This window comes from Erithacus rubecula (assembly GCF_903797595.1).
Source record: "Erithacus rubecula genome assembly, chromosome: 29".
Lineage (NCBI taxonomy): Eukaryota > Metazoa > Chordata > Aves > Passeriformes > Muscicapidae > Erithacus > Erithacus rubecula.
In genome coordinates, this window is record NC_136681.1 from 1699239 (window position 1) to 1987596 (window position 288358).

The following is a 288358-nucleotide window of genomic DNA, read 5'->3' on the forward strand; positions in this document are numbered from 1 at the left end:
GCCCTCTCCTTCAACCCTGAATCCCAGGAGGATTTGGGAGGGAAATGCTTTCTTTCCCCTCCTTCATCAGCCTCTCAAGATGCCCTGGATCCTGCTGCTCTGAGCACAACCTTTTAGCAAGGAGAGCCCTCCAGAGCCCTGGGGAGCCCCAGGCACTGATTGAAAGTCACGAGTTTGTGCCTTATCAACTTGATTTTCCTCTGCCTTTTTAATACACAGAATATCACTGGGGGGCAGCAGGGGAGGGGGGAGGCGCAGAGCCTGGTTTGGCTTTGTCACTGATTTCTGTTGTCACTCAGGGCAGGCTTGCAGAGAGCTGGGTTTAATCTCAGAATCACCAGGTTGAGATCTTTGAGTCCAACCCAGCCCTAAAACCTCAACTAACCCATGGGTGCCACATCCAGGCTTTATTTAAACAATCCAGGGATGGTGACTCCATAATAATTCCAGTATTTTGTCACTCTTTCTGTAAAAAAACTTTTTCCCTGAATTCCCTTGGTGCATTTAAATCTGTGTCTTCTTGTTCTGTCAGTTTTTCCTCACAGGAATGGCACAGGAGCAGGATCTGCATCTCACCTGCATCTCACCTGGGTGACAGGTGACTCCTGACTTACTCAAGGCTGCCTTGGAGTTGGGAATTATTCCCTTCCTTTCCTGCCCAGCTCTGCATAAATGCTGGAGGAAAAGGGGGTTTTTGTAGGGTTTAGGAGGATTGAAATCTAACCAGTAAAATTATAACTTGAAAACTGTCCAATTTAAAATTCTAGGTGAGAAAAGATCAGTCATTTAGTAAAGTGAAAGAACAGAAATCCTGAAGGATAACAGGGGTTTCTGCAGGGGGTGAGCATTTCTCTAACATGAGCCATCCTCAGGAAAGGGTTTCTTGTCTCAGGGATGAGGTGCCAGGGCCCTTTTCAGGGACAGCTGTGCCATCCACAGGTGACCCCACAGTTTCTCTTCTGATCAATCCCAAGGAATTCCCAAAGTGTCCAAAGGCACTGGAGCCCCTCCTGGATGACCTGGAAGTGCTGAGGGAGCACCAGGAGCTCAGTGGGAGGGAACCCAACCTCAAACCTCAATTAAATCTGATTTTTACCAGCCTGGGATGTGTCCCCTGGCTCCAGTCAGGATACAGAATGGGTTGGTTTTAAGCAGAGAATCATGGAATGATTTGGATTGGAAAAATCCATTTCCAAAGCCCTGCAGGGACACCCAGGTTGCTCCAAACCCCATCCAACTTTCAGGACACTTCAGGCACAGCTTCTCCCCCAAAAGGGGCTGGTTTATTCTCATTTTTATTTTATTCTTATCTTTATCATACTGACAATGGCACTTTTAAAAATCAAGATAATCAAATCTCATCTCCCCAGTAATGAGCAGGATCTCTGGGGAATGTTCCTAAAATCTGTTTTCCTCAATTTTCTGGCCATCAAGGGAAGATTTTAATTCCTGCCCTCCAACAAGCTTAAACTCCAAGCCAGTCTGAGCCTTCTTTATTTCTCTCACTCTTATGAGGAAGGCATTAATATCAGACAGGTAATTTATTTTTCTTAATTTAAGGCAAAGTTCCAGCTTGATGGACTCACAACCCCCCCTCCCCCCTTCCTTTCTACAGCTTTAAAAAAGTGACAAGTGACATTTAAAGGAGCCAAAACCACCTAAAAATTAATAACTTTCAATACACATTACATTAGAGCCTTAAATCTTCATGCAGCTCGAAAATATCTATAAAAGCACTAGATTTGCCATGGCCAACGTGCCAAATTCCTTCAGGGACTTTTTTCCAGTGGGGAGTCAGGATGAAATTGTGTTTATCAATCTTCGGAACACTTGCAATTCATTACTGAAAAGGGCAGCTCATTCCAAAAGATTTTTAAAAATCTCACAGCAAAATATTGCCAGCCTTGGAAATGATTTGGAGCAGTGCTGGGACAGGTTTTGGGATAAAAATCCCACCCCAGCATTCCCAGGACAGGGGAATTTTGGCCCCACAGACACTTGCAAGGTGACAATGAGTGAGGGAAAAAAGCAGCATCAGATTTTCCCCAAAATCTTTGAGATTCTGTTATTTACACCAATCAGTTGTAGTTGTTTTTGGGTTTTTTTTTGTTTTTTTTTTTTTTTTTTTTTTGTTTTTTTTTTTGGTTTTTTTTTTGTTTTGTTTTGTTTTGTTTTGTTTTTTTTTTGCAGAGCATGAAGTTCACAGCTTTGGTTTCAACCTCCCAGATGCCACCAAAGCCACCCTTCAGTAACGAGGTCCCTTCATTAATTCTCCTTTTGCTGTTTGCTGGGAACGCCATCAAAGTTTAATTTTTAATTTTTGGGTCTTACCTGCTGAGTTTTTCCATCCTCCCTTGCAGAGTAGCCACCTCCCTCACCAGAACTGTGTGAGGAGGAGGAGGAAGACCTTGCCTAAGGAGATTTTGGGCATGGTCTGAAGCTGAAGGTGCAACAGAATCACGTGAATCCAGAACTGAGACTTTGAAAAGAGCACAATAAATATAAATTTCATAATAAAAGGCTGGGCTTCAACACTTTAATCTTGGCTTTGGGCACTATGGCTGAAGAGTAAATTTCATATAAATTTCTTTGGCTTTGATTGCAGGCAGGAGAGTTGAAATTTTGATTTTTGTAAAATCTGGAGCCCCACATCATCTTGTAGAGTCCTTTTGATGTGACCACTTGAGCTCAGCCCAATGGCTTCTGCTTTGATCCAAAGCAATCCAGGACACAAATTTTTGGCTCTTCCAGACCTTTAGCACTTGAGGAAGGTTTAACTTCATCCTTCAACTCATTCTTGGAGCATTTTCTCCTTAATTTTTAAGGATTTACGGGCTTCTCACCCAACCTGGCATCAGGGTATAAATAGAGGAAACCCAGCAACATTTCAGGCAGAAAACCATGAATTTACCCAGAGATTGTGCCCACAGGAGTTTATTTTGTTCCCACAATTCTCACTAATTGCCACGAAAATCTGTAATCTAATGTCAGTTCCACACATCCTCCAAATCAATGCTAAAATTAGGTTATTTTGAAATAAGGAAATAAAAAAAGGGGAAGTTTGTTTAATTTTACCTTCTCTTTCAGTAGCTTTTCCCAGAGCACAGGGGGAAATTGCAGTCAAGACAATTATAAACAGAATTAAAAAATAAACAATATATTCTTCAACATCCACATGCCCAGCAGGTGGGGGGGTTAAGGAAAAAACACACCAAGACAAGAAATAATTCTGGGTTACATTTCCTTCCCCGATCCTGGCAGAACAATCCTCTCAAAAATCACACCAGGATTATAAAATTGTCTTTAATTATCCTTACAATAAAAATATTTCCATTCTCATCTTTCAGGAGCACAGGAATGCTTTTCCCCTTTGGATATTTGTTGGAATGAATCCTCCTGCTGACCTGGAGCTGCCAGGAATGGGTGGGAGCTCTTCTCTTTTCACTGCATGGCTCAGCATTTTAAACTCCATTTGGAGAGAACTCATGTTTGGAGCAGCTTTTTCCCTCCATCCATGGCACTGCCAAGGCTGACAGATCTCAGGAGATCTCATCTGGAAACTCCTCACCTGGATTTTCACTCGGTTTTCTTTTCATTTCCTGCCCAATGCTTAATTTTAAATGCATTACCTTCCACGCATCACGTTCACTCTGTGTGTCCTGCCTAGCCCAGCACATCCATCCCCATCCTTCCTTGCCTTCCAGGGAAAAATAAATCAGTTTTCCAGGTGAGAAACACAGGAGGCAGTAGAATATTGTGTCTATGAGACAGCACTCAGTACTTGCAGGAATTCATTAAGCCTTGTGGCCAAGATTTTGCTTAGCACACCCAAATAAATAGCTGAAATAATCACCAAATTCATTCTGTCCTAAACCTTGTCAATGTGTTCTTCCCCCTCCAGATAAAACCTCATCCCTTGTGTTCTGATCTGAGTTGGTTTAGCTCCAGCTCAGGTTTGCAGATGAAAAACCTCCCTTCTATTAAAACCCCCAACTTTTGTTTAAATGAAAAAAGTTGTTTTCCCTCTCTTCCCCTCCACCAGCCCCCAAACCACCTCTTATTTTTAGACAAACCAAATAAATTGAGCTTCCCCAGACTCAGGTTTTTAAAATTCAGAACAATTCCCTGCTTTACTTCCAAGAGAGGAGAAACAGGACCCAGCATTGTCCCCTCTCTCCACGGGATCCCCATGTCACACACCCAGAGAAATCAAACAGTAGCTTGGCTGTGGTGTCCCAACCACAAAATAATATGTTTATTTTTTTTTTCCACCACTTTTTTTTTTTGTTTGTTTGTTGTTGTCATTTTATTGATAAAAACTACACAAAAACTAACTGATCATAATAATTAATTAAAAAAAAAAACCAAACAAAACCAAAACCCAAACCAAAAAACAACGTTACACATTCTGCTGTGTTTTAGAAATTGTGTCAGCCAGTGAGTTGCACTAAATGCTCTTTAAAAGATTTTCCTTCTGATCCATTTCAAGCACTTCACTTCCATTTTGCTTCCCAAACGTCCATGAATTTTGCTTAACAAGCACCACTGGCCTGGAAATCTGAGTCGTGACTCCGTTGCAGTATTTCCCCCTTTTTTTTTTAGAGCCCAAAAAGGAATTAGAGTGTCAACAATGAAGCACAATGAAGATAAAAAATCAAAAGCCCCCTCCATAGTGTACAGCCTGTGTCTTAAATGTACATGCACCCGAGTTTCTTTGTTTCTGCTGCATCAATTGCCAAGGTCCTTTTGGTTCAACATAAGCTTTAATGCCCATGTCTGATGGTTGAAATATTAATGCTTGACCACTTAAAAAACGACCAAAAAAAATAAAACCCACTGAAAAAACCAACCCCCGAAAGGAAAAAAGAAAATATAGAGCTATCTTTTGTTGGTTTAAAAAGAACAAAAATAGTAAACGGATCTTTGTAATAAACACTTAATAAGGGAACATGGCTGACCCTCCCCAGAGCCTCGCCCTCCCCACCCCATTTATTTTTACCTGTGGTTCTCCTTCCCTGGAACCGTGCAATGTAGAAAAATCAAATATACAAACAAAACTCTTAATCCATCCCTTTATGTAGCTAGAGTGAAATCTATTTGTCGCTGCCGCCGTCGCTGCCGTTCTCTTTAATAAGAACTCGACAACCTCTCTCTCTCTTTTAATATTTACATCGAGGAGCTCGTCTGAAAGTTTAAAGCAAAGAGAATCCTGAAGTTTTCCGCGCCCCGGCGTTGCGCGCTCGCGTCGCGCCCGCCGCGCTCGGAGCGTTTCCCGCCGGAACGGTGGCGTTTGAGCGCCGTCCTTGCCCGGTCCTCACGCCCAGGCCCCAAGGGTCCGTGTCCCAGCTGTCCCCCGTGGTGGCCGCGGCTAGTTGGGTATTCTCTCGATGTAGATGGCGGGCGCGGCCGAGCGGGCGATGGTGGCGATGAAGCTGTGCTCCCGGCCCAGCTCCAGCGTGGATGGCTCTGCCGGATCCCGCGACACCGTCTCGTAGCCCTTGTTGACGTGGAGAGGCTTGTGGGCCTGGCAGTAGCTGATCACGGGCTGGTCGTAGCTGTAGTAGGGTAAAGTCTTCATGTGGTGAGGGACCTGCAGACAAAAAATGGGAGAGAAGGATAGCAAATGTTAGCAGCGGGGTTGTGGGAATCCGGGATATTCCCCTGGCTCCTCTGGATGCCTCCAGGGGGCTCAGAGGTGTTGCCCAAATGCCCAAGACCCCCTGTGGGTTTGATTTCAGGCCCTGGGAAAAATTACCATCATTAGGGGAAGAATTAAAAGTCACAAAAAAATAAGTAGAGCATAAATAGAGCATTGTAAGTAGAGCATAATAAGTAGAGCATTGTTAGAAGGTAGAAAAATGAATTTGTAAAATTGTTTATAATAAGGGGCCCAGAGTCAAGATGGAGGAATTTGGGCGTGGTGTGTCTTTCCTTCTTCTTCTTTGTGACATCCATCTTTGGGTCAGGATGGCACTTCTGGATTGGTTTGGGAGAAAACTGGACAGTGCAATGTAAGGGTCATGGATTGGAAAATGTAAACATCATGTGGGTAATTTAGAGTGTAAAAGATAAGAGCTGCCCAGAGGGCAGTCAGAGTTCCTCTGACCTGCCAGACAGACCTCTGTAGGCCAGGGAAAAAATTCCTTAGATAAGAAAGAATAAACAACCTTGGAAACCTCAGAAAATGGATTCTGACTCTTCCTTCAGTGCTTGAGCTGGAAAACAAGAACTCTAAAACCACCAAAAACTGTGCAGCGAGTGATTTCAGACTCAAAGAGGCCACTGATCGCACGGGCTGAGCTGGTGTTTGTGCAGCAGCACCAGAAATCCCAACACAGCCTCAATCCCCCGGGATCAGCCCACGGGAGAAACCCCTGGGGGTTCCCAGCTCCCTGTTCAGATCCCTCTGGAGCAGCACTGCCAGGCTGGGAGGGCAGTGAGTGTTCAGCCTGGAGGAGGAAATGCTCCAGAGGGATCTCAGAGCCTCCTCAAAGGGCTGATGGAAGGAGGGAGAGGAACTCTTTATGTGGACAGGGGTTTTACACTGCCAGTGGGCACAGTTAGGTGGGATATTGGGGAGGAATTCCTCCCTGTGAGGGTGTGAGGGGCTGGGATGGAATTCCCAGATGAGCTGGGACCCTGGAGGTGCCCAAGGCCAGGTTGGAGGCGCCTGGGATAGTGGGAGGTGTCCCTGCCCATGGCAGGGGGTGGAATGGGATTATTTTCAGGTCCCTCCCAACCCAAACCATTCCAGGATTCCATGACCTGTGGGGATGGATCCCCCACCTGGCAGTGCTGGAGCCAGAGCAGAGGGAGCTGCTCTCCCTCCCTCCCTCCCTCTCCCCAATTTGTGGGCAGATATTCAAACTCCTCAATTCTGCCTCTTTTAGATGACCCAGCACAGAAAAGCAAACCAAAGGGTTGGCAAATCCATCAGCTTCCAAAATCCATCTCCTTTTCCAGTGCCTGGAAAGGTGCTGAGCGTTTCCAGCGTGCCCAGACCAGGCTGGGAATGTCAAAGGCAGAGCCAGCTGGCAGCAGGGGTTTGCTCTGTGGTGCCAGCACAGCTGGAACATCTGTTTATTGCTTCCAGGACAAAGCTGCTCACCCAAGGTCACGATTCCCTGCGTTCTTTATCATCCAACCTCCCCAGGACAAAGTGTCAAAGCAGCTCCACTGCTGCTCACCAGAGCTGAGCACATCCACACCTTGTATTTCCAAACCCTGCCAGATCCATCCTGAATCCCAGCTCTTCGTTATGTAAATCCTCAGAAACTGCCAGCCCCCCATCTGCTTTTCCCTTTCTTTTTTTTTTTTTTTTCCTTTCCCCCTTCCATAAATATTCTACGCTTGCAAATGTTAATCCTACGACTAAATATGATTTATGGCACAACATCAGATACAAATCTTTGCAGATAATTTTATCATCTGCAAGAGATGAGCTGATCAAGTCGAAAGAAATATGCTCTGAGGGAGAAAAACACATGCAGCAGGAGAGAGAGAGGCGAGAGTTGATTCTAACGCTGCCAGCAAACCTGAGCTCATTATAGCTGGAGATATCCTACACATAATCCAATATTGGAACAAATGCCTTCTGATTTTCCAGGCCAAACTTTAAGTGAAGACCACAGAGCTAATTTCTCCTGAATTTTCATTGCTCGGTGCACTTCATCCCAAAAAAAAAACCAAACACCCAGCATGGAAAAAGCAAAGGCATCAAGGCTAATTGGGAAGTTGTGCAGGGTCAAAGTTCCTCTTGATGTGGATACCCTGCAGGAGGTTGGAGAGATCCCAAAATCCTTCCAAGAGCTGGAATTCAGCTGAAAATACGATGTGACACGCCAGCTGAGTGGCAGGGATGAGGAGGAACAAGCTGCTGGGGGAAATTTGACAGGACAGCTGTGCTCACTTGTGGATTCACCAGAACCCAGATCTCCCCTGGCTAGAGCAATATCTGTGCCAGCTCCTGTCAGGGCTGAGTTTGGCCTCAGCTTTAAGGCAGCTCTTTATGGTTCCATAAAAGCCAAGGACTGTTTGTGTTCTGGAGAGCTGAGGGATGGAGGTCCTGGCTGGGCAGCAATAACACACAGCCCATTAAGCACCTGAGGCCTGGCTGCAGCTCCAAACGGGAGTCAGAGGCACCAGGATGTCCTCAGCATCTCTGAAAAGTGATAAACACAGGGTTTTCCAGCACTTTTCCAGTGACTTTACGGAATCTCTCACTAATTTTCACTTCTGAGGTCTGTGCACATATAAATCACAGCAGTAAGGGTCGCTGGGTGGAGGGAGGGTGGATATCCTTTATCAGTGTAAAAAATAAAATAAAAGAGATGTATCAGGTTAATTTGCAGGTTAAATAAAACCAGGATGTTGCAGGTTAATTTTTTAGAGCTTTTTTAAGATAATGGGGGGTTCTCAGGCCCTTGTGCTGCTCTTCCTCTCCCTCTTTTGGATTTCACTAAGGGAAATTAAAGAAATCATTGTGTCAAATGAATGTGAGAAGCTTTGTCCTCCAGTAAAGGCTGAAGACAGAGATGCCACCACCCCTGACAGCCCTTGGGATGCCTCTGGAACCCAGAAAACAACCACAAGAGCAATTCAAACTTTCCTGGTCAAAGGAGGGACACCAGGACTATCCCACAGAGTCCTGCCCTTCCCTGGAAAATAACTTTGCATTTGCAGGAAGACACAAGGGCTCAGTTTTTATTTGCACTGAGGTGACTGTAGGTGACACCTGAGCCCCCCAAAAGCTTTTCCAGGACACAGCCTTGGCTGTGGAAAATGTGGGGACAATTGTGCCAGCACTCATCCAGTAAAATGATGGAAAACACTGATGATGCTGTTCACTCCACACAAAGCTGTCACTATTCTATTTTTACAGATTGAGAGATCAACAAAACACATTTCAAATCACCTAAGTTGCAGAGAATTAATTTTAGAAGTGTTTTTCTTCTAGGTTCTGAGGTAATTTCTTTTTTTTTTTTTTCACTCCTGCTATGGAACTAATACCTGAGACACTCAGATGTGACCTTGCACAAGTCATTTTATGAGCTGGAAAATGAGAAGCTTCAGTCCTGCCCCTGCTCGTCCTTGGAGCTCTTTGAGGTGAGGGCTGTTTGTTCAGGGACTGCAACAACCCAGCTGTGACCTAAGCTGGGCCTTTTCAGCTGCTTTGGCCTCCAAGAGACAAAAAAAAAATAAAAAAGCAAGTCCAATTCCAGTCAAATAAATTTAAAAATAAATCCAGACAAATAAATACAGCCCTGGGGTTGTGTCCTCAAGCAATGGAATGGGTTGGTGGTGGAGTCCCCATCCCTGGAGGGATTTAACATGGAATCAGGGAATGGTTTGTGTTGAAAGGGACCTTAAATCCCACCCAGTGTCACCCCTGCCATGGCAGGGACCCCTCCCACTGTCCCAGGGAGCTCCAGCCTGGCCATGGGGACATTCCAGGGATCCAGGGGCAGCCACAGCTTCTCTGAGCTCCTGTGTCTCTTTGTAGCATTTTCTAAAAATTTCTATTTAATTTTTCTCTTTCCATTTCCATTTTAATTTCTATAACCAGCACTGCCCAATTCTTACCTGAAGCACTGGAAATTTTTGCAGCAGGGCAACACAAACCAGCAGGAGAAGGAGCTCCAAAGTCCCCAACATGCAGCGAACATTTTGGGTTTAGCCCATTTGTGGCAGAACTCTCTGTTCATCCTTCCCTGGGAGGGTGTGAGGGACTGGGATGGGATTCCCAGAGGAGTTGTGGCTGCCCCTGGATCCCTGGAAATGCCCAAGACAGGGTTTGGAGCACCTGGGACAGTGGGAGGTATCTCTGCCATGGTGGCACTGGATGGGATTTAAGGTTCTTTTCAACCCAAACCATTCTAGGATTCCATATTTGATGGGATTTTGGGAAGAAATATTGGGAAAGGGGCTGGGATGGGATTCCCAGAGAAACTGTGGCTGCCCCTGGATCCCTGGCAGTGCCCAAGGCCAGGCTGGGATAATCTGGGACAATGGGAAATGTCCCTGCCATGGCAGGGGTGGCACTGGATGGGATTTGAACCCCTTCCCACCCAAACCATTCCATTATGATTTTATTATTCCATCCAAATTAGCAAACAGCTAATTAAGCCGAGCCTGGAGTTGTTCCCCTGTGAGAGCTGGAGGGTTCAGCAGGTTTTGGGCTCTAGGCCTGGATTAGTTTCCCACTATTGACTTCTCAAGCCCACACCCCACAGATCTCCACTCTAAACTTATTAAATGTTGCATCCCAGCAGCCACACACTTCAAACACAGCTCCTGATAGCAGCACAATTTCCATAAATCCCCAGCCAGGGGAGGAAGACAAAAGATTTAGCGGTGGGAATTTAAGGAATGCAAATCCTCCCTGTGGAAGTCCAAGTGACACTGGAGAGGTTCCCAGCTCAGCAGCTTTGCTGGAGCACAAGTGCTGCCCTGAAAAACAGCTGGAGTAGCTGGAGCTACCCAAAATTCAGGGAGATTCTGCATGAGAACAGATGGCCTGCATGAGAATGGTGCTACCTGAAATTCAGGTTAATTCTGCTTGAGAAGGGATGGCCTGTATGAAAAGGTGTTACTCAAAATTCAGGTTAATTCTGGCCTGAATGAGAACAGTGTTACCCAAAATTCAGGTTGATTCTGGCCTGCATGAAAAGGTGTTACCCAAAATTCAGGTTAATTCTGACTTGCATGAAAATGTGTTACCTGAAATTCAGGTTGATTCTGGCTTGCATGAAAAGGTGTTACGTAAAATTCAAGGAGATTCTGGCCTGCATGAAAAGGTGTTACTCAAAATTCAGGTTAATTCAGGTGTACATGAAAAAGGTGTTGCCCAAAATTCAGAGAGATTTTGGTCTGCATGAAAAAAAAGTGTTACCCGAAATTCAGGTTAATTCTGGCTTGCATGAAAATGTGTTACCTGAAATTCAGGTTGATTCTGAGCCTTCATGAAAAGGTGTTTTCCAGCATGTCCTGCCCACTTTTCCTCTGGCAGCCACCACTGATGTTCAGCTCAACCCTCAGACATCCAAACATGCAAATGCAGGTACCCACATTGCAATCTGGATTATTTGTCTTTTACATTTCTTTGACACTGCACTGAATTCTATCAGTTTTACTTAGGCTGAGAATATCACACAATAAATTTCTATTAAAAATAAAGTTTAGAGTTCAGCCTGGACTTCTGGTTTTTGTAGGTGCAGCCATCAAAACCCGGATTTTCAGCCAAACATCAATAAAAATTCTTATCCTGAAACTTGGAAAGCACAGCAGCAGGGATGTAACTGGAATTCCCACTGGGATCAGGGAGCTTTCAAGGATTTGGACTGGGGTCTGAGTGACCTCATTTCCAGAGTGCTTTTCTCTCTCTCTCACCTCTTCTGTGTTCAACACTCTCACACATTCTGAATTCTTGCTCTGCCTCCCAACAGGACTCCTCAGACAAGCTGGAATCCAGCCCAACATGATCTCTAGGATGTGACACCTCCCTACCAAGTAATTCCAGGAGGGAATACCAAGTTCTGTGCCCAATTCCAGCTCTGGAATTTCCCTCTGTGCTCACAGCAGACTCGCTGCAGTGCAAACTCCTCTGGAATCAGGCAGAGATGAACTCTCTGCCTCACCCAGAACCACTTCAGCCAGATGAAATCAGCCTGAAACAATTCCCTGGTGTTTGCTAAATCAAAGTTTGGCCGCCCAGGTTTTGGGAACAGGTCTATTGTGTGTTGGAAATACGATGAGTTTGTTCTCTGTGCTCATTTTGGAGGATGGATCCCTCACCATCAGTCGTCCTGCAGAGCAGGAAAGTCTTTGTGGAGCCTCAGGAATGGCTGTGGATGTCTGGGTGACTCACTGCCAGAATTCCCAGCAGGAGACAGGGATGTAATCTATGGAAGGGTTGGCAAGCCCAGCAGTCCCTGGGGAGAAGTTTGGATGGAGTGGAGTTTGTTTTATCCCTGAAAGGAGATGGTGCAAAGGCTCACAATGTCACAGGAGTCTCAGACAAATGACTGCTCCAGAAAGAGCCCAAAACCCAGATCCTGGAAGGGAAAATTCTGCATTTTTGAGCCCCAGAATCTCTCAGTTGCCTCAGTCTGGACACCTTGGCTTCATCCAGGTTTAGACATTGCAGTTCAAAATCTTCAATTCTGGTATCTCTGTTTTCAAAGAGGAGGAACATCCTAGTTTGAAAACTCAATGTCTGCTTTGTCCCTCCTGCTGGAGGCTGACAGGAGACAACCAGCCCTCCCCTACAGAAGACACATTTCTATTTTTAAACAATAAAAACGTAGCATGAATATTCTCTGGTAGTTGAACATGGTCTGGTTTCACATTTGCTGGTAATCTCTAATCCAGGTAAGCTGATTCCCATGAAAGTGCTTGTCCAGTTAATGATTACATGAATTAATTACACACAACTTTAGGAGCTGTCCACACGCCGTGGAGACTCGGAGTTACAAAACGTGGAAGCAATGTTTTCTCATTAGCACTAATATTTAGTCTCAGAGCACCATGACTTCATTGGTGAATTAGCATCAGAGCTGTTGATAAATCAAATTCAGAGTTCATTTCCAAGCCGATCATAATTTAGAGTAAAAATAAGCAAGATGTTCTGTGGTGGCGCGGCGATTAGCGGAGCATGCGGCTTCACCTCAGAGACAGATTGATTGGGCACATTAGGCAGACAGAGCTGGGATAAACAATTCCAGCGCATTTCACGCCGCTGAAAAATCACAGGCAACAGCCCTGGAACATCCCTTTGGAGGCAGCACAGAAAAATATCCCTATTCAGGAAAATGCCCCATCAAACATTCCCATCAAACCCGTTCCGAGGGACGAACGCGGGCGTTGAGCTGAGTGCTGAAATATGAGCAGGTCTGTGTGTTCTGCTTCCATTTGGAACAAGCACAAAAAGCCTGGCTGCTTTTTGGAGCAGGCCTTTTGTTCTGCAACCCGTGTTTCCTCAGGTAATTCTCATATTGATTACATACAAAAAATCAAAACCTCGTTTATTAAAACATTTAGGCGCCTGGGCGTGGGCATGCTCGGCTCTGAGAAGGGTTTTTGAGCTCTGCTGTCACTGAGCTGGTCCCTGTGACATCTGAGCAGCTCAGGAAATCTGCCAGCTGCAGTTTTGCAGTTTTAGGTGAAGGTCTTGAAGCTCCTTAATGGACCCAGGATATCTGAGAGCTGCAGATCCAGCTGGGACCTCCACTGGGGTCGGTGCCTCTGTTAGGCAGTTCCTGATCTGTTCCATGGGGAATGGGACAGTTCCTGATCTGTTCTATGGGAATGGGGCAATTCCTGATGTGTTCCATGGAAATGGGGCAATTCCTGATCTGTTCTAAGGAAATGGGGCAATTCCTGATCTCTTCTATAGAAATGTGGCAATTCCTAATCTGTTTTAAGGAAATGGGGCAGTTCCTGATCTGTCCTAGAGGGATGGGGCAGTTCCTGATGTGTTCCACAGGGATGGGGCAGTTCCTGATCTCTTGAGATCTTGTGCACACACAAACAAACTGGAATATAAATCCAAATGTTGCACAGAGTTAAGCTTGTCTTAAAGCTCATTTTTTCCTTGGATTCCTTTCTCTGCTGTCTGTTTCCCCTTGCCTCACTCTTATTTCCACTGTAATAATTCTACAAACAGATCCTATGAGCATCTTGTCTCCATTGGCGCCCAGAGGAGCTGTGGCTGCTCCTGGAGCTCTGGCAGTGTCCAAGACCAGGCTGGACAGGGTTTGGAGCAGCCTGGGATAGGGAAAGGTGTCCCTGCCCACGGATGGGGGTTGGAATGTGATGATTTCAAGGTCCCTTCCCACCCAAACCATTCCCTGATTCTGTGATTCCATATCCCACCCTGAGCTCCACTCACTAAGACTTGGATCCAGTCCAAGTATTAAATCAAGGTGTTTGGAATCGAGCCTGAAATATTTTGTAGGATGATGGGGCTGGGGATAGGATGGCATCTTCAATCCATGGAATGGAAACCTTTTCCTTATAAACATTTAAGCTGGAGAAAAAAGTGTTTTTTGTTTTTTGGCATGTCTCAGACCGAGTGAAAAAAATTGGTGTTGGTGGAAATCCTAAATTCTACAAAATTATCATTAATCTTATTCAATTCTTGTATTTCTGTGGGAATGGGATCCCAAAATTTGCATGGACTGACAGAAGAGAGGTCTTGATATGGAAAATGCAGAGAAACAACAGACAGGAGACATGGGACAAAGATGCTGCAGCCCCCATTCTCCAGGCCCTATTAAAGGTCTATTTGTAGTTCCTAAAAAGCCAACTGATAATTAATAATTACAGGAATTAAACAAACATCATAGTGTTAGATGTGATTAGAGGCATATTAGCCGAAGAAATTGCATATCTTGATAATAAGCAATTTAGGAATCTATGGGATTATATAATGCTTTGTAAAATTGGTCAATTTGAGACAAGCTGAATTAAAACACAGATATTAATTTCTCATTTGAGATGAAAGCATCCACCAACTTTTAAACCACCTGCAGGCCAGACTGGTTGCACCAAAGAGAGAACTTTATGATTTATTGGGTCACCCTTGCCTAGTGTATTCCAGGTTTTAAAGCCCTGTAACATCACCCTGACAGTTCCACTGACACTGTGAACTGGATTTGAAGCTTTCCTTGCCTTCCCTACAGATAAATTCCTAATCCTCCTCTCCAATCACACAAATGCCTTCTGCTTTAAGGCAGAACCTCTCCATGGACTCTTTAACTGAGTGTGTTTTTCTAGAGATCAGGAGAAAAAAATCATCCACACCCCACTGCTCCCTCCATGGGCAGATTTGATCTTTCAATCAGGAAATGAAAAGGTTTCCCTAAAGGAAACTCCCAGAAAGAAGAAAAAGCCTTCTAAGCCTTGTTATTGTTCCTTGGGCAAAATATTTCTTTTAAATGGCTTGATCTGTTTTTTATGGCGTGTCTGGCTCCTGAAGAAAAGCCCCACTGATGAAAACCTCAACATGAGATGCACAGGAACCTTTGATTTTCTGCCATGGAGGGCCAATCAAATAAACAAACTAAATGTTCTAATTAGAAAGCCATTAATAATTGCTTTGAGTGCTCTTAGGATCGTTTCCTATGGAACTGAATAAGGATGGAAGCCTGGGGGTCAAACAAAGTTTGGGAACAGCAATGAGCCCCTCAAACACAGTGCTGTCCTTGGAATTCCTTGTCCATAGGTAAAATAAACCCATTGGGAGCCTCTCTGTATCTTTGGGTTCCCAGATGCACAGACCTTCCTAAAATGAAGCCAACTCAGCTTTTATTTAGACACTTAAAGCTCTTTTTTTTCCCCCAGAAATTTGTGCTCCCCACTCCTGGCAGAGCTGCAGACCCAAGTGAGTTTGAACTCAACCTCTCAGGCCAAGCCAAAGCTGCCTCCAGCCCAAGAGGAAGAGCAGAGAAGGTGTCAGGAATCCCATAATTATTCCCCCAGGGTGTCCTCTTCACCTCCAACATTCCCATCTTGCTGAATTCCTGACATTTCACCCCAAAATTCCATGGAGCTGGACCTTCCATGAGCCTGGAGCTTCTGGGGCCAGAGCATCATGTAGGGAATGGGGCACATCCTTCAAAAAAATAATTCTGGCAATAAAGGAAAAAGGTGCAGCTGCTCTTCCATGTGGTGATCCAAAAGATGGCAACCTGCTCCCTCCATTAGTCCCAACAAATAAATCCAGGGTTTAATAGGAACATCTGATAATGTTGCTGCCACAGTGAGGGATGAAGGTGCTGCAGAATGAGTGGAATAAGTCTCTGTCTCATATTCAAACACTGCTTTTCATTAGATCTGCCCAGAATTGATGGGCTGCAAAAGAGCTCTCCAGGAATTGATGGCTTCTCCAAAGGTTTTTTAAATACTGTTTCAAGTTGTGCATTGATCCCGTACATCAAGAGAATAAAAGTGTGTTTCCTAAAGCAGGGGGAACATGACTCAAATTGTGCAATATTTGGGCCTGAAGACATGAGGAGGTACAAACAAGGCACGTCATGGTTGGTGATTAAACCCACACCAGTGTGAGAAAAAAGGGATAAAAGAAATAGGAAATTTTCCTTCACTGTTATCCATTTATCCCAGACCCTAAAGGTTTTGGCTGTAGTCAGGTGAGTCTTAACCCATTTTGATTAAAAAAATGCTGAGAACCACATTTATAATTGGCACATTTGTAATTGGCACATTTGTAATTGGCACCAATTCCATTTAATATGGCAATATTAAAAATACAAATAATATCCAGCCCCTGCACCCCCTCCAAACTCTGAGGACAAAATCCTTCTCTGCCATAATTTGAAATTCAATGTCAACGCTGGCCTAAGAGCATTGGGGTTTTTTCAAAAGATAATTTGGGTTTTTTCAGTTATCTCAAGGGGTTGTTCTTTATAGAAAATGGGTGTCAAAGGAAGGAATGAGGAAGAAAAATGAGAAAGATGCTCCTGCAGATGCTCCTGCTCAGGGCAGACACAGAGGGAAATTATTATTATTTATTATGATATATGTTAAGGGAGGGAAATAATGGAGGGGTGGGGGTGAAGATTGGCAGGAAGGTGCCTGGTGGGAAAGGAAAGGGGAGGAGAGGACTGAAATACCACAAATGAGGTTTTAATGATCAACAATTCTGCTACCACAGAAGCTGTGGGTGCCCCTGGATCCCTGGAAGAATCTGAGGCCAGGCTGGGGCAGTCTGGGATAGGGGAAGGTGTCCCTGCCCAGGCATAGGGTGGGACTGGGTGGGATTCAAGGCCCCATCCCACCCAAACCTGATTCTGTGAAATTTCAGCAAATTGGCACAGAAAATACACAGCCAAGAAGGTGAGGATATAAAGACTGAGTTGTGTGTTCATCATGGAGAGGGAGAGCAGAAAATCTGAATTTTGTCTCATTTCTCAGTCCCTCCAGAGAGCCACTCCAGACACTGATCAGGACAGAACATGCCCAGGTGTCAGAACCCCTGTGGAACATTTGTCAGTAGCCAAAGCTGCCCTTACCACAGCAGGATGGTGAATCTGAGCTGAAACCTGGAATATCTCTGTAAAACAGAGCTCAGGCACATCCAGACACGAAGTGCTCTCCCTGCTCACTCTTGGATGCAGCCAGGAGAGGGCTGCAGAGCACCTGGGCTGTGCAGCAGCTCTCTGCTCATGCTGTGCAGGCTCTGGGGTCTCAGAAAAGCCAAACAAAATCTGTCTCATCCCCAGCCCCACACGAGGAACATTAATGAGCAAAAGCAGCTGCTGCCCTCTTGGACCAGTCCTTGTATGAGGATGTAGTGATGGGTGGAAAGGAAAAGGTTCAAAAAATCCTTCAGGAAAGTAAAATCTGCCTTGGGAGGCAGGTTTGGGAATATCTGCTGCTGATGTCAGTGAGAGACAGCGCTTCTGAACAGCCTCTGGCCCAGCCAGGCACAATCCAGAGGAATTCCAGCCACTCTGGAGTTTTGTAAACTGGTTCTGTCCGGGCAAGGCAATGGCAGTGTGTCCAAAGGGATCAGCCAGCAGGGAACTCCACCTTTTCAGACTGCAGCTTTTCCCTGGTGGAACATGGGGATGCAGCTATTAACTGTTATCTCTGTGTGGGATAATCCCAGAATCCTGGAGGGTTTGGGCTGGAAGGGACCTTAAAGCTCATCTCTGACATGGGCAGGGACAGCTTTCCTAGAGGAGGCTGCTCCAAGTGTTGTCCAGCCTGGACAATTCCAGGGATGCAGGGGCTGGGATGGAATTCCCAGGGAGGAATTTCTTTCCCTTTCGTGGCTGCAGCCACCTGGAGCAAACACCCAGTGCTTCACTGCTAAAATCCAGGTGCTCTGCTGACCTGCACCCTGCCTGCACGAGGGAGAAGAAATCTAGAGATAAACGAACCTCACACCATCTAAAATCTGCCCTTTGCTGTGCCTGGGGGCCTCCACAAGAGCTGGAGCTGCTCTTGGTACCCAGCACTCCGCACTCAGCGAGCCCTTGCCCTGCAGAGCTTGTACTCCAGACAGCAGTGACAGATGAAGGGTGGGAGAAAGGAAAATAGCAAACAAGAAAAAAGATCTCGCACAGATTGAGGGACAGATTTTTCCACGAGCTAAATGCACGAGTGCAGGGCTGGTATCCCCAGATGACTCCCCTCGCCGTGCGGCCACGGCGGCTCCAGGCCTGTGCTGGGGAGGGGAGGCAGCCCAGGAGCAGCTCTGAGGAGCTGCTGGTGAGTGCACGGTGTCCACACATCCCCCCTGCCCGGGCTGGCACCAAACAGGCTCCCAAAAACTCCCAGCAGCATCCACAACATTCACCCTTCAAGAATTGACACCAAACAGGCTCCCAAAAACTCCCAGCAGCATCAGAATGGGCTTTGGTGCTCCTCCAGCACCCACAACATCCATCCTGTGAGGGTTGACACCACACAGGCTCCCAAAAACTTCCAGCAGTATCCACAACATCCACTCTGCCAGGGCTGGCACCAAACGGGCTCCCAAAAACTCCCAGCAGCATCAGAACGGGTCTTGATGCTCCTCCAGTATCCACAATATCCGTTCTGCAAGGGCTGACACCAAACAGGCTCCCAAAAACTCCCAGCAGCATCCACAATATCCACTCTGCAAGGACTGACACCACACAGGCTCCCAAAATCTCCCAGCAGCAGCAGAACCTTGCTGCTCCTCCACCATCCACAACATCCAATCTGTGAGGGCTGAGACCAAACAGGTTCCCAAAAACTCCCAGCAGCATCCACAACATCCATCCTTCAAGGACTGACATCACACAGGCTCCCAAAAGCTCCCAGCAGTAGCAGACCAAGCTTTGCTGCTCCCTCAGTGTAAGAAATGTGTTACAATTGGAATAAATCTTTCCTGTATTTAATATTTGCGTGTTTCCCTAGCCCATGAGTTTCCTGCTGGATTTTTTGGCTGATGTTAGTGGAATCCTTGGATGCTGGGCTCTGTTGTGTGGGGTGGCCCCAGTGCAGTCACTCAAGGACCACAGTGACAAAAAATCCACTTGGGGGTTGGATGGGGTCAGGGCTGGACCATTTAATAAAATTGTACTGTATTGGGAAAATTTTGTAAACATGTAATACATAGCACAAACTATATATGATAAGCCCTGCCTTCACCAGGCAGATTCCACCATGGATGCCAGGCTGAGCAGACCACTGCTGGCCAAGCAAAAAGTCCCTAAAATAAGAAACAATAAACAATCCTTGGAACAAGAGAAAACCATCTCCAGCAATCTCTCTTCGGCTGCTTCAGGTTTGAACCACGTCATGTCCCTCTGGGGTGATCTCAGGGCAAAGGAGAAATCTCAGACTGGGACATCTGGTGTCCCTGGGTGGGCAGTGACATGTGGCATCCCTGGGTGGGCAGTGACAGGGGTCCCAGGAGGGGCTTTAGAACTCTCAGATTCTCAAATTCTTGCCCCAGTGTTGCAAATCAAGGGGCATCAAATCCATTAGAGAAACTCCTCCAGTTCAGGAAAGTGAAATCATTAAATTGTTTCTGCAGCCCAACACAGATGATTTTATCTCCATCAAATTCAACTGGTTTTATCCTTAATCAAATCAACAGGACTTCGAAGTATCCAAGGCCAGGTTGGCCCCCCTGGGACAGTGGGGGTATCCCTGCCCTGGCAGGGGTGGGACTGGATAATCTTTAAGGTCTCTTCTACCCAAGCCATCCCATGAGGGCTCCACCTTTCATATAAACAAAAACTGGGAAGGGAATGGAGCTGGGGAAGGGTTTGGGGCACCAGGAGGGGCTGGGGGAGCTGGGAAGGGGCTGAGCCTGGAGAAAAGGAGGCTCAGGAGGAACCTTGTGGCTCTGCACAGGAGGGGACAGCTGGGGGGATTTGGGATTTCTGCCAGGAACAGGGACAGGAGGAGAGGGAACGGCCTCAGGGGAGGTCTGGGTTGGATATTGGGAAAATTTCTCCATGGAAAGGGTTGTAAAGCATTGGAATAGGTTGTCCAGGGTGTGGTGAACTCCCCATCCCTCAGTGCTCAGTCACTGTGTGGCTGTGGCACCTGGGGCTGGGCTCAGTGGGGACCATGGTGGTGGTGCCATGTTGGTAATTTTGGATTTGATCTTAAAGGCCGTTTCCAACCTTAACAATTCCATTATTCTATTTAAGTATTCATTGATTTCTCTGTAATTATGGGTTCTCCTCCTTATTCTTCATCCTGGAATAGAACACATGGGCTTGCACCAAAACACAGAAGCCACCCAAGACCTGCAGGGACTGTGACCAGCCTGAGGAAGAGCCTTGTAACCTTCACCCCTGTGCCACCACGAGGGACAGGGAGTGACAAAATCCTGCAAGGTGCTGGTGCCCAGCTGGACAGCACTTGCCACAATACCCCTTTCCCTCTTTGTGCTGCAGGTCTGGAGTGAGTTCAGCTTCAAACCCTTCCTGCAGCCCAGCACAACGGGATGTATTCCATTCCCATCCCATGGAGAATAAAAAAGGGATGGTGCCATTGCCCTTTGAAAGCAGAACAAAGCTCCCAGCACTCCCTGACAGCCCTGATCCACCGGGGGCTTTGTGGGCAGCCACGAGAACAGCTTTATGGACTTGTAAAGGGGAAAAAAATGATCTGCTGGAAATGAGTCTGTTGCAGTAAGTGCTGGGAATAATGAGCAGCTGCAGTGCTGCCCGTGGAAGGTGAGGCTGAGGAAATTCAGCTTTAATGTGCACGGAAAGCAGGAGTGGGGCAGGCTCCAAGGGTTTTATTGGGCATGGTGCAAACTTTCAGTTGTCAAAGGGAACATTAAAAAAAAAACAAGACAGGCTTAGGTAGGACACGTTGTTTAAGCACATATTTATCTATCAGAAAGGAAACAGCTGCAGGTTGGAGGGGAGAGTGATCAACCATGGCTCCAGCAGAGCCTCCACCAGATGGTTTGGGGCTGACAAATGAGGGCCTGAGCTTTGAGGGATGCTCTTCCCCTTTTGCTTGGGTATCAGTACAAAAGGAGAATAATGGAGTGCATGTCTATGTGTGTTTATCCTCCCAGATGTTCTTCTCGAGAGCTCTGTGTGACTCTGTGTAGCTCTGCTGTGGCTCTGTGGCACAACCAACAGCTGGAATCTGTGTGTGCAGACATCTTCTGCTGGAAGATTGACCCTCAGAAAATTATGGAATTACCTGAGCTGGGAGGAACCCACTGGGGTCACTGATCCAAACCCTGGCCCTGCATGGACACCCCAAAATCCCAGCCTGGGCATCCCTGGAGTGCTGTTCAAAGGAGCTCTGGCAGATTTGGGAATGTGCCCATTCCTTGGGCAGTGCCCAGCTCCCTCTGGGGTGAGTGACAGGATCCAGGACCCTGGACCTGTGTCAGGGGAGGTTTAGGTGGAGATCAGATAAAGGTTCTTCCCCCAGAGGGGTTTCAGGCACTGGACAAGGCAATGGGCACAGCCTGAGGCTGCCAGAGCTCCAGGAGGGTTTGGGCACTGCTCCCAGGGGTGTCCAGGCTGGGATTTTGGGGTGTCTGTGCAGGGGAAGAAGTTGGTCTGGATGCTCCTTGTGGGTCCCTCCCACCTCAGGGCATACCATGGTCCTGATTTCCACCTGACCCTGCCCTGCCCCAGGTCCTGTCCCTGTCACAGAGGGCAGAGTTTGGAGCTGCCCCTCCTGAGTTTCCCCCAGTCTCTGCTCCAGCAGAACAAGCCCAGTGCCCTCAGCTGCACCTCCAGGCCCTTCTCAACCCTCCTGTGGCTGCTCCCTCACAGCCAGACACTCCTTGAGTCCTGTCATCTTGTGTTGGGTTGATGTGGCCAGAAATGTGTATTCTGTCCTCATCTGTGGCACACATATTCTCTGCTAATGGGCCATCTTTAAACCAGCTGGGCAATCATCTTTATCTTCCCACAGCCCATCCTCCCTCCAGGAGATATCTCCTGTTCATGGCCACTGAGTCCCAGTGCATGACTGATAAAATTCCATCATCCCACTGGGAGATGCTCCACCCAGGGGGAGGAGACAAACATTTCCTACCCAGATAAAAACTGAGATTTGGAACAGCAGAGCAGCCTTTCCCACTGGATTCCAGAGGAAAACCAGACCCTTCCACATCATCCCTGGAGCTTCAGAGGAAACTGCACCTTCTCCAGGAGCACTGCTCCAGCTGAGCCACATCTGCCCCTGCAGGAGGATGCAGCACCATGGAATGGGACTGTGCCACCACCCTGACTGACTGACGGGTGTCAGCTTGGATTCTGACTCTGGCAGGGTTTGGGATTGTTCTGTGTAATATTGTATTTCTATTTTAATTTTCCTAGTAAAGAACTGTTATTCCTATTGCCATATCTTTGCCTGAGAGCCCCTTAATTTCAAAATTATAATGATAATTTGGAGGGAGGGGGGTTACAATCTCCATTTCAAAGAGAAGCTTCTGCCTTTCTTGGCAGACACCTGTCCTTCAAACCAGGACTCATCTCCAATCTTCTCCTCCAGGGAGTGACCCAAACCTCCCCCAGCACTGCCAGGTGTCCCCAGGTGCCACATCCACTGCTAAAACCCCCAGACATGAGATGGGGACTCCACCACTTCCACATTTCTTCCCCCTTGACCTTAGGTAATTTCTTTAGATTCAAATAAAGGATGCAGCATCGCTGAAGGAAATTGAGAGTCGCTTCTTGAGGCACCCCCACCACCTCCCCAGGTAAATCAGAGGTGTTTCCTAATTTCCATAACGAGATTTGTGGCACTGAGAGCCCAAGCACATCATCCAGCCCAGGGAACAGCAGGAATTTCTTGGCTTGCTGCAATGGAGGGCTCTTGCATCCTGAACAGGGAAATAAGGGAATTTTTACAGAGGCTTTTTGTATTAATGGGAATTCTCTTCACTCTTGCCACCAGAAAACCCTGGCTATTGGTAAACCCCTCTCAGAGCTGTTGGAAAAAGCTGAGAGAATTGCCTGTTCCCTAAAAACCTTGGTGTCATTTAGTCCCAAACTGCTTGTTGTTTTGTCTCCTCAAGGAAAATCCATTTCCTTAAATTTGTCCCTAAAAGCAATCCTGCCTTTCCTGTTTCATTTTGGGTAAAGGTGAATTTCTTCTTATTTCCCCTGTCCCATGTCCATATTTTCAAATCCTGAAGAAGCCTTGGGAAGCTTAAACCTAATTTTGGAATTATTACCTTTGTTCCTTTAAAAGGCAACTTTTCAAGAAGCTTTTAAGCAGCAATAAACTTCAGGAAGTTTTCTTCTTGGCGAGTTATCTGTTGATTTGTTAATTTTAAACTCCCTTATCAGAATAAAAACAGAGTGCTTTTATCACAGAACTTTCAAGATATGTTGGTTTCAGGAAAATTTGGCTCCATTGTATAAAATCCTAAAAGTTCCAGCTTTTATTGGCTGATTTTTTGGGGGGATAAAACACCTGGAAAGTGCTTTCCAGACCTGCTGATGATGGATGGTATTGGCCAAAAACCTGCCTAGAAACAACTCTGGGGCTGCCTCTATTTCAGGCTCCTGCCAGAGGTTGGATGTTTTTCCTCTTTCCTCAACTTTTAAAAAGTCACGAGGAAAACGTGGGGGACTGGGATATTCAGCTGGCTAAAGATGGAAACTGAATCATCTGCTGACTTTCAAAACTGTGAAACAGAGGTGAAAATTGGGGAAAATTAAGGGAGTTGGATCTCAGCCTCCTGGAACACTTCTGCAAATCCCAGAAATTTCTATTATAATATTTTTAAGTTACCTGAAAGTTTTTGGGAGTCTGTGGTTAGAGGAGACTGTTCAGATTGGGGTTTTTTTTCACTTATTAAAGTGAAATTCATCTCTGCTGTTGTCCAGATCTGTGTCCACTCCAGATGGAAGGACTGGATCCCTCCAGGATTAACATCTTTAATGATTCCATGGAAACAGCTCATGTTTCATGGGGGACACTTGGCACTATAAACTTGGGTCAGAGCTCCAGAAAAAAAAAAACTTCTCTGTGTTTTTAAATTCTCATTGAGGTTGTTTGGTTTAGCTTGGATCTCATCCAAATTGTGACAGAACCAGCAACAACTGCCTGAAATCCTTAACTGTGAAACTGGAAACAAATAACTGAACCTGTTTCCATGCAAATATGGGAAATAAATGGATATTATTCTCTAGATGCACAAGCAGGAGTGAAGATTTGGGGCTTACACTGCTTTTAGCTCTGTTAATTCAGATGATGGCAGTAAATTTCCTTCTGATTTACACAGGAATTCTCCCCTGGGAGGGTGAGAGGGGCTGGGATGGGATTCCCAGAGGAGCTGTGGCTGCTCCTGGATCTCTGGAAGTGCCCCAGGTCTTGTTGGAGCACCTGGGACAGTGGGAGGTGTCCCTGCCCACAGGGATGGAACTGGATGAACTTTAAGGTCCTTCCATCCTAAATCATTCCAGGATTCTCTGATGATGGGGAATTTTTTGATGCACTGAATTTCCCTCCTGCAGATGTGATGCCTCCAAATCCCAGGGCTGGTGATCAGCAATGGTGTGAGCAGTAAAACTCAGCCCCAGCACCCTCTCCTCTCCTCTCCTCTCCTCTCCTCTCCTCTCCTCTCCTCTCCTCTCCTCTCCTCTCCTCTCCTCTCCTCTCCTCTCCTCTCCTCTCCTCTCCTCTCCTCTCCTCTCCTCTCCTCTCCTCTCCTCTCCTCTCCTCTCCTCTCCTCTCCTCTCCTCCTCCTCTCCTCTCCTCTCCTCTCCTCTCCTCTCCTCTCCTCTCCTCTCCTCTCCTCTCCTCTCCTCCTCTCCTCTCCTCTCCTCTCCTCTCCTCTCCTCTCCTCTCCTCTCCTCTCCTCTCCTCTCCTCTCCTCTCCTCTCCTCTCCTCTCCTCTCCTCTCCTCTCCTCCTCTCCTCTCCTCTCCTCTCCTCTCCTCTCCTCTCCTCTCCATCCCTTTTTCCCAATTCCAAGCAGCCTCACTGCATTCCTCCCTTCTTTGCCATGGAAACTGATCTTGTCCTCCCAGAGCCGATTTTTTGATATTGTTTATTAAATGCCAACCCCAACACCTGGGTGTTTCTTTGGGATTGCCATGGGCATTTCCCTGTGACCCAGGTGTTAAAACAGGCTGGGTGAGGAGAGGGTTGGTGTGTCCTGCCACCATTGTCCCCAAACCCGAGCTGCTGTGAACAGGGTGATGCAATGGAGTGCAGAATTGGTGATTTTGCACCTAGAACTCCTTTAGGTGTGCTGTCCATCCCAGAATCCAGGAGCAGGGAGGGTTTGGGAGGATTTGGAGCACAGCTGCAGTAGCTGAGCTCTCATCTTCAAAGGCAGAGCTGACCCCTCTGAGCTCAGCTTATTCCCACCAGCTGTTTACTCTGACCCCTCTGAGCTCAGCTTATTCCAGCCAGCTGTTTGCTCCCACCAAAAACTGCTTCCCATTAATTTGGGTTCTTTTGATGTTGTCAGATCCCATGCTGACCCCAAACCTCCCAGCCCCTTCACCTGGTGTCCCTCTGTCCTTCTCAGACCCCTTCCCACATCTGGATCCCAGATTAACACTCTCCCATCTTTTATCCCACCAGCATCTTTTACAAATAAATCCAGAACTTGGGAACGAGGTTTCTACTCTTTTTTTCTGAATTCTTCCAGCCAGGGCTTGATCCAAACTCAGGGAAGAAAAAAAAATGAGTAAAGAAACTGCAGCCTAAGCCCCCTAAACAAACCTGGAACGAGCTTTTAGGTTGGAGACATTAATGGAGATTGGCAGTTTAATGCAAGTGGAACAGAATTAATGTGAAGCTTTTCCAAAGGCTGAGATCCATGGATGCTTTCCCAGCACCAGCCCCAGCAGAGCACAGGGAGCAGCAAATGTGTGTCTGGCAGTGGCTGGGAGTGAGAACAACATTTCTGAGCAACCTTTTCCCTGCTGGATCCATCCAGGGGTGGATCCATCAATCCTTCGCCCAGGGATGGGTCTCAGCTCATGGAATCCAAAATTTCACTGAGGTTTTTGGTGCCTCCTCCAAGTGGCAACAGCCTGAAGCACTCCAGGGAAAATCCAGTCCTCAATTCCCTCCCCAGCCAGGGGAAAGGGGAGGAATTGCAGAGGTTGGATCTTCCTGCAGCCCCCTTGGATGGAGATTGAACCTGAATTCCTGAGCCAGGCAAGGAAAGCTCCCCAAGGAAAACTTTGGCTGGAAAATACTTTGTGTCAATGAGGCAAAACACAACTAATTTGGAGCTCCTGAAGCTTTATTGTGCAATTCCAAGGAATTTCTCCTCCTCTGTAGCTAAAGCTGGTGAGTAAACAGTTCCTTATAGCTGCCTTCAATTCTTTTTCCTGTATAGATGGGAATTGTTTTTTAGGAAATAAACCCAAACCAGTCACCTATTTCAACCTATGGAAAATTAGGAGCTCACAGGCTCTTCCAGAGAAATATGACCAGGAGAGAAAAATGTGCAGTGCATTTTTGGAATATGAGAATTACTCTATTTTCAGAACTCCTGTGAAATTAAAACGAACAGGGTGAAATTTGTGGGGGGATTACTTGAAAGTTCAAGGCCATTCTGAATTTGTGCTCCAAACCATTAAAGGCTTTAGCAATTCCTGCTTAAATCTGGAGCTGTTCTGAGGATCAGGCACAGCAGAAATGACCAGAACATGTTCCAGATGTCAGCCCAAAATCCAAGATAAGGAGCCACAACATCCTTTTATCAATGAGAAGTTCTCTGGGGAATAACAACACTGATGGATTTCCTGTCCCCTCAAACCCCTCTAAAAACCTCCAGGCGGGATTTGCTGATTTGTGATTTCATTCCAAAACCAGAGCAATGTGAAGCATTTCCTTTAAACTTTACCAGGGAGATTCTGGAGTGGATACACACCTGGATAAAAACAGAAAGTCTCTTCAACTGTTCTGTACCTTTATTTTTTTCAACAGTTCTGTATTCTTTTCTATTTTCAGGAGCTGCATCAAATCCCACATCCCTTCCATGGGGTCACCAGATTTTGGTGCCTGTTTGACACCTGTCAGGGCAGGGATGCTCCAGAGGCTCCAAACACAAAAACTGCAGCTCCTGCCTGGCCCAGCTCCTGGGGGAAGTTGCTTTTCATTGGATTTAGGAGCCAATAACACACTTACACTGTCTAGGCTGTTGTTATCCTAGAAATTCTTTATTTTCCCAGTGTACAAAGATTGGTAAGGAACAATGAGTGTGTTTTGAACCTGTATCTTAGTTTTCCTGAATCCTATATTTGTTTTTTGTTTTGTTTTGGGTTTTTTTTTTGTTTGTTTGCTTTTGGTTTTGTTTTGTTTTTTTTTTTCCCAGTAGTTCTGTATCTTCTTTTTTATTTTTTTTCAGGAGCTGCATCAAATCTCATGGAGTCACCAGATTCTGGTGCCTGTTTAACAACTCAGAGCAGAACAGAACCACAGAATCCTGGAACATCCTGGACTGGGAGGGTCCCACAGGGATCAGAATCCAAGCCCAGACCCCCAGCACTCCCTCCCTGCCCTGAGAGCTCGTGAACCTCTGGAATTTATGAAATATGAGCCTGGAACATCTTGTCTGCCCTGCCAGCAGCAGAGGCTTCCTGCAGCCTGACATTCATTCCACGGGCACATCCTCCCACCCAACAATGGCTTTTCACTGAACAATCTCCCAACAACAACCACTTTGAGTATAATTAAGTAATTAATTATATTTTCTAATCTATTAAGCCTTGATTGCTTATCAAAGCATTCAGCTGGATCATTTTCCTCTTGTCATTTCCAATTTATTTTTTTTTTTTTTTTAAAGCAAAGCAAAAAGTCTCTCAAACTTCCCAGGGAATCAGGAGCTTCACTGGAGCAGAAAGAGAAATTGCTGATTTTTTTTCCCACTTTTAGCTGACTAATAAAAATAAAAAATACCAAGATTCTCTCAAATGCCCAAAACTCACAGAGCTCTGACAAAATCCCTGGGATTACCCTGATTTGGGAGCAGGGGGAATCCAGGCCCCATTGCAGTCTGGGGTGCTAAAAATCACAGAAAATCAGATTTGGGATGGGAGGGACATTAAAGATCCAACCCCACCTTGCCATGGCAAGGACACCTCCCACTGTCCCAGATTATCCCAAACTGGTTTTGGGCATTGCCAGGGATCCAGGGCAGCCACAGCTGCTCTGGGAATTCCATCCCAGCCCATCCTCACCCTCCCAGCCAAGAATTCCTTCCTAATGAACAAAAAGTATATACTCCACAATTTAATAACAAAATAACTTTTTTTTTTTTTTTCCCCCAATAATTTTTCCTGTGAGTTTAGGCAAGCACAGAAAACAAGTGAATATCCAAAAAAGGGGGAGAAAAACTCCCTGCAGATCCTTATTGCCTTTGGGGAGGAATTGCTTGGGAGAAAACCCACACAAATGTGGGGAATCATTTTTCCAATCAATTTTTTTTCTTATTTTACTGTCATGAGGCTCTTAATGAGATAGAGTTTATTTGGTCAAACAACACAGTCTTTGTCCCCATAGAGAAAAAAAAAAAAAGAATATATGAAGGTAATACCAGATAAATGAACCAGTTTTCCTTCTCCTTTTCCAGTTGGATCAGGATTATTTTTTCTCACACAATGCAGGGAAGGAGATGGGTTATTACTCAGCTCCTTGTGAGAATCTAATCCAGCACAGCCACAACTGGAGCACTCTGGGTCACACAAAGGAGGAACCACAGTGTGCCACACATAAATACACTGTGCAGAACTGTAATCTCAAATAATTCCATGGATAAGTGCAGCAGAAAAACACCACTTTGTGATTACAGGACAAGGAACTGCAAAATACACAAAGTAAGATGTAAAACATCATTATGAGAGGGGAAATTATGCCTGATGGAAGAGAATAATCTCAGTTGTGTTGGTGTGGAGCCAAAATTTCCCTGCTGGATGTATTGGGAGGACTCAAAATGTGCTTGGGGTGTTTCTTTTTTTTTATTTTTAGTGAGGACAGGGTTTGTGGGGAGCACAGGAGAGGGGATGGAGCTGTTTCCTCCCAGTTCACCTCTCTCTGCCCTGCAGTGCACTCCTCCCACGCTGGTTTTGGAATCACACCTTCTCATCTCAGCTCTGGGATGTTTTTCCTAAGGACACTGCAATTTTTCCCTCCTTTAAAAGTCCCTGCAAACCCAGCACGTTCACTGGGCAAGGAGCTAAAGGTGCCCAAAGATATCTGGGGGTGAAGAGCCCTGGAAAATTCCCAGCTGGGAGCTGCTGCCTCCCACACGAGGCACAGTCAGGTGGAATAAAGCAGGCACAATCTCCTCCAGTGATGGGGAAAGGTGCTTTGTGAAATCAAATGGAATGAACTGAGCTTTTATGGGACACGACTCGGGGATTTACAGGGTGCAGGGAGTGGGTAGGCTGATGTTCATAGCAAGTAGATGTTCACACTCAGGTTCTGCTCACACTCAGGCTCTGTTCACACCCAGACTGTGCTCACACCCAGGCTGATGTTCACACCCAAACTGATGCTCATAACTGACTGATGTTCACATCCAGGCTCTGCTCACACCCAGGCTTGGTTCACACTTAGGTTGATGTTCACACCCAGGCTCTGCTCACACCCAGACTGATGATCATAACAGGCAGATATTCACACCCAGACTTTGTTCACACCCAGGTTCTGCTCACACTCACACTGATGCTCACACTCAGGCTCTGCTCACTCCCAGGCTGTGTTCACACCCAGGCTCTGCTCACACTCACACTGATGCTCACACCAGGCTCTGCTCACACCAGGCTGTGTTCACACTCACACTGATGCTCACACCAGGCTCTGCTCACTCCCAGGCTGTGGTCTCACAAAAAGCTTTGCAGGCTGATTCCACCTCTCTGCTCCCAGCCCCCCTGCACCCCAGTGAACCCTGAGCACTGCAGCATTTGGATTATTTCCCACCTGTGTGATCCCAGGAATCATTCACAAGGACTCAGTGCTTGCAAGTTTTCCCCTCAGACTGACCATTTCTTGAGCCCCCAGGACATCTGGCAATTTAGCACCCAGACAAAGCTCTCAGTGACACCCATTTTCTGCTCCAAATGCCCAATTACATGTCCTTAATTAACCTATTTATTTTTATGTGTTAAAGTAGAATTATTTTATGTATTCATGAATATATTAATAAATAATTTATTATTTATATCCCAAAGATATCTAAATCTCTTTAATTAAGACTTGGGCCATGTTGAACCTTCTCCACTTCACTGTGGGCTTCAACCTGAGCCTGGAATGGGCAGGACAAGGGAAGATCATGGGTGGACAAATTTTCTCTTTTCAGGTCTCTGGCCAGCCCAACATGGAATTCCATACCCTGAAGTGGGATGGAAGCCAAAATTTTCCAACATGGAATAGCCAGAGCTGTGCTGGGAGACAGCAGAGCCCTTTGCTCCCCTTGCCTGGAGAAAGCAAATATCCAAATGGGATCATCCAAATGGGATCATCCAAATGGGATCATCCAAATGTCCATCCTCTCCTCCCCTTTCTCCCCAGACAGTTTTCCCTCAGCTCTTCCACATGGGAACAACCTTTCCCCTCAGCTCCATTTTGGCTGTTAACGACCCCAGGATCTCATGTTAAAAAAAAATATCGAATTCTTTAAAATTCAATTTTCCAGGCAAACCAGTGGAAACAACAATCAAAGAGAAAACTTTCTCAAGACAAATCATCAAATCCATGGGATTCAGCTTGGGGGAGAAATTCATCTCCCTGTCAATGCAGCACAAACAGGTTTGCTCATCCTTCTCCCGGGGCATCAAAAGTCATTCACTGCAAACCAGATCCATGTGTTGCCATTTCCAGCTGCTGAAACAATGCTCCAGACAGGCACTAAACTGACTCTGGACAGTAAATAAATTTCCTGCCTTATTGACTGAGGTGAATACAAAGAGATGAAGCACTAAATCCTGCCCACGGCGTGCCAACTCTAATCTTAACTTGTCATGCCAGCAAAAGTTATATCCAGCTCAGGCCAAGTCAATTCTGCCTCCAAAACATCCTTAATAAACTTGTTGGGGAAGATTTGGTTATTTGTGAAATCTGGGTGAAGCTGCAGTGCCTGAGAGGAGGTTGGTGTTGGATCAAAAAAAAAAAAATGGAATTTTGGAGCTTTTTTGACCCACTGGAGAACACTGCTGGTGACCTGAGGCCTTGGAGAAAACTTCCAAATTTGAGTGATGGAGTTAAAATCACGGGTGTGTAGTTAAATAAAGGTGTGTGATTTCACATGGTGAAGGGTTTTAAATGTGAAATTTTTGTAATAAAGTAACAGGTATGGGACAGGATGGAGGATTTTAGGGGGTGTCCCTTTTCTGTGCTTTTTTTTCTTCTTCTTCATAATTTCAGGTAGTAATTTGTGGTTGGACAGTTAGTGCTGCACTAAGGGTGACAGAAATTTAGTTATTGAGTCAAAAATATAAATAATATAGGTGTTAATTTTCTATTAGACTACTGAGCTTTAAGAGACCTTGTACACCTGAAGTCAGCTCCATTTTGCTCACTTTTAGCTGATGGCTGGAAGTATTGCAGAACTTTCTGTACTTTAAATAAAATTTAATAAACAACCAAGCCCAAACAGGAGAAAAATCTGTTTCCTCCATGTATTTTTTAATCTTGGCTCTGAGTGAAGACAGAAAAAAACAAATTAAGTGGTGCAAAACATCACCACGTTACAGCTGGGGTCAGTCCCGAGGGTCAGGATGGGAGGAAAGGTGTGCCAGGTGTGCTCAGGATTCCAAAATCTTTGGATTTGGGGAATGGATTTTCCACTGGAATGGATTTTTCCACTCCCAAGGTCAGGCCTTGGGAGGATTTGGAGTTGGTGGAGTGCTCAGGAGGCATCTGGATGTGGCACTTGGGGACAATGTTTGGGGGCTGCTGGAAGATCCTGAGGGTCTCCTCCAATCTTGGTGGTTCTGTGAACCTGCAGATCTTACACCACAAATCTGTACCCAGAATTTCTCCTGCTGAGACAGGGTGAAAAGTTTGGGGATTCAGTCACTGGAACCAAGAAGAATTCAAAGTGTAAGACAATTTTTTTTTCAGGCTGGCCCTGGAGTGTGGTTTGCTGTCAGGAACAGGAGACTCACAGCTGGACCACACAGATAAAATAAAAAACTGACAAATAAAATAAGAAAGTGACAAATAAACAGAAAAATTTGGGTGTTTTAGCACACTGCAAAATAAAACAGCTCCAGAGCTAAACACATCCAAATGCTTTTCTCTCCTCCCCACTTCCCACACTGTTGTTCCAGCATAGCATCAGGAGGTGCAATTTAAGTTTTTTCTTTCATTTAATTAAAAAGAAATAATTAAAAAAAATAAATCAAGAAAAAAAAAATTAGATTTAAAGAGAGAGCATCACTTTAAAGCAACTGGACCTGCTCATGGCTGGCCTTTGGGGTTTTATTGGGATTTATATCACGGAATGGCAGAGTTTTTCAATCACATCAGCTAAGAGCTGGAGATAAGATAGAGCCAGAAAAGGAATTACATGGGATATACCCTGTATGATTTGGCTTTATGGCTGGGGAGAAAAAAAAAACCTGAGACAGTCACTGAAAGCTTGAGTGATTTTCAGATTTCAGCTTTTAAACAATTTATTTACTGGGGGACAAAATTGGGATGAGGAATCAAAAAGTGCCTCTGTGGCTTCAAAACTTGGATCTGGCTGTCAGATCTGCCTTAAGCTCTCCAAACCCAGTTTAAATTTGGAATTTTTTTGAGTGCCCATGAGCACGACAGCAGCTGGTTTTGTCTGGGGGTTTGGAGTTTTTGGGGTTGGTTTTTACGAGGGAGGTGACCCCACAGCTGGGAGGGAACCTTCAAATTCTCAAACACTTGGAAAACTTAGGATAGGACAGAATTTCTAAATGCTCAAGGTTTTTTTTTTTTTTTTTTTTGGCAAAAGCCTGATTGTTCTCAGCTGAGCAGGAGAACAATCCAAGGAAGGATGGAGGATGCTCAAAAAGCTGCAGCTGAGGCTCCCTGAGGTTCTCCAGGTGGGTCAGTAGCACCTGGCCAAAGAGCCCTGCTGGGGTGAATGTCTTGGGCTGCAATGCAGGATGTGACCTAAAGTCTGGATTCTGTCACCAGTTATTAAACCAGTTGGGCAGTGTTCTTTATCTCTGTGGAGATATCTCCTGCTAATGGGCCATCTTTAAACCAGCTGGGCAATCATCTTTATCTTCCCACAGCCCATCCTCCCTCCAGGAGATATCTCCTGCTCATGGCCACTGAGTCCCAGTGCATGACTGATAAAATTCCATCATCCCACTGGGAGATGCTCCACCCAGGGGGAGGAGCCAAACATTTCCTACCCAGATAAAAACTGAGATTTGGAACAGCAGAGCAGCCTTTCCCACTGGATTCCAGAGGAAAACCAGACTCTTCCACATCATCCCTGGAGCTTCAGAGGAAACTGCACCTTCTCCAGGAGCACTGCTCCAGCTGAACCACATCTGCCCCCTGCAGGAGGATGCAGCACCATGGAATGGGACTGTGCCACCACCCTGACTGACTGACTGTGTCAGCTTGGATTCTGACTCTGGCAGGGTTTGGGATTGTTCTGTGTAATATTGTATTTCTATTTTAATTTTCCTAGTAAAGAACTGTTATTCCTATTGCCATATCTTTGCCTGAGAGCCCCTTAACTTCAAAATTATAATAATTTGGAGGGAGGGGGTTTACATTCTCCATTTCAAGAGAGGCTCCTGCCTTTCTCAGCAGACACCTGTCCTCCAAACCAAGGCAGTGAATTATCCTGCCCTGGATTACCCTGGCCTGCCAGCAGCCCTGCTGTTGGCCTTGGTGCAGGGTTTGTGTTTGGGTTTTGGGCTGTTTTTTCAGCAGAGCAGGAGCCAGGGGAGGCTCTGAGCAGCTGCTGTCACACACAGGCATGGCCAGGTCACCTGTCCAACACGTCCTGGGCTCCAGGAAATGTTCCCAGGCAGGAACAGTGGGAAGGGAAATGGGGAGCTCAGGCTGGTTACTATGGAGAGGAAATAATTTGATTTAATCGACACCAGCTGTGCCTGTTTTGTTTTGATGTCTCTGAAGAGAAATTCTCCTTCTCTTGAACTCCCACCCAACATCACCTCCACAAACCGTAGTTTATCCAAAGATTTAAAGCCTTTATTCCACCTCCAGGAATTCCACTGGGGAGAGGGGATGACCTCATGCACAGCTGGTGTGGGTCTGACATTTGGGGACAGTGCTGGACATGGGGCTAAGGTGGGACTTGGTGACCTCAGAGCCCTTTTCCTTAACAATTCCATGAATCCATGGCTGCCTCTTTACCTGACCTGACCACTAAAAGGAAATAATCCCTGAATACAAAATCCTGGAATGGTTTAGGTTGGGAGAGACCTGAAATTCATCCCATTCCACCCCTGCCATGGCAGGGACACTTCCCACTGTCCCAGGGGCTCCAGCCCGGCCTTGGGCACTGCCAGGGATCCAGGGACAGCCACAGCTCCTCTGGGAATCCCATCCCAGCCCCTCACACCCTCATTCCATCCCAAATCCCATTTAAATCTCCTTTTTCCCAGTTTGAAACCATTCCCTGTGGCCTGTCCCTCCATCCTTTGTCCCCAGTCCCTCTCCAGGAACTCCCTGGAGCCCCTTTAGGCCCTGGAATGAGCCCTAAGGTCACCCTGGAGCCTTCCCTTTCCTTAAAAATGAGAACATGGCCATCTACAATTAAAAAAATAAAAACAATTTATAAAAATTCCAACTCAATCAGCTGCTGGCAAACAGCTGGATACAAGATTTGGAGTCGTGTACATGTATACTTAATTGAAATAAAGTTATTAAGCACTGCAATAAATTCAGCTTGGGTGGATGAAAGGCAACACCCTTAAGGAAGGAAGGGAGAAAATGGGTTTAAATAATTAAGGATCTATTTATGAATGTTTTCCTGAAGTATTCATGAGGGTCTCTTCACTGGGATAATAAAGGATAAAATAGAGAATAAATAGATTCCATGTGAACAGCAAAGGTTTTCTCTGAGCTGCAAACCCCTGGAAGGAATATTTGGAAAGGGGGTGGAACAGGTTAGAAATTCCAGCTGGGGGTTTGGGATTGGAAATTCGTGTGAATCTTTGGGAAAGAGTCAGGTGAGCACTGCTCAACCAGCAAACATCAGAATTGGGCAATCCCAGAATCCTTGAAATTGGAGAAGAACTTCCAAGCCATTGAGTCCAACAGAACCCAGCACTCCTGTCACCACAAAATCCTGTCCCCGAGGACATCCACAGTTTTTCTGAATGCTCCACCACTCCCATGGGCAGCCTATTCCCAAATATTCACTAAGATAATAAACACAGTTCCAGTGTTTCACAACCCTTTCCATGATTTCTTTTTGAATTTTTTTCAACCCAAACCTTCCCTGGTGCAACTTGAGCCCGTTTCTCCCAGTCCTGTCACTCCAAACCAAAATCTTTGACCCTCCCCACGTTCCTTTGCTTTGTCTGAAGTCACAGAAAATGCATTTCTGGACATCAGAGTAATCACTCTGTAAAGGTTAATTAGCTATAACCAGGGAATGATCTCCAGCCTCCTAGCAGAGCTCTGATTTGGGTAATTGGAGCTTTGTTCCATGTTTTAATTTCCAATACTTGCCCCCAGGACCCCAGTGACACTTGGAATGACAAACTGCCCTGGACAGGCCAAGCAAAGTTCCCCAAACTCCCTCTGATTCCAAGAAGAAGCTGTTAGATCCTGGATTTGGGGGCTGCAGGGGGCTGCCCTGGGGCTCTGGAATATTTGCAAATCCCAATATCTGCAATGGAGCCTGGCACTGGGCACCAGGGCAGGGAAAAGCTCCAGGTCCTGACACTGCAACAGATCACCATAAAACAAGGAGACAGGAGGATTTATGGGATGTTCTCTCCCTCTGGGGCAGCATCAGCTGGTGTCTTTTTGGGAACAGGGAGAATGAGGATTCCTGAGGCACCTGGACACAGCCCCAGTGCAATTCCTGAGATCAGGAAATCCCACCTGAGCAGGGGCTGATTGTCCAGAGTGGCTGTGGCTGCCCCTGGATCCCTGGAAATGTCCAAGGTCAGGCTGGATGGGGCTTGGAGCAGCCTGGGACAGTGACAGGGATGGGATGGGATGGGGTGGGATAATGGGATGGGATGGGATGGGATGGGATGGATGGGATGGGATGGGATGGGATAATGGGATGGGATGGGATAATGGGATGGGATAATGGGATGGGATGGGATGGGATGGGATGGGATGGGATGGGATAATGGGATGGGATGGGATAATGGGATGGGATGGGATGGGATGGGATGGGATGGGATGGGATGGGATGGGATGGGATGGGATGGGATGGGATGGGATGGGATGGAATGGGATGGGAATGGGATGGGATGGGATGGGATGGGAATGGGATGGGATGGGATAATGGGATGGGATGGGATAATGGGATGGGATGGATGGGATGGGATAATGGGATGGGATGGGATAATGGAATGGGATGGGATGGGATAATGGGATGGGATGGGATGGGATGGGATGGGATGGGATGGGATGGGATGGGATGGGATGGGATGGGATGGGATGGGATGGGATGGGATGGGATGGAATGGGATTTAAGGTCCCAGTTCCCACCCAACCCATTCCATGAAAGGATCCCATTTAGATAAGTCCCAGTTCCCATTGCTTCCCAGCTCTCGGGATGCAGCAGCAGCAGCAGCTGGAATTGGGGCAGGTTTGGCAGCACATTCCCCTTCCCTGGGCAAACAGCAGCTGCCACTCCCTGGGGCACACCCAGCCCTGCTGCACCTGCCTGTGCTGGCAAAGAGGCTCCCAGAGCCCGGGGGGAGCAGCCAGACCTTCCCCATCACCCCTGGGCGATGCTGGGCTGGCTTGTCACACACCAAATTTTAGGTTTTGAGTGACTGTGAGTTCCAGGAGGGAGTGAGTTCAGCTCACTTTGTGTTTGTCCAACCCCAGGCTCTGCAGGGAGCAGTGCTGGGGCTGCAGGGCATCACCCTGACCCTTCCCTGTGTCCCCATGTCACCAAACAAACTCCATGCAGAGCCCATCACGACCTGGCTTCTTTCCCCCTCTCAGCTCCTCTAATTAAAAAAATGGCCCAGCCCCATGCAGGCTGCAGAGCGTGCCTGCCATCCCCAAACCCAATTTCACACAATGACAGCCTAATTAATCTTCTTCTTTTGTTTCTGCTCGGCTCTGGAATATGGGGGAATCTTGCTGAGAGCACATCTGTCAGGGTTGCAGAGTGGAGGAAAGGATCCAGCAGGCTGTGGGGTGATTATATCTGTATTTATAGAGCTCTGTGCCTCTCCAGCTCCAGACACACGTAGGATGGGGCAATCTATACTGTAATGTCCCCAGTTTCTAGAAACACCTGTGATCCCAGACACCAGAGCATCAGAATGCAGCAGGAAAGGGCTGGGGAGACATCATTACTCCCACACACAGCTCTCAGGTAAAGAAAGATTGTGTGACACAGCCAAGGTCACCCAGAACACGGTGACAGAGCTGGGAGCTCAGCCAGAGCCTCACGCCCTCACTTCAACTCCTACAACACTTTGTTTCCAAATCTGCATTCCCTCTGCTCCTCCAGGGCTGGAATTGCACTGGCTGGACCATGGGGTGGGACTGGAAATCCTAATTCTGGCAAGATGCTGGTGGGAATGACCAGCACTGGACACAGCAAAGTTCCACTCTCCTGAATGGAACCAAGCTCCAGTTTTCTCTGGGATTTTTACCCTCCTCAGGTGCCTGTGCCAGATGTGGTTCTCTGCCCCATGAAAAATGGATGAAAACTCCCCAAATCCACCTGCAGTCCTTCATTCCTGTGGGAAGCAACATCCCAACCTGAGGCACATGCCAGGCTGCTCCCAGAGCTGAACACAGCTGCAGTTTCCATCTCAGAATATTCAGTTCTGCTCTTAATATTTCAGTGCCTGACACTGTGAAATGGCAAAGCTGCCCCGATTTTCACTGAGTTAAAGGTTTTGAGACCTTTCACCTGAGATATGAGCATGAAGCAGAGCCTCAGGAGCTGCACAGAAATTCTGGGCTCACAAAAAAATGTTCCCTGGTGTTTTGATGGGGTTGGACCATCAGGGCTGAGCTGAAATTACTTCCCCATGAAATAATGAAAGGTCACAGGATTTCAATCAGGATCCTGGCCAGTGTAAATCTTGTCTCTCCATGGAAGCTCCTGGTGCTGGGTAGGCTCAGGCCTGCTAAAGTCAGGCTCAATTTATAGCTTCAATATCAATCAATAAAATCTGGTGTCCAGGTTTTAAATGAGAGCTAAATTTGTCTCTTCTTCAAGGGAATGCAGCTACATAAGTGCAGATTCTTACACTTACACCAACAGAGCTGGAGGTGCACCTGAGAATTTTCCAAAGGCAAAACTCTGCTGTGTTTTTTCCCAAATTGGCTCCCTAAATTTCTGGTAGTTGCTAAAAAAAGTGTTTGGCTAATGAGCAGCTATACCAACCACTTCCATTGGGAGCCACAGTGATAATTAGGAAGACAAAAAAAGAGGGGGGAGGGGAGGAGGAAGAACCTCCAGTTTCCTTGGGATAATTATAATTTGTGTCAGATAAGACAAATATTTCATTTTGGGGCAACAGGTAGCTGAAGAATCAACGTGGGCTGTTCCAGTCACAACATGTCAGGGGAAGTGGTGTGATCCCATTGCTGCAGTCGTGCAATTAAAGCTGGCATGTGGTAATTAGCAAGGCAGGTGCACTCCACACATCCTCCAGGGCTCTGCAGTGCTGCTGGCTCCCATCATCCCACCCCAGGTAAGTGATCCTGGAGACAGGAGGGAACTGATACCCCCAAAACACAGCCTGGGAAGGTTTATTTATAGTGGGTGTGATGGAGAACAAGAACAGGCTGGGAGGAGTTGGGATGGTTGGGAATGTCTCTAACACGCTCCCAGTGGAGAGCAGGATTATGGAAGTCATTAATGGAAGTCTTAAATGGAGTCATTAATGGAAGTCATTAATGGAAGTCATTAATGGAAGTCATCGATGGAAGTCTTAAATGGAAGTCAAGCAAGCTTGAGGAGGATCTGTCCAAAAAAATACAGAATTATCCTATCCAAGGTATTTTTCAAACTCAGTTATCAGCCTGGAAGTGGGGAATGAGCCACAGGAAACTGTCAGGACACAGGAACAGGCTCCCCAGGGATGGCTGGAGCCACCATCCCTGCAAGTGTTAAAAAAGGAGTAAAACAGGCACCTCACAGTGTGGAACTTCCCCTGTGGTGGGATTCAGCCAAAGGCTGGATTTGATGGTCTTGGAGGCCTTTTCCAGCTCTAATGATTTCCTGACTCTGAGTATATCCCATCCTAGCACAATTCCAAAACTCCATCCTGCCCCAGATGTTATTTGTGCAGAGGGAGAAGCCAAATTTCTAAAAACCTAAACCTGAGCACCAGGAGCACGTCTCCCACCAGTGAGATCTGAAATCCTGCTGCCTGAGAACCCCTAAAAAACATCAGTGTGAACAGGAATAAACACCCCAGAGGAAATTCCTGCTCCTTGAGCTGCCTGGCAGAGCTAATGAGAGCCAGGGCAGAGCACAGGGAAACAATTAAGAGTTGTTCCCTTATTCCTAAATACCAATATTGATAAAGTGGTGGAACTTAAATGACCGTGAGACGTTTTTATAGTTCCTGAGAAGTTCCTGAGATATATGAAGTGGGCTAAGGAGTTAAAAAGGAGCATAAACTCCCCAGCTGCAGGCCAACAACAAAGTGCTCTGAGGCAGGAAGGAGATGTCACCTCTGGAGTAACTCAGGAGATAATTAATTGTCTGGAGGAGCATTTTTTATCATCTCCAACACTAACGAACTGCTCACACAACTCAAGCAATTCCAAACACTCACTTTTATGCCTCCCACTGAAAGAGAAGATTTTTCAAAACTACCCAGGGGCATTTGGGTGCTAAATTTTCATAAAAATTAACGGGAGCTGAGCCTCCCAATTCCCCCAGTGCCTCTGAGAGGCTCAGGCCAGGCACACACAAACCTCCACTAGTCACTCCTGGAGCATTTGGAGCATTCCTGGTTCTATCCAGACCATGTTTCCCTGGGATACAGCTGCCCCTGGGATGAAACATCAGGATGATCCCACTTGGGATGTGACCCTGGGCTGGGATCCTTAGAAGGTACTTGGAAAACCTCAGATAAATTAGCACGTGGCCATTGTTAATTAGGGGATGTCTGGCAATTGGTAATGATGGGATGTTGAGTTCTGAACAGGGTTTATTATCTGGGAAGGAATTCTTCCCTGGGAGGGTGTGAGGGGCTGGGATGGAATTCCCAGAGGAGCTGTGGGTGCCCCTGGATCCCTGGAATGTCCAAGGAGCAGCCTGGGACAGTGGGAGGTGTCCCTGCCCATGGCAGGGGTGGCCCTGGATGGGATTTAAGGTTGTTTCCAACTCAAAAAAATTCCAGGATTCCATGTGCTGGTTTAAATGGGACTTCGGGAAGAAATATGGGCTGCCCCTGGATCCCTGTTCCAGGCCCAGGTGGGATGGTGGGAGGTGTCCCTGCCCATGGTGGGGTTGGATGAACTTTGAGATCCTTCCAACCCAAATGCATCCAAGATTCCATGTGCAGGTTTAGATGGAATATTGGGAAGGAATTCCTGACTGTGAGGGTGTGAGAGGCTGGGATGGGATTCCCAGAGGAGCTGGGGCTGCCCCTGGATCCCTGGCAATGCCCAAGGCCAGGCTGGAGCAGCTGGGACAGTGGGAGGGGGTGGGAATTACACAAACTTGAAGGTCCCTCCCCACCCAAACCATTCCATGATTCTGCAAGGGACAGTCCTGTGCAAAGCCACAAGGTGCTCCAGGACAGCAAATGAGGATTTCTTTGAAGAAGAGGAGAAACAGCTGCCCTCTCCTCACCTCCTCCTTTTCCCCATGTTACCTTCTCTCTCCATCAGCATCACCTTCTTTTTTTCCACTTGTGTCACCTTTTTCCACCTATGTCACCTCCTCCTTCCCCCTGTGTCTCTTCCTCCTTCCCTGTGCCACCTTCTCTCTCCACCTGTGTCACCTCCTTCTTCCCCCTGTCACCTCCTTTTTCCACCTGTGTCACCTCCTCCTCTCCATCAGTGTCACCTCCCCTCTCTCCCTGTGCCACCTCCTGTCCCCCTGTCACCTCCTCCTTTCCCTGTGTCACCCCCTGACCTTCCTGCAAAGCTCTCTGTGTCCTCACCAACACAATCCCATTTTTCCTGCTGATACTGACACAAACCCAAAGGAAACACAGCCCAGGATATCCCATGTGCAATTCTGGATGAGCACTTGGAGCATCCTGAACAGGATGAGCTTTTCATGACACCAAAAATCACAATAATCCCACCCACAATTGGTTTCACTTGCTTATTTTCAGACCATTATGGCTCCTCTCTGGAAAAGTGAAATTGGTGTTTGCAGCCCTGACAGCAAAGGACAAATGCCTTGGCAGGACATAATGCTTCCCTAAGAATAATTAAATCCAAGTGTGGTGTAAATCCCAAGGGTGCCTCTCCTTTGGTAGTATTTCTATCAAGAATCTTCAAAACCCTAACTCCAATATTTGGAATTTATGGGTTTTCCCCTGTGATTTCAAGGTGAGCAATGCTTTGGTGCTTCTGCCTGTCTCACCTCTTATTTAGGCCAGGAAAGAAAGAGAACAAAATGCTGCCCTGCATGCCATGGCATAGATAATTTCTGTCTGAACAAACACAGGTAAAGGGTTTCCAATAAAAAAAAAAATCCCCCTAAGCCACAGGGGTAAACAGAAATACAATAGGAACAGAATTGTTTACATGAACATTACAGAAATGTGGGCCCCAGGCAAGGTCAGGAACAGGGATTAGGAGACATCACAGACAGCTAGAACAAAACTCTCATTATCTTTCCTTAAAAATAGGTACCTGATACATGAAAACCTTCAGTAAATTGCCCCAAATTATGCAGGTTTCTGCCAGAGAGCTACCAAGGGCTGCAACTAAACACTCCCTGCTCAAACTCCAATCAAATATAATCGAGGACAAGCAGAGACATGAGAAAAGAGGCAAACTTATTGATCCTCCCAGCTGCATCAACAGGCAAGAAAAGAGCATTCCTGCCTCAAAAGAGAAGGAAAGAGCATTTCTAGCTCAGCAAAGGAAGGGGAAAAGGGGATTTTCATGGGGAATGTCACAAGGTTCCTGCAATCATTCTCTTTCCCAGCCTGGGAATCATTAATGGCCTGCAGTGCTGTCAGTGGTTGATCTGGGCCAGTCCAAAATCCACCACAAAATCCCAATGTTTGGGTCAGTCCAATCTCCACCACAAAAATCCCAATGTTTGGGTCAGTCCAGTGTCCATCACAGAGTTTTGGGTCAGTCCAAAATCCACCACAAAATCCCAATGTTTGGGTCAGTCCAGTGTCCATCACAGAGTTTTGGGTCAGTCCAAAATCCACCACAAAATCTCAATGTTTTGGGTCAGACCTCAAAGATCCCACTGCCTTTGCACAGGGCCATAAATAATTTTGTAATTATTTGTATAATTTAACTCAGGAAAACTCTCTGGGATGGCTTGGGGTTGGAAAATGACTCTGGAAAAGGAATCTCAGTGTCCATGGGGCTTATTCTGCTGCAGCAGAAGTGATTTCATCCCTCCCTCTGTGGATTTGCACTGCAGTGCAATGAGGAGGAGGCTGTAAATGAGAGGCTGATGATTCCTTGCACTGATTTTTTTTTTTTTAATAGAAATTGTGGTCTAAGGAAAAAGTTCTGGGAGCTGCAGGCACCATCCCAGATATTCTGAGGGCTGCAGGCTCAGCTCTGAAATCATCTTGAAAGGTCACATGGAGGGAGAGACAACCTGCTAGACAATGCAATAAATAACATTTGGAATGTCAAATTTCCAAAAGACTTTTCATGGGGATGGTGAATGAGGAAGGTGAAGGGATGAGCTGACATGGAATGGAACAGCAAATCGTGGTGGGGAAAGGATCTGCTCTAAGGATTTCTAAAATGCCTCAAAATTTGCATCAGAAGAAGGAATCCATAAAAAATCCAAACATCCTTGGAAGGTGCTTACTGAAACCTCGGGGATGTGAGGTGCAAGTGTGTTAAAAAGGGATCTTTACTATGAATTGATTGCACGGCTGGGTGAACAGATAAAACATTAGCCCAGAAACATCTTTAATTACCGACCCCTTGAACACACACCCACCTCAAACAAACGCCTTGTAATTTATTCAAAGCACCTAATGATCACCAGCTCAGCTCTCAGAGCCTATTAATAGCTGACCTCTCAGAGCATGTGATCCCAAAACCCAGATAACTAATTCCTCGGGGGCCCTGGTGCAGCTCTGGCTCAGAGCTATCTGTTAAAATTCAGCTCATTTTCCCCTCCTCAAATCAGAAATGTTGTAAAAAGCAGAGGTTTGGTCCAGAGGAAATCAAGAGGCATTTTTAAACTCTCTTTAGTAGCAGGAGGGTTGGAGCAAAGAGTGATGGAGAACATTATGGTGCTGTGGGATGAAAAAGGCATTGCAGTGCTCAGATGTGTCTTTTCAAAGGCAGAACTGCTGGGGAACTGCTCATGGGCTCAATTGCTGCAGCTCTGGAGAGTCAGGAGGCCAGGGCAGCAGGAGGGGGTGTCTCAGGTCAGGCTGACCCTTGATGCCTTTTTGGGACTGCCTAAAAACAGAGCCAGACAGAATTAAGGGAATAAAAGCAGTTCTGTTTATTGAAGGGCTTTCAGGTACATTTAGGGACTTCACCCCCAAAAATGGACAATGGGTCACAGGGTTTTCACATTTTTGTAAGTTTGGTCCATTTGTATATTTGGGTTAATCTCTCAATTTCATTTCCAGGTAATGAAGTCATTCACCCCAAGTTTGCTGCCCCAACTCACTTTTGTTTCCATCTCTGGCCCTGGGGCAGTGAGGTGTCCTTGATTGCAGCCTGGAGAGGAATTGTTGTGTCTGCCCAAACTGGGAGAGCAGCAGCTCCCACTGGGTGTGAAGTTTGGGGTCACACACTGAAGAATTGCAGGGTTACAAATACAATATAAAATAGAAAAGCTGAAATCCTAATGCTCCAAACAAGCTCCCCCAGCAGCTCTGTCCTGTCCCCACCATCCCTTTTCCCAGTCCTCATCCTGCCTTCCTTCATAATTAGTGTTTCCCTTCCAGCTTTAGCATTTCGAGTTAATTTGTTGTACATCATTAATTCCCCCCCGTAAACTTTTCCAACACCTCCCTTCCCTGGATGTTTGGAAGTCCAGCAATTAACTCCTCTCATCTCCCTTCTCCTGCTACCACCTCTCTGTGCTCCCAGCTCTGTTATTTTGCTTTTTTTAACTGGCATTTGTTAGTTCTTGTCAGCCAGTGGCACCATGTGAGTGATTGTCCCTCATTAATTAATAGTTTTACATTAGGAAAAAAAGAGAGGATGAGCATCTGGAGGGAAAAGCAGAGCACAAGGACTAAAAATACAGCTTTGACTGTCTCCCTGTCAATGGATGGGGTGATGAAATATTGCTTGTAGTAGACAGCTAATTAAAAATGTGAGTTTGGAATGAAATAAATTATCAGCTGCTCTTATTTTCATGGAGATCAAACCCAAGCTGTGCTCAGGGCTCCATAAGTTCATGGGGGATGTTCTTCATGGAGGAAAGGAAGGAATTGTGGAATATCCTGAACTGGAAGGGACCCACAGGGATTATCAAAGTCCAGCTTGTGTCCCTGCACAGGACATCCCAAGAATCCCAGCAGGGGCCAATGGAGAGAAAGTTGGGGGAAGGAAAATGATGAAAAAACACCTGTTTCTAAAAAAAAAAAATAAAAATCAGAGAATGGTTTGAGTTGGAGGGATCTTAAACTCACCCCGGCCATGGGCAGGGACACCTCCCTCTATCCCAGGGCTCTCCAAGCTCTGTCCAGCCTGGCCTTGGATAATTCCAGGGATCCAGGGGCAGCCAGAGATGCTCTGGAAATTCTACCCCAGCCCCTCATCACCCTCAGAGGGAGGAATTTCTTCCTAAGTAACAACGAGTATGTACTCCACAGTTTAATCACAATTAATTTTTACTGTAAGATTAGGCAGGTATAGAAAACATCCAAACCCACTCCCCAGGCTGCCTCAGAGTTGTGCCCTGCAGGTGACACTCCTGGGGACACCAGGTGCTCCCTCTGGTTCCACATCCCTGTGACATCAAGACAGGACCTTTGTCCTGAGGAAAACTGTGATGAAACCTCACTCCAGCCTCCTTTCAGGACAATCAGCCATCCTGGGAGGGAGGAGTGAGCAGGGCAAGTGATCCCAGCTCTCACCAGCCCCCATTTTGTGTGCTAGGTGCTGGAGCAAAACTGGGAAATTGAGTAAATTTTATTTTATATTTTATTTGAGGACACGGATGCACAGCCAGGAATCCATGGGTTGAGCCCCTCACATCCCATTTTGGTAGCACAGACTGTACCTGAATGCCTGACTGTCCAAGCCAGGTAGAAAACAAGCCTGGAGTTACATTAGAGAAGAATTAATTAACACAAAGATAAAAATGAGCTGCTGGATTCAACCATGGTTTACAAGGACATAAAATGATAAATTAACCGAGTTCGAAACGGAAATTGCACATGGTAATTACATGATTTATATTACACAAATAATGAATTAATATTAATTAATTCCAGAGATCTGGATTCTGTTCTCCTGGCAGCAGAGTTGCTGTGCCATAAAGACCTTCATCATTCCATCTTGGTTTGTTCAAACAACTTTTCTTTAATCTTCTTATCAGGACCATTCAGATTGGCAAACTCTTCAGCAGAATTCAGTTTTTCTTGTATCCTAATTCCAAATATTTAGAAAGCACCTTGAGACAATCTCAGGAGGACAGATGCTTTAAATTCAGAACCTGGGAGGGTTTGAGGTGCTTCTGCTTCGTTTTTTCTTCATGGAAAAAGGAATTAAAGAGGGAAGCAAAACTCCCAAATCCACAAGTCCAATGGATTTCACTGGCTCCATTTTCCCATGGATTTCACTGGAAATGCTTCCTGGTTGCAGAACAGGAAATGTTTCCTGCTTGCAGAAGAGGAAATGTTTCTTTCTTGCAGAGGAAGAGGAAATGTTTCCTTCTTGCAGAGGAAGAGGAAATGCTTCCTGCTTGCAGAAGAGGAAATATTTCCTGCTTGCAGAAGAAAAAGAAATGTTTCCTACTTGCAGAAGAAAAGGAAATGTTTCCTGCTTGCAGAAGAAGAGGAAATGTTTCTTTCTTGCAGAGGAAGAGGAAATGCTTCCTTCTTGCAGAATATGAGGAAATGCTCCTCCACAGGGACATTTTTTTGCTAGTCAGGGCCCCTGGATGATCCAGGCCCTGTAAAATTCCCATCCCTGGAGGTGCCCAAGGAACAACTGGATGTGGCAGGGCTCTGGATTGACTAGGTGGGGATGGGGCACAGGTTGGATTCATTGATCTTGGAGAGCTTTCCTTGGAGAACACAAGGAAAGTGTGAAAGCCATGGCATTTTCCAAATTCCTGCTCTTCTTTTGCTCAAAAATGAATTATTAGTGGCCAACCCCTGCCTGGAGCATCGGGCAATCAGCACAGCCCCACATCCCGAGCTGGGTGGGCACAACCCTGAACAAGGAGGGCAGGAAAGGAGGAGAGAGAGCAGAACAGCAGAGAAATCTGTTCCCTCTGACTCCCCGTGCCTTGGGAGCGGGTGACAGTGATTTATCAGTCACTATTAACGTGTCACAGTGTCCTGTCACTGCTGCTGCTCCTGGAGCTGTAGCAGACCCGAGCTCAGAACTGCTGCAAGGGGAGAGCAAAGGGATCTGACACTCTTTGTTCCTCTCAGAATTGGCACAAGTCAGAAATGAAACTGCTGCTCCCATTTGGGAGGCAATTTTGTCATGAGCGTGTTTGGAGTGGGGTTTGTGTAGGGAGTGAGCACAGAGGGGAGGGAGGGATGAGGAACAGGGAGCTGTTTCCCAGGAAAAAAACAGCCAGCCCAGTGTGTTCTGGTAGTCAGAGAGGCAAAAAACAAATTACAGAGCTTCCCAATGGCTTCTTCCCAGAAAAAAAAACACTAATCCTGACATCTCTGCACCCCTGGGTGGGGAAAGGGCAGTGACCAGGCTCTGCTGAAGCACCAGGACACAGGGAACAGAAAAGGGAAAACTTGGATTGCTTCCCTCAAAACCACTGTGCAAGAACTGGACTTCTGAAATCCAGTCTAGTAAGGAATAGGGGAAAACATCAGTGTGGAATTTCAGTGAGGAATCAGAGCCTGGATCCCATCCCATTATCTCATCCCATCCCATTATCCCATCCATCCCATCCCATTATCCCATCCCATCCCATTATCCCATCCCATCCCATTATCCCATTATCCCATCCCATCCCATGTTGGCTCCAAGGCCAAGGACAGGGTTTGGAGCACCCAGGGACAGTGGGAATTGTCCCTGCCCATGGCAGGGGAAGGGTCTGGATGAATTTTAGGGTCCTTTCCCACCCAAAGCCATTCTGGGATTCTGGTTCTCTGAAATAACCATCCCATCCATCAGGTTTGTACAGTTTTCCCAAAGGAGCACAAAGTCACTCACCTGAGGTCCCACACCCCATCACAGATTCCCCACCAGGTCTGGAAAGTCCTGGGAACTCATTTTCTGGGGAGTTCACAGAGGAATTTTGTTATAAATCACAGAATTCCAGAGTGGTTTGGGTTGGAAGGGACCTCAAATTCCATCCCTTCCCACTATCCCAGGTGCTCCAAGCCTTGTCCAGCCTGACCCTGGACACTCCCAGGGATTCAGGGGCAGCCACAGCTTCTCTAAACTACAGCAGGACACAGAATCTCCTTATTACAAGTTTAATTCTCCCTTTTTTCCTGAGGATTACAGTATTTTAGCAAGACTACAAAAGAAAATTTGCATGTACTCCACTCCTCAATTTTGTGGGACTTTAATCTGGGAAGATTAGCCCTGCTCTACTTTGGATGCTTAATGAAACAGATGGAAAAAAAAAAAAAACCACCAAAAAACCCCAACCCATAAGTAACCAGTGTAGTGTTAATTTTCTCATTAAAAAACTCTAATTTCCACTGCTATTTTTCCCCATTTGGAGGATTTGCAGTGATACAGCCATGCACTCATGTATATCCAAGGGATAGCTTTGGAGATAAAAAAAAAAAAAAAAAAAATCCTGTAACCCGTGGGAGATTTATTTTGCTAAGGAAGAATGTAAATTTGGCAGAGAAAAGCAGAATCAGGAGGATGTTGACAGCTGCCTGAAAAGAATTATTGGAGGAAATCTAATTTTACCACTGGAAGCAGATCCCAGCAATGAGATGAATAACGGGGAAAACAATTTTCCATTAAAAACACTTCCATGGGGTAGTTTTCAAGCAGCTGAAGGATGGCTCCACACATGTGTGGATAAATTCATAAATCAAAGACCTGCAGACAAATAACAAGGAGGAAATTCAATCCAACCCTGTATTATGTCCACATCAGCACTTATTGATGAATAGGCACCAATTCTGGAAATATTTTGCTTCTGGTGAGGACTTGTGAGGGAAATATTTTCTGCTTGCATCTAAATCAGGATTGATGTGTATTTTATGAAGAAAAATGCTACTTTCTAGTGAATACTGGGCTTTAAAAGAGTTGTTTGTCCTCAAAAATCAAACACAGGTTGACTTTTCAGATGTTCAAATGTGGGTAGATCTGAGAGTGGTGGTGTCGGGGTGTTTTAGCTTTGATTTCTCCAGTCACAAATACACATCTGGTAATTTCTTGCTGTTTAAACTACTTAATATGCCACGTAAAGTCTGTGTAACAAGAAATGGTATCAGCTGGAACTTTGCAAAAGAGAAACTCTGTGGATTTACAGAGCAGGTTCCAACCTTGAGCAGGAGCAAAGTCTAGCCCTTCATCCCAAGGAATTTTTATCAAAGACACCATTTCTCCAAAATTCATTTATTGACATTACGGCATTCATGAGGTTTTGGGACTAAATGACATAAGGGTGTAACTAAAAAAAGAGAGGAAATAATTTATATTTTCTGAGCTCTTCATTTATTTATCAGAGTTTCCTCCTCCTTACAGGAAGCTTCTTTGGATAAGGGTCTGGACAAGATGGAATGGCTTCCCACTGCCAGAAGGAAGGGTTGGATGGGATTTTGGGAAGGAATTCCTCCCTGGGAGGGTGGGGAAGGGTTGGGATGGAATTCCTGGATCTTTGGAAGGGTCCAAGGCCAGGTTGGAGCCACCTGGGACAGTGGGAGTTGTCCCTGCCTATGGCACAGGGTGGAATTAGGTGATTCCTTTCCTTTCCTTTCCTTTCCTTTCCTTTCCTTTCCTTTCCTTTCTTTCCTGTACCTTTTCCTTTCCTTTCCTTTTCCTTTTCCTTTCTTTCCTTTCCTTTCCTTTCCTTTCCTTTCCTTTCCTTTCCTTTCCTTTCCTTTCCTTTCCTTTCCTTTTCCTTTCCTTTTCCTTTCCTTTTCCTTTCCTTTCCTTTCCTTTCCTTTCCTTTCCTTTCCTTTCCTTTCCTTTCCTTTCCTTTCCTTTCCTTTTCCTTTCCTTTCCTTTCCTTTCCTTTCCTTTCCTTTCCTTTCCTTTCCTTTCCTTTCCTTTCCTTTCCTTTCCTTTCCTTTCCTTTCCTTCCCAACCCAACCCAACCCAACCCAACCCACCCAACCCAACCCAACCCAACCCAACCCATTATAATATTTAATCCTCTTCTGAACTTATCCCCCTCTAACCAACTCCCACAAAAAGCACTTTTCTCCTCTCCTGGCCTTCCCACCCCTCTGGGAATGGGAAATAAAAAGATGTCAGCATTTGATGTCATGATGTGATAGAACAGATTTCTTTCATGTCTTGCTATTTCACCTTCCTGAGTAAAGAGACAAAAATCCAGATTTCCATATTTTTTCCCCTCCTTTGCTTCCCAGTTTGAATGCCTTTGTCTGATAGAAATGAGAAGGAAGCTGGGGAAGTAAATCTATCATGGAGAAGAATAGTGAGAAGTAAGTTATAATACAGGTGTCACACATGATTTAGGGGATTCTGGTCCCAGAACTAAACAGCAAAGCTCCTCATGCAGATTCATCGATAACGCCCTAATTTATGTGACAGCATTTAAGGGGAAAAAAAAAAAATTATGAAGGAGGAATACACAAAAATAAATTTCCTTCAACACAGCCTAAATTTAATAAAGCAATCTAGCAACTGCCAGCGAGCACCACAACTCCAGAGTGATTAAACAAGGAGGAGCATAAATTATGCAGGGTCGTTAATCAACGTGGAGCTGCTGTGCTCACCCAGGAGAGCCCCCACTGCACCCCTGCCATCCCCAGACCCCCCTTCCCATGGCTCAGCATTCCCACCTCCCATTCCATGGGGATTTCCCCCTGTCATACCTGGGATGGGGTTTTGGGGTGGTGCTGGAGGGAGGATTAGGGCTAATCTGAGCATTGTCCCGGTGGAAATTCAGGATTTATTTTGCATACTGAATTCATAGCTTGAATTCACATTTATCCCTCTGTTTAGCATTGCTGGCTGGATCTATTAATAGCTTTCTTTGCCAGTTCCTAATGTTAACAGAAGTTTCTCCTCATCCACGCTCGCACAGTTTTCCTTTGCCATTTCAAAGGCATGAATTTATGCTGGCAAACCCAACAGATTTAAAGGGTGTTAAAGTGGCATTTCCATGAGAGGAGCAGCTCAGTCTCTCCATCACCCACCTGAGCTGAGGGACCAAAGTTGGGTTTTTGTGCTCAGAGCTTTGATTTGGATCCCTTACCCAGGCCCTTATGTTCACAGGTATTTCCAAGTTATTCCCTTGGGAAGTGTTGGGATTTATGTAATTACAACCCTCCAAAAACCTGGAAACTTGGAAGTTTCTCTCCCTCTGCACCTCACTTTGGTTATCTTTAAAACTCCTGTGAGTGAGCCCTCAATTCATGGAGATAATGAGGGATGTGCAGGGTGGAAATCATGAGGTGTCAGGATAATTTTAATTTAGCTGAGACTGACAACTGTCAGGCTCCTTTGAAATTCAGAGTTTAAAAATAAACTCTGTATTATGAACAATTCTGGATGGGAAGAAATTGGAGCATTATAAACAAAGGCCTCATGTTCTATTAATTGATCCTGTGCCTCTGCCATTAACAGACAGGATGGAAATATCTTTGATTCAATGCAGTATCAATTTTTAAGCCCTTAATTCATGGATTCTTACTTCTTAAATCTCTTCCCCCTTCTTTAATTCAGGCCTAAAAATCTCAGCTAAATTGAGGAATTAATCTCCAAAGCAGAGCAGGAATTCAGCCTCATGATCTGCTTGTTCAAGAAATGCTCCCACTCCACGAGTCTCATGTGGTGCCAAGACCTTCCACCTGAACAGGCAAAACCCTTTTTCCTTATTTTGGCAGGATCAGAAAATGGATTTCCTGATAAAAATAATATATTTAAGCCATGAAGAGCTGATCCAGGGTTCATTGTATGAGGAAAGAGTCCCTGAAGTGAAAAGAGGCAGTGAGTCCATCTCCTGCTCAGAGCACAGCTCAAGATGCTGATCCAGGGGGAACAAATCCTTAAAAAAAAATCCACAAAAAAACCCCAAAACCCCACCCCATTTAATCTATGAACAATTTCAGGGAGAAAATTTTGTAAATTTATTTTACATGGAAGGCCAAAGATGTGATGGAGCCCAAGGAAACATCCCACGGGTCAGTATTCCCAGGAGAAGGTCAAGCCAGGCAAAAATTTCCGACAAAATCCTGTAAAACTGCTGGGGCAGATCCCTCTCAACTTCCCTTTGCTCAGCCCCACACAATAATACCCCAAAGAAAGACATTTCACCAACCTCAACACCTCCCACTCAGCTCCCTCCCCTTTTCCTTGTGGATGAAGATGGAAAGGAAAAGCCAGGCATTGATTTCCTTGGAGTTTCACCCAATTTATCACCCCCAAATTCCCAGATAGATGCAGCTGGGCATCTTCATGCTGGGCACCTCGTGAAGAATTAAAAGTCAACCATCATTTTCAGAAATTTTAACCGAAAGGATGTGGAAAATAATAAGAAAACTGAAGATAATTCCTTTTTCTCTGAAGGTTGTTTGGATATGCAACATGTGAGAGAGTGAATTTTAACCTTCTCTCCAGTTTGACACAGCCAGAAACAAGTCAAGACTTTTCTAATTTCAAGGTGACTTTGGAAATATTACTTTGAAATTTCTCCACGTGTTTTTAATTTTTGGAAGTTAATATAATTCAGTCCAGACAGGAATGAGACCCTTGCAGCCTTCTATTGAGGCAGGAACCTCTGCACAGTGTCTAAAATGAATTTTTTGTCCATTTTCCTTGTTTGTCAGGCCCAAGTTCTCCACAGTGATCCCCATGGAATGTCATAGTTTGAAGAAAATCCAGCCCTCAGGTTTGCCCTGGCCACCTAAAACCTCTCACATTATTCTCATAAATATATTTTATATATATATATATAACACATAACATATATAACATATAACATATAACATATGTATATCTCAGAAATAATATTTTACCCATCCCAATGTTTGTGTTCTCTGTAAAATCCACTCTCAGAGCAGTTTATTCTTTAATTCTGCTGCATAATTCAAACACTGGTCCTACATCAACCTTGGAAACAGTTTGGGGAAGTCAACAGGCCTGAAGTAAGCAACAAATCTGGTCCATAATGAAATTTCTCTGCATTTCTGCTATAGAAATAATTGTGGCATGTCAGGGTTCTGTTGACCAAAAATTTAGAAAACGTGGCTAAAACTTAGCTCAGTTTCTGGGATAAAACTTTCAGCCCAATCCATTTAAATGGCTGAGTTGAACACTTTATTTAAGAAGCTTTTGAAGGGACTAATTCATTACAAGGTTTTTAAAAACTAAACAGTTTAATAAACAACTAACACATATATTATTTATACTTTTGACTCAATAACTCAACTCCTGTGACCCACACTTCAGCACTATTAAACTAGAAATTATTATTTGAAATTATGAAGAAGGAGGAAGAAGACAGAAAGAGACAACACTCAAAGCCTTCTATCTTGTTTTATACTTATTACTGTATTCTAAAATTTTAAATTCAAAACTTTTTACCATGTGAAATCATACACTTTTATTCCAATTACACACTTGTGACTTTAACTTTATTACTGAAATTTGGAAGTTTTCTCCAAGGCCTCAAGTCAAATGTAGTGTTTTTTGGGGGGTCAGTGTCAGAAAACACAAAAAGCTGAAAAGTTTTGGGTTTCTGGGTTCCAAAAAAAACCCCTTCCTTCTCCCCAGCCAGGTGTTTCTCTGGTGGACCAGAGACTTTAAATCATGGATTGTTTTCACACAGCCCCTCAGCTCAACCCCCACACCCTGCTGTGCTCCTCTAATTAAATTGATTACTAATTTATCTTGAATTAAAACTCAATCAGCACCCACCAAACAGCACAACCATTAGCTCAATAAGGCTTTGCTGCAGGTTTAATCCTGTTCATCTTCTCTCCCAACAGAGGAGAAATGGGGGTGTAAAACCAGAACTCCTCAGGACTCAGAGTAATTAAAGCTGTGATAAAGAGGTGTGAAAAATAAACTTTAGCACTGGGATGTAAGAAATGATCTCACCTTGCTCCAGGTTTTGGGAAGGAGTCCCCTGCAATTTTGGCTGGGGCTGCAGTTTATGAATCTCCAGCCTTCCTTCTGGGGGTTCATTAATTATTCAAGATGCACAAACAAACAGAGAAGAGTTTAAGCACGGGGTGGGTTTTAAACATCCCCAAATTCCTCCCAAGCCCATCAGAGCCAGGCTGGGATTTATCAGAGCGACCTTGAGCTGTAACTGCTCAGCTCTGCCTGCATCAGGACTGTGATTCACTGGGGGTGACCTTCCAGGATGTGCTGTCTGGGAAGTTTTATGGGGATGTGATTAATGACAAGCCCAGAGTGTGAGGGATCCAACATGAGCCTCTGGCTCTGCCCCAGCTCCTCCTCAGGCCAGGGACACAAGGCATTGGCTGAAACAGGGAACATTTCATTGAGCACCTCAGAAAGATGTGCCCAGTGATGGGTCAGGGAATCAGGACAGAACACCAGAATGATTTGGGTGGGAAAGGACCTTAAAGCCCATCCAGACCCTGCCACGAGCACATCCCACTGCCCCAGGTTGCTCCAAGCCTGAATAATCTGAGCTTTAATAATTTGGAGTCCTGCCTTGCTTGCTATGGATCATCCCCACCCCAAAATGTGTGGATGGGCAATGTGCTCCCAGTTCCATCAGAGAGCAGGAATAATCTGACTTTTAACAGGAATTTGGATCCAGCAAAGGAGATTTGAGATCTGATTTTGCCTCAGTGGTTCAGTCACAGTGTGGGGACCACAGAATTAAAGGAATCAGATCTGAGGGAGAAACAGCAGGAATGTAACAGGGTGGGATTGGGATTTGTCCCAATTGACCCCCCATTCCTAATTCAGGCCTTTGCCACTTCCAAGGATGGGGCAGTCACAGATTCTTTGGGCAATGAGAGAAAAGAATGAAAATTATTCCATGTTTGTGCCTTTCCCCTAGCAAATCTCACTGTTCTGCACAAAATGGCAACTCCAGGGCACATCCTGGGGCATCATTTGCTGCTTCCACAGATTTCTTCCTGGAAACCTGTCTGTGCTGGAATTTGGGAAGAGCTGAAGTCCCTTTCCTTTCCCCTTCACCACTCATCCATGGGATGATCCCAGCTGTGTTTTGCTCTCTCTTGCTCAGTATCACAGAATTCCCTGCAGCTCTCAACATCTAACAATTTTCCCAATCACGACCCAGAGCAGAATCCCATTCCAGGCCCACTCTCCTGCCCATCACACTGCCATTAGCAAAGGAAAAGCTTTTGCTTGGAGCACTGCTCTCCCTCTCTGCCATCCCAAAACCTCCCACTCAGCTCTGGAAATAACAACTCACACTGCTCTGGAGGGATCCAGCAGCAGGAATATTTTCCTGTTTAATGAAGGGATCAGGGGCTTCTGGAACCAGGGGTGTGCATCAATCACACTCATTAAACCCCAAATTTGGCTCCTCTCCCCATCACTGCCTCCTTTAGGCACCTGAATTCCAGAGCTCCCACAGAAGATTTTTGGGGTTTGGTGCTTGGGGTTTTGATTAAAAACAACCTGCCCACAACCAGAGCAGTGGGAACTCTGGTCCAGCATTAAATCAGACCCAGAAATCTCATTTCCCTGAATGTTGCTGCCCTTGCTGCTGGGAGAGGGGCTGCCATGGATCAAGGGAACCATAGAATCAAGGAATTTGTGTTGAGACCCTCCAGTTCCAACCCTTGCACTGGAGGAACCCCAAGTGCTGGGCAGGGAGACAAGGTGACAGCAGAGGGAAGGAGATCCATTCACAGAATCCCAGAGTCCCTGAGGCTGGAAAAGCCCTTCCAGACCATGGAGTGATTGATTCCCACCTTGTCACTGAGCCCAGAGCACTGAGTGCCATGTCCAGGCCTTCCTTGGACACCTCTGGGATGGGGACAGGAGCCAAAGGACACAAACAGGTCCCTGGCAGGGAGGGAACCCCTGAGGTGTCCTGAGGGCAAGATTCTCCTCTGCTTGGGATAACCAGGAGTTAACTCTGCCCTGCCAGCCCAGTCCAGGACACAGGGACAGTACTGAGGATACAGGGACAGGGACAGAACACAGGGACAGGCTCCAGGATGTAGGGACATGCTCCAGGACACAGGGACAGGACATAGGGACAGGACACGGGGACAGGGCCAGGACTCAGGGACAGAACACAGGGACAGACACAGGGACAGGCTCCAGGACACAGGGACAGGCTCCAGGACACAGGGACAGGACATAGGGACAGGACACAGGGACAGGGCCAGAACCAGAACACAGGGACAGGGCCAGGACTCAGGGATAGGACACAGGGACAGGACATAGGGACAGGACACGGGGACAGGGCCAGGACTCAGGGACAGAACACAGGGACAGGCTCCAGGATGTAGAGACAGGCTCCAGGACACAGGGACATGCTCCAGGACACAGGCCCAGGACACAGGGACAGAGCCAGGACACAGGGACAGGCTCCAGGACACAGGGACAGGCTCCAGCAGCCAAGGAAAGGCTCCATGATACAGTAAAATGCTCCAGGACACAGGAAAAGGCTCCAGGACACAGGGACAGGCCCCAGGACACAGAAAAATGCTCCAGGACACAGGAAAATGCTCCAGGACACAGGGACAGCCCCCAGGACACAGGAAAATGCTCCAGGATACAGGAAAATGCTCCAGGACACAGGAAAATGCTCCAGGACACAGGGACAGGCCCTGGGACACAGAGACAGGCACCAGTAGCCAGGACAGGCCCCAGTAGCCAGGGACAGGGCCAGGACACAGGAAAAGGCTCCAGGACACAGGGACAGCCCCCAGGACACAGGGACAGGCCCCAGGACACAGAAAAATGCTCCAGGACACAGGAAAATGCTCCAGGACACAGGGACAGCCCCCAGGACACAGGAAAATGCTCCAGGATACAGGAAAATGCTCCAGGACACAAGGACAGGCCCCAGGACACAGAGACAGGCACCAGTAGCCAGGGACAGGCCCCAGTAGCCAGGGACAGGGCCAGGACCACAGGAAAAGGCTCCAGCATTGCCAAAGCCATGCCCACACTCGAATTAAAATGCTTAAGCCAGGCTTTATCCCCCTGTTTCTTGTGGGATCACATCACTTCCCTGGCTGATACCATTGCTTATCTCTGCTCTGCTCAGAGCAGGGCCTGTACATCACTGCACACAGCAGGGCCCCGGTCCAGGACACCTCAGCTCCCATAAATAACAATTTGTGAGTGCAAAGATTAGATAAACACCTTTTCCACAACCCTGGCAGTGCTGTCTGCTGCTCTGAGAGAGCTGAGATTCCTTGGAGCTGCTCAGAGGTGAATTTGATCCTTTGTACACGGACTCCCTTCGGAGTCTCCTGATCCTTTCCCGTTGACTCACGCTCCTAACACTTCTTTCTGAATTATATCCCAGCACAAGTTGGCTCAGGTAATTTTCCACCTATTTAATTGCAATTTTTCCACAGGAAACCCCTTCATTTCACCGAGGGGCTTTTTCGTTTTTCACCCTTGTAAATAAAGATAACATTCACTATATCCAAGTGTGTAAGAGATCCAATCTCCTGAGACCTCAACCACACTTGTTGAGACGATCCTGGGTTAAGGATCTGAGCTAAATTTGCTTGATGAAAGTGTCTGGAGTGATATTTATCCTCAACAGACTTGTAAGAAGCCCACAGAGAGGTCTGAGGAGTGAAGGAGCCCTTAGCATTCCTTATAATCATCCCCAGGTCACATTCCCTGCGCAAATGAGCTTCCTGCTGAAGCGAAAAAAGAAAAAGAAATGAAAGAAAAAGCAAGTGGGAAAATAAAAAGGATTCACAAGGAAAGCCAGAGGCCCAATTAACAGCAGCTTTTCATGCGCTTAATCAAGCTTTAAGTTCCTGTGTTTATCTTTGATGTTTCTCCAGCAGCTCCAAACCGCCAGGGGGTGCGAGTGCACAGCAATCCCCAGCAGTTTCTGAATCTGGGAGCTGCCCACAGATATTCCAGGTGAGAATGGGCTCCTGTGGGGCTGGATCTTCACCTAGCTCAGCTCAGGGAGAGGTGATGCTGTTCCCACAGCTCAGAGGGAACAGAGTCTTGATCCTTGAGTTTTGGAGTTGTCCCAGTTTGAAGGACAGGTGTCTGCCAATAAAGGAAGAAGCTTCTCTTTGAAATGGAGAATGGAAACCCCCCTCCCTCCAAATTATTATTATAATTCTGAAAATAAGGGGCTCTCAGGGAAAGATATGGCAATAGGAATAACAGTTCTTTACTAGGAAAATTAAAATAGAAATTCAGTGTTACAAAGAACAATCCCAAACCCTGCCAGAGTCAGAATCCAAGCTGACACCCGTCAGTCAGTCAGGGTGGTGGCACAGTCCCATTCAATGGTGGCTGCATCCTCCTGCAGTGGCAGATGTGGCTCAGCTGGAGCAGTGCTCCTGGAGAAGGTGCAGGGAGCTCTGAAGCTCCAGGGATGATGTGGAAGGGTCTGGTTTTCCTCTGGAATCCAGTGGGAAAGGCTGCTCTGCTGTTCCAAATCTCAGTTTTTATCTGGGTAGGAAATGTTTGGCTCCTCCCCTGGGTGGAGCATCTCCCAGTGGGATGATGTAATTTTATCAGTCATGCACTGGGACTCAATGGCCATGAACAGGAGATATCTCCTGGAGGGAGGATGGGCTGTGGGAAGATAAAGATGATTGCCCAGCTGGTTTAAAGATGGCCCATTAGCAGAGACTAGTGCCAGGAGATCAGGGTCACTGCCACACCCAGTTTTAAACAATGGCCCATTAACAGGAGATATCTCCCCAGGGATAAGAATCGCTACCACACCCAGTTTTTAAACAATGGCCATTAACAGGTGATACCTCCTGGATGAAGGGTGGGTAATAGGAAAGATAAAGATGATTGTTCCAGCTGGTTTAAAGATGGCCCATTAGCAGAGAATACGTGCCAGGTGATCAGGGTCACTGCCCCACCCGGCTCCAGCAGATGTGGACAGAATTCACATTTCTGACCACATCAATCCAACACAGGAGTCTCTGTGGTGCTCTGCAGAGCTGCACTGGATTATTCTGAGTGGGGAATGCCTGGACAACTTCCACAGAATCCCAGGATAGTTTGGGTTGGAACGGATTTCAAAGACTTTGTGCATCCCTGACAGTGTGTTCAAACACTCCTGGAGCTCTGGCAGCCTCAGGGCTGTGCCCATTCCCTGGGGAGCCTGGGCAGTGCCAGCACCCTCTGGGGGAAAACCTTTCCCAAAATCCAACCTTCTCCCAAGAAAAGGAATCCTACAGCTCCAGGCACTGAGGAACTGCAGAGATGTTTGGTCTCCTGCATGATCAGAACATTTTCTGATGGGCTTGATCATCGATCTGCTGGGTTTGTGACACCTTTAAACCACTAACAAAGTGGTGATGGATCAAAAACTGGACTTGATGGTCTTGGAGGTCTTTTCCAATTTTGGAAGTCCAGATTCCCATCCTGGAGCAGCTCGGCCAAGCAGCTCGTTGTTACTGAGACTGGATGGAGAGAGGAGAAGAATTAATCTCTATCCAAGGCTCACAAAAGAGAAATTAATCCCCATCCAAGGCTCTCAGCCCTGTCCCAGGGAACCATCAGAGCTGGACTTGGCTCCCCACTGGATATGGAATTATGGAGTCATTAATGTTGGAAAAGAGCTCCAAGATCATTGATTGAACCCCACCATGCCTACAAAAACTGACAGTGCTCTGTCTGCTCCTGGTTTGAACATTTCCAGTGGCTCCGTGATTTCCCTGGAGATCCTATCCCAACATTTAGCCACTCTTCCAGTGAAGAAATTGTTCCTCATATCCAATGTACATGGCAAGGAAAGGTTGAGGAAAGGGAAAAGGATCTCAGATTTGTTCAGGGCGAGGAGGAAGAAGTCACAGGAGTCCAACCTTTTTCTGTTCTCTGCAAAAATCTGGGAATATTCCAGACTCACCTCAGGAATGCACAGTAAGACATAGAGGCAACAGGCACAAGTTGCAAGGAGAGAAATTCTGATTTCTCTTATTTAAAAAAAATATAAAAATTAACCTAATGAGTTGTTAAAGATCAAAACACAGCCCAGAAAGTTTGAGGGAATCTTCATTCTTCAGACTTGGACTGGACAAGGCCCTGTGGAATTTTTGTGCTCCAAAAATTCCCTCCAGAGATTGCTTCCAAAAGAAATCTCTCTTCATTCCTATGACTCCAAGGTCTTTCATCCTGTTAAATCCTAATGTTGCCATGAAAAAATGCCCAGAAAATGTCATGTCCTGTGGCAACACAAATGAGTTAACACAGCACCAAGCTAAAAATTAACAGGATTTTATACAATGGGTGCCTGCAGCCTGTGAGTGCTTTGGGAAAAACAAGCTGTCAATCCATGCAGGAATCCAGGCCCTCTGATCCAGCACCATCCATTGTTATTTTGCTGCAGATTCACGTGTGATGTTTATAATTCCCTGATATTAAACCCAGCTAATGATAACTCTTCGTGCTCTTCTTCCATCAAAATATTTTGGGGATTATTTACAGACAGAAAGAGCTTTGCTTTGGCTGCTGCCTGTTTGAACTGTTGGGTGAGCAGGCAAAAATCAACACAATTATTTCCATGCCTGTGCAGATTCCCTTGGAAAAGATGAAGGAATAACTGCATGGGATTCATGCTTTACTTTGGGTTTTTTTGGAATAATTTCTTGGGTCCTTAAAGAGAAATGCCAGGACCTGGAATTTGGAGTCCTGCCTTGCTTGCTATGGATCATCTCCACCCCAAAATGTGTGGATGGGCAATGTGCTCTCAATTCCCTCAGAGAGCAGGAATAATCTGAATTTTAATAGGAATTTGCATCCAGCAAAGGAGATTTGAGATCTGATTTTGCCTCAGTGGTTCAGTCACAGTGTGGGGACCACAGAATTAAAGGAATCAGATCTGAGGGAGAAACAGCAGGAATGTAACAGGGTGGCATTGGGATTTGTCCCACTGACCCCCATTCCTAATTCAGGACTTAATTTCCTAAAGCAAATCTGATCCATTCACTGATAATTTCCCAGGATTAAATTGACAATATTCCTAATTTCAAGCCTTTCATTAAATAAGAATCCAGAGTTTCATTAACCATGTCAAGTTCACGGCATTAAAAACAACTGAAAAAGCAAACAAATACACAGAATTATGATTTTTTTCCCTTTTAATTCACTATTTTTCAGTCAATCCAATAGCAGCTGGTAATTCTGACAAGTTTGGGATTGGCACTGCTAGGAAAGGATGTTTTTCTGTGCTTTCCAAAATCCTTCAGCAGCAAATGTGAGTTAACCCAGGGACTTCTCCAGCATCAGGCTGCTGCCAACCAGCTGATTCCCAGGCAGCTGCCTGATCTCCCTCAAAATTATTCACAGCTTGGGGATGGAAAAGATAATAAACATATGGAATAAGATGGTGAGAGGCTGGAGAAGAGAGGGGATAAATAAAGGTTCAAAATCTGCCAGCTGGGGAAATATGAGCCAGTAGGTACAAAGTAGGAGAAAAATGAAGTCTTGTCAAAAAGACAAGAGTGATTTTGGTCAATTTTGGGAATGAAAATCCCTCTGTAATGAAGAAAATGAATGGAACAACCACCAATCCCAGGCAGCAGTGACATTTTCAAGGATACTGGTGTAGTAGAGAGCTGAAAATATCATTTTTAAGGAGCTGCCAGCTGCCAATCCAAAAGACAAATCTCAATAGAAGAATGTGTTGTGTGCCAGTTACTTTTAAAAATCAGTTTTCACAGAATCCTGGAATGGTTTGGGTTGGGAGGGACCTGAAATCCCATCCAGTGCCACCCAGGGACACTTCCTACTGTCCCAGCGTGCTCCAAACCCTGTCTTGGGCACTGCCAGGGATCCAGGGGAAGCCACAGCTTCTCTGGGAATTCCATCCCAGCCCCTTTCCCTGTATTTCTTCCCAAAATCCCATCTAAATATGGAATCATGGAAAAGTTTGGGTTGAGAGGGACTTGAAATCCCATCCAGTGACTCCCCTGCCATGGGCAGGGATGCCCCTCACTGGATCACCCCTATTTTCACCTCCCCATCCATATACAGAATTCTTTTAATGCATTTAATGGCCAGAATTCCATGGAAAAAATTGAAGCCCAGACAGTGAGGGAGGGTTCTGTGGCCTGGTCATTAAAATGATCATTTTCTCACACAGAGTTTTGGTTCTCATGCCCCACCAAGCCCTGCCTGAGTTACCCAGTGCTGAGAGCCAGCAGAGGACAATATTGCAGGATGGACAAATGATCAGGAAAATGGATAATGGAGGGAATTCCCAAAGCAGCCCAGTCCTGTCTCCTCCAGCTCTCCAGTCATGCTATTTTGGCTGCATTTAGAGCAAAGTCAGGCTGGAAAAGAATCCCCCAACAGCATTCCCAAACTTTTGGCTCAGGGAAGGAGATGATTACCCAGCTGGATTATTTTGTTCTGGAATGCGGGATGGAGGAAGCTGGAGGTGGGAGATCTCCAGCTCCATTCCAGCCTGTCAAGCTGGGCTGCTGCCCCTGCTCCAACCCCTCCCTGCCTGAACTCAGCTCCCAGAAACCCCAGAGTGATTCCCTGGCACAAGGAGGCACCGAGCTGAGTGATGAATGGACACCCTGGAGGTTTAGTCTAGTGGGGAGCTGTGTTGGGTGATGAGGCCAGAAATGTGAATTCTGTCCCCATCTGCTGCAGCCAGGTGTGTCAGTGACCCTGATCTCCTGGCACATATTCTCTGCCAATGGGCCATCTTTAAACCAGTTGGGACAATCATCTTTATCTTTCCCATGACCCACACTTCATCCAGGAGGTATCACCTGTTAATGGGCCATTGTTAAAAACTGGGTGTGGCAGCGATTCTTATCCCTGTGGGAGATATCTCCTGTTAATGGGCCATTGTTAAAAACTGGGTGTGGCAGTGACCCTGATCTCCTGGCACATATTCTCTGCTAATGGGCCATCTTTAAACCAGCTGGGCAATCATCTTTATCTTTCCACAGCCCATCCTCCCTCCAGGAGATATCTCCTGTTCATGGCCAGTGAGTCCCAGTGCATGACTGATAAAATTCCATCATCCCACTGGGAGATGCTCCACCCAGGGGGAGGAGCCAAACATTTCTTACCCTGATAAAAACTGAGATTTGGAAGAGCAGAGCAGCCTTTCCCACTGGATTCCAGAGGAAAACCAGACCCTTCCACATCATCCCTGGAGCTTCAGAGCTCCCTGCACCTTCTCCAGGAGCACTGCTCCAGCTGAACCACATCTGCCACTGCAGGAGGATGCAGCACCATGGAATGGGACTGTGCCACCACCCTGACTGACTGACTGTGTCAGCTTGGATTCTGACTCCGGCAGGGTTTGGGATTGTTCTGTGTAATACTGTATTTCTATTTTAATTTTCCTAGTAAAGAACTGTTATTCCTAATTCCCATATCTTTGCCTGAGAGCCCCTTAATTTCAAAATTATTATAATTTGGAGGGAGGGGATTTCATTCTCCATTTCAAAGAGAAGCTTCTGTCTTTCTTAGCAGACAGCTGTCCTTCAAACCAGGACAGGAGCAGAATTGCTTTCTGTGAGGATTTAGTGCAGCCCTGCACAGGTCAGAGAGAGAAAGAGGAGCTGCCCTGGTTTCCTTTGGCATCAGAACCATTCAGCTTGAAGTGCTAGAAACCCCCATGGCCAGACCTGTGCATCAACATCCACCTGAAAAACTCTGGAGTGAGGAGTTTCAATCAAATTACTGTTGCTACAGGCCTTGAAAGACCTGTTGAAGCTTGGCTTTGATGTTAAAATTCCAGTTCTTGGGAGTTTCAGCTGTCCTAAATAGATCTGGGCAGTGCAGAAATTCAGTTTTTCTCTCTGTCTTGCAGCACATCCTTGAGCCAGCTGTTCGTCCCAGAATTCCATTTACAGCACAGGATTTTCACCTTTCCCTCTCAAGCCACAGCTCCTCACACCTCTCCTGAGCACAGTGACTGGGCTGAACTGGGCAAGGAGCTGTGCTTTAAATGGGATTTTTGGGGATAAATACCTGGTAATACTCTAAAGCCACTGTGGGAATTCTTGCTGACTAAATCCAGGCTTTGTACATCCCATCTGCTCCCCAAATATTCCTCAATCCTGCTCTAAACCAACCCAATGCAGTGAGTGTGGGGCTGAGCATTGCATTCCCATCCTCCCCAGGCAGCAGAGAGCCAGAGAAAAATCAAATATCCCTCTCCAAATATCTCAGAGCAAATCTTATAGACATGAGGATTTAAGTAGTTCAGGAAAAAAAAAATCAAAGTATGTTAATGGTTAATATCTTGCAAAACATAATTTCTTGTCTCTGTGCTGTCAGGAAAAGCTCTGAGAAGTGGTTTGGGGAAAAAGGATGAAAGTCTTGCAGACATGGAGTAAAACAAACTGTGGGAATCCACCAGAGTTTAATTCCAGAGGTTTTCCTGCTCAGTTGAAACTCCAAACCAAGGACTCCATGTTCCTGCCCACCCTGGGCAAGAATAATTTCAATGTATTTACAGGAAGGTGCAGAATTCCAGTTGGTCAGAATTCCTGTAATCAGGAACTTCTGATTTACTCCAGTTATTTCAGGGATGGATTTACTCCAATTATTTCAATATTTAGGAGGAGTTCTACAAACCACATGGATTTGGGAAAGCCATTCAGATTTTTGATCTGCCACAAATCACTGTCCACTGGATTGGCACCCCCCTGTATTTGGGCACTTTGGGCCCAGGGTTTGGATTTTTTTTCCTAAACAATTTCTCAGCTAAAAGTGAAATGCCAGGAGCTGGAATTTGGAGTCCTGCCTGCCTTGCTATGGATCATCTCCACCCCAAAATATGTGTCTGGGCAAGGTGCTCCCAGTTCCTGCAGAGAGCAGGAATAATCTGACTTTTAATAAGAATTTGGATCCAGCAAAGGAGATTTGAGATCTGATTTTACCTTGTAAGTGATCTGTAAAGAATGAGGAATCATCAAAATGCTCATGAGAATCATTCCCAGATGTCACCTTGCAGCTTCTGCAGGACTCAGGGAATCCCCCTGGGGAAATAATCCCTTTAGGCTCAGGAAATCCCCTTTCCCTGCCTCTCCCAGTTCCTCCTGACTGGCAGGGCAGGGCCTCAGAGTGACATTTTAATTACTAGGGAGATGGAATTTTTTGTTGTGATACCAATGGAGACCAGAAAAAAGTTCTGGGTTGAAGTGCTCCTTGTTTGCTCTTTGCTTGTTTTAAAGCACAAAATGACAAAAGCAATTTATAAACTGCAGCTGTGTCACTGCTGTTGGTGCTGAGTAAACTCAGATTTACTCCAGGTGAGTAAATTGGTTCCTCATTCCCAATTCTGGCAGAAGCCACATGCAGGGAAGAAACAGGGAACCACAGGAATTCCAGCCCAGCTCCAACTCGAGGATTCCCTCCTTGCACCAGCACTTGCCAGAAGAAAACCCTCCCAGTTTCAGCTGGAAGGGAGAAGTTCTGGGCATGGAAGATCCCTTTTTGTGCCCTCTGCTGAACAGAATAAACCACAGGTTGCCCAGAGAGGTTTTTGATTCCCCATCCCTGGAATTGCCCTGGGATAGTAGAGGTGTTCCATGACTCAGAGTGGGACTGGATGATCCTAAGGTCTCTTCCAACCCAACCATTCCAAGGTTTTATTCTATTTGACAGTATAATTTTCTTCATTCTGTCTGATAAATCTATTTTTCCTCCCTTTGTCTAATTCATTGAGCCATAAAGCAAACAGAGAATTTCCTCCCCAATTTCAGAGGGTTTAGGAAGATCCTCAGTGGGGCCAGGCAGGCCATAATTCATGTGTTAAATCCCACTTTTGATCTCCTAGACACGAACATTCCCTTCACCTGTTCACTCCAGCTGGATCAGGTCAGATCTGATTATTCAGGGAGGTGAAGTGAAAGTGTCAGTGGGAGAGATAAAGGATTCACTGAACACTTGGACTGGGAAATAGCCCAGATTTTAACTTCTTTTTGTTCAAATACCTGACAATTCTTAGAGGCACCCCAAGTTTTACTCTGTTTTACCTTGATCTGAACCAGGTGGAGGAAAATGTGTTTGAGAATCTTCTCACCACGAGAACACTGAGGAGCAGATGGTCCCTGCAAGATCCCCAGGTGCAGAGGCTGCTGAAATGTTCCATTGACCAAATTCCCCTCTCCCAATTCCCTTCCTGGGCTTTTCCTACCTGGTCAGTGCAGCAGGGAGGGTTTGGCACAGCTCCTGGAGCCTCTCAGCTGCACCCCCAGTCCTGGAGCTTCTCCCCCTCACTGCAGGGTAATGGGATGGTGTTTGGCATCACTTCATTAGTGATTTGTTAGAGATTTCTTCTGTCTTCACTCAGAGCCAGGATTAAAAAACACATGAAGGAAAAATGGATTTTCTCATGTTGGGGCTTGGTTGTTTGTTAAATCTTAACTAAAGTACAGAAAGTTCAGCAGCATTTCCAGCCACCAGCTAAAAGTGAGCAAAATGGAGCTGAACTCAGCTGCTACAAGGTCTCTTAAACAGCTCAGTAGAGAATTAACACTTATATTATTTATATTTTTAATCTAATAACCAAATTCTTGTGACCTTCAGTGCAGCACTAATTGTTCAACTAGAAGCTACAACCTGAAACCATGAAGAAGAAGGAAGATGAACACTGAGACACCACCCAAAATCCTCCATCCTGTCCCATACCCGTTACTATATTATAAAACCTTCATGTGAAATCACACACTTTTATTAACTACACACCCGTGCTTTTAACTCCATCACTCAAATTTTGGAAGCTTTCTCCAAGTCCTCAGGTTAAAAGCAGTGTTCTTCTGGGGGTCAGTGCCATAAAGCACAGAAAGCTCAAAAAAAAAATCCACTTTTCTGGGATCCAGCACTGCAGAACTCTTAAGCTGCTGTTTGTTTATTATGTCCAGAACAGCCCCAAAAAGCCACAATTAAACCCAGTAATTCATTACTGCCCTGGGCCAGCCAGCACTACAATGACACATCCATTAGCAACCCCAAAACCAGAATTAAGTGAGAGGAGGAAAGTTGCAGCACCGACTTTGAAGCTTCTTTAAAACACAAATTAATATGTTTGGGATGTTCTGAGCAGGGGCTCTGAAAGCACTTTTGAATTTGGGAATTTGGCTGCATCATGCAGAGGTTTGGAGTGGGGCTGCAGGCAGATGTGCAAAATGCAGCCTGGAAAATGCTCTGGGCAGGACTGGGGCACAGAAATGTGTCTGTGCTTGTGTCAGGTGGAACAGGCAGGACTTGGGGTGATTTTCCTAATTTTTATAAGAAATGTGGGGTTGGAGAGCCAGGCTCTGGTTCACAAAGGAGTTTTGGGGCAAGTGGGGATTTTCCCCCTTAACAGGAAAGGAAAGATCCAGCACAGCTTCCCCTGTTGGACCTTCCTGCTTCAGCTACAGTCAGCTCCTGGGAGGATTTGGGTCTCTCTCCCTGAAAATTCCATTTTCCTGCCATCAGTGGGTCAGCACATTCTCATTTTCCCCTCAGTCACCAGGACCCATCCCTCCATGTCCATTGCAATGAATAATCAACATTAATATTGTGCCCATCCCCATTTTCTGTCAGTGTCACCGGGACTCCATCCCTCCATGTCCATTGACACAAATAATCCTCATTAATTTGTGCCCATCCCCATTTTCCCCTCAGTGACACCAGGAACCCACCCCTCCATGTCCATCAATGCAATTAATCCTCATTAATTTGTGCCCATTCTCATTTTCCCCTCAATGTCACAAAGATCCCATCCCTCCCTGTCCATTAGTACAAATAATTCTCATTAATGTTGTGTCCATCCCCATTTTCCCCTCAATGACACCAGGACTCCATCCCTCCATGTCCATCAATGCAATTAATCCTCATTAATTTGTGCCCATCCCCATTTTCCCCTTGGTGACACCAGGACTCCATCTCTCCATGCCCATTGACACAAATAATCTTCATTGATGTTGTGCCCATTCTCATTTCCCCCTCAGTGTCACCAAGACCCCATCCCTCCATGTCCATTAGTACAAATAATTCTCATTAATGTTGTGCCCATCCCCATTTTCCCCTTTTCACCAAAATCCCATCCCTCCATGTCCATTAGTACAAATAATCCTCATTAATTTGTACCCATCCCCATTTTCCCCTCCCTGTCACCAAGACCCCACCCCTCCATGTCCATCAGCACAAATAATCCTCATTAATGTTGAATTAATCCTCATTCTCCAGGCCTCCCCTCCCAGCTCCCAACCATTCACTCTGAGCCAACAAAACCACAGGATCCTTCTCCAGCAGCTCTGCCTCAATTGCTGCTCCCAAAATGAGGGATTTTCTCTTTCAGAGAAATCAGAATTTTTTTTCTCTTTCAGAAAAATTCAGAGATTTTTCCCAGTGCTCTGAATGCAAGGCTTGGATGCAAATAGACCCAGCCCTTCCCTCCTGGAGAGAAATATGGACAACTCCAGTTATTAATTCCCCATTGTTGTTCTGACTTTAAACTGCTCTTTAAAGCCACTGTGATCTCTTTCAAGCAGTGGAGGAAAAGAACACTTTAATCACTAAAAGTGCATTAAAAATTCAGCACTCGAATCCTGCCTAATAGATTGATATTTCCCATGAGCTGGCAGGGGAAGATTAGCTATTAAAAATTCCCTTGTCCACCAGCATGTTAAATCCACCTGAATCTGGGCCTTGCTTGTTTGCTTGTTTGTTTTTCTGGTTAAAGAGACACTTAAATTCTGACCTCTTCACACTTTAAATAAATCAGGGAAATTTATTTCTGTGTTTTTCACAGGGTTTTAAGGCCAGCTTCCATTTTCAGAGCTGCCTGTGCTTCCCAAATTCCCAAAGCTGCCTGGATGTTTGCAGGACACTCTGGTTGAGTGCATTTCAATCCAGGTGTCTCCAACTCTGCAAATTCTGCTTTGTCACCCCAAATTTCTTCATCCAGCCAGGATGAGGATTCAGATAAAAAGGCACAAACACTGCAGAGAATCAGGAAATCCAGTGGAAGGTTAAATCAGCCTCTGGAAGTGCAAATTCCTCCCCACTGCTGGATTTAGGGAGGAATTTCAAACCAGGAAAAATCATCAGCTCCTTCCTCAGTTCTTTATTCCTTTCAATCACCACTTCAGGTGCAAGAATTAATATTGAAATTATTATTGAGAGTCAGATTTGATCTTGGAGCTGTTTTCCAGCCTCAATCCTGGAATGGTTTGGGTTGGAAGGACCCTCCAAATTTGGGTGGAAACTGCAAGAATTTGGGGTTTGGAGTTCCTCAGGAGACAACACTCACCCCAGCAAGTCTCCCCTGCCTTTTGTGTTTTAAAAACAACAGAGCTGGATGTGTTCTGTGTTTAGGGACAGAGGGATGAAAAAAAGAGGGATGGATGGGTCTGAAAAACAGATTATTATGGTAAGACATTGCCTGGTTCCTCTCATATTTCTTACCATGTTTTATTTTTAATTTAAAAAAAATTACTTCTTTTTTTTTTTTTGCCATTTTTTAGCATTTTTTCTTTTTTTTTTTCATTTTTCCCCCCAATTTGTTTGCAATTTTTTCTGTCTTTTTTTCTGTCGGTTTTTTTTTTTTTTTTTGCAATTTTCCCCCGCAATTTGTTTGCAATTCTTTTGTAATCTTTTTACAACTTTTTTTCATTTTTTCCCAAATTGTTTGCTTTTTTTTTTTGCTTTTTTCTTTGCCATTTTTTTCGCAATTTCCCCCCAATTTGTTTGCAATTCCTTTGTAATATTTTTACAATTTTTTCCCATTTTTCCCAATTTGTTTGCCATTCTTTTGTAATCTTTTTGCAATTTTTTAATTTTTTCCATTTTTTTTCCAATTTGTTTGCAATTCTTTTGTAATCTTTTTTCCATTTTTTCCATTTTCCCCATTTTTTCCCAATTTGTTTGCCATTCATTTGTAATCTTTTTGCCATGTTTTTTTTCATTTTTTCCATTTTTCCCCACTTTGTTTGCAATTCTTTTGCAATTCTTTGCAATTTTCAGGAACTTGCTACCAAACCCCAGGACCTGCACGTGCCTGGACTGTCCCTAAGGGCGACCAAAAGAAGAGAAAGGAGAAAAAAAAAATTCTTCTGTTTCTTTTTTTCAGGATCAGGCTCAGGGATGAACTCACAGCATTTGAACAACAAACCCAAACCCACCAAACAAAATCCCACAATTTCCCCTTTGCCCTAAGCCTGGCTGTTGGTGGCAAATCCCAAAATTTTGCAGAATCCATGGATGATTTTTTTTTTTTTTCTGGGATGTTTTCCACCAGCTGGAGGAATCTCCTTGTTGAACTCGTGTGCAACAACCAGAGACCTCAAAAAGGGCATTAAAAGGAATAAAAATAATCCAAATCAGCATGGAAAACACTCAGAATTTCATCTCAACCCTCTGATTATGGTCAAGATTTTTTTTTTTTTTTTTTTTCTCATCAAAACAACTCAAATGCCTTCAATTTGACCAGTGCTGGACACCTCAGAGATTTATGGTCACACAAAATAAGAAAAAAAACCCCAAAAAACTAATTTATAGGCAAATCCACCCTGTCTGTGCCAGCTGAGTGAATTCTGCTCTGACAAGATTCTGTAGATAAATTTCTGTTTCATTTCATGGTATTTCTTCCAGTGTGATATTCCAACCAGAAATCACACTGGGAACAATTTGGGATGGAATAGAAAATGATAATGTCTAGACAAAAATGCTGCCTGAAGTATTTTCAGGGAATATAAAAAAAAAAAAACCAAAAAAACCCAACCATTAGCAGCAGCTCTAATAGCTACAAGTTAATAATGACAATGTTAATTTTAATTTTAATGATTCGAGGTGGGCACTTAAAAAAAAAAATAAATAAACCAACACCACAAAACGAAATCAACGAGCTGGAAGAGGAATTCTAATTTGGAAAGCTGGACAATTATTAATCATTTGTATTATTCAATTAATAGTGACTTTTCTAATTAATAGGATGCTTTATGTCCCCATCTGGTATTCACAGGCATCATTCATTTTTATTCTTGGGGAATAAACAGCTGTAAAGGGGTTGATGCACTAATAGGAGAGGGAAATTAAACACTGGATTTGCTTTTCCATTTCCAATTCCCTTGGAAAATAATATTTTTTTTAAATTCTGCAATGATTTAATGTCCTCTATCCCCATTTACACCCCCTCCCATTCTTTTTTTTTTTTTAATCATTCAAAGAACATTTTTTTTGGTGGAGATGGAAACACTTAAAATTTGGAGGTTGCAGATATTCAGAAAGAGTTTTCATGCAAATATTTACAGAGGGAGTGACCCAGAGTGGAACTCAGCACTAAAAATATTTTCAAATGCCCTAAAAATGCCCTAAAATGCCTTTAAAATACCCTAAAAATACCTTTTAAATGCCCTAAAAATGCCTTTAAAATGTCTTAAAAACGCCCTAAAAATGCCTTTAAAATACCCTAAAAATGCCTTTAAAATGTCTTTTAAATGCCCTAAAAATGCCTTTAAAATAGAAACAGAGAGGGAATGAAAAAAGGGAAAGAAGTGAGGAAAGAAGAAAAATGGGTGGGAAAGAGAGAAGTTAAAAAATAGTGAGAAAACAGAGGGAAGAGGAAAAATTGGTGGAAAAAGAGAGGGAAGAAAAAATGGGGGAAAAGAGAGGGAAGAAGAAAAAGGAGGAAGAGGGTGAAGGAGAAAAAGGGGTGAAAAAGAGAGGGAAGAAGAAAAGGGGAACAAGAGAGGAAAAGAAGAAAAGAAGGGGAAAAGGGGAAGAAGAAAAATGGGGGAAAGAGGGAAGAAGAAACAATGGTGGAAATAGAGAGGAAAGAAAAAAAGAGGTGGAAAAAGAAAAGAAGAAAAGGAGGAAAAAAAGGGAAGAAGGAAAAAGGGGGGAAGAGAGGGAAGAAGAAGAAAAAAAGGTGGAAATAGGGAAGAAAAAAGGGGTGGAAAGAAGAGGGAAGAAGAAAAATGGGAAAGAGAGAGAAGGAGAAAAAAGAGGGGGAAGATGGAAAGAGAAAAAAGGGGAAGAGAAGGAAGAAAAAATGGGGGAAAATTGAAGTAAAAATAGGAGGGGAAAGAGAGGGAAGAAGAGAAGGGGGAGAATAGAGGGAAGGAGAAAAAAGGGCAGAAAAAAAGAGGGAAGAAGAAGGGGAGAAGGAAGGAAGGAAGGAAGGAAGGAAGGAAGGAAGGAAGGAAGGAAGGAAGGAAGGAAGGAAGGAAGGAAGGAAGGAAGGAAGGAAGGAAGGAAGGAAGGAAGGAAGGAAGGAAGGAAGGAAGGAAGGAAGGAAGGAAGGAAGGAAGGAAGGAAGGAAGGAAGGAAGGAAGGAAGGAAGGAAGGAAGGAAGGAAGGAAGGAAGGAAGGAAGGAAGGAAGGAAGGAAGGAAGGAAGGAAGGAAGGAAGGAAGGAAGGAAGGAAGGAAGGAAGGAAGGAAGGAAGGAAGGAAGGAAGGAAGGAAGGAAGGAAGGAAGGAAGGAAGGAAGGAAGGAAGGAAGGAAGGAAGGAAGGAAGGAAGGAAGGAAGGAAGGAAGGAAGGAAGGAAGGAAGGAAGGAAGGAAGGAAGGAAGGAAGGAAATGAGAAAAGGAAAAGAAGGGGGAAGGAAAGAATGTGGGGGGAAAGGAAAGAAGAGAGGAAGGAAAACACCCTCAAATTAAAAATTGGAAATAAAACTTCACCCTCCATTCATCATCAGGCTGGAAATGCTGTGTGGAGGAAACTCACATTCCCAGCCAGCTGAAGATCCTGATTCCCTGGATAAGATCTCAGATAAATTTTATTTTTTCTCCCACTACAATTTCTCATTCTTCAGTTTCCAGCCCAGGGCTCTCCAGAGGGGGCTGGATGAGCTCTACAGGTATGGAATGTTCTCCCTCTAGGCCCAGTGTCTGTCCATGAAATATATTCCATTTACCATTGGCAAAATGAGTCATCTCCTCACAGCCTGATTTTTCCATTAAAAAAAAAAAGAAATTAAAAAAAAAAAAGAATTAAAAAGCTAATTATTTCTGTAACCAGGCAATGAGACAGGAGAAAATTGCAGCCAGAGCTTCAGCTCCTCAGAATTTGCTGGTTTTGTTTCTATCTCCAGTGGTTGAGGTTTAACATTAATCCTGTTCTGGTTCAAACATTCCCTGGAATGAGGATGGGTCAGATTTTCCCTATTTTCTGTCACATCCTGACTGTTCATCTCCAAAGAGAAAACACAGATTGAGACTGGGCCTAAATAAATTGATTATTTTAAGTATTTTCAGTATTAAATCAGGGCAGCACTTTGCAGCCCAGGCATGGTTTAGAGGGTGAGGATGTTCTTTAATGTTTCTGCCTTCATAAAAAGGGCCATTAAACTGTATGGAACTAAAGCAGTGAGAAAAACAGGGCAATAAACACAACTCATCCCCTCCAGCCTCCCAGGCAGAGCCTACCTGAGTCCCCTAAAACCACTCTGAGAGGCACTTTTGAGTGAAGCAAATGGAATTCAGGCCACAAATTGAAGGTTTAAACTGATTTTTCATCGAGGGTTGAGCAGGGGTGTGAATTCATCCTCTGGGACTGAGCTGTTCCTGGGGCAGGGGAGTCCCACAGGACAAAAAAACTTCAATATGATCCTAATAAATATGATCCTAATAAATATGATCCTAATAAATATGATCCTATTGAATATGATCCTAATAAATATGATCCTATTAAATATGATCCTATTAAATATGATCCTATGGGACATGGGAAATAAATAAAATATGATCCTAAGGACCTTCCCCTATCCCAGGCTGCTCCAGTTTTGGGATCCAAGGGCAGCCCCAGATTTTCAGGACAGTTTGTCCACCCTGACCTGGACACAAACCCCTGGCAAATCCCTGCAATCAACACTCCCACAACTTTTATATTTAATTTTTATTTTTTTTTTGTGCTTTGGGATTTGTTGCATTGCAAATGAATGGACTCATCAATGGATAATGAGAACAATGATCTGGGATCTCCTGGAGATCCTGGGATATTTCCCTTCCCAAGGAAGGTGCAGATATTTCAAATTTAACCATTCCAAGTGTCAGCTCTGGGCACAGGCACCACTGAAAGGGAGGAAATAAAAAATAAGGAACTCCAGGATAGATTTATTCCCAACAAATAGAGCACTTGGCATTCCCACAGGCACCTCGAGCTTAATGTAATATTTAATTTAAAGCTTGGGCTGCTACATGAGCACTCCCAAAGTTATTTTATCCCACAGAATCTGACTTTTATTTGAATTTCCTTCCATTAATACTCCAGGTCAGTTCTGAACAGGCCAAGTGGAAACTTGAACACAAACACCACGGAACCCATGGAAATTTTCACTTTTTTAATCTCCTGTCTCCTTTCCAGGAGAAAATGAACCAAATTTGGTGGTTTTGCCTGCACCCAGCTAAAGATTTCCAGAGGGTTGTCCCCTTTGGGTGCCAGGAATTTTCCTGGAGTTAGAGGATTCTTCCACCACCAGCCTTTGGGATCAAGACAAACCCATCACTGCTTCACCCACAAGGGAGCTGCTGGAGCCAAAGGAAATGGAAGCAGCCTGTGGATCATTAGCCATGTGTGGAGTCTAATTAATTAATTAAGCATCAATTCTGCTCCCAGAATTAATGGATGCTGTGCCACGCCCCTTCCAGTCAGCTGGAAAAGGACACAGGCAAAATTCTGTTCTGGTTTTTTCCCCCTTTCTCTCTTTTTTTTGATTTCTTCCTGCCTCCTTTGAAAATCCACACTGCTGGGAGCTGCTCCACTGGGTAATTGTTGATGTGGCTCTGAGTAAGGGCTGCTGCTCATTAACCCAAAGGTGAATTAGGAAAACAATAGAACAAGACTAATGAGGAACTCCCACACCATTCCAGGCACGGGACATTCCTGAATGGAATGTCTGCCCAACCTTGGGAACAGGGTTTGGGCACCTGAAGAGGGAAAACACAAAAAAATTCTGAATTTGTTGCTCAAATGTCAAATTTTGGTGCTTCTGGTTTGAGGCTGGCTGTGAAAAGATGGGATGTTGCTTCCTCCTGATCCTGCAGCAATAAAAAGTCCTGGAATTGTTTGGGTGGGAAGGGACTCAAATCCCATCAGTGTCACCCCTGCCATGGAAGGGTCACCTCCCACTGTCCCAGGTGCTCCAGCCTGGCCTTGGGGACATTCCAGGGATCCAGGGGCAGCCACAGCTCCTCTGGGAATCCCATCCCAGCCCCTCACACCCTCCCAGACAGGAATTCCATCCCAAAATCCCACCCAAACCTGCCCATGGAATCTTGGATGCATTTGGGTTGGAGGGGATCTCAAACTCCATCCAACCCCACCATCCCACCTGAACCTGGAACAGGGATCCAGGGGCATCCCATAATTCTTTCCAAAATCCCATTTAAACCAGTACATGGAATTCTGGATTGATTTGGGTTGGAAAAGATCTTAAATCCCATCCAGAGTCACCCCTGCCATGGGGAGGGACTGTTCCCACTGTCCCAGGCTGCTCCTTGGACATTCCAGGGATCCAGGGGCAGCCACAGCTCCTCTGGGAATTCCATCCCAGCCCCTCTCACCCTCTGGAATTCCTTTGCAGATAATAAACCCTGTACAGAGCTCGACATCCCCTAATTAACAATGGCCAGACATCCCCTAATTAACAATGGCCACGTGCTGCTTTTGTCTGAGGGTTTCCAAGCACTTTCTAAACCTTGGGATGCATCCCAGGGACTCAGTGACAAACAGCTCCTTTGGGATTGACAGCACTGCCAGAACCTGGAGAAATGGGGAAAAATCCAACCCATGAAACCTTCAATTCTGTAAAACAACAATCCAGGAGTAATTCCAAGTTCCAGGCACTCAGGGGAGACCCCACATGCTCCAGCCACTCAAATACAGGCTCTGTGCCATCTTTAGAGCTGTGAAATACAAATATAGATCATATCCCAAGGAATCTCTGGGATTCCTCACTTATTAAACGGTTTCCTAATTATTTTATAGAGTCCCTTCCTGCACAGTGGCTTCCTAGGAACTCCAGGCCAGGAGAGTTTTCTATCCCAGCCCATCCCAGTCCAATTGTTTCTCCAAAACATCCAACAGACATTAAGCTGGATATTTTAAGAAATAAAATATTTTAATAAATCATTTTTAGCACATAAAAATACTGAGTTGTTGTCCTGGTTTAGGGTAAATTTGGGAGGAAACCTCTGAATGGGGTCCCTCTAGGAAACAGAGTCAAGCAGTCCCTTCCCAGTTGGTTTGGGAAAAAAATAGAGATTTTCCCTTTTAACCAAAGCCCTTCCCTGACCTGGGAGTGAGGTGGAGCAAAGCCCAGATTTTCTCCAGCCTGAAGAGCTCAAGGAACAGCAGCAGCTCTTGGATCCCCACTGGTGACTTAGGCAGATTGACCTCCCCAAATCTGCAAATATTCAGGTACAGGTGTATTTTTATCCCAGGTGCCACAATGTCAGCCCCAAATGAATTGAGTTTTACAGATACTTGAAAGGGACTGTTAAAAAGAAATGAAGAAATAAACAGGGTGAGCTGGATGCAAATTCAATATATCCTGATTTTATTCCAGGCTTTTGCCTTAATGACAACCACAGACAAGCCACTTCATGTTGTTTCTCAATACATTAATTAGGAATAACAACATTCATCTCCCAGGCAGCTCCACAGCTGAAGGTGGCAAAGATTTCCTTTTTGTTGTGTTTAAAAAAAAAAAACACCTCCACTTGGTGATGCAAACAATTTGCCAGAATTTTCCACATCAAAAACAAACAGCAGCTCCAGAACCCCATGAGCAAGAACAACAAAGCTTTGTGCTCACCCAGGGGCACTGCTGAGGATCCAAATCCATTTGCCACAAAAAAATACAGATTTAGGGTCATGCTCCACTAAATAAAAGGCAAAAGGCTCAGGGAATTTTGCATGCCTAACTATCCCATTTGGAAGAATATATTGTATATATTTAGATAAAATAGCCTTTCAAGTTGTCAACGCTCCAAATTCTAGCTGAATTTGCTTTCCAGAATTTTTGGAGATGCCAAAGGAAAGGGAGGAGGAGCTGAAGCATTAGGACATTTCAGTGTCCACCCCTCTGGAGTGGGGAACTCAGCACTGGATCCTCTCACACAGCTGGGATTCACCACAGGGCCCCACTCACCAGGATATCGACACAAATTATTGAATTAATTAAATTTATTCAATATCCCGACAGCTGTGAGGAGGAAAAGTTCCCTACAGCAGATGGGAGGCACAAAAAAAATGGTTTCACTTTTCACACTGGACACACAACAACTGGGACTGGCTTTGGAATTGAAATCCAGAATTTTTGGGAGTGGAAAGGTTTGGGTTGTCCAAAATGGTTGGTAGTGGAAAGTTTGGGTTGTCCAGAATGTTTGGAGTGGAAATGTTTAAGTTGTCCAGAAGTTTTGGGTTGGAAAGGATCTTAAAACTCATCAGGATCCAACCCCCTGCCATGGGCAGGGAACAATTTTGCATTTGGTTTTCTGTTTTATAGGCAAAGTAAAGATGATTTCTCTGTTGTCTCGTTTTGGGCACAGAACTCGTGAGTTCTGTGTATGTTGGAAATTCAGGGACAGAACAGCCACGGCTGAATTGGCTCAGTGTGGTAACAGCTGCAGGATTTGCATTGAGAAATCCCATTTTTCATGGATATTTTAGAAATCCTGTCTTTCACTGGCTTGCACTGGGTCAAAACAAAGTTCTGAGAGCTCCAAAAAAAAAGAACATTTGGGTAACTCTGATTAAGGAAAATTTCAGTAATTTGGGTAACTTTGAGTAACTCTGAGGAATTTGAATAACTCTGTGTAACCCTCAACACCTGTAAGAGGTCACAGGAAGGTTTGGCCACCCCCAGGCTGCAGAGGTGTAAAATCAGACAAAAAGATAATATCCTTAAAATGTCTCACAGAGATGATGGAAAGAGCCAGAGTTTAATCTTAAAAGTCATCATTGATCATTTTAAGAACTCTTTGACGTCCCTCTCTTGAAACAATATAATTCTGTATAATTATCCCTGCAATCTGGGAGTTTGCCATGGTGCACTGGGATCTGCTGTGTGAATTCTGGGTTTTTAGCAGGATTTTGAACAAATAAAGGGGAGTCACCAGGCAGGAAGGAAATGAAGGGTTCAGCATTTTTTCTGCCTGAATCAGGCAGGTAGCACAGAGCAATTCTCCCCAGCTGGTGCAGTGTGTTTCTGGTTAGTGGCATGTTTTTAGAATTCACAGAATCAGAGAATTCACAGAATTTACAGAATCAGAGAATTCACAGAATTCACAAAATTCACAGAATCACAGGGTTGGAAGAGATCTCCAAGATCATCCAGTCCAACTCATCCCCAACATCTCAACACCCAGTGCCACATCCAGGCTTTATTCAAACACATCCAGGGATGGTGTCACCTCCCTGGGCAGACAATTCCAGTATTTTATCATTCTTTCCATTATTTTTTTTCCTAATATCCAAGCTAATTTTCCCTTGGCACAGCTTGAGGCTGTGTCCTCTGGTTCTGTCAGTGCTGCCTGGACAAGAGACCAACCCCACAGAGCACAGGAACCTTCCAGGAGCTGTGAGAGTGATCAGGTCACCCCTAATTCTCCTTTTCTCCAGGATAAACACCCCCAGCTCCCAGTTCTGTTATTGCCAAGTTAATGGTTTGGTCCACATTAAACCCTCCCACCCACCTTGTCAATCTACCCTGAATTCCCTGTCAATACTGCTTGGAATTTCCTTTTGGAAATCCCCCAAAATTCCATGTCCCATTAGTCCATGTGACCCTATTTCCCTCCCCACCTCCCTCACTGGACAATACTTCTCTTTACCCCTCCCCAGAATTTCTCCAATTTGCTGATGATTTGTACCCTCCCCCCTATTTCAGCTGTTGCACCTTTGCATTTTGTGTCTTTTGCCCCCAAATTCCCCAGAGTAATAAAATAATCTTTTATCCTAGGCCAAAGACATTTCCCTCCTCCTCTCAGAGCACAGACTGACAGCCAAAAAGGGCCACAGAGAAATTGCTCTGGCCAAATCTCAGGTTATTTGCTCCTGGTGTGACCCACCCCTGGCACTGGTGGCAGAGCCAGTGCAACTCCAATGCACCATTGTGAAAAACAAGTTCGTTTTGCTCATAAATTTAAAAAAATTTAATAAAAGACAAAAAGAGAAAATAAAGCAAAAGGTTACAATGGTGGGGTGCTTGGCATTGACCCAATAACCAAACTCCTGTGACCCTCAGTGCAGCACTGACTGTCCAACCAGAAATTACTGCCTGAAACCATGAAGATGAGCAGTGAAAGGAGAAACACCCCAAATCCTCCTTCTTGTCCTATACCTATTACTATATTATAATATAAAATAAAATATAAAATATAAAATATAAAATTATATATAATAGAAAACACCATAAAATTTTCAAATTCCTAACCCTTCACCATATGAAATCACACACATTTATTTAATTACACACCTGTGACTTTAACTCCATCACTCAAATTTGGGAGCCTTTTCCAAGGGCTCAGGTCAAAAGCAGTGTTCTCCTGGGGATCAGTGCCAAAAAGCTCAAAAATCCCAGGTTTTTGGGATCCAACAGAGCTCCCCAGATGCCCTCAAAATTCCTGATCCAAGGTGTTTTTTGTGCTCTTGTTGGATCCATTTTGGTTGGACAGGTTTGTGCTTTAATCCCATCAGATTCTGTGTCAGTTCTCCCAGGGATTTCAATGCAATAACAGAGTATTCAATTGGTTTTAGTGAGGCTAAGACCTGTCCTGGAGATTGAGTAAATAAAAAGAAAAATAAAAACAAAAAAAGAAATTAAAATAAATAAAAATAAAGTAAAATAATAAAAAAAGCAAGTTTGACAAAACTTGGTCACTGAGGTGATCTGGGCTTTGCAGAGCTGCAGTTTCCTTGTAGAAATTCTCTCCTCTGCTGACACCCAGCTGTGTCCCACAGAAATTACCTTATTCCACTGGAATTCATCAAATTCAGCAAGTCCCAGCTACCCCCAGTTTCTGATGCACAAACTGCCACTGAATTGCAAAATAACCAGTGAGAAAGGAGTGAAACTGCCCAGCCAAGGAGCTTTTTCACTGCTTACTCTAATTGGATCTGGAAAAAAAGGATCAAACAGGATCATTCTAGGATGTGTGAAACATGAACCTGATGAAAAGCCAACCCAAATATCCTCTCCTCTGACCCTGAAGTTCGTTTAACAGGTAAAAGGACATAATAGAACCAAAAATAATTGAAGGAGGCATTTGTGAGATGCACAGAGCCAGGCAATGGTGGTGTAAGGGTTTGACATCCAAGGGATGGGGGCTGGGTGGCAGCAGGATGTGGTTAATCATGAAATCACAAAATCCCTTAAATCCATCCCTGGATGGGTGGAAATTCCTGCCATGAGCAGGGACAGATCCCTCTATCCCAGGGTGCTCCAGCCTGGCCTTGGACACTTCCAGGGATGGGGCAGCCAGAGCTCTTCTGGGAGACCCAAATAATGCCTGAATAGATACCTGAATAAATGCCTCAAAAATCACCTCAATAAACACCTAAATAAACACCTCAATAAACACCTCAATAAACACCTGAGCCTCCTTTTCTCCAGGCTCAGCCCCTTTCCCAGCTCCCTCAGCCTCTCCTGGTGCCCCAAACCCTTCCCCAGTACTGTTACAGGATGTGTCCAGAAATGTGAATTCTGTCCCCATCTGCTGGAGTCGGGTGGGGCAGTGACCTTGATTTCCTGACACATATTATCTTCTAATGGGCCATCTTTAAACCAGCTGGGCAATCATCATTATCTTTCCTATGACCCACCCTTCATCCAGGAAGTATCACCTGTTAATGGGCCATTGTTAAAACTGGGTGTGGCAGTGATTCTTATCCCTGGGGAGATATATTCTATTAATGGGCCTTTGTTTTAAACTGGGTGTGGCAGTGCCCCTGATCTCCTGGCACATATTATCTGCTAATGGGCCATCTTTAAACCAGCTGGGCAATCATCTTTATCTTCCCACAGCCCATCCTCCCTCCAGGAGATATCTCCTGTTCATGGCCAGTGAGTCCCAGTGCATGGCTGATAAAATTCCATCATCCCACTGGGAGATGCTACACCCAGGGGGAGGAGCCAAACATTTCCCACCCAGATAAAAACTGAGATTTGGAACAGCAGAGCAGCCTTTCCCACTGGATTCCAGAGGAAAACCAGACCCTTCCACACCATCCCTGGAGCTTCAGAGGAAACTGCACCTTCTCCAGGAGCACTGCTCCAGCTGAACCACATCTGCCCCTGCAGGAGGATGCAGCACCATGGAATGGGACTGTGCCACCACCCTGACTGACTGACTGTGTCAGCTTGGATTCTGACTCTGGCAGGGTTTGGGATTGTTCTGTGTAATACTGCATTTCTATTTTAATTTTCCTACTAAAGAACTGTTATTCCTAATTCCCATATCTTTGCCTGAGGGTCCCTTAATTTTCAAATTATAATAATAAATTGGAGGGAGGGGGTTTACATTCTCCATTTCAAAGAGAAGCTTCTGCCTTTATTGGCAGACACCTGTCCTTCAAACCAGGACTTTCAGGAAAAGGATGGAAATAATTCCTTCCAAAAATCCAGATATAACATCCATGGCCTTGCCCTCACTCAGCAATTACCTGACTGAGATAATTATTCCCCTCTTTCAAGTAATTCAAAGCAGATTTATTAATTGTATAGGAAAGAAAGGCGCCTAAAATGTCTTCCATATTTCCTTTATTAATTTTTAATTATTTTCTCTTAATTATTAGGACCCACTCTGCAATGTCCTGGATGAATGCTCACAATTAAAGTTCAAGTATTTGCTACAAATTAAATCTGATCTCAGCTCTTGGGCAGAGGGAGGTGTGTGGGTTATTTTTTATTTTCCCTTTTGAACAAGGAAAATTGAGGAAACACATTTGCTTCTGCCATCCACGGACGAGCTGCTTCTTTACAAGACAAATATTCCCCCACGTTAATTTGAAGGTGGTTACATAATTCAGGATTTCAATTTTGGGGTGACATGTGGGCAGAATAACAACTCCAACTCAGCTCTGGAGTGCCAGTGACCATTATTGCTCCATAACAGACCTTGCTGGAGCCACACCTTCATTTCATTCCCAAAAAAAACCCCCACAAAATTGTGAAATGTTTTACATTTCCCCCCATAAAAACTTCTCTCAAAGCCACAATCCCCTGTCAAGTCTTGATATGGCTCCAATTTATTAACCCAGCCCCTCTGCAATGAAAAAAAATCCATTGTTGGCACCACAAAATCCTTTTTCCTCTGCCCCTCAACAGCAGGGAAAGGTTCCAGATAAAAACTGGGATGAACACCATGAAATGCAGCTCTAAAAACTCTTCAGTCCCATTCTTCTACAGCCCAGAAATTGTATGTAAACAACTCCTGAAAATTCCTGATCCAAGGCAAACAATTCCTGAAAATTCCCAATCCAAAGTAAGCAAGTCCTGAAAATTCCCATTCCTGAAAATTCCTATTCCAAGGGAATCAAGCTCTCAAAATTCCTGATCCAAGGTATTTTTTGTGCTCTTGTTGGACCAGTTTTGGTTGGACAAGTTTGTGCTTTAATATCATTAGATTCTGTGTCAGTTCTCCCAGGGATTTCAATGGAATAATAGAGAATTCCATTGGTTTAGTGAGGCTAAACCTGTCCTGGAGAATGAATATATAAAAATAAAAAATAAAAAACCTTATACAATCCATAATAAAAAATAATAATTTAAAAAATTAAAAGAAAATTAAAATTAAGAAATTAAATAAATATAAATATAAATATAAATTTATTTGTATCTATGGACTGTAATGCTGTTGATTTTTCCAGGTTTGATCCTGCAGGCTTGCCCAGCCATTCCATGGCTTCAATAACACAGAGAATTTCATTCACATCATGAATTTCAGGGCTGGATTTGTCCAGAACACAAACCCAAAACCCACCACCTTCCACCACTCATTTAATCTGATTATGATGATTTATACTTATATATTTATATTTAATTACGTATTTATACTCATTTATATATTTGCATTTATATGTATATGTATATTTACTTATATACCCATATCTACAAATATATTTATATTTATATTTATATTTATATTTATATTTATATTTTTTTTTATTTTTTATTTTTATTTACTTTATAATTATATTTAAGTTTTGAAGGCCAGCTTGCTGGTTGGGCTGTTCAATAATGAACACACAATTTTCATATCTGGGCTTAGCAGTGGAACTCTGAACTTCAGAAAGGAGAGAAACTCCCCCAAATTCATGGTTTCATGTACAAATTCCACTTTCCAGCCATCCTTCCATGTTCCTATCTCACTGAAATTCTCTTACACGGGCGTGTGACACCCAAATTATTTCTGAGCCCTTCCACAACCTGTGTGCTTGAAAACAATGGGGAAATCTGGAAAAACAACCCCAAACCACAGAGCCTGAACCCAAAACCCCTTTGGGGCAGATCACCCAGATTTAAAGACGGGTGGTACATGCAGAACTTGCTCCCTCCAAACTCCATTCCCAGCGTTTCTGGAAACTATTTTCAGGCATTTGATCTGTGCTGGCGTCAGTTGTTGCTACCCAGAGTAATCTCCTTTCTCAGGGAAATCAAAAGTGAGATTATGTAAAATCAGCCAGGAATAGCAGTGGATATAAATACCAGGGAGGATGGACTGGAGCAGCCAGACTGGAGGGGTTGGGAGGCACCAACCCTTCAGCAGGAATTCCCCCCTTGGGCAGGAGCTAAAACAGCCCAGCTGCTGCTTTAGGCAGGGCTAAAGCTGGGATTTTGGGAGCTGGAGCAGCTTTTGGGCAGTCAGGGCACAGCTTAACCACAAAAAATCTCACATTTTTAGCATTGGAGTGAAGCTGGGATCTGTCTAAAGCTGGGATCTGTCTAAAACTGAGACAGATCTAAAGCTGGGACCTGTCTAAGGCTGTGACCTGTCTAAAACTGAGGCCTGAATAAATCTGAGGCCTGTCTAAAGTGAGTCAGGTCTAAAGCTGAGGCCTGTCTCAAGCTGATGCCTGTTTAAAGCTGAGTCAGGTCTAAAGCTGAGTAATGTCTAAAGCTGATGTCTGTCTAAGGCTGAGTCTGGTCTAAAGCTGAGTCTGGTCTAAAGCTGAGTCAGGTCTAAAGCTGATGCCTGTCTAAAGCTGAATCAGGTCTAAAGCTGAGTCTGGTCTAAAGCTGAGTCCGGTCGAAATCTGAGACCTGTCTGAAACTGACGTCTGTCTAAAGCTGAGTAATGTCTAAAACTGAGTCAGGTCTAAAGCTGAGTAATCTAAAGCTGATGCCTGTCTAAAGCTAAGTCAGGTCTAAAGCTGATGCCTGTCTAAAGCTGAGTCAGATCAGCACCTAAAACCCTTTAGTTTTAGTTTAAAACTCTAACGCAGAGGAGAAGAAAGTTTAAAACAGATCTCAAGTCCCCATAATAAAGAAATCTGCGACATGAAAAGCCAAAGGCACACTCTGCCTTTAATTCATCCCTCTCCTTGTCTGCAGCAAGAAACTGCAGGGGTTGAAATGGTCCAAATTTGGGGTTTCTGAAGATTTGCTTGGTGTGGCTGCTCTGTCTGTGGCACCAGGAGCAGCACAGGTGACAGAGCTGTGACCAGTGAAAAGAGGGGTCACACCCCATTCATAAAAGTGTTTTGTCACATTAAAGGGTTAAAATCTGCCAAGGGCAGCCAAGTTTCCCCAGGCCAGGCTGGACAGGGCTTGGAGACAAGTGGGACCCCATGGCAGGGGTGGCACTGGATGGGATTTAAGGTCCTTTCCAACCCCAGCCCTTCAGGGATTGTAAATAAATAAACAAGCTCAGGATAAACACTGGAACTATAAATATTGCAGCTGTATTAAAGGTGCTGCTGTCAAAAATCTCAGGACTCCACGAGCCAAGCTACAGCAGGAATGAGCATTCACTGCTCACCCTACCCACGGCCAGAGCAGATTCCTGCAGATCCTTGGGAATCACTGTCTGCCCCAGGGAGATTTTTGGCTGAGCTGGTGCCTCCTCTTCCCTCTCTCTGGGTTCTGATCCCCAGCCAGGGCTCAAACCTTGCAGAATTAAAACCCAGCTCCTGCAGCTTCCAATTGCTCTCCCTCTGCTGTCCCAGATCATCCTGGCTAATTGCTGTGAGTGGACAAAACCAGGGAGCGCTTGCCAGGCAAACAACGAGGGAATCCCAACAGTGCCAGGGAGAGAAATCTCAATTTCAACCCAAACAAAGCCCCAAGCAGCCAAACCCCAGCAGCACAGAGAGATGAGGATCTGCTCTGCACGCCTGGAGCTGATTCATGGTGCTTTGGTGATATTCTCAGGGAACTCAAATAAATATATCTGAAATTTGTACGTGTCTATTTCATCCATTTAAACCAGCAGGGCGTCTGAATCTTTTATTAAGAAAGCACAGCTAATGACAGAAGGCAAATGCTAATTTTGTTTGGTGGCTCTTCCTCCATTCAAGTTCACTGATCAGGCAGACAAATTAAGAAAGATTGTGAGATTATCCAGGAGCCATTTGTTCGACATCTCTGCGAATCAATGCCTGACACAACGGAGCATCTTTGTGCAACAGAATTTTATTTGTCATGTTGGGCCAGAAGCAGCAGTTAATAATTCACTGCACAGCTCCGTGAGGCTCCCTCCCTCTCTTTCACACAACCTTGCAGTTTCACAGGCTCTTGTTAGGAGCAGCTGAGAATAGTCTGTTATCAGTGCTGCCGTGGCTGTCAGAGCCCCGGCGCAGGCACTGCTGTGATCCTTCTGACAAGGCAACAAAATAAACAGCCCAGGAACTCCGGGAAGGACATGGACACGTGGAATTCATCCCCACGGGATGGCTGCTCCAGAGCTCAGAGCCAGAGAAGTGGAGAAAAAGGGCAAATCAGCAACGCTCAGCTGCTCTGCCCACCCTGCCACTGGAATCATGGAAAGCTTTGGGTGGGAAGGGACCCAAATTTAAATCCCACCCCCTGCCATGGCACTTTGCACCAGACCAGGTTGCTCCAAGCCCTGTCCAACTTGGCCTTGGAGTAATTTCTGGTTCAGATTTGTGTTTTCTGCTTCCCCAGGTCCTTGGCTGCTGGCACATAATCACCTGCTGGAGGTCAGAACAGTCAGGCTCAGGGCAAGGTGCCTGGAAATAATAGGAGTGGGGAGCACAGGTAAATACTCCAAGCAGCCAGGCTTGGTGATCTCTGATCACCACAGAAACCACAAAAGCACAGAATAAAACTCTCAAAACAGAGAAGCAGCTCAGAAACGACTCCACCTCTGAACCCAACACACTGAGCTTAATCCTGCAGGGTCAGGACACTTCCCGTCCTCAATCTCGAATCTGCCAAATCTGATTTAGCTCAGCTCCCTGATTTCCAGGCTCGTGGATGAGGGTGTCAGCTCCAAGTGTCACCCTGGACCTCACTGCACCACGAAAGCAGCAATTCAAACACCCCAGGTCTTCAGGACAACAAATAATATTGTTCTGTGTGGAAAGAGAAAAAACAGAAAGAGACAAAGCTGCTCCTGTCAGCCGTGAACTGCTCACCCCAAATTCCAAACAGAGCTCACAGCAGAGGCTCTCTTCTGCTGGGGGAGTCCCTGGGATCCCCAAATTCCACACAGAGCCCAGAGCAGGGGCTCTCTGCTGCTGGGGGAGTCCCTGGGATCCCCAAATTCCACACAGAGCCCAGAGCAGGGGCTCTCTGCTGCTGGGGGAGTCCCTGGGATCCCCAAATTCCACACAGAGCCAAGAGCAGGGGCTCTCTGCTGCTGGGGGAGTCCCTGAGATCCCCAAATTCCACACAGAGCCCTTCCAGAGCCTGAAGGGGCTCCAGGAGAGCTGGAGAGAGACTGGGGACAAGGGGTGGAGGGACAGGACGCAGGGAATGGCTTCCAGGTTGTGGAGACTGGATTTGATGGGATTTTGGGAAGGAATTCTCCCCTGGGAGGGTGAGAGGGGCTGGGATGGGATTCCCAGAGGAGCTGTGTCTGCCCCTGGATCCCTGGCAGTGCCCAAGGCCAGGCTGGAGCACCTGGGACAGTGGGAGGTGTGCCTGCCATGGCAGGGGTGGCTCTGATGGGATTTAAGTTCTTTTCCAACCCAAACCATTCCAGGATTCTGTGCTAATTCCCTTCTGGGCATTTGAAGGATCCACAGGTGTGACCCAGACATGTACAGGTGTGAGCCACAAACCCCAGGTGTGATCCACCAAAATCCACAGGTATGATCCACCAAAATCCACAGGTGTGAGCCACCCAAATCTCAGAGGTGTGAGCCACAAACTCACAGGTATAACCCACCCAAACCCACAGGCCTGGGATTTGTGAAAATGAGGGATTTGGGAAAATGAAGGATTTGGAAAAATGAAGATTTGGGAAAAGGAGGATTTGGAAAAAGGAGGATTTGGGAAAAGGAGAGATTTGGTAAAAGAAGGGATATTGGAAAATTAGGATTTGGGAAAATGAAGGACTTGTGAAAAGGAGAGATTTGGGAAAAGGAGGAATTTGGAAAAAGGAGAATTTGGGAAAAGGAGCCAAACTCCAATGTTTGGGTGTGCACTGTCCAGTGAGATGAATGGAGGAGGACAGGTGTGGCATTGTCATTAAATCCCTGTGGTGGGTAAGTTTAATTAATGTCTTTGTTATACATCACAGCAGTAATTAGGCAAATGCCTAATTAAATCCCTGATTTTTAATTCCTGATTAAAAACCGAAGTGAGGGCAATTAAAGGCTGGGAACAAGAAGCACTGGAGCTGACAGCAGTGTGCAGGTGATTCTTCCCCCAGGTGAATATTTGGAATCCCAAAATCCTGGAATGTTTTGGGTGGAAAGGGACCTTAAATCCCACTCAGTCCCACCCCTGCCATGGGCAGGTATTAGTGGCATCACATACTAGTGGTTATTTTATTTTTGAAGCACCAGAGACAGAATTCTCATGTTTGGACTTGGCTGTTTTTTAATTCTTATCTAAATTACAGTGAGTTTTGTAGTACTTTTAGCTAACAAGGTAAAAGCAACAAAATGGAGCTGTATTTCAGTTGTTACAAGGTCTTTTAAGGCTTAAACATCCAATTAAAACTAACATTTATATTACTTATACTTTTGAATCAAAGACCAAACACCTGTGACCTGCACTGCAGGATTTTCTATCCAAGCAAAAACCATTACTTAAAATCGAGAAGAAGAAGGAACAAGAAGGAAGGTGAGTTTCATCTTGTCCCATATCTATCACTGTATTTTAAAACCCCAAATTCCAAACTCTTCATCACGTGATATTACACATTTTTATTCAAACTACACACCAGTGATCTCAACTCCATCACTCAAATTTGGAAGCCATCTCCAAGGCCTCAAGTCTTTTGGGAGTCAGTGTGAGAAAGCACAGCAAGCTCAAAACTGCCAGAATTTAGGGTTCCAACAAGCAGGGACACCTCCCACCACCCCAGGCTCCTTCCAACCCTTCCAGGGATAGAGCATTAAACCAGAAATCTAAATTGTAGCTGGGTAAGTGCTGCAGTTTAAACTTCTGGTTTGAAACTGGATGCCTTGCAAGGGTTAAAATTTCCTTCCCTTTCTGTCTTGGGCTGCAATACAGGATGTGGCCAGAAATGCGAATTCTGTTCCCATCTGCTGGAGCCGGGTGGGGCAGTGACCCTGATCTCCTGGCACATATTATCTGCTAATGGGCCATCTTTAAACCAGCTGGGCAATCATCTTTATCTTTCCCATGACCCACCCTTCATCCAGGAGGTATCTCCTGTTAATGGGCCATTGTTAAAAACTGGGTGTGGCAGCGATTCTTATCCCTGTGGGAGATATCTCCTGTTAATGGGCCATTGTTAAAAACTGGGTGTGGCAGTGACCCTGATCTCCTGGCACACATTCTCTGTTAATGGGCCATCTTTAAACCAGCTGGGCAATCATCTTTATCCTTCCCACAGCCCATCCTCCCTCCAGGAGATATCTCCTGTTCATGGCCAGTGAGTCCCAGTGCATGACTGATAAAATTCCATCATCCCACTGGGAGATGCTCCACCCAGGGGAGGAGCCAAACATTTCCTACCCAGATAAAAACTGAGATTTGGAACAGCAGAGCCGCCTTTCCCACTGGATTCCAGAGGAAAACCAGACCCTTCCACATCATCCCTGCACCTTCAGAGGAAACTGCACCTTCTCCAGGAGCACTGCTCCAGCTGAGCCACATCTGCCCCTGCAGGAGGATGCAGCACCATGGAATGGGACTGTGCCACCACCCTGACTGACTGACTGTGTCAGCTTGGATTCTGACTCTGGCAGGGTTTGGGATTGTTCTGTGTAATACTGTATTTCTATTTTAATTTTCCTAGTAAAGAACTGTTATTCCTATTTCCCATATCTTTGTCTGAGAGTCCCTTAATTTGAAATTTATCATAATTTGGAGGGAGGGAGTTTACATTTTCCATTTCAAAGAGAAGCTTCTGCCTTTATTGGCAGACACCTGTCCTCCAAACCAGGACACTTTCCCATGGGGTCTGTCTCCATCTTGCCCTTTGAGCACCTCAGGTTCAGCCTGAAAACTCGAGTTTAGCAGGTTTTACTTTAGCACAAATATATTTATTTATATGATAAAATTATCAGTAGTAGCAGGGTCAGAAGGAGCAGAAACCATTTAAATGTTCCTCCCTGGAAGCCTTGGGATCTCCTTAAGGGGATTCCAGCCCAAGGCCATATGGGACCTCCACACAGTTTAATCCTTTTTTTTTCTTTCCCCTCTGGGTGTGTCACGTTCCAGAGCTGTTCCCTCACTGAACATTCCCAGGGATTACCCAGAATGGGGGGATTAGAGCAGTGCAGGCAGCTGGAAACCTCATCCCCCTCCTGGCTGGGAGGGACAGAATACAATGGAAATACTCCATAGCCACGTTATTTTTGATGGAGTGTCCCTAATTCAACCTTTATCCTGTGGTTTTATCTCCTTTTTGGAAAAAAACAAGGGATAACTGATTGGATCCTGGGGTGTGAGAAGTCAAAACTGGCTTGGGAAAGAGCTCAGTGCTCCTTCCAGGGTTAACAAGGGAAAGAGTTCAGGGAGAGAGGAGCCTAAAGTGGATTATCTGGAGGTTCCTTCTGGCTTTTAAAACACACAAAAAGGAATCTGAGCCAGCTGATTATCCAGTGTCCTCAGCCTGAACCCGGGGACAATCCCACACCCCCAGCTTGGGCAAGGGAAAAACAGAAATCAAACGTGGTGCAGAAGGGTTCTAATTATTTATTTCTAAATTATTTATTTATTTATTTATTTATTTACTTATTTATTTTTCTATTACTTATTTATTTTATGTTTATCTGCCCCAAGCAGATAAATTCTGTATTTAGGGAGTGCTGCACATTCCTGCTCTCTTCCTATCCATGGATGGCAGCAAAGTGAAGTCCCACAGGTTCAGAGCAGAAATCATCCACCAGATTCTGATCACTGAATTTGAGGCAATTTATTTTTATGAAATCCACTAAACCCCATTAATCCTTCATGCACAACCACCTGGTGTTTGGGTTTTAGGGAGCTGGAGGGTTTGGTTTTGCTCTCTGCTGTTCCTGAATACAAAATTCTGGTAAAAAAGGAGGGATTTCACACCAAAGTAGCACCAAATCCCAGGAAAACATCCAGGAAAAGCCACCCCAGGTCCTGTGGAAAAGAGGGGGCAACACACAGTGTCACCTCTCTGGTGACACCACCCACCATGGCAACACCTCCCTGCACTGATGCAAATATTACAACAATTCACTGCCAAAAGAGCAAGGAAAGGGAGAATAATTCTGCCAGGCACAGACACAATTTGATGTAAATTAAAATATAAAGCCCAAGCAGGCTTAGAGAATGTCCTGATTAGCCTTGGAAAACTGCTGTGCATTAGAGAGACCCCAGAATATATTTCATTTTTTTTTCAGCCCAGCAGAGGAACCCACTGATGCTCTGCCATTTGTTCATTTACAGCAAATATTAACACGGGGCCCAATTTTCTGCCTGGCAAAATCATTTTAATTTTTACCAAGACAAATGTTTGGAAGGGTGAGCAATAATTAAATCATTTTCTACTCCAAAAGAAGCCCCACGGTCCTGTCGTGGGGTTCCAGTGTTTTGTAAATCATTTAATGATTTTCTGCTCGTTTAAATATTGCCTCCCCATCCCAAAGTGATTAGCCAAGGGAAAAAATACAGGGTGCAGGCACTTGCAAAAGGGATAAAGTTCCTAAATCATCCAAAGATTTCCTGCTCCTGGGAACATCCTTGAATAATTAGCAGAGGGAATTTTGGAGCACCAAAAACTTGACCAGGACACCCATACACCAACCTGCCACCTGTCACAGAGAGGAAATTCATGTTTTGGATTCAGAATAAGCTGATTCCTGTCAGAAATGAAAGAGTGGGACCAGAGATTCCTTCAGCACCAATTTAAAGATTTCTTTTTCTTGCCATAATGAATCTGGAATTCACCTCTGCTCAATGACAGAAAATCAAGTTTTAAAAGCTCATGTGCTGAGTTTTTAAAGGATTGGATTTTTTTTTTAGGGGGAAGGAGGGATATGACAAGTTAACAATGGTTGCAAATTATATTAAAACCTTATTGAAAAGAAAGAAAGATTCACTTGCTCTCACAGGCAGCAAAAGTGTAACATTCCAAAAGCATCATTATTCTGCTGTTAAAATGACAGAAAAATAACCCTCTGCCCCCAGAGATAATGCAATTTATTAGTATTTCAGTGCTGAATGCACTTGTCAAATATTTAATCATCTGATTCTTTACATTAAAAACTCTGTGGAGGGAACCTGCCACTGGGGAATAGAAACAATCCACAGAGGTGGGAATAGTTTTGGACGATGGAGAGGAAGTGGAGATTTCAGTGGGGAGGAAAGTTCTGCTGCTGCTGCTCTGGGGAACAGCTCAGGAGGGGAATGGGAACTGTGGGAACAGCAGGGCTTGTCCTGATGCCTTTTGGGGTTACCTACAGAGTCAGAAAAATTAAGGGAATTTGATTTTTCCTTCTATTTATTGAAGGGATTTCATGTACATTTAGGGCAGAAAAAACCCAGGGGTTGCACCCAAAAATGGACAATGGGTCACGAATTTTCACACTTTGGTCCATTTGCATATTGGGGTTAATCTCCCAATTACAGCTCCAGGTAATGAAGTCATTTACCCCAAGTTTGCTGCCCCAACTCACTTTTGTTTCCATCTCTGGCCCTGGGGCAGTGAGGTGTCCTTGATTGCAGCCTGGAGAGGAATTGTTGTGTCTGCCCAAACTGGGAGAGCAGCAGCTCCCACTGGGTGTGGAGTTTGGGGTCACACACTGAAGAATTGCAGGGTTACAAATACAATATAAAATAGAAAAGCTGAAATCCTGAGGGATCTGTGGGACCTGCAGTGTGTCAATAATATCCCACAAATCCTGGTTCTGCTGTTAGCTGAGAAAACAAAGAATTTTCTGCAGCTCCTTGAGGCTGGTGGAGGAGAGGAAAAGGAAAAGGAAAAGGAAAAGGAAAAGGAAAAGGAAAAGGAGAGGAAAGGAAAGGAAAGGAAGAGGAGCTCAGTCTCACTGCTGGATTTTCCTCTTTCTCCCCGAGCTGACAGAGGGAACAGCACTGGTTTAACTGGGAATTTCACACAGCTGACAGAGCTTCCTTAACTCTGCACCATCCTTTCCTGCCCAATTCCCCCAGCACTCAGTTTTCACTGCCCATTCCCCAGCCTCCCATTCCCACTTCTGTGGATTTAAATCAGGGACACACAGCAAATCTCTGTGATGAAACACCTGCTCACTTCACAACAATCCCCAATCCTGACAAGTGACCTTTCCATCAAACTCCATCCTCTGGTGCCAGGGGGAATTTCAAACCTGTCTGGTGTGAGGAACTCAGGTGCTTTAACCTGCAGAGATTTATGGCTCCAGGGAATATTTAACTTATGAATAAGCTGATTGTTGTTGGCCTCACTTTGTAGCAGAGCACTTTGAGTCAGCAGCGTGGCAGGGGAGCCTTGCTGCAGGTGAAATGTGTTTCCATCAGTCATGGACAGGAATCCAGCTCAGCACTTCCAGCACAGCCCCTGCCCTGCTCCTTTCTGCATTTCTCACCCTGCCCTTGCCCCCAGGATGGACATGGACACAGCCCAGAGCTGATTCCTGGACATTCCCAACACAAATGTGAGCCAAGAGGCAAAAACCAGACCAGGGAATGCATGGAAATGCATCCCAGAGTGAGAGCTGCCCCCAGAAAATGGAATTTCTGTCCCAGGAAAACTCTGCTGTTTCAAATTTAATTTGCTTCTAACAGGAGACCAAGACAACACCTGCTCCTCCCAGCAAAATACTTGTTTCAGCCCTTGTAGACAAAATATTTTTAATGTTTCCAGCAACACAGAACACAGAAACTGAGAACACCAGCACAGATTCCAATTTTATGTACATAACACCCTGATATCCACAAATCCCATGTAAATCTAGGCAATTTATACTGATTTATCTGCAGCCTGAACAGCAGCAAAATACAGACAGAACTTTGCTCCTAAATGACATGGAATTCCACACTGGTTGGTTAATTATAAATTATGTTTTTGCCCCCTGAAAAAGTTGCAAAGTGTCCCCGTGACATGAGCTGGGGCCTGAAATTCATATAAATATTTATTCACCCTTTGATTCACGTGGTAAGAATTCATCTGCAGGACAGGAAAAATCACACCCTGCACCTCATCTCATTCTCTGCTACTCCAGGAATCATCCTGGGTGACCTGAGAGAGGAACCACAACAGGATCTGAGTGAAACTGAACCTGCAGCCAACGATGTGAGGTTTCACCTTGGGCTCCAAGACCTCACTGAGAGGGGAAAATTATCAATTAATATCACTGAGATGTAATTTTCTTCATCTAAATCTATTTTTGTTGGAATTCCAGCAGCCCCTCAAGGCACAGCAGTGTGGTGTTTGTCCAGAGGAGCTGTGGCTGCCCCTGGATCCCTGGAATGTTCCCAAGGCCAGGCTGGAGCACCTGGGACAGTGAGAGGTGTCACCCATGGCAGGGGTGGCTCTGATGGGATTTAAGATCTTTTCCAACCCAAATCATTCCAGGATTCCATGTGCTGGTTTAAATGGGATATTGGGAAGAATTATGGGATGCCCCTGGATCCCTGTTCCAGGCTCAGGTGGGATGGTGGGAGGTGTCCCTGCCCATGGTGGGGTTGGATGGACTTTGGGATCCCCCCCAACCCAAATGCATCCAAGATTCCATGTGCAGGCTTGGGTGGGATTTTAGGAATGAATTCCTTTCTGGGAGGGTGTGAGGGGCTGGGATGGGATTCCCAGAGGAGCTGTGGCTGCCCCTGGATCCCTGGAATGTCCCCAAGGCCAGGCTGGAGCACCTGGGACAGTGGGAGGTGTCACCCATGGCAGGGCTGGCTCTGGATCATCTTTAAGATCTTTTCCATCCCAAACCCTTCAGGAATTCCAGCAACCAGCAGGGAATGAGATTTTGGGTGAGCTCCCTGTCCTGGGAGCACGGATGGGATGGAATTTAAGGTTCCAGGATCCCTGGCATCACCAGCATCCACAGCAGTGACATTCCAGAGGGAGGGATTCCACAGCCCAGCACCCCCAGCAGCTCCTGGAGCTCAGAGGGTGTGAAATCCCCTGAATCAGACCCGTGTGATGCACAGCAGCTCCACTCACACATCACTGAGAGGCACAGGAGCCCCCAGATCCCCCTCCCCAGAGCACAGGGACTGACTCATCCTGCCCACCCCCAAAACTCTGCTCCTCTTTCAAAATAATCACATTTCATCAAAGTTAAACTTGTTGGGGCTCTGGTGGAAGCTCCATGGCATGGGGGGAATGAGATGGGTTTTAAGGTTTATCCCAACTCAAACTACTCTGGGATTTTGGGATTATAAATTTCAGAGTCTCTCACTGAAATTGGAACTCCTTCCTTCTGAATTCACCACCCATGGATGGCCACATGAAATTTATTTCCTTAAAAATCAAAGATTAAAGAGCCACAGGTGTAGGATTAAAAGGGACAGAAGAGGAAGAAGGAAAAGAAAGGATTGTTGTCTCCTTATGGAAAGTGTGCCAGGCAGTAAAATGGCAATATTAATATTAAAATTAATATTAAGTGAACCTGAGTCACTTTGCTGTGATGAGTGCAGAGTTACTGAGCAGGGTGTGGGGGAGGCAGCAAAGGGAGTGAAAAATGACAATAAAATCAACAAATCTGAGCTGTCAGAGGCACTGGAGGGGAGAAGTCACACATTTCTTGTCCATATTTACTTCCCCAAACCATGGTTTGCTCTCTGGTATTGACATTTGCTGCACTGAAAGTTAAAACTCACAAATTCCAAAAGCACATCCCCCCTCCCTCAGAGCACAACCCCTGTGCCAGAGCTCTGCAGAAAATGTCCCATCACAGAATCCTGGAGTGGTTTTGGTGGGAAGGGACCTTAAATCCCATCAGTGCCACCATGGGCAAGGACATTTCCCACTGTCCCAGTGGCTCCAGCCTGACCTTGAAATTCCAGGGATCCAGGGGCAGCCACAGCTACTCAGGGAATTCCATCATTCCATCCCAAATCCCATTTAAATCTCCCCTTTCCCAGTTTGAAGCCATTCCCTGTGTCCTGTCCCTCCATCCCTTATCCCAAATTCCTCCCCAGCTCTCCTGGATCCATTCAGTCCCTGGAATGTGCTGGAATCTCTCTCTGGATCCAGGTGAACATTCCCATTTCCCCCAGCCTGGCTCCATTGGGCACACAGAATATCAGGAATTCCTCATGTCACAATTCCTGTTCCTAGCAGTTAAAACAGGACTATAAACAAAACTTTCAGATTTCTCCATCTCAATTTTCACACAAATTTAGTCACCACTGAATTAATCTGGCTCAAGGGGAATGATACATAAAAAAACAGAGAAATCAGAAATATTCAGCCCCTGGACACACCTGAGGACTGTGGGTTTGTTGGGTGGGTGTTTTCCCAGAGGGATAAATCTGCAAAGGACCCACCAACGACTCTGTTTTAGGATTTTTTTTACAGGGAAAAAAGGATAAACATGGAATTCCAAAGGCTTGCAGGGAGCAGAGGTCCCAAAATGCAGCTTCCATCTCTCCCTCTGCTTCCAGCTGCAAACTTTCCCACATTAAACCATCCTGCAACTTCTTTGGCTCAGGATTTGGAATAAATGACCTTTTCCAATAAGATTTGGGAACTTTATGCATAAAGTGGGTATTTATAGATGTGTTTCCTACCTCTGGAAAGCGTTTGAAGGAGTCAAAAAAGATTTTATTCCATATTAAAGCCCAATCTCATTCTGGGGATTTGTTCAAAGTTCAGATTTGTTCAGATTTGTGAAATCCCATCTCTGCCAGGGCTAAAATCTCAATTGAGAACTCACAGGGCTTGTCAGGAGAATTAATTACACTCTTGATTTAAGGAGTTCATTCCTGTCCCCACAGACAAAAATCAGCATTTAACCATTCCAATCTCATATTGGCCAAGAAGTGACAGCAACTCCTCACACAGCCAGAGGCAAAACTGCATATTCCAAATAGCCATCCCCAGTGCTTTATCCTCCTGTGATTTAATTGGGGTTTTAGACAAATTTTCCTCACCCTAAACCCTTCAAGTATTTGCCCAGAACTTATTTGAGTCATCATTTTATTGCCTTAGAGCAGAGATTTGCAACCTGAGCTTTCTGTGACATCAGGACGCCTCAAAAAGCATCAAAAATTAACAAAAATATCCAAAATAACAAAAAGATTATGTGAAAAATGCTTGGCTGGCCCTAAAACACACCCTCTCCATGCCTGGCTCAGAGGAATGCTGGCAGCCCTGGCAGATAAAATATAAAAAAGAAGAAAATCAGGTTTTGCTTCCTCACATTTTATTCCCTTGTGTCCAGTAAGGAAAAGGGAGTTTAATGCAAAACACTGACCAGTCAAAAGCAGAGTGTGCAGACAGGAGATGAGGCAAAACTCCTGAAATAAAACATGTTTTTAATGAGAAAAATGGATTTTAATGGGTCCAAAATCTGGGATTTATTTTGGAACTCAGTATTTTTTTACCCCCTCCCCAGAAGGGAGAGTCAGCCCAAACAAACCCAGAGCCACGTGCTGTGGGAGAGAGAAAACAAACACAAAGCACATAAAACTCACACAAAATCTCCAAGGATGTGTGAGGGAGGATAAAAAAGAATTGTTCAACCATCAGCCCCCACACTGGGATGTGACAGCAATTGGGAAAACTGGGAAAACTGGGAAAACTGGGAGGTGCAGAGAGGAGAAGCTGCGAGAAGGATTTGACAAACACAGGTCAGAAACACACACAAAAACATCCAATCACTCGCCCATCTGAGATCAGAAATGATGGAAAACTCACAAAAATATCTTTTTTTCCTGCCTTCTTGCCCATACAAACCCAGCAGTGCTGTCTCAGGATAACTTTGGAGGGGGGAAGAGTTGTCAGTGCTGGTTTGAGTGGCCAGGAGGATTTTTCAATGTCAGTAGTAAAGTGAGGCCATCACCCTGATCCCTGTATCCCATAAATCACACCAGGAGCAATAAATCCTCCAGCTTTACATCCCTCCAGGCAAAGGGAGAAAAGGAGCCCAGTAATGATCTTGTTCTTTTAAAACAGATATTTTCAAACAGATTTTACAAATCTCTTTTAAACAGATTTTAAATGTAGATCTTTTAAACAACCAGGCAGAAATCACCTCTCCTTCCTCACCTGCACCAGCCTGACTCCCAGGACAGGGAGTTCTCACCCAAAATCTCATTCCCTGCTGGTCCAGGAATTCCTGAAGAGTTTGGAATGGAAAAGATCTTCAAGATGATCCAGAGCCAGCCCTGCCATGGCAGGGACACCTCCCACTGTCCCAGGTGCTCCAGCCTGGCCTTGGGAACATTCCAGGGATCCAGGGGCAGCCACAGCTCCTCTGGGAATCCCATCCCAGCCCTTCACACCATCCCAGACAGGAATTCCATCCCAAAATCCCATTTAAACCAGCAAATGGAATCCTGAATTGATTTGGTTTGGAGGGGATCCCAAAGTCCATCCAACCCCACCATGGGCAGGGACACCTCCCACCATCCCACCTGGGCCTGGAACAGGGATCCAGGGGCATCCCATAATTCTTCCCAATATCCCATTTAAACCAGCACATGGAATCCTGGATTGATTTGGGTTGGAGGGGATCCCAAAGTTCATTTTGTCCCACAGCTCCCACTGTCCCAGGTGCTCCAGGCTGGCCTTGGGGACATTCCAGGGATCCAGGGGCAGCCACAGCTCCTCTGGGAATTCCATCCCAGCCCCTCACACCCTCCCAGACAGGAATTAATTCCCAAAATCCCACCCAACCCTGCCCCCTTGTTCTGCCCCTTCAGTCCCTCCAAGCCCAGCCTGGCCTTGGCCATTTCCAGCCAGATCTTCCCTGGACAACCTCTGCCAACTTTTAAAACCTCTCAGACCCTCAACTCTGTGAAAATCACAAATAAATGACTTTATTTGCATATTCAAGCCCAATGTGTTAAAAAACAATAAATAAACAGTGAAAATCTCCCAGCAGATCAAGGGTTACAGGAGGCACAATGAGCACAAGGGCCCCAAAATGTCACAGGATTATCAGGGTTGGAAAAAACATCTCTGAACATCAAATGCAATCACACCAACGTTGCTGAGGCAGCAGAGATTCAGATTTGGATATTTTTACTGGTGGTGGCTCTGTTTGTACCTAGAAACAGAGGCCAAAGTTAAAAGAATAAAATATGAAATTTATTTATTGAAGGGCCTTCAGGTACTTTAAGGGCAGAAAAAGCCTCTCCAAGGGGCTGCACCCCAAAATGATTGATGGTCATGAGTTTTTCAGACAATTTTAAGTTAAATTTACATATCAGGATTTAATTCTTCAATTACAGATTTTGCTCCCCCATAACTCACTTTTATTTATAATTTTTGGTGTCCTTGAGTTTCAGGGATTGTTTTGTGTGACCAAAATCCCAGTGTAGACTAACTAAAGTAAATTAAATTAACTTACTAACTAAAGACTAGAGTAGCTGACACTTCATATGGAGTTTATTTATACACTAATGCAATACAGGTTTTAAAAAATAAAAAAATCTTAAGGCATCAACTACACCAAGTGCTCTCTGACAAAATTCCTTTTCCTTTCCCAAATCTCCACGTGGTTGATGAACAGGGACCTGGAGAAGGTTTAGGGGATTTATTCTCCCAATCTCTGCCTCTCCCCACACAATTAATACTGGTTTGCACTCCATTAAAAATAAACAGGCCATAAAATTTCCTTCATGGGATGAGTTGGTCTCCAGTTGTGTGAAAGAGTAAGCAAAATTCAGCTGATTTTATTAGCAAGATTGATTTCTTGTCACTGTGTTCATGTTGCTCCTGCAAAGTGCTGCAGAGCTGGGCTTGTCCTGCCAGCCCAGCAGAAGCAAAAATGGGAATAAGCAGAGTCAATCTGCTAAAAAAAGGGGGAAAATGAACTAAAAGAGAGGGGGGAAGGATACAGGAGAGATGGCAGAAAAGGGGAAAGTGACATCTGTGGGTCACCAAATGTGATCTGGTTTAAAATCAACAAGTAAAATGCCCACAACACACACACACACACACACAAAAATCCACCAAAAGAACCAAAAAAACCTAAAAAAAACCAAACCAAACCAAGCCAAACCAAACCAAACCAAACCACAACAAACAAACAAACAAAAACCCCACAACAACCCTCCAAAAAAACCCCCAAACACCCAAAGAAACCTGCAAATGTTATAATTAAGGCATAGAACAATGGAATGGGTTGGGTTGGATGGGATCTGAAAATCATCCAGTTCTCCAACCTGGCCTTGGGCATTTCCAGGGATGGCAAAATCCTCCAGGGAAGCACTGGAGGCTGATTTTAAAAAATCCAGTGCCCAGCCCTGGCTGTGAATCTCCTTTCTGCTCTCACCAAAGCTCTAAATTATAAAAACTCTGACTCTGATTCTTCTGCCACATTTTCATTTCCTGATTTCATCCCCAACCTTCTTTCTGTCCCCCAAACCTCCTTGGACCATCCACACAGGAATTCCCAGAATGAAACTCTGGGATCCCTCGGGTGCAGCAGAGCTCAGAATGAATCATGAGAAACTGACACAGAAATTAAATTAAATCACAGAAATTAAATCACAGAAATTAAACCAAACCCAAGCCAGCCTCAGTTGCTCTGTCCATCATCCCCAGAGTGCACAGCAGCACTGCTGGAATTCTTTTTTCCTCTGGGAATTTTCCCTTGGGATGGGCAGGGATGCTGGAATGTGCAGTCACAGACAGATCAGATCAGATTGTGCGTTATTTACAAATAAATGTGAGTGGTTTTGCATTATTTAGCAAATTCCCACTTTATAAAGTGATCCAGGCACCTTTTGGTCATGCAGAAACACAAATGTTCAGGATAAAGAGATTTTTCCAAGGAACCACATGGATGTGGAGAGCAGCACCATGAACTGTCAGCTCCAAATACCATTTTGGAGTTGGGTTTTTATCTATTTTTATTTTATTGAGTTTTTTTTTTGCAGACAGCATGTGTAAAAGAGTCTTGAAAGAGCAATCAGGGTTATTTTGCAAATTGCCCTGGAAAATCCACAAGCACATGGGGAGAAGGCATAAAAGAGCCTGTAAATTTAACAGGGAGAAACAAACACAATTATCCAAGGCAGAGCAATTCCAGTTGCTCCCCACAGGATGGGATGCTCATCACTCCAAGGCCAGAGCAGCTGGATAATGAAATTCCCCCCCAGGCACAGGAATTGTTCCTCAGCTGCCAGTTCATCACTCTGGGAGAAGGGAATGGTTTCCTCATTGTGGGACCAGAGGGTTTCTGGATGATGGTGGGACAGACTCAGGAGTTTATTATTTTCTGTTCTTCAGGGTTGTATTTTATTATAGGGCGTGGGTATAAGAGAGAGTTTAGAGAAAAATTAGAGATTAGAGGGAATAAGAGTGGAGAGGAGGAGCAGGGAGGGTAGAGAGGAGAAGCAGGAGGAGAGAGAAGAGAGAGAAAAGCAGTAGGATTTTCCATTTGCAGTACAATAAGTATTATTGCATAATGAATATTCTAAATCCCAATAACCAATCTAATACAATATACTAATTTCCTAATATTTGCATGCAACCTATAGGAACAACTAAATTGCCATGTTTTATGGCTTTACCCTTATCTTCAGATCTTTCCTGCCAGGCTTGGGACAGGATGTCTGCAGATTCTTTGGCATGTGCTTTATCTAAACACATGGTTTTATCTATTTATGTTATCTATTTATTTATCTATTTTATCTGGTTTTATCTAAATGAAGGAAGAGGTCTCAAACCTTAACATAACTATTTTCAGCATCTGTGTCAAATACTGCTAACATCTCTATTTCATCTATTGTTTCAGAATTACTTGCTAGGTATTCATAAATCTTTGCTATTCCTTCACCAACACCTCATGGATTTATTCTTAACCTGTCCCCAGGCTCTGTCCCATGATGGAAAAAACTGAAAAAACACCAAAAATGGGAATTGTGTCTCTGTTAGCTGGGGGGAAATACCTGGAAAAGTTTCAGGGCCCCAGGAAGGGGTTGAGACACAGGATGGGAAAAAGGAGGGAAATATTGGAACTAAATATCAGCATCAGCTGATTGATTGCTGGGTAAATTAACTCAATTAACAGCTTTGCAATGGGGAATTATAATTGTTATTAGTAGTAATAATAGCAATAACAATAGTATAGTTTATATTATTAGGTTGTTAGATTATGTTACTATATTGTTATATTGTAATAAACAATATATAATGATAATGATAATAATCGCAAATATAAAAATATAATATAATATAATATAATATAATATAATATAATATAATATAATATAATATAATATAATATAATATAATATAATAATAATAATAGCAGTTTGCAAGGAAATCCAATAGCAATACTATATTTTATATTATTATTAGATTATATTACTATATTATTATATTGTAATGAATAATATATAATAATAATGATAATAATAGTAATAATAATTGCAATATAAAAATAAAATTAATAATAATAGCAATAATAATAATAGCAGTTTGCAAGGAAATATAATAACAATACTATATTTTATATTATTATATTATATTATTATATTATTATATTATTATATTATTATATTGTACTAGATAATATATAATGATAACACAAATAGTAATAATAATAATTGCAAAATAGAAAATGAAATATTTTATTATTATTATTATTTTTTATTTTTATTTTTATTTTTATTTTTATTTTTATTTTTATTTTTATTTTTATTATTATTGCAGTTTGCAAGGAAATAAAGAAAAGGTGATAAAATAATTTCAGAAAAAATCCCAGCTGGGAATTCAACTGGTGGCTGCTGTTTCCCTGGGTCAGACACCAGGAATTATCCAAATCCTTTGGGTTTTGGTGCTTTTCCAGCTCTGATTGTTGGAGTCACCTCATTATTGACTTCTCTAAAGGGGGTTGGAGAACACACAGCAAACCCAAACAACTCACACACAAAGAACAATCCCAAAGAGCTGAACTCCAACCTCAGCTCAGCAAAATGTTCCTCTCCTCTTAAATCTCTTTTCAATTTCTCTTAATAAAAAAGAGAGAAAACCACATAATGTCTCTGACTTTAAAAATCTGCATAAATAACCTGAATAATTGATGAGTTTTGCACTTTATAACCATTCTGCACTGAATATGAATTATTCTTAAAAAAAATAAAAACCTGAATAACGTGGAGAAAAAGAATGGATACATCAAGAACACTTTTGGAGGATGAGAAACAGAATCCCACCAGGCTGATACTGGTTCTAACTGGTCTAAAATAAAAACCCAAATTGGTTCCATTGCACTGATTCCTGTTCTAGAAGGACCCCAAACTTTCACTGCTGCCAAGCTGGAGTGAGATATTTATGCTGACTCTGCTTTGCCCTGCTCTGCAATCCTTTAATTCCTTTAATTCCTTTAATTCTGTGTTTTTCCTGCATCCAGCACAGCCCCAAAATTTCCACCTGCACCCCCAAAAAACTATAAAGAGGCAGCAAAATCTGGAATTCCCAGTGTGTGTGCTCCAAGGAAAAGCTGGAATGTGGGGCTTTGTCATCCCTCTCAACCAAACACGAACCAAATCTGTTTTATGGGGCAAACTTTCAAAAAATAAACCCTCACCTAAGCAGAATGATGTGTTCATCAAATATAAACACTGAATGAATTCCCTGTAAATGGCAAAACAAAAATTATTCCATCTCAACAGCACCAAATATCATGATATTCCCAGAAAGAAGTGGGAACCCTCCAACGAGATGTTTTGAGTTATAAAGTTGCTCTGCCAGCAGAGAAATGTGAAATTCTTGAAGTTTTAATGAAATTGTGACAGAAAACTCCAGAACACGTGTGCTCATTGCCACTGCTGGCTTTGAGGAGCCTTTTGGGGCATTTTTAGGGCATTTTTGGGTCGTGGTGGTCACTTGTGGTCACTCAGGGTCATTTTGGGGTCATGTGGGGGACATTTTGGGGATATTTTGGGGGCATTTTTGAGGCATTTTTGGGTTGTTGTGGTCACTTGTGTTCACTCGTCATTTGTGGTCACACAGTGGTCACTCAGGGTAATTTTGGGGCATTTTTGGGTCATTGTGGTCACTTGTGGTCACTCGGTGTCATTTGGGGGATTTTGAAGCATTTTTGGGTTGTTGAGGCAGGAAAAAAAAAAGTTTTGCAAAACTTTTGCCAAAGTTTGATACTCGAGCAATAAAATGAGATCTTTTTTTGGTTTCTAATGCTGGTGACTCTCTGTCCCTGGATCCCTGGAGTGTCACAGGCCAGGCTGGAGCACCTGGGACAGTGGGAGGGGTCCCTGCCATGGCAGGGGTGGCACTGGATGGGATTTAAGGTCCCTTCCCACCCAAACCATTCCAGAATTCCATGAGTTGAAACCCACGAGAGAATTTCAGGAGCTGCACATCCTGCTCCTCACTGGCTGCTGTGCCTGAAATTTCAAATAAAGTATTTTTAATTTCATTTTCCCCATTCAGCATTTGGGCATCTCAAAATGAGCCCAAAGGACACTGAATGCACACTCTGGACTGACACAGCTTGGAATCTTTATAGTTGATTTTTTCCTGGAAGCTCTGAAATGACAAAAAAGAATCCAAGATGCAGCAGCCTCAGTTTTCACATCCTCTAATGGTTTCTTGTGTCATGATTGACTTTGAGGAGGGTGATGCAGACATGGCAGTAAAACAAGGAAAGGGAGTTCTGGATTCCTACAAAGGGGATTGCCACAGTCCAGACAAAGTACAAATCCCTGCCATGTTTCCAGAAGGTTCTTCCTTCCCCAGCAGGAGCACAGTCAGGAAAAATGAGATTTTATCCCCAGTGTGCTCTTTAAGAGTGAACAGTGAGAAAAACCAGCTCTGAAAGGGAAGCATGGCTCAAGATGGGCTGAAGGAGATCTGATGCCACAGGAAAGGATAAACTTGAAATACTGACAAGGACATTAAAGCCCTTTGTGCTCTTGCTGTCACTGATCCAGTCCCTGTTTGCACCTGAGGCTGGGAAATCCGAGATTTGGGAGAGCAGAAATCTGTGGGGTTTGATTCTTCTTCCCCTCCTGCCAGAGATAAAAAACCCCTAATTGTGAGTAAACCCAATTAATGAACATGGGAAGGAAAGATTTGTGACACTCAGCTCCCTCAAAGGGACAAAATTCCTGAGCTCCAGCCAAGCCATGCAGCTACATCACTCTAGAGGAAATGGTCCCCTTCCCCAGGGATGGTCACAGAATTCCAGAGTGCCAGGCAATTCCAGGACAATTCCAGAGAATTCCAGGATAATGCCAGGCAATCCCAGGATAATACCAGAGAATTCAGAGTGCCAGAGAATCCCAGGACAATGCCAGAGAATTCCAGAGTCCCTGGCAATTCCAGGATAATTCCAGAGAATCCCAGGATAATAACAGAGAATTCCAGAGTGACTGGCATTCCAGGATAATGCCAGAGAATCCCAGGATAATAACAGAGAATTGCAGAGTGCCAGAGAATCCCAGGACAATGCCAGAGAATTCCAGAGTGCTAGGCAATCCCAGGATAATGCCTGAGAAATCCAGAATGCCAGGCAATCCCAGGACAATGCCAGGCAATCCCAGGAGAATGCCAGAGAATTCTGGAATGCCAGAGAATCCCAGGATAATGCCAGAGAATTCCAGAGTGCTAGGCAATCCCAGGATAATGCCTGAGAAATCCAGAATGCCAGGCAATCCCAGGACAATGCCAGGCAATCCCAGAGAATTCTGGAATGCCAGAGAATCCCAGGATAATGCCAGAGAATTCCAGAGTCCCTGGCAATCCCAGGACAATGCCACACATCCCTGCTGCCATGGAACCCGAATATCCAAACACCTCCTGCTAATGGGCATGAAAGAACCCAACTCCAGCCCCAAGGATCCTTCAAACCTGAGGAACATCCTGCAGGAAAAGGGCTGTAAATCCCTGGGTCATGAACATCTGGGAATATTTAATCCAGGGAAGAGGAATGAATTCTAAACAAGGAGCCACAAACGCTGAGGATCCTTCAATTGAAACGCTTACCTGGGTTTTTTTTTTCCCCACAATTTTTCCATTAGACCATTCCCCCCCTCCCCCCAAACCCCTGGCAGAGATTTTATTGTTGGAGGATGTCATGGGGGCTGTTTCAGATCTGTCAGAAATAATCTTCTCATCTGCCAGCTTCTCCCGGGGAGGAGATGAGCTCATGTTCCGAGTGACAAGATGTGCTGAAGAGCCTGGGCTCTCTCAGAGCCTGCGAGGAGCTGAAGTTCCCCCATTGTGTGAATTCTGTCAGAGCTGGCCCTGCAATTTTCCTAATGACAGCTGCTGTCAGCCCAGGAGGGGAAATGATTCTGTTCAGCTGGGAATGCTGACAGGAGCTGCAGAAAGAGCCTGGGCGCTGGAGGGAAGAAAAAAGGGCCAGGTATTGAGGGGAAGGTGGAGAAAATTCACCAAGCACACAAGAGAGACTCAACTCGAGGTATTTTCAGAATCCTTCCAAAATCCTGGGCAGTTATTTACTCTGGCAGGAAAGGAGTGACACAAAATTAAATAAACTACCTTAGGAGTAATGTGTGAGACACCCAGCCAAGGTCACAGAGGTGTTCTGGTGTCTGTAATTTCATATTTTGATGCCATTTCCAAGGGCACGATGCAATTTGGATTGTCCAGCTCCAACATGCTTTTCAGTAGATCTGAAATTACTTGGGATCATTTAAAAAGTCTTTTAAAAGCTTCATTAGGTGCCTGTGGGCATTTTTTGGAACCTGTTTCCACTCTTTCCTATTGTAAGGGGGACTCACCACATCCATTCTGCAATTTCTTCTTTGCCCTAGAGCCAGAGATCTCCTTTTGCAAACACATTTTTGTGAAGATCTGTCATTAGGATGCTACTGGGAACAAAGAGAGCAACTCTTTCTCAGGCTGCTCAAGGACAAGAAATTGTAACAATGATTAAACACCTGGGTGCTGTTTTGCACAAAGCATGATTTCAAAGAGGTGTTGCCTCCTTGGGCCAATGAGCCTTTTCTATTCTGTTTTGCATGAACTACCCTATATAAGTGTGGTGTTTCTTTAATTAAAACTCCTTTTTCTCCTCCATTACACCAAGGACTTTGTTGCATTATCCTTTCTGCCATTAACCAGTTGCTTTAATGACCTTTCAAAGTTTTATCGCTGCAAGCAGGGCTGTGCTCAGGACACCTGAAGAAACCAACTCTGCACGAATTCCTTCGATCCAGGGGCATTTCAGAAACATTCCCAGGGATGGAATCAGTGATTTCCTCTCTAGGTGAAGGTCTCAGGCAGATCCAGGTGTGCAACATGTGGAACTCCAGCAGGTTTTCTACTGGGGCACCCAGGTCAAACAGCTCTGGTGCTGAGAAAAGGGAAAAACCAATCCCAGAAAAAAACCCAAAAACATAATGACAATTCGAAATTCATCATCTCCTAAGGAAGAGATTAAATGTGTTATGAGCAGGAAACTCTTTTCCCAAGTGGGGAAGGAGACTCAAGTGCAGTGCCTGAGGTTCCAGACTTGTATTTGTTATGCAAAACTAACTAAAACTAACTAAAAACACTCCTCAAAAATCCACATGATTACAAAGTCTGGAGTGTTTTTTTATCTCCTAAACAGTTTTCCAGCTGTTGCATTTGTAATTAACACCAGAACAGCTTTTTGCCTTTCTCATTTCTACTTCCAGGGGAATAAATGATAAATCAAGAGATGGAGAATGGGAAGCTTTGCTGGACAATTAAGAACAGCCAAACCAAACAAAACCCCTGGAAATTATTCCCAGTTTAAAATCTTGTCAGTGTCTCAGTGGCTTTAAATCCCATTCAGGTGATTAGTCAGTTCCACTGTCAGAAAGATTAAGAGATTGATCTGTGAGGAGGATTAGAAGAAGATTTTCAGTAATTTTTCTAAGCACAGCGGATGCTTTTAGTGGGAAGTTTTCCCTCCTGGACCTGGCTGTTGTTCCGTTAGGAACAATTTTTTTCCTCCTCTCCTTTCTCAGAGCCACACACAGAAAACATCTGAGATAACCACAGCCCCGTGGGTGTGGTGGTGCTGGGGAAATGAGGAGGAGCTGATCTTGTGGGAGCAGCCACAGGATTCTCCATGAGCCACTCGTGACCACAGTTCAGGGACAAAAAAAGGATGATGTTTGTCTTAGACCAAGATCCTGATAATGTTGCAGATTATCCTGGGGGATGGTCTCATCTTAAATAAATCCAGACTGCCAGGAGCTGCCACAAAGCATCAGTCCCACTAATTATTTTGCATTCCTACCAATTCTGTCCCATCATTTTGCCCAGAGCAGCTGTGGGATTGTCCAAGGCCAGGCTGGACAGGCTTTGGAGCAACCTGGGATAGTGGAAGGTGTGGAATTTGATGACCCTAAAGGTCCTTCCAACCAAACCCATTCAGTATTTTGTGACTATACCTCAAAAAAAAAAAAAGCAATTTAGGTTGGGGGAAAGTCAACAAAACCCCTCAGGGCTTCACTGAAACACTGAAAACCTCCCCAGGAGGAGACCCAGAGAGTTTGGCAAAACCTCCCTGCTCTGCACACAGCTGGATCCAGCTGTGATTACAGATGTTTCACCAGGTCCTCATTTCACTCAGCTCTCCTCTCCTGCTCTGCTGTTATAATTACACGATATTATTATTATAATAATATTATATTATTATTTCACAAATATTAAAATGAATGCTGTGTGTATAATGTTACAAAACTTTGCTGTATGAATAGTTCCTTTAAGTTCTGCTATTAACAAAACTTAGAAATAGTAGTGTGATAAATATATATTTTTTTCTTGGACTATAACATGGTGATGTAAAAAGTTTTTGTTCATGTAAATAACTCAGAGAATGGTAAAAAAAAAAGATAAACAGGAAATTCTTCACATTCTTGGATTATTGGTGACACACCAGCACCAAAGGGAAAGAATTTATTGATTTTCTGTGTTGATTTACAGGTTGGGGGGATGATTTTGAATAATACATGAGGTCTATGAATATTCAACAGGTTGATGCACTTAAATAAGTGTTTTCTGAGTTAGTGTATTCTTTTGGCTAAAGCACCCAACTGTGCAACTTTCTGCTTTACTGTTTGTCTCTTATTGTCTTTTATTAAACCTTTTACAATTTTCCAGGACACTGGACCTGGTTTTTCCCATTTCCCCCTCCCCTGGATGCTGGAATGCAGGAGCACAGGGCAGGACAGGGATGAGCATCACTCCCTCCATCCCAAGGGCTGCTTTGAGCTCCCAGACACAGCTTTGGCTCCTCCACTGCATCCCCGTGGGTTTTTAACTCCCTGAAGGAGCTCAGCTTGTCCCCAGAGCTGCTTTTGTTGTGTTTTCTCTGTTTCTGGTCAAGGGGATCCTGCAGAACATCTGTCCCAGTCCCACAACATCTGCTGCCTCACCTCCTGATTTTAATTCCTCACCCCATTTCCTTCATGGCTTTTAAATACATCACAAAACATTCAAGGTTTCATTCTCCCTAATTTCAATATTTCATTCCCAATAACTTGGTTTCAATGCAAATTGAAGTGTTCTCAGCACCACATTATTTATATTTCCACCCCATCACAAGTACCAAGCAAACTGTTTTTATTTTCCTGTGACACCCACTGCCTGCTACAGGGTAATTCCAAGCACTGGAAGCTCCAAATGAATGAAACAACACTTTCTTAAGCACCTACTGTGATTAAAAATTCTGCTTAGGACAAAAATCTCATTTATTTCCCACTCAGGGACCTTTACAGAGAGATGGGAAAGGCCATGGCCTGAAGGGAACCCTCTTCCCACCCTCCCTGGTGAACAGGAAACATCACAAAGGAATTGTTCCATTTGATTCCTAGAAAAGATCCTTTAACTTTGTTGTAGCATCTGCATGAAGCCTTTGACTTCTGGCTCAGAATTTCCTGGCTCTGCATTTTGTATTTTATTTTTTTCATAATTCTGCACTTTCAGAAGCTGAGAGGAATTCCCTGTTTGTTCTTCCAGAGTCTGTGTTTTCTTTTCTTTCAATTCACTGAATAATGGTTGTATAAAGAGAAGGAAAAAAGTGGGTGAGAAGGATCAGAATTGGGATTTTTGAGCTCCCTCCCTGCCCATTGCCTGAGCAACAATTTAATTTAGAGCAAGACTGACAAACAACATCCAGACCACTGAGAATTGTCAACTGCAGGCAGAGGAGATCAGCCAAGTGGGGTTTTGGAAATCCCACATTCAATATCTGCACCAGGGTGCTTTGGAACCTTCTGGAGGTGTGGAGAACATTTAATTAAAGCTGATTCACCTCAGAGCTCCCAGATGTGGAAGGCAGGAGATGGAGGTGAAAATTGTTAATTATTAAAGGCCCCCTGTCCAGACAGCTTTCATCAATTTGGCCTCAGAAGAGGAAAACAAACAAAAAAGTTGCAATGAAGGATTTTTATAATTAATACTCTGGGCATGCCAGGGGAGCAGCAGGTTCTGGGGTTCACTGCAGCTTTGCTCCCACTGGATCCAAATCTGGATCCAAATCTGGATCTAAATCTGGATCTAAATCTGGATCCAAACCCTCTCTCAGTTTTAGAGAGGAACAAACTCTGCTCTGGAGAGGCAGAACCCATGAAAAGGCAATTCTGGTTCTCCTGGGGGCTGGAAATTCCTGACAGGAATTCTTCCAACTCCCCTTTTAATACACAAAGAAACCAAAGCCTGATGCACTAAAGGACAGTGAAGGTGATGAGGTTTTTGTGGGGTTTTTGTGGGGGTTTTTCTGATTTTTTGGGTTTGGGTTTTTGTTTGTTTTTTTCATTTGCTTGGTGATTTTTTTTTTTTTTTTGAGGGGGAGTTAGTTTGTTTTGGTTTTATTTTTAAAATACTGTGTTCCCCTCAAGAATTTCTTCTTCTCCTTCAGACAGCTTAAAAGCACATCTCCAACATGCATTTAGGACATGTCTGCACCCTGGAAAGCCTTGTTAGCATCCTCCTTTATTTGGGGAGAACAAAGCAAGCATGATTCAAGCAGCAACTTCAGTAAAGGCAGAAAAAGAAATGTTATTAAAGTTAGTGGGATAAAACCCTCTGCAAGGGCTTGACAGCTGAGAGGAAGAATGCAGCCTCAGAGAAATGAGAATAATTAAAGGGGGAGAGTCAGAAGGGAAAATTACTGTGAGTAAATTGAGTGGATGGATCTGTCTGGGTCAAAAATTCAATGTCCACTGCACAGTCTGAGTGAAATCAGTGAACAGAACACAGAGTGAAATCAGTGAACACAGCACAGAGTGAAATCAGTGAACAATGCACAGAGTGAAATCAGTGAATACAGCACAGAATGAAATCAGTGAACAATGCAGAGTGAAATCAGTGAACAGAGCACAGAGTGAAATCAGTGAATACAGCACAGAGTGAAATCAGTGAACAATGCACAGAGTGAAACCAGTGAACAATGCACAGAGTGAAATCAGTGAATACAGCAGAGTGAAACCAGTGAACAGAACACAGAGTGAAACCAGTGAACACAGCACAGAGTGAAATCAGTGAACAATGCACAGAGTGAAACCAGTGAACACAGCACAGAGTGAAACCAGTGAACACAGCACAGAGTGAAATCAGTGCCCACAGCACAGCCTGAGTGAAACCAGGTCTCATTGCAAAATCTGAGTAAAATCAGTGCCCACTGCAGAGTGAAACCAGTGCCCACAACACAGTCTGAGTGAAATCAGTGCACAATCTGAGAGAAATCAGTGCCCACAGGGCAACCTGAGTGAAGTCCATCCCCATTCCATAATCTGAGTGAAATCAGTGCCCATTGCACAGAGTGAAATCAGTGAACACAGCACAGTCTGAGAGAAATCAATGCCCAATGTACAACCTGAGTGAAATCAGTGCCCACAACACAGTCTGAGTGAAATCAGTGCCAACCTGAACACTCTGAGTGAAATCAGTGCCCACTGTACAGAGTGAAATCAGTGAACACAGCACAATCTGAGTGAAATTAGTGCCCACTGCACAGTCTGAGTGAAACCAGTGCCCACAATACAATCTGAGTGAAATCAGTGCCCACTGTACAGAGTGAAATCAGTGAACACAGCACAGAATGAAATCAGTGCCCACTGCACAGTCTGACTGAAATCAATGCCAACCTGCACAATCTGAGTGAAACCCATCCCCATTGCACAGTCTGAGTGAAACCCACCTGCACAATCTGAGTGAAATCAATGCCCACCTGCATTTTTCACCAAAACTGAAGCAGCTCCCCAGCCATTCCCACCCCAGCAGCAGCACATCCAAGGCTCAGACACCCCCAAATCTCTCCTGACCCCTCCTCCAGACCAGCTCCTTGTTCACATCACTGAACCTTGCTCTTGCAGAGCACAGAGCCTTTGGGACATCCCCAGAGCCACAGGAATAATTAAAACTCGGGAAAGAAAAGGGAAAAAATGATGAAGATTAAACTTCCCAACTGCTGCTGAACATTTAACAGAAGTTTCTGACCACCCAACCAACATGAAGTGATTTTTAATGGACAGCTTGGGCTGAACTGGAGTGACAGGAGTGGGAGTGAGCTGTTGTTCAATGGGAAGTGACAGTGAGAACACCCAAGGGTTGCTGCTTTACTGGCTTACTGTGATTAACAATGTTGTCCACAAAGATTGAAACTTAATTAACATTTTTAAATTGTGCTTTGACATTTTTAGCTCTGCCTGTAAAAGCACTTGTGCAGCTGTGTGGTTACAACAGAGCTTTAACTGTTTGAACCACTCACCCACTGGAGGCTGATTGTGTTTGACTTCTGACAGCAAAAATGCCAAAATCCAGATGTAGCCAGCACTCAAAGAGCTGCTCTGAGCTCCTGGAGTGATTCTGGGATCAGAGCCCTCCTCCTCAAACAGGATTTAATCCCTCACAAAGTGTTCCATTAACTTTGGTAAAAGAGTTTTGCTCAAATGGGATCTTGGAGCAGGGGATTACAGTAAGCTTGACCCTGGTGAGTTGATAACACGCATATCTTTGGCTGAAAAAAAAAAAAAAGAAATTCAAGTTTCTGCAAGAACACTTTGTTCACTGCTCCCACTGAATTTCCAGAGTCAGCTTCCCCATTGAAACAGGAGCACCAAAGAAGGTGGAATGGGACAGAATTATTTACTTTCTTTGTGAAAGGGCAGGGCCTGCAGGAGGAAACTCGGAATTTTATTTGACTTTGGGGTGCTGGATTCAGAGTTTCTGGAACATTCCCAAGAGTTTCCCCTCTTTTCCAGGTCACTCCTTGGCTTTTTCACAGGTTTGATCCAAGGGCAATCAGTATTTTTCTTTGAGTATTAAAAAATAGGACAGAAGGACAGTGGAAAAGAAGGAAATGCAATTTTCTGAGGGCAGAATTATGATTCTGTAAAATCAGTAAAATTAAAGATACAACATGTATATAAAACATGTGGAAAGGTGGGGACAGAAGGAACAATTTTTCTGAGTTCTGGTAGGAAATCCACAGCCCCTTGAAGCATGCAGCAGAGAACAGGTCTCATCTCTTGAGTGGGAACACAAAGGATTTAATAAATTCACTCTGCTGGGCAAAGAAATGCAAATATCTGGAGTTACATAAACACTGCAGCAGGGCAGTGTGGACATGCCTGGCCAAGCCAGGCTCCAGTAAACAGCTCTGCCCTGTTCCAGGGAATATTTAACAGCTTCATTTAGAAAGCAGAGCTGTTTCACCTTTTCTCTGTGCACCAGATGTCAAGGCACAATCACATATCAATCTATTCAAATCAACCCCCAAACCAGAGCCTCTTATAGAAAAACACAATGCAATTAGAAGGAAATGGTCAGCTCAATATTGGCCCACTAATGAGAACTGCCTCGATGAAATGACTATATTCATTTAATTAAAAAGCCCATTATGGACCCCATTCAAAGTGCTGCTCACTGAACTCTTTCATATCAATCTCATTTGTGTTTGCAGCATGTTTGGGGCATTATGTTGATTTGCACAAGCAGGTTCTGGAGAACAAAGTCTTGAGGAAAAAAAAAGCACTTGGCCCCTCATGAAAGGGTTTTATGAGAGATAAATGCATATATAGATGGATATGAGCACTAATGGTTATTCTCTAAACTCCCTGCAGCTCAGGTTCAGGAGTAGGAGGGATGAAGCAATTCCCAACCTGGTGTACACCTCAACTCCACGTGCAGCAGTTGCTGAATCACCACAGATTTTCACTCAGGTGGTTTTAGAAGCATCACTGCCACCCTGGAGGGAAAAAAACAACCAGGAGGGGGGAGCTGACTCCACAGGGAAGGTGCATTTCTCACCCTGACACACACAGAAATCAGAATTAGGGACAGGAAAGGACATTTTCCAGCAGTTGCTTGCACAGATTTTGGCCTTCACTGAACAAACAGGAGTTGAAGCTGGAAGATGCTGAAGAATATCAACCACTGCTGTGTGAAAACTTGAGGGGGAGCACTGCAGGTTTGTTTTTTTTTAAGAGCAAGTGAAAAAAAAAAAAATCTTGTAATCAGCCAGATGCACAACTTCTGCTTTGACAAGGCACTGCAGGGATAAGCAGTTGGATTTTTATCCCCTTTACCTCAGAGACTTAAATACCATGGAGCAAAAGCACCTTTAAAATGCAGAACCACTGTTTGGACAGACAAATCCCAAAAGGTAACCCCAGCACTGGCAGAGCTGCAAAATATTTGCATTTTCAGCTCAACCCCATCCCTGAGCTGACCCAGCTGTGAGAAATTTGCTGCAACCTGGGAAATTATTTGGAATCTTGAAGATGATAACATAAATCTTTGCTTATCACAGGCACAGCCTTGTGTGCTGGGTGATAAATATCCAATATCCTTCCCCCACCAGGCCCCTGGTGCCACCAGGAGTGGCAAAGCAGGAAGAAAAATCTGATTTGCACATGGGATTTCTGCAGCTTTTCAAGGTTTTAGGGGTAAATATGGCCTGTGAAATGTGTGTGGAAAAATGGCAGGAGTCTGGATTTGGATGATATCTCAGCAGAACATGGAATTGGGGTGGCCTGTGGGTTAAAGAGGGGCTCAGTTCCAGGGATGAGGGGCTCAGTGCTGGGGTTGAAATAATTCCAGGGTTGAGGGGCTCAATCCCAGGGCTGAAATATTAAATTCCAGAGCTGAGGGACTCAATCCCAGGTCTGAAATCCCCATTTCCAGGGCTGAAACCCTCATTCCAGATCTGAAATATTCAATTCCAGGGCTGGGAGTATCACTTCCAGAGATCAGGGGCTCAATTCCAGTGCTGAAATCCTCAATTATGGAGCTGAAATCCTCAATTCCAGTGCTGAGTGTCCCAATTCCAGTGCTGAGTGTCTCAGTTCCAGGGCTGAGTGTCCCATTTCCAGTGCTGAGTGTCCCAATTCCAGTGCTGAAATCCTCAATTCCAGTGCTGAGTGCCTCAGTTTCAGGGCTGAAATCCCCATTTCCAGTGCTGAGTGTCCCAATTCCAGTGTTGAGCATCTCAATTCCAGGGCTGAGTGTCTCATTTACAGTGCTAAAATCCTCAATTCCAGGGCTGAGTGTCCCAATTCCAGTGCTGAGTGTCTCATTTCCAGTGCTAAAATCCTCAATTCCAGTGCTGAGTGTCTCAGTTCCAGTGCTGAGTGTCTCAATTCCAGTGCTGAGTGTCTCAATTCCAGTGCTGAGTGTCTCAATTCCAGGGCTGAGTGTCTCAGTTCCAGGGCTGAAATCCTCAATTCCAGTGCTGAGTGTCCCATTTCCAGTGCTGAGTGTCCCAATTCCAGTGCTGAGTGTCTCAATTCCAGGGCTGAAATCCTCAATTCCAGTGCTGAGTGTCTCAATTCCAGTGCTGAGTGTTCCATTTCCAGGGCTGAGTGTCCCAATTCCAGTGCTGAGTGTCTCAATTCCAGTGCTGAGTGTCCCAACTCCAGGGCTGAAATCCTCAATTCCAGTGCTGAGTGTCTCAATTCCAGTGCTGAGTGTCTCAATTCCAGTGCTGAGTGTCCCATTTCCAGTGCTGAGTGTCTCAGTTCCAGGGCTGAGTGTCCCAATTCCAGTGCTGAGTGTCTCAGTTCCAGTGCTGAGTGTCCCAATTCCAGTGCTGAGTGTCCCAATTCCAGTGCTGAGTGTCTCAGTTCCAGTGCTGAGTGTCCCAATTCCAGTGCTGAGTGTCCCATTTCCAGTGCTGAGTGTCTCAGTTCCAGTGCTGAGTGTCCCATTTCCAGTGCTGAGTGTCCTATTTCCAGTGCTGAGTGTCTCAGTTCCAGGGCTGAACTCTGCTGGTAACATTTAGCTGAGGTCCAGCCGTGCCAACATTTGAATTTTGGATGTGATTGCCAATGTCAGGACCCAGCATTTCCAGGAGAGGCCTCGTGCCCTGGCCCTTGGCACCAGCAGCTGCTGCTAATGAGGGGGTGATGCCAGGGGATCTGCAGAGGGATGCCAGTGACCCCCAGAGTGAGCCCAGGGACCCCCAGTTGATGCCAGTGACCCCCAGTGCAATGCCAATGACCCCCAGTTGACACCAGTGACCCCCAGAATGATACCAGTGACCCCCAGTTGACACCAGTGACCCCCAGTTGACCCCAGTGACCCCCAGTTGACACCAGTGACCCCCCAGTTGACACCACTGACCCCCAGAGTGATGCCAGTGACTCCCAGTTGACACCAGTGACCCCCAGTTGACCCCAGTGACCCTCAGTTGATACCAGTGACCTCCAGTTGATACCAGGGACCCCCAGTTGATACCAGTGACCCCCAGTTGACCCCAGTGACCCCCAGTTGACACCAGTGACCCCCCAGTTGACACCACTGACCCCCAGAGTGATGCCAGTGACTCCCAGTTGACACCAGTGACCCCCAGTTGACCCCAGTGACCCCCATCCCCACTCCAGCCCCACATGCAGCACTCTGGGGCCTGGGACTCAGGGGCTGCCCGTGTTCCCACCCTGCTGGGATTCCCAGATCTCCATGGCACACACACACACATTTGGAGCTCAGGGCTCAGCTTTCCGTGCAGATTTTGGCCCATTTCACAGAGCTGCTGAGCATCTCTGCTGAAAGCAGCCCAAAAACCAGTGACCAGCCAGTGTTTGTTCTCACAGCCCCTCAGGAAGCAGGATTTTGGAGAAGCTCATTGTTCATAATGTTCAATTCTCATCAATGCAATTAAGTCCCACCAGATGTTGCTGAGTGCCCTGGGTGCTCCTCTCCAACCCACCAGCAGCCCAGCTCAGGGCCTGCCTGGGGATCCCTGAGCTTAATTTGGGTTCTCCTGGACCTTTGGCCATTGCTGCTCAACCTATCTGAAAGTTAGTTTCTATCTGAAGACACAAAAAATATCAAATAGTGATATAAAGAGTCATTTATATCACTGTAAGTACCAGAGAGAAAAGTATTTGACTAGCATTAGAAATGCTGCCAGTTCAGACAGGCTCAGTTTCTTCTGGAAACTCATTTTCTGAATCTTTGGGTAAGAATATTTTGTTCTCTTCTGAAAACCTAGCAACAAAAACACAATTATTTTCTTAAATTTCCTGATGGAATCCGAACAAGCACGAGTGGGAAAAAATTTCACCTTTCAATTCACTGAGCAGCACCAGGTCTGAGTTTTCCTCCAAGGTCCAGCACACAAACAATCAAAAGATGCAAATCATCCCCTCACTTGTGCAAAAACATGATGGAAGAGGGGGAAATATTATATCAGACCCACGTGAACATCACTGCTCTGTCAGGAAAGCAATGAAGAGTCATCAAAGATTTCTGAGATAACAGAAGAGGCAGAGAAGAGAAAAATCCCCTATTTTTAAGCCACTATTTAAGGATTTTATTCTTATCCCAGCAAGGCCTAACAGGGAGGTCCCAGCAGGCCTGGCTCTGTTCACCCCTTGTGACTGGTTAAACTTTCTGAAAAGGCACCAAGCAACACAAAAATCTTTTTTTTTTTTTTTTTTTTTTTTTTGCACTCCAGGTTATCCTTAAAGCTGCACAATCCCTGCTGCCCCAATTTAAGCAGCCTCTACCCCCTGATGAGTCGTGACCACTTAGGAAAGGCCTAGCATTAACCTCGACTTTCAGACGAACTTGGCTTCCTCTCTTTGTGCACCAGGAAAAAAAAAATCCAATAAATTTAAAAATGTAAGAGGGTTGTTCAGAGGCAAAGAGCTGCTGAACTCCCAGCTGCACTTTTGAGGGATCGTAATTTCACTCCAAAATCAGCCTTTGCTCGAGCAGCTGTTGGGATCAGCTCAAACCTCTCATTCCCCTCAGTGCAGCCTGGACTTGGAAGGTTTCTGAAAGCAGCAGACACTGTTTGCCCAGAAACTGCCATCCCTCTGCTCACAGGATGCAAAAACAAACAGAAAACACCACACTGACCCTGGAGATTTCCTTTGAGCTGTTCCAGCAGCAGGCAGTGACCATGAGCAGCACACACCCAAATTTTCTGTGTCTGCACGTCAAAAACCCGCTGGGCATGGCAGGGAAATGCTGCCAAAATCTCAAATTTGGGGCTGAGTGACTTGGTTCTGACTTGCTGTTTTCCAGGAGGTTCAAAGCCTGGTATTCAAAAACCCCATCAGGAGTTTTGACACAATGCTTATCAGTCAGAATGAACATGTGTTAATAGTTTTGACAGAAAAGTGATTATCTGTGTTATATAAACCACAAAATTTCATGACTATTCCTCAGCATATCATTAAAATACATTGACATTTCGATTTAAGTCATCCTGGATATTGCTGTGACTCTCCACTGCTGCTCATCCTAAAAGGGGGTGTAGAGCAAGGAAAGGCTCTGAGCTGCTGGAGAACTGGGTTCAATTCATGGACAGTTCCTTCCATCCACAGCTCCTGGAAAATTCAGGAAAATTTTGCTTCTGCAATAATGGAATGTGCTCTTTTCCCTCTAGAGAGAGGAGATGGCAGGAGAGGAGTGTGGGGGAGCAGGGGATGAGGAACAGGAGCCCTCTGGGTGTGGGATGGTGTCTTGGGTTGCAACACAAGATGTGACCAAAAGTCTGGATTCTGTCCCCATCTGTTAAACCAGCTGGGGCGGTGTTCTTTATCTCTGTGGGAGATATCTCCTGTTAATGGGCCATCTTTAAACCAGCTGGGCAATCATCTTTATCTTCCCACAGCCCATCCTCCCTCCAGGAGATATCTCCTGTTCATGGCCAGTGAGTCCCAGTGCATGACTGATAAAATTCCATCATCCCACTGGGAGATGCTCCACCCAGGGGGAGGAGCCAAACATTTCCTACCCAGATAAAAACTGAGATTTGGGACAGCAGAGCAGCCTTTCCCACTGGATTCCAGAGGAAAACCAGACCCTTCCACATCATCCCTGCACCTTCAGAGGAAACTGCACCTTCTCCAGGAGCACTGCTCCAGCTGAACCACATCTGCCCCTGCAGGAGGATGCAGCACCATGGAATGGGACTGTGCCACCACCCTGACTGACTGACGGGTGTCAGCTTGGATTCTGACTCTGGCAGGGTTTGGGATTGTTTTTTATAATACTGCATTTCTATTTTAATTTTCCCACTAAAGAACTGCTATTTCTATTCCCATATCTTTGCCTGAGAGCCCCTTAATTTCAAAATTATAATAATTTGGAGGGAGGGGGTTTACATTTTCCATTTCAAGAGAGGCTCCTGCCTTTATTGGCAGACACCTGTCCTTCAAACCAGGACAGATGGCTGCAGAGTCACTGTGAAGTCACAGAATCATGGCATGGTTTGCCTGGAAAGGGACCTCAAACCCATCCAATGCCACCTCCCACCACCCCAGGGTGCTCCAGAGGGGTGGGACTGGCTGGTCTTTAAGGTCCCTTCAAACCATTCCCATGATTTTCTGATTCCCAAACTTCCCTCTTGCTGCTGGGAAATTTAGGTTTTTCCTGCTGGGAAGAGCTCCACAGCAGTGGCAATTATCCTGCAGGATCTGTCACCTTAATCAACCCCAGAACAGGACAATTTATTCTCAATGCAACATTAATTTCAGACAGGCTAAAGTGAAACCTTTTAGTGGCTTAATGCAAAAAAAGGGGGAGAAAATGCAGATATCCCACTAAACACCAGTAGTTAAGGATAAAAGGGAAAATAACTGCTCTAACAGGATGGAATTCATCCCACCTGCAGGAGAAGAATTGCAGTCAGAATGCATAGCCAGGAAAAAGTAAGAAAAAAAAAACCAACAGGGCTTGTCTTATCCATGGAATTAAATCCAGATCCTATAGATAACAACATGTACCCCTGAGGGGGGACATTTCTGGGTATATAAACACATTAAATACCTGGCAGGTGGATTTTAAAGCTTTGAGGGTCATTTGAAGCCACCTGTAACTCAAATAAAAGTTTCAGCAGCAAGACTGGATGCAACTTTTTTTTTTTCCAAAAGATAACCTCATTATATTTTGGCAATTTCAACAGGACATTTTCAGTTCAGGAGTTTCAGAATGGTTTTTTGGGGATGGAGTGTTTTGGTTTTGCCTTCTGGGTTTCTTTGGAGGCTGAGCTGTTAGAAGTGATGAACAAATAATCAGAGAATCCATGGGGCAATGCGCTGGAAACTTGGATTTATCCCCTGCCACACTCATAAAAACACTTTGTCTTATTCAACCCATGAATCAAATCTTGGGGTGTTGTTACTTTATTTCTAACTATTTTTTCAAATAACCTTTAAACTTTTTAGATTTTAATGGAATTTAGGTTCACACCATTTGGGGTTTCATTCCCTGCCTTCTTCTCCAACTTGAGGTTGGTACTTCCTAAACCACCTGATTCTTGTCCTGTATGAAGAGACTCAGTGAGATTTTCTTCCCTCAGTGAGCTCTGTTGGCAAACTCATTTCTGCTGCTCCATCAGAGATTTTGGCTTCCCTTTCCAAATGCAAATATCCCAGTGCATGCATTTCATAAAAGCCATAATGGGAATTTATTTACACTCCAAACCATCTGACCAGTGCTTGTCACCAGAATGCAAATACCAGATGGAAAGCACTCGACCACTTCCCAGAGATCCCACTTATTTAATATTTTCTTCCCAGAATGCCTCCACAGTGAGTTTAACACCCTGCAAACATTTCTAGCTAGCAAGAGGCCTGGCTGTGGCTCTCAGCTGTCACTGCACACCCAGAAATCCAAAAATTTCAGTGAGATTGGGGAGGAGGAGGTGACACAGCCAGGGCAAAGCCAGGAGTTGGTGCTGGGCCACCAGGCACCAGTGTCACACACAGGGGATGGCCTTGAGCTGCCAGGGGGCAGGGGAGATGGGATTTGGGGAAGGAATTCCTGATTGTGGGGGTGTGAAGGGCTGGGATGGGATTCCCAGAGGAGCTGTGGCTGCCCCTGGATCCCTGGAATGTCCAAGGACAGGTTGGAGCACCTGGGACAGTGGGAGGTGCCCCTGCTGATGGCTCTGGATGGGATTTAAGGTCCCTTTCAATCCAAACCATTCCAGGATTTTCTGATTCCGTGATCACCTGGAATTATCAATAATTGTTTGGGGAGCCAAGCACACAAACATTTATCTCTTCTTCTAACAGCTCTGATCTCCAGGGGACCCCACAGCAGATCCAGCTGTAGGTGCTGTTTCAGACCAATCCATCCCACATGGAGCTGGAAGAAGAAAAGCTGCTCATTCCAAGGTAAATATGGAAAGCTGTATCAGAGAGTCAAGAGTGTGTGGCCTTGGCATTCCCTCTATCAGGTAAATCCTTTAAAAAAATGACACATTTTTTTCTCTACTCTTTATCTCTTCTCTGTGTTCACCTCCAGCAGTTCCCGTGGATTCCCTGCATCCCCTTTCCTGGGACATCCACAGAGGAGAGCAAGCAGCTTCCAGAATTATTCTGATCATCTGCCTTTGAGTCACCTCCCTCCTCTCCCTGCCACTCCCAGGGTGTGAACGCAGCTGGAGGTAACTTGCAGAGTTTAAACAAATGCAAGTTTTGCACTTTATGGCCCCTCAGTCTGCTGGTGCTGAGTGACCTTTTCAGCTCTGGCTTGGGAAAGGCACCAAGCTGCTCCCAGCATGGACCAGCCCATGCTCTGCTCCCTCTGGAATGGGAGAGCTGAGGTTGGTGCTCCTTCCCTGCTCTGTTTTTAGTCTTTAGTCTCAAATTCCTGTTTGGACAATTATAGAAATGCCTAATTTCAACAGTGTGAGTATGCCATAGTTTCTGTGGAATTTAAATTGAGGTGCTGTTAGATTGATTGATTTTGAATTAAATTGATTAAATTGATTTTGCAGTTGCATTCTGCTGACAGATGCCTGTAACTGTTGCTTTGCACATCCTTTGCAAGTAGCTCAAGCCTGAATCCTGAGTGATGGAGGATGACACTTGTCATTAGATGATTTAGGAAATAAAGAAGCCACAAGGTAGAGTGGACTGCTGTTTATCTAACAAACTGATCTCAGGCTTAAGGCTTGTTTAATCTTTAGTCTCAAATTCTTCCCAAGCAGGGAAGAAGTTTTTATTCAGGGGGGAGATGGGATCAGCAGTGCTGTGTGCTCTGGGAGGTGCCACCTTGTCCCCAGGGGACAGGCAGAGAGTTCAGAGCAGCCCTGAGCTGGCAGGGAGGTTATTCCAGGAGCTGCTCTGCTCTCTGTTCTCTCCCTCCCACACAAAAGGCTGGAAGAACAATGCAATTATGCTCGTGAATCAGCAGCACTTGGTTATGAAAATGTAAGAAGCTAATGAAAGCAGCTTCTTTCTGTGTCACTGCAGCAGTTAGAGCACGTTTGGAGTTTGGGAGATATTAAAGATTCTGCTCTCCTTCCTCCAGAGCCAGGCAAGTACCCAGCAGATAACACCAACAGCTTCCACTCTCAGCAGAAATGACAAGGCTGATGTTAAATTAACACACTGCAAGGCACACTATTATTTAGTTCAAATGCTCTTCTGAAAAATCCTCCTGGAGCTCTGAGGATGAGGCACAAGCCCAGCATTGCTTGGGCTAAAGGAGCAGCTCCCCTGCACATCTGTCCCCAAGTCTCCCAGTCTGAAATGTTCCATCCTTTCAATCACTATTTCACCCTGCTGGAAGGAAATTTCTTTATTCTGTGACTTCCCTGGTTTTTTTTTTCTGTTGTTTGTTCTGCCAGTGAGGGCTGACAGGCAGCAGTGGTGTAAATCTCACCTCAGGGGGGTGACAGGTGAGAAAATTCCAGTGGTCCCCCTGCAAACTGCAGCATCACCACGAGCTGGGCACGGAGGAACTGAGGAAAAATCGGGGAAAACAATCCCCCCCCTCCTGTGCAGATGAAAGTGAGCTCTGTTTCTTTACATAAATAACATTCTGCTGAGTTCTACCTGCAGATTTGCATCACAATTTCAGTAAGAGCTGCCACACAAACGTTAAGAGTTCTCTTTGGTTCTTAATTTCTGAGCTTATTTGAAATTATTTTCCCCCTCACCCTCAAGCACTGGAGTTTAATACCAGCGCTGACTCTTTCATTGACTTAAGTGATGATGTGTTAATTATAAACAGAAATTAATCCCCAGCAAAAGCCAGGAGTTGGTAAAGAGTTAAATCCAAAATCACCAGCTCCTGGGAACAACACACATTGTTTTTTTTCTGAGCTTCCCCAAAAATAAAGCACGAGGCAGGGCTGAAACTGAACCAAGCCTGAGCCTAAATAAATCAACCTGTTGTTAAGAAGATTCAGACAAGGTCCAGGAGCACAGCCTGTTAATAAATCCATCCCTGACCACACAAAAGGTGGTGTTGAAGCCCAACATTTTATGATGCCCCAGAATAGAAATGTTTTTCTCTAACAACACCAACAAATTCCACCCTCAACCCATGATCCTGCCAATAAACAGCTCATTATCAGCCTTGTCCTTATGGCTCATTAATTTATTTTTTAAAAGGGGGGGGTGAAGAATTGGAGAAAAGAAGAGGGATCAGTGGGGTATGATGAGGATTAAAGGGAATGATGGTTCCTTCTGCCTGTGCCTCCTGCTTGTCCTTCCTGCTCCAACCTCAGCTTGGGGAAGGGAAAACACCAGAAATAAACTCTGATCCTGAGCCTGAGCTGGATTCCTGTGAAAAAACAGACTTCTCTGGGAATTCTGTGGTGGAGCAAAGGACCAAGGACATTAAAAATGGTGTGAGGAAAAAAAAATCTGCAGGTGAATTAGTGAGAAAATTCTACCTCCAATTTGTGAACACTTGTGCCTTTAAAATCCCTCTCTCAGTTCTCCTGAGAAAACTCCAGAGCAAAAAGAAAAAAATAAATAAACCACTTTGGAAAGGTTTTCAACAGATTTCATCCATTTAATTCTCTTTCATCAACTAAATTTTACCATTTGGGGTTTTTCTACCATTTTTCTACCATTTACCCATTTGCTTCCATAGGAACAAACCTGCTGGAGCAGCAGAGGGTTTCTGGAAATTTCATCCTGAACTCCAGAATTCCCAAAGCTCCTGCAGTGAGTGGGTGCACTGGAGCTGCTCTGCACTCCTGGAAAATCAGATTTTCCAGGATTTATCCCCCTTGGGAAAGCCTGGAGCTGATGCTGGTGAGTTATTGCTGCTTTTTGTGTTATTGTCCAACCCAACCTTTTGTTCACAGGGAAGGGAGGAGCTCTATTTATACAAAAAAATTGAAATAATGTGCTCCAAAACTGTGTCCTCTGAGCCTGGCAGTGACATTTCTGATCCAACTCACTGTCCTTGACCTCCTCCTGTTTCTGGGATGACTAAAATTGAGGCCAGCACAAGAAATGGAGGGAAAAAAGTTTAAAACTCATTAGAAACCACCAAAAATCCCCACAAAAAATTCAGATTTGTGCGTGCTGGCTGCTCCTCCAGCAAAGCAATGGCATTGCTGAGGTTCCAGGGGATGGAATTGCTCCTCCAGGGACAAGCAGAGGTGGCCAGAACGAGTCCCCAGGGCCATTTGTCACCAGCCTGGGGCCACTGGATTTTTGTGTGGTGCTCCCCAGGGCTCCAGCACTGCAATCTCTGTTGATAAATCTGGGAGAAAAAATACATTTTCCTGAGCTGCAGCTATGGCAACGAGCAGCTTGATATTGAGCTGGGTTGTAGGGGGTGATACCAAATGATTTTGGGTTTTTTTGGTTTTTTTTTTTCTTTTTTTAATTTTTTTTTTTTTTGCTTTGTTTTGTTGTTTTTTTGTTTTTGGTTTTTTTGTTTTTTTGGGGTTTTTTGTGTTTTTATTTTTTTGTGGGTTTTTTTTGCGTTAAATAATGAAATAATTTATTGGAAAATCTGGGACAATTAGAATTGTATTTATTCAGTATGGATGGATTTCATATTCTGCAATGTTGTCTGGTAAAAACTCAATTTTTTTTTTTAGCTTTGTTTCTCAGAGCTTCTTTTTTATTGAAAAAAAAGAGAAAAAAAAAAAAAGAAAATAAGAACCCCAACTCACTCCAAACTTCAAATTCTGAACTTTTGTTCAGAGAGATTTCTGAAAATCTGTGATTTCCCAATTGGCCCTGAAGTTTCCAGAAATGAGACACCTGATTCCATAACATTTGGAATTTGGGGGTGTCTATAACTGTTTATTCTTCTGAGATCCTTTTTGTCACCATTGTTTTTCTACAGCAAAGAGGGGGATAAAGATTTAGACCTTAAACCTGTGATTTAATAACCACAGCTCTGAAAATTATTATTTTGGGGCTAAATATTTGAAATATTCACCCACTGGCACCAATGTTTCAATTAGCCACGTCCTTGGTATCCCTGCTCAGGTATTTTTAGGGTGTTGTCATCTGAATTTATCACTTTGTGGGGAAATCAGCAATTTTTGTGCTACTTTGAGAGACAAATTAAACTCCACAAATTGGGAGTGAGTGTCACATAGCCAAGGAGGGATATTTGATGTTTGTGGCTAAAATCAGATAAATATATGCCTCAATGTATTTTTAAAATTTTTTATATTATATTATATTATATTATATTATATTATATTATATTATATTATATTATATTATATTATATTATATTATATTATATTATATTATATTATATTATATTATATTATATTATATTATATTATATTATATTATACTGTATTATGTTAATTATATTGTATTTTATTGTATTATATTGTATTATATTATATTATATTATATTATATTATATTATATTATATTATATTATATTATATTATATTATATTATATTATATTATATTATATCATATCATATCATATCATATCATATCATATCATATTATATTATATTATATTATATTATATCATATTATTTTAAACAAGGAAAACAGCACACCTTTTTTTTTAAACACTTCAGGGTCTCACCAGGAAAAGGTGAATATTACAACACCCAGCTGCATCCTGAGCCCCTGTTTGTGCCTCCTGCAGCTCCTGGAAACCACAAAATAATTGAGGGACAAATCTGCATAAATCCCTTTTCCCCCTTTTTATTCTCATATTTAGAGACTATTCTTCCTTTTTCCTGCTTGCAAAATCCGTGGTGGAAGCACAACCAACCAAGGAGGTGCTCAGGTTGTTGAATTTTGAGCAGGATTCCTCATTCCTTTCACCAAATTGCCAAAGTCGTTGAATTTCTCTGCAAAAATGAACCCTTTGAAATTAGGAGGTGTCTGAAATTAATTCTGTGTGTTAAATAAAGTGCCAGCTCATCCCTGCTGGATGTCAGGACAAAAGCAGGCTGAGCTGAAATCCAGCCTCCAAAACTCTGCCATCACCTGGGAAGGATTTCATCTCTTTTGGTTTCTGCACAAAAATTCCATTTTTCTGCAGTAAGCAGGGTGTGTTTAACATCACCCCACCTTCCAAAGGTGAAAGCAACACCCTGGCACAGGAGTGTCCCTGATTTCTGTTTCCATGGCAAGACAGGAGAACCCACAAGGACCAGGCAGCAGCAGCTCCTGCGTTTGACTGTCAGGATTGGGAAATTCTGAATTCAGCAACACCAAACCACCCTTTGCTGACTTTTCCCCTGAACCCCTCAGGACAGCAAATCTTCCCAGCTCCACCCAGCCCCCACCTCCTTTTTTTTTTGGCTGGAAAACTGTGGATTAGAGCAGTGAGCAGTGGAAGCAATGCCTTTTTCTGATGAAGCTGCTGAACCCTGACAGGACCTTGGGGGTTTCACCACTTGCCCTGCAAAACGTTTCCTTTCGTCTGGGTGAGCACCAGGAGTCCCAAAAGTCCTGATTGCAGCATCTGCTTGACCTGGCTGCCTCCCTCTGCCAGGTATTTCAGCATCAGCTTCAAACTGAGCCCTGGGGGATGTTTGTGCTTGGTGAGGAGCTGGCTCAGTGACCAGGGCTCTGCCCACACCAGAACTCTCCTTTCCAAACAGATTAAATCTGGGATTTCAGTGGGGTGGTTGGATTTCACCAAGGAGCAGAGGAGAGGAGGGCAGGGCAAGTTTTGGAGGGTTTGTTGGGTCTGCAGGTGTGGAAAAGGTGAGGTTAGAGCCCAAAACTTTTCTTTTTTTTTCTTTTTTTCCCCCCTCAGTGATAATGGAGATTGGATAATGAGAATAAAAACCCAACCAAGGACTTGTGTGGTGCTGACAGAGTTGGAGTTTAGGATGAATATTGTTTAACTTCCCTAAAATCCAGTCCTTGTGCTGCTGCTGGAAGTAAATTCTGGCCACTGGGATCAGAGCAGGTTTAAAGTCATTATCACTCGGGCAGAAAGTCCATTATCCAGTCAGCCATTTGGGCCTAATTTTTTTTTTTTTTCTCCTTTCTTTTCCCCTTCCCTGCACATCAGCTGACAGTATTGACTCATCCTCCTGCAAAAATAAACATTCTTGGTTGTGGAAAGAATATTTGAAATCAATTCTTGACTCACTGCAGATATCCAGGTCCTTCCTGAACTGGAAGGCAGAACTCTCGTTAGGGACAAATTACTCCATAAATAAAACAAATCCCTGAGACCCTGCAAGGTCCTGCAGAGGGATTTCCCTTTGGAATGGTCAAAGCACTGGGCAAGAAAAGCCAATATTGGGTTATTTTGTCAGGATTTCACACGGCAGCTTCCTGAAAAAAGCAGGGAGAAATTGAAGTGGCAGAGGCAGAAACGGGGAGTGGGTTTATCCGAGGAGAAAAGGGTGTGTGAAATACAAACCCTGAGCTCCTCCTCAACCCTCACACCTGTCTGGAGACAGAATTACACAGCTGGGATGTCCAGCTTTGTGCTGCAGTCTGCAGAGGGGGTTTGGGAAATTGGGATGAATGCAGCAAGACAGCCAAAAATGAGTGGTAGCCTTGAAAAAAACCTCCTAGCACGAGATTTTAAATCCTCAGTCTATTTATGCCAAAAGAGTGAGCAGCTTATCCTGTGTACATAACTCCCGAGGAAGCAAACAGTACCAAAGAGAGTTTTAAAAATCCAAATTTAAAAAAGTTTAAAATGTCTGAAGAAACAGCAGCCAGGCATGAAATCCCAGAGTGGCAAAAAGGAGGAGTCGGTGTTAATTCAGTTATTTATACAGAGGTTTCTGTGCTGAGGGAAGCAGAGGCAGCTTTTGTTTTCTGGGTGCTCCAATCAAACCTGAATGGCTTAATTATTAAATTAATTAATTGGACACCATGAGGGAAAGCTGACACCTCCTCCAAGCAGGTTTTCCCAACACCCAGCAGCTGTTTTTAAACTTTTAATGGGTCTCTGTCTGGCGGAGCGCACATCCCAATCAGCCCAGGGAGATGGAAAAATGGGAATTGTATTTTATAAAATATCTCATTTGCAGGAATGCACACCCAGGAGGAGTTTTCTTCTGCCAGAAGCCATCAGCCCCACCTGAACACGCAGCATTTGCTTTCTGCCTGCACATGAGGATGTTTTTCAGTCTGGCCTGGCCTCATTAACTGCCTGGTGCTGGGGGAAAGCAAATCCAACAGGAATTTGTGTGTTCTGTGTGGGCTGGGGAAGGGGGTGCACGAGCAAATGGAAAATAATAACCTGAGTTTAGGGTAAGGAGGAAAGCAGGAGAGTTAAAAGTGAGCTCACCTGGAATTGCATTGGGAATGAGGAAAAGCAAAGTCTGGCTTAGCAAGGAGAGCATAAAATCACATTTTGTCCCACTCCAGAAAGGGTTAAAGTGTGTTTGTGACAGAGGGTGTTGGGTTGGTAGGCAAATCACCTGAGAGGACAGATTTTATTTTATTTTATATTTTTGCTCTATTAATTTCTTTATTATTTTATTTTATTTTATTTTATTTTATCTTATATTTTTTGCTCTATTTATTTATTTATTTTATTGTGTTGTATTTTGTTTTATTTTATTTCATATTTTTTTCTCTATTCATTATTTTATTTTATTTTGTTTAATATTTTTTCTTTATTTGTTTCTTTACTATTTTATTTTATTTTATTTTATTTTATTTTATTTTATTTTATTTTATTTTATTTTATTTTATTTTATTTTATTTTATTTTATTTTATTTTATTTTATTTTATTTTATTTTTCTATTCATTTCTCCCCTTGCTGGCTGGAGTGTGGCCCTTCCTTAGCTCAGGTACCAAGTGCTGCCCACAACATTCCAGCTGCAGCCAGACCCTCCTGAGGGAATCAAACACTCAGAATTCCACAAAAAGGAACTGGAGGAAACTCAAGTGGGGCTGAGCAGAGCCAGGCTCCCCCTTCTCCACCCTGCTGGACACAACTGGAACATTTTTATTCAGTTCCCTGTTCCCAGCTCAGACTCACAGAGGGTTCTGATTTTATTGGGGCTCTTGTGGCTCTCCAGGAGCTCCTGAGGAACAAAGTGGCCCAGGAATCTCAGTCCCTGCAATGCTGGAGCTGCCCAAACTGCTGGAGCTCCCCAAAATCCACATTTGGCTCCAGGACACCCCAAATATGAGCCTGGCCCAGGTGCCTCAGTTCCTGCTCTGAGCTCCCCAAAATCCACATTTGGCTCCAGGACACCCCAAATATGAGCCTGGCCCAGGTGCCTCAGTTCCTGCTCTGAGCTCCCCAAATCTATGTTGTGACTCCATCACACCCCAAATATGAACCTGGCCCATTTATCTCAGTTCCTGCAATGCTGGAGCTCCCCAAAATCCACATTTGGCTCCAGCACATCCCAAATAAGAGCCCAGCCCAGGGCAGAGCCAACTCAGGCTGATCTTCACGTCAGTGCCCACAAACTCCTCAGGCCCGAGGGCACTGAGCTGAGTTCTGCTCCTCCCTGAGCTCTGCTGGGGCTGCTCCTTCATCCTGCCTTCCTCATCCTCCATCCTCCATCCTCCATTCTCCATTCTCCATCCTCCATCCTCCATCCTCCATCCTCCATTCTCCATTCTCCATCCTCCATCCTCCATTCTCCATTCTCCATTCTCCATCCTCCATCCTCCATCCTTTATCCTCCATCCTCCATCCTGCCTTCCTCATTCTCCATCCTCCGTCCTCCATCCTCCATCCTCCATCCTCCATCCTCCATCCTTTATCCTCCATCCTCCATCCTGCCTTCCTCATTCTCCATCCTTCATCCTCCATCTTCCATCCTCCATCCTCCATCCTCCATCCTTTATCCACACTGGGCTCCTCATGGCGGGGTGATCCCTTAGCATTTCAGCTTTTCTATTTTATATTCTATTTGTAACCCTGCAATTCTTCAGTGTGTGACCCCAAACTCCACACCCAGTGGGAGCTGCTGCTCTCCCAGTTTGGGCAGACACAACAATTCCTCTCCAGGCTGCAATCAAGGACACCTCACTGCCCCAGGCCCAGAGATGGAAACAAAAGTGAGTTGGGGCAGCAAATTTGGGGTAAATGACTTCATTACCTGGAGCTGTAATTGGGAGATTAACCCCAATATGCAAAAGGACCAAGCTTATAAAAATGTGGAAAAACTGCTGACCATTGTCCATTTTTGGGTGTAGCCTCTCAGAGCTTTGCCTGCCCAAGGTGTATCTATTGAAGGCCTTTAATAAATACCATTTTGTTCTTTAACAAATCCCCACTTTGTTCTTTAATAAATCCCCACTTTATTCTCTTAATCTTGTCTAGCCTCTGTTCTGGGGAGCCACTGCAAGACATCAGGAGTTTGTGCTTGGTGCCAGAGCCTTGACTGGGGCCACCATGAAAATTTTATCTTTGAATTAACCCCAAACGACCCCACTCTGCGTGGCTGAGGAGCTGCTCCCAGGGATTTATAACAATGTGTTCCCTCAGGGAAGGAAGGATCCCTCGCTGTGCAGCGTCTGCAGGGCTCAATATTTCAGCAAACAGGATTAACATTCCACAATGCACATCCCCAGAAGCACAATCTGCACCTGAATAACAAAAAAATTATAAAGACATCCCCACCTGTACAAGTTTGCAAAGCAAGCATTGTGTCCCAATTATTCCAAAGAAAGAGGAATACTGCAAAAATTATCAGAGCTTTGCCCTCCTTGTTATTAACATTCCTTGCTAAAATGTGGGCAGGATCATGTTAAAACTATTACATTAATATTCCTCAGAGACTTGGGCTGTAATTTTAGCTTCTCTTTCTCACTCTCCCTCGTTTTGCCCTGTGAGTCAACATTGGAGGATGGCTGGCAATCAGCTCCTGCAATTATCCTTCTCCCTGGATTGGAATTGTTAACCGTGCCTTCCACTAATAGAACTGCAAATGAGAAGGATCCTTTGCACTGGTATTTACTGGCTGAATGTTCTTCTCAGGAGCTGCAGGCTGAGCAGAGGGCAAAGAGGACGAGCTGGATTTCCTCTCCCTCCTCTGAGGGCAGTGGTGGGAATGGGAAAGACCAAAGAGCCACCAAAACACAAAGAGTCACCAAAACACACCACAGCCAGGGGGCCAGGGGAACCCATCTCCCAGTGGGATGATGTAATTTTATCAGTCATGCATTGGGACTCAATGGCCATGAACAGGAGATATCTCCTGGAGGGAGGATGGGCTGTGAGAAGATAAAGATGATTGCCAAGCTGGTTTAAAGATGGCCCATTAGCAGAGAATATGTGCCAGGAGATCAGGGTCACTGCCACACCCAGTTTTTAACAATGGCCCATTAACAGGAGATATCTCCCACAGAAATAAGAATCACTGCCACACCCCGTTTTTAACAATGGCCCATTAACAGGTGATACCTGCTGGATGAAGGGTGGGTCATGGGAAAGATAAAGATGATTGCCCAGCTGGTTTAAAGATGGCCCATTAGCAGAAGATATCTCACACAGAGTTAAAGAACACTGCCCCAGCTGGTTTAACAGCTGGAGATGTAATCCAGACTTTTGGTCACAACCCAAGACACCACCCCACACCCAGAGGGCTCCTGTTCCTCATCCCCTGCTCCCCCACACTCCTCTCCTGCCATCTCCTCTCTCCAGAGGGAAAAGAGCACATTCCATTATTGCAGAAGCAGATTTTCCGTGAATTTTCCAGGAGGTGTGGATGAAAGGAACTGCCCATGAATTGAACACCACAGAGGGGACCAGGGGGCTCAGGGACATCTGAACAGGACACAGAGGTTTCCCAGTCTGGGGAATTCTTAGAATCACAGAATGGTTTGGGTTGAAAGGGATGGTAAAAAATCCATCTGTGCCATCCCTGGTTCCAGGAGGATCTCTAGGGTCTCTTCCAACTCAACCCATCCATGATTCCATGAAATTCCTGTGCACAGACAGGGCTCCTGTGCCTTTGGGGTAAGAGCCCCTGATTCCAGTGATGGTCCTGTCCACATTTCTGGAGTCAGGGCAACATCACAGCTCATGGAATCATCATCAGATCCCAGTTTGGGTTGGGAAGGAAGGTCCTGAAATCCCATCAGTGCCACCCCTGGATGGGCAGGGACACTTCCCACTGTCTCAGGGCTCCAGCCTGGCCTTGGGCACTGCCAGGGATCCAGGACAGCCACGGCTCCTCTGGGAATCCCATCCCAGTCCCTCACACCCTCCCAGCCAGGAATTACATCCCAAAATCCCACCCCAATCTCCCCTTTTTCAATGGAAGCCATTCCCTATGTCCTGTCCCTCCATCCCATGTCCCCAGTCCCTCTCCCTGGATCTGGGAATTGTGCATGCCATGGAAGTTCTGTCCCATTGGCCACAGACTGGGAGACACCACAGGAACCCAAGATGCTAAAATATGACAAAACCCAAGTTTTAAAGCCTGGATTTCACTTTTTTATCCTGATTCCTGAAGAAAAACTAAACCACAGATACCACACCATGTGTGAAACTTTATCCCAGACCTAGAAATTCCAACTGTGACCTGTTCCAGGGATTTCCTAACTGAAGAGCCCCATTTGGAAATGTCCTCGTGCTCCAGAGCCAAACAAACTCATCCTGAGCTCCTGGGGAAAAAGTTTTCTCTTGGATCTGATTTTGTTTTTATCTGCTCTTCCAAACCTTTTCATACAGAATTATTTCTCTTCCTAGAAACTCCTTCTCCTTCTCCGTGCTTCCCTGAATTTAAGCAAATCGAAATCTGAACGCAAAATTCTTTTCACACCCATCAAAACTTTCAGCAGAGGAAAAATAATTTCCTTTTTCCCCCCACCTCGTTTCATTTTCTGCTAGGCTCTCATCAGCATTCCACATGCTGATCTCTTTTGAAAATCCGGGGTGGAATTATAAGATTTAAAATAAGCAAGTCCCCTTTGCTTTCAGTGGTTGTTATCCAGTAGATACTTTTCTCTTTGGAAAATCCGGTGCATAATGACTCAAAATTATCTCCCCTTGCTGCTGTTTGGCTCTTTAATGTTCAGCTCTTTCAATCTCTCTGCCTGCTCCCTGAAAAATTCCATCTATTTTGGATTATTCTCCCCTGAATCTTTCGGTTCCTACATCAGAACATAGATGGAAATTTTGTGTCCATAAAAAGGAGATGGTGTTTCCCAGGTTTTCTCATTATTCCTGAAAAGAACAGCTCATTTTTTTATCCCTTAGATGAATCTCCACAGCCCAGATCCAACCATGGGGAGCTGAGCATGAACCTCCTGAACTGGGGCCAAAAGAAACAGAAACAAGACAAATTCCCACTGGGAATTTCTGATATGGCTTGAACTGAAAAATTTGGATTATAGCCTGAAAATGGTGTAAAAAAACCAACCAAACAAAAAAAAGGTATCTCATTAATGTCCACGTGTAATGAATAATTAAATGAGCTCCCTTGAGAGGGACACCCAGGAAAGGGGTGAAATCCTTCAAGCAGCCACAGGGGGCAAATCCCATATCAAAAAACTCAGAGGGAATTTCATCCAGGAAATGACTTTGGATCACACAATTCCTCTCTGTAAAGCATTGAACCCAGCAGAATTCACTGGCCAGTCAATCAAAAAGTGATTAAATAAGGAGGGAAATGGGGGAGCACCTTGGTGGCTCCCAGAGGATGAAAAAAGAATGAAACCATGGGAAAAGGAGGGAAGGATTTGGGTTTGGATCTCCTGGAGCTTGGAACTGCTTTGGTTTGATTTAAACAGAAATTCTGCAGGATCCACAACTCTCACCACTGCCCAGAAGCCAGAAAATACCTGGATTCGTTGGATTATGTTGGAGAAAATATTAAATGGAATTAAGAAGCAAAGAGAAGAGGATCTGCCTAATCTTCAAAGTCCTTCCCATGGAGTTTGGGCTGGAGTCTGTGGGAATTCCTCAGGGAGAAGGGGAAGGACAATCAGGGCAGTGTCAGGAAGCAACATTTGGAGTGTTAAAATCATAAAATCAAAGCAAAGTTGGAGTGTTAAAATCATGAAATCACAGCAAAAATTTGGAGTGTTAAAATCATAAAATCAAAGCAAAGGTGGAGTGTTAAAATCATAAAATCAAAGCAAAGGTGGAGTGCTAAAATCATAAAATCACAGCAAAAATTTGGAATGTTAAAATCATAAAATCAAAGCAAAGGTGGAGTGTTAAAATCATAAAATCACAGCAAAAATTTGGAGTGTTAAAATCATAAAATCAAAGCAAAGTTGGAGTGTTAAAATGATAAAATCAAAGCAAAGCAGAGCACTGGTCACTGCTGGAAATGATGGAAAGGAGATAAAGCTGGAATAATCCAAACTTCCATGTCTTTGTGTAAAATTGTATTTATTCTCTATTGTATTTATTCCATGGGAATAACAGCTTGGGTTTATCAGCCTGATGATATCAGCAAAATTTGTAATATTATAATTAATAATATTTATACTTATTCTATTATTTATTTCTATCTAAACTGTGCAGGATTCAGTTAAACCAACAAATATTCTGCTCAGACAAATAATATCCTCTTAATTTATGATATTGTAATTAATAATATTTATACTTATTCTATTTTTTCTACCTAAACTGTGCTGGATTCAGTTAAACCAATAAATATGCTGCTCAGACAAATAATATCTTCTTAATTTATGATATTGTAATTAATAATATTTATACTTATTCTATTTTTTCTGCCTAAATGTGCTTCAGGAAATCTCAGAGTCTCCTCCCAGCTCTGTTATTCCAAGCTCCACCTGCTGGTTTTCCTCCAGTACCAGCTCAAAAATGAAATCTCAACCTGAATTAATTCCTCTTCCTCACTCCCCATTTCCTCAGAGTGTCTCCAGGATTCTCCCAGTGGCAAAATCCTGGATGGAATTTCCAAATCCTCAAAGAAAAGCTTCAGTGAGCTGGAAATTTCCTTTTTCCTATTTTTTCCCTATTTCCCATTTTTTTCCCCATTTTCCCCTATTTCCCATTTTATCCCCCATTTCCCCCCCTATATTTTCCCTATTTCCCATTTTTCCCCATATTTTTTCCCTATTTCCCATTTTCCCCCATTTTCCTTCTATTTTTTCCCCCATATTTTTTCTCTATTTCCCATTTTTCCTCCATTTTCCCACCTATTTTTTCCATGTTTCCCATTTTTTTCCTATTTCCACCCTATTTTTTCCCCTATTTCCCATTTACCCCCATGCCTTCCAATAAAAAGAGGAACTTCAGAAGAGAAAGAAAATCAAAAGAAAATTAAAAAGAGGGAATTATAAAAGCTCCAGACCTGCCCTAATTCCAAACTCCAGCACCACTGGAATATTCCATTAGTTCCACATCCCAAACCAATCTTAATTTCAATTTAAATCCCAAACCTCAGTTTCAAATAATTCAGAATTTTGGATCAAACTGCTCAAATTCAGTCTTGAATATTTTGTTTTTCACCACTCAGGGTTTGCACAGCCTCCAAATCACATCCTAAACCAAACTTACACTTCAAATAATTCAGAATTTTGGATCAAACTACTCATAATCAGCCTTGAATTCTTTGTCTTTGACCACTCAGGGTTTGCACGGCCTCCAAATAATGGGAATTTTTGGCTTGCTTTGCATTTTCCATCTTTTCCTGAGCCACTCAATTCTTGTGCATCTTCCTGGGATGAGAATCAGGAGGGAAAAGGGAACAGCTCCAGAAAAGAAAATGTTTTATGTGATGTGAGACCACTTAAATATGGAATTTCTTCACTGAAATAATTAAATTTATTAAATTACTGCTACTCAAAGCAACATGTCTGAGAATTAAAACCACATTAAATCCTTGTTTTATGCTTTGCTCAAAATATTTGGGTTTTGGCAGTGACTTTATGGGGGTTTGGGATAAAAAATTGAGTTGTGGAGGATTCTCAGGATTCCTGAAATCCACACATTTCCCATTATTCCCACAATTTCCTGCACCACACTCAGGATTCCATTTCCCTGCTTCCCACTGAGTTTCACGAGACTGCCAGAGATCCCCCAAATGATCCACACCATGAAAACTTCCATGGAAAAAAAATCAGCAAAGGAATCTGATCCTAAAAGTGAATTTTGGAAATCAGTCCCATTTTTAAGAAATAATAAATACAGCCAGGCATTATCCATTGGAATGTTGGGAGATTCAGGCTCTCCACACACCTGAGGATGTGTCAGTGCACAAATAAATCAGAGATTCCCATTTACTGTTCCTGTAAAAGGAAAAGGAAAATTCACAAAGGAATCCGTAGGAAATGTAATTTCCATGTATTTTTTATAAATAACACTGATCTCTAAAAAGCAAAAGTGAGAACTGCTGGGCACATTTTTAATAAAGGAGATTTTTTATTTTTTCCCCTCAGAGAGTTTTAATCAAAAAAAGAATCAGAGGAGCCCATTTGGGAGGAGCTTTTTGGGGTTTGTGTGAGAGATCAGCAGAGTCAGGTGGAAAATTCCCATTTGCCTTCCATCAGCCATTAGAATTCATCAGAATTTGGAATTAATCTTTGGTTTAGATTCTGGGTTCAAGAGTGACTCAGCACAGCTGGACTAGGGATGACTCAGCAGATCTGGGTTCAAGAATTAGCACAGTTGGACTAGGGATGACTCAGCACAGCTGGGTCAGGGATGACTCAGCACAGCTGGATCAGGGCTGACTCAGCAGATCTGGGTTCAAGAGTTGCACAGCACATCTGGCTCAGGGCTGATGTGGCACATCTGGATTCATGAATTACACAGCTGGACTAGGGCTGACTCAGCAAATCTGGCTTGGGGCTGACAGGGCACATCTGGATTCCAGAGTGACACAGCACGTGTGCCTTGGGGCTGACTCAGCACATCTGCAGTCAAGAGTGATGCAGCACAGCTGGATCAGGGCTGACTCAGCACATCTGGATTCAGGGCTGACTCAGCACATCTGGCTTGGGGGTGAAGTGGCACATCTGTATACAAGAATGACACAGCACATCTGGCAGAAGGGGAAAAGGGAAAGGGAAAGGGAAAGGAAAAGGAAGATGAAAAGGAAAAGGAAAAGGAAAAGGAAAAGGGAAAAAGGAAAAGGAAAAGGAAAAGGAAAAGGAAAAGGAAAAGGAAAAGGAAAAGGAAAAGGAAAAGGAAAAGGAAAAGGAAAAGGAAAAGGAAAAAAGGAAAAGGAAAAGGAATCTTTCAGCTACCAGAAGAACCTGGTGATCCAGAGTTTCCCAGGAATGCTCTGGGCCAGCATTCCATGGGGAATCCTCTCTCTGCAGCATAATGCACACATCAATCCTCCTGAGACAGGGAAGAAAATGTTCCCTATATGTCAAAATTTGTATTTATCCTGCTCCTCTAGGAAGGAGAGACAAATCTTTCAGACCTGGTGATATTTACAGCAGGAATTTTATTGGAGTCAGAACTTTAACATCTTTCCATGAGAGTTTTCAGGGAGAGGGGACGGGCAGTGACCTGTGACTCCGAAAATAAACAGAAATTATGACAATTTTACACTTCAGGTGCCACATGAAGGAACCTGGGGGCTGCAGCACCATCTCTGAACAGGAAAAGGGGAATTGAAATGAGCTGAGCAGAACTGATGGGCTGGAGATAGAACTGAGTTTTCCAAGGCTGGGTTTTCCAATTCCTGCTCCAGTCAGACACAGCAAATCAAGTTGTTTTCCCTGGGAAAATGGGTTATTATTTTTCCATCATCTCCCAGGTGCTCAAACACTCCAGTTTTTGATGTTATGGAGATATTTGCATTGCATTCCAATCCCATCTGGCTGTGATTTCCTCACTCCCTCACCTGTGCAGGATCTGTCTCCCATGGAAACATCACTTAGGAGATCATGGAAACGACTCTCCAGGCTCCAATAATCCCAGGCAGGAGCAAAAAAGGAGTTGCCTGAGGATAGGAAAGTCCCACAAATTCAAAAACCTCCCTCCTTTTCCAGCCCTCCAAGGACACCTCCCTGTCCCAGGTCTGTGACAGGATCACAGGGTGGCCTCAGAAAATTGGATTTTTCTGTTGTGGTTTGTGCTGCAAAAGCCCTAAAAGGGCCTTGGCTTGCACTAAAACCCTCTTCAAGGGCTGTTTATTTATTTTATTCACCATCCTCACTCAAGACAAATTAATTTTGCTCATTTTCCTTAATTTGCTTCATTTTGCTCCCCGGATTCCTATTTTTAGCATTCAAATAGCATTAATTATAATCAACTATTAGTCTGAAATGAGTTTTTTTACCATTTTTATGGATGTTGTTTCTCTGTTATCTCTGTGTGTCGATCAGGGCGACTTGTTACACCCAAATCCTGCCCAAATTCTGATTTTTCTGCCCAAATCCTTCCTGCAGCTCCTGTGCCATTTCTGATTCCCTCATTCCTTTCCCTGAAAATCCCCTCACCCAAACCCCACTGGGCTCGCTCAGGACCTCAGAACATCCCAAAAATTCAACACAACCCTAAATCCTGCCTCGAAGAGGAACAACCTCCCTCAAAACTCAAGATTCCCCATAGAAATCTTCACTTTTTAAAGACTTCCCAAAAGTTTTCTGTGTGAAAAGCACTTTGAGCTCCCCAGCTGGAAGGTGCTGGGAGGATTTCTGCATCCCTGTCTCCTTGCAGGAGCTGATTAAGTGACATTAATACCCTGCAGAGAATCTTTCCTCCCCCAAAAAAATCTTCTCTGCCAAAAAGTGCCAATGTCAAACCTTCCATTTTCCCACTAATAACATTTCCCTATTATGGCTTAAAAAAAAAAAAAAAAAAAAAAAAAAAAAAAAAAAAAAAAAAAAAAATCCCAATCTGTTTAGCACTTGCTCCCATCACTCCTCTGCTTCTCATGTGTGAAGAGGGAAATAACAATAATAATAATAATAACAATAATAATAATAATAGTAATAATAATAATGATAATAATAACAATAACAATAATAATAATAATTCCACAGAGTCACCTTGAGGAGGTGTTTGAAATTTGGGAGAGTGGGAATTAAAGGGAGGGGCTGTGCAGGTGTTTTTAGGGTGCCCATCCAATCAATCAGCAATCAAGGGAGATTAAATCATGGCTGGGGGAAATGGCTTGGTTCTGTTTATAATCCCAAAATTCCCAAGGAATGTTGGTTTTATTTGGCCAAGAGGGTGAAATTCCTGAGGAATGTTTATTTTATTTGGCAAAGAGGATGAAATTCCCAAGGAATGTTTATTTTATTTGGCAAAGAGGGCGAAATTCACCATCAGTTCCATGTGCAGAAAACACCAATCCAGAGCAATTCCTGTCCCTTGCTGGGAATTCTGGTGGAATTTGCTGCCCCTGCCCAACCAGGCTGCTTTGAGGGTTAAATTCCCTCATTCTTCTGCTTTTGTTGTTATTTATTGGACAATTAAAACCTCCAGAGAACAAGAACTCCTGGAATTGTATCCTGGACACAACTGGAGAGGATTTGGGATTACAACCAGTCAGGAAATTCAAATTATGAGAAAATCAGGGGAGGTTTTTCATGGATTTACCCTTTTCATTACTCATTAATCAGAGGGGCATTTTTAATTGTCCCAGCCATGTGTTAATGAACCACAGCAGAGGATTTGAAGGCTCCTTCTCTTTCCAAGCCTCTCATTCTCTATTTGGGTGAAATTCTGCCTGTTCCTCACCTTCTGCACTCTGTTTTACCCTCAATTCACTCCTCTGTCCATTTTTATTTCGTGCTGGATGAGTTCAGTAACCAGATGGGATAATCTGAGTGGAGTATTTGTGCAGAGAGACACAAATATTTCCCTTTATTTCCTTTTTTTATTTTTTTATTGTCTTTATTTTTTTTTTTGGTCAGGGTAGCCTCTTTCATCTCTGTTTCTGCAGTTTGGTGCCTTGAGTGTCACCATAATAATAATAATAATAATAATAATAATAATAATAATAGGAAAATATGGTGCTTTTCCAAATCCACCCGGAGCCACTGCACAAACCCAGAGTTTTCCACCACAGCATCCCAATTCTCCCATGTTTTCTGTCTCCAGTGGACCCTCCTGGTGTATCCTCCATTCCCAAGGAAACTGATTCCATCACAGCCTGCACTGCTCCCAGCACAACCACGACCCTTGGGGGGCACAGGGGTCCTGGGGAGGGGGCTCAGGGTGCTGCTTTGCACCCCAAATCTGCCCCTTGCATCTCCCTGCTCTTGTCCTCCATGTGAAACTGGATTTAATTTAATTTAATTTAATTTAATTTAATTTAATTTAATTTAATTTAATTTAATTTAATTTAACACAACTCCTTCCAAGAGATTTTTCCCCACTTTGAATTCAGTCGAATTCCCACTTTGAATTGGGGTAAATACCCCACAATTTGTCAGTCTGCCCCAAAGTGCAGCTGCAGCCCTGGGAGAGAGGTGCTGCCCCTCTGAATTTCCTTGAATTCCTCCCCTGCACTGATTTCCTGGGCACAAACACTCCCAGCAATGTGGAATTAATTCCCATTTTCCCCTCCCAGCCCCATGGCAGGGAGGATCCCAAGATGTTCTGGAAGAAAGGCCCAGGAGTTGTTTTTTTTTTGTTTTTTTTTTTCCCTGCCAGCTCCTCCTGAGCTGTGACAGGAATGGGAAATGCCTGATGAGCTTTCTCCCAAACATTGCCTCATTAAGAGTGTGTCCTCATTAAAAGGGACAAATTTACCATAAACAATCTGCCCTTCTGCACAGCCCTCAGCAGCAGCTGAGCAGAACAGGATGAGTTTATCCCAAATCCCCAGAACCTCAGGAATTTTAACTAAACCCACTCTGGGGGCACAAAACATCCCAAACTGTTCTGACCAACAGGAGGCTGTTGGATGCTCCAGACATTCCCTGTGCCCAGAATATTTTGGCATTGGCAGCACCATGGAGCACTCAGGTGTCCAAGCACTCCCTGCACCTCCAGAAATTCCTTTCTCCTCTCTGCAGAAATTCCCAGCTCCACAAAATCCCTGGGATGTGGCAGTGACACTGGCTTGAGGTGATCCCTCAGGATTTCAGCTTTTCTATTTTATATTGTATTTGTAACCCTGCAATTCTTCAGTGTGTGACCCCAAACTCCACACCCAGTGGGAGCTGCTGCTCTCCCAGTTTGGGCAGACACAACAATTCCTCTCCAGGCTGCAATCAAGGACACCTCACTGCCCCAGGCCCAGAGAAAAGGAAATTAAAGTGAGTTGGGGCAGCAAACTTGGGGTGAATGACTTCATTACCTGGAGCTGTAATTGGGAGATTAACCCTAATATGTAAATAAACCAAACTAATAAAAGTGTGGAACCCCCATGACCCATTGTCCATTTTAGGGGCAGCCCCTAAATCTACCCAAAAGCCCTTCAATAAATACAACTCCTCTTTTTTCCCTTAATTTTGTCTGGTTTTAGGCAATCCCAAAAAGGCATCAGAGGTGCTCAGAGCTGTGGCACAACCTGCAGCTGCCTTTGGGATTCATGGATTTGCTGCAGGATTTATCACCAGGCTTGTCATTGTATTCCATCTTTGGAGAAAAATCAGAGTTCAGAGTCAAGCTCATCCCAATTATTCCAAGGACATAATTCCAGCCCCCCTTAATTAGACACTCTCAAATTAACACCATCCCCACCTGATGGCCCTTTCCAACCACAGGGACAGGAGAGGATTTTCCATTTTCTATTTTTCCCATCCCAGTCATATTTGTGAAAAACTCCTTCCCATGAAATGAGAACAGCCCAAAGCAGGTGCTTGGAGGGATCCTGGATCTGCTGGGAATCTCTGGAAGTTTCAGAGCAGCAGAAACTCTGTAAATCAGAATAATCCCACTCAGCTCTGCACAATCTAACAATTCGTGCAAATTCAGGAGCCACCCCCTCACTATTTTTCATTTCTTTCATTGGATTATTTGGGGTTTTACCCCCCAAAAAAGTCAAATAATATAAAAATTTGAAGTTTTTAATTAAAAATCCTAAACCCATTTCCCTGATTCACTGATCTCCCTCTCCCATTTCAGGTTTATCTTACACTTCTGAAAAGACACAGAAGATGCTCCAGGAAAATATAAAAGGATTTGGTTGTTTTGTGGGTTTTTTTCCCTTCAATTTAAAATCCTTTTATTTTTCCTTTTATTTTTCCTTTTTATTTTTCCTTTTTATTTTTCCTTAAGGATTAGAATGTTTATGCAGGGTGGGGGAAAAGGGTAAATCCATGAAAAACCTCCCCTGATTTTCTCATAATTTGAATTTCCTGACTGGCAGCAATTCCAAATCCTCTCCAGTCGTGTCCAGGATACAATTCCAGGAGTTCTTGTTCTCTGGAGGTTTTAATTGTCCAACAAAAAACAACAAAAGCAGATGAATGAGAGAATTTAACCCTCAAAGCCAACAGGAACGTGGCTGCTAAGAGAGGCACTCAGGATAATCCCAGTTTCCTTGGAAAAAACCATCCAGAGATGAAAAAAACACTTTAAGGAAAAAAAAAAAAATTACCATGAGAAAAGGCTTCAGGACTGAATTGTTCCACTTGATGCCACGTTAATTAGGGGACCCTTGGACAAATTCTGTGGTCTTTTGATTTGTTCTCAGGCACAAAAAGAACTCCAGTTATTCCTTTTCTTCCTGATTTTTACTTTAAATGTTCATTTTCAGCTGCTCCAGCTTTGAGCTGGTTCATTTCCAGCTTCCCCTCTCCGGGCATGATCTGCTTCCTTTTTTTTTTCTTTTTTTTTCTGTGGTTGCCATAAAAAATATGTGAGTCAGAAAAAATAAAAATGGTGATATTTTATATCAGCCTCCAGTACAAAATAATTATAGCATCCCCTGCTGAGTGATGGGCTGACACAAAAGCCTGGAGGTTTAATCCCATCTATTTCCAGGAGATTCCCAACAACAGGTGCTGCTGTGTCCAGAATTCCAGGGGTTCCAGCACTGCTGCCACTTCCCAGAGCCTGGAAGAGCTGGTGGTGATCAGGGAGGGGTGAAAGCACCAAAATTGTAATGATGGAGCTCATTTAATTACAGCAGTCAGGGAGGAAAAGCAGGAAAAATGGTCCCCAGCACCAGGAAAACATCTGGAATTTGATCCCTGAATAATGATGATTTGAAACTGAGAAACTCAGAAAAAACCCCAAAAAACAGCAGGTGCAGGTTTGTAATTTGTAGAATTCTGGGATCCTGGAGTGGTTTGGGTGGGGAGGGACCTTAAATCCCACCCAGTGCCACCCCTGCCATGGGTGACACCTCCCACTGTCCCAGATTGTCCCAGCCTGGCCTTGGGCACTGCCAGGGATCCAGGGACAGCCACAGCAAATCTGGGAATCCCATCCCAGCCCCTCACACCTTCCCAGGCAGGAATTCCTCCACCTTTCCCTTAGAGGAACTCCCAGCATCTCCTCCCAAGCCAGGATGCAGAAATGATGAACATCCCCAGTTCCAGCAGGAGCTGCTGGCCCTCAGCAGGTCCAGAAAGGACAGAAAAATCCAGAAATCCCACATTTCCCTGCCCTGAGTCCCCTGCTGCAGAAACCAGCCCCACTGCCCACACCCATCCATCCCATCACCTTGTAAGAAAATGAGAGATTCCAAACCTCCCCAATCCCTTTCTCCTCTCACTCTCCATCCCTCAACATCCCAGCAGGAGCACAAACATCCCAGGTGAGACACACCCACCTGCCTCCAGCTCCAATTCCTTTTTAAGGCTGAAAAGAGGAATTTTACCCTCTTTAAAACACCCCTTAAAGTTTTTCTTGGCCCTTTCCCCACTTGTCAGCATCACATTCTCTGTCTGAGCAGGGAGTTTGCAGCAAGATGAACAAATCAGGTTTTTTTTTGTGTGTGTGAGTTTTGTGCATTTCTGAATTTTCTCCCCCACCCCCCCAAAAAAAACCCTTCATTCTTCTCCTGAAAGCTCTGCCAAACTTAGGTGCTATTTCTGGTGAGCAATTAGCAAAAGAATCACTCCCAAAAATACCCTGGTTACCAGGCAGCAAGCTTTGGGAGAGGGGAGAAAAATGCAAGAAAAAAAAAAATTAAAAAATAAAAAAGAACACATGCTGGAACCCAACAGCATCTGAAATTCCTGGGGAGCACGAGCAGGGTTTGACATCCCATGGTTTAATGGAAAATCCCAATTTCCCCCTAAAATGTTTCCAAAAATTTCCCTGTTTTTCCCAGAATTGCCCAATTTTAACCAAATTCCCCACTTTTTTCCTCTTTTCCCCAGCATTCCCCAATTTTTCCCCAGAACTCCCCATTTTTCCCTCCAAATTCCCCCATTTTCCCTTTTTTTTTTTGCCAGAATTCCCCATTTTTCCCCATTTCCCCCCGAATTTCCCCAAATTTTTCCTAGAATTTTTTTCCAAATTTTTCCTGTTTTTTCCAAATTTCTCCCAGAATTCTCCGATTTCCCCCAAATTTCCCAATTTTTCTCTGAATTTCCAAATTTTCCCCAATTTTACCCAAATTCCAAAACTTTTTGCAGAATTCCAATTTTCCCAGTTTTTCCCAGAATTCCCCAGTTTTTTCCCATTGTTTTGGTCAGAATTCCCCAATTTTCCCCCAAACCACCCAAAAATTCCCAATGTTTTCCTCATTTTCCCAAATTTCTCCCCCCAAATCCCTCAATTTCCCCCCAAATGTTTCCAAAAAATTGCCCCAATTTTCCCCACAACTCCCCAATTACCCCCCCAGCTTTTCCCAAAACTTTCTCCCAAATTTTTTATTTTTCCCAGAATTCCCTAAATGTTCCCCAGAATTCCCCAATTTTACCCCAAATTCCCCCATCCCCCAAACATCTCCACAAATTTTTCCTCATTTTCCCAGAACTCCCCAATTCCCCTCCCAGCTTCTTCCAAAACCTTCCCCCAAAATTTTTATTTTTCCCATAATTCCCCAAATTTTTCCCATAATCCCCTATTTTTTTCTCCCAGAATTCCCTATTTTTTCCGCTTTTTTTCTCAAAATCCTCCCCAAAACCACCCAAAATTTCCCAAATTTTTATCTCTGGCATGAGATGGGATGGATCTGCTTGGCTCCTGCCTCCCTTGTGCCAGAGAGGAGCACGAATAGCTGCTTCCTCCTCCACTTCACATCCTCTCAGCACCCAAAAAAAAAAAAAAAATAAAACTTTCCAAATCCTCTTTGCCTTTTCTGAGTGTGACCTACTTAATTATTGCAAACAGGGCACAGAGTCTGGCACAGCCTCCCACGTTCACACCCAGCCCCAGACACCTCAGGGAGGGATTCGAGCAGCCCCAGCCCCATCCAGAGCATCTCTCAGTACCTGGATAAAGGATGCTAAATGAGGATAAATTGATAAATCAAGATGAAAATAAATTTATTTTAAGTGAGTTCATGCAGTGGCACCTTGTAAGACCAAGGAAAACCTAAAAGGATCCTGGTGGAGAGAGAATTCACTGGAGATGTATCACACACAGAAATAATTTGTGTAGCATCCTCTCTTAGCTCCACAATGGGAAAAAATAAAAGTGGGAATTCTGTTTTGACCAGCAGTGAACCAGGCTGGGAAAAGGAAGGAATTAACTTTGCTGACTTTTTTAGGGATTTTTTTTGTTTTTAAGGAGTACTTAATACCAGAGTTATTCTGTAGGAAAACCTAAAAACACCCTGATGGAGAGAGAATTCACTGGAGATCTATCAGACACAGAAATAATTTGTGTAGCATCCATTCTTAGCTCCTCAATGGGAAAAAATAAAAGTGGGAATTCTGCCTTGACCCCCAGTGAACCAGGCTGGGAAAGGGAAGGAATTAACTTTGCTGATTTTTTTTAGGGATTTTTTAAAGGGATTAATTCCTTGAGAATGGGCTCACAGAAAGCCATCAGTGCTGGATTTATGGAAGGGATGGAACATGGAGCAGGGAATGGCAGAGGGAAGTTCACCAGGATTGTCCCCTGAACCAAATGGCAGAGGGGCCAGGTGCTGGTTCCTTCTTGAAATGAGCACCAGGTGAGTCAGGGGTCTCTGAATCCTCCAGAGAGAAATCAGAGTGCAGGGATTGAATTAAAGCCTTTGGGTGGAATTAAGTATGTTAAGCCACTCACACATAAAATAGACATTTAAGTAGAAGTAAGTCAGTAATTTCAGAGTGAGTTCTAATGCTTTTAGTCAGTGAAAGGTGTTAGAATTCATCCACAATTAGCCTGATTGGCGACTGATTAACACCACCTTTAATCACAGATTTCAACTGCAGGGAACTCAGGAGATTTTCCAAAGTGCTGCACCGGCAGAGAACACCCAAAGATCTCCATAGCCCAGAGGATTTTGGAAAAGATCCCCAAAATTCCCAGTTGGGGCCACCAGAAGAGACTCCAGCCAGCCTTAAACTCCTTCAGATCTCTCCAGCCTTTCATCCAGAGGAATTATTTCCAAAGTTGGGAGCTCAGTAGCAATAAGAGCCACAGAGACTTTTCCAACACCTTTAGGTGGAATTGACTTGGACTGCAGAGATTTTTCTGGAAAAGCAGAGACTGGGGACAGGCAGAGCCTGGGATCTGCCAGGCAGTGTAAATTTAGTTGGGGAAGAGGGGCTGGGGGGAAATAGAATTAATTTAAAAGCTGATATTTTAGGCTGTGTTGCTGCAGATGAATCTGAGTGCAGCCCTCTAAAAATAAGCCTGTGCAGAAGAAATGAAAAGAACAAAAAGCGAGGTTGGAGGTGTGCCGGAGTGACTAATGCTCTATAATAAGTGAGCAGCTCAGTGCTTGCCCTCAGAGTATGTTGGGATGTTATTTTTGAGAACCCAAAACCAGTTATTCCTTTGGAGCTCCAAACTTGGCTTTGCTCAGGTGTTTTAGTTTATTTTTGTTGCCAGTGTCACGGTGAGTACAAGTTATTGTTGTGTTATCCCACATCCATCGAGGAGTCCTGACTCAGAGCCCTGCAAACATTTATTTAATGGATAAAATCAACATCTCTGGAGTGCACTGGAAGGTTTCTCCAGTGGGATGTGGTGGGACTGGATGGGATTTAAGATCCCTCCAACCCAAATCACTCTGGAATTCTGTGTTTCCTTCCTGCACCACTTCATTCTGTGCACCCCAGTTGCACATTTTGAAGAACTCCAGACACAGCCATCAGGAGGAACTCCAGGCTTTCCATCCCCAGCTGAGTGATTGATAAAAATCTGTAATTTCCCAGGGATGTGTGGGTTCCTCTTCTGGCAGTGATATTTAGTGTGACATAAACTTCCTGGCATTCCCTGCAGTGAACTCTTGCCCAAAAAATATCCAGGAGAGGACTGGCTTGAGATTTTGGATTGTGACTTTAAGGTTTGGGATCAGAGCTGAGAAAATGAGCTCTGAACACAGAGAGGAGCACAGGAACTGTGGAGCAGTGCAGGTGTGAATCCAAAGTACAGGTGTTGTTAAAAAGGGAGTCAACATTCCCAACCAGTGTTGGACCACTCGTATCTCCTCCCTGACCTTCTGAGAATCCACAAGAAATTTTCCAATACAAAATACAAAAACCAAAAATTTCAAAATACAGCAATTTTCCCCAATTCTTTGGGGTGAAGTTGGTAATTCTCCTTCCACACCACGCACGTTGCTGCTGATGCTCTTGAAGAATTTTTGATGTTACAGATGTACAAATGTGCAAAGGGACAAACCCAGCCATGATATAAACACAGCAAACCCAGATTCCTGTTGTTGTTATTATTATTATTATTATTATTATTATTATTATTATTATTATTATTATTATTATTATTATCATTATTTTATTTGTTTCCATGCTTTCTCTTCACACCTTATCCCAAGGACAGAATTGACCTGAACAGCCAAACCCCACAATATAAAATTAAGCACTTTGCTGGATAATGAAATTGGCCATTCAGGAAACTGGTCAGGGTTTGTCCCAGACAGATCCAGTCATTTCCTTAAGTGCAAGGAGCTCAAGCCAACTCTTTAAAAATTCTGGGGGGTGTTTCTGGTTGTAAGTGGACAGTGATTGAATTTGGGCCATTTCCTGTCTGGGTCTTGGACTCTGCTTCGTACAGAAAGAAAATTATCAAGCCCTTCCCTACAAAGTGCTCCAGGCCTCACCAGCAGCAATAATTATTTCCATTAAATGTTTGGAATCTGCAGAGGCAGCAGTTGTGAGCTGTGTGACAGCTTTGGCAGCCTGTGGAGCTGGGGACTGCAGTGCTGGGGTGTTCACAGGTTCACAGCAGGACTGGGAACAAAATAATCTAAAAATTGAGGTGCCAGGTTGGGACCCGATGAAATCCCAGCTGCAGCTGCCTCCGGGTTCACTGAGGAGCAGCAATCCCAGCACATGATGATGGAACAGAAGTTGGAAAATCCCTCTGGGATCATCACATCCACCACCCCAGCACCACCACAGTGTCTTGGGCTGCAATGCAGGATGTGACCAAAAGTCTGGATTCTGTCACCATCTCCTGCTAATGGGCCATCTTCAAACCAGCTGGGCAATCATCTTTATCTTTCCCATGACCCACCCTTCATCCAGGAGGTATCACCTGTTAATGGGCCATTGTTAAAAACTGGGTGTGGCAGCGATTCCTATCCCTGTGGGAGATATCTCCTGTTAATGGGCCATTGTTAAAAACTGGGTGTGGCAGTGACCCTGATCTCCTGGCACACATTATCTGTTAATGGGCCATCTTTAAACCAGCTGGGCAATCATCTTTATCTTTCCACAGCCCATCCTCCCTCCAGGAGATATCTCCTGTTCATGGCCAGTGAGTCCCAGTGCATGACTGATAAAATTCCATCATCCCACTGGGAGATGCTCCACCCAGGGGGAGGAGCCAAACATTTCCTACCCAGATAAAAACTGAGATTTGGAACAGCAGAGCAGCCTTTCCCACTGGATTCCAGAGGAAAACCAGACCCTTCCACATCATCCCTGGAGCTTCAGAGGAAACTGCACCTTCTCCAGGAGCACTGCTCCAGCTGAGCCACATCTGCCAATGCAGGAGGATGCAGCACCATGGAATGGGACTGTGCCACCACCCTGACTGACTGACTGTGTCAGCTTGGATTCTGACTCTGGCAGGGTTTGGGATTGTTCTGTGTAATACTGTATTTCTATTTTAATTTTCCTAGTAAAGAACTGTTATTCCTATTGCCATATCTTTCCCTGAGAGCCCCTTAATTTCAAAATTATAATAATAATTTGGAGGGAGGGTGTTTACATTTTCTATTTTAAGAGAGGCTCCTGCCTTTCTTAGCAGACACCTGTCCTCCAAACCAAGACACACAATCACCACTAATTGGAATGGAATTCCCAGAGCTGCTGGGATCCCTGTGAGTGCCCAAGGCCAGACTGGAGCACCTGGGACAGTGGGAAATGTGGGACCCATGGTGGGACTGGATCCATTCCAGGATTCCATGGGCAGGTTTGGGTGGGATTTTGGGAAGAGATACTGGGAGAGGGGCTAGGATGGAATTCCTAGAGCAGCTGTGGATCCCTGGGAGTGCCCAAGGCCAGGCTGGATGGGGCTTGGAGCACCTGGGACAGTGGAAAGCATCCATGCCCATGGATGGGATTTAACATCCCTTCCCACCCATCCCATTGCAGGATCCTGATCCCTGGGTGGAGCAGTGCAGGCTCTGAGGTCCAGGCTGGAACCACCTCAGATCCCTTAAAACCTTCAAAGTTCATTCAATTTTGGTTTTTTTGTTTGGTTGGTTTTGTTTTTTTTTTGTTTTGTTTTTGTGGGGGTTTTTATTTGTTGGGTTTTTTTTGTTGTTGGGGTTTTTTTGTTGTTGTTGTTGTTGGGTTTTTTTTGTGTTTTTTTTTTTTTTTTAAATACAGTGCAGGAGCAGAGAAAAGAATGAAAAAGGACTGAATTTGTTTGATCCTGTTTGTTTGACCCTGTTGCTCTCACAGCCTTGGGAAGTGGAAAATTCACCTGTTAATTTGAGTTAATTGATGCCATCATTCCCTAAGGGATGTTCTGATAAATTGGGATGTTCAGATGATTTGGGATTTTCAGATTAATTGAGATGTTCAGACAATTTGGGATGCTCATATGAATTGGGATATTCAGCTAAATTGGAATGTTCAGATGAACTGGGATTTTCACATATATTGGGATTTTCAGATGAATTGGAATTTTCAGATAATTTGGGATTTTCAGATAAATTGGGATGCTTCCCCCTCAACATCTTTAAAATCATCATCAGAATGTACCAAAATAATCTCTGATTTTTCAATCTTGTCTTGAATATTCCCAAATAATACAACCAGGGAACAAATCCAACCCCTCATCCCACAAAATGAGTATTCCAGGGATACCAGGAAGAAACCAGGCTAGATACAAAACTGATCCTAAATTATTAATTCTGAGTCAAATTCTCTGCAGCATTATGGTTTTTTTTTTCCTTCACAGGATTTTATTTTTCATAATTATTCTCTGTTCCAACATTGAAAATATTCAAAATTTCATGAGGTATAAGCTCTTTAGGCTGCAAACGCTGAACTCTTTTTTTTTTAATAAATAAACATTATTTCAAGTGAAAAAATATTGTATTATTTAATGCAAATTAAAAAATGGGATTTTTTTTTTGTCCTTTGTTTTGATTTCTGGGTGAGCTGAAAACTCAGCTAAGTGGGGGTTTGCTTTTTCCTAAAAATCAGCATTTCACCAACACTCTGTGCGCCATCCAATTCCTCTTCCACCTAAAATTCTGGAGTTTTCCACCCCTGATTCTGGCTCTGGAGCCAGCCTGGTGTGGGAGGCTGGGGCAGCCACACCTGGGGCACACCTGGGACACACCCAGGACACACCTGGGTCACACCTGGGACACACCCAAATTACACCTGGGACACACCCAAATTACACCTGGGTCACTCCTGGGTTACACCTGGGTCACACTTGGGTCACACCCAAATTACACCTGGGACACACCCAAATTACACCTGGGTCACACCTGTGACACACCTGGGCCACACCTGGGCCACACCCAGGTCACACTCAGCACACACCCGGCTCACACCTGGTTACACCTGGGCCACACCCGGGACACACCTGCAACACACCTGAGCCAGACCTGGGTTATACCTGGGCCACACCTGGGTCAAACCCAGGACACACCCAGGTCACACCTGGGTCACACCTGGGCCACCTCCAGCCAAGGGACCTGAACTGAGCCACCACTGGGTGTGGTCAAGGCATGAACCTGCAATAAACCAGCTGGAAAATGCCTTTTCCTAAAAAAAAACCCCATGGATGGAGCCTCTCCCACATTTCTGCTCAGTGACCAGCTTCTCATCTGTAAGAGATGGAAAAGTCCCAAACATTTTTATCATTTGAGAGTTGCTCTCCTTCAGAGCTGCTGTTCCCTCCCTCCCTCCTCAGGAGGGCACACAAATAGTAAAAACAAACCCATCTTTGGGACATTTCCAGTTTCACCTCCTGCTGGGAACAGGATCCCAGCAGATTTTGGGGCAGCAGGACCCCCCTAGCTCGGGGTTCCTCCCCATCCCTGGGCTGGCATGATGCAAATTCCATTCTGCTTTTCCTCCTTGTGCAAATTCCAGCTCCATGGAGCCACTCTGCCTCCTCTCCTGCTCCCTGCTCCCTCTGCTCAGCTCTGCTGTTCACTGGAGCCACGAGCAGTTATGAAACCCAAAATTAAATCAAACCCAACAGATGGGGTGGCTTTTCCTCCGTCAGGAAATTCCAGCTCTGCCTTCTGCACTCCCTGTCCTGATTTCCCAGCTCCAGACAGGACTGCAGAGCAATCCTGGGGTGGGTTTGGGTGTCCCACAACCCAGGGTGTGCTCCAAAGTTTGGGTTGGAGAGGAGAAGGATCCAGGAGAGCTCAGAGCCCCTTGCAGGGATCCAGGAGAGCTGGGGAGGGACTGGGACAAGGATGGAGGGACAGCACACAGGGAATGGCTTCAAACTGGGAAAGTGGAGATTTTAATGGGATTTGGGATGGAATGAGGGTGTGAGGGGCTGGGATGGGATTCCCAGATTTGCTGTGGCTGCCCCTGGATCCCTGGCAGTGCCCAAGGCCAGGCTGGAGCCCTGAGACAGTGGGAAGTGTCCCTGCCCGTCCAGGGGTGGCACTGATGGGATTTCAAGACCTTCCTTCCCAACCCAAACTGGGATCTGATGATGATTCCATGAGCTGTGATGTTGCCCTGACTCCAGAAATGTGGACAGGACCATCACTGGAATCAGGGGCTCTTACCCCAAAGGCACAGGAGCCCTGTCTGTGCACAGGAATTTCATGGAATCATGGATGGGTTGGGTGTGAGATCCTCTCATTCCACCTCCTGCCTTGGGACACCTTCCTGGGCAAGGAAAATGCTTCCGGATCCATGATGCACAAATGCTGGGACACTCAGATTTGTTTAATTGTGAGGTTGATAAACCTGACTTAAGTAAATCCTGAATCCCATGCTGGCAGTGGGGATGCTCTTCCCAGCAACGTGAGACCTGAGGTGACAAAATTTCATCCCTTGTACCAAAAACCCAAGAGAAATCCATGTCAGAAAACCCCACAGCATTTCCACCCCTCCAAAGTCCCAGGGAACACTCCTGGAGCAAACCCAAGTTCTGAAGCACAAGAGAAAAATTTTAGAAAGGGCAGGAGATATCCAAGATCCTTGGGAGAGCTGGGGATTTTTGAGGAGCAGGGAAACCCCCAGCCTTGCCCCATAGAGGAGGATGGAGCATCCCTGGCACCTGATCCACCAGGAAATATCCCTGTTCAACTTGGATTCCAGCAACTGGCTCCACCCTGAGCCCAGGCACGAGATGGGAATTGCTTCCTAAATTTCTACATTCCATTGTGGTCCTGCTGGCTGGAAATACTGAGGAGGAGAGGGGAAAAAGGGAAGGGAAAAAATGGGAAGGTAAAGGGAAAAAAGGGAAAAGGAAAAGGGAAAGAGGAAGGGGAAAGGAAAGGAAAGGAAAGGAAAGGAAAGGAAAGGAAAGGAAAGGAAAGGAAAGGAAAGGAAAGGAAAGGAAAGGAAAGGAAAGGAAAGGAAAGGAAAGGAAAGGAAAGGAAAGGAAAGGAAAGGAAAGGAAAGGAAAGGAAAGGAAAGGAAAGGAAAGGAAAGGAAAGGAAAGGAAAGGAAAGGAAAGGAAAGGAAAGGAAAGGAAAGGAAAGGAAAGGAAAGGAAAGGAAAGGAAAGGAAAGGAAAGGAAAGGAAAGGAAAGGAAAGGAAAGGAAAGGAAAGGATTTTCCTCAGTCACTGCAGTCATTCAGCAAAGGCCCTGGAGGATGGGATTAGTGCCACAAACATGGGGCAAGGAGCCAGGAACTTGGATCCCTGGTGAAGGATTTTGTAATTCCAGTGCAACAGGTGGCTAAGGGCTTTTATCAGAAATTAATGATTTCTGTCCAGGAATTCTGTTGCTCTGGAAAACACACTCAGCACTTCTAAAGCTGTAATTTAACCCCCTACTTTTAAAGGCCCTATCATTTAATGTATGTCTAAAAATCATAAATGCAGGAGGTTTTACCTAAACAAAACAAGGCCTGGCTCCACTCCCCAGCCATTTGCTCTCAGGATTTGTGCTCAAGAGATCCTTGACAGCTCCAAGGAGGCGCTGGCAGCTCCTGAGATGGGGCAGGTGTGGTAGGGATAAGAGTCAGTGTCTGGGAAAATCAGGGCTGCTTTCAACCCTGAGGAATGAGCATCAGGGGCAGGGTTAGAAACCAAAGCAAAGCAAAGCAAAGCAAAGCAAAGCAACCAAACCAGCCAAACCAAACCAAACCAAACCAAACCAAACCAAAACAACCAAACCAAACCAACCAAACCAATCCAAACCAAACCAACCAAACCAAACTAAACCAAACCAACCAAACCAAACCAACCAAACCAAACTAAACCAAACCAAACCAAACCAAACCAAAACAACCAAACCAAACAAACCAAACCAATCCAAACCAAACCAAGCCAAACCAAACCAAACTAAACCAAACCAACCAAACCAAACCAAACCAACCAAACCAAACCAAACCAACCAAACCAAACTAAACCAATCCAATCCAATCCAATCCAATCCAATCCAATCCAAACCAAACCAAACCAAACCAAACCCAACCAAACCAAACCCAACCAAACCAAACCAACCAAACCAAACCAACCAAACCAATCCAAACCAAGCCAAACCAAACCAAACCAACCAACCAAACCAAATCCAACCCAACCAAACCAAACCCTGGCACTGAACAGGAAAAGGCTGATTTTAAACAGCCCCAGATTCTCTGTGTAAGAGGTTTGTGGGTGGCAGTGACACCTCAGTGCTCCTTCTGTCCCCTGCCCAATCCCTTGGGTCAGCTGGAAAATTGGAAAATGGCAACTCGTGACTTGCAGGGCTGGGGATGAGCCCAGAATTCCCTACCACTGCTTCCCAACACCTTGGGGAGAACAGCAGCACTGCAAGCTGCCAGCTCAGGGAGCTCAGCAAATTTTTCAATGAATTTTAACATTTTTAGGCCTTTTGAAGAAGGTCAGACACCCACAGGGCATTATCAGTCCCAAAGTACACAGATTTTCCTCTCCCACTGGGTATCTCCAGGTGCTGGAAGACATTCCCTGAATCACCACATTTCATTCTGAATGCCAGCAGAATTCCAAATTTCCCCCCAACTTCTTTCTCAACTGCTTCCTAAACCAGAATTCCAGCTGTGGCAACACCTTTTTTTCAGAGCCTTTGGTTTAATTGGAGCCAGGACTTGACCTTGATGATCCCTGTGGGTCCCTTCCCACTCAGGACTCCCCCTGATTTCTCTGACTAATTAACTTCCTCTTGCTTAACTGCATCTCCCACCCCATCTTTTATCTCCATCATTAATTAAGGAGGGCTGAAAGCCTAAAATCTGCACTGTGTGGCCAAGACTTCCTCGTGCTTTGATCCATGTGGAAAATTCCTTTGATGCTGGCACTGTGGGACACCCGTTCTGCAGATCTTCCCCAACATCAGATTTTTTTCTTCCTGGGAGGCAGAAGCCAGAATAGAAACCTGCTCAGATGGGTTTCTCTGGGGGTGAAGAGGGAAAGGTAATTCTGAGTGATTTAATTCACTTCAGGCTTCAAAAGGACCTCAAGACTCCATGGAAAAAAAAAAATTCCTTTGCAATCTGTTAAATGGTATTAAATAAATCACTTCTAGGGCAGCAATGCCTCCTCCTGAATACTCAGTGACACAAAAGAGGCAGTTTGGTGTAAAAAACCAAATTATATTGGGCTTAAAGAAGATTGAGGAGTAACACCCCAAAATTTCCAGTGTTTTGCAAGCTTGGATATTCCCAATTAACTGTGATAAATCCTCTCTCAAAAGCCTCTTCCATTTCCAGAGCCTGCCTGGGTCAGAACATATGGGAAGCTCAGCCCGTGGTGCTGGAGGGATGGTGCTGACAGATTTCTCCCAAACCTGGCTGAGGGTTTCTTTTCCCCATCACCACCAGAGCACTCTGGCAGGAATGATGATGATGATGATGATGTTCCCAGTGCCATCCCCAGGCTGGAGCTGCACATCTGCAGCTCCTGGGATGCAGCTTCAAATTAGCTCAGATTTACAGAGGAGCCTTTCTGGGTTTTTCCTGCTCCTGTTTCTTAAAGACAAAAGGAATTCTAAGTGCAGGAATTTACAATTCATTTTCTTTTAACAGCTCTCCTCCCCCAGGTTGGGAGAAAGAACTAAATCCAGAGCCTGCACTGGCACAAAACCATCTTCCCAACACCTTCTGCCTCTTCCCTCGTGGAATTCCACTCCACCTTCCTGCTGGCAAAGACTTCTGTGCTGTCCACCAGCTGGGAGTCTTGTAATGTTGATAAATTATAACATAAAATAACAACTGTGTCAATTGTGTCTACAATTAATTATAATCAATTGCATCTATAATAAATCATATATTTATAATAGGTTATATTTTTGTGGGGGCCATTATGGGGTGATTTGTCTGTTTTAATCCCTGTGCAGGTTTTTGGGGTCACCAAGGATTGGGAAGTTTGAATTAAAGTTGGCCACAAGTGGCTCTGTTTCAGTTTCTGGGACATCTCTGAATTCTCCTGTAGGTTTGGGGTGCTTTGGGTTCTTTTTTTTCCCTTGGCTTGTTTGTTTTTTAAAGGTGGCTGATCTAATTAATATAAGATAATTTGATTCAAGTTTAGAACCAAACTGATGTCAAAAACCAGCACACACAGAACCCTGAGATGGAAAAGAAATGGGACCACAAAGGACAGAAAGGGATTTAATCCCTCTAAGCTACCCCCCACCTACCAAACCTGTGCTCCAGATTTCTTTAATTAAGCAACTGAGACAATTAAAATATCTGAGGCCCAAATCCTGCAGCCTCTCTCCCCAAATTCTCGAGGATTTTGGCCTCTGCCCTCGACTGAGATGCAGCTCTGGCTGCAGTCCCTGCTGCCACAGAGAAGCTCAGATAATATCTTCTTTATTTATTTATTTTATTCATGTTATTCATTGCCCTCAGCCTTGGAGCTCTGGTTCAGAGCTGGGAAAAACAGGATGTTCATCATTATCTTCCTGACAGAACACGAATTTCACACCTCTTCTTGTCCTGTGTGAGGGACTGCACACAGAGCCAAGGAGAACAAGGAATGTGTCCTCTTGCAGGTGGGTTTGGGTGGCTTCAGGGTGGCCTTTAGTGACAGAGCAATGACAGGGACTGGGCTCAAGGCTTGAACCCAGAGCTGTGGGAGGAACCACAAATTCTGGTCAAGGAGCAGCAGGAAAAGATGGGAGAAGGGAAAAGTGTGAAGTTACTGATAAAAAGGTTGTTGTGTAGCTTCACATTCTTTTTAAGTCTAAATAAATTCCCTCAGAGCAGGTTTTGAACTCGGGTTTTTGGTCTGGATTAAAGAGAAACCCGAGTCAAGAGCGAGTGTTAATGACAAGCACTGGAACATAAATAATGAGTGGCTGTGCAGGGGAACCCCTCATCTCCCTCCTGCCAGAGCAGCTGCTCCCACATTACAGGAACAGTTCCCCCAATTTCTATTCAAATAACTTCCAAAATCAGAGAATCACAGGTTGAACCAGGCTGGAAAAGCCCTTTGAGATCATCAAGTCCAGTCTATGACCTAAGACCTCCTCAACAGCTAAACCATGCACTGAGTGCCAGGTCCAGGCTTTGTTAAAGCCTCCAGGGATGGTGACTGGAACCTCCCTGGGCAGAGGATTCAGTGCCCCATCACTCTTTCAGGGAAGAATTTTTTCCTGATATCCAATCTAAACTTCCCCTGGTGTGGTTTAAGGCTGTGTCCTCTTGTCACTGTCACCTGGGAGAGAAGACTGACCCTGGCCTGGCTAAACCACGTTTTAGGGAGTTGTAGAATGAATGAGGAGTCCCTGAGTCTCCTTTTCTCCAGGATCAACACCCCCAGCTGCCTCAGCTGCTACTCACAGGGTTTGTGTTCCAAGCCCCTCACCAGCCTTGCTTCTCCTCTGCTCAAGCATCTCAATGTCCTTCCCAAACTGAGGGGACAGAACTGGGCACAGCACTCGAGGTGTGACCTCACCTGTGCCAGGTACAGGGCAAGAATGAGCTCCCTGCTCCTGCTGGTCACAACATCCCTGATCCAGGCCAGGGGCCATTGGCTTTGGCCACCAGGACACACTCCTGGCTCATGTCCACCCTGCTGTCCATCAGGTCCCTTCCTGCCTGGGCACTGTCCAGCCACACCATCCCCAGCCTGGAGCATTGCAGGGGTTACTGTGGCCAAAATGCAGGATTGGGCACTTGGACTTTCAGACCCTCCCATTGCTGGACTCTGCCCATGGATTCACCTGCCCAGGTCCCTCTGCAGAGCCCCCCAAAGCCCAACAGATCCACACTCACTCCCAGCTTGGTGTCACCTGCAAACCCCAGAATCATGGAATGGGTTGGGTTGGAAAGCAGCAGTTCCAACCCTTGGACACTTTCCATTGTCCCAGGTTGCTCCAAGCCCTGTCCAGCCTATCCTTGGACACTTCCAGGGATGAAGCAGCCACAGCTTCTCTGGGAATCCCATCCTACCACCCCCCAGAGGAGAATTCCTTCCCAATATTCCATCTCTCTCTTTCTGATTAAAGCCATTCCCCCTGTCCTGCTCTGTGTGCTCAAGTCTCCTGAGTTCTGCTGCTGGTAACAACTCCAGGGTTATTTTTGCTTTCTGTGATTTGATCAGAGGCAGAGCCCTGCGATGTTAATACAATATCTGCCATAATTTCCCACACAGCAAATGAGAGTCAGCCCAGCTCCCAGCAGGACAAATCTCTTTTGTTGTTGTCACGCACATTATTCAACTCTCTCCCACTTAAGACAGATGCTTTTGTGCTGGTTTGTGCTCTGAGTTTGTAAACGTTCATCTTTTTAGTGATGTTTGCCTGATAACAGAACGATGGAATAAAACAGAATCTGCAATGAAATCAATGGAATGTGAGCTCCAGCAGGCACGGGAGCATGCAGAAATGATGCTCTGGCCAATTGCTCCAGTCAGCAATGAGGAATTGCATCCAGGACACATTTTGGGAGGTAAACATGTTACCTTGCTCCTCCAGCTCCCCAGATGTGCCTCGTTTATCATCAGAGCAGCTCCAGAGTTTTGGTGTTGGCACTGCAGGACTCTCCATGCAAATGATGATTTATATCCCCAGCCACGGCTCCAGTGCCACTTTCAGAGCAGATTTCAGGGAAATAAAAGAAACTTTTGTGTCTCTTCATCTAAAAGAGGTAAATACAGCTGAACTCCCCCCACAGGTATTGGCTGTTGCTTCAAAACCTGCAAGAATTCTCTCTGAGTCGAGGACAGGCAGAAAATCAATTCCTTTCCACATAAGTTCCCTTCACAGAATTCCCTGCTGGACTATTACTGTTGCTCTGCTCACTTCAAATGGAATCCTGGTTCCCTTTAAGCCAACAGCAAAACTTCTTGGGTGCCTGATTTTGATTCACCCCTGGCTCCTCCATCCCCAGGACACACACCCAGGTAAAGCTTTCAAAGGGAAAGGAGCTCCTGTTCAGAATGCTGACATGAAAGGAGGGAGAGAGGTGGGTGACGGAGGTAAACAACCTCCTCCAGGAGCAACAGGAGCACTGGAAAAGTGAAATCTGAGCTGCAGCCTGAGGGGAGACAGCAGGGATCCAGGTACAGCCTTGGTGTCAGCTTAACCTGTTGTTGGGATTGCTGGAGACATCAATCCACGGAAATCCCTGCTTCAAATGTACAGGCAAAACTACCCATAAAATCATTAATGCTGGGAAAGATCTGCCAGGTTACCAAACCCAAGGGTGGATCAGCCAAACACAAAAACAAGTGTAACCCCAAAGTGCTGAGCAAACACAAAAAGCAGTTTCTGCATCATCAGACTCCCAAAATAAGGGAGCAGGCAGGGCATGTGGGATACTGGTGAAAGCAGCTTGGATTTTCTCAGGCTGCTCAGGGAAAACATAAAAGAAAGAATTATAACAATGATTAAGCACCTGCTGGACGTGTGAGCTACGTGCTGTTTATCCTGAAAGCAAGTTTATCAGGGGTGTCACTTTCCTTGAATGAAATCACTCCTATCCTCAATTCCACGATCTACTCTATATAAGTTTGTTGCACGATCTACTCTATATGAGTTGTTTCTTTAATAAATGGCCTTTTTGCTTCTCTTCTGCATGAAGGAAGAATTGTTGCTGCATCCTTTTCACTGCTCTCCTAGCCAGACAGTAACAATTGGAGGTTCCACTGAGATCTGCTGCTCAGATGAATCGAGATCACCTTGAGTGATTGCTGACGTGACAGCACTGGGATAAACCCAGAGCTGAAAGCCTGAGAAATTCCAAACTGCTTCTTTCCCTGGCTGTCACCAGTATCCCAAAAGGGCAGCGAGGAACTCCACCACTCCCAAACCTTTGGGGCTGGAAGGGTCATCTCAGGGTCACTCACAGAATCCCTGAGGATTCTCTGCTCCAGCACAGCCAGGAAATCATTATCCAGAATGAGCCACTTGGAGCAACAGGTGCACCCAGCCTTTTTCCTGCTCCTCCTTCTCCACAAGCAAAATTAATTCATTTTCCAGCTTATTTCCCAACGAGCTCTGCCAGCCTTGGATGGGAGCAGAGAGGATTCCAAAAATAATTGTGCCCCTGGGAAAATGTGTCTGTCCAGCAACTCCCTCCTTTGTACAGCCAGGAGGGCTCAGGCTCTAGTTCCTCTCCATTCCTGCTCACAGGGAATCTCACAGGCAAATTTCGAGGCATTCGGGATTTTAGAAGTCAAAATCTTAAATTTAGCTGGGAATTGGAAATTAAACAACCAGTCCAGAGCACTGAGTGCCACATCCAGGTGTTCCTTGGACACTTCCAGAGATGGAGACTCCAAACCTCCCTCTCCCAACTCTTCCCATGAAGAAATTCACCCTGATGGCCAAGCTAATCCCTTAAATTTAATTGGCAATAAGGAAACAATAATTGCTGATCTTGGAATATCGACGCAGTGTGAGACCACCATGAGGTGACAGTGACAGGCAGGAATTCCATCACCCTTGTGAGGTGAAATATTTGGGAATGAGCCAAAAGAAAAGGACAGAGTGGACACAGAGATGAGCCAGGGACAGTCAGAAGCTCGGAAAATTTCCAGGTTGAGCTCACAAGTACTGGGGAGAGCCACAGCTCTAGGAAGGTGCATCAAGCTCCAGGATATTCTCATATCCATGTAAATATTTGTGTGTTCTAGTAAAGAGAATACTTATTTTAAACTTATCTCAATGTCCTTTCACAATATTTACAGAAGAGAGGGATTTAAATAAACACATTGAAAAAATGAATAAATCCAGTTTCAGGTCCTGAAATTCAAGAGGGATCTCTCTCCTCAGACAGAGCAATGTTCATCCTTCACAGTTCTGAGCAGAATTAAACTCCTGCTTTGCTTTCTGTCTCTCTCACAAGAAATTCCACTTATTCCAGTAAAACTCCAAGCTCCACCCCTTGAAGCATGGTCTAAAATTAAAATCCATTGTAATTATGGCTGACTGAAAAGCGGAATTTTGTCTGTGCAGAGAATTCAAATATTTTTGTTGCATTTGCCATTGATCCAAACCAAAGGAAGCAAATACTTGATGGAACAAGAAGTACCCAATTAAAAACCAAAGAAAAGCACAAACCATCATCACACACCACTAACTATTAAAACCCCAAAATGACATCCATGTAGTTTATAAAAAGCACGACCTTAATCCTCTACTCTATCCTAAAACTGCTGCAATTTTGGGCCAACAAATCTTATTTTTCTGGCTCTCATCCCATAAAAAGTAACCAGGACTTGGATCCTGAGCCACCACTCTGCTTCATCCCTTGTTTTTTTCCTGTACTTCAGTTCATCAGAGCCTCACAAGCAAACCAACAAATAAAAAAAAAACACACAAAAAGGTAAAGATTACTCCAAAACAAGTTTATGCAAGCAGTCGTGAATCACTGAGCAAGATCACCCCCTTTGTGCCACTCCCACAGTGAAAATTTCTCTGTGGAGTAATTTCTTGGGAAATTACTGTTTCCAAGTAATTTACATGCTCAATAATCAAAATTGGTCAGGGTAAGGAAATAAGGAGAGAAAAATGAGTTTTGTTACTGCTGACTTGATGTTTTTTATGTAAGGGTTAAACAATTCAAAGAGAGCCAGACTGAAATGAATCCCCAAACCCAGGATTTACAGACATCCCAAATTTCAGCTATTTAGAGACATTAACTTAATATTTCAGTAAGACAGGATAGAAAGGAAAAAAAAAAAAAAAAAAAAAAAAAAAAAAAAAAAAAAAAAAGCCTGAATATGATTTCTCCTTTTTTCTCCATTATTCAGGGCTCTGCCATGAATTTTCTTCAAAGCCCAGCTTTTTTCAGGAGCTCTCATTAGTGCCCATGCCAGATGTGTATAATGGGGAATTTCCATATCTACAAAGAGGAACGAGCTCCATCCCTCTCATCTCCCTGCCAGGGAAATGAAGCTGCATCCATTCCTTTAATTCAGCTTTGCCAGGAGCAGCCCTTTGTGACATCCCTGGGATGGTTTTTGGGGCTGCTGCTGCAAGTGGGAGAGAGGAGGCAGGCGTGCCTGTGCATCCCTGTGTACACGAGAATCCAGGTTTTTAACCTGGATTAATTAGCAGACACTTGGGTTTGATGGAGCACCACAAAGCAAATTTGGGTTTAGACAGGGCTGGAGAGTCTGTGCCAAAGCTGAGGCTCAGATCTCCAATATCCCATTCCCCGGGAAATTTGGCAGCAGGTTATAAACTGTGCTCATTCCTAAAAATATTTATCAATTGACCAATCATTTGTTAGGCTTTGGTTGTCAGGGAAACAGGCATTTAGGAACATCATCTCCAGGGACACGGAGCCAGAGCAGCTGGGACTGGGATGCAGGAGAGTGATGCCTTTTTGGGACTTCCTAAAAACAGAGCCAGACAGAATTAAGGGAATAAAAGCAGTTCTGTTTATTGAAGGGCCTGCAGGTACATTTAAGGGCTGCACCCCCAAAAATGGACAATGGGTCATAGGGTTTTTACATTTTTATAAGTTTGGTCCATTTGCATATTGGGGTTAATCTCCCAATTACAGCTCCAGGTAATGAAGTCATTCACCCCAAATTTGCTGCTCCAACTCACTTTTATTTCTTTTTCTCTGGCCCTGGGGCAGTGAGGTGTCCTTGACTCCCAGCCTGGAGAGGAATTGTTGTGTCTGCCCAAACTGGGAGAGCAGCAGCTCCCACTGGGTGTGGAGTTTGGGGTCACACACTGAAGAATTGCAGGGTTACAAATACAATATAAAATAGAAAAGCTGAAATCCTGAGGGATCAACCAGGGCAGGACCAACTCCATCCCACCTGGAGCCCCCAGTAAATGTCCCTTAGTGCCCCCCAGTCCCCCCACACCAGGACACCTCATTCCCACCCACGGCTCCCCTGACATCACCTCGTGTCCCCAAAACCCCATGGGCTGATTTCTCTGTCTTAGTGCTTGGTTTTTGTAGCCAAATCTCACTCTCTGGACCCCCAAACAGCAAATTTTCCACCCCAAGCCCCAGAGAAACTGGCCAAAAGATGCCCTGGCTCTGAATCAAAGAATCATAAAATCAAAGAATGGTTTGGGTTGGAAGGGACCTTAAAGCTCATCCAGTTCCAGCTCTTTCCATGGGCAGGGGGATTCCAGATGTCATTCCTTGGGCTTGGGGAAGGAAACTACCCAGGCACTGCCCCAGCATCACCCACCAGACCTGCTTACTTCATGCACTAAAGCCACTTTCAGGGTTTTATTTAATCCTTTTGATGCCTTTTCTCTTGGAAATTCTTGGAAGATGAGGCAGCCCAGCACACCAGGATGGGCTGAGCACAGATCCTGCAGTCGGATCAGACAAATTCTCATCCGAGACATGAGTGCTCTTCCTTTTATTTCCTCAGTAAAACCTTTAACAGCTCTTTTTTTTCTACTGGAACACCACTAAAACCACTACAAGGACCAGTTCTGGGAAGCACATTCCAGGCAGGTATTTATAAATTCCCCACTTTTGACAAAAAGTGGAATTTTCTGAATCCTCCCTTTGAAGAACTCGACCCCCCCTGGTTGCTGTGGTTACCTGGAGGATGCTGTGCCCACCACAGTGATCCCAGAGCTTTCCCAGACTAACAGGCTGCATTTAGCCCATATTTGTATTTCCACCTCCTCTTCTTTAAAAGAGAAATGCCAGAGAGGGAAGGAGAGACTTCCCTGCAGCTCTTCCCCTCTGCCTTCTGCTCCATCTGCCCCAGGAGATGACGAGGGGGGGAATTTTTAGAGTGTGGCTTTGAGCAGCAGACCAAAATCCGAGCAACTGTTAACACAAAGTGTGAATATGGCAGACAGGAGAGGAGTTCCATAAGGAATGTAATTCCAGGGGTGTTTCTGTGAAGGGAGAGCCTCGTTTCACCCAAAGGAACATTTCAGATCCGGGCACTTTCAGCTGCCTCGGACCAGTGTGGGCAGAGCAGCCAAAAGAGACAGCAAGAGGAGTAAAAATAATTTACCAGATGAGAAAATCAACTTTTTCCTTATGATCTGAGGCTGGGTTAATCTCAATGAATCATAAATCATCATTTCATGGAGTGGTTTTTGTTGGAAAGGACTTTAAAACTCTCTTGTGCCATGGGCAGGGAGGTGTCCACTGCAATCTGGAAATAGTTCTTAAAATATGTACAGGCATTTCATAAAATATCTGCACATGTTTTCTAAAATATCTTCACATGTCTTGATAGCATCACCCAATCCATTTTCAGTTGTTCCTGCCCAGTTCTCTTTGAAGCCAGGAAATCTCAGCCCGTGGATATCTCGTGACTGTGACTCCCCCACATTTATTTCTCCCAATGAATAAAAGCATTTTTACATAATTTTTTTTTTTTTTTTTTTTTTTTGCTTCCCACCTTTCTGTTTCACTAATTTCTGAGCAGCGAGACAGAGGAGAAGCTCCAAATAACTCTTGTTGAAATCAGCCATTATTGAGAATTCTTTAATCATGCATCATCTCAGTCATCTCCTCTCCAAGATTAAACACTTCCAGTCTCCCTCATGCTCCCAAAAGTGCTGGGAAAGCAGCAACAATTAAACAGCAAATTTGAATACAGAGACATTTGCCAAAGAAGCAGTGACAGAGTGCACTTCCTCCTGATATAAATATATTTATAGAGAGATATCTCTATATATAGATAGACATCTATGTTATACAGAGAGATAAAGACAAGTTTTCATTAAATTAAATTCCTATACAACCACCCAGAATGGATTCACTCCATCATGGGATTTGGTTATTTTATTCCTTTCTCCTGCATCCATTTCCCTTCCCACCACTTTGCCCCTTCCCTTGAGAACAATTTCACAGGATTATCAAGGTTGGAAAAGAGATTTCAACCATGAACTCACACTCAGGGCAGAGGGGATGCTTTGGGGGCCTGACTCACCTGAGCCAGGAGATAATGAGGTAAGCCCCAAAGTAAATAATAATCCCAAAATAAATAATAGCCTCAAAATAAATAATAATCAAAAAATAAATAATAATCCCAAATTAAATAATAGCCCCAAAACAAACAGCAGCACCAAACCAGCACTGGGGGCTGGATCTGGATAATCTCTAAAGTTCCTCCCAACCCGTCCAGGGATTCTGGGCCATCAGTTCCTCCTTTTTTTTCTGATCCCAAAATCCCAAGGACACTTTTTACTCCCACTGGGGTGAGGTGGGGGCAGCTACAGCCACACCTGGGAATATTTTGCAAACAGATTCATGTCAGGAAAGGGAGGGGGAGAAAAAAACCCAAAATGTGTTGTATAAATTCTTCTCAATGAATAATTCCTCCAGCTCTGATAGCAATGCATAATTACAGCCCATGCTGGCCTATTATGCATTAGTTGGGGGTACTAATTAGTTAATGTTTGTACAGCTCCTGGAAGATGTAATGTGCTCAAGCATTATCATTAACTAGGCACAGCATTCAGGTTTAAATCCCTTTTTACCATTAACTCAGAGCAGGATCACCCTCACCCTTCCAGATCAGGTGAATGTGGTACCTACTGATCTCCTCAGGGAGGAAAATTCACAAATTAGGGCCTGGGAGGGAGCACTGAGAGCTCCTGGCTGCTGAGCAGATTAAAAGGAGAGGATTTATTCCAGTTTAGAAGGTCCAGCTTTGAACCTGAGGCAGGACTGGCACACTCAGGTGGCAGCAGCTGAAGTTTACCAGGTAAGATCAGTCAGGTTCTTGATTTGACAGAAAATCAGAAGATTCTCAGGGCCTCTGAACACCAGATGATAAAGTCCTGAAGGTGCCTTATTAATATTAATTAGTCCAGAAGAGCCAAAATCACTGGGTACATCTGTAAACCTGATCAACTTTGCTCTTCACTACTGCAGAAAGGAAGGAAAAAAAAAAACAAACCCAAACCCTCCAAAAATTGATATTCAAGCTTCAGTATCTACTTATGAGGCTCAGAAAGAAATTATTCTGAGAACCATGAAGGGATTTTAATTAAAGGTGTTTTGTCCACAGCAGAGGAGAAGCAGCTCTGCTCACCTTGCTCTGTTCCATCTGCTGTTTGTCCCTCAGCTGGGAAAGCAGGGGATACTGCTGGGAATTCAGTGGGAATGGAAAAAAAACTGGAAAAATGGGAATTTCCCCTTTCAGAGCGTCTCAACCTCATTTGGAATAAAAATTAAATAATTAAACCTGAGCAAGCCCTATCTGCAGTGGAGGTTGTTTTAAAGAAGAGCAGAGTTTTAATTTAAAACATATTTTCCAATGTTTTCTAATTTACTTGAATTATACTGTGAGCCAACTTTAGCACTGGCAGAACTGAGTAGTTTTGTTGACATTTATCTCCTGACTGAGTATATTTTCATAATTTTGGGTTGGATTCAATGATCTTAAAGGTCTCTTCCAACCTGTTCCTTCCTGATTCTTTCCTATCCTCTTCCAAATTCCTTAATGTTTCTCTGATTTTTGTCGTTCTTTGATTTTTGTCATTCTCTGTTTATTGAGATTCTCTGATTTTTGTGATTCTGTGTTTTTTGTCATTCTGTGTTTTTTATCATTCTCTGATTTTTGTGATTCTGTGATTTTGTCATTCTTTGATTTTATCATTCTGTGTTTTTTGTGATTCTCTGATTTTGTGATATTCTGATTTTTGCAATTCTGTATTTTTTGTGATTCTCTGATTTTGTCATTCTCTGATTTTTGTCATTCTGGGGAAGGCAGAGTGCTGAGACTTGGAGCTGCCACCACCCCAAAGGACATCAATGCCCCCAAACCCATCTACACTTTTATGCTAAAAGAAAAGAGGATTATTTTACATGAGAAGATTCATCACAGCCTGTCTGAATTGCTTTTAAAACTTCCAACATTTGCATTTTTTAATAGTTCTGGGCTGCAGGTAAATGATCCATGAAAGAGGATGTGGAGCACGTTCTTTTTTTTTTTTTTTTTTTGTACAAAATCCACTGATTTTGTGCCTCTTGGCCACACCTGAGCTCTCTGTGCATCAAGGAAATATTTTAAAAAGGCACATTTTATGTATTTCACACACAATGATTTATAAAAGCACCCAGAATGTTTTTTTGGTTTTTTTTTTCAGCCTGTTTCTGAAGCAGATTGATCCCACAGCTGCAACCCTGGCAGTTCATTTGTGTCCATCCATGGCTCCTGGCAGATGCCAGAATGAGCATCCAGTGCAGTGTGGAAATGAAAATCGAATATTTTACACTGCACTGAGTCATTGCTGGTAATCTCCTGTGTCTGGAGTCTCCTGGGACTCCACAATTTTCTCCCAGGGTGGGATTTTTAAGTGAAAGTGAGAGAAGGGAGGGGCTCTGTCCCATGAGGGAACAGGGTGGGAATTTTGAGCATCCTAATCTGGTGGGAGCTCTGAAGTCCTTTGCAATCCAGGCCATTCCATGTAGGGATAAATTCATTTATTAAATAATTTATTTATAAATTAATTTCTGTTCCATTCATTTTAAGCAGCAGGATGAAGTTCAGAGTCAAAACTGCTCCTTTCCCTTGGCCAATTCCATTTGTGAGCAGATCCCAGGTGTAAAAATCAGGGATGTGGAGACCATGACACACACAATTCATTTATAAATGAATTTATAAATCCACTTATTGCTGTAATCCCTCTCATCAAGGTGCCCCATTTGGCAGGGCAGCACTCCCTGTTATCCATGAAAAAAACCCCAAAATTTGGAGGAAATCCAGAGCTCCACCCCAGCTGGGAATGGGGATTGCACCTCCAAAATCCTGAATTATTTCACTAAAAACCTCCTTCCCCACACACATCCAGCAAGGCTCAGTAATCCTTACCAGAGACTATAGCACAAAATTAATTAGCTGTTTAATTACTTATCATTTTAGGAGTGAAATGACTGCAGAGTCTCACAGATTTCAGATTTTCAGATTTCAGAGCTGGCTCGGCCAGAGCTGCTTCCAGAATTAACCAGGGTTAAACCCAGAGCACCAACAAGGAGGTTTCTCCCACTGGAGCATCCCAAAATCAAATCAGGAAAAGGTTCCCCAGGCAGTGACAGTGGCAGGGAAACTGTAGGAAAAAGGGGATAATGCAGGAAAATAAGCTCATAAATAAGGGAAAATTTAAATAAAATAGGATTGAGAAGAGGTGGGAGAATTTCTGCCCTTCCAGAAATGCAGGTGGAAAATGCAGGAGACACTTGGAAAATCCCTCCCTGCTGCACTGAGTCTGCCTCAGCCAAAGAAATGATGATCCTGATCCTCGTTTGGCTTTTTTTTTTATTTGCAAACTTGGTTTAAATGTAGAAATATATTGATATATGAGCAATTCCAGCAGCAGTGATTCACAGCATTTGAAATCCAGGACAAAATTCCACTGCTGTGTGTGTGGAAGGGAGAATTCCTTCCTTGTCCCTTTCAGGGCTGTGAGAGGAGAGAGTTTAAATAACAAATAAAATAAAAAATAAAACAAAAAGAGTAAAATAACAAATATTGGAGAATGCAGCATAAATATCAGTGAGGGCAGCTCAGTCCTGGCCTAAATTTAGAACCAGTTTCAAGTGTCCAGTCCAAGCTGGGAATTCCTCAGGAATTCCCCACAACTTCTCTGCTACCTGTGACTTTTACAACTCTCCACATTTTAATATTTTTTTTTAAATTTTCTTGAAATTTATTTTACTCTCCCAACCCATCTCCTTCAATCCATTCCTTCCTCCCCCAAATTCCTGGAACTCCCCAGCTCTCCCTGCCACAGGAGCAGTTCATTCCTGCAGGAAAACACCAATTTTCAGGCTGTCCTGCACCCTGTCTGAAAAGTGGTTTCAGGTGTCAAACTGGCTAAAATTAACGTGCAGGGTGTGCAAATAACTGGTTAAATAAATGTACAGAGCACTGAGGCTCTCTGGGTGATTCAGCTGATGGAAATAATTTCCACTTTGTGAAGGAGCCACCACAGAAAGTCCCTACAATGCCCATATTCCTGCTTTTAACCACACTGCCCACCTTTCCCAATAATTTTTTCATTGAATTTTATTTTTAAATACCATTTTTCCTTTTTCATTTCTACTTCCAATACAAATAAGTGATTTTTTTTTCCTTTAAACTGATTTTTTTTTTTTTTTTCCCCAGAAGCTGATGCCCTCCAGGCAGCACATCAGCCCTCAGAGTGTCCAGTGCACACACAAATTTTTCCATGGTTTCCCTGCTTGTTCACACTTGGCTGGATCAATAAACAATTTCCCCCAGGTGTGGGATATCCAGGAGCTGTGACAGGCAGCAGATGCTTTATTCCAGCTGCAATCTGCTCCAGCATTTTACAACAACAACAAAATAATAATAGCAGAATAAACAGAAGGAGGTTGTTGTGGTTTTTTTTTTGTTTTTTTTTACTGACCAAAATATTCTCTTTGCTTAATTCCTCTTGTGCATCAAAAGACACACCAGGAAGAGGCAGGGGGGAGTTTGGAGATGAATTCCATGTTCAGAATTCCATGTTTTGCAGGAAATGCAGCTCATTCTGGCTCAACCCTGTGCCACTGACCCAGCCAGAGGGGAATTGTGTTTATTTCTGTGTTCAAAGGGAAAAAAAAACCCACAGGGAACCCAAAATACAAGTGGCACCTTGAGTTTTTTGCTGGTTTTCCTCAGCAGGATGGGATGGGGTGATCCTAAAACCCTTCCAAGCCAAATCATCCATGGTTCCATAATCCAACCTCAACAAAACCCAAAGCCCTGAAATTCCCAGTTTTCATGCAAAACATCCTAAAAACCAAATTCAACTTCTTGCTGAAACTCCTAAAACACTCATGGGAACAGTCATGTTATTTTTTTATTTTTTTTTTTATTAATCTGTATGAACACTGGATTTATTTTGAGATTGTATTGAAATCTTTTAATGAAACACTAAGGAAAATGAGATTTGGTCAATTAAAATAGGGAAAGGAAAGGAAAGGAAAGGAAAGGAAAGGAAAGGAAAGGAAAGGAAAGGAAAGGAAAGGAAAGGAAAGGAAAGGAAAGGAAAGGAAAGGAAAGGAAAGGAAAGGAAAGGAAAGGAAAGGAAAGGAAAGGAAAGGAAAGGAAAGGAAAGGAAAGGAAAGGAAAGGAAAGGAAAGGAAAGGAAAGGAAAGGAAAGGAAAGGAAAGGAATCTCTCAAGGGAACAACGCTGCTTCCCAATTTTATGTTTTTCCTCTTTAAGCACAAGTGTAAAAGCTCACAACCCTTTCTGGAAATGACAATAAAACCTCTCAAGTTTCCTCTTAGTTTGGAAAGCACAGGTGAGGCCTCAGCTGGAAGCACAGACAGAGTGGGAAGGGAATTCTGGCTCTGGAGCTCAGTCTGGCAGAGGCTCCTGGCACTCAGGCTGGCCCTGGGTTGTTCAGGGTTTTGGGGGGCTGGGGATGTTCCCATTGGGCTCCCCAGCCCTGGTGATAAATGAATTTATCCCCCACCCCACACCCTGAGCATTGACATCCCCAGTGGGGACTGGCAGGCTCCAGTCAGGAGAGGGGATGAGTCTTTTCCAGCAGGAAAACAGAACCATGGAATATCCATGACATGAATTTAGGGAGAAAACCTCTGAATGGGGTCCCTGCAGGAAACAGATTCAAGCAGTCCCTCCCCCAGTTAGTTCAGGGAAATATTTCCAGAGAGAGAAGAGGAAAAAACATGTTTATTGAACAGGCAAAGCACTTCCCAGAAAAATGAACAATAGTAAACAGCCAAACCTCTCACTGCTCCAAAGAGGTGACAAATTCAGAACATCCCTTTTGTGGGGTGCACTCAGTCTGGTCTCAGTCCCTAATCAGTCTCTGATAACAAATTCTGCACATTTTCTCTCCCCCTTCACTCCTGGAACCAGCCTAAAGCAGCAGAACTCAATATCCACCACCCACAGAACAGATATTGGGGATATGAGCACCTTAAATCACCCCAAAACAGCTGGGAAGGACCCAGCAGGGTCTTTACCTCAGTTCCCCCCAAAAATCCCACCCTAGGGCTGCTTTTCCACCTCACAGGAGCTCAACAATGATCAAATTAAAGCATTTCCCTGCCTGGCTCCCTGTCCTGCTCAGGAATGTTCTGGAGCTGCCCCATGAATGGATCACACAAAACCCAGAGCCACAGGTCTGGTGAAATGGTCACTCCCTCCCTCCAAAGCATCAGAAAGGGCTTTCCAAGGTCTTCTGCAGCTTTGGAATGAAGGATGGCCCACCCCAACTTCCATTTCTGGGCTTTGTTTCCATAAATATTCCCTGTGTCCCATTTCTGTCCTTGCATGGGTACAAAGATCCAGGATTTGGGGGTGAGCCTGCCCCAAAGCAGCTCCAGGGAAGGGGAGGAGTGTGTCCCTCCTGAATTCCTCATTCCAACATGTCCTGGGTGAGATCATATCCCAGAGGATCAAATTTCCTGGTAAATTTTGTAGAAAGTGAGTTCCAAAATGGGAATCAGACTGGGGGTACTGGTTATCTGTTTGGCTTAAGGAAAAAAACAGTTTAAACTGGGTAAATCCTGATTCTGATGTGTGCTTTGAGGTCATTGTAAAGTTTATTGGCTCCAAGGGGATTCTCTGTATAAGAAAGAAGATTATAAAACTCAAATTTATAGGCCAAAGGTCATCTGGTTAATGGCACAAGTGGAAAAAGTTGTGAAAAGACACAGAAATCTTCCAGTCTGATGACTTTGAAAGGAGAGATTGTGGAGGTGGGAGAGCTCAGAGCCCCTGCCAGGACCTAAAGGGGATCCAGGAGAGCTGGAGAGGGATTTGGGACAAGGAATAGAGGGACAGGACACAAGGAATGGCTCCAGGTTATGAGACTGGGGTTGGATGGGATTTTGGGAAGGAATTCCTGGCTGGGATGGGATTCCCAGAGGAACTATGGCTGTGTCATCCCTGGCAGTGCCCAAGGAGCACCTGGGACAGTGGGATCTGTCCCTGCCCATCCAGGGGTGCCACTAGTGGGATTTGGGGACCTTTCCACCCAAACCAATCCAGACCAGAGGCAGAACCTGAGCCCAGGACACGGTGACACAAAGCCAGGCTCTGCTGACACCCATTCCACTGGATCAGGGACATTCCAAAGTGGGAAACAGCCCCTGGATCAGGGGCTCAGACTCAGCAGAGCCTCTGTGCACCCCCCTCCAATAAATCCAAACTATTGGTATGGAAAACAAAAACAGGAGGAAAACAATGATCAGACCTTTTATAAATAAAGAGATTTTCTGCTCGAAAATTTAAAATCACCTCGTAAATACAAGGAGGGAAATATCACTTCAAAGTGCCTTTGGAAAAGGTAAAAATGGACAGCAGCAGAGATCCTTACAGAGCAGCCTTTGTAAGGATCCTTCCTGCAGAGAAACCTGGCAAGCTCAAGGACCTTCCCTGAAGAAATCAGCTGAGGCTCAGAGGTGGGGAAAAAACTCCTGCCAGTGGAACACGGGGGAGAGAAGATAGAAAAGCTTCAGATAAAGCATCAAATGGATGAAAGGATGGAAATACATTAAATAAAAAGATGAGAGTTGCCTATTGGCAGGGGGACAGGTGGCACAGAGAGCTCTGTTTGATGTTCCTGCTGCTGTCTGATGAGGATGAAATAGCCCAAGCAAAGGCTTGGAAACAAAGCAATCCTTACATCCCCAAAATCAGCAAGCAGCACATGGAGAGGGGAGAGAAAATGCCCACCTGAAAGAAGGGAAATATTGCAGAGCTCTGGAACAAAGGCAGAGCTGATGCCCAGGGACACCTGGCCATGAGCAGGGCTCCCCGTGGGATCCCAGTGCATCCAAAGATCCAGGCAAGGAAAACAGACAGAAAATAGGATTTTTTTTTTTTGCTATTCCTCTTTTTGGAAGGTTTGTAAAGACTCTGGGATTCACAGGATAAATGGTGAATGTTATCTGGGAGCAGCACATCCTGACACAGCCCTCAGAGCTCCTCTGGAACTGAATTTTGGGATAACTCCTTCACCTGTGTTTCTGCTGCTGAAGGAAACACCCCAGAGGGATTGTTCCACCTGGACAGCAATGATGGGTTTGCAGTTGTAATTTGGATTTTTTATTACTTAATTAATGGTTTGTTTGGAGTCCCTTTTGTCTTCACTCAGAGCCAGGATTAAAAAACACACAAAAGAAACGGATTTTCTTGTATTCGGGCTTGGTTGTTTATTAAATCTGATCAAAAGTACAGAAAGTTCAGCTACACTTCCAGCCACCAGCTAAAAGTGAGCAAAATAGAGCTGAACCCAGCTAGTTACAACATCTCTTAAAGCTGAACAGTTCAATAGAGAATTAACACCTCTATTATTTATACTTTTGACCCAATAACCAAACTCCTGTGACCCACAGCACAGCACTAACTGTCCAACCAGGAATTACTGCCTGAAACCACTAAGAAGAAGGAAGATGAGCATTTTTCACTTAAAATCCTCCACCTTGTCCCATACCTATCACTATATTAGAAAAACCTCAAACTTGTAAAATCACACACTTTTATTTAACCACACACCTGTGATTTTTACTCCATCACTCAAATTTTGGAGGTTTTCTCCAAGGCCTCAGGTCAAAAGCAGTGTTCTTCTGGGGGTCAGAAAGCACAGAAAACTTTAAAAAAATCCTGGTTTTTGGAATCCAATGTGCAGTGGCTGCAGGTTTTTGCATTCCCAGCTCTTCCCCCATGGAAATCCAGGTTCCCACACTCGCCTCTCCCACTCAGAATCAGGAACTCTGCCACAGCTTTGTGCAAAGAACAACGAGGTACCCACAGATTTCAGTGTGGTTTGCACCAGCACGAGGCTCTCACAGCCCAAGTTGTCACTCCCACCTCCCTTCTCCAGGATCAAGAAAATCCCCAAAGTGCTCCTGTCACACCTGTGCTATGAGAGCAGCAAAAAATATCTCAGCAAAGTTCCTTCCATGTAAAGGAGAAGCAAAAAGAGAGAGATTTTGTTTAAAGAAACACCACACTTATATAGAGTAGATCGTGCAGCAAGAATAGACATGATCCAATTGGTGCAAGAGAGGTGACACCCTAGTCATGTAGCTCATGCACTGAAACACTAATCAGAGAAAATAATTATTTTCTTGCTGAAAACAATTAAAAGATAGAAGTTAGAAGGGAGTAGTTATCTGAAACTTAAATAATGGATTGCCATTTTATGTTTGTAAGCTGTGCTTGCAGTGGGAAAAGATGAAACTAGGGAGCAGATCCAAAGGAACATGAACAATGCAACCAGAAACCCATTCTTTGGAAAATTGGACTATCCCCAGAAATCATTTGTATTGTCATTGATAGAAAAGATCAAGAGTTTAGGGTGAGGAAGACTCACCTTACTTCCTCCTTTTAAAACCCTTTCCCACAAAAATGACCCCATACTTAATTTAAGAAGTCAATCAATGCTTAATAGCTATTCAAGCTAATTATCACAGGAAGCAGGGGATGGGAGGGGCTGTTATTATAAATATGTATTTGTTTGAATCCTTTGTCAATAAATGGATTTTGTGACCACCTGTGATTTTGCAGTGTGTATTAGAGGATTACCTCACAATAAACATTCACTTTCTAACTTTAAATTGTTGCAGAGTCTTTTGTCTGTCACAGTTGAGTATCAGTATTAGACCAATACTCTTATTTTGGTAAATCAGCACCCTGCAGGTGTTTAATCATTGTAGTTTCTTGTCCTTTAGCGTGAGAAAAGGCTGCTTCCTTGGCTCCCTGCAATATCCTAACATGCTCCAAAGAGTAACTTTACAACTCCTAGTAAAGCAAGTCTGTGCTCATCTACAAGCATCCCCTTGGGGTTGTTCTGACCTCGAGGTAGCTAAAACCACTCCTGTGTTTAAAAAAAATTCTGGAATAACATAAAACATCCCAAATCAGAGATTTTTGAACAGCAGCTTCCAGGTGTTGTTGGCCCAGAGGTCTGATGCTCCTCACTTTCAACCTCAGCATCCCCTAGGAGCAGCTCCACCAGTGTTTTGTTCCCTGAATGGCTCATCCTGGTACCCCTGGAGGAGGGAAATGTTTCTGTGAAATTCTCCCTCCTATTCTCAGGGCTTTATTTGCTTTTTGACTGCAGCTGGTGCCAGGCAGTTCGTAAACAGCTTTCCAGAATTAATAAAAAATTAATACACGCTGTAAGAAATGATCAGAAATCACATGTGACCTCTTATTTATGTGCTTATCCCGCTTTAAAATTCATCAATGTTTAACCAGTACTTCTTAAACCACTTACAAAATGTACACACAGCCACTAATTAATTGCTGCTGGAAGTTTGAATTGAGGCCAGCCCCTACTTTGTCTCACCTGGCCACCAGGTCAGGATGAAAAATAACAGCCAGAGGAGGACTGTCAAAACTATAAAATTACCAAAAAAAAGGGCTAGGGGAAAGGTGATGGGATTTGTATGGGTTTTGTTTATCATTAATTTTATTTGCTTTGACTTGAATTCAGCTGGATGCTGCTAATTTCGGTTAATACTGATAATTACTTAAAATAGTGATCATGGAACAGTTAAATCACTCAAAGGCTTTTCTCTTTTTTGAATAATAATTTATTTGAATATTAAAGATTAAACCCACCCCACCACCCTACCCCCAGTGAAGGAAGGATTTAACACTTGCTGGGAATGAAGACAAATCTGTTCCAATTTTTTAACCTGACACGTTTTCAAAGGGAATAATTTTTTTTTCCCCTTTTGGATCTTGGTTTTTCTCCTTAGTGGTGATTTAACCTGCTGTTCTAGCTCAAACTAAAAGGTAGATTTCAGGTCAGGGTTTCTTTTATAGAAATGTTCTGTCTCTGAAGGATCCATCCCCAAGTGGCAGCAGGAGAAGGAATTTCATCCACTGCTGGAAGGAAGGAGGCAGAGAGAACTCAGAATATCCAGTTGCCCTGGCTAAAACTGCTGTGGATTTATTTAAAGTGAAAAAAGCATTTCCTAGTCAGAAATGATCCACAGGAAACATCAGCCATGGGAACACTCCAGGGACGTGGCTGGTTGGGTTTTCCTGGGAGCAAACTCCTCCTAATTTGTAATTTTGAGTTTTAATGGGGGTGTCAAAAGCTCAGGATGTTTCTGGAAAAAGAGATATTCTAAAAACAATATGCTCACAAAATCTTTCTTTTTGTCACTTACAGTGACAATAAATCCCCTCAGTCTTCACCTTCAGCTGTTCCTCATCCCAAATTAAAGGGGGAAATAAAACTGGAGCAATTGCTGGACTCCTCAAGGATCTGTAGTGAACTCCCATAATCAGGAATTTATTAATTCTGCAGGACAGCACAGGTTTGGGGTCTTTGTCAAACACCTTCATTTTCCCCTCACTCAACTGCCAAAACCCTAAATTTAGAGAAGCCCTTGAATTTACTTATTCCAGAATAAACCTGATCCTTCCAGAGACTGATTTTTTACATATATGATGTTAAATAATCATCATTACATCCCCACTGGAGCAGGAAACTAAAAGCAAAACTAAAATAATTTTGTGTGGGTGAGGCCAAAACCTCTCCAAAATTTGGGGTTTGGGTGCTGACAAAGTCTTTTCTTCAGGCTTTTTGGGTGTCTTATATTTAATGATTTCATTAAATTATTAAATATTTAGTTAACATTTAGTTAATATTTGGTTAAATTGCTCTGAATGAGAAAGGAAACAACTTCCAGAATTCCCACCAATCTGAGAATGTAATAACAGGATCCTGAGCTTGGTTTACAGGGATTTATGCAAGCACAGGGCTCTTGGTGACTTCCAACTTAATGGGAACGTGGATTGCACACTTTAAATGGCATTTAAATGGTATTTGACCTTCAATGGTATTTCATAAAATGGAAAAAATCCATATTTTAATGCTACCCTCTCAAGATTACGGTCAGTGTTCCGTGGAGAGAAGTGTGGAGATGTCATGAGCTCACAAAAAGTTCCTTATTTTGGTGTAAGAGAGCTGGAAGAGCAAGGCCATGATGAAAAAACTGGGAACACCTCTGTAGTAGATTTTGTTTGCTAATTTGAAATTTCTTTTTTTTTTTTTGCTCCCACACAAAGCAAGGCAGGACTGAGCCACGGACTGAGTCAAAACAGGAGAAAGGAGCAGAAGTAGAGCCAAGCTGGGAATTCCTTAGCAGCAGCAGGGATAAATATAATTTTTCCTGGAGTGATTCCATTGAAATGGGATTTCTTTGAGGGCAGGAATGGGGCTGATCCCACGTGCAAATCTCCACGTGGGTTTGTGGCCGTGGGGAGCCACAAACTCAACCCCAGGTTCATCCTCCTCCCAGGTGAGCTCAATGCCACGCTGGAGAAAGGAATGATTTTAGCAGCTGGACAAGTTATTTCGTGCTGTGGAGGTTATTAACCTTTGGAACAAATTATCAGGGAAGTGGAGTTTGCTCTGTGAGTCCTCAGGTGACTCTCTGGAGGCACCTTTTGTGCAGAGAAATTGCTGGTGGTGGAAACAGCAACATTTATCAGCTTGGGTGGCCCTTGGGTGGCAAAGCAGGTGGGGAAGTGACTCTGCCCCACTTCATTTTTCTGTAGAATCAGAAAATATTGGAATGGTTGGGGTTGGGAAGGACTTTAAAGCCCATCCAGTGACATTGCCCTGCCACTACACTGATATATTTGAGACTCAGGGCAAAATGCCAGAAAAATATTAAACTTTTCCCTACTTCTTCCATATCACCCCCATGGAAAACTCATTGAGGAAACATTAACTCCAGTCCCTCACCTTTTACAGCAAAACAACAGTGCCCAGACCTCGCTCTTGAAAATTAATAGAATAAATTTGGGAGCTAATCATAAATAGAGAGAGGTTAATCAATTCCTCAGATTGCTGAGGAATTTATACACACTGGGACCTTTAATATATTCAACAAAGCAATGGCACCAAAGGAAATGCTCATAGATTTTGTTTTCAAATAAAAATTTCTCGTAATTCAAAATCGCCAGTGGGCTCCTTCCTCTCCTGATTTGTACAATTTGTGTTCCCACTGCAGAGGAGCCACACTCTGCCTTCATTTGCCTTCACAAGTGACATTGATGTGGCTTTTAAAGCCAGCAGCCTAACGTGTGATTTAGAGGCTCTGAGAAAGAAAATTATAACTCTGGGGGAAGAAATTTCCATTGAAATCGTTCGATCTCACTCCAGGGACGAGGCAGCACCTGGGTGGCTGTAAGTCAGTCTCTGTTGCATCTGAATATAGGATAGAGTTTTAAAAGCACTAAACAGCCTTGTGCTAATGCCTGGCCAAGACAAAGCAGAGCTCTCCAGACTGGCTTTTAATGCAGGAACAAAACAGGCACGGCTGGAGCTCCAGACAAAGCTCTTCCCTTTCATGCTGCAGCAGCAGCCAAACCCCAACCCCGCTCCAGAGCCCCCACAGAGGCAGCAGTGAAAGGCAGGGCACCCCAGTAAGTGGAGGGGAGGGCAGGGACAGCGAGACAGGAGGGATTTTCAAAGGTTCAGGGGCTGGTTTCAGCGCTCGGGTTCTAATGAAAGTCGACGCGACCTTGCTTCGCTTTCTTCCTTTGAAGAGCAAGTTTGTGATGGAGAGATCATTGCCTGCTCACAATAAATTACAGCAGAGTTTACCACAGCTCCCAGATCCTGCAGCCTCACCCTGGATCCTCCTGCTTGCCAGATCCACAGCAAGGAGGGACATGCTCCAGTCTTGGAGAGAAGGGTTGAGTTTGAGTGGAGGAAGTTTCTCCATCGCGAGGTTGCACCAAGGGAGGGTGAGGTTGGATATTGGGGGGAAATTCCTTCCCCCAAAGGATTTTTCAGGCATTGAGCAAGGGCACTGCTAGAGTCTGCATCCCCAGTGGGATTTAAAATCCGTGTGGATGTGGCACTTGACATGATCAGTGGCCTTGGTAGTGGACTCGGTGATTTCAGAGAGTTTTTCCAACCTAAGCAATTCCATTTCAATTTCCAATTTTGAACTCCACAATGTGCACATCCTTGAGCCTTGCAGAGCCCTGGGTTGTGCCAATCAGCAGGACACATCCCAGCACTCCAGAGCTCAAGGAACTGGTGTGGCTTCCTTGGATAATTGGAGAGGAAGGAGGATCCAGAGCAGCAGACCAAGCTCTAGCCTGAATCTTCTGCAAATTATTGCTGCAATCAGCTGCAGACCCACATGAAAGGGGAGCAGAGCCTAATTGCCCAGTGGGGTGGTGCATAATGCCAGAAGGAGGGTGTTCCCATTCCCATCCCTGCCTCATTCCCACACACTCCAGACTGAGCTGCTCTGAAGCTGGCAAAGATCAGAAGTGGAGCAGAGAGATGGGTCTTGATCAGCCTCAGTGTTTGTAACGTTTTTCTTTCCCATCCAACTGTAACTGGGATTTGTTTCCAGACCAGGTGTGATCCCACCAGGTTGTTCTGCCTTTTTTTCCAGTGACTGAACAGCAAAGCTGAACCTGCCCAGGTGATTTAAACTGCCTTTAATGGCTTTGAACTGAAGGGGTGGATGGGATGTTAGAAAGAAATTCCATCCTGGGAGGGTGGGGAGGGGTGGGATGGAATTCCCAGAGAGCCATGGCTGTTCCTGGATCCCTGGAATGTCCAAGGCCAGGCTGGGATAACCTGGGACAGTGGGAAGTGTCCTGTCCATGGCAGGGTGGCACTGGGTGGGATTTGAGATCCTTTCCAACCCAATGGCATGGCAGCAACAGAGGAGAAAAAAAAAATATGTTCAGAGCTCCAAGGCTTCTATTTCCACAAAATCTCGGGTAGAATGAGGTAAAATGATGGCTAAAATATGTCAGTGTTTATTCAGTGTCCTGTCAGGAGTGTGAACAGGGAACCTCTGCCCTGACCTCGGGAGCTCCTGACCTCCCATCCCGCTAAATTAAAGGGATAATGATGAAAAGCACTTCTCTCCTTGTCCAGTAATGTGAGAAGTGCCTGGCAATTAAGCAGCCTTTGAGGATGACACTGCTGATTATTTCAGGACAATCAAGTCAGGCAGAGAAATGGGGTTGGAATGGGAAGAGCAGTGTCAGAGGCACACTTAAACAATGGCTGGTTCTCCTGTCATTCCCACCAATTATTGCAGGAGGGGGAGAAGGAAAACTATTTATAACCTGTCAGTCTCCAGAAACCACAATTATGATGATTTAATTAACACATGGAGAGGCTTTAGGCAATCACATCGTTCTAAATTTAAGAAGCAGCACATTTCAGGCCCAAGATGATTTAGAACATTAACAAATGCTGGTTGAACCAGGGCAGGAATTTGATGGCCTTGTTGGTTCCTTTTAAATCATGGCCCAAAGATAATCCAAAAGGCTGTGGCAGTGAAGGATGGGGGCAGGGAGGAACCAGCAATGTTCCATCACACAGAGGGAGAAGCTGGTTTTAATGAGCACTGACTGAAAATGAGCAAAACCACACAACTCAATTTCTATTCATCAAAGCTCATTGGAAAAACCTGGAAAATGGGGTTTGGGAGTGCAAGAGATGGAGAGGGAGCCCATGGATACCTGGAGCTGGCACTCAGCTCCTTCCTTGGCCTGGAGCCCTGCAGTGAGGTCTAACCTCAGGTCTAACCTTGGGCTGGACTCTTCCACCCCTAGGCTGAGAGCTGGAGCTCCCCAAACCAGGATATTGCCAAAGGATCCCCAAATCCTGGGCTGCCCCACTCCCTGGTCAGCTCCTCCCAGGAAATCTCACTTCAGGGCTCATTCCCTGTTTCTGGCTCAGATTATTTGCTGTGTCACAAAAGTGACTCCATGCAGTGATTAAACCTGGGAGTTGCCAGCTGCTGCCCAAACACAAATAATTCTTACCTTCTTTCACCAGCTATTGTTCTTTAATTGGATTAACTCCCAAGTAACATAAAGGGAAATCCTATTTTTTCCACATTTCACCATCAATTGCCTCCTGATTGGATCAACACCCAAGTAACATAAAGGAAATCCCACTCCTTCCACACGAGAACAAAAACATTGACCAGAGTTTAGATGGAGGGAAATTAAAAATTACAAAGAACCTCCTGCTCTGTGAGTGGCTCTTCCATTCCCTGCCTGTCAAATCTGGGAGCTGGTGGTTGTTTTTCCCAATCCAAGAGCAGTTGAAGCCCTGGCCCCACAGCTTTGTGTCCCACTGCAATTCCTGAGCTCTGCTGCTGCCATGATGTGCCACATCCCCTTCACATTTCACATTCCACAGCCAGCTCATTTCTCTCCTGCTGCAGCCCCTCTGCAGCTGAAATGCTCAGGAAGGAAATGTTCTGTGGTTTTATTTGGCTAAAGGACTTGCAAATCTCAGGATAAAATCAAGGATAAGCTCAGTCTTTCCCCATGAACAAAACACAGAACTGCACAAGGACAGCATCAAATTCCCCCTTGGGTCACAGGCAAATTGATCATGTTGGTTTTCACCACAGCCTAAACCCACAAATATTATTTTTTTTTTCTTTTTGTTATTGTGCATTTCAGAGGAAACTGAATAAAATTGTATTGGTGAAAGAACAGGGGGAAAAAAGGAACTTTCAGAGCAAAGAGATTTTGCTGAAGATCACCAAGTATGTGATGTAGGAGAAATCAGGAGACTGTTCCTTGTCTCGTGAGTTTTGAGAACTTAAAGTACAAATGGGAAGAAAGTCCCACAAAAGATAGAAAAGAAGAGAAGCTCCAGCATCCCCACAAAGCCTTGCTGAAGGAAGTTGCCCATGGATGGAGACTCTGCCTTGCCAACACCCAAGAACTGTTCCTGTTCCAGCCAATTTTATCCAAATGTATCTAAAGAACCCCAAAATAAATCTGCATTTGAGCTAAGAAACAAGGGGGAGTTTTGCTGTAGCTGGACATGCACAGAAGGTGAGAAATCAGAGTTAATCAGCAATTTCTGGCCTTCCCTTCCTTCTCCTTCTTGGAATTCCCAATCCATTGCCCATGAGAATACCAGGGCTGATCCATCTGATCGATTGCAAATTAAATTCCTTGTATTTCCTTGTAAATTAAAAAGGCAAAACAGCCTCTCATGTCATCCCTTCCCTGTGTCCTGAAGCTCCAGAAAAGCAGAATGGGAACCCTCAGCACTGATCCAGATTTTAGTGGAGGTGGGAAGATCCAGAGGTGACCTGAGCTCATCTGGCTGCACAGGGGGCAGAGGTGATAAAAGCTGAGCAGTGTCAGAGGTTTCTGGAGTTCCTGCCTGGGAAAGGCAGTCCCAGGGTGCTGGGAGTGATTTCCACAGAGATTCCTCAGCCATTTTTCATGGCACAGTGTTGGCACCATGGCTAACAGGGTGGAAGGATGCTCACTTCCAATGCTGGCAGCTCCTCCTGGGACAGACACAATTCCAGTGGGACCAGGGGCACCTCCAGGGCCTGGACCACAATCCCAAGGGATCTGGAAGCTGGAGGTGTTTTCTGCCAGGGGCAGATGTCCAAAGGAATGTCCAGGAGCAGAGTAAACCATGAGCACAGCCCTGGTTATTGCTAGCCTGCTCTGCAGCCACTGGATTTCTGGGAAAATTCCCAACATCCAGACTCAGGACAGCTCTGTTATCCAGGAGGAGAATCTCTCCATCTCCAGAAGCAGGACATTTCCTAATTAAATTGTTTGCCCCTCCCAGCCTGTGCCTTGTGTTTTATGTGTGTCCAAAATTCAAACCCACAACTGAGCAGATTCCTTCCCCAATTCCATGAGTGTTGTCCCTGCTGGCATGAGCCCCACCAAAATCTATTCCTTTCTCCTCCTCAAAACACTGGCAGCACATCACAGAGTGCAAGCAAAGGCAGGGGAAGGGGGAAGAGTGAGGAAAAGGGAGGTGGAGAGGGAAAAGGGCATCTGTCACAATTCCAGGAATGTAACAGGAATAACAAGTGTTATTCCTCCTCTCTTGCACAAAACTCTTCAGTGCAGCAGCTTCTCCATCTAAGCACCCTCACAGGGCACAGTTTAAACCAGGAAGGTTCTGGGAAGTGACAACATTTGGGGAAGAAGGCAAAAAGGTGAAGAGGAAGCAGAGGGAGGATGATCCCAGCTGGACATTGTGCCTGAGGCTGGGAATCCACAGTGATTACAGAGCTCTGTTAACGAGCTGTCAGCCTCAGGACCTAATGGAGCAAATGCAGAGCCTGAGATCTGCTCAGAGAATTCTCCCAGGAGAATTTGGGAGAGGTGGGTTCAGCTCCTTCTCTGAGCTCTGCATCACTTCCAAGGTCTCAGCAGCACCTGTATCCCAATCCCAAATATCCTGACGAGCTCCTCTCTCAGCCAGGCACCAGAGGAAGCACCGGGTAAGAGTTTGACAAGTGTTCCACATCCTCCTGCATTTCCTTTCCAAATCTGCAGCCCTCAATTGCTGCAGGAGGCACAGCTGGCTCAGCTCCGCCGGAAACACGGCCAGTCAATTTTGGGAACATCTTTGGGAACTCTCACACTTTGCAAGTGCTGAGCCCAGGGAAATTTTGCCCCCGTGCATTTCTTGGTGCCTCTCCAGCACAGCTCTCCTTAGGCTGGGGTTATATTTGCAATGCTGAGGGCAAATAAAGGCTCAGAGTGGTAAAATCTGCCCCATCCCTGCAGTGTCCAAGGCCAGGTTGGGTGTGCAGGGCTGTGGAAGGTCCCTGCCCATGGCAGGGGGTGGCACAGGGTGAGATGAAAAGTTCCTTCCATCAAACCATTCTATGATTCAATGATTTCTAAAATGTGCCTCCTCTGAGCTGTTCCTGCCATGGGCAGGAGCTGCACTGTCCCCTTCCCCTTTCCTCACCCTCCCACACAAACCCAGGGCTTGGGACACTTGCCTGGGGCTGATTCACCCTCAGGTCACAGCCCAACACAAATTTGGGTTCCAGAGCCACAGAGGGCTGGAAGAAGAGAGGAGAGAAGGAGCCCCAGCACAGAAGGAGCAGAAAAGTTCAGTTGACAGTGTCCCAGAAGGGTCACTGGAAAGGAATCCCCAATTATTTGGCCCTGCAGTGAGCACAAAGGGTTAATGAGGAGTGTCTGCTCCCATTCTCCTCCCTCCTCACCTCCAGGTCCTGCTCTTTGCAATGTCCCACCTGTGGGATCTCCCTTCCCATTCCCCCAAGCTCTGATGGACTCACAGCCATGGGGTCCCTGCTCAGCATTTCTCACAAACCCCTCAGGCTGATGACCAAAGGAAAATGCAACCACTGCTCCTAAAATAATTTTAAAAATGTAAAATTTAGGCAGTGATTTCTCCTGTGAGGTCACAACACCCCCTGAACCCCCAGGGCACCTCTTTTAATGCTGAGTTACAGAACTGGAACCTCACCCTAAACCCTCTCTGGAGATGGAAACTGTTCTGGTTTATCCTCTTTGCTTCTTGTTCCAAGCAGCACCATGATGTTTAATAAATAAATAAATGAATGAATGAATAAATAAATAAAACCAGCCAACATTTCCCTTTAAGTTAGGCCCAGAAGAAGGTCTGCAGCAGCCCACCAAGCCTGCATATGTTTCATTCCTTTATCCATGCATTTCCTCCCAGTGGAAGGAGGGGAAGGAGCAGAGCTCCAGCTGAAGGTGATTGTGTGTGTCTGGTTTAAAAGGTGTGAACACAAGTGACAGCCAGCCCTGTTTTCACTCCTGTGCCCCTGTGTGTGAGCAGGTGGCTGTTTATCCACGGGGCACAGCCAGACATGGAGAAGGAGAGGTGTAAAAAGCGACCTCACAGTGCTCAGTTCACACAAAAACGCTGCTCACCTGTCTGCCTGGTGTTTGTTTAGTGCCTGCCAGCCTGGCAAAGGGGACAGCAATGACCTTCCAGGAGACAGAAACATTTTCCTTCTGCCCACACCACCTTCCCAGCCAGCCATTCCCAGATATTCTGTGAGTGTGATATGCATGAAATACAGAACACCAGAGCTGGCTCAGTGAAATCCCTTTTTTACAGCTTCCAGATCTCCAGCAAATGCACAAATAAATGGGAAACTGAGAGGGAGGGAGATGCACAAAGCAAATCCCAGGCTGAGGGAGCAGCACTCTGCTAACTGGATGGCCAGAGCCAAAATCAGGAGCATCCAGTTATTTTAGCAAGCCTTGCCAAGAGACTAAAGAGAGGAGCACAGGCCAGGTGTCAGTGATTATAATCCCACTGTTTGCAGCCAGCCTGCCTTTGGCTCTCTCTCCCCTGCACAAGGAAAAACTCCTGAAGCAGGACTGGGAGAAGGGAATTTTAAATCAACACCACCCTGGAGCTGCTGTGGAGGAAAGAACCCGTGGAAATAGCCCAGCATGTTATTCCCAGTTCTGCCATGGAAAAGAAGTGGATTAGGGATGAGATGAGACCCAAATCATCCCTGGGAAGGTCCCAGCTCTGCTCCCCTGACCCCAAAAACCACCCCACCACCCCCAGCAGTGTCTGACCAGGCATCTCCCAGTTCAGATGGACCTGATCCATCAGCCTTCCCCAAAACCACACCATTTGTGGAGCCTCAGCTGCCCCCAGGCACGGGGGGTGAACACAATGCTTTGGGAAATATTGCTGAGAGAAGGAAAATCCATCATCTGCTGAGCACTGAGTCCTGGAGCCTGCCTGCCCTCACAGAGACATCCAGGCACTGCTCTCCCCTCTGGGGACTTCTTTTTTTGGGAGAAACCTCAGTCTGAGCACAGGGAATGATCCAGGCAGCCCCAGTGGAGGATGGGCCTGAGCTGCATCACACCTGCACAAAATAATTGTTGTCCACGAGTACAGGTAAATTGGGAAATAAAGAGAGGCTCCATTTCCTATTTTTTTTTCCACCAAACACAAACCCTTTCCACTGCTGAAGACTCTACAAGGGTTTTTTTTACCATTTTTAAGTGCTGTACAGTGAATATCTCTCCTTTTACAAGTGGAACCTTGTAGCTATGGAGACGCAGAATGTCAAATCCAAGCTGAAGACAGGATTTCAGTGGGGGCTTTGGGTTGCTACATGTGCCTTCAATGATCTGCTTTCCATCTCCTGAAGTCTTTATTATTCTCTATTATTTATTAGTCTCCAACAGCATGCAAAGAGCCACTGGATGTTCAATAACAGGAGCGCAGAGTGACCTGTCAGACACAGCTCTGGGGCATCCTGCACAGGTTGATTTACACCCAGAGGGACAACAACCTCCCCCTCAGTCCTGCAGAGCTGTTATCAGTTTAATTTAACCCAAATTAAACCATTCTGGTGCTGCCACAGCACCTGGAGCCCAGGTGAGCTGGAGTCCCTGGTGTTTAGTGTGTAACAACCATGACCACCTGGGGGAATTACACCAACTGCACCTCCTGGGCCTTGTAATTACCTGCTGTAATCCAAATTATCCAAATTCCAGTCTCCCAAACATCATCCCTACCTTCTGTGATCCAAAATGCATGAGGGATGATGGTGTCATTACCTGGATGCTCAGTTATGATGAGCACATTCAGCTGTTTACTACCACCGAGTAAATTAAGCAACATTTTAATGAAATGTTCACTTTAATGTTCATTTTAAGGAAATGAAACCTCAGTGGTGTTAAACCTGAGTGTGAATGGGACAGATTCTTCTGGGCCAGATTAATATTCTTTGTGAGAGCCAGGGGAATTCAAAAGAGCTTGAACATCACTCATTCTCTACCTGTGCTGGTACCAGTGAATAAACCAAACCTTCATCCTGCATTTTCCTGGAGTGATGTCAGGGACAGGGCAGGTGGTTTTATGTTCTGAACACAACTCTGCTCCAGAGAAACCCCAAACCACTGCATCTTTCTTGCTTGCCCTTAACTCCACAGTCCAAACCATCTGGGGATTTCAGATGCCAGATAAGAAACTTCTCAAAGGCTCACCATTGTCAGAGAGTGAAAACATTTGAGTTTGGAACAATCCAGATGCCAGAAGTGCAGATCCCACTCTGCTCATCTTCACCACACCTCCCACAGCAGTGCCAAAGCCAGGGCTCAGAATTCCCACAAACTGCACAAAAGGGTGGGAATAAACTCCAACAGGCACAGGAAACACTCTCAGGCAGAACATCCACAACCAAGGAAGCAAAATCCACCTGGTGCCACATCACAAGCAGGATTAAGGGACCAGGACTGCAGTGGAATTGTGCAAATCCTCCTTTGCCAGCTCTAAACCAGCAGCAGCATTCCAAGCACACCCATCCCCTGCACCCACAGCAGAGGAGTCATGGGCAGGGGAGCAGCAAAATTTGGAATTTCTTTGCACAGCTGGACAGCAGAAGAGAAGCACAGAGAGCTTTTCCTGGCTGTGTTCCTGGGTCAGATCCTGACACGGCCTGAAGATTGTGGAAATCAACTCCAGCAGGGCTGTCTAAGCCTGCACTGACCACTGAAATGAAATTAAACCCTCCAAGAATCCCCTTCTCCCGACCCAGACATTTGCAAATGTGCATTTTGACACGTCCAGAGGAGCCTCTGTGCTCCTGCTGCTCCAGGAAAACAACTCCAAGATCCTGCTGCAGTCCTGTTGTCCCCTGGTTTGCTCCTGAACCAGGTCAGAAATGCAGGAAATCTTTGGCATGATCATTAAATGGGCCACAACCCCCTCAAGATTTGATGTGGGGTCTGGAGAAAAGAGGTTTCCATATTTAGTTTTGAACCAGAAAAGGCTCTTAAGCTCCTCTGTATCTACCAATCCATTAGAAATAGGATTCTCTTGTAGCCACAGCTCATCAAATGGGTGCAAACAGGAGGAGAACAACACTCCAGATGCCTTTATCACAGTTGTTGACTCCAACTTAATCGCTTTTTTAATAAGTCTTAATTATTCAAAATAATCACCATCCCTTCCCTGCCTGTTGTCATTTAACGCGAGAGAACCTTCCACAGAGCAAACCCCAAAGCAGGAAACGAATAAAAAAAAAAGAACAAAATCTCATTAATCTTTCTAATATTTAGAGATACCTCAAGAGCTTCAAACATTTACCTCTCCTTCCCAGCAGCTGAAATGGTTTTAGGAGGATCATGGTTCATACCTCGCATTCCCTGGAGCCAGAGATGGTGTAGGTGCAGGGCCCAGATCCATTAACAGATACATCCATGGTCTCAGAGTTTGTTGGCTTGTAGTCCACGTAATATTCCTGCAAAGGGGAGTTCATTTGCCTCTCCGACTCCCGGGCCTTTTTCCTGCGCCTCTTCATGAGCGTGTGCTGCTGGAGCTGCTTCATGCTGGCGGGATAACGCTTCCAGGACACGTAGATGACCAGCAGGATCATGGCCACGGAGAGGAAGAGGGCCACACTCCCTGCAATGATCTTGTGGAAGGAGACGTGCTCGTATTCCGGCTCCACCGCCGGCGTCGGGATGGCCGCGGACGGGCTCGGCGCGGCGGGTGTGGGCTGGTGGCTCTCCAGTTTGGAAACGGTGGGTTTAGGGATGAACAAGGGTCTCTGGGGGGTTTTGGGAGCCTGGTAGGATCTTTCGGTAGCCACCACCTGGATTTCGGCGCAGATGTTGTAGGTTTCCACGGCGTCGCTCACCTTCTCGCCCTGGATGTGTTTGGGCCCTGCGCAGATCATGGTGCTCTCCTTATTCCCCTTGAAATTCTTAAGCCAATTAAACAGAGGGCAAATGCTTCGAGTACATTCCCACATATTCCCGGACAGGGTGATGGAGATGAGCGAGATCCACGTGTTGATGGTCTCCTGGGAGATGTTGGTGAGTTTGTTGGAATCCAGGTTCAGCTTTTGCAGGTTGGGCAGGCACTGGAAGGTGCCGGGCTCTACCCCTGCGATGTCGTTGCCCGATAAATCCAAGTTGTGCAAGGAACTCCAGGTCCACGTCAAGCCCTGGCTGATGGAGCGGATCCTATTCCACTGCAAGTAAATGGAGCGGAGGTTGAAGAGCCGCGGGAAGTGGGCAAAATTGATCTTAGAAAACTGGTTGTGCTCCAAGTGGAGCTCTGTCAGCTTCAGCAGGCCGGCGAAGGCGTTGCGGGACAAGCTGCGCAGGCGGTTGTAGCCCAGATCCAGGAAGTCGAGGTTGCGGCAGTCCTGGAACACGCGGATGGGGACGGTTTTCAGCGAGTTGGACCTCAGGTGCAGGATCAGCAGCTTGCGCAGGCCCTTGAACTGCTCGGCCTGCAGCACCTGCAGCTTGTTGTAGGACAGGTCCAGGTTGCGGAGGTTGGGCACGGGGTGGAAGGTCTTGTTGTGCAGGTGGGTGATTTTGTTGGAGCTCAGGATCAGCTCCTTCAGCCGGCGGATCCCCTGGAAGGCGTCCTCATCCACGGAGCTGATGTAGTTGTGGTCCAGGTAGAGCCATATGAGCTGGTTGAGGCCGGCGAACTGGTGGGATTTGAGCTTCTGGATGCTGTTGTAGCGCAGGGACAAGCCCTGGGAGCCGCCGGAGATGTTGTGGGGGATGTCGCGGAAGGCGTGCGACTCGCAGTACACGATCTTGCCGTCGCAGCGGCAGCTCCTGGGGCAGGCACGCTGCGCACCCGCCGGCCCCAGCAGCAGCAGCAGCGCCAGGGGCAGCAGCCCCAGCAGCGCCCTGCAGCCTCCCCGCCGCTCGGTTACATGGAAACCTGCAGGATGCACAGGGAAAAAGGGTCGTTGGAAAGCCTTGCAGAGCAATTAGCAGATCGTGCATTGCTGGGGGCTCCCGGGGCGGGGGATTTGGGAGACAACCTGTTCTCCTCATGCCTCGACTCTTTGTGATGCAAATCCTGGCCATCTCTGCTGCCCCCATCTCCACCAGACTCCCCCAGGAGCGCAGGGAGCCTGTTCCCTCCCGGCTGTGCTCCTGTCCCCGAGGAGCTGGGGTGTCCTCAGCGCTCCGTGCCGAGGTTTGAACAATAAACATATTTGTCAAGTCACTGTGCTGGATGCTCCATAGTGCTGGGGAGGAAATGAGCCAGAGCTTCTGCTCCTACGTGCTGCTCAACGTGTTCCTCAAGGAGAGCAACTGCAAGTGCAGTCCCCCCCCCAAATTACCCCAGGAAGAGTGAAATCTACTTCTCCTGAAGTTTGGTTCATCTTTGTAGAGTGTATTTATTGTAAAATGAGGCACTAAGTAAAGGATTTTCTTTTGGCACTGAGTGATACGAGTTTAAGAGTAGGTTTAAGTAAAACTCATGGGTTTTATGTACCTAAAATACAGAAATAGATGCAGAGAAACAAAGTTCATCCTTACAGAGAAGCGTTCCAGGAATGCTGGCATGAGACCCCAATGCCAGGTAAAAATAGGAGATGTGATCCTTTCAAATGATCCACTGCCCTAACCCATGTTCATTTAAACTTATCCACAAATAGCTGTGAATGCCTAAACCGTTATTAATTAGAATTAATCCAGTAGATGATGAAAATACCCATCCCAACACTTCCAGATAGCAGCAAACCCAGAAAGTTTAAAGGGGGAATTCTCCTCTTTCAATTCCTCTCTCCTGGTTGATTTTAAGGGTTTGCCTTTAAGGTGTCATGTTTGTCATGCAGCAGCAGTGCTGGATGTGAGGACATATGTAATAATTGAATATATAGAATCCTGAATAATTATGAGAGGGCGTGGAGGGGGTGTCAGAACCCCCAACACCCATCTGCAAGCCTGGAATAATTTTAGGGCTGCTGCCTCTGTCCAGAGTTGCAGCCTTGCTGAGAATGAAAATGCATTCTTCCAACAGGAAATATTTCAAGGGCTCATATCTCCTTGATAAATAATCACCTTATTATTTGCCACGCACACACAAAACCAACCCAGTGCTGCAGGTCTTTAATCCAATTTTTAACATAGGGGCAATCTGCAAAAAATAATTCCTGATCTAGAATGCCCCTGCCTTCCACTTTCATGGGCAGATTTTGTAATTTAAATCCTCTTTTTTTTTTTTTTTTGCTCCGTTCTCTTTGCCAGCAGCAGCCAGCTCTAGATATATGTTCTGGCTGTTACAGACTCGGGGGCTGGGGAAGGAAGGAGGGGAATAAACCTGTCACACTCGGAAAAAAAACCCACAAAAAAACAACAAAAAAACCCGACTGGCAAATGACTGCTGGAAATGTAGCAGAGGTACCAGGGGCATCTTTTCAGCCTCTTCAAAACCACCTAAGCAAGAAACAACTCCCCCCTCGCTCCCCTTGGCTTCCCACATCCTGCAAAGTGTTAACGCCAGCCCGAATGGTGCCGGGGGATCGGGGGGACAGTGGCAGGAATTTGGGGAGCCGGGCACCAGGGATTTGGGGAGCCGGGCATTAGGAATTTGGGGAGCTGGTCACCAGGAATTTGGGGAGCCGGGCACCAGGAATTTGGGGAGGCGGACACTAGCGATTTGGGGAAGCCAGACATTAGGAATTTGGGGAGCCAGGCACTAAGGATTTGGGGAGCCGGGCACCAGGGATTTGGGGAGCCAGGCACTAAGGATTTGGGGAGCCGGGCACCAGGGATTTGGGGAGCCGGGCATTAGGAATTTGGGGACCCGGGCACAGCCGCAGGGATTTGAGGACCGGGCACAGCCGCAGCTCCCGGTGCCCGTGCAGGTGCTTTGCTCCTGGGCAGGAATCCCTTCGCCTCACTCGGGGCAGGAATGAATTCACCCCTGGGAAAGGTGTGTGTGTGTGTGCGCGCCTGGAGAGGGGGACAAGGGCTAAAAATACAAAGGCAAGTACAGAGAGTCTGAGTCACCTGGCAGCGGAACGCGCTGCTGCTGCTGCCTCCCGCTGCCCCCCCGCCGCCGCCGAATAATCCAGCTGCAAAATCCACCCCACAGCTGCAGCTGTGCCAGCGAACAAACCACAAAAGTTCACTCACCCATCCTTTTGTCATCAATAACGTCCTCCTTCGCCTTCCTCCAGCTGTTTTCTCCTCTCTCTTCCCTTTTATTTTTTATTTCCCTTCTCCTCTCTCTCTGTCTCTTTTCCCAAACCGGTTCCTTCGCTTTAAACCAGCAGCATCTTCATGTCACAGCCGGGCTGGCACTCGCCCCGCCGCCATCCAGCGTGCCCGCCAGGAACCCCACAAAGTTCCCCGGAGAGGACCAGCGAGAATTTTGGGGATGAGGAAGGGAAAGGATAGGGAAGGGGTTGGGGGTGGGGAAGGCAGGACGGAGGATGGGGGGAGTGTGGGGGGGTAGGGAGGGACTCTAAGCTCTGAGAGCCATTGTGGAAGTCATCAGAGAGCCGGCGGCGTGAAGTGGCAATCGGCGAGAAAAGCCGGAGCGGGCGATGGAGGCGAACCAACTTCTCCGGGAGGAAGGACCAAAGCTCTGCCGGCGCCTGGCATCCCTCATTCTGCCGCCCTTTGCCATCGCCGGGCACAGCGATCCATCCTCCTCCGGCTCCCGCAGCTCTCGGGGCCTCCCCTGCTATGCCAGAGCCCGGCTTAGCAGCCCCGCAGGCTCGGTTTATCCATTTAGCTGGTCGGGTTTAAAGTGTTTTGTAGCTGTGCTGAGAGGCAGCTCTCGTCTAATTCCGAGGCTTTCCAGAGCGCGATGATGCTCCGGAGCTGGTGGGTGCCGAGGCTGGAGTTTGTGCAACACCGAGTGCCCTCCACTGGAGAAAACCCAACGCGCATCGAGGGCTGAACAAGTGAGGCTGTCATGGCTCTGCAGACTCCGCTTTCCCTCGCGAAAGAAAATTAAAGACACAGCATTGCCTTGCCCAGACCCCTGCGGCTGCCCTGGATTATGGAATGTTTGTGGTGCGGGATTTTCGGGCAGAGACGCCAAACAGAACACCTGCCCCCCGTGGGATTTGCCAGCCTGAGCTCGCTCTAATCCACCTGACCTGGGTATTTGGCTTGGGCAAATTCTAAACTGTTCTTCTTTTTTTTTTTTTTCCTCCTGTATTCCCGAGGGAGGAGGGGGCAGGAAAAGGAATGTCTGCAGGTTAAAAGTGAGAGTCTCGGCACAGAGGCTGTGATCGCACCGATCATCCCCACAAAAGGCATTTGTTTTGACTGCAGGCAGCAACTCCAAATGTAAACACTTCGTGTCCTGCTCTGGCCGGGACAGGGTTAATTCCCTTGCCTCGTAGCCTGTAATTTTTTTTCTTTTTAAATCTAAGTGCCTTTTAGTCAGAAAAACACTGACTTTGATAAACAAGGCAGAACTGAAGCTGCAGAATCAGTGACACCTTTTTTTTTTGCTCCGGAGCTCCTCTCCCGTGGCTCTCCAGTGCCAGAGCCGGGATCCTTCAGGGACCAGGGAGGGACCCGGGCTGGGACATCTCGGCAGGTTCTCACCCGGCTGTGTCCGTCTTAATGCCCAGATTACCAGGGCTGAGTTAATTCCTGGTTCACCAGGATTCGGTTAATTCCAAATTCACCAGGTCTGGGTTAATTCCCAACTCACTAGGACTGGGTTAATTCCGTTTCCCAGGTTTGGATTAATTCCCAGTTCACCAAGGCTGAGTTAATTCTCAGCTCACCAAGGTTGGGTTAATTCCCAGTTCACCTGGACTGGGTTAATTCCCAGTTTATCAGGACTGGTTTAATTCCCAGATCACCTGGACTGGTTTAATTCCCAGTTCCCCAGGTTTGGGTTAATTCCCAGCTCACCTGGACTGGGTTAATTTCCAGTTGACCAGGACTGGGTTAATTCCTGGTTCACCAGTGCTGAGTTAATTCCCAGCTCTCCAAGGCTGGGTTAATTCCCAGTTCACCAGGGCTGGTTTATCCCAGCTCACCAGTGCTGGGTTAATTCCCAGTTTATCAGGACTGGGTTAATTCCCAGCTCACCAGGAAGGTGTCAGAGGGATGTGGAACAGGGGCAGGGGCAGCAGGAGCTCCCTGAGCTGATTCTGGGAGTCTCTTTGCCCAGCAGCTGCCAGGAGCTGAATGCTCAGAGCAACTCCAGGATCCCACAGGGACCATTTCTGGCTCAGGCACACCCGGGTTGCTCAGAGGGCAGCCCTGGAATGTTCTGAACAGCTTTAACAGCTCCTAAAATTTGGATATTTGTGCCATTTTCATCTCTCCCTGTGCTACACACCCCCATCAGTTATTTGGGGAACAACTCCCTGCCCAAATCCCACTCCAGCTGCCAAAATGGTGGCAGTGCTTCATAAAGTCAGTCATGAGCCAGCCATCGTGTGTTATTTCATTTTTAAATATTTATAGTATTTCCCACTGTGGCCCAGGAACTCTCTGCTCAGCCTGGATCTCTGGGGGTGTCTGTGCGCCACTGATGACTCCACTCTCTACCAAAAATGAAAATTGCACACATTTCAAGGTCAGGTTCCAGCCCTTCCATCCCAATTCCTCGTTCCTGGCTCAGTGCTTGCCCCTGCAATCCATCCCAGATGGAGTTACCCTGGCCAGCCCCAGGATCCAGCCCTCTGAAGGAGCAGGAAAAAGATTGGGACACAGGATGGGTCAAGAGTTCAACTCCATTCCGAAAAATAAATAACAATCCACAAAACAATCCATAGAAACCAACCTGTCCTCCCCTATATCTGCATCCAGACTGTGTCTGCACCCACACTGCATAAATATTCACTTCTGAATAAAAACCCTTGCTTGGTTTGTTCTGTTATGACAATTTGTCGCTACCTATAGATCAGATATTCATTTGCATATGAAAAATATCATCATTAATCACTATTTTTATTCTGGATTGGACAGCAGCACACACAACTCCCTCAAACAAGATTCAAAACTTAATTATCATAAGTGATGTTGAAAATACCTTTCCCATATCTCAGTTAACCCCATCTGCATCACAGCCAGGAGCACTGGAGCAGGAATTCGTATTTATTATTCCCAATAAATATAAAAGCTGAAGAGTGCAGTTATTTATTCCATCTTGCATTGATAATTCTCCAGGATGGCTCCATTTGAAACTCTGCCAGATCTGGGAGTGAGCAGAGCAATGTCCACAGGAGCTGAACCCAATTCCAAGGATGGCTTTTCCTAAATCCTTGGATCCCACAAGAGCTGAAGCAGCCCAGCCATGAGCTCTCCTTCTGCCACGGGCTGAGCCTCAAAATCCCCACATTCCTACCAAAAGGTGGACGTGGTTTTGCTGCCTTAAAAATCTTGTGATGCTCTAGTGGAAAATTTCATAAATTCCAAGGCAGAAAACTTGAGGAGCTGAGCTAAACCACGGGAGCTTTCACTCTGCAAAACAAATGCCACCCCCTCCTTTTTTTTTTTTTTTTTTTTTTTTTTTTTATAATTTTCTGATGAAATAGAAAACAAACCCACTTGGACATTTGCCAAAGGAGAAGAAATGGAGAAGTTTTAATCAGCCTAAATAAGGGACTCTGAGCTAAAAAACACATGGGAAGAAGGAGGTTGCAAAGGCTTTTTGTGGTTTGGTTCAATTTCCTTTTTCCAGGAAAATGGGTCTGGGCACAGCCAAGTGTCTGATTTTGAGTTGTGATTATTTTATACATGAATATGTGTGTAAATGTATTTATTTATTTATTTATGTACATTATTTATTCATTTCTTTAAATATTTTCCCCACAAATATTACATATGTGCACAAATATTATATGCATTTTTATATATTTGTATTTTATATATGTTTATCTGTCATATATTTATAAATTAAATAATTATTTATAAATCTGTCATATACATATAAATTGTAGTTATGTATTTCTTAGGTCTAGTTGCATATTTCTTAGATCTAGACTTGTATATTTATTTATATATTTTAAAAAGCATATATTTTATCTTTGTAATATTTTACATATGCATAGATACATAGAAATATATACAGACAGATACACGCACAGTATAAAATATGCTTGGAATTTTCATCCTACCCATTTTTTTTCCATGCAAAAATACTTCAAAATTAACAGTAACTGATATTTTCATGCTGCACCAGCTTTGCCACAGGTACCAGCACCAGCAAGCAAGGGAGAGAAGAATAAGTTTGTGTTTCCTGAGTGGGGAAGAGGATTTACTGGGGATTTACAACCCTGAGTAACTTTTCCTCGCAGGATCAGTGGTGGAGCAGCTGCTGGAATTTCCTGAGCTGCTCCTCTTTGGCCAAGTTCCTCTTCCTGCCCCCTCTCAGATCATCCAAATCTTTTCTCTCCATAAATGAGAATATTTTTCCAGCAGAACTTGCCTTGAAAATCAGTTTTTAACTCTGCCTACCAGAGAAAAAAATCAGGGGGGTTTGGGAAAGGCTGACTGGGGGAGGGGATGATCTGGGAAGAAATGTTTTCAGACCCTGTCAGGTCACTCACTGGGGGACAGGAATGCACCAAAAGTCCCCAGGAAATGTTCCCATCCTGCTTCCCTGCTCACAGAGGGTTTGGGAATATCTGTGCCTCATCAGTGCTTTTTAACTCCTCATGAATGTTTTTATAGCTGTCAGGAAAACCCACAAACGCCAGAGGTTTATGTCCAAAGAGGAGACAGAGGAGTCCTTCACCTTCATGAGAATAATGGGAGAGAGTTGATCAGGGCAGAGTTTTCTCTCTCTCAGGGTTTTGGAGGGCCCATCCTCCCTTTTATCCCAAACTCTTGGCCTCATGTTGCCCTCTTCCTTCCCCCACTGAGGTACTGGGAAGGTGCAGCCTTCCCAAACCTGCCCCATAACCCCCCTGAACCTACTGCTGTACCCCAAAGTTCACAAACTCAGGCTGGTGCAGACCCTTGACTCTTTCAGGAGGCAGAACCTGCTGCCCAAAGCCAACAGGGACATTCAGAGCCATGTCAAAGACATTTACACCCATCAAATTGTCTGTAAAGACACCAGCCCATCTTCCTTCTCACAGGGATCAAACTGCCTTTGGTATGAGACACATGAACACCCCAAACCCCAGGATTAAACACCACCAGCTTGGTGTGGGTTTTTAGGGCAGTGAGAATGTGTTTTTCCCCATGCTCCCAAGAACAGGAGTGCCTCACTCTGTTAGCATTCAGCTCCAGTGGATGATTTGGTGATAAGGCCTGCTTGGAGTCAATTTATCTGGGCTGCGTTCACTTGTTCCCTTTTAATTTGTGCTCATTCTCCAAGGATGAAACAGATCCACAGCCCAGGAATCAGCTGCTGCCAGTGCAGCCCCTGTGCAGCTTTGTTCCAAGGGCTGCAGAATTCACACCTTGGGTTTTCCTTTCCCCCCTCTCCCCACCGCTGGTAAATGATGAATAAATTAGCAATTTGCGTGTAATGGCTGGAGCAGCTTCATTAATACCCTGTCAGGAGCATGCTTGGTACAAGTCCTGACAATGAGGCTCTAATGTCCTGTGAATTATTGATGGAAGCGCTCACATCCAAGTTCTTATCTCCAGCTCTTCATGTGCTAAGTGTTTAATTGTCAACAATTCATGACCACTGCCTTGGGCTGGTGCATTGAAACTGAGTGCAGCAAACCCCTCTGGGCTCCTGGGTGTGTTTGTGCCCTGTTGGTGTGTGCTGGTTTGAAAGCAAACCAGTGGGAGATCCCAAGTCAGAAATACAATTTAATAGGAAGATTAAAACAAATACAATAATACAGAAACAGTGCCAGAGTCAGAATCCAAGCTGACACCCGTCAGTCAGTCAGGGTGGTGGCACAGTCCCATTCCATGGTGCTGCATCCTCCTGCAGGGGCAGATGTGGTTCAGCTGGAGCAGTGCTCCTGGAGAAGGTGCAGTTTCCTCTGAAGCTCTAGGGATGATGTGGAAGGGTCTGGTTTTCCTCTGGAATCCAGTGGGAAAGGCTGCTCTGCTGTTCCAAATCTCAGTTTTTATCTGGGTAGGAAATGTTTGGCTCCTCCCCCTGGGTGGAGCATCTCCCAGTGGGATGATGGAATTTTATCAGTCATGCACTGGGACTCAGTGGCCATGAACAGGAGATATCTCCTGGAGGGAGGATGGGCTGTGGAAAGATAAAGATGATTGTCCCAGCTGGTTTAAAGATGGCCCATTAGCAGAGAATATGTGCCAGGAGATCAGGGTCACTGCCACACCCAGTTTTTAACAATGGCCCATTAACAGGAGATATCTCCCACAGAGATAAAGAACACTGCCCAGCTGGTTTAACAGCTGGTGATAGAAAGTTGCTTTTGGTCATATCTTACTCTGTAACCTAAGACACAGGTTTTGTTCTGGATGCAGGATGTTCCATGCTTGTTCTTTGTCAATGTTTTGTTCTGGATCCAGGGTGTGCCATCAGCAAGGCTGTTCCTCTGCCTGCCAGAGACACAGAGAATTTGGGAGCTAAAGGGATGCAGAGGCAGCAGGAGTGTCCCATGTGACAGACAAGGAACTGAAACCTCAAGGGATTGATGTGCCCAGAGTGTCACAACAAATCTCTGAGCTGAGCCTGTGCCTTTTCACACTCCACCCACGGCTCACCTCTCTTGCTGCCCAGCTTATGGAAATGAGACAACTTCTAATTTTTTAAACAAACTTTGTCAGGGGTTTTGTCTGTCTTCACTCAGAGGGAAAGGAATGGAATTTCTTTTCAGGAGGTTCTGTTCCCTGCGCAGGGCCTGGGGAGCTCCACATCTCAGTGGACTGGGAGCTGCCCAAGGATGCACAAGGGATAAGCAAACATTCACCAGCATCAGTGTCCCAAAATCCTTCCTGGTGGGTCAGAGACACCTGGAATGGGAAAAGATCAATTGGAGAATGAAGAGTGAGGACCTGATTGCCACTGAAGGCAGAGGATCAATCACCAATAGGAAACCAATCTGTGTAACTTGGGACCAATGGAGATTGAACCAATGAACTCCTCTGGGCTTTGACTAAGTCAGTGAAAAATTGAGTGAGGAGCCCTGTGTGATGGAATGGTTTTCTCTGCACAGCCTGGAATACCATATGTGTGAATCTCCTGTGTTTTCCATTTGTTCAGGAACTCAGAAAGACTTCCTTAAATTTCCCCCTTTGTCACCCCACCCCTTCTGCTGCTGCTCACAGGAATCTTCCAATTCCCCTCAATTCAGGACCCAGGAGGGCAGAGATATCCTGCAAGCCCCTGGACCATCAAATCCACATGAAAAAAGCTGAGAAGGTTTGCACAGGAGACCTGACACGTCAAGGAAACACCCAGAGCACCACCAGGAAATCCTGCCCTGCCAATTCTCATTATCCCAGCTCCTTCCAGAGGCTGAGCATCCTTCACACCCATCGACATCAAGGGCACTCAGCTCCTCCAAATCAGGCTTTGCTTCCTCAGAGTTACCCAAGGAGCCTTTTGTAGGAGAAGGATTGCACTTGAAAATAACAATGGGACATGTATTGGGTGGGGGAGATGCTCAGGGTGATTCCTTGTCAGCTCAGGACCCAGGTGAAACACCCTGGGGTTGAGATTTTCACTCCAGATACTGTTCCTGATCCCTCTCCATGAAGTTCATCCCCCTTCCAGGAACGAGCCTTGTGTTTCTGGCAGGATAAATTGATTGGACAATGCAGTTCCAGGCTGTTATATTCCATATGATTCTTTTAGGATTAAATATAAAAAGGGTCTGCATAGAGAGGACAAAATTTGGACATTGTAGGACAAAAGTGTAAAGAAAGGGAAATTACCGAAATCAGCTGTTAAATCACTAAATGAAGGAAATCCAAGCCATATAAAAAAATAAGAGAACAGGAAAAAGGGGATAAAGTAATTAAAAAATAAACCACCTTATCCAGAAAAGGGGGTGCCAGTGATGCCCATCCCTGTCCTCTCCATGGAGGAAATCCCTATTATCCCAAATTGGATAATTGACTGTACAATTGCATCTCCAGGACTCAGCCACCCATCCAGGCTCGTACAGAAATGGATTTGAGATGAAAATTCAGGATTCTGCTGCATGTGGATAAAATCAAACAATGCCACAGTCTGAGGGCCTGGCACTGCTGACCCCTGAGGCAGCCATTTAGCAGAAACCACAAGCAAAAGCAAAAAATAAAAGTAATTTATTTAATTTTGAGCTTGGAGGGTGCCAAATAAGATGGAAGGGCAACAATTAATTGCAGTGGCTGCACTTCCTGCCAAGCAGGGAGAACCCCACCGTTCCCTCACCTCCAAATTCTCTCATTTGCATGACAGTGTCAGAATTTTCCCACTTGGAAACCCAAGGCAGGGAGCTCAGGGCGGGCTGGGAGCTGGGATGATGATGGGATAATTCGTGTTTGCCAGAGCAGACAAAATCAATTGCAATTGTTTAGGCACAGGGTGAGTTTAATGGGGGTGAAAAGGTATTTTCTGGACTTTTCCAACATGTTTTTTTTAATCCTGGTGATGGGTACAGGAGAGATGACAAATCCCTTAGGAATTGTGCATCTCTCCTCTCCCAGGGGGGTGCAGGGAGCTGCTGGATCTGCTGCAGGTGAAGCCAGAATGGGTTTGGACAATTCTTAAAAACCACCAGCAAAGACCCAAAACAACCTGAGAGAGAGAAAAATTGATTGGTTCAGGAAGTCAATCGAATTCCCTGTTATAACAGATTAAATACAGAATTACTCAATTAACTTCAGATTAATTATGCCTTTCAAGTAAACATGGTGATCATCATGTTTGCTAACAGGAGGCACTGACGCTGAAATCCCAAATAATTTCCTTTTCCACATATTCCCAAACCTTCCCCACTGCCAGGATACACAGTTCCCAATTTCCTGTCCTGTGCTGAGGCTTTCACAGATTTTTTCCAAGAGCTCTGCATTCCCAGGGAGGGGTGGGCAGGGGAAAACAAGCCCATCCTTGTCCAAGTTTTAGCTACAGACCAGGTAAACTTCAATTTTTCCTCTCTGCTTGAAACTAGAAGTGTGGATAGAGAATGAGATCAAATCAGGAGCACATCAAGCAAGGAGAGGTGGGATGATTTAGCCTCAGGAAGAGAAGGATCAGGGGAATTTGATCCAAGCAACTGCTCAGAAAGAGCAGAGATGGCCAAGCCAGAGCCCCTGAGCTGCCCAGAGCCAGGTCAGGAGGTGATGAGCACACACAGAAACCTGGAAATGGTTTTAAAATTGAAATAAAAGTTTTTTATTGTGAGGGAACTCAACCAAAGAGGCTGTGGAGAATTTATCTTTGAAATATTCAGGAGTCAGAAATGCCCTGGGCTCCTGCCCCTGCCTGGATCAAGCACTGGATGCTCCAAATCCAGATATTCCCATGGAATTCCAGGTGCAGAGTGTTGGGAATCAGCCTCAGACATTCCCATGGAATTCCAGGTGCAGCTCTGCCTCTGGGAATCTCCCATCATACAAAAATGCAGATAATGAAGAAGCTGGAGATGGCGTCCCTGGGTGGGCACTGACATCTGGCGTCCCTCTGGGTGGGCACCCGAGGAGGGGGAGCTGATAAAAGTTCCCCACTAATGTGGCTTGTGTTAATTATTGATGAGGATGCTTGATGGTCTCATTACCGGGTCAGCCATGACCTCTGGGCAGTGTCTTCATCTTTCCAGATTAATAAATTATTGTGACACAAACAACTCTGGCAATTACTTCTTTAGGGCCACAAAAATATCTGTTTTTCAGCTGAGGAGAAAGGTTGATTTTAACACAAGCAAATGTTCTCTAGAAACAGACTGTATTTATACTCAAGAGGCCAATTACGCATTTTCAGTCATTTTTTTAAAATCCTGGTTTCTGCTTTGTAAGACCTGGGCAAGTTGTGAGAGGTTATCTTGACTGAGGCCCTTTTCAATGGTGTGCATAAAATGTGCAAAGGGAATTTTAACATGTAAAAACTCCTCAGACTGTTAGAAAATGGACCAGGCAGTACCTATTATTAATTCTAACTTGATAAATGAAAATATTTTTTAATTTATCTGCAGAACTCCTCCATTCTATAGATTCCAGAACATCCCATCCTAGCAGATTTTTGTCCAGCTCATCATTTGGGATTAAATTCTCCCATGGAATGAGAATGATCCAAGATTATTCTCAGCAAGAAAGGCTTTAAGGGAGAAAAAAAGCACAAGGATCCACTATAGGAAATTATCCATAATTATTGGATATTGATATTCAGCTGTGATGATAAACACCCTAAAAATGCTGATCTACACTTATATGGAGAAAAATAATCAGGAAATAATGGATGGGAAAACACAGAGTGAAAAAATCAAATCCCTCAGCAGACAGCGTGGGATGAACCTGGAAATTTGGATTCTATTTCTGGTTGTGTTCTGACAAATCCCCTCCCCTCTCTGTTCCCTCCTTGCCTCCTGCTGGGACCAGGATTTTCCCTTTTCACTGGGATTTGGTTTCTGGCAGGGTGGGAACCTTGGAAGATGTTCCCCAGCAGGAGGAAATGGCCCCGTGACCATTCTGCCCCCTAGAAATTCTGGTTTATCAGTGAAATCCTTGAATTTAATCAAAGCAAACAAAGAATTATAGTGAGAAATGTCTAACCTGGATCTTCTCCTCATGTGGAACTAAATTCAGCACCACTGCAGAAAAAAATCCAAGAGAAAGCTCTTTGACAGTGAACAAAATCCAGTAAGTAAATAATGTTTTCTCACATTTATAAAAATTTCTATTTATTCTATTCAGAAGACTGCTTTAATCTATTATTGAAGTGAAATTACAGGTGTTCCAGTGCCTGTAATAAGGAAATATTTCCTGTTACCACATTTATTTACATGGGAGGTTGGATGTGCCCATCATAGCTGCAGCATATTTGATGGTTTTTTCATAAAATCAAAAGTAGAACCTTGTCTTTATCTCCATCATCTCTGCACACACTGAAACAGCTCCTCAGGACCTGCTGTGGTCTCTCCCACACAAATTTTTTCAGGGACTCACTTTTTTTTCTCTGTGTTATTTCATAATTGTCCCACAACTACTTCAGCAGAATTTGGTTCAACTCTTTTATTTTCTGACAATAATGCTGAAGAATCTCTTTTGAGCTTTCAGATGCAGTCCCAGATCAATCCCCCAGAACTCTGAGGTGATTCCTTGCATCCCTCCACACAACTCTTCTGATAAATTTGAAGGGCTCCATCACCCTAATAACTGAGGAAGGGAGATCAGAAGAAAATGGGCACCTGGATTGCAGCATCATCAATGATTAGGACAAATCACAGAATCCTGGAATAGTTTGGGTTAGAAGGACCTTAAATCCCATCCAGTGCCACCCCCACCATGGCAGGGACCCCTCCCACTGTCCCAGCTCCAACCTTGGACACTTCCAGGGATCCAGGGGCAGCCACAGCTCCTCTGGATTCCTTTCTTATTTCTGCCTTAACTCAATGGAACAGGGATTTATGGATTTCAAACCTGCTTTTATTGGAGAAGAGCCTGATAAGAACTTGCTGATGTTGAGCTGCTTTGTGCACTAACACAAACCTTGGTTTAGGTGCTATCCTGCACCCACAGAACCACAGCAGCAGCTCGAGCTCCATTTCCTCCCATCTGCTCCCCTGGAGATCCCAAACCTGCAATCAGGGATGCCTTGAGCTCACAGAGAGGTCCTGTTTTCCTTTGAGCCTCCACTCAGGAAATTAAACTCTGCTTTCCTTCCCCTCTGGTTAAACTGAAGCCAACCCATTACCATTGCCATTGCCATTGTCATTCCCCATTCCCATTCCCATTCCATTCCATTCCATTCCCATTCCCACTCCCATCCCCATCCCCAGCAGTGCAGAGTTACCCATCCTACTGTTACAACCACAGACAATTCCTCACTGCACCATAGCACGAACCAAACCTGATCTAAAAACCAATTATTTCCTTCCTAGAGCTCCGTGAACCCTCTGCAAGTTGGTAAAACAGAAATGGATTGCAAGAGGCCATACAGAGAGTCAATATTTATTTCCCTCCCATCCCACACAACTCCCAGAGCATGAGATTTCTTGGGGCATGGCTGTGAAAACACCAACAAGAGACACTGGGGTCACATCAGCCATGAACTGGCTCCTGCCAGGACTCACAGGGTCACACCAGCCCAGGAGTGGGTCTGGATTAATTAGATTTGCTGAGAGACACAACTAATTAGCCACGATGTGGACACAGCTTCAGGAGACTGAAGCCAACACGGTGAAATATCTGGGAGGGATTCACAGGTCTGGCTTGGTGTTAAAAGGTCAGTGATGGCCAAGCCCAGCGGGTGGGGGAAGAGCATGAGTGGCCCCAAAACAATTAATTGTGCAGATAACAACTGCATTGACCCAGGTAGGGAATTGTAATTCCAGATATTGGAATTCCAGCCGGTTCTCTCCTTTTCCCCTCACCTCCCTGCCTGCTCCTGCTGCTGGGTGAGGCTCAGAGCTGCTTGGCTGGACACATGAAAGCTTCATTTACATGCCTGGAGCAGCTGGAGTGGAATTAATATTGGGCTCATTATCTGTGCTTAGGATGGAGAAGCCCCCGGGTTTGCAGTGCATACTGATGCAAGGCAGAGAGGGGGAAAAGGCAAAAAAAAAAATCTGCTGTTCTCACATGGGAAAGAGCTGAGGAACTCCCAGAAAGGAGAGAGTTAATCTGGAATAATCCCCTAGAAGTTAATGACACCCAATGCCATTTATTAAAGGAAGGTGCTGGAGCACACAGCCCACACCATACTGTTTTAATTAAAAGGTGGAAGAAAAGTGAAATCATTTATCCAAATCACCCTGCTTAAATTTAGGGCCCAGTTTTGAAATATCCATTTCGATATATCCCCAGCCTGGGCATTAGCAATTCCAAGATTTAAAAATTCAAGAGACTATTAAAAAAAAGGATTTATTGGCTGCTGCTGTTTAATGAGGTGGCAGGATTCAGCCAGGTCAGCTGTGACAAACCCTTGTCCTGCAGCCACATGGAACCAAATCAGTGTCCTGGGGCAGGCTTTTAATGACAGCAGGGATATCCAGAAAGTGATGGAATATCAGGAAACTTCTCTACAAAGTCAGGGAGGGGATTGTGCTCCTGTGTCCTGCACAGGTGAGACCTCACCTGCAGGGCTGGAGAGAGCCCAGAGGAGGCTCCAGGATGGTCAGAGGGATGGAGCAGCTCTGCTGGGAGAAGTGGCTGGGAAATTGGGATTGTTCTGATCCCGTAGCATTTCAGCTTTTCTATTTTCCATCTATTTGTAACCCTGCAATTCTTCAGTGTGTGACCCCAAACTCCACACCCAGTGGGAGCTGCTGCTCTCCCAGTTTGGGCAGACACAACAATTCCTCTCCAGGCTGCAATCAAGGACACCTCACTGCCCCAGGGCCAGAGATGGAAACAAAAGTGAGTTGGGGCAGCAAATTTGGGGTAAATGACTTAATTACCTGGAGCTGTAATTGGGAGATTAACCCCAAATATGCAAATGGACCAAACTAATAAAAATGTGAAACCACCATGACCCATTGTCCATTTTTGGGTGCAGCCCTTGGGTTTTTTCTGCCCTAAATGTACCTGCAGGCCCTTCAATAAATAGAACTGCTTCAAAATCAAATTCCCTTAATTTTGTCTGGCTCTGCTTTTAGGCAGTCCCAAAAGGCATCAGCTCAGCCTGGAGAAGAAAAACTTCAAGGTGACCAAACTGTGCCTTCCAAGGACACAGGAAGGATGGAGAGAGACTTTGGACAAGGGTCTGGAGTGCCAGGACACAGGGAATGGCTTCTGACTGCCAGAGAGCAGGACTGGATGGGATTTTGGGAAGGAATTCCTGGCTGGGAGGGTGTGAGGGGCTGGGATGGAATTCCCAGAGGAGCTGTGGTGCCCCTGGATCCCTGGAAGTGCCCAAGACAGGGTTTGGAGCACTCTGGGACAGTGGGAAGATGGAAAAGGGGCTTTATGGTCCCTTCCAACCCATCCCAGTCTGGAATTCTCTGATGGCAGACAGGAGTTCTTTGCTCCCAGATCCCCCAAGTCAGTCCCACCCTGATCCCCATGGATCCCAATCCCACAGCACTCTCTGAAACATGGCACAAAACATGGATTTAAAGCTGGCTCCACAATGAAGAACTGGACCAATTGTTTAATGATTGATGAGGGAAATGTCAGGTGAATTATTTGCCAAATGATACTGGTCCATCTGTTGCAGAATTTTGCATGCAATGACAGAAAGAAATTAATTATGTCTCGTTCAGAGATAGAAACATTCCAAATTGTGAATCTCAGCTCACTTCATCAACAAGCCCAACATCATTATCTCCATCATCCAATACAAAAATGGAAGCAGCAGTAAAGGGGTTCATAAGAGAGGAGGAGAGATGAGGAGCCTAAATCCACAGAAAGTGGCCCAAAATTCACTATTTTCCCAGAGGCTGTGAATCACTGAGGGACCTTCCCCTGTCCAGGTGATTGCCCTGAGATTCAGGGATGTGAGTGCCCCAAAATTCCCTGTACACCTGGCAGAACCAGCAGAATCCAGGTCTGGGAGTTCCTGTTGGATCCCAGAAACCTGGAATTTTTTGATCTTTGCGTGCTTTCTGACCCCCTGGAGAACACTGCTTTTAACCTGAGGCCTTGGAGAAAGCTTCCAAAATTTGAGTGATAGAGTTAAAATCATGAGTGTGTGGTTAAATAGAAGTGTGTGATTTCACATGGTGAAGGGTTTGGAATTTGAGGTTTTATAATATAGTAATGGGTATGGGACAAGATGGAGATTTTGGGTGTTGTCCTTTTCTGTCTTCTTCCTTCTTCTCCATGGTTTCAGGCAGTAATTTCTGGTTGAACAATTAGTGCTGCACTGCAGGTCACAGGAGTTTGGTTATTGGGTCAAAAGTGTAAATAATACAAGTGTTAGTTCTTTATTGGACTGTTTAGCTTTACGAGACCTTGTAACCAGCTCAATTTTGCTCACTTTTAGCTGGTGGCTGGAAGTGTTACTAAACTCTCTTTAGATAAGATTTAATAAACAACCAAGCCCAAACCACGAAAAAATTCATCTCCTTTGTGTTTTTAATCCTGACTCTGAGTGAAGACAGAAGAAAATGAAGACAAGGCACTAATTAAGTGGTGCAGATTTAAAAATCCCCATCCTCCCTCCCTCCACAGCTCTGCCTTGGCCACTGATTTTTCATGCGACTCCAGTGGCCTCAATTCCCAATTCCACTGGTGTGTTACATCAAAGGCAGTTGGATTTAACACCATTCACATTTCAGGAACATTGGAACTGCAGCTTTTAATACTTTTTCTTCACAGTTAACTCTCTGCTTGTCCCCATCTTCTTTGAGAGGATAACAAGCACACAAAGTTTTCCACTACATTCCACACCACTTTCCCCCAAAATTTGGATCTTCCAATCACTTCATCTATTGGGATTTCTCAAACTAAGGATATTTTGACATTGGGAAAAGAAAAAATAATCTTGCAACGGGAGGAGCATCCCCATGGCACAGGGTGTCACAATCTGGATGGTGCCACATATTGACAGTAACTGAGATGTGCCAAGAGGTAAAATATAAACATTTAACCTCTTTTTGGTTTAGTTTGGGAATGAGAATTTCATCCTGAGCCACATTCTGCCCTGATTTTTCAGTTAAAACCACATTTTACCCCTGATGTTTCACACAGGGAGGGGTTTCCTCATCTCTGTGCAACACTTGGGTTTAGAGATCTTTACATCCAGGTTCCTCCAGGCTGTCTCAGACAAATTTCTTTGCTGTATTTCACATTTCTACACAAATAAAACCCCCCAAAGCAGCAACTTGACCTATTATAACCCAACTCCACTCACTCCTCATTTTTAATTCATCTTTCTCCTTTGACTCCAGAAGACAATCCTTCTTTACAGGCCATGAAAAATTCAGGAGATGTAGAAAGGGGAGATTGAGATCAGCCCAGTAAAGAACAATTTGGCAAAGCCAGGGTTTAGTCCAGGATTGAAGATGTCACCAGGTCTACAAATGCTAAGTCAGGTGAGTGTAAATCACTGGAGAGAGAAGATTTCAGATAAGATTTTGCAGCTCCTGGGAGGGGGCTGGAGCAGCTCGAGCTGCAGGTGCAGGGAAAATCTGGGAATTGCTGAGATGGATGCACTGAAGGGAATAAATCAACCTGATCATCCCAGTCTCTGCCAGCCCTCCTGAGGATGCTCTCCTGGGGAAGAGAAGTGCTCTAAATCAGCTCCAAGCTGGGCCCTCTAAGCCTGCTCAAGGCTAAGAATGGCTTTGGGTTTTGGCTAAGCCTGCCCAAAGATCTCTTAAAAAAAATGATGGAAGTAATGAACATTTAGAAAAATGCAGAAATTTGCTTCCAATTGTACAGGCATGGCCAGAAGGCTCTGGATTTATTCTGAACCAAGACAAATAATACCAGACAAACATGTGACAATTAATATCAGATGGAATAAATCTCATCAGGGAAGAGGAAGATGCCAGAAAAAGGGCAAATCAAGAATTTACAGATTTCATCCTGTGGTCTGGAAAGGTTTTTAATTTACCAGGAGTAAAGATGAACTCTTAAACCCTCAGACTAGACATCAGTTTGCCCTGCTGCTGCTGCTGCCCCTTATCAGCACATCCCTACACTGCCCAAACACTTTCAGAGCATTGCCAGTGCTGCTAAAAGGGGAAACCCACAGTGAGGGCAGGCAGGAGCTGTCTGCAGGCACCATCTGCCACCCAGCTCCTGCCACAAACCCATCTGCTCCTCTGTCCCCTTCCCCAGCCTGGGCTGGCCACAAAGGTCAAGTGACATCATCTGCTGTGCCTGGACAGCAAAAATCCCAGCTGGGAAACACCTGTGACAGGTGTGGGTCAGGCAAGCTGCATAAACCCATAAAATATTCCTGTGCAGTAGAAATGAAGGGTCTGTGGGGATCTGGGTGATGCTGCCAGCCTTGGAGGAGGATTTGGGTTTGGGGTTTGTTTCTTCTGAGGAGGAAAGATGGGAAGAGCAGCAAGGAAAGAGGTGAGGGAGGGAAGAATGGCACTGTCTGGTCCTGAAATATTGAATCCAGGAGATGAAGCAGCACTGACAAAATCCTGCTTTTGTCAACTTAGCTCACATCATCTGAGCAGCTCGGGGAGCAGTGCCAGCACAGAAAGTTTTGCTGGCATATGCTGAGGTTCTACAGGGAGGAGCTGCCAGCACGGCTTTGCAGAAATAATTACAAAAGCAAAGATGAGGCTCTGCTACCCTTCAGCTCCTGCTGGGGAGAGCTCACATATGTTCTCCCTGCTCCTCTCCCCAGCACAGCCCTGCAAAGGGATGAGGAACAGCTGAAGGGAGTTTGGTGTTTCCAGCCAGTAACTGGTGCAAGTGGGATTTAGCAGCAATGCCCAGGGATTGAGGGAACCTCAGGCACTCCTTGTCTCCAGCAGCAGCTGAGCATCACTAAAACCCTTTCCAGGTGAGTAACTTGAGGAAATCTGGTTCTTTGTCCTTAGAGCAAGGCAGGGGCACTCCCCTCATTAGTAATATCCCAAGTTATTGCCTCTTCCCATTACACAAGTCTATTTGAATAATTATATTTTGAAATATATATGTTTATGTAAATATATATAATATCAATACAATATATAATTATTATATATTTATCATAATTATTATATTATATAATATGTATATAATATATATACATATTATATAATAATACATAACTCTCAAAACCAAGATAGAAGGAGTGCTACATCCTTCTTTTTTTTTTTTTTTTTTTTCCCCATAAATCACACAAATCTGAGTATCAGTGCAGGGAATCCCAGCAGTTGGGAGAGCTGGATGAGGTGCTGAGTGTGAGAGGTGCTGCATGTGAAACAAACCCTGTTTGATTTTTAGAGCAGGGCACAGGGAGCAGACGAGCAGAGCTCTTTGTTTATGAACTAATCCTGTTGCTGGTAATAGGATTAGCAGCAAGAACAGATGCAAAGCAATTCCTGTGCCTCTCTCCCAGCCCCAGAGCTGCTCCCAAGCAGGTGAATGATGTCTGCAGTTACCTGCAGCACAAAGCATCTCTCCATTCCCAGTGCCCACCCTGCTCTCAGCACATCTCAGACACAGCAGCGTGGGACAAAGCAGCTGCAGGCATTGTCACACCACAATGGCACAGGGCTGAAATGTTCCCTGAGAAATGCTGCTTTTTCTGGGAGAGGAAGCATATTGTGAGAGTATTTTTGGCTTGTCTCTGGGGATGATGATAGCCCTGCAGGCTGCTTAGACCTGCAGATGTTTTCATTAGGGCAGGTTTAACTAACCTGCTGCAACCTGCTCCCCAAAACCCACCTGTTCCACCAGCAGAGCTCCCAGGAAACTACAGTCACAATGATGCCTAGAGGAGCTGGAACAGGGGCCAGACAGAGTTAAGGGGAATAAAATGGAATTTATTGAGGGGCCTTCAGAGCCACACCCTGGCAGTACCAGTTCCACAGTTGTGACCCTGCCAAGATGATTCCAGGATGGAAGCACAAGAATGCTTGGTCAGAGATCTCACATTTTTATAGCTTTTAGTCTATTTGCATGCAGGACTCAACTGTCCAATTAATAGCCTCAAATAATGAAGTTCCATCCTCCTTGCTTGCTGGCCCACCCTCCTCTTTTCATGTTGTTTATGCTTAGGGCCTGAAGTTTGAAGAGAGTCCTTGAGTACCCAGCTGGAATAAGACTGTTTTGTCTTCACCACCCTGTGAAAAGATCCTAGGAACCCTTTATATAAAACTAAAAGCTGCACATCCAAGCAGAACAGAAAAAAACTTAAAACTTAAGGCATTAACAAAGGACAGAAATCACAAGTTTCAGACATCTGTCTTCACCTCTTGCACATCCACACCAGTGGGGACCTGCCCAACTCTTCCCCTACAAACCCTCACTCCTCTGCCATTGATTTAATCACCATTTAATCACCTGACACAGGCCTGTGCTGTCTGACTGAAGAGCTGATGTGAGGCTTTAATCAGGAAATGTGGCAGGAACTGATTCCAGAGTGGCTCCAGAGGCACCAAGAGCTTTGCCCCAATTTTTGTGGCACCAGAAATCCAGGCACTGCTGGCCCCTGGTACAGGAAGGTGACCCTGAGCCCCACAAGTGTCCCACACAAAGGTCAGACTCCATCTCTCCTCGTCAAGAACACCAGAACAAGAACCCACGGAGCAAATTCCCTGTTCAAGGAGTCTGGAATGGCTTCAGCCCATTAATGGCTCATTAATGGTGATGGGGGATGTTGCTGTCTGATTAGGAATGGTGAATAACACACCAACACATGCTACCTCTTCCAAGCAGCAAGAAGAAACAATTTATTGAAAAGCCACCGCACTTATATAAGATAGATTGTGCAAAACAAAATAGAAAAGACTCATTGGTCTGAGAGGGCAGCACCTCTTTGAAATCATGCTTTGTGCAAAACATCATGAGTCACTCACAGGGCTCTGTGATCAACACCTGGTGTTGATCTGTGTTATTCTTTCTTTCTTCTCTTGTTTTGTCTCTGAGAAAAGTCCCCAGCCTGGGAAAGGCCCAGGCTGGACTGAGAAACCCAACAAATTGGATTTTTCCACAAGTCTTCAGCAGTGTCCACAGGGCTAGTGTAAAGCTACACCAGATTTCCACTCTCATTTCCAAAACCAGTCTATCCCAAATAAATTCTGAGCTGTCCAGCTGCTGCTGGAATTGCCTTCCCGTTAAGGTTGTGAGGAAGCAAAGCCCAGCAGTGCCAGCCTGGTGTTGCTGCAGCAGCATCCTGGAGTTCCAGCTGGAAAACTCCAGTTAGAAATTTAGGAGAATTAAATCTGAACTTCATGTGCCACTAAAACCACTAAAAGGAGCTGGAAGAGGAACTTCCTTTGGATAATCCACATTCTGATAGAAAATATCCTTCCAGTTTTGCCATCAGCCAGGAAGAGGGTGCAGAAAGAAACATTAATTTTGTTTTTTTAATTGAATTTCCCATTTCACACCACAGTGCCTGAGAGGAGGGCGAGGCAGCCAGACATGCTGTCAATGAGTGGAAATTGAGGTCAAGTTATCTCACAGGGAATTTGAGTTTCCATAGACAAATCCTGTAAATTGGAATCACAAATTCAAGTTATTATCTCCATTTTCACAACAGAAGTAATAAATAATATTTGGTGTTTCCAGCATGCTCCTCAGTGAGCAAGCTCTGTGACAGATTCAATGAATTTTAATTAATTAAAACTTCAGTGGGAAGAGTATTACACACATTTATGACTTCAATCAGATTGACCATTGCTAATTACATTAAAGAACCTCTAGAGGACCTCTCTGAAGGCCAAGGGTGCTCTGGGTTGTGCACAGGGCAATAAGTGACAGACCTTGAAGAGCCTGGAATTTAAATGTAAATAAATAGAAATAAAAGAGAACCTCCCTCCCCATTGCCATTTCCTAGAGATGGAGAACTGATATTTTAAAATCATGGACTCAACAGGGTTGGAAAAGACCTCCAAGAGCATCCTTTGACCAGATCCCACCTAAACTAAATCATCATCACCAAGTGCCACATCCACTCATTTTGGAACATCTCCAGGATCTGGGACTTCACCTCTGCTTCTGGGAAGAAATTTTCCCTAAAATCCAACCTGAACTTGCCTTGGTGTAACCTGAGGCCATTTCTCCTTGTCCTAGAGGGGAGAAGATGCCAGGATTTGGAAAAAAAAAAAAATCACAAATTGTCATGCAAAGAGCAGAAATTTGAGTTTCTAACTCAGCATTTAGGATAGTTACAACTCAGAATTCCAAGTGTGCTGGGCAAACACCAAATTCCATCAACACCAAGGGGTCATCAATCCTGGAAAATGAGGCCATGCACTCCAGTCTTCCTGTGGAAATTTATATTTTTCCATTTTCCTCACCCCAACACAGCTCTGAATCTGGGGGGAAGGTTTGTGGATCCCCCAGCTCTCTTGCCTCAGACTCAGCCTCCAAAGATGGATTTGATGCCTCTTATTCCAGATTTTCCAACACTCTGGAGCTGCTCAGATGGAGCCAGCAAGGGCTGCCCCACTTCAAATTCACCAAAATGAGGAACAAACAAGACACAATGGAGAATTTTCTGTAAATTCTGCTAAATTCTGTAAAACTCTGGCACGGCCTGGTCATCCCCCTCCTCTGGAGCCCTCTAAAATTTCAATAATTTTGTTTAAAAGCATGAGCTTTGTGGGGAGTTGGCTTCTCCTGCACTGGGATTCTTTGATTCAGAGCTGTGTTTTATTCTCTGGAGGGATGCCACACGTGTTCATTTTTCAGTCATTAATTTCTGCTAACAGTTCAATCTCTGCAAGATCAAAGGTAGTTTTTGCTATTTAGGTCAGCCATATTTTTCCCCAAATGAACCAAATGAAAAGTTTATGCGCAGCGCTATTTAAAAATAATAATTAAAAATATATATATATAAATTTAGTGTTTCAGGAAATTTGCATGCTCTGTAAGGAAAAGTTGAATAAAAATATAATTTATTATAAAATTTGTTGGTGTAAGACGAATCCCAAGAAGGCACAACCCAAAGGCAAAGTAGAGGGGAATGGCTTCCCATGGACAAAGGGCAGGGGAGATGGGATTTTGGGAAGGAATTCCTGGCTGGGAAGGTGTGAGGGGCTGGGATGGAATTCCCAGATTTGCTGTGGCTGCCCCTGGATCCCTGGAATTGTCCAAAATCAGTTTGCAGCCCCCTGGGACAGTGGGAGGTGTCCCTGCCATGGCTGAGGTGGCACTGATGGGATTTAAAGTTCTTCCAGTTCAAACCATTCCAGGATCCCATGAAATCCATGAAAATCTTTCTACTCCCTTTCTGCCCACCCAGAGCACCCCTTCAGCTCCTCCAAAACCCCCAAACCCAGATTCCATCAGATTCACTTTCTGTGCTTTCCCATTTTAAGGCAAATCCTTGTTGATATGCAGCAAACTCAACTTTTAACCACAGCTTCTCTTTAATATTTTACGAGCAGCAGATTTACAAATTATTCCCATAAAAGTTCTGCTGGATGGGCTTTCTGATGTCCTAATGCTGTCAATTTATCATGTTGTAAAATTAATTAAAGGGAGCTCAATGCTATGGACTTTTTAAGGGAATAAAAAACAAAATCAGGAGAGCATTTTCCGCGGGATTTTACATTCTGTATTTATATCTAAAAAAAAAAAAAAATAAAAAATAAAAAAAAAAAAAAGGGAAAGGAAAAGGAAAAGGAAAAGGTGCTGTCAACAGGCCTGGTCCCAAGTATTTCATTACAGCTCATGCAAAAAAAAAACTCAGTTTCATCCCCAACCATTTCTCCTCCCCTAACATGAATAATTTTTTCCCAAGAATTCTCACTGCTTTGCATTATTTTAATTAAGGGCAATTCTCCTGTTGTCATTGCAGGAAGGAAAAGGCAATGAGTGTTCACAGCATTAGAAAATGGAGATATTTTCTTCATTTTTATAAAAACATCAACAGCAAATGATTTTGCTTAGTAAACAGTGCTGCAGAAATGCTTTTAGGAGTGGAGAAGGCTCCAGACTTAATGAAAATATTTAATCTCCAACCCCAGGTGATAACAAAAGCCACTGCTTCCACTGAGCCACAGAACAAGGCAAAGAGATGGGAATGAATTGTGAGGGCTGAGATGGGATTCCCAGAGGAGTTGTGGCTGCTCATGGATCCCTGGCAGTGCCCAAGGCCAGACTGGGACAATCTGGGACAGTGGGAGGTGTCCCTGCCATGGCAGGGGTGGCTCTGATGGGATTTAAGGTCCCTTCCCACCCAAACATTCAATGAAATGTCTCAGGTTTGGTTCCAATGCAAAGCTCACAAGTTTTTTGCCTCTTCCTTCTGCCAAGTTCTGCTTCCTCTGCTGGGTGAGGAGGGTTCCAGGAAATCTGTGCTCTGGAGAGGCAGAGCCAGGAGCTCTGGGAAGGCTGGTTGTGTTTATATATTAAAATATACACATTAAAAAGGCACGAGCACCAAGTGAGTGGCCCAAGGCTACAGATCCTGCAGGAAAGCCAGGAATTGCTGCCAGCCCTCCTGCAGCTCTGCCATTGCCACAAGGCCCCTTTCCCTCAAAGCCAAATTCAGTTCTTAAGGAAAAAGTTCAGAGTCCTCCCTTCAGGGGAGCTGCAGGATGGATTTGAAAGTTCTTGTGCAGGAAGAACTTTCCATGGATGGTGGTGTCCTATAAAGAGACAACAGCTTTTGGTGTCCTGGAAAATGTTGGAATGAGTTTAGTTTTCTTTATCTTTGGGAACAGAAAAGGGAATTCCTCCCAGCAGGAGATGCTGGCAGGGATTGAGGTGCTCCTTGGAGTGACAGGAGCCACCAGCCTGTGCTGGTTGAAGTCTCCTCTGACATCCAGGAAAGGAAGCAGGGGTACAATAACCTCACAGAATCATAAAATGGAATATCCTGAGCCGGGAGGGACCCACAGGGATCTCTGATCCACCCCTGCCCTGCACAGACACCCCAAAATCCCACCCTAGGTGTCCAAACTCTCTGGAGCCCTGGCAGCCCCAGGGCTGTGCCCATTCCCTTGGGGGACCTGACTGAGAAACTGCAATCTCAGGAGATCTGGGAGTGAGTTTCAGTTAAATTCAGGCTCTAAACCCCAGCAGACATCATTTATGAGCAGCTGACCATCATTATCACTTTCCAACAAGGCACTTGAACCAGGCAAAGCAAAACCTCCCTGTGGTGGAGGTTTCTCTGAGATGGAGCCACAGGGACAGGGATTGGCACAAGGTGCAGAAAAAAGGGATTGGCAAAAGGGGTAGAGAAAAGGGGATTGGTACAAGGTGCAGAAAAAAAAAATGATTGGTACAAAAGGGGTAGAGAAAAGGGATTGCCACAAGGGGTAGAGAAAAAGGGGTTGGTACAAGGTGCAGAAAAAAATGATTGGTACAAAAGGGGTAGAGAAAAGGGATTGGCAAAAGGGGTAGAGAAAAAGGGGTTGGTACAAGGTGCAAGCACACAAAAAAATCCCCCCAGGTCAGTTTAATCAGCCCAGAGTTTGCTCTTCGTGGAATTCTGGAGCTGTTTGGGTGGGAAGGGACTCAAATCCCATCAGTGACACCTCCCACTGTCCCAGGTGCTCCAGCCTGGCCTTGGGCACTTCCAAAAATCAGGGGCAGCCACAGCTCTTCTAGGAATTCCATCCCAGCCCCTCACAGGGAAGGAATCCTTCCCAATATCCCACCTGAATTTACCCTCTTTAATTTTCACTTTGAGGAATCCCCCCACCTTTTTCTGCTGCTGGGTCTCTCCATTTTACCCAGTGCTGATCTCTTACTGGGAGCACTGGGTGACTCTGCCTGGAGCCTGCCCTGCCAGAGGCTCAGAAATAGTTAAAAGAAGAGAAGAAAAGCATCTCAGAGCTCAGGGGGCTGCTGCAGCTTTCAGGGGTTTGGCACAGAGGCAGAGCTGAGGCTGCTGAGCCAAATCTCACACAGGCTCCTTTTATTCTGCACTGCTGGCCGAGGGGGGAAGGAGAGCAACTGTGGCAGAAACAACGTGTGACAGGAACACAAAACAAATGCCTGGGTTTCATCTGAATGCCCCAAACCCACGGGACTGCAGCAGAGAGAGGGGCAGGAAGGGTTTGTGTGCCCCAGGGGCAGGAGAGAGGAGCTGGCAGAGCAGCTCCAGGGATTGCAGCAGCACTTCTGCTGGGGAATGCAGAGCTCAGTGCCATAAATGTGGATCCAGAGGAAATCCACTGCCAGGGGAATTGGGAGTGTCCAAGCAGCAGATCCACAAAACAAACTGGTCCGTCTGTATTTCACTAGCAGAGATGGGAACAAATCATGCAAATCCCTATTTTAGCCCCCCAAATGGTTAAAAATAATCGAATTCTGTGAGAGTTGCCAGCATTTATGTGCTTAATCTGTTTAAAAATTTCAGCTGGGTTGCTGCAGATCCCTCTGGCACGTGCTGGGTGTAAAACACCACTCACAGATGATCACTGCTAAAAGCCTGATCAATAATTGATGGGATCAAAGGAACAGAAAGCTTTCCACACTCCCACTGCCTTTCCTTCAGCCTGGTTTACCCACATGGGATGGATTTGGCCACATCAGCCTCACCATGGATTTGTTTAGGTTGGAAAAGATCATTAAAAACAATGAGTTTTTAAAAAAATATAGCAAAAATTCTGGTAAGGAACAATATGAGAAAAGTTCACCTCAGAGCCCAAAACCTCATGAATGTTGTGTTCTGCAAATCACCCAAACATAGGGCTTAGGTCAGCCTGAAGCAGAGCAAAAGGTGCTTCCCTGACCCCATTTGTACTTTATAACATTTTATAAAAAATATTTTACTGAGCACAAAAGAATTCAGAAGTGACACCGTTTCAATGGCAGATCAACCTTTTCTCTCTCTTGCCTTTCTCAGATTTTGAGATAAAACCTCTCAGGGTGCTCAGAACAGCTGGGAAAGGTATTGACATGGTGTCAGAGAAATGAAAAGTACATTTCTGTAATCTCTGAAGCTGCTGATCATTACAGACTTGTCATCTTATTACAAATCCAAATCAATGCTGGTTTTTTGGGTTTTTTTTTTTTTTTTTTTTTCTTTTACAGCATAATCTGTGCTGAAGAAGAATTCCACTGATTGCTTTGTCAATGCCTGATATGGAACCAGACAGGGACTTTCATGGGAATCAACTCCCCCTTTTCCCTCCAAAATTTGCCAGATCCCCAGATCTGATATTAAATTCTTTGATTTCAGACTCCCTGGCTGCCCAGGATGAGCTCAAGCAGCAACTCAGGAATAAAAGCAATTTTTGGATTTGGTATAAAATAAGCAGGAATCTTTGTATGGATTTCTTGCTATGGATTTCCATGTCAGTCTGTATTTTCAGTTTTGAGAAATTAGCTCCATCATGCTCAGTTCTATGAGCTACATGAGGAGAAAAATGTTTCAAGTGCTGAGTGTAAAAAATCCTTTTGCCACTGTAGAAATTTCCTTCAGTACCAACCTGGGTTAGACCTTAAACTGAGGCCTCTGGAACCACTGTTGGTAAAAATCAATGAAACTCAGCAAATCTCTCAAAATTCACAGCCCCAACCATAGCACTTCCAGAAACACCTGTGTGAACACACCCAACCTGTGTGAAAAGGGAGAGGAGCATCAGGAATCCTCAGGGATGCTATTTGTTTAAAAAAAAAAAAAATAAAATGTGGAGAAAAGACATGAGGAGATACCCACAGGGAAAAAATAAAGAATAAATCACATAAGTCACTGTGAGGGTGCATTGGTTTAAAAGAGAAGGTTTTCCCTCAGGTGTTACTGCAGACCATCACCTTCCCTCAGCCCTGGGCAGATCCCAGGGTTGTCTCACAGAAGATCAGGACCTGCTCAGTTTGGAATAAAATCTGATTTAATCTTCAATTCCTAATTGATAAATGAAAAAAAAAAATATTAGCGAAAATCACCTGTTTGTGTTCTACAGGTCAGATAAAATCTCCAGTTTCCCATCCAGTGACTTTCTGCAATGATTCCCATCCCAGCAGAATCCTCTGCAGACCCTGGGGTTGACACAAACACAGCAGTCAGAAAAGATGATAATTATTGCTGGCTTTTAATGATTTTAATAATCTGGGAGAATGAAAGGCAGGTTAAGCATTCATGTGCACCTGACAGATTCCATTACAAGCTCAGAGCCTCTCCATGCTGAAAGGTCTCGTTTGACACATTTTGTCTGCAGGTCAGAACTCAGCCCTTCCATCTTTCCCAGCTGCAATCAGGTTGCATTTGCAGCATCTCTGCTCTCCATGACAAAGGAAGGTTTCAAGAGGCAGACACTCCCTGCCAAATGAGCTTTAAACCAGGCTGATCCCCGTGGCATCACTGAGTTATTTGTTTCTCTCACTTTGGCATCAATTGCTTGCACTGAGCTGCTGGGGATGAGGAGGGTCCAAAAGGAAGGGAAATAAATACAAAAATAAAAATAATCATCTTTCCACAGGGAAATCCTTGCCCTCTTTGTTGTATTGATAAAGTAGGGAGGTACAGAGCAATGCAATAAATATATTTTATTATTAAAAAAACCTGAGATTAATCACACCCAAACCCCCAAACCAACCTCTCCCTCCCCGGTGACTCAATTCCCAACTCATTTCTGGCAATATCACGGAAATGAGATTTCATGGAGTGGTTTGGGTGGTGAGGGACCTTAAAGCTCCTGTAATTCCACCCCTGCCATGGCAGGGACAGTCCCAGGGGCTCCAAACCCATCCAGCCTGGCACTGGACACTTCCAGGGATCCAGGGGCAGCCACAGCTGGGCTGGGCAGCTAAAAATTGGGCCCATAAAAGGCCCATCCATGAGGAATTCTGGCCAGAGACCAGAGATGCAGGTTCTGAAGGGTGTGCTCATATTTTGGCAAGTCAGAAGTGACCCAAGGGGTGACCCCACATGCCCCCAACACTGGAATTGCACTGGGGGGCCCAGGAATGCATTCCAGGACTTTGGCAAATCACTTCCCTACTCTATTCCATGATCTCCTTTTCTCCTTCAGTCATTCCAAGTGCAGGAAGTTTGCTGGCAGAGTTATTTGTTAATATTGACTGAGGCAGCACATTCCAGCTTCAGCAAGAACATGATGGACTCCAGGCATGGGAACATGGATACTCTGAGATCCACCAGCAGAAGGTTTTATTGGAGACACTCCCAGCAGCTCCTTTTCCTTCCAGGAACACTGCCCCAATCCAGGACTTTCCCCTTTCTCAATTCCTGCTCACTAAAGCTTGGAACAGCAGAAGAATTCCAGGAGGGAAAAGAGCAGCCAAGTGAAGCTGGTGGCAGGGAATGAGCACCAGGAAAGGGGATTAGCTGTGCTGAGTTAATAGGATCAGCCCCTCGCAGGGAATGGGGGCAAACCCTCTCTCCTCCCTCCCCTCCCAAGGCAGCTCCATCCAGCCATCCCCTTGGCATCTCCTCACAATAAATGTGCCCCTTTGAGCCTTCTAGGAAATAATGACTTGCACTAATTACTCTAATGAGGATTCTACTTTGACTTCCCTCTTGCTGGATTTCTTTTCTCTTCCACATAAAGCCAGGCTGTTGGAAGAGCTGAGCTTAATGAGTTTCATGGTGTCAGTCCAGTTTCTCTTGGAGCAGCCTCCATAAGCACCAACCCAATCACACTAATTAGGCCCCTCGTTGCCCCTGTCTGCAGTAAAGCCAAGGACAGGAGGGATATTAATCCACCTCCTTTATGAGAGCAATCTCAGAGAGATCCCAGCAGATTTAAACAAAATTACACTTGCAGAGGGCTGGGGAGGAAAAAAAATACACTGAGAGTCCTCACCTCATGTTGAGGACGAATCAAATATTCTGAGGTTTGATGCATCCCTGCCCAATGCAATTACAGCTCTGGTGAAGGGCATTATATTGATCTGAGACAGGGGAGAGCAAGGGAAGGTGTTCCTGCCCTGATCAGACAAGACTTTGAAGGAAAATCTCCCAAGTTTCTATTGTCTCCAAAAATGAGCTTTCAGCAGAGGGATGGGCAGGAGAGGGACAAATCAGGTTGGCAGAGTGGGAATGTGGGGCTGTTGAAAAATTCCCACTTGTCCTTACTTGCTTCCTCACGCTGGTCCCAGCTCAGGAATGCTCAGGAAGGGAAGGAGAGGGCTCAGGGCTTGATTAATGTCTAAATTATCTGCAGGGATCTTGGGCAGAGATTTGACCTTACCTGGTTTCAGCCACCCACAAATAAACACCGTGGGCAGAAAAGTGAGGACAGCCCCAAGTTCAAACCTCACTCCTCTAAATTATTCCAGGCTGGGCTGCCAAACCCAAAATAAAGCCCTGAGATCAGCAGCCCCTTCTGGAAGCATCACCCCCCACTCCTCAGCTGCACTGAGCATTTTAGGGAGCCTAAAATCAATAGGACAATGACAGAGAGTCTTTGCACACATTGTCTGAACACTCCAAAAGAAATCCTGGGAGCTGCCTAATACCACTGTGATTTTTGCTGGCTCTTTCACAAGAACATTTAGAAAATGAAACACAAGGGTAATATTGTGATTTAAATCCTGTTTTAAAGAATACTGGCTCTTAGGAGGTCGTAAAATTCAGAAAACAAACAAGAGGAGAGTTACACAAGGAGCTGGGGGGATCCTGGAGGATGAACCCACGTGCATTTGCATTAATTAAATCAGCTGGTGATCACCTTGTCTCTAATTTTTAAACACCTCAGCACGTTCTTCGTGTTCTTGTGCCCGTGAAAGTTCTGAGCAAAGAGCACATCCCTGCTGCAAACATCCAGGAATTCCAAATTCCACAGGGGCATCCTGGAGCTGCTTTATGATGCAACAGCCAGAGCTGTGCTCACTTTGCCACTACAGTCCTGTGCCTAGAGTGGGTCACACCCCAGGAACTGGAAGATAAAGTGGCTAAAACTATTTCTCCATGGCCTTTTGGGTGTCAGATTGTGTTGGAAGGAGGCAAGGAGGAGGGGGAGTCTTGCATAGGATAAAAAGGATTTTTACTCTGGGGAATTTGGGGGCAAATTGGAAGGGTGCAAGAATTGGAATATGAGGGAAGTTCAAGGGAGGGTACAAATTATTATCAAATTGGAGAAATTCTGGGGAGAGCTAAAGGGAAGGTTCACAAAGGTGTTGTCCAGTGAGGGAGGTAGGGGGGAAATTGGGTCAAGTGGATTAATGGGACATCCAATTTTAGGGGATTTGCAAAGGGGAATTCCAAGCAGGGCACAAAATAGGATTGACAGGGAGTTCAGGATAGATTGACAAGGTGGGTGGGAAGGTATAATTTGGACCAAATCATTAATTTGGGCAATAACAGAACATGGCATTCACCAGAAACACACTGCAACAGCTTTACTCCTGCAGTGCACAGTGGCTGTGAGCTGCAGCAGAACTCAGGAAAAGGGTGGAAAATCTCAACTGATGCTGCTCTGATACAAATCCTCCTGAAGTCAATAAGGATTTCACAACAAGAAAAGGGAGGTGAAGCAGGGGATGACAGGAAGAGCAGAGCAGGGGATGGTGATCCAACAACAGAGGTTGGTCAGGGTTAGAATCAACAAGAAAATGCCCTGCTCAAGGGTATTTGCATTTTTGTGTTTTGAATCTTCCTTTGAAGAAGCAGACTAAGCTCAGGACTTCTTTGTCTATCAAGGAACTGGGGGGGAAAAAACCCTCAGAATGTGAGCACCCACCTTGGTTTGTGCTGTTTAAAATCTACCAGCTCTTAATCCCCTTTCAGAAGATTGAGCTGGATTTAGATGGCAGAAGGCAGAAGGGGGCAATGGGCATGGGAGGAGTGGAAAGAAAGGGAAATCTTTAAATTGCCCTCGATGATCAGAGGAAGGAAAGCAGAGGCTGCTGCCCTCGGGGCAGGATTTGTTATAAATCCGTGCTGGGAGCAGCTGAATCCTCTGGGGATTGCAGGGAGAGATGGAGCCTGTCACCCTTTGGGGTCTGGTTCAAATCCAGGCCATGGGTGGCTTTGGGCAATCTCAGGCACAGGCTGGAAACTGATTTTCCTTCCTAATCTCAAAGCACTGAGGGATCTGCCCCTCCTGTCCTGCTCCTGGGCACAGTCCTTGGATATCTGCAGATATTCCCTCTGCTCACTGAGACAGAGCCTGGCATCTCAGCCCTTGTACTGAAACACTGTTTAATGATTTTTGTGGTATTTCCATTGGCAAAAAAATCCCAGTTACTCTGGAATCTGCCGCACCAGGCTAAAGCAAGAACAAAACAAAACCCCTCTCATTCCAATGGATGGATTTTTTTCATCATTCCATGAATGATTGTGAAAGCTTTTTATGTGAAACTGCTTCAGTTCTGCTCCTTTCCCCCGCTTCATGGTACTTCACAGGAAATTCTGATTATTCACTATTATTTGGGACAGGAACTATTTCAAAATACCAGTTTCCAATGGAACAGATCTCCTCAATTCAGCGGGGTCACAGAGATAAATTAAGAAGTTGGGTCATAGAGGAAGAAAGAAGAAAAATCTTGGAGACTTTTGTCCTGCCCACATCCCAGTGCAAGTATTTACTACATACACACATACATACATATATATATATGTAGTTAGTTAGTTAGTTTTTATTTATTAATTTGATTTTATTTATTGATCCATTTTTATCTATGTATTTATTTGCTTGTTTATTAATTCACTTATTTGTTTGTTTGTTTGCTTATTTGTTTATTTATTTATTTATTTATCAAAAGGCTCCTCTCACAAAACTCCCCAGACCCCTCCCAGTCCCCAGGTAGTGGTGGCTCCTTTCTTCCTTAGCAGGAACTGTTCCTCTCTTTTCTTCCTCCAGTTTAAGAAATCTTTCCCTAAACCCTTGGAGCAGAATTGTCCTTCAGCTCCTCCCCCTGGGTGGAGCATCTCCCAGTGGGATGATGGAATTTTATCAGTCATGCACTGGGTCTCACTGGCCATGAACAGGAGATATCTCCTGGAGGGAGGATGGGCTGTGGGAAGATAAAGATGATTGCCCAGCTGGTTTAAAGATGGCCCATTAGCAGAGAATATGTGCCAGGAGATCAGGGACACTGCCACACCCAGTTTTAACAATGGCCCATTAACAGGAGATATCTCCCACAGTGATAAGAATCGCTGCCACACCCAGTTTTTAACAATGGCCCATTAACAGGTGATACCTCCTGGATGAAGGGTGGGTCATGGGAAAGATAAAGATGATTGCCCAGCTGGTTTAAAGATGGCCCATTAGCAGAGAATATGTGCCAGGAGATCAGGGGCACTGCCCCACCCGGCTGCAGCAGATGGGGACAGAACTCACATTTCTGGCCACATCAACCCAACACACTCTGAAACCCCAGCTACCCAAATCTTGTTCCTTTTTATGGAGGCCCCACATTAATTCCCCTGCTATTTGCAGTTTCCTAGCACAGAGAGAATTCCTGATGATAGGCAAGGTTTGTTGAAGGCAGCAGCTCGTTTAGGCCTGGCTCCCCTTAACAAACCAAGGCTCTTCATCTGTCCTTTCAAGTTATCCTCAAAAGACTTTATTTCAACAGTCAAGATGAAGACTGAGTCTTTTTAAGTAACTGCTTTATCCTCTTTGGGAGGCAATTAAAGAGTGCAAGAAATTACCACCTTCTGTTTCTATTCTTGTCAGGCCTGGATAATTGGTTTGTTTTAAGGGAGGGAAAACCAGGCATTGCCAACTTCAACATTTCGAGCTGCCTGGAGATGAGCAGGGCAACAGCAGCTCTGCCAAAGCAAAGGACATTTGGGAAAGGTGCCCTGAATTTCTCTGAATTCCTGAATTTCTGGGACCAGCTGGATTTTCAGGAAAGCAAGGAATTCCCCCATCCATGTCCTGCCATCCTCTCCCCACCCTTCCTGTGGGACACACACTGAGTTTTAAAGCACGCTCAGGTGAAGTTTTGGATAACCAAAAGCTCTTCCTTCCTTTCTGCGCTGCTTTTCCTGCCTTCCCTTAGGGCTGGGAAATGCCAAATAAAACCCTGCAGACCCCTGTGGATCCCAAACCCCAAAATGAGCAATTAGTTAAAAAAGTTAACCCTGCTGATCAAAGAGTGCTGAGTTTCAGTGAACTCACAGGAATTAACATACACATTAATAGATTAATATACACAATTAATTAATTAATATGCACAAATTACTGGGGAAAGGATGCATTACCAGTCCCAGGACCCCCTGCCCAGCCCATTCCAGGAGCAGGGAATTATTTCCCTGTGGCACAGACAGCTCTGGCAGCAGCAATTAGCAGCCTGACCCACGTTAGCTGTTTGCCAATAATGCAAATAATGCAGCTGCTGCTCTTTAACTACAGGCTGGGAATCAACTTCTGGAAAGACAAATCCATACAATCACTAAAATTGATCAAGAGTGGATGAGGGAATGACAGGAAGTTTCTGGGCTGGATGTATCCACAGTGCACACGCCTCAACTTGAAAGGTTTGAAATTCAATTACAGAAACTGAAATAAATGACCATAATGTTTTCTATTATCAGATACATACAAATCATCTTCCCTTCTCTGCCCTGCCCCAATAAAACAAATTTCAATTACTTTTTCATAATCAACAAGCTTGACCTTCTATCAAAGTCCTTTGGCAGTGCAGAACTTTGGAAGTTAAATCATAGATCAGTGATAGGACAAACACAGCAGAGGATCTGCATCTTCCCAGTGCAGCATCTTGGTTAAAAAAACAAAGATCAAGTGCTTAAAATGCAGCTGGGGCAACCAGGGGAAAAGCTGAGCATGGAAAATCCTGGAAAATTGATGGGTATATACAGAATTCCTTGTGTTTATTCAGTCTTTGTGTGAGACTTCAAAACTCTAGGGTGCCCAGAAGAAATTCCCATCTTTGCCAGTCAGCTAAAAATTCATGGATGTGATTTCTCCTTGGAATCTGCAGCTCTCAGAAAGGAAAAATATTTATCATGTGGCTGAAGCCAAGGTTAAAGCATGGCCTTAATGGAGTTAATTAACAGCCTGTGGAACAAGCGCTTGGTGTGGATATTTGAGCTGGGTTTAGGGCTGGGATTGAGCTGGTTCTACAAACCCCCTCACACTCAAATCAAAGAGCTTCATTTACACTTCTCAATAACCTGCAGCCAGAAGTAGGAGAGCTAAAAATAAGATTTTTTTCCTCTGCCATTCATCCCAACCCATCAGAAATCAGCTGTTTGCTGTGCCTGAACATGCTGAGGGTGATTTTCTGGGGGCTCTGAGGTTCAGAGCTCATTCCTCTCACCCTGGAGTAGCCAAGGAGTGAGTAAGGGCTGTGATGTGCAGCAGCAGGAGCTGCCACTGCAGACCCTCAGGAAAGTGTGGAAAAGCTCTGTCCTGACACAGAAACTGCCCAGAACTCATTTTTGAGACATCCTCAGCAAACTTTCCATTTCTGAGGCAACTTCTGACCTCTGGAGCCTTCTCTGTGTTTTGAAGAACAAAGTTGACACCTGAACTTTGCCTGGCTGGCTTGGGAAGGCTTTGTGGCCCAGGTGGGAGAGAAATGTTTTTTTTTTTTAATATATAGTGGTTTATCCACATTAAAGGAGGTTCAACTTCACCCACTTCACTGGTCACTTCTCCTCCAGGATGGCTTTTGATGGCAGGAACCTCCCCCAGATCTCTGTCCCTTCATTTTTATTTCACTGGCATTTTAGACACAATTAAATATCCCCACTTTGAGATATCTATTGACAAAATAAACCTGTTGTAAACATTACAGTCACATCTCAGCTACCCCTCAGTTTCTAGATACATAAAATTTACATTAAAAAAAACATCCAAAGTATTTTCCTCCCTCTGCCTCCTTTAACATGATGTGATTTAGGCTCTGGTTTTACATCACCACAAAATATAATAATAAAAAAAAGGGAATTTTAGTTGTCACAGGAGCAGAGAAGCAAACAAAAAAACAAACACAGAGTTGCCAAGGTTACTGACTGAGATGAATGGAATTGGTGGGGAGGAGACTGAGACACAACTCCATTTTCACAGGCCTCCTATCTCACATGGCACCAGACCTTATAATCTATTTTTTTTCTTTCTCCTGGGAAATTCAAATCCATTTGTATCCAGCAGAATTCTTCATGTGCTGCTTGAAACTGAGGCTCCAAGACCACAGGTGGAATTGCCCTGGCCTTGAAGTGTTGATCTGCTAAAACTCCCCAAACCCACCTCATATTCAAATCACTCTCAATAACCTGCAGACAGAAATAACAGAGCTAAAAATAAAGTTTTTTCCTCTGCCATTCATCCCAGCCCCTCAGAAATCAATGGGTTGCTGTGCCTGAACATTATGAGGGTGATTTTCTCAACTGTGTCTCTATTCCAAACAGGTTCCTCATGTCTCAGGGACACTGAGCAGCTGTTTTGGAAGAGGAAGGTGAAAGTTTCCCTGTTGTGGTTTTGATCTAAACCTGTCTTGGGAAATCCAATCAGAAATTGAATCAGCTTCCTGATCTGCTGGTAAAATTAATGAAATTTCCCTTTCAACAAGTGGTGAATTTCCTGGGGGATTCCAGGTACAGCAGATCTTCATGGGAGGGATGAAAGATCTCAGCTGGGTTTGCTGCAATCTCTTTTTTATTATTTTAGGGGGTTTTGAGCAGTTTGGACACCAGTGTCTGTTTCTAACCAAGCTGGTAGACAGGAGAAATCCAGCTCCAATAAAATTCCAGAATAAAACCCAGCAAAAGCTGCTGTGAACAGGTTTTACACAGGAGGAGAAAAGCTGGAATGACAAGTTGGAGCTCAGTCCTTGTCTTAGCCCTGCAGCCAGTGGGGATAATGTGCTCACCTAGGCAGTGGTTCCACCAGGAATTTGGTTATAACAGAACTTCATGGGACACAAATTATTGAAAAAACATCCCTACAGGATCTGTGTTTGTCTAACTCACCTCATGTTCTCCAGTTCAAGCAAATCTCCACGTGGCAAAGTTTGAATTTATTATTTACTTTATTAAGTTTGATCCGAGATAACATCAAAACTGAAAAAAGAGTGATTCTCCACTTTTACTGGCTTAAAAGTCCTTGTAGTGCCTTAAATGCTAAAAAAAACTAAGAAAACAAAAAATCTGCTGGGTGATCTGCAGTGTTTGCTGCCAGAATATGGAATAGTGGGGAATGGTAAGAGACCAAGCTCTGGAATAAAGGGAATGGGAGAAGTTCAGTGTCTGGTTGGGGGAGAAGCTTTGCCTTGTGACTCCCTCTGATCCGAAATTCCCATCTCCAAGCCATGACTCAGCACCCAGCTCTCAAATTCCTCTGACTCAGCTGCCTGGGGGTGACAGCTCTTGAAATTTGATGTCTTTTCTCTGCCAAGTGCCACTGGAGGAGAACATTTTCCAACAGCAAGATGAAGCAGTTATTTTTGTTATTTTTGTTATTTTTGGTTTTTTTGTTATTTTTATTTTGTTATTTTTCCCATTTCCAGCTGCCTCTCTCAGTGCCATACCAACAATTTCTCTCTCAGGGTGGTGCTGAATGACAGAACACACGAGGAGTTTGAGCTTCAGGCACCTCTTTTCATTCCCTTCTCCTAATGTGAGATCATTTCTGGAAAAACTACTTTTTTTTTTTTTTTTTTTTTTTTTTTTTTTTTTTTTTTTGCCTGTTTAACTCTCATATTAATCTCCATTGAACTCTCTAAAAATGAATTTCAATCTTCACGGTATGAAAAAAAAAATCATTTTCGATTCACACCCTCCTTGATTTTCATCAATCAACCTCTGCTGCTCAAGTACTGTTTAATCAAAAAAAAAAAAAAAAAAAAGAAACAATAAAAAAAAAAATTCCCAGATGGCTTCTAAGATTTATCACTGGAATGGAAAGTGCTGCATCTCAGCTCCCACATACAGTTGCTCCTGAGACCAACTTAACTCATCAAAAATATAGGAAAAGAAATAAAAGTTCTACCAAAACATGAAAAATCCTCACCCTGCCTCCTACACTCATGTGTGCCAGACTATGGAATATTTCTGTTTAGCTGGATGGATTTGATAGTGACAAAATATCAAAAGCTGCTCCCAGTTAAACCTGGGCTGGCACATTGCTTTAAAAAATTCAGGAACTGTGAATTCAAGGTCTTTCCCAAAGTTCAGTGTAGTCCTGGAGCTCATCTCTTCTCCAGGTCTGTGGGGTTGAGTCATTACAGATCATCAGAAATCCAAACTGGCAGCTCTAATAGTGCTCAGGGGATTTGGGCACCCAGCTGCCATTAAATCTCAATTTAATTCGGTTATCTGAGATCTTGCTGAAAATTGTGGGGTAAACAAAGTCCAGGGTGAGATAAAGCACAACAGGAAACCCAAAAAGAGAATAAATGAATGCCCAGAAAAATAATTTATACAGTGATAGCTCCAGGACACAGGGAATGGCTTCCCACTGCCAGAGGGAAGCGCTGGATGGGATTTTGGGAAGGAATTCCTCTCTGGGAAGGGCTGGGATGGAATTCCCAGAGCAGCTGTGGCTGCCCCTTGATTTTTGGAAAGGTTCAAGGAGCACCCTGGGCCAGTGGGAGTATCCCTGCCATGGGAGGGGTGGAAAGAAATGATCTTTAAGGTCCCTTCCCACCCAAACCGTGCCACAATTCCATGAGTTTATCCATGATATTGGAACTGGGATCATTTCCTCCCCCTCATCTCCTGCAGAACACATTGGTGAGGCAGCAGAACCTGTCTCTAGCCAGAGATGTGCTTTTGAAAAGTCCCTTTGTTCATATTTTCCTTGAAGTTTACCGCTGAGAATTTCAATTTAAAAATGAAAACCATGTTAAATTGACAGAAAATGCAGCACTGAGAGAATTAGAATGAAAAAAAAAAGAACCAAAAACCAATAATCCTGCAGCTCCAAATGCTGCACAATAAATAAGTGGTGTCCATATGCCACAGGGCTATGCCCAGGTCAGGATATTTACTGCAGGGGTTGCAGGTGCTAAAGACAAATGGCCTTTGGGAGCCCCTGAATTTCATCCCAGACTGGCTGAAAATTCCAAAAGCCCATCCAAGCACTCACAGATGGACACACACACAAATGTTCCTCCTGGGGGCAACTCTGATGGCCAAAAAACATCCTGCAGAAGCAGAAAATTCGCCTGCCTGAGTTAAAAACAGGGGGAAAGAGCCAGCAAGGTGTTTTAAATCCATCCTGGAAGTCTCCACACTTTAAAATAAATGCAAATGGATGTTAACATTCAATACTTGCCATTAAATCAGAATAAAAATATTTTCCTGCATGCATTTATTTATTATTGTCTACACCTGATCTGCAAACCCCCTTCCAAAGGATTTGCCCCCTGATTGTGTCCCTGGTGAAACTTTGTCCTTACAGCAATTTCAGAATGTTGGAAATTTCCATATTCCATAATCCCCAGTGAAATAAAGGTCAAAGTTGAAATAAAGTTAATTTTTCTCCAATTCCTGGACCCTGAATGAGGGAATTTAACCCAAAACCTGTGTGGGAAGGGAACAGGGAGGAACAAACAGGGAAGAACAAATTGTTCTGCCTGAGGTTCCTCTGCTTCCCAAAAGCTCCTTTTCCCCCAAAAAACTGCAAATGTTGTTTTATTGCTGGACTTTCCACGGAAACATTATAATCTCCATGAGAAGCAATATCTGACTCAGCAATCTGAGTCCATTTCATTCAGTTAATCTGAATAAAATATTGCAGGTTCGGGCGTAGAAAGGTAATAATTCACCAAGTTTTATGCATTCCTTACTAAGCTCTGCAGCTGCTTTTTTTTTTAGTTTTTAAATAAATAACAAATCCCAAGGACTAACCTCCCCATCAGTTTTTGCCCAGCTTGCTCTGAAATAACTTTCTGCCTCCTCCTGAAAATGAGAATTATTAAGCTGGAAAGATAAGAGCTCATTGCAGCTCACACTTCCCCCATCCTGCCCCTACCAGCAAGGAAAACCCCAGGAATTAGGAGAAAATCAAGACAGGGCATGGATGTCTTGGGTTGCAATGCAGGATGTGACCAAAAGTCTGGATTCCATCACCATCTGTTAAACCAGCAGGGCAGTGTTCTTTATCTCTGTGAGAGATATCTCCTGTTAATGGGCCATCTTTAAACCAGCTGGGACAATCATCTTTATCTTCCCACAGCCCATCCTCCCTCCAGGAGATATCTCCTGTTCATGGCCAGTGAGTCCCAGTGCATGACTGATAAAATTCCATCATCCCACTGGGAGATGCTCCACCCAGGGGGAGGAGACAAACATTTCCTACCTGCATAAAAACTGAGATTTGGAACAGCAGATCAGCCTTTCCCACTGGATTCCAGAGGAAAACCAGACCCTTCCACATCATCCCTGCACCTTCAGAGGAAACTGCACCTTCTCCAGGAGCACTGCTCCAGCTGAACCAGAGACAGGGGGTTTGTGTCACTCACTCCATTAATGTGCAAATCACTGAAGGCATCCCCAGGTCATCCTGGGAAATCAGCCCCTGCATTCCCAATAATCATCATCATCATCATCATCTAATTCCTGCCATATCTTCCTCCTTGGATAGGGAATCCCAGGTTAATTGTCACCAGCAGGTGCTTGAAGGGGAAGAAAAAGAAGCAGCACTTCTGCAGCTCCCAGGTGATTCCCAGCCTGCCTTTCCCATGGATAACCCTATGGAAATCACTCCCCAAAACAATCACTCACTGCTGACAATTCACTCAGCTTCGAGGCAAAATTCCTCATTCAGAACTGAGGATGAGGCAACTCCAACTCCATAAAGGGTTGGGGCAGCTTTAAAAAATTCATGATGAAATCCATTATCAAAACAAGAGCAGGAGCTTGTTAGCTTTGCTTAAATCTGGGATATGGAGTAAATCCAACAAAATTCTCTTTCCTCTCCCCAGAGAGGCACCCCAGTGGCAGCACCCACTTCAGATATTTTCTTAAAAAAATAAAATTCGCAGTTTTGTCTCCTTCCTTGCGTGTCGAGCCTGGTGTGTCCCAGAAAATCCTCACAAATTTGCATGTACCCAGATCAGAGCTCTAAAACCCCATCTCATTAAGTGATATGAAATAAAGAATTCCATTATCAGCACCACGTTCCAGCAGGAGAAAGGAATGCAGAAGAGAAGCGTGAACCCTGACCACAAGGAAGCGCTGAGATTATTGGTGCTGATTAATTTAGAGGGAAAATGACTGAAGCAAGACATGATAATCACCTTTAAATATGAAAAAGATTTCTGCAAGGAGAAAGAGAATTTATTCCCTAGCACAAGTTTATATTGAATTAATGGAGATGTAAATGAGGCACTGGGAAAAAAAAACTTTTAATTGCTCTGACACTGGCACTGAAATAGCCCCTGGATGAAATGCAAGGGAGACAACGAGCACACAGATCCATGAGAAATGTCAGAATAGCACATGGACACCACTGATGGCAGGATCAGGGCGTGGCTGAGTAATTTCCCACATCCCAGCACCTCTGTTCTCCATGTTTTTTCACCAGGATCTGCACAATTTCCTTCCAGGGGTTGCTTTCCATGGGAAATTGCCCTTGGAGTGAGGGAGGTGGATGGGCACCATGAGAGGGAAGGGAGCAGCTCAATGAAGGATTTTGTGGAGAGCAGATTTTGGATCCTGCTGCCCTTGGAGCCTTTCCTAAGCTTCATTAATCACCTGAGCTGAGGAAGTCAGTGGTGGATTTGCCCCACACACCCTGTGACCGTGGAATGATGCTGAGCTGCCAGATATTGAGAAAATGATATCAGAGTGGCCTTAAGGGAAGGTTTGGGATCTCTGCACTCTTCTTCCCTAAATGTTGAACCCCCATGGGTCACTGGAGTGCTGACACTTCCATTTGCTTTGGGAAGGGCTCAACACCTGCCCACAGTATAGATACAGCTAATTTTAAATATTAGAGCCTACAGATGATCCAGGATTTATTCCACAATATTTCACCTAACTTCTTTCAACTGACTGTGAGGAACTTCCCATCTGTACTAACAAACGCTGCCAAAAACTTGAATGAATTCCCCAAAATAAATTAATAACATGGCAATGTGATCAATTGATCAACTGGGAATTGTCTTTTCTAGCAGAACACACCTGGACATCACACACTCAATAAATGTGACACCAGGAAGAACATAAAGAAGCAAGACCCTTTCTGAGCTACTACAGGGGGGAATTTATGTGCAAGAAAATCCAGTGGCTTCCTGCAGGTTCCAGGGTCTCCAAAGCAAAGCTGGAAAAATACAATTTTTATTGACTGGACTTTTCCCCAGACCAGGCAGGTGAAACTCCAGCAATGCCTGAGGTTTGTTAACCCAGCTGGATGAGTCAGGGGCTGAAAAAAGCAGAGGAATAATGTCCCTTCAGAGGAACACAGCATTTCCCCAGGATCCATTCTCTTTGCTCCAACCAGGAATTCTGGAATGCCACCTGCAGTTGCACCTCCACACACACATTCCCTTGATCCCTTAAGATTTCAGCTTTTTTATTTTATATTGTATTTGTAACCCTGCAATTCTTCAGTGTGTGACCCCAAACTCCACACCCAGTGGGAGCTGCTGCTCTCCCAGTTTGGGCAGACACAACAATTCCTCTCCAGGCTGCAATCAAGGACTCCTCACTGCCCCAGGGCCAGAGATGGAAACAAAAGTGAGTTGGGGCAGCAAACTTGGGGTAAATGACTTAATTACCTGGAGCTGTAATTAGGAGATTAACCCCAATATGCAAATGGACCAAACTTATAAAAATATGAAACCCCTGTGACCCATTGTCCATTTTTGGGTGGAGCCCTTAAATGTACCTGAAGGCCCTTCAATAAATAGAACTGCTTTTATTCCCTTAATTCTGTCTGGCCTCTGTTTTTAGGTAATTCCTATGGAAGCAGAGGAGAATCAGAGGAACTCAATAATTCCTGCATTATTTTGCTGGTGGTGCAGCCAGAATCTGCAGGAGGGGGAACCAGAACAGGGCAGCTCACCCTGGAATGTTCCTTCTCCAACCCAATTCCCCCTGGCACCACAAAACACAGCCCAGGAGCACTCCCTGGGATTATTAAATAAACATTGGGGAGGCTGGATGTGTCAGGATGCAGGAGCCTGGAAAATCCATGACTCCCCTGAGACAGCATCCAGAGCTGAGCCTCCCAACCTATTTAGGACTTTCTTTTGAACCTTGGTGAGTTTTTCAGCCTTATCTGATGAGCATAATGATATTAAAGTGTTTTTCATTACCCATAAAAAATGAACAAAAAGGATAAAGCTGCTCCAGACTGAGGCTGTTTGAAAGGAATCAATAGTCTGAATCCCTCAGTAGATCCTGCTCGGAAAAATAAAGCATTTGCTGGAAAATAAAAGGAATTATTTGGATGTGAGAAGGAAGTTTCACCAAAAGTACCTTTGGGAAAAATAAAAATCCTGGGAGGATTTAAGAAACAAATGGGGAAAAGCCTCAGATAAACAGTTAGTTGTAGGTATATTCATGGATATTCCTGTTTGTATGTGAGCAACAAAAATCTCTGTGTTGAGAGGAACAAAACACCAAATTCACCACCCTGGAAGATGTTTGGGGGCAAACAAGTTTTAGGCAGAACTCATGAAATCTGATGTTAAAACAGGGCAGAAAAGGATACACTGAGCCTGAGGCACAAGGCAAACAAAAAAACCTACTTTGTAACTAAAAAACTAAAAAAAAAAAAACCAAAAAATCCTTAAATTCTCTGTTCATTTTGCTGCCAGGCCAACCCACGATCCCACAGGGGAATGTCTGAGTCAGGAACAAGACCCAGGAGCAGCACTAACTGTGAATTTTCCAGTTTTTGTTGTTGTTGTTGCTGTTCAAAATATATTGATTTTCGGAGCTGCAGCTTTTCACAGGGATGTCTCCACTTCAAGGAACACTTGTCACGAAAATTTGTTCGCACCTGACAAATTCTGGGGGAAATGTGAGAGAGAATGTTTATAACAACAAGTCCTTGTTTGCAGAGCTGTGGATTCCACATCCCTGGAGGTGTCCAAGGCCAGGTTGGATGGGGCTGGGAGCACCCAGGGACAGTGGGAGGTGTCTGGTCCTTTCCAACCCAAACCAACCCAGAATTCTCTGATACTTTCCAGACCATAAAGAAATCAGGATCTAAACTCTGCTGCTGTTTGATTTTTCACATTATTTGCCCAACTTTATGTTTCAAGAATGGGTTGGGAGTCCTGGGAAACTTCTGGTCTCAGCTTTCCTGAAATAAATGTTTCTCTTTATTTTCAGCAGGACTGGAGTGGAATAATTTAATTTTGATTCAGCATGGGGAAGAAACATTTTTCCTGAAGAGAACAAGAGATTATTTGCCATCATAATCAGAGGTTTCACCTTTGTTTGTGACATGGCCACACTCTGTATCCATGGGGTGTAGAAATAGGAACAGGCCAAGAGGAAATTAAGGAAAAAAATAAACCCGTGTGATTGCTCCAGCTCCCACTTTATTGAGCATCTCCACGTGGAAACAAACACACCCTGTTAGCCACTGAATAATTAATAGCCCTCCTTTGATAAAGAATTTGTCTATGTTAATTGAAGATATCCAGATCTGAGCATGGAGAGGATTAATCCTCCCGTGGTGTGAGTAAAGCTGAGCCCTTTCAAGCCAATTTACAGCAGCTCAGGATCAATCCTGGCTGCCCCCAAAGCTTAATTAACCCCTGGATCTGTGTGGAGCTGTTATCACCTGTGGGATGTGCTGCTTGTGCTGCTCACAGCTGCAGGAACAGGATTTTATTCTATTTATAAGCCTCCCAGACAAAGGATGAGCTTTCCTTGGGAGGAGCAGCAAGAATTATTGTATTTATGTGTTCAGTTTCATAAACAAGCACAAAAAATATAAATAAAAGTCACTAAGGAGTCAGTCTGGCCATGGGTAGTCCTCCCAACTGAAGCACTTCTGGAGGAAAAAAATAATTCCAGCTTCAAGTTTGCAAATCCAGCTCAAAAATTAAAAAAGAAAAAAGTCTTTGCTTCCATGCTATTAGAAAAATCCATAATGAGGATATTATGGAGGGATGGGGGAAAAAGCAACAGTAAATGCAATTATGGCTCATTTTTTATCCTGGTTAGGGGATTGAGGGAGATAATGATTAAATTTTAGTTATCAATATAACTTATTGAAAAGTTCATCAAGGCCTTTATTCAGCCCCTGGGGTGTCCCAGCCACAGTCTGGTTGTGGCTGTGGAACATCTGGAACATCTGTCCTGTTCTGAAAGGGTTTTAATTGCTCCCATCTCTGGTTAATCCTGGAATATTGTCTCATAACAGAGGGAAAACCACCCTGTCCTTGCAAGACTGGATAATCAATGTTCATCCCCAGCTCCTGCAGACAGATTTATAAACTAATTAATAATAATTAAGTACAACAATCTCCAAAGCACTGCTTGTGTCTGAAGAGCCTCAGGTGGAGCAGCTGAACAATTCCTGTGGATAAAACCCCAAAACTATTCCATGAGAACTCTCCAGAACCAACCCCAAATTATTTAATAAAGCAACCCATGTGCAAACCTCTTCCCAAGGGATGAAATTTGGCAACAAAACCCTTGGAAATGTTCTTTTCCCTCCCCCTATCCCTGTCAGCTCTTGGTTTTTCTAATTCAACCACAATTAATTTGCTCCAGACAGCAAAAACTGGCACTTCCCCCTCTCAGATCTGGGATTTTTCCTTAGGCTGGGGATGGGGTTGGTACAAAGAGCAGCTCAGACTATTTTTATTCCTGTCTCTGTTATTTTTTGCCCCGTGCAGGAACACAACAAACTCTGTTTGTTGCTTGTTTGCTCCCGTGTCTCACACATATTTTCTGCCTCCTCAATCACTTCAATTTGCTTGTTCCTCGCACAAAAATTCCATAGCAACCTGTATTTAAGGAGCTCTTTCTCCTCCTACGATTTTAGTGTAAACAGGCATTGAAACAAAAGTTTAAAAATCACAATTAGCTGATGAGCAAACAGCTCCAACTTGGTTTTTTCCTGTTGTTTTTCCAGCATTAAAAATTCCATTACCAATTCCCTGTTGCAGCCTTGGACTGTTTGTAAGTCATTTTTCAAGGGGAAAAGATGTTTTCTCCATGGAATTGAATATTATTGGATATTATTATTATTGAATATTATTAAATATTATTGAATATTATTGGATATTATTGAAAATAATGACTCAGTAAATATTGATTAGCATGACTCAGTAAATATTGATAAACGTGACTCAGTAAATATTGATAAGCATGACTCAGCAAATATTGATAAACATTGCTCAGTAAATATTGATAGCATGACTCAGTAAATATTGATTAGTGTGACTCAGCAAATATTGGTAAACGTGACTCAGTAAATATTGATAAATGTGATTCATTAAATATTTATAAACATGACTCAGAAAACATTTATAAGCGTGACTCAGTAAATATTGATATGCATGACTCAGCAAATATTGACAACTCAGTAAATATTAATAAATATGACTCAGTAAATGTTGATACATATAACTCAGTAAATATTGATAAACATGATTAAATAAATATTGGTAAGCATGACTCAGCAAATATTGACAAGCACAACTCAGTAAATATTGATAATCTTGACTTAGTAAATATTTATAAGCGTGACTCAGTAAATATTGGTAAGCATGACTCAGCAAATATTGAGAAACACGACTCAGCAGATATTGATAAACATGACTCAGTAAATATTGATTAATGTGATGTATGTAAATCATTCCAGAACTGATTCTGACGTCATGAGTCTTTTAAATAAATATCTGACTCCAGGGATATAAACAAATTACTCCGGATATATAAATAAATACATCTAACTCCAGAAATATAAATAAATATCTCACTCCAGATATATAAATAAATATTTAACTCTAGATATATAAATAAATATCTGACTCTAGATATATAAATAAATATCTGACTCGAGGAATATAAATAAATATCTAACTCTCTCTATAGAAATAAATATCTAACTCTAGATATATAAATAATTATCTGACTCTAGGAATATAAATAAATATCTAGCTCCAGATATATAAATAAATATCTCACTCCAGAACTCTTCCCACTCCTCTCCACATGAGCTTCATGTGAAATAATTTCCTTTTCTTTTTCCTTTCACTTTCTCTTTTCCTCCCTCTGTTTTTTCCCTTTTTCTTTTCCAAGTGGAATTTGAGATCTCTTGAGAGGTTCTATGGCACAGGCTCAACGAGCCCTTTATATTTATTATTATTTATTAATATTTATTAATAAACATTTATTTATATTTATATTCCCTTGGTCTCATTTATTCCCAGAGCTCTTGCAAATCAGTAGAAGAACAGACCTTCATTATAAATCTGACTTAATCAATTAAAATTTGATTTAAGCCTGGCTTAAGATCCAAGTGAAGCCTGTGGAAAGCTGAAATTCTGTCAATTTTGGTGCTGTTTCTGTGATCCTCAGTCCCTGTCCCGTAGATGCTCACAGGATGATGAAGTTATTTCACTTTATTTCAGTTTATAACAGTTTATTTCAATTTATTTCTGTTTATTTGAGCTTATATCAGTTTATTTCAGTTAAATCCAGTTTATATCAACTTAATTTATTTCAGTTTATTTTCATTTATAACAATTTATTTCAGTTAAATACAATTTATATCTGGTTATATCAACTAATTTCAGTTTATTTCAGTTTGTTTAAGTCCAGTTTATATCAGGTTATAGCAACTTACGTTAGTTTATTTCAGTTTATTTCCATTTGTAACAATTTATTTCAGTTAAATTCAGTCTATTTAGTTTATTTCAGTTAAATTCAGATTATTTCAGTTAAATTCAGTTTATTCAGTTTATTTCTGTTTATATCAGTTTATTTCCATTAAATCCAGTTTATATCTGGTTATATCAACTTATTTCAGTTTATTTCAATTTTTTTCCATTTATACCAGTTTATTTCAGTTTACTTCAGTTTATAGCGATTTATTTCAGTTTATAGCAGTTTATTGCAGTTTATTTCAGTTTATTTGAGTTAAATTCATTTATATCAGTTTATTTCTGTTATTTCTATATTTTGTATCATTTTATTTCCATTTATGTCAGTTTATTGCAGTTTATTTCAGTTTATATCAGTTTATTTCCGTTTATTTCAATTAAATTCATTTTGTATCAGTTTATTTCAGTTTATATCAGTTTATTTCTGTTAAATTCATTTTGTATCAGTTTATTTCAGTTTATATCAGCTTATTGCAGTTTATTTCAGTTTTTATCAGTTTAGATCAGTTTATTTCCGTTTATTTCAATTAAATTCATTTTGTATCAGTTTATTTCAGTTTATTTCAGTATATTTCTGTTAAATTCATTTTGTATCAGTTTATATCAGTTTATTTCAGTTTATTTCTGTTAAATTCATTTTGTATCAGTTTATTTCAGTTTATATCAGTTTATTTCAGTTTATTTCAATTAAATTCAGTTTATTTCAATCCAGGAGAACATCTGACACCCAACCCAGGTATTTCAGCACAAGGCCTGGCTTGTGGACATCCCCAGAGGGATAATTGAAAGACAGAATCCTTTTCTCCAGGAAAGGTTTTCCCAGGTGAGCCCAGGGACAGGAGAAGGCCAGGGCTGGTTCAAATTCCCAGATTGATTGGATCTGCTATATTTAGAGAGCTGGATTTATTTGTTAGAGGAGAGCAGAATTTGTCCCAGAGTATCTCAGATACAAATAATTAGATGATGCTCTAACATCTGCCCTCTTCCCCAAAACCCTCACCTGGTTATTTCAAGCCAATAAATGGAATAATGCACAGCTATAATATTTAATTGCTGGGCGTTTGTTTATTGTAAATCTGTAAATTGTAAATGGAGGATCATTTCCTCTCCCTCCAGGTGACACATTTAGTGGAGTTTCCAAATTCAAATTCTTAGGGCAGAGAGTTTTGCATCCTGCTTTTCCTCAAGGTCATCTTTCACTCCTGAAATGTGACCACAAATCAAACATTTTGCAAAAAAACTTTCGAATTTTGAAGAGGAAACCTGGGGATTGGGAAGCAGATGGGCAACTAAATCCATTGTGAACCTCCAAAACCCATTTTGGGCAAGGCTGAAGTGTTTAAAGTGAAGTAATTGATCATCATTTCATCTCACCCATTGCTGAAATGATTTTTAAATAATCTTATTAAGAAAGGGTCTAAAAGGCATTTGGGTTTGGGGGTTTTAATTTTATTTTTTTTATTCTTTGGGGGGACATGGGGAGAAATTTTAATTTTTCTCCTCTACATTTCCCCCCCCCCTCTAATTAACATTAAAAATTTATTATATTAGAAGAGATGGGGAATTGCTCACAGAGCACTCACTTCTTCCAGCAGTGAAATACTATTTTTTTTCTCCTTGCTAATACTCAGTTTAAAAAAAAAGTCTTTGAATATTTCTGTTTTTTAAATTTTATTTTTAAGAGCAGCCTGAATCCACGAACAAAGAGTGAGAGCAGAAAATTCCTGAATTTGCTCATCTGGGCACTTTCCCTCCTGCTCCCACCATCCATTTCCAGGACTAATTTAATCAACTTTCCCCACATCTGAAAATTTATCATAAACTTAAATTCTTTAAGCTAAAGACTCTAAAAAATACCTAAAATCATGGCATTACATTAATCAGAAATAAAGCTTATTTAAGCCCAAATACTTGGGATTTAAATCCTAATGAGGCTGACAGCCCCAGAGTGGCAGAATGGGAGCAGGAGCACCCAGTGGCCTTGGAAAGGAATTCTTAAAAGGATTTTTGCTGGTGTTAAACCATCAATATCCATCAGAAAAGGCCTCCAATAAAATCCTAAACTCCAGTATTACTCTATAGTAATTTATATTTATAAAGATTTATATTATATATATATATATATAATATTTTTATTATAAATTTATCTTATTTTTAAGCACTTATCAAGGTTTATTTCATTTTTCACAGATGAGGTTTGATGGTCCCTAAAAGAAGAATTCTAAACATTAATAGCTGTGGATATTTTAAGGCACCAAAATTTTCCAGGTTTTTCATTAAAAAAAAAAAAAAAATTATTTGCAAACAACATCTCTTGTTTGGAAAAAATCAGAGTGGGAAATGTGAGAGGAAAGTAATACTGGTTTTCTTGTTTTATCACTGTTTTTTTTTCCTGGGAATTCTAGGCTCCTTTTCCATTTATTTTCTGTTTTTAAAAATACATATTCCAACCACCAAAATCCAGTGCAAAATCCAGGATCCTGGAATTGTTGAGGTTGGAAAAGACATCCAAGGTCTCAAAATCCAACCCTGACCAGAACTCTTCCATTCAGTTTGGTCTGAGACCCTTTAGTGAACATTCCTGCAGGTGATGAACATTTCCCTGCCCCTAAAATTGTATTTTTGGGAATAATTTACTGAAGATTAAAATTAACTCCAGGTACAGCTGAACAAAAAGACAGTGAAGGCACAGGTGGAAATATTCATAGGCTTGAAAAGCTGAACTTTTCAAATTGCAGATATTTTTTCCAGCAGTGAGTAATTCCTGGTTCATGGGTGTTTGATTCCTGAAAAGCTTCTCTGGGTCCTGGTGATCCCCTCTGGTTTTTCATGGATCTGCAAACAAGAGCTGGAGCTGCAACCTGGTGCTGCCATCAAAGGGAAAAAACCTCCTCTTGCCAGTGGAAACATAAAAAGAGACTGGAAACATAAAAAGAAAAACATAAACAGAGACTCAACCCCAGCAGGTCACACTGAGGGAATTTTGTACACAATGCTGGAAAAGGAAAAAAAAAATTGAGTTTTAGGCACGTCCAAACCTGAGCTGCCCTGCACAGTTTGGTGTTTAATTAGTAATAATCACCCTTTGGTGACCCTGGCAGGCAGCTTCACCTCCATTAGGCTTTTAAAGACAGAAAGAATATTTTAAATTGAGAGCTCCAACCCTTTGGTCTCCTCCCTGACCTCCTCCTCCAGGTGTTCCCCTGTGCTCACCTCTGCTCTGTCCTTTGAGCCCTGCTGTCAAATGTTTGTGTCACCTGCAGCCCAGGGCTGAAATCAGAGCAGATTTCTGCAGTGGGAGCTCCCATAAAATCCTGGAGCAGCCCTTAATTGGCCAGGTAATGATCATGTTGTGATGTAGGAAGGCAAAAAGCGCTGCTGGAATGAGGAGAAGCTCGTTAACCCAGCACTAATTAAGACAAAGCTCTGGGGAGGACCCAGACCTGCAGGGGATCACCAGTCCCTGCTCAGCCTGGGAGCTGCACCAGTCCAAAATGCAGCCAGGATGATGATTTTTGTGCTTTCCTGGGGTATTTTTTTTTTTCTCCTAATTGATATTTGCATATCTCTGTGTAAATATAAATGTACACAGTGTGTTTGTGCACACAAACAGGACAGGAATGCTGCAGCAGCTGTCTCAAAGCTTTATCCCACCACGAGCATCAGTCTGATTTTACAGAACCAAGCAGGGGAGATGGAACAGCTTCAGCTGCCAGCACAGCAGACCAAGTTCTCTTTTTTACAAAGTCTTTTAACAACTTTCTAGCCAACAGCAGAATCTTAAAATCTGACAAGCATTTGCTCAGACCAATTAATAAAACTTGCTTTGAAAAATGCTTGCTTGTAATGGTTTAAAACAATGAATAAGTTAATTATTAAGCTTACATATTTCTACTGTCTTGCTTAACATATTTTCCTGAGCCTGTCTCTCCACAGCTCCCAGCCCTGTTGTTTCTTGTCCTTGCATCTTCAGCACTCCTGCATTTTTCCATCCTGAAATTTGCTTTCACACAGCTTTCTGAGAGTTCTCCACCTTTTCTATTTTGCACAATTTCGCAGTTTAGCTGGCAATCCATCAAATCTGCATCTCCCCATCAGTGCTGTGTGGCAGTTTGAGCAGAGGAGGCAACGAGGCTGGTGAGGGGTTTGGGACACAAACCCTGTGAGGAGCAGCTGAGGGAGCTGGGGGTGTTTATCCTGGAGAAAAGGAGAATTAGGGGTGACCTGATCACTCTCACAGCTCCTGGAAGGTTCCTGTGCTCTGTGGGGTTGGTCTCTTGTCCAGGCAGCACTGACAGAAGCAGAGCACACATGGAAAATTAGTTTGGATATGAGGAAATTTTTTTTTTTTATGTAAAGAATAATGAAGTACTGGAGTTGTTTGTCCAGGGAGGTGGTGGAGTCACCATCCCTGGATGAGTTTGAATAAAATCTGGATGTGGCACTGGGTGTTGTGGGTTAGTTGAGGTGTTGGGGCTGGGTTGGACTCAGTGATCTTGGAGATCTCTTCCAACCCAGTGATTCTGTGACTGTGTGAATTCCGTGATTCTGTGAATTGTGTGATTCTGTGAATTGTGTGATTGTCTGAATTGTGTGATTCTGTTAATTGTGTGAATTTTGTGATTGTGTGAATTCTGTGATTCTGTTAATTATGTGATTGTGTGAATTCTGTGATTCCGTTAATTGTGTGAATTTTGTGATTCTGTGATTCTATGAATTCTGTGGATTCTGTGATTCTGTGATTTCTGTGATTTTGTGATTCTGTGATTCTGTTAATTGTGTGATTGTGTAAATTCTGTGATTCTGTGAACTGTGTGATTGTGTGAATTGTGTGATTCTGTGATTCTGTTAATTGTGTGATTGTGCGAATTCTGTGATTGTATAAATTCTGTGATTCTGTGAATTGTGTGATTGTGTGAATTCTGTGATTCTGTGATTCTGTTAATTGTGTGAATTTTGTGATTCTGTGAATTCTGTGATTCTGTGATTTTGTGATTCTGTGATTCTGTTAATTGTGTGAATTCTGTGATTGTGTAAATTCTGTGATTCTGTGAACTGTGTGATTGTGTGAATTCTGTGATTCTGTTAATTGTGTGATTGTGTGAATTCTGTGATTCTGTGACTCTATGATTCTGTTAATTGTGTGAATTGTGTGATTGTGCGAATGCTGTGATTCTGTTAATTGCGTGAATTGTGTGATTGTGTGATTCTGTGATTCTGTTAATTGTGTGATTGTGTGAATTCTGTGATTCTGTGAATTGTGTGATTGTGTGAATGCTGTGATTCTGTGACTCTGTGATTCTGTTAAATGTGTGAATTGTGTGATTGTGTGAATGCTGTGATTCTGTGACTCTGATTCTGTTAATTGTGTGAATTGTGTGATTGCGTGAAGGCTGTGATTCTGTTAATTGTGTGAATTGTGTGATTGTGTGAATTCTGTGATTCTGTGACTCTGTGATTCTGTTAATTGTGTGAATTGTGTGATTGTGTGAATGCTGTGATTCTGTGACTCTGATTCTGTTAATTGTGTGAATTGTGTAATTGTGTGAATTGTGTGACTGTGCGAATGCTGTGATTCTGTTAATTGTGTGAATTGTGTGATTGTGTGAATTCTGTGATTCTGTGACTCTGTGATTCTGTTAATTGTGTGAATTGTGTGATTGAGTGAATGCTGTGATTCTGTGAGTCCCATCAGGCTCTCAGGCCTGGGGCTGGTGGCATGGCACACAGGATGCTGTGTCAGCTGGGCTGGGAGGGAAGCAGGGGTGTGGGTGCCCCTGCCTGTGTAAGGAGCACCTTGCTGCCAGCAGAAGGGACAATGTTATCTGCACAAGCACAGCCTCAGCCAGGACATGGGGCAGCATCAGGGAAAGAATGGTATAAGCAGCAAAATACATCCAGACACAATTCCAGCAATCCCTGCATTCAGGGCAGGGTTGATTCAAAGGATTTCTGCATCCTGCAGTTCATCCCCCAGGCCAGAACAGAAAAATCACTGCCTTGGAAAACTGCAGACTTGTTTAATTGCTTCTTCCTTGCTGCTTCTTTTATTTAATCTAAGTTCCTTGCTGTCCTGAGGAATTCCTAATTTTCCTCCTCAGAGCTGGCAAAGCTGCCCAGGAGCAGGAATGGGTTCCAAGGATTTCAATTTCAGGAGGAGTTGCTCTTAGGTGAGGCACAGACTCGGCTCTCAAACAAAAAGCAATGCCAGATATTGAGATTCAATTGCTCCTTAAGATGTTCTTACTCTGCATTTAAATATTCTCATCCTCTGGATCCCTTTTTCCTGTCCTTCCCATTCACATCATCTATCCCATTACAGAGATGAAATTCAAATGATCCCAAAATCAATACAGGGAGTTCTCTGCTGCTTTCCAGCTATTTGCAGTTGCATTGCCCCAATCCAACTTCCTTACTTGTCTTTCTCAGGAAATTCCCCTCTCAGATTCAGCTGAAAACCAAAATATATGAACCCATCTAAATGTATTTATGCTCTAATAATACTTGAAAATAAAACTCAGACACTCTCTGCTTTAATCCTCATCCTTTCCTTGGTGCTAATATCCCATATTTGGGGGAAATTCTGAGCACCTTGAGGGGCGGAAAAATTTCTATTTCATGCTTTATTAATACATTTCAAATTCATGGGAATTACACTACTCAGTGTGGATGAATAAAGTGGGCTACTGAGATTGGTATTTATGGAAAAACTAAGTACTGAGGTAATCTTCAGAAGTTAAATTTCCTTGCAGTCAATATTTTTTCTTCTAAGCAGGTGACACAATGGCTTTGAGACCTTAACACAAAATATCTGATGCCAGGGTCACTCAGAGACACCTGGAGCATCTCTTAGAACCCAACAACCCCCTGCAAGAAGTGTTTGATTACAGATAAAACTTTATCTGAGCAACCTGATGTAGCAGAAAACGTCCCTTGGAATCCCAGGGGGCGAATCAGAAAAGGGGAAAACTCCTTGATCCCAAAATGTCTTTTTTTTTTCCCCTGATTTCCTCAGATATAAAGCCCAGACACGTGGCAGCTGAGCTGTGAGTAACTCCCTGATGAATGGGATGGCAGCCCCTGGGCTTGCAGGAACAGCTGGATTTGGGAATTTGGCTCTTTCCTTCTCTCCAGGCAATTAGAAGCCAACATTGCATTGCCTGGCACAAAGCCCGAGGGATTATTTCTCCTTCATGATGCTGGAATGGATTTCTTTCCTCTCAAGGTTATTTTCTGTTTATACTGATTTTATTGGTTCTGCACAGCACCAAGATTGGACACTTTTATGAGCACACTGATTTTTTGGGGCTATTTTAATGACAGGGATTGGTTGGGACCTTTTTCCCTCCCCTTTGATTTGCATGTTATTAATTCTAAGCTACTTTTTTTAAGGTCATGTAAGAATGGGACAAAGAGCAGCATTTGCACAATGGACACTCATAGGGAGCTTTGAAAACTGCCATCATTTTCCCCTTAAAATAGATTTAATGGAATTTATTCCAGAGCTAACCACCCTAGTGGAAGCCAAAGTTTCTAAACTTCCTTCCCTCAGTCCTAGAGTGTGACAGAAACAGGGATTATGCCCCTGGATTAAAGTTTTTGGCATCAAGGAGCAAAAACTCCTTTTTTAAACCATGTCCAACTCCCCACTCAGGACATTCCCCTTCCCAGTATATCCCTTTTCCCTCCCCAGGTCAGGGGGATACTGAAAGAAAATTCCTTCTCTATTAATAAGGGCATTGGGAGTTCAGTGCAGAATTTATGGCTCCTGTTTTAAAGCACTGGAAAAGATGTTCCCTCCTTCATCACCAAATGGGTTTGATGGAAATCCTCCAGGAATATTTTCCTTACATTGCTGATAAACCAAAGAGCTCCAAATGCTGAGCCACGAGTGGAAACAATGACAGAGCCAGAGAGCCTTTCATGCCAAAACCCCAGAAATTAGACAAATTATGAAACTTTAGGGAATTAAATAAGGAATGAGAATGAACTTTCCTTTTTTTTTTTTGATCCCGAGGCGTTAAATGCTGCAAAATACCCTGAGGGCACAAAAGAGCTGAAAAAGAACCAGTTTTATTTGTAGAATATCTGGTGCATATTTGGAAACAGGACAGGCAAGAAAATTGATATTTCTTTATCAGCCACTTCCTCAGCCATGGAGAACATCAAACATTTCTGCTTTAATTACGTGTAAGGAACCAGAGTCAGCTCAAATGCATCAAGTGATGTTATTTTTATGCTACTTTTAACAAATATTTGCAGCAAAGCTGTAAAAAAACTGTTCAGTCTTTTCAGCACAGACCAAGCAACAAGTTGAAATTTCTTTTAGAATTTAAATGTATGTCTTGTAAGGTTTTTAGGATCCTGTGTCTTGAAATTTTTCAGAAAAAGGCCAAAATCCAGGCCCGGATTGTAAATGCCTTCTTTCTTTTGTAAGATGGGGGCTGCCATAGAAATCCTTGTAAATTTGGGAAAACCACACAGGGAAATTATGCTCCTGCTAATGAGAAGCTGAAGCAATGAACATTTATCTTGATTTTTGAAATAGTTATTAAAACAAGCTTGGGTCTAACAGAGTTCTGCTCAGTCATAAAGTGATTTTAGTCCAGAATTGGCTGCAGTTCAACCCAGTTTTCCTTTGGGGGAATCTCTCTGAGCAAAGCCACAGACACAAGGATCCTGTGCAAGTTTGGAATGACTGAAGTGAGTGGCAAAATTAGGGATTGTTGGGAAAAAATCCCAACTCTTCCCCGTGTGAGCAGGATTCCAAATAAGGTATGGAGAACAATGGATTGTAAATGTCATATAAATGTCATATAAATGTCACATAAATGTCATATATAAATGTCACCCCAGCTGCAGGGGAGTGTCCTGAACCCATCCAGGGCTGCTCTGGCAATGGGATCATGGAATGGGTTGGGTTGGAAGGACCTTAAATCCCATCCCATCCTTTGCCTGGATTGGCAGGGACACCTCCCACTGTCCCAGCCCGGCCTTGGGCACTTCCAGGGATCCAGGGGCAGCCACAGCTCCTCTGGGAATCCCATCCCAGCCCCTCACACCCTCTTTCCCAATATCCCATCTAAATTTTTCCTCTTTCATCTTAGGGCCATCCCCCTTGTCCTGCCTCCAGGACAAGGGCCAGGGTTGGTCTCTTGGCAAGCATCAGCCTTTAATCTGGGAAAATAAAATCTCTTCTTTAATGATCATTCCCACCAACTGCTGGATGAAGGATCATCTCCCATTTGCTTCCAGCTACTCCCTCCCTCAATCACACATTTTCTGAACCTCAGAACTTCACTGGAAAAGATTCCAGTGGCCCAAGGGAGGGCTCCTCCAGTGAATAAGCTGGGGCTTGTTGTTTGAAGAGAAGGAAAAACCCCCTTGTGTCAGGCTGAGGTTAGGAACACACAGTCTCAGGAGTTCTTTGGAGAAAAAGCAGAATGGAGGGAAAAAAGGCTCCATCAGGATCGTCGATCCACGTTTTGATGAAAGCTTAAAATGCAAATGAAAAGAGAGAGAATGGGGATGAAGCATCTTTAAACTTACAACAAATCATTTTATATTGATAGAGTCCTGGGCTTAAATCCAAGCCCAGCTATTGCCTTAATGCAGACTGATTTCAGGAGACTTAAAAATAGCCAAGATCCTCTGGTGATTGGCAGCCATTGTGGAGACACCTGCCAAAGTCAAATTGTTTTTTTTTTTTTTTCCCCTTTTGAAGGACTCCACATAATTTAAGCCAAGCTGCAAATCAAAGCACACACACAGAGATGACTCCTGGATGATTTAGAGCACACAGGCCTCAGAAAGGATCCACTCCTCCAGCCTCACCTTTGAGGAGCACGGGGAAATTGTGGATAAACTGACCCCAAAATTCTGGGAGGGAAGGAAGGAAGGAAGGGAGGGAGGGAGAGAGAAAGAGAGGAAAGAAAGAAAGGAAGGAAGGAAAGAGGGAAAGGAAAGGAAAGGGAAAGGGAAAGGGAAAGGGAAAGGGAAAGGAAAGGAAAGGAAAGGAAAGGAAAGGAAAGGAAAGGAAAGGAAAGGAAAGGAAAGGAAAGGAAAGGAAAGGAAAGGAAAGGAAAGGAAAGGAAAGGAAAAGGAAAGGAAAGGAAAGGGAAAGGAAAGGGAAAGGAAAGGAAAGGAAAGGAAAGGAAAGGAAAGGAAAGGAAAGGAAAGGAGGAAGGAAGGAAGGAAGAAAGAAAGACCACGCCCAAATTCCTCCATCTTGGCTCTGGGCCCCTTATAAACAATTCTATAAATTCACTTTTCTACTTTCTAACAATCTAATTTATGCTCTATTTCTTTTTTGTGAATTGTAATTCTTCCCCTAATTATGGTTATTGTTCCCAGGGACTGAAATCAAACTCACAGGGGTCTTGGGCACTGTGCCAAGGCCTCTGAGCCCCCTGCCCAGGTCTGGAGGCATCCAGGGAAGTCAGGGGGATATCCTGGATTCCCACAGCCAGGCTGAGCTCTGACAAGGAACTCCAGGGCTTCAACAGGAAGAAATTCCAAATATTCCTCACTGCAGAATTTCACAAAAGACTCAAAGTCTGAACCTACTCATGGTAGAGGTCACAGAGGTCACACAAAATACAGCTCAGGGCAGTGGGAGCATGGAAAATTCCAAATGTGGCGAAACTGGGGAAATTCTCAGCAGCAGAAGGGCTCAGGTGTGCTGGGTTTGGCCTTTTTTGGGTTCAGGTGTGGGGGTTTGGCCTTTTTTTGGGTTCAGGTGTGCTGGGTTTTGGTCTTTCTTCAAGTAAAGCTGTGATGGGTTTGGTCTTGAGTTTGTGGTGGGTATAAATCAATAGGATCCCTATTAAAAATCCCCTTTTTCCAGTCCTCCAAGACCATTAAAACCCAAATATCCATTCCAAGCCCATTCACAATAGTCAAGGTTTTTACAAAAGAATCCATCAGCATTTAATTAAAGGGACACCATTAACTCTCTTATCAATTTGAAAGTTATCATTTAGAAGGATTAAAAAAAAAAAAAATTAGCAAAAACTGCATTTCACCAAGTTTGAAATCTCTCATTCTTGTCAGGTGAGAAATTTAGACAAGCATTGCCTGAAAAAAATAAGTGTTTGAAATTGATGAAAGCTTTCATTTACATATTTATAAGTGATGAAAAAATTTCCTTTTTATTTGGAAAAATCTGTTCCAGGGAAAATTTAAATACAATTCTTTAAAAAACCTCTTTAAAAATAGGGAAGAACCAGATTGGTTTGATTTCTGCTGTCAAACTGCATCCATGGGATTTTTTAGCCAGCATTCCCTGGATTCTGCCCTCTAAAAATCCTGAATTTTTCTTATCTAACAAACAACTTTTTAACCATTATTTACCCTGCTCTGCTTTGCTCAGCCAGAGAATATCAGGCATCATTTTTAAAAGAATAAGAGTATTCAGAGGTTTTTCTTTCTATATAAAACCAGGAAAAATCCTAGATTAAATGGCCTTGGCTGGTTAATTAATACCTTCCATCCTTTGACAGACAAGCCAAGATTGACAGGCAGGAGACAAAGTTCAAGGGATGCCAGAGGGAAGAGAGGCCATTATTAATTTTTGAACATCTTAATAGCTCTTAAAAGACAGGATTCAACATCAGAGCTCACCTCAGGACTAGTCCAGAGCCTGCTAATCCCAGCTGCAGTGGGAACAAGGAGAGAAATTTTTAAAAAAATTATTGAAATAGGAAAAAATTAATGGAGATGTGGAAATGAATTATTGAAATAGGAAATGAAATTTGAGAAATAAAAATTAATCTGTTGTTAATGGTTTGTCTTGAAAAATCCAGATTTTGGGCTGGCTGTATGGGGGGAGGCCTCTCACTGCATGGAAATAAACTAAGATCTGGAATTTCCTAAAGATGTTCCTCAAACAGCAAAAATTGCACAGGCAGGGCCTGTCTGAACTGAAAATATTGGAATTTGTGACGGCCCTGGGTAGCCCAGGGGAACACAGAGCAAAATTTGGAATTTCCAGAAGAATTCCCTGATTTGCAAACATCTCTTACTTACTTTTAATGAAAACTGTGAAAATTTCCTATCAATCCTCAGCACACATTCTCCCCCCTCTGTTTTTTATGTAGGCTAAGCCCAAAGTTACTGAAGAAGTTGCTTTAAGGAGCACTTTGCTGTCCTTTATTAACATATATATATTTATATTTATTTTTATTTTATTTTTATTTTTATTTTTATTTTTATTTTTATTTTTATTTAAACATCTAATTTAATGAAAATTACATAATATTTATGATAATATAAAATTTTATATTTATATTAATTTATATTAATTACATTTTATTATATATAATAATTTATAATAATTTATAATATATATATATTATAAATATGTATAAATATATTAAAAATTGTATTTATATTTAGGTCTAAACCTAAAATAAAGCCAAGTAAGAATTCCCCCAACTCCAGGCTATTGATGCAGCATTTCCCATCTCCCATGAATGTCACGGGCTCCCCTGAGGAATTCTCCTTCGGATTTTGTTCCATCACAGATGAAGTCTCCAAAGTGACCTTTTCAAGCAGCTGGATGGCAGCAGGGAGGTGCCACAGCCAAATCCTTGGGAGGAATGGTCAGATTTGATTTCCATTTCCAGGCATGTCAAAAGGGATTTTTGTCCTCTTCAAAGGACAAAGTGCTGGAAGTTGAAAATAACGCTGGGGGAAAAAAAAAAAAAAAAAAGTTGTTCAGAACTCACATCAAAAAATCCTCTGGGAATGTTTCAGGTTCTTTACATTGATAAATGCTGTAGTATTAAAATATGGATCAGAGTAGAAATGGGAGGGTTTGAACTTCTGTAACTTTCAGAAATTCAATAGCTAGAATAGAATAGAATTCTGTAGAATTCAGAAATTCTGTAGCTTTCAGGTTGAAAAAATGGCATTAACATGATCTGAGTAATCCAACAGCAAAAATCCTCCTTTAAAAACTGTTCCATCAAAAAAGAAATCCAGAGTATCCACCAGATCCAGAGGAACCAGCCCAATTTTAACTGGTTTTTTTAACATTACTGTTGGAGGTTAGGGTTTTTCCTTTTGTTTTCTTTTCTCTTAGGGAATTTTTTTCACCCTTTCCCATCTCCTGTGCTGGTTTCTGTTCCCCTCTGACCTCAGTCACGTTAATAAAGTTCTTTCTCCTTCTTTCACAGGAGGTTCCAGGTTTTTTTTTTAATGTCAGGACTATTTAAAATCATTTTTAAAAATCCACCAAAAAAAAAAAAAAAAACAAAAAAACCCAAAACCAAAACACCAAAAAAAACCCAACAAATAAAAAACAAACAAAAAAAATCAGGGTATTCTAGAATGGTTTGGGTTTTTTTTTTTTTTTTAGATGAATGGAAGAGCTTCTGTAAATGATTTTGGGTGCTGAATTTGGTGCCAGCACTGCTGATCTGAGAACATCCACAGGAAATCTCTACAGCCATCCCCTCAACCACTCCCTTCCAGTGGAAATTTGATTTCCATCTGATTGTATAATGATTATCAGCCCTGGATTATTAAATTCCCATCCCTCCTCCAGACTGCTGGATAGGAGGGAGGGGAAAAAAGAACTCTCTTAACTGAATCCAAGGCCAGCATTTAATACTCTCCTTAATACCAGCCTATCAATGTTGGAGGCCTCGGTAATTCTTTTTAAACTGTCAGTTAACAAGAATTATCCTTGTAAACAAACAAACCCTTGTGTGAACAGGCTCTTTTGATACTTAGGAATGAGGCTGAGCAAGCTCTGAGGAACATCTGAAGTCTGATGTTTTAATCAAAGCGTGGCTCCTGCACTGGGAGCTCCCAGGCACCTCCCCACAGGCTTTTATTCTTCAATGCTTTATTAAAAGACAGTATTTTATTAAAACCTGGGGGGATCAGGCTTTATTGTGCCTGCAGACATCCCTATCCACCCCTCTCTATGAAGGAATTCATTCACAACTTGCCTGTGAGTTCTGGAGAGTTCCCCTTCCTCCACCTGCTTTTTGTTCCATTTAAAAGAGCTGAAATCAGTTAAATCTGCTGAGGTTTAACTGTGACTTCACAGATTATCACCAGCAAACTGAACCTCCACTATGCAAAAATTGGGATTTTGGTGCTCTGATCTCATGGATTTAGGTGCTAATTGTGTTTTAAAGTCTTGATTCTGCTGCACTTTGTATTTGGGTGATGCAAATTCACTATTTATTAACAAGAACCAGTTCTAGAATTAACTTCAATAAACCCAAACCATTCTTATACCCCTTCTTCTGTGCTTGGTCAGCATTATCATAATGTTCTTATAAGAAACATATGAGAATCATAGAGAAATTACATTAATTAACATTTGAGGTCAAGAGAGAGGCTTTGAACAAGGCTAAGTAAAATATGGAAAGTCCCAACATAAAATCTCAGATGTTAAAGATCTAAAATATTCTATAGAAACACAAGCACAGTTCTTAGGAGACTAAAATCCTCCACTACTCTTAAAGGAGCTGCTGCCCCAAAGCTCGTAACAAATGTGGAGTTTTGGTGTTATCTGAGTGCTAAATTTGGAGGAAAAACTCTCAATTCAGGCTGGGAGATGATGGGGTGAGATTAAATCTCTATTAAACTTTTCAGATAAAAAGTAATCTATTCCCATAAACCAGAAACCTGCTGTCAGGAAACTCTTCAGAGGATGAGGATTTAAGGTCAGAAAAGAAATGGATCCAATTAGCAGTGACAATTCTTGAGGGGAAATATTGGACAATTGTGTGAAAATGGCATTTAGGGGTGGTTTTTTGTTCGTTTAATAATTCAGCTGAGACTGGACCTGAGGAGCAAATCTTTCTCAGGGGAGTTTAAAATCCAAGTCAAACACAGATTCTGCCTGGCTGGGCAGCACTGCTGAGAGTCTTCCTTGAGAGAAATAGAAGACATTTCCTGTAAAAACACGTGTATATAGTAAAAATTACAACCAAAAAAAAAGTTTTTCCAAGACAAAGAACCCACAGGAGGATTGCATTTGAGATTTCTATTGTGTATTGTCAAACAGGTGAATTCTGTTTGCAGCTCTGAATGACTCACAAATTAATGACTTTGACTGTTTTAACACAATTGCAAACTTCCATGAAAAGAATCATGCCAATTTCTTTCCTTATCACGTTCTTCTCAATCATAGAAATCAAAAATTCTGACATTGCTTCATCTGAGAATGTTTTCTCTCCTGAAATGAATATTTGGATAACACAGTGGCTTTTTTACAGACAGAAAAACACAAGGCTCCTGATGGACTCTGACCACATGCAGCAGTTGGGTCCAACCAAAAAATTCAGGAAAATTCAAGGGGAAACGTGGCCAGGTGTCCCTGCTCAGCTTTGCAGGGCTGGATTTTTGGGAATGCTGGTAGAACTGGAATCACTGGTTTATGACAAAGCCACACCCACACCACAGGACTGAGAGTCATTGCTCATCCCATGGTTTAAATCTGGTCCAACACTGGATAAATTTATTCTTGAGCAGAGATTCCCCTCCAATGTCATGAACTGGGTGCTGGCCTGTCACTGTCTGATTAGGAACAATAATGCAGCAACACACACACAACTTCTTCAGAGCAGCAGGAAGAAGCAATTTATTGAAAAGCCATCAAATTTATCTAAGATAAATCATGCAAAACAAAGTAGAAAAGGCCTATTGGTCCAAGAAGGCAACACCTCTTTGAAATCATGCTTTATGCAAAACATCACGAGACACTCACAGGGCTCTGTGATCAACACCAGGTGTTAATCTGTGTTATTCTTTCTTCCTTCTCTTATTTTGTCTCTGAGAAAAGTTCTCAGCCTGGGAAAGGTCCAGGCTGGAGCTGAGAAAGGTTGGAGTTTTCCATGAGCCTTCAGCAGTGTCCATGCTGACCTGGCTCAGCAGCCCTGGGAGTTTCACACCTGAGTGACAGGGACGTGGTGACCTTGCCAGGCTCTGCTGTGGCTTCATGGGCACCTGAAGATCTGACCCAGAGCCTGGCAGGAAAACTGAAAATTCCCAAATGACCCTGCCCAGCCCCTGCAGTGCTAAAACCTGGGACTGACCCTGCACACGCCTTCCCTCCCAAGGCTGGGTCAGCACATCCTGGCTCATTCTCCTTCAAATTCAGCAATCTCTGTGTTGGAGGTGCCAGGATGGGGTCCAGCTCTAATCTGGTGTTCCCAATATCATCAAATAAAACACCAAATTCACAGCTGGTCCCGTTTCTCTTTTTTCACCTTTATTTTTGCTGTGGTTAGAGAAATAAATGGAGAAATACCCTGTGCTGTGTTGGAGCCTCCTGCAGCTCCCCAGTGGTGGAAATGCAAACTTGGCCCTCCGGGGCAGTTTTATTCATCTTTTGAATTAATTGAAGCACAAAATATGTTCAGTGTGAGCCAGAAGGGCTCAGCACCTCCTGCTCCCCTTGGCCTTTCCTTGAGCTGGATGGGAGACCTGCAGGAAAAGGATTCCAGGGGTTTATTCTGGGCTGGCACAGGGAGAAAAGCCCTGTCTGGCTGCCAGATGCATTAAACTGATCTCCCCACAGCATGAAATTATCACTGGCATTAAATCTCTGCTAATTCACCCCTCAGCAAGGGGAGGTGATTGAACCCAGAACCTTTCCCAATGTCATGCACAAGCCCTAATTAAAGATGTGCTGCTCTGCTCCCCCCACCTTCCATCAGCAGAGGTATTATTTTAAAATGTATTATTCATATTAATTAAGCAGAATGAGGATAACAAGGTAGAGATGAGGAACTGTGCTCAGACATGCCTGGTCCCACTTTATTTTCTTGGAGAAACATTAAACTCAGTGTTACAGAGGTTGGTGTTCAGTGTTAATAATTGAAACAGCACAAAAATATTCTAAAATGAACATTACTTGTAACATACAAAATTTCAACCCACTGAAGAGCAAATTTATTTATTTATTTATTTTAATTTGTGCTCCTCCCTCCCACACTTCTGGAAAATCAGAATTTCCACCAATGAAAAAAAAGAATCCTGGAGGAAACACAGACTGACATTGTCAGAGCAAATCAAGGAACATCAGAGAAACAGAAAAATGCAGGAAATATCTGAATTTTGTTGAGAATGCAGCGTGTTTATACGGACTAGAACTTGCAGAGCATTTTTATGTATAGGCCAAGAACCCTTTTATAGAGAAATAAGTCCATATTCTATCTCAGGCCTTCCCATTCTTCTTGGGAAGATTCTCTGGCTGGGCAGATCAGTGGTCTAGGCTAATATGGCAATTTCTGTGTTCTTAGAGGGAAAAAATAAAATGCAGTGCAATAACACACTCTGGGGAAAGATCTAGAAAACCTAAAAATTAAAGTAAAACTATAAAAATGGCAATAAATTCATTTTCCCCTCCTGTGTTGCAATAGGGTTTTATGGGCAACATTAAAACTGAAACATGAGTTATCCTTGCAGGACTTACTTGAAAGTATCTGGGGCTGGAGAAGGAACTAAAATGCACCAATCCTGGGATGAACTGACTTTATATCCCCCCTAATTACATTCCTAATCCACTCATTTCAACCATCACAGGTATTATTTAGATGTATGCTGGATGTCCTGGCTAAAATAAATTGAAATAAAAATATAATGCAGAGCTGGAAAATATACTCTGTGCAAAGTACTGCATCTCACTGACAAGTACTTAAAAAAAAAGGCAAAAAAGTAATAAAAATTACTGCTAGAAAAATCGAAATGTTCCATTCCTAGATTTTATGGGGGCAATAAAAAATGAAAAAGAAGCTCTAGTTAAGCTGGCCTGATGAAGTGATATACAGCCAGAAAGGCAGTCAAGGTTGTGTTGAAACAGATTTAAAACTGATATATATCAAATACAATAATTCTGGTGCATATTAAATAGAGTCTACATGGGATGTTTGTGCAGACTTGCACCAGATGATTGTAAATTAAAAAAAAAAAATAATAAAGTACTAACTGGACAAAATTGGGATGCAAAAGAGGCTGGAGTTCTTCAGAGCAGCTTTACACCATTAAAAGGGGGTGACTGAGCAACACTGAGAATTTTGTTTATTTTATTTTCAGGAGTGTCAGGAAGGACCTGTTTGATTTCATTTTGCCATCATGGGAGCTGAGAATTAATGAGGATTTTGTGTTCATTCGACACAAGTGGAAAATCAGAATTCACTGGGTTGGCATCCCACGTTCCAGAGGGGCTCAGATTGTGGCTCCTGGTTATTCTTCTCCTTCCCTTTATGGCTATGGGGAGATTTCCAGGGAAAATCCCAAGAAATCCTGGTGTGATCAATCACTGTGTGTCCTTGAGGAGTTCAGACCCAACACTTCTGATCTCAGAGGGATGGAGAAGAGGAATAGAGGGATAGAAAATAGGAAAAGGTGCTGTTCCCTCCCTTACCTCAAAAACCTTCCACTTTTAAAAAATATTTAAACAAGCCGCCCTCAATTCCCCACACCAAACCACCCAGGCTTCCTCTCCTGCCATGAAATCCTGGATTAAAATCCAAATATTTGCCATGGACACTCAAGAGGTGGAATGAGATGGAGCTGTCACAGGGAGCAGAGTTTGAAGAACATGGAAGGTATTTTTGGTGCTGTGATTTATTGGAGGATTATATTAAAGTGCTTTTAGAACAATTTTTTCCCCCTTTCTTCTTTTTGAGTGTTCCTGAATCTCCTGTGGCTCCATCTCCATGTGAGTTAATTTATTATTAAAGCTCAAACTCCAGAGTTCTTTGAATAGGAGGTGGAAAAGAGGCCACACTCAGTCCTCAAAACTGCAAAAATAAAATTAAAAAAAAAAAAAATAGAGATTTGAATCACAAACCTCCAAAGACCAAAAAAAGAGATAATTTCCATGACTCTTAATGCAACCTTGGAAGGATTTGAGCCGTGCAGAGAAAACACTAAACAGCAATTTTAAAATAAATAGAAGGTTTTAAAAAGAGATTGGGCAAATTCCTGGAGGACAGATTCACTCCCAACATCAGCAATAAAACCACAATTGTCTCCATGGCTCCTTCACCTCTGCAAGGGTCTGAATGCTCTTTAAAGAGAATTTCAGGAGAGGGATCTTTCATTGCTCTGTATTTGCTGGAAATTTTGGTTTTTTTTCCTTAACTTCAAGGATTTGACACTGTCAGGAGTGGGACAATTATTTATGAGCTCATGAGTTGTGTCCTTCAAGCTGTAGCTACAAGGTAGAGGACAGCTTATTAATAAATTATATATTAATATTATCATAATATTATACATATTATTTGAATAATATTTGTTTCAGATAAAAAAATTGTACAGAAAAATCCATTTCTCATGGAGGAATGAACTCTTCTCCCAATATTGTGGAATATTTTTTTAAAAGCTGAAAAAGTATAACAAAAATCTTGCCTAGCTAAGGACAAAAGGTTCATATTATTAGGACAAGATTTTACAAATCAGCACCACACAGTCATTAAAAGGACAATTATTAATAAGATAGTTTGTCATATTTGACAATAAAGCAATAAAGAAAATCAGATGCAGAAAATACACAGAGAGAAAAATATCTTGTGCAAAAATGCTTCACTCGTTCCAACATTTTGGGATGACAGAGAATTGGAAATAATTTTTCTCTGTGTTGTAAATTCCATGTACAACTGGAATTTGTACATTTGTACATTGTAACATCACAACTGTGTTACATGCAAAAAGAAAATGCCTTAAAACCCCAAAGTTAGACAAAAATAAAAGTGACCTGACTTCCCTGTGGCCATGCAATGATGGGGTCAGGCATAAATCCTGGATTCCAAACATTAAATTCACAAGGTATGGAACCATTAGCATGGCAAATACCTAGAAAAAAATCTGGAAAAAAAACAGCAGCAGCACACAAATGTCCCTGCACACACAAATGTCCTGACCTGGACACTGCTTGCAAAATTTATAAATTTCTTGAAGTCCCAGCTGAAGGAGGTTTAGGTTTGTGCTGGTACAAAATAAATATCAGAACATGGAAGATGCAGATAAAAAACACAAAGGTTTGAAGATCCCCAAGGAACAAAGCAGGGAGCAGCTGAGAAATCAGCTTTAAAAGGGAACCAAAGGGATTAAAGACAAGGAAATGATCAATGACATGAGGCTGGAACTAAACCCAGTCAGGGGTGTCTGAATGAAACATAGAGGAGATCATGGAAATGAACATGGAAATGGAAATGGACGTGGAAATGGAAATGGAAATGGAAATGGAAATGGAAATGGAAATGGAAATGGAAATGGAAATGGAAATGGAAATGAACTGGGCTGAGTCAGGGCTCAGAGCTGACCCTGAGATCTGGGGATTGTATGGCCTGGGATGGGAGAGCTGGCCCAAAGAGGATGGGAGAGCTGGCCCAAAAAGGATGGGAGAGCTGACCCAAAAATGATGGGAGAGCTGGCCCAAAGAGGATGGGAGAGCTGACCCAAAAAGGATGGGAGAGCTGGCCCAAACAGGGTGGGAGAGCTGGCCCAAAAAGGATGGGAGAGCTGACCCAAAAAGGGTGGGAGAGCTGACCCAAAAAGGATGGGAGAGCTGACCCAAAAAGGATGGGAGAGCTGGCCCAAACAGGGTGGGAGAGATGGCCCAAAGAGGATGGGAGAGCTGACCCAAAAAGGGTGGGAGAGCTGGCCCAAAAAGGATGGGAGGGCTGACCCAAAAAGGATGGGAGAGCTGACCCAAAAAGGGTGGGAGAGCTGACCCAAAAAGGGTGGGAGAGCTGGCCCAAAGAGGATGGGAGAGTTGGCCCAACAGGGATGGGAATGGTGTTTGGCTCCAGAGTTCTCCAAAAGCAACAGTGCAAGGAGAGCAGGAGAGGGTTCATCTGCACAGCTGCCATGCAGGGTTTGGGGAGGAGGGGAAGGGAAAGAAGACAAAATCTGCACAAAACATGAATTGATTTGGAATTCACAGAATCACAGAATTACTGGGTTGGAAGAGATCTCCAAGATCATCGAGTCCAACCCATCCCCAACACCTCAACACCCAGTGCCACATCCAGGCTTTATTCAAATACATCCAGGGATGGTGACTGCACCACCTCCCTGGACAGACAATTCCAGTATTTTATCATTCTTTCCATTAATTTTTTTTCCTAATATCCAAACTAATTTTCCCTTGGCACAGCTTGAGGCTGTGTCCTCTGGTTCTGTCAGTGCTGCCTGGACAAGAGACCAACCCCACAGAGCACAGGAACCTTCCAGGAGCTGAGAGAGTGATCAGGTCACACCTAATTCTCCTTTTCTCCAGGATAAACACCCCCAGCTCCCTCAGCTGCTCCTCACAGGGTTTGTGTTCCAAGCCCCTCGCCAGCCTCGTTGCCTCCTGTGGAAATTTCCTTCAATGATGAATTCTCAGTGAGCCAGGTGAGACCTTAAGGTTAAACAGAATCAGATCCTTCAACCACAGAGCTTTTGAATTGCCACTGCAGCTGCTTTGTCCTGAAATTAGAGGTTGGGCTTGATCTCAAAGGTCTTTTCCAACCCAGGTGATTGTGTGAAATGCAGCTGTGGCCTCAGCACAGTTGCTCATGTTTGTTAAAATGTCCCAAATCAGGTTGTTCTGCATTGTTAGGTCACATCACTACACTTGGAATTCAAGGCTGAAATTTCTGACAAGAGTACAGAGCTCCACTTTTGGATTATTTCTCCTCTTTCAGCCATATAAATTACATCCAAATTGTCAGATAAGATCATCCTAACAGTGGCTCAGTGTGTGATAGTGGGAACAGAACAGAACAGAGTCAGTAACAAAGGTAACAATGAGTTAAATGACCCCAAATGATGCTGTATTTATTCTATTCCCCATCACCAGCAATTACAGATCATAACAAGAGAGTCTTTTGACATTTAGAATAACTGACACTGTCTTGTGCAAGCTGAGCAGAGCAGCCTCCCCAAGAACAGGGGCAGGACGAGAGTCAAGAGCCCTAATTAGCTGCATAATTATTTTCCAAAATAAATAGTGCAATCTTCACCTCTTTGGCATTGGGGCTGCTGTCATTATCTGCCATCTCTGCACTGTCATTATGGGGCTGATAAGGGAAGACAAACACTGGGATCCACTGGAGGATACATTCATTTCCCAAATCCCCAAATTGCTGGATCTGTGCCCTTGGTGTTGGTGCTGTGGGTTTTGGGGAGGGGAAGGAGTCTAATGATCCTTGTGTGGTAAATTCTGCAGGGTTTTTTTTCCCTTCACTCAATGTCAAAACTCTCCTCGAGTCAGGGTTTTACTCCAAGCTCCAGGAATCAACACAAGAGCTGGAGCAGGAAGAAAGGGAAGAAGGAAATCCAATCCTTACAGAAATATTGCTTAAGTGAATCTGACTCTACAGGAAACAACTGTACATTGAGAGGGCCTGAAGTAAAAAATTGATCTAAAAATAAGCTGGATAATATTATTGTGTAGTGAAACAAGAATAACCAAAGAAATTGAATTATTGTTGCCCTAGAAATCTGTCATTACAGTGTCTGTGCTGCTGTTTTTTATTTATCCAAAGCCAAGGTTACTCTTTTTGTTATAGTTATTATTCTTACTAATAGAATTCTAATATTATCATCATTCCAAAGCCAGCACGGATTGGAGAGTTGGCACTAAAACCTAATTTGGGAATTTGGCTTTCTTGGGACCAGGGGAACTCCACTGAAACTGCAGCTCCTGAATCCCTTGTTTGGAGTGGGAAATACCTGCAGGAGCAGGACCATAAGGGGATCCCAGTCCTTGGCAGCTCTAAAAACTTCAGCAAAGTGCTCAGTGACATTTTTTCTTGAGGCCATGGGACAAATAAAAAACTCAGAACCCGCTGCTGCCAAGGGACAGGCACAGAATATTTGGGTTTTTTTTTTTTTTTATGAAGACAGAAATATTTAATTATTCAGAACAAAACAGACCTAAAGGAGCCTGTCAATTAAAGTGACTGATAAAAGTTTAGGGTTGCTGTGAAATATTTAACAGGGAATGCTGAATTTTTTATGGGAGAAATATTTGTGCTTGCCAGAGTCTGATGTTAATACACAGAAATTAACACAAACATCAAACCTGAGCTTTCAGAGAAAACCCTCAGGAAAGGGTTTGTCCTCTACATCTGTCAAAATTAACACCAACAGGACCAAACCCAAAATCTGGGTAAACTCACTCTTATGTCAGCCTGAGTTGTCCCTACTCATTAAAAACTAAAATTAAAATCTAATTAAAATTATAAAAAATATAATAAATTAACTTGACCATGATTTCTCCACTCCTAAAGACCAAAAAGAGGCAAAAATTCACTCCAGGCCCCCCCATTCTGTGATTTTAATTTACCTTGGGTTTATGGGCACTTTTAGAATTAATCAGGCTTTAAAATAATCATTGCAGCATTGCATAGTTTTAATTAGCAGAATGCAAAGCAACAAAAAGATGATGTGTGCATATTTTACAATCCAAAGAGCCAGAACATTCCCTTGTATTCCATTTTTTCTTTCCCAGCCTTTTCCCACTTTTCTGGGCCACGTTTCCAGTTTTCCTTGTCAAACTTAATCAACATTAATTCTGATACCTGATCTCCTTGGGTAAATTTATACATCACAGGGAAAAGGCAGTTCTGTGATAGTTAATTAGGGAATAAATGACTTAAGTACCAAGACAAACACTCTAATTATTTCCTTTCGGGTGTTCCATCTCTGCCATTTTCCCATCGTTATCAAACTGTTTTCTTAGGAGGTAATTGGGCTTTGAGTGGCCAAAAATGACTCACCCCGGCCACTTGAAGGGCTGGAAATGCCAAAAAAATCCATTTTCACCTCACCAGTTTTAATTTCCAATAGGATTCTCCAGCACAGGTTGGAGCTTCACACCAGAGTTCTGTTAATACTCTGTTAATAGATTATTATTATTATTATTATTATTATTATTATTATTATTATTATTATTATTATTATTATTATTATTATTATTATTATTGCCTTCTGTTCCAGGAAACAACTCGAACTGAGAATCTGAACCTTCTTTGGCAGCCACCAGGACTGAGGACATATTTTAAATTTAAAAAAGGCTTCCCCACAATCACACAACTCTTAAAACCCTCCAGATAAAAGTTCAGGACCAGAGTCGTTAGAAATCAGCAATGCTGACCAGGATTTTCACAGTTACACAAACAGAAGGACAGGAGAAACCCAAGGTGAGTGATAAATAGGACATAATAAATAAATAAAAACAAATAAAAACAAATAAAAGAAAATAAATATAAATAAATATAAATAAATATAAGTATAAATTAATATAAATAAATATAAATAAATATAAATAAATAAATAAATAAATAAGAGAAGAGCTGCTGCTTTTAACTGCAGAAGCCTCTCTTAAACTGCCCCTTTTCTCTTTTCCCACTTTTCCCAGTGCTGGTGTTACCATTCCCAAACCAGCCCTGGCTGAAGCTGCCCAGCCCCACCTCTCACCAGGTCACCATGGAATATTCACCATATTTTGCCCCACTTGGGCCCTGGCTGAGCTTTTTAAGGCTAACAAACACCAAAAGAAGGGACAAAGCAGGAAACCTGCAGGAATCCTCCTCCAGGTATTTCCAAACCACAACTTTCCTCTGCTGCAGGGAGAAAATCCCTGCTCAGACCTTTCCCAAGCCAGATCTCCACACTCAGGCAGGTAAGGATAAAGAGAAGTTTTCCTTTCTCTGGGCAGGACATCAGTGCAGGCACACAGCCCCTGTGCTGGCCACCCTGAGGTGCCTGTGCAGGTGAGCTGGGGCAGGAGGCTGGGCTGGAAATGACCAGGGACCCACCAGGCCAGTGGAAAAGGTGGAGCACCCTCTGTCCTGCAGGTGAGACTGAGAGCTCTTGATTAAATGTACCTACCACAAAATGTTCCATTTCCAGCACCACAAACCATTCCAGTACACACTGATCTGATCTCAAACTGTTCCAATCCAAACTGATCCATTCCAGGATCCAACTAGATCCTTCCAGGACCACAAACCATTCCAGCACGAACTGATCTATCCCAAGATTACAAATCATTCCAGCACAGACTGATCTGATCTCAAACCATTCCAATCCAAGCTCATCCATCCCAGGATCACAAATCATTCCAGGATCACAAATCGTTCCAGCACAGACCAATCTGATCTCAAACCATTCCAATCCAAGCTCATTCATCCCAGGATCATAAACCATTCCAGCACAAACTGATCCATTCCTAGGACCACAAACCATTCCAATACATACTAATCCATCCATCCCAGCACCACAAACCATTCCAGCACAAACTGATCTGATTACAAACCATTCCAACCCAAACTGATCCATTTCCAGGATCACAAATTATTCCAGTGGAAATTGATCCGTTCCCAGGATCACAAACCATTCCAATCCAAATGAATCCATCCCAGGATCACAAATGATTCCAATCCAAACTGATCCATCCCTAGGATCACAAACCATTCCAGCACAGACTGATCCATCCCAGGATCACAAATCATTCCAGCACAGACTAATCTGATTACAAATCATTCCAATCCAAATTTATCCATTCCCAGGATCACAAACCATTCCAATCCAAATGAATCCATCCCAGGATCACAAATTATTCCAATCCAAACTGATCCATCCCTAGGATCACAAATCCTTCCAGTACAGACTGATCCATCCCGGGATCACAAATTATTCAAATGGAAACTGATCCATCCCAGGATCACAAACCATTCCAGCATAGACTGATCCATCACAAACCATTCCAATCTAAGCTCATCCATCCCAGGATCACAAACCATTCCAGTACAGACTATTCTGATCACAAACTGTTCCAATAGAAACTGATCCATTCCTGGGATTACAAATCATTCCAATCCAAACTGATCCATCCCCAGGATCACAAATCATTCCAGTACAAACTGACCCATCCCCAGGAGCACAAACCATTCCAATCCAAACTGATCTGATCACAAACAATTCCAATCCAAACTGACCCATTCTCAGGATCACAAACCATTCCAGCACAGACTGATCCATCCCAGACTGATCTGATCACAAACCATTCCAATCCACACCAATCCATCCCCAGGATCACATGTGACACATCTCCCTAATCATATTTGAGTCACTACAATCTCAGTAAGCTCCTGGAATAAACTTAAATACAGTGATTTCCTGGCAGGAAATGAATGCTCTTAAGCAGATGAAGGTGAAGTTATTGCTGTCATTATGAAAAACAAATCATTACAGGTGCCTTTCTCTCCCTGGAGAGTTGCTCATGGCTGCAGGGCACTGTGTAACAAAAAGCATTTCCAGCAGAATTGGGGCTGGGAAAGGAGCAAAGGGGGTTTATTTATCCAGGGAATCTTCCCCCAGGGCTGGGAATGGAACAAATGGGGTTTATTTATGCAGGGAATATTCCCCCAGGGCTGGGAATGGGACAAATGGGGTTTATTTATCCAGGGAATCTTCCCCCAGGGCTGGGAATGGGACAAATGGGGTTTATTTATTCAGGGAATTTTCCCCAGGGCAGGGAATGGGGCAAATGGGGTTTATTTATTCAGGGAATTTTCCCCAGGGCAGGGAACTGTCTGGGCTCACTGGGATCAGGGAATTGCACCTCTCCCAGGCTGGGAAGGAGAGCTCAGATATCCTCTCATGCCAAAAGAGCACAAAGCAAATGTGAGCTCTGGAATGAGGATAAAACACTCCAGATGAAGAGCTCTGTGTCATGCTATGGACAATAATTGCACTTTGGAGTGCACTGCATGTAAAAGGTTTGGCAAAGATGATTGAGTAGGGGTTTGATTTCTCCTCACACATTTTCTCTCTTTGATCCCAGGAAAATTCCCTGGATCTGGGTGAAGTGTTGTGCTGGTTTGTAAAAATTTTCTGAATTTTTACCTGCTGAGACCTGGACAGTCTCCTTTGCATCTGCCACTGATATTTTTCCTCAGTGATCTGAGGAAAAGTGATTTAAAGCCTTATTGGTTTATTTTTCCTTACAGTTTCTAGTAATAAAGTTTCCCTTTTAACCATTTAAGTTGAGCCTGTCTTGCCTTCCTCCTAATCCTATCCCACAGCAGGAAAATTTCAAATTGTTGAACCAAATCCACTATTAGTGTTTTACACAGCCAGGCTCCAGGTGCCTCCTCAAGCACTGAAAATCAGTGAAAACCACCTTCCTTTATCCAGAAATCTGAAATAAAGGCCAACATTGGCTGCAGCAATGTGCTGTATTCAGCAATCCAGCTCAGGATGGGAATGAAGGAATTGAGGGAATTCCAGGAGGAAAGGTGATTAAAGCACCCAAGAGCTGCACTCAGTTTATTATTCCACTGCCAGCCCTGGGGTTGGTTTGTAGGGTTTTAATAGGAACTGGTGAAGGGAAAACCCTGGACACAGCACAGGGTGGCTCAAAACAGAGTTCTGGAGAGGACCAGGGTGACAACTGGGATTTAAAAAGGACATGGAAAGGTTTCTGCACATGGAAATGCTGTTTTTAATTGTTAAAATTGGCACTATGGCACCCAGAGGTTGTGCCCATCACAAAACAGCCCCTGGAGCTGGGCAGGCACCCAGGGCTGAGCAGCAGCACCAGTTTGGTGGCACTGGAGCCACCCCAGAGCCCTGCTGGGAGCTCTCCCATCACTCCTCAGGTGTCTCCAGAGCCTGGGGAAAGGTCTCATTACTGCAATCCCACTGCTTGATCCTGACTGAAAGGCCAGGCAGGCAATTACAGCATCTCCCCTTGCTGTTCCCTGCCAGGGAGAAGCAGAGGTGATAATCACAAGGTGCCTGTGCCCAGTCACATTCCTGTCCTCCTCCAGAATTACATTTTACTTTCAATTCAGAAATATAATTCCTCCTCTTGCTCCTGTCATTTCCTATGGAAACATGCCTTCTGTGCACTCATTTTGCCCTTTCCCTCACGAAATTCTCCCCTCTACTTTTTTTCCCTCTCCTTACCCTTTAAATTAAAGATTTTGAGCACTGGCACTGCATTGACACAACTTCATCCTGCTCTCAAAGGCTGCTCAAGTTCTTCCCTGCACCAGGCAACATTTTATCTTTTCTGTGGATTTGTCTTTCAATGGATGCAACCTGGAAAGAAGATAAAGTTGTTTTCTTTAGCATTTGATCTATGCAACAATCCCGCTCACCTCAGTAAAATAAAAATGGATAATTGCCAGCCTGAAAACCATAATTTGCATTAATGTTGTGATTTTACAGCTCTTGTGCAGGCAGGGATGGAGTGGTGGCCTCAGCATTTGTGCCTCCTTTGGGTGGGCAGGGAGAAATATTGCAGCTCCCTCCCCGAGCATCTCGAGCAGAATATCCCTGATTAGATTTGGGAACTAGCCTGGAATCTGCTTTATCAATGATCCCCATTTCCTGGATAATGGAATTAATTTATTCATTAAAATGTTATCTAATTATTGAGAAGAAATCTCCATCCTGAGTGTGAGATAACAGCAGCTCTGCTTCCCATCTTCCCCCTTAGCAGGACTTTTAACTGGCAATATTGGGTACTGATTTTATTATTGCCATTATTCAATTCAGTCAAGCTTCTTTTTTTTTTTTTTTTTTATCTTCTTTGTACTCTGTTTACACTTTTTAATGAGGTTTTAATCTTCCCTGACGTGTTTATTCAGGTTATTTATTTTACAAAAGGAAAGGGCCTTAAGTATAACTGAGGAAATCAATGTTGGGGTTTTTTTTCAACCTGGATCTGAATCTCTTTCTAATTCTCCTTTTCAAATATTCCTCAGTCTGAGGGGAAGAAAACACACAGAGTTGTGGGGAGTGTTTGAGAAAAGGATGGAGATTTTTAGATTAATTCAAGTAGAACTCAAATTCTTCGGGAAGAATGATGAATTCTACAAATCCCCCTAAGAATAATTGATTGCAAAATATTAACTTGAGCCTTCAGAGATTTTAAATCAAAGGGCATTAAAGCAGCAAGGCAAACGTGGAGCTGGCACAGCAAATCAGCACTCCCTGAAATTCCAGCAGTGCTTTTCTCTTTCCCATTTGTTCCTGCAGTGTTTGCACTCCTTGTTAGGGTTTGAGTTTAGAGGAGTGTGTTGGGTTGATGAGGCCAGAAATGTGAATTCTGTCCCCATCTGGGGCAGTGCCCCTGATCTCCTGGCACACATTATCTGCTAATGGGCCATCTTTAAACCAGCTGGGCAATCATCTTTATCTTTCCACAGCCCATCCTCCCTCCAGGAGATATCTCCTGTTCATGGCCACTGAGTCCCAGTGCATGACTGATAAAATTCCATCATCCCACTGGGAGATGCTCCACCCAGGGGGAGGAGCCAAACATTTCCCGCCCAGATAAAAACTGAGATTTGGAACAGCAGAGCAGCCTTTCCCACTGGATTCCAGAGGAAAACCAGACCCTTCCACATCATCCCTGCACCTTCAGAGGAAACTGCACCTTCTCCAGGAGCACTGCTCCAGCTGAGCCACATCTGCCCCTGCAGGAGGATGCAGCACCATGGAATGGGACTGTGCCACCACCCTGACTGACTGACTGTGCCAGCTTGGATTCTGACTCTGGCAGGGTTTGGGATTGTTCTGTGTAACACTGAATTTCTATTTTAATTTTCCTAGTAAAGAACTGTTATTCCTATTCCCATATCTTTGCCTGAGAGCCCCTTAATTTCAAAATGATAATAATTTGTAGGGAGGGGGTTTACATTTTCCATTTCAAAGAGAAGCTTCTGCCTTTATTGCCAGACAGCTGTCCTGCAAACCAGGACAAGGGGTCAGCCTGGAATTGGACTGGGATTGTAAAATCCAGACACACCATCCAGCAGAGGCTGAGTGTCTGGATGTGCCAGACACAGGGAATAACCTGGAACTGGCTGTGAGTTGAGCAGCTCTCAGAAATGCAGGGCTGGGGCTGGAGGGTCTTGGGGAGGGGAGGGAATTCTGCAACCCTGGAAAGCCCCAGAGCAGAGAAACTGAGGCAGAGACGCTTCAGCCCCGGCCCTCTGGGGTCTGAAAGGAATTCTGTCCTTGGTGGAACAAAGGGAAAACATGGATTGTCTGCATGATTCTCCACAGGATCCCCTGAATCCATCACCCAGGGGGTAATTCTTGTTTCTGTCCCTCCTCTGAACCCCAGCAGGACCCGGGGGATTCCTCCCCTGGGGCTGGGAATTCTGAAATTTGGGTAATTCCATAATTCCATTCACATCCCACATCCCCAGCCCTGCTCCTGCTCCCTAGATCCCCATGGAAAGGTGTTTTAGGGCTGGAAGGACCCCCAGTGCTGATCTCAGCAGCATTTTTAGGTGAAATTCATCCATCAGGTCTCTGTTCCTGCCCAGGGAATTCCTTGTCCCTGGAAGTTTGAAGCACCCTGGGACAGTGGAAAGCATCTCTGATCATCCTGAACAGGATTTAAGGTCCCTTCCAACCCAAACATTCCATAATTTCAGGATTCTTTGTTCCAGACCTGCTCCAGCACCTCTGCAAGGAAGGGAGGGTGAAAATTAAGAATTTAAATCCGTTCCCCACACAACACCTCAGAAGGATTTCTGCCTTTAACACTTGTCATGCTGAATATCCCCCTCCTCCCTTCTGCAGGAAGTTAATAAGATTCTTCCCATTTAATTTTCGGAGCAACAGAAGTATTTAAAGAACATTAATGGAGTCAGACTTAATTTACTCTTTTTCCTTTTTTTTTTTCTTCCCTGACTTGCAATCATTTTTCCTCCTCCTCATCCTTGTTAGCTATTATTTTGTAAATGAATGACTTCATTTCATTTAGTCCCAGATTTAATTGTTCCTTATTGGAAATGTCAACTCTCACAGTTCATTAATAAGGCACTGGTGGGAAAAAAAAAAAGGCAGGAAAGAAGTGGGGATGGGGAATAAACTTGCCTGGCAAGGAACGAGGAGCTTTAGTTAATGCTGTGTCCACACAAGTTGGGAAATCCAAAAGTTTTTATCTGGAGCTCATTCCCTGGATCCTGGTGGATGGAACCACCTCATTTAATTAATAATTATTGAGTTTAATCATTCCTGTGCCTCAGATACTTCGAGGAAAATTTGAACAAAAACCACTCCCTGTTTTTCCAGTTGGAACAACATGGAACCCACGAACCCATGAAATCCTGCAGCAGTTCCTGTGGGGAAACCCAAATTATCTTTTCATTTTTTCAATTTACTCATTAAAATAAAGAATGAAAACGTATGAATTCTTTCTTTTGCCATGTAGAATGTGACTGAAATAATTAATGGCCCAATGTTTTTTTCCTTAGTGGCTGACATTAAAGATTTTTCTGAGTTATCACAGGATTTGCTAAGTTTGAAGCCAAAGTGTTGGGTTTTTTTTAAAGCAGTGGAACAGCTGTGACAGTGATGGAAAAAGGAAGAATAAGGTCATATCTGTCCATTAATTAAATTACATTCATTTAATATTTCATTATTATTAATAATAATAATTATTATTGTAATTTATATATTATATTATCACACATTGTTTTAATATTTGACTACTATTATTATTACTATTACTAACATATTACTATTCTATTTTAATTACTATTTTATTATTATTTCAATTACTATATTACATTACTATTACATTAAAGTTCCAGCCTGGGAATGTTTTGTCACTCCCACCAGTTAAGAAAGAAGAAAATCCCCAAATAATCCATGAAATCTTTATGACACAATCAAATCAAAACTTATTTATAAATTCAACAACACTCCATAAATCTATCACCAAGAACATAATATCCTGCAATCTGTCCTGTAATTGGGATATTTCCTCTGGAAAATGCTTTTTAAGTCCAGTTTGGCTCATTTAGAATTTATAAACCCCTTGCCATGAAATGGTTTTGCCTCCATTTTTTTTAGCTACCTTCTGCAGCTCCAACATGTTTAAATTAAAAGTTACCAACAGTTTTGGGAGCAAGATAAAACAAAACAAAATATTAAAATAAAATTTAAAAAAAAGGTAATTTTGTATTTTTAAAAATGAGTAAATAGTGCAAAGAGAATTGCAGAAGAAAAAAGAAATAATAATAAACTTTTGTATGTTTATGCAGAACTCCCGAAAAGACAAAGGCTGAAAGAAATCAGCTTTGGTCTGGGGAATTTATTACTCATCAAAAGAGGCCAAATTGGCTCAATTTGCCAATACAGAAAGAAAAGGAAGATCTGCTGTGTTTTCCATGGACAAAGATATTAAAATCTGGACTGAAACCACAGAAAATATCCCTACTCTGAGGCTTGCAGATGGAGAAATCCCTTTTAAGAAAAAATATTTGATTTTTAAGGTCCCAGCTGAGCTGGACCAGCAGATTTGATGTCAGTAATGGGCCTCCATTCCCAGAGATGCAAATCAGTCTCTGCTCCCTTCAAAAAGGAAATTTAAAAAAAAAAGCCCCAGAGAAGCCCCAGGAGAATTTTCCCTCAGTTTCCCCAAGGACACAGCCCTGGGATAATCTTTCCTAAGAGGGGATTGATAGCTTTAAAGCAGGGTTTCAAAACCACATTCAGATTTTAAGAAAACTACAATATAAATGTAAAATATTTCTATAATAAACACTCAACTGTACAAACTATAATAATCTTCTTTTTTTTTTTTTTTTTTCCTTCAGAAGCAGCAAAAGCAAACATAATGCACGCACTTATCAAGGTGAAATTATCCCATCTTGGAGAGGCTGTGAAGGGAAAATTCTAAGGTGGTATTTTCTTGGATGAAAGCTCCCATGCAAGTGTAAATTATTATCATTAAAATAATGAATTCTTTGCCCGGTTTAAGCTTTGCAGCTCACTCTGGAATTGAAAAATGCTCTGTGCTCAATGAAACTCTGGGGTGTAATGTAAATTTTCCACTGCATTTGCTTTTCAGCTGAATTGTACCCAGACAGAAATCCATTCCAAAAGGTTGGGGAGGGAGCAGCAGAAGCTGCCTCTCCACTGGAATTCCTGGGAAATGGAGCTTGGTCATGGTTAGGAAGTGAGTCCTGTTCAAATCTGGGTCAGGCAGAGCTGAAGTCTTGGATATCCAGGACCTGACACTTTTTTGGGAGGATTTCAGAGAATCCTGGAATGTTTTGGGTTGGAAGAACTTTAAATCCCACCCAGTGCCACCTGCCATGGCCTTTCAAGGGAACCTATTCCCAAATTTCCTTGCATTTCCTTGGAGTTAGTAGCCAAGCTGGTGCAGGGTGTGCAGCTGTGCTCCAGGTCATCCATTCCTGTGCTGTCATTTTTGTCACTTTTTTATTTGCTTTTCATGGAAAGGAGGAAGGTCCTCATGTTAAAAAGGGGGATTCATACTTGTGGGAGGCAGTTTCCTTGGGAATGAATGTTTATCACAGACTTTATACATAATGCTCAAAATTTGGGGAATCTTTTCTTCATGAAGCATTCCTGATGCCACTTTCTGTAGGAAAAAAGAGGAAGGAAGATGCTCGTGGAATCATGGAATGGGTTGGGTGAGAAGAACCAAAAAGATGATCCAGATTCAACCCCACCAGGGCAGGGACAGCTCCCACTGTCCCAGGTGGTCCAAACTGATTTTGGGCACTTCCAGGGATCCAGGGGCAGCCACAGCTCCTCTGGGAATTCCATCCCAGCCCCTCACACCCTCACAGGGAAGAATTTCTCCCCAGTTTCCAAACTAAATCTTCATGTGCCAGCTTTCATCAGTCCCAAGAACCAAACCAAACACCCAATTCCCTTGGTGTTAATTCTTTAACACTCATTTACAAACGGAATCTAAAACTTTGTTATGAGGATTTTTGGAAAGTTCCTTCAGCATTGAGAACAGTTCCTCTGTATTCCTTCCATATCACATTGACCAAGTTAATTAATGCAGAACGAGCTGTTTATTGAGGGACTCTCCCACCCTTTCCCCAGTGATTTCTGCCTTTTGGTGGTTTTTATCCCAAAAGTACAAAGTGGGGCTCTCACCCGTGGCAGGGAGTTTTTAGACCTTGTCCAAGGAGTGCACGTTGCTCCCTTGTTTGGTGTCTGTATCTGTCACCAGTGCTCTCAAACTGCCTCACTTGATTGCTCTGGGGGCAGGAAACAAAAAAAGAAATTAATTAAAAACAAACAAACAAACAAAAGCAAGAGGAGTCGGACCCCTGCACCATCCATGCACAAATGTAAATTGAATATTCAGTGCAGCAGAAGCAGCAAAAGCCCTTTGAGATGCTGCTTTGGAGCTGCTCCAGCAGCTCCCCCAAACACAAGGTGATAAAATACCCAAATATTTTTGTTGACCGAAGGGGTTGTGTCAAGGAGGAGATAGGAAACAATCCAGGAGATAATGATAATTATTGCCAATGTTTGCCTGGAGCTGTGCAGTAAGTGCTGGACTGGCAGGAATCATCTCCTTGAATCCAAGGGGAATTTCTATCCCTGGAAAATGCCAATATTCCCATTCACCTCAACTGGTGCAAATTTTCTGCCCCAGCAGGTGGGTTCAGTGCCTTGCCCTGCTGGGTCTGAGGTGTCACTGCACTGTCTCCAGCTCCTGGGCACTCCTGCTGGGAATTCCAACATCCCAGGCTCACCTCCCATCCAGGACAAAACCTCCCTGCTCCTTTTTCAGCCCTGGGGGATCCCTAAAACTGGGAGAAACACTGGACTGGGTCAAACTTCTGAGATTTCCAGGCTGAAAACCTGCAGTAGAATGGGGACAGAGCAGGGAGGACACAGGGACAAAGGTGATTTCCTGATTTCTGATTTATTGATCACTGATTTCCTGATCACTGATTTAACCTGGGTATCCAACCTCTCCCCTGTCCCAGCATTACTCTGACAAGGAGCCTGATGTAGGCAGGGAAGGAACATCCTTGGAGCCTCCCTGTTTTCCACAGGCTCCTTTCTCTGCCATTCCCCTCAAAAAAAAAAAAAAAAAAAAAAATCTGACTCAATATTTCTCTATTCTGGAAACATAGAAAGTGAATATCTCTTAGCTTCCAAAAAAACCCCCACAAAAAACAAACAAACAAAAGAAAACCCAAAACAAAACAAAAAACTCCAAAAAACCCCTCTAATAGAACTAATAGGAAAGTCAAGTAAATAACCAGGGCAGGTGAAAGTCATTCTGACAAGTCGAAACAGTGTTTTCTAGTGATTAGGAAAGAATAAATAAATGGATTACCAGGCTGCAGATGTTCCTGGGCAGTTTGGGAATGGGAAGAGTGAGGCTTTTGTGGGTTATTGAACCTGTGCTCCCTGGTCTGTGACAACTGAGGAACTCCTGGCCACGATTGCAGCAATTTTGGTGCCTCGTGTGGGGCAGATGCTCAGGGTTTGGGGGGCACTGCTGTGAAACTCCTGTAATAGTTTTGAAAGAAAAACCAATGAGAAACTCCAAGTCGAAAGTACAATTTAATAGGGAAAAAAGAGAAAAATAAAATACATGCAATAGTACAAAAGAAAAAAAAAAAAAACAAACCACCGCCAGAGTCAGAATACAACCTGACACCCCGCTAGTTGGGGTGGTGGTAGCAGTGCAGATGAAGTGCTCTTGTTGAAGTAGTGATCCCACAGAAAGGTCTGGTAGCTCTTGTCCTCTGGAATCCAGTGGGAAAGGCTGCTCTGCTGTTGCAAATCTCAGTTTTTATCAGGGTAGGAAATGTTTGGCTCCTCCCCTGGGTGGAGCATCTCCCAGTGGGATGATGTAATTTTATCAGTCATGCACTGGGACTCAGTGGCCATGAACAGGAGATATCTCCTGGAGGGAGGATGGGCTGTGGGAAAGATAAAGATGATTGCCCAGCTGGTTTAAAGATGGCCCATTAACAGGAGATATCTCCCACAGAGATAAAGAACACTGCCCCAGCTGGTTTAACAGCTGGTGACAGAATCCAGACTTTTGGGCACATCTTTGCATTGTAACCTAGGACAACTCAAAATATCCCATTGGGATTCCCAGCACATAAATCTCATCTGCATACAACAGCAGAACTGCCTGCAAGGAAAAAGACACTTATTTCCTTTTCCTAAATGCTTTTTCCTTATCAGCTGAAAAACATTACAATAATAAAAATAATAATCTGGGGGAAGAGAGGAGGGGACTGAAATCCCACAAGGGGCTTGTCAAGGAGAGAAATAATTGTTAGCCAGAGCTGATTAAACAGCAGGATTTTCTCAGGCTGAGAAACCATCCTGGAGATGTTCATCCCAGCATCCAGGACTTGTCAGGAATGGTTAATTTGCTCAGGAACTCGTTCTGAAGGAGCTGATGCCGCTCTCCCCCCAGCCATGCTAATTGTTTATTAACATACAAAAGAACCAATGACCTTTAAATGCAGCTCTTTGTCCCTGGCAGGCAGAGAAAATGAGCCCCAGCACAGAAAACGTGTCTGGGCCCCTTTTTTATTTTTAGGAAAGTAACCTTTAAAGCAAGGAACTCTTCATCAATAGCGTTTTCACACTCTATATTTAATAATCATGGGATTAAGCAGAAACGTGTTATTTGCTGCTTCATTTAGGATTCAACATTTAACCCGAAAGAATTGAGGCTATTTTGAGTGTTAAGTCATAGCTGTACAAATGGAAGAATTTGGGGAATTTAAAAACATATAAAGAAAGGTTTGAGGTGTTTCATAACAAGCACCAGAACAACATGCTGTTGTGCAAACTTTTTGAAGGGTGAATGGAATAAAATCTGTTTTTTTTCCTGGGTTTTACATCACTCCCACTCTCAGAATTGTACCTGATCTGAGAGCTTGATTCTCACTTTTTAAAGTTTGGAACATTGATTGCCTTTCCCAATGGATTTGGTTCTTAAATCTCAGAGGTTGTGGGTTGGAAGGGGAGTCCAAATCCTCCTCTGGAAATCCTCCATGCAAAGCCCAGCTGGGACAGGCTGCCCATGCCCATGTCCAGGAAATGTTGAGCATCCCCATGGATGGAAAATCCTCTGGGAAATGTTTTCCAGGGTTCAGCCTCTTTACGAGCAGAGAACTTTTAATTATGTGAAATGGAAATTCTCTATTTTAATCTTCACCCTTTTGCCTTGTGGCTGGGTGTGACTCAGGGGAGCCTGGATCCACAATTCCAGCTCCCTCCCATCACGGATCAGGGTGATAAAAGCACTTTGATCTTTCTCTTCTTGTGGCTGAAGAGACCCAGCTGCCTCCAAAGAGCTCCCCATGTCCCTTCCTGGGGACACAGAAGTCCAAAAGTAGATTTTGGAAAGGTGTTTAGGTGACCATGTTGGATGTCACAGGGACAGAGAAACCCATGGAGAAACTGATTTCATCCAAATTTCCCTGGAAATTGTGTAAAAACCAGGATAAATGTTCTAACTATGGACAAGTCTCATTTCTTGAGCAAACCAACCTCATGCAGGGGGTAAATTTTATACCAGTTTGAAATAAGATCCCCTTTGCTACCAAACCATTCACTTTTCTCTCCCAAACCCATCTGAACAAAGTTTAACCAGCACAAGAGAAATGGAATCTTTAAAACACCTGAAAATGCCTTCTTGGCTCAACTTTTGGTCAGTTTTTCCCAGCAGCAGCAGAGCTACTCCAACATAATCTCATGACAAAATTTTTCAAGGGTCATGAGATGTTTTCATGAGATTATTTTGTCTCTTTTAAAAAATTATTTATATTATTATTTATATTTATATAAATATATATTTATGCAATTTATTTTATTTATATGTAATTTAAAAATACAAAATATATATATTGGGGTCTAATCTGCAGATTTGATATATCTCTAGAAGGCTGTCCAAAATTTGGGACCTCTGTAACACCCTGAATCTCCTTCTCTGGCTATAACCATGAGAGGAACAAACTTTGCACAGGAAACTCTTGGGTGCCTTCCTCAGCAAAGAGAGCAGTGAAAGTGATGATGTGACTTTATTCCATTTATTCCATCAGAGGAGGTTTGGTTAAAGGTATCCAACACAGAGACAATTTTCAAGACCTCTCCCAGCCTGGGCAATCTGCTAGTGGGGAGAGTTTTAGTCCATTAAACTGCTGAGCCAATTCATGAGAATGTTATTTAGTGTAAATTTTCATTTGGATGAATAGCAGAGAGCTTGATCTCTAACATCTGTAATTGAATTAGCAACCTCTTTGTTTCCCTATTCTCTTTATGGCCGGGCCACGGATGCATTTTGTGAGCATTCAAAATTACAGCAGTCGAGCCATTACTTGGGAAAAGTGCCACATAATGCCCTTCTGCAAGTGGATTTTTATTTCACTTAACTTTTTTTCCCTTCCCAGGGAAGCAATGTTTTGCCTTTCACTGCTGTTATCCACCAACTCCTTTTTAAAGCTGTTTTGTTTTTTGTTTTTTTTTTCCCTCAAATTTGATTAGATCCCATAGATCTTCTTTGCATGGCTGATACAATTTGACCCCTACAAGCCTGGAGCCAGAGCTTCAGGATTCATTTGTTTTCCCATTATTTTCCTGCACAGGAATAGTAATGGGAGATTAGGAAAGAAAAATATAAGAGACTAATTTAACAAGGGATTTAAACACCTGCTTAATTACATCTCTGCTGAGGGCAGCACTGATTCAAGTGCTTAATTGGGTGTTGTTATTTGAAAATATGGAAGAATTGCATGGCAAGAGGTTTGTAAAAATGCTGGAATGTGGAACAACATCCCCCATTTATTATAATGCTCAGCATTAAACCAGAATGCTGCATTTTGGGTTTAAGCAGTGGAGCCTCAAGCTGGGTTAAGGCTCACTGAGGAAAATGGGTGAGTACAGAGGATTTTCTGCTTTTAAAAACATAAAGATGCTCCTCTAGAGCCTCATTTCAATCTTTAAAGATAATTTGAGCATTAAAAAGCCTGAATTCTCCTGAAGTTTGGGTGCACTCAAAGTTCTTCCACCAGGATCAGCTGTGCAGAGGAGGGACTGTGAAATGTTATTGTCCTTGGACAAATTGGGAGGAAAAAGTGAAATTCAGCCAAAGCTTTGACTTGATCTTGGAGGTGTTTTCCAACCCTAAAGATTCAGCAGTGTTCAAGTTCAAGGAAGGGAATGCAAATGCTAAAATAAAGCTAAGTTTAGCCCAAAATAGTCAAATATTTTTCTCTGTCCCTAAAATCTGTGAGCTCTTTGGTTGAGCCCTTTGATCCCCACATGGAGCAGCAGCACCTCATAATGGGGATCTCTGCTCCTAAACTGCTGAGGACTTGGGAAAGATTTCCCATCCAAAATTTCCAGCTGAATTTGAATCCAGCAAACCCCAAAACCAAAGACTTCCATGTTTTTAAATGGCCACATAATTACACACATGGAAATAGAGCAAAATTAATTATGAAGGTTGAAAAACAAATAAATGACAGGTGCCCAGTGCTGGACAACAAAACCAGGGAATTCTGCCTCCTAAAGGGAGGAATATTTGGAAATATTTAGGAATATTTGGAGTATTTTCCTGAAGGGAAAATACTTGGATTTCTTTTTCCCTCATGGGGATGTTCCCACTGAACTCTGGATGATCTGAGCCCCCTTTTCTCCTCCTCCTCCTCCTCCTCTGGGGTGTCAGTGCTCAGGGCTCCTGCCAAGATCCACAGCTGGGAGGCAGCTGGAAAACCCAGCCAGAGCTGAGTGCTGAGCCAAGAGCAGCTCCACAGCCAGCTCCTGCAGGGCCCAATTATTTGCCACAAAACTGAAGGACAGGGATAGTTCCTGACTTCAGACACTTCCCAGCCCACTTCATTTTTTCTCCCTCATTTCACAGCATCAGAAATTGAGGGGGGAAAAAAAAAAAAGCAGTTTGCCAAAAAAAAAAAAAAAAAAAAAAAAAAAGCAGCAGTGGAAGAGTCTTTCCTGAAGTTGAGGCTTTTTAATATTCATGTAGAAAACACTGGATATTCATGTAATCATCCTGATTATCCTCAATATGATGCTGCTAAAAGCTAATCTCTGTTGGGCTGAATTGTTTAAAGTAACAGCAATGTCTTTGCAAGGCACAATAATTTCTTAAATTCGTAAACATCGGAGTTCCCTAGGCTACTTGGGGATGGAGGGGGGTGGAATATGAGATTTTGGGATTTAATGTTCTCAGTGGGAATTAAAAGCAATACAAACAAGAACCTTACTGAGTGACTGGGGTGTTGCTACAGGAAAAAATAATAATTTTTTACAGGAAAGTGTAATGCAGAGCAGTTTAATTCAGTGAAAATACTGGATCAAATGACAGCAAACTCCAGATATTGGGGCATGGACAGAGGAGATGAAATCAGGCAGTGGAAATAACTCACCACTGTGGGTTATTATAGCAAAGGGGATGCCAAAAAAATCCTGGGAATTGCACTGAATGAAAAAATGCACATTTTGCCAGTGGTGTGTGGTGTGAAGAGCTGGCCACGAGCATAATTACAGGTTTAATGTCTTTGAATGTCTCCCCACACCACTCCAGGGACTGTTTCCAATCAGCTGTGCTGAAAAGCATCAGGAGTTGCCCAGTTCCATTAAATAAACTACCCAAAATGACAACAGGCAAATATTCCCCAAGGGAAAATGCTGCAGGGCAGGATTGATCTCTGTGGTGTGAAATCCTGTCCTGGAGAGGAAGAACTGGAACAAGGAATGATCAAAGCACAGCAGTGGGGGTGAATTTGGGCACTTGAACTTCCAGGGCAGCTAAAGGATGGCCAGGAAAGGAGGGCAAGGATTGCATTTCCATGGAGAGAATCCTGGAATGGTTTGGGTTGGAAAAAACCTCAAAGTTCCTGTAATTCCAGTCCCTGCCAGCCACAGCTTCTCTGGGAATTCCATCTCGGTCACTCCCACCCTCACAGCAAGGAATTTATTCCATATATATATATATACATATATATATATCCACATATTTATATTTATATTTATATTTATATTTATATTTATATTTATATTTATATTTATATTTATATTTATATTTATATTTATATTTATATTTATATTTATATTTATGTCTATGTCTATGTCTATATTTATTTATGTCTATATTTATATTTTTATTCATATTTATAGTTAGTTTATGTTTATGTTTATATGATATATATAGGAGCGGACCAAGTGGATGTTTAGTTTAGCATGATCACACTGGGAAAAAAAAACATGTGAAATGGGGCAATGGCATAAAAAATTGGCCCTTTCAAAAGAAATCTGTGATGTCCATAACTACCAGCTCAGGGCTGGTAGAAACACTTTGGGAAGAGAAGAGGCAGGAAGGTTAAGAGGAATTGTTGCCCCATTGTTAGAGCTTCACTCCATATCCAAGTTATCTTAATTAAACTGGAAACTCGGGGTCAACTCCTGCCAAATACCTGGAGTGTTAAAGAAAAGATTTGCACAGAGTGCAGCAAAATTGCCAGGATAAAATAAATCCAGCAGTTCTCCAATGAGGCTGCCAGATCCCAGGCTGGATGTGGAAATTCAGTGAGCAGGGCTCAGAAATTCAGGAGAACAGTTGGAAAATCTGAATCCACACAGCCTTTCCCTCCTAGATCCCTTTTCCTCTGACACAGCCACACAAACCCAACGAGAGAACATTTTGTGGTCACGTTCAGCCGAAGAATTCAAACTTGCTCCAACAGCATGAGAAGTTTTCTCCTGAAATTTCAGTATTTTCATGGCATGAGTCTCTCCACAGAGCCACAGCAATTACATGATTCCAGCTGCTCTTTGAGACAGGAACAGTAAAAAATTTCCAAGCCCCTTCCATAGATCATTAATATGCTTTCCTAAATAGCCCAACTTTGTGCTCAATAATCCAAGAAAATACAGATATTCCTTTCCATACATTTTTTTCCAAAGGAAATTGCCCTGAGGCATCCCCATTTCTTTTTCTGTGTAGCAGATTTTTATTGTGATCCGCAGAGGTTATGGCTTCTTTTCACTCTGTAATTTATACACACGAATTTCTCTTGTCTCACTGCATTTTGCTGAGTGAAGGGAGAGGGGACTGATAAGAAAATCAGATTGTGCAGGTCTGGAACAGCTGTGATATTAATGGATGAGAGTGAAATCTCCTTGGAGCCCATTCCTGCTCCCTTTGTGCCAGGACAGGAGGGTGCAGCAGCTGGGATGATGTGGTTTAGGACTGAAATATTCAACATAGCCCATATAGAACTATGGGATCAGGGAATGGGTTGGGTGGGAAGGGACCTAAATCCCATCCAGGACCAATCCCACCATGGCAGGGACACTTCCCCCTGTCCCAGGTGCTCCAACCTGGCCTTGGGGACATGTCCAGGGATCCAGGGGCAGCCACAGCTCCTCTGGGAATCCCATGCTAGCCCCTCACCACTCTCACAGGGACAAATTTCTCCCCAATATCTCACCTAAACCTTCCCACCTTCAGCTCAAGACCATTCCTACTCCATGTCCTTGTGAAAAGTCCCTCTCCAGCCCCTGGAGTGAGGCACTGGAATTGTGCCCCACTTTTCCTTGGATACACCAGGAGACACTGGCAGGTTATCCAGTCTCTGTGCCTCCATGTTTGTTTTTTTTTTTTTTCTATATTTCCAGTCAACTCCTTTGTAGAAGGCACAACCCCATCATGAATAAATGTAGTGGGAACTGTGGCAAAAGCCCTGCAGAAGGAAAAAAAAAAAAAATCCACATAGGAACTGCACCAGATTTGCCCCCAGTCCCTGCAGAACCTCACAGAAAATCCTCTTTTAACTCAGGTCGTGCTGAAGACAACTTGGAGGAAGATGACAACGAAAAGCCTGGACTGGAAAAAGCAAATGTGTGCAGCAGGTGCCTGGTGGCTGCTGTGGGGCCACGGGGGACAGTTTGAATTCCAGTGGAAATGACTGAGGAGGAGCTGAGAGGGTTCAGCTGTCACATCCCACCAGCTGCACGCCCTGCCCCAGGCTCCAGCCTTCATTTGTTGTTGTTGATTGCTTGATTCATGTTAATTCGTTCTACTGTACCACGGCCTTGCTGGGGCTCATCTGTTATTATTAATATTAATAAGTCCCAGCACTTTCATCCAAAGAGCTCGTGGCACTTTACAAACATTAATTAAGATTCACAACACCCCTGGGGCGGGGAGGAAACTTTGGAGATGTCTTGGAAAGGTCACAGGGTTTGGTTTGAAGGGGGATTCAGAGGGCTGAGGAACAGGGGACGTGAGCTCAAGTGGAGTTGTCATCACAGATGCTCTACCCAGAGAAGGGACACAGCATGGCTGGGCTTTATCTTGAGTGAAAAAGATGGATTATGGGATGGATAGGCCTGGCTTACAGCACCTGCTGGAAGGACAGGCTCACAAATTACCAGGAGAAATACACTGGAGACAGAGCAGAGACTGATGAGTGCCTGGCACTGCTCTGTTAAACCATGGGCTCCAAGTGCTCCATAAATTCCACAGGAGACTTGGGTTTCAGAGAACATGGAATACTCTCAAACTGAAAGTGAGTAGGTTTAGAGTAGATGCCAAGAAAAAATCCTTCCTTATGAGGGTGGTGAGAGGCTGGGATGGAATTCCCAGAGGAGCTATGGTTGTCCCTGGATCCCTGGAAGTGTCTAAGACCAGGCTGGAGCACCTGGGACAGTGGGAGGTGTCCTGCCCATGGTGACACTGAATGGAATTTAAGGTTCCTTCCCACCCAACCCATTCCAGGAATCCCTGATGCAATAACAGATAAAGATTTGCCATGGGATGTCAAAGCCCCTTCAGCAGCCCAGACAAGGCAGGAAGGAGCTCCTGTGGGACCCAGACTGCCCCATTAATAGTGGCACTAATATTAGTGGCCAGCTTCTTTCTGCTTTTGCTTTTAGAGTCAGAATAGAACCATGAGAGATGAATTTTCTTGTTTGGACTTGGTTGTTTATTAATTCTTATTTATAGCACAGAGAGTTCTGTAGTACTTTTAGCTAACAAGCCAAAAGCGAGAAAAACGTCGGTGTATTTTGCTAGTACCAAGGTCTTTGAAAGTCTATCTAATTAAAAACTAACATCTGTATTATTTATACTTTTGATTTAATAACCAAACACTTGTGACTTGCACTGTAGTACTTTCTAATCAATTAAAAACTGCTACCAAAAATTATGAAGGGGAAGGAACAAGAATAAAGAGACAACACCCAAAGACTTTTATCTTGTCCCATACCCATTACTATGTTCTAAAACCCCAAATTCTAAACTCTTCACCATGTGATATTACACACTTCTATTCTAACTATACAGCAGTGATCCCAACTCTATCACTCAAATTTTGGAAGCCTTCTCCAAGGCCTCAAGTCAAAAGCAGTGTTCCCTTGGGGGTCAGTCCCAGAAAGCACACAAGGTTTAAAACTCCCAAGTTTTAGGGTTCCAACATCCCAGCAGCAGCTCCCAAAGGCACCACAACCAGATCCAGGGCTGTGTGACATCCCCCCTGGGCAAACAGGCACTGCAGGAGGATCCATGGAGATCCCTGATCACACTCAGACCCAAACACAAATCCTTGGTGTGAGCTCTGAGTCTCCAAAATGCAGCTGCTGCTCCTCATTAAGCTTTGCCCTCCTGGATTTCCTTCCCAAAGCAAACAGCCCCTCCAGCAGCATTTCAGGGAAGGAGGTTTTGCTGTGATGAGAAGAACTCTGATGCCAGGGTGATGGGCAGAGATAAAAGTGAGGTAAGAGCACAATGAGTGCCACAGAATCCATTAGGGGAGGGAGCACTGAATGACTGCAAATAACTTTTTAATATTTCCTTATTCCAGGAAAAACTCTCTGATGTCTAAAATGTGAGACATCACATGGGCCAGTGAATTAAGAGACAAATCTGGGAAAGATGCAGCAGTGAGCTATAGATTTCTGAAACCAACATTAGCTGTAAGAATAAAACCCCTAAATGAGATTATTTTTCAATGACCCAGCAGAACCTGCCTTGAAAATCAGGCTGCACTACCTCCAGTGAAGTCCTTATTTATCTGTTTGAGAATCCTATGTGTTTGTGTTTGTGAATAGTGTTTGACCACCTGTAATTTTTATATTTGTGGGATTTTTTTCTAAACAGGTGGAAGGCTAGGCATATGCTGCTAAATTTAGTTTGGATTTTAGGGAAAGGTTCTTCCCCCAGGCTCCCCAGGGAATGGGCACAGCCCCAAGGCTACCAGAGCTCCAGGAGTGTTTAGGATTTTGGGATATCTGTGCAGGGCCAGGGGTTGGATGGATGATCCCTTGAGTCCCATTCATTTCAGGATATTTCCATGATTCTACTATTAAGGACTCCAAGAATTTTATGAGCTTGCAAAACATTTTTCTTAATGTTTAAGATGGAAAATTTCCCATTCATCTGAAGGACACAACTCTCATTATTATTGTGAAGAGAGGAACCAGAAAACCTGAAGGGGTCTGTGAGCACCCAGGATGGGAATCTGACCTTCCCTGTATTTTTATTCTTTTGAGAATTGTATTTCTATAAGTGTATTGCAGAAGTAGTGATGCAGGAGTGGTTTGGTCTCTCTTTAGTGGAAGGTTTATAGTTTTGGGTATAAGTATATAGTATAGTATGGTATATAATTTTTGGGTATAAGCATGGGATCACCCCAACTCCCCATAAAAAAAATCCCAAACCAGCCCACACCTCTGAATGAACACAAATGTTCTCGGCCCCAGTGTGGGACTGGACTGGCAGCTCCAGTCACAAAACACCTCCAAAAGAGCAGCAGCCCCAGAAATCAAAGGCTCCTGCAGGATCAGAGGTTTACAGCGAGACACACGGAGTATTTCCATGGATTTCAAACAGAGATCTGCTCCCAGCCCTCCAACAATTCATTACCAGGAGCCAGGTAACCACTGCAGAGCCACAAACTGCACGGCACAGGGGCCATCTCTTAATCACTGTAATCACCCCCTCCCAGGAGGGTTTTATTCTCTCACTGCACAACTCCCCTGCCTCCTGCTCCAGGATAAACTGCAGCAAAATGAAGACAACAAAAGCCCTGACAGCACTGTCTGTGGTGTGACAGCCACATCTGCTCTGCGAGCTGCACAGATAAAATTGGCCATAACAGACCCCAACTGGACCAGCCGAGCTCGTTAGGGAAGAGAAGTAATCAAGCCAAGGGTAAGACAATCATAGGTTGGATTTGAACTCAAACAGGTGTACTGGTCTGAAAGCAAAACCAGTGAGAAACTCCAAGTCAGAAATACAATTTAATAGGGGGAAAAAACCCAAAATACATCCAATAGTACAAAAGAAAAGCACTGACAGAGTCAGAATACAGCCTGACACCCTGCTAGGTAGGGTGGTGGTAGCAGTCCAGGTGAAGTGGTCTTGTAGCTATTGTCCTCTGGAATCCAGTGGGAAAGGCTGCTCTGCTGTTCCAAATCTCAGTTTTTATCCAGGTAGGAAATGTTTGGCTCCTCCCCCTGGGTGGAGCATCTCCCAGTGGGATGATGGAATTTTATCAGTCATGCACTGGGACTCACTGGCCATGAACAGGAGATATCTCCTGGAGGGAGGATGGGCTGTGGGAAAGATAAAGATGATTGCCCAGCTGGTTTAAAGATGGCCCATTAGCAGATAATGTGTGCCAGGAGATCAGGGTCACTGCCACACCCAGTTTAAAACAATGGCCCATTAACAGGAGATATCTCCCACAGTGATAAGAATCGCTGCCACACCCAGTTTTTAACAATGGCCCATTAACAGGTGATACCTCCTGGATGAAGGGTGGGTCATTGGAAAGATAAAGATGATTGCACAGCTGGTTTAAAGATGGTCCATTAACAGGAGATATCTCCCACTGAGATAAGGATCACTGCCCCACCTGGTTTAACAGCTGGTGATAGAATCCAGACTTTTGGGCACATCTTTACATTGTAACCTAGGTCAACATGAGACCCCAGCCAATCCCATCCAATCCTGAATGCAGTTCTAATACTGGTTTTTGTGTGTACCTTTGACAGCTTTGGTCCTCATGCTGTGATTTACAATACTGGAAAAAAAAACCCAACCCTTTTATTTTCAAATGTGTATTAAAGTTGCAGTATAACACTGTGTAATATTTAAGGATTTTAGTTTAACTTAATAATTTTCTTCTGTATAGAACTCACAGTAATTTTTCAGGCTGTTTTTACCCTCCAAAGAAAAAGAAGTATTTAGGTATTTATTTTCCTCTTCCAAAAATCTTACACTTTCAGTTATGGGATCTCCAAATCTAAATTAAGTTTTGTTCTCAGTCATTTCAATGGCTTTTAACTATCTTTGGTTTATCTGACAATTACTACAGCAAACCAGCCAGAGTTACAAAATAAAGCTCTGAAACCATCAAAAGGAAACCTATTAAATATGTTTGTAAGGGAAAAGCCTTATTATGAAGTATAGTAAGTTTGGAATGTTTTCCCTGACTCTTCATGCAAATAAAATATGCTTTGAAATCCAGGTTGGCTGCAGCTCTTCTATAGATCCTTTATTATATGACCTTTAAAGTGCCAAGAACCAATCTCAGACTCAGAGACAAGAAAAAAGGCAAAATTTGGTCAATATTTAGGAACAGGGACAACACTTTTTCCAACAGGGATGGTGATTGTTGCCAGGACTGACACTCTTACATACAACCAGATGGAAACCAACCAAGAATCCCCTTCAGCAGTCCTGAATTATTAATCACCAGAAATAAATTATGATGATGATGGTGAAATTTGACTCCTTATAACTAACTCAGAACTCCTGCAAATGGATTGTATCCTAAATCTCCACCTGGGATTTATACACAGATTTTCTGCATCCTGTAAAATGCAGAATAATAGAAATGATGGGGAAAAAACCCCACCAGATGTCTAGGATCTGTCAGACAAGGAGCAGAACTGAGTCTAAACTGCAGGTTAAGTGAGTGCCCAACCCTTCCTTCAGCACAGGCTGATTTTTGAGGAGCTGAAATTGTCCTTTCCTGACCCCTCAAGTTCCTCCTCCCTCCCTTTTAGCTTGGCTGTCAATTTTCTGGTGGTTCCATTTGTAGGAGTGAGAAAGAGCAGGGCTCTGCTCAGTGGTTCTGGGGCTGATGTGGGTATTTCTCATTTCAAAAAGACACTCTGGGAAATGAAGGAAAAAATTTAAGTAATTTTCTTAACCTCCTGACTCCCAGAAGGCAGGAATGGAAGTCCCATATTTTTGTCATCAAGATGATAGCAGCAATCTGCAGACTTGTGTGAGGCCACAAACATTTACCTGGCAGGTTCTCTGTAAGTTGCAGTGAAAGAAATCTAAGCCCAGAGCAAAATCCATTTTTCTGATGATGTTTCTGTACAGAAGCATTGCAGAGAAAAGGTAAACAGAAGCTGACTGTTTAAACCTATCTCAAAAGGGGTTTTAAACCTCAAAAAGGGGCAAAAACTGAACATCTTTCTTATGTTCTCAGAAGCCACAGCAGAGGTTGAGCACAGTCAAGGTGATGGAATTTTTACTGACACTTTAAAATTTATTTTCGTAAGTTTTAAGGTGAATTTTGGGTTTTCAGGTTTTGAGGCACAGGAACAGGTTTTTAAGGGTTTGTTTTGTATTTCTAAGCTCCACATGGAGAACCTTTTAAGCTACACCTTACACAAGACATCTCTGTTGCCAAGGTGGGATGATCCCAGTGTTGGAAAACATAACTTAATATTTTTGTATAACTTTAGTCAAGTGGTTTTGTTCTCTGGAAAAAGAAATTTAAGTTTTTTTCCAGTGCATTGTTGCACCAGGTGGGGTCTGATGGACTCAACACATCAACAGACTGGGAATAGCCCAAAAGACAAATGGCCATTAATTGAACTTTAGTGGCCACCACATCTACCCCAGACTCTCCTCTTGCAGAGCCTGAGGCATCTCCAGAAAAGACTGATAAGAAAATCAAGGAATAAGGATCTAATTAACATCAAAAGTGAAGAAATCTGGATCCAATAGGAGATCAAATACTGAGAGCTATGTAACTTGGGACCAAGGTTCAGGAAATGTTTAAACCAGTAAAACCCAACACAGGCAGAGTTTTTAATAAAGAGTTAACCCTGAAACAAAGCTAAAAAACATCATCCATCTGAGAGCTAAACACAAATGACAGCCTGTCAGGAACTGCTCTTGGTCCTGGAAAGCAAAAAATTCCTTTTTTATTTCCTTTTCCCAACAGATCCCCTATTTCCCCTCTGTGAGCTCTGTATCATTTACTGATTGCACAGAATCCCTGGGGTTCCACCAGCCCCTGCCTGTGATTAAGAGGCAAAAAGTTCCTCAGTAAAGAGGAAGAAAGTGGAGAAAGAAGTGAGAGGAATGTTGGATTTGTCTTTCCAAATGAGCTGTGGATCTGCTGGGAGATAAAACCAGCACTAAGAGATAAAAGAAACAATGGGATGGATTCCACTGATTGATAAATGGAAAAAAAAGAGATTTCCCTTTACAAACAAATTGTGGTTCACTGATAAATGAAATTGGATACTGGAAGATGAAAGAAGCAATGGGGAAAAGCTATGAATTCTGTAAGAATTAAAAATGAAAAGGGAGGGTTGTACATGAGAGGGGAATCTCAGGTGTTTGGGCAGTCTGTGCCTCTCAAGCATCTCAGCCCATGGGGAAAGAGAGAGGGAAATTGGGATAAAAAGGAGGCTGAGTCCTCCAAAAATCTGAGAGACCCCAGGGCAATGCCCCATGGCCTCTCCTTTATTTGAATAAAGTAAAAGGACTCCTCTGTCTCCTTTTTGGACACAAACCTCTGGTGTTTGTGGATTAATTTTCCTGACAAAAGGAGGAGAAAAGAACCTGGTGAAAAGCAGCTCCAAGGGCAGATTGCCTGGACAAGGAATTCATTTGGGAAAACCATCACCAGGCTGGGGATGGTGCCTACCTGCTCACCAGGTATTTCTACAAACATGGAATATTCCAGTTTCCCAGAGGAACAGGGGTTTGGGACAAGCAGCAGGAAGGGATGGGGCTGCAGAGCTCCTTTGGGATGCACTGGAAATATCCATGAAGCCCAAAAAACAACCTGAGTAATCTCCTACCTCTAAGGAGGGATTTTGTGAGCTCTCAGGAACAGAAAGAGATTTGAGCCACCTGCACAATGAATAAAACATCTGGATCATTCTGGAAAGGACAGAGGAGCCTCTGGTTAGAGAAAGGTGATGGGAAAAGCAAAAGTTCAGCTCCCAGTTTTTGCTGCTTTGGAAAATCCAATCTTTCCATAATTTTTTTCAATTATCCTCAGCATTTTCTTAGCCTGCAGTCCTGCAGACACGAGTTTATATAAACCTGTCCCAAGTCCTGTGTGGAACTTCTCTCCCTCCCAGGGCCAGGTTCCAAAATCCAGGTGGAACAAAGAAGGGAACAGAGAAAAATCAGTGAATCCAAAAGAATATATTTGGATATGAAAGGGCTCGTGGACAAAACCAGCCAAGTTGAAGTTATTTTACATTTAGGCTCGATTTAGGGCTGAAAGGGAATGGAAAGGACAATGCCAGAGGAAACCCAGCTGGGTTTATGATTATTGATGGAATCGTTTCTCATTTTGCATTCTGTCATTCTTGTGACCAAGTCCTGATGGTCACACCAGGATTTGCTCCTGGTGACAATCCTGAGCTGCTTCCCTGCCTTCTTCTCTCCTTTGAGAAAGGTAATAAAGGAGTCAGATGATCAATTTTGCAATATGCAGTTGCCAAGCAGCTTTGAAGCAATTTAGTGATTTGGGTACTTATTTCCTGCCTGTCCTGATGGCAGGAGATGATATAAGGATATTGAGCCTTAATAGTCTATTCATTCCCCT

At 43.9% G+C, this 288358-nt stretch overlaps 1 protein-coding gene across 2 annotated transcripts; it reads right to left on the minus strand.

Moving 5' to 3' along the window:
- Window positions 1-4221: 4221 nt before the first annotated feature.
- On the minus strand, window positions 4222-192502 carry LRRTM4 (leucine rich repeat transmembrane neuronal 4). Of its 2 annotated transcripts, none has more exons than XM_079328736.1 (3): window positions 191571-192502; window positions 187808-189360; window positions 4222-5590 (listed from the first exon to the last, which is right to left on the minus strand). In XM_079328736.1, the coding sequence occupies exons 1-3, from the start codon at window positions 191572-191574 to the stop codon at window positions 5369-5371; spliced, it is 1779 nt and encodes a 592-aa protein (XP_079184862.1). In that variant the 5' UTR covers window positions 191575-192502; the 3' UTR covers window positions 4222-5368. The 2 variants fall into 2 exon arrangements, with proteins under 2 accessions (XP_079184862.1, XP_079184863.1); XM_079328737.1 differs by having other exon boundaries at window positions 5465-5590; window positions 187759-189360.
- Between the last annotated feature and the right edge of the window lie 95856 nt (window positions 192503-288358).

Excerpts from the sequence above, each read along its gene's own strand:
- LRRTM4 (XM_079328736.1), bottom strand. Across the intron at positions 5,591-187,807 it reads CTGGCTCCAGGGAATGCGAG|GTCCCTCACCACATGAAGAC; the intron begins GTATGAACCATG and ends TTTTGTCTGCAG.